The sequence below is a fragment of the Natator depressus genome, chromosome 19, assembly GCF_965152275.1.
Source record: "Natator depressus isolate rNatDep1 chromosome 19, rNatDep2.hap1, whole genome shotgun sequence".
NCBI classification, from domain to species: Eukaryota; Metazoa; Chordata; order Testudines; family Cheloniidae; genus Natator; species Natator depressus.
This window is the reverse complement of record NC_134252.1, coordinates 18,274,061-18,562,418: the sequence shown is the minus strand read 5'-3', so window position 1 is coordinate 18,562,418 and position 288,358 is coordinate 18,274,061. Positions and strand designations below refer to the sequence as shown.

The 288,358-nt window shown below is 50.0% G+C and overlaps 1 protein-coding gene across 1 annotated transcript; it reads right to left on the bottom strand.

The window, feature by feature from the left end:
* Window positions 1-77,765: 77,765 nt before the first annotated feature.
* SDC3 (syndecan 3) lies at window positions 77,766-265,835 on the bottom strand. The gene is made up of 5 exons (XM_074934678.1): window positions 265,721-265,835; window positions 93,575-93,692; window positions 91,315-91,880; window positions 81,076-81,352; window positions 77,766-80,761 (listed from the first exon to the last, which is right to left on the bottom strand). Exons 1-5 carry the CDS (start codon window positions 265,799-265,801, stop codon window positions 80,595-80,597), a joined length of 1,209 nt encoding a protein of 402 aa, XP_074790779.1. The 5' UTR covers window positions 265,802-265,835; the 3' UTR covers window positions 77,766-80,594.
* Between the last annotated feature and the right edge of the window lie 22,523 nt (window positions 265,836-288,358).

Genomic DNA, 288,358 nt, shown 5'->3' with positions numbered 1-288,358 from the left:
ATGGCGTCTGCACAGGTAACTCAGGAAAAAAGGCACAAAACGATTTTCTGCCCTTGCTTTCACGGAGGGAGGGAGGGAACGGGGGCCTGACGATATGTACCCAGAACCACCCGCGACAATGTTTTAGCCCCATCAGGCACTGGGATCTCAACCCAGAATTCCAATGGGCAGCGGAGACTGTGGGAACTGTGGGATAGCTACCCACAGTGCAACACTCCAGAAGTCGACTCTAGCCTCGGTACTGTGGAAGCACTCCGCCGAGTTAATGCACTTAATGCACTTAGAGCATTTTCTGTGGGGACACACACACTCGAATATATAAAACCGATTTCTAAAAAACTGACTTCTATAAATTCGGCCTAATTTTGTAGTGTAGACATACCCATAGACAGAGCCAGGATTAGCACTCAAACACCCTCCCATGCTACATCAGCAGATTAAGTGGGTTTCACTGACTCACCAAGGTAGGTAACTCATTATCCCACCTGGAAACAGGGGAGGTGGGATGCAGGGAGGAGGCTATCTTATGAGAGGATCTAGGGTGTGGACTGAGCAGTCAGGAGGAGGAGTGTAGGAGCAGCCGAACCTAGAGAAACACTCTTAGCTAATCTTTTTGTTACTTTTTTTGGTTGTTGTTAATAAAGCCAGGAAGGGGGTGATTCTAGGTGCTATTGTAATGAAAATAATACTAAAGCATCTTAAGATCCTTCGATAGAAGGGGCCCTAAATGTTCAAAGTGTTGTTATTATTTTTATCATTAGATGAGATCTGTGTATTAAAGAAAGCTCCCCTGCCATTCCCCCTTGGTAGGGGAGGATCAAGTGACTTTAGGAGCTAGGCATGTTGTGGGCCATTAGCGCTTTCAAGATAATGAAGCTGTTTGTTAATGGAGAAGAGGTAAAAGGCTAGACTCATCCAACTGCGAGAAGTTTCTGTGGATGCCCACCAGAATAATAATTGCAGCATTAAGCATTCGGAGGGTACTTAGTAATGCTATCATATCAGCCAGACTATCAAACAGCCAATAATGCATGCACACAGCTACCCAGATCACAGAGCTGGCTAAGCTGCAGCAGGGGAACTGATGGAGGTAATTTAAAATATGTCTAACCTTCTAGAAGGGGGACGGGGAGAGAGAGAGAGAGCTGGGTTCATATTTTAAAGGTGACTTGAAATGCTTTTAAGCATAAACAAATGAAACATCCAAGATCCCAGTTCATGAGCAGAATGGTGTCATGTTGCACTCCATATGTTTTATGGAAATATGCTTATGAGTGTGAATATGATGTAACTGAAATATGCTTTATGCAAAAGGTCTCTTGTAAGGTATCATAACAAAGGTTAGGAGGACTTGTGGCACCTTAGAGACGAACAAATTTATTTGAGCATAAGCTTTCGTGAGCTACAGCACACTTCATCGGATGCATTCAGTGGAAAATACAGTGGGGAGATTTATATACATAGAGAACATGAAACAATGGATGTTACCATACACACTGTAACGAGAGTGATCACTTAAGGTGAGCTATTACCAGCAGGAGAGCAGGGAAAAAACCTTTTGTAGTGATAATCAAGGTGGGCCATTTCCAGCAGTTGAGAAGAACGTCTGAGAAACAGCAGGGGAGGGTGTGGGGGTGGTTTGTGTCTGATTTGTGTCCATTTATTCTTTTACATAGAGACTGTCCAGTTTGCCCAGTGTACATGGCAGAGGGGCATTGCTGGCACATGATGGCATATATCACATTGGTAGATGTGCAGGTGAACGAGCCTCTGATAGTGTGGCTGATGTGATTAGACCCTATGATGGTGTCCCCTGAATAGATATGTGGACACAGTTGCGAACAAATCAGACGTCAAGAATTATAACATTCAAAAACCAGTCGGAGAACACTTCAATCTCTTTGGTCACTCGATTACAGACCTAAAAGTGGCAATTCTTCAACAAAAAAACTTCAAAAACAGACTTCAACGAGAGACTGCTGAATTGGAATTAATTTGCAAATTGGATACAATTAACTTAGGCTTGAATAGAGACTGGGAGTGGATGGGTCATTACACAAAGTAAAACTATTTCCCCATGTTTATTCCCCCCCCCCACCCACCCTCCCCTGCTGTTCCTCAGACATTCTTGTCAACTGCTAGAAATGGCCCACCTTGATTATCACTACAAAAGGTTTCCCCCCCACACCCGCTCTCCTGCTGGTAATAGCTCACCTTACCTGATCACTTTCGTTACAGTGTGTATGATAACACCCATTGTTTCATATTCTCTGTGTATATAAATCTCCCCACTGTATTTTCCACTGAATGCATCCGATGAAGTGAGCTGTAGCTCACGAAAGCTTATGCTCAAATAAATTTGTTAGTCTCTAAGGTGCCACAAGTCCTCCTTTTCTTTTTGCGAATACAGACTAACGCAGCTGAAACATAACAAAAGTTATAACCTACTCAATATTGTCCTCCTATTTGTATGTATGGATCATTCTTGTATCTAAAGCTAGAAATATGAAGTATAACTCTGAGGTCCTATTGTAATCATGCAAAGTGTGGGCCATGAATGGTGGCTTGGAATCTTGATGGCTCCCATTGACTAGGACAATTGGTTGTGAATGGCTCTGTTTACTTGCAAACCTTCCTGGGTTCGTACGGGCCACCCCTGGAAGAATGGAAAGTGGGGTCTCACAGGACATGTGACCATGTCACCTGATACTGGAATCCATTTTAACCTGGTGCTTTTCCATTTAGATGGAGGGGTGGGGACCCAAAGAGACAAAAGATTCTCGCTTGTGCTAAAGCTATAAAAGGGGGTGAAGCAGGATGGTGGGGGGGCTGCCAGTCAGGAAAAAACCCCTAGTTTCCACCTAAAATGCCTGCTGGAACTAACAAGGACTGTACCAGGGGAAAGGATTGGGCCCAGACTAGGAAGGAGTCTAGTCTGTGAAAGAAGCTTATTGGAACATCTCTGAGGGTGAGATTTTACCTGTAATCAGTTTCTTAATGTATTGGGTTTAGACTTGTGTGTTTTTGCTTTATTTTTCTTGGTGACCTACTTTGTTCTGTCTGTTATTACTTGAAACCACTTAAATCCTACTTTTTATGTTTAATAAAATCTCTTTTATTTACTAATTAATTCAGAGTAAGTGATTAATACCTGGGGGAGCAAACAGCTGGACATATCTCTCTATCAGTGTTAGGGTATGTCTACACTATGGAATAAGGTCGAATTTATAGAAGTCAGTTTTTTAGAAATCGGTTTTATATATTCGAGTGTGTGTGTCCCCACAGAAAATGCTCTAAGTGCATTAAGTGCATTAACTCGGCAGAGTGCTTCCACAGTACCGAGGAAAGCGTCGACTTCTGGAGTGTTGCACTGTGGGTAGCTATCCCACAGATCCCGCAGTCTCCGCTGCCCATTGGAATTCTGGGTTGAGATCCCAGTGCCTGATGGGGCTAAAACATTGTCGCGGGTGGTTCTGGGTACATATCGTCAGGCCCCTGTTCCCTCCCTCCCTCCATGAAAGCAAGGGCAGACAATCATTTCGCGCCTTTTTTCCTGAGTTACCTGTGCAGACGCCATACCACGGCAAGCATGGAGCCCGCTCAGGTAACCGTCACCCTATGTCTCCTGGGTGCTGGCAGACGTGGTACTGCATTGCTACACAGCAGCATCAACCCCTTGCCTTGTGGCAAAAGACGGTGCAATAGGACTGGTAGCTGTCCTCGTCATGTCTGAGGTGCTCCTGGCCACGTCAGCCAGGAGCACCTGGGCAGACATGGGCGCAGGGACTAAATTTGGAGTGACTTGACCAGGTCATTCTCTTTAGTCCTGCAGTCAGTCCTATTGAACCGTCTTATGGTGAGCAGGCAGGCAATACGGATTGCTAGCAGTCCTATTGCATCATCTTCTGCTGGGCAGCCATGAGATGTGGATGGCATGCAGTCCTTCTGCACCGTCTGCTGCCAGCCAGAGATGTAAAAGATAGATGGAGTGGATCAAAACAAGAAATAGACCAGATTTGTTTTGTACTCATTTGCTTCCCCCCCCTCCCCCGTCTAGGGGACTCATTCCTCTAGGTCACACTGCAGTCACTCACAGAGAAGGTGCAGCGAGGTAAATCTAGCCATGTATCAATCAGAGGCCAGGCTAACCTCCTTGTTCCAATAAGAACAATAACTTAGGTGCACCATTTCTTATTGGAACCCTCCGTGAAGTCCTGCCTGAAATACTCCTTGATGTAAAGCCACCCCCTTTGTTGATTTTAGCTCCCTGAAGCCAACCCTGTAAGCCGTGTCGTCAGTCGCCCCTCCCTCCGTCAGAGCAACAGCAGACAATCGTTCCGCGCCTTTTTTCTGTGCGGACGCCATACCAAGGGAAGCATGGAGGCCGCTCAGCTCACTTTGGCAATTAGGAGCACATTAAACACCACACGCGTTATCCAGCAGTATATGCAGCACCAGAACCTGGCAGAGCGATACCGGGCGAGGAGGCGACATCAGCGCGGTCACGTGAGTGATCAGGACATGGACACAGATTTCTCTGAAAGCATGGGCCCTGCCAATGCATGCATCATGGTGCTAATGGGGCAGGTTCATGCTGTGGAACGCCGATTCTGGGCTCGGGAAACAAGCACAGACTGGTGGGACCGCATAGTGTTGCAGGTCTGGGACGATTCCCAGTGGCTGTGAAACTTTCGCATGCGTAAGGGCACTTTCATGGAACTTTGTGACTTGCTTTCCCCTGCCCTGAAGCGCATGAATACCAAGATGAGAGCAGCCCTCACAGTTGAGAAGCGAGTGGCGATAGCCCTGTGAAAGCTTGCAACGCCAGACAGTTACCGGTCAGTTGGGAATCAGTTTGGAGTGGGCAAATCTACCGTTGGGGCTGCTGTGATGCAAGTAGCCCATGCAATCAAAGATCTGCTGATATCAAGGGTAGTGACCCTGGGAAATGTGCAGGTCATAGTGGATGGCTTTGCTGCAATGGGATTCCCTAACTGTGGTGGGGCCATAGACAGAACCCATATCCCTATCTTGGCACCAGAGCACCAAGCCGGCGAGTACATAAACCGCAAGGGGTACTTTTCAATAATGCTGCAAGCCCTGGTGGATCACAAGGGACGTTTCACCAACATCAACGTGGGATGGCCGGGAAAGGTACATGACGCTCGCATCTTCAGGAACTCTGGTCTGTTTCAAAAGCTGCAGGAAGGGACTTTATTCCCAGACCAGAAAATAACTGTTGGAGATGTTGAAATGCCTATATGTATCCTTGGGGACCCAGCCTACCCCTTAATGCCATGGCTCATGAAGCCGTACACAGGCAGCCTGGACAGTAGTCAGGAGCTGTTCAACTACAGGCTGAGCAAGTGCAGAATGGTGGTAGAATGTGCATTTGGACGTTTAAAGGCGCGGTGGCGCAGTTTACTGACTCGCTTTACTGACCTCAGCAAAACCAATATTCCCACTGTTATTACTGCTTGCTGTGTGCTCCACAATATCTGTGAGAGTAAGCGGGAGACGTTTATGGTGGGGTGGGAGGTTGAGGCAAATCGCCTGGCTGCTGGTTACGCACAGCCAGACACTAGGGCGGTTAGAAGAGCACAGGAGGGCGCGGTACGCATCAGAGAAGCTTTGAAAACAAGTTTCATGACTGGCCAGGCTACGGTGTGAAAGTTCTCTTTGTTTCTCCTTGACGAAACCCCCCGCCCCTTGGTTCACTCTACTTCCCTGCAAGCTAACCACCCTCCCCTCCTCAGTTTAATCATTGCTTGCAGAGGCAATAAAATCATTGTTGCTTCACATTCATGCATTCTTTATTCATTCATCACACAAATAGGGGGATGACTACCAAGGTAGCCCAGGAGAGGTGGTGGAGGAGGGAAGGAAAATGCCACACAGCACTTTAAAAGTTTACAACTTTAAAATTTATTGAATGCCAGCCTTCTTTTTTGGGGGCAGTCCTCTGTGGCAGAGTGGCTGGTTGGCCGGTGGCCCCCCCACCGCGTTCTTGGGCGTCTGGGTGTGGAGGCTATGGAACTTGGGGAGGAGGGCAGTTGGTTACGCAGGGGCTGTAGTGGCAGTCTGTGCTCCAGCTGCCTTTGCTGCAGCTCAACCATACACTGGAGCATACTGGTTTGGTCCTCCAGCAGCCTCAGCATTGAATCCTGCCTCCTCTCATCACGCTGCCGCCACATTCGAGCTTCAGCCCTTTCTTCAGCCCGCCACTTACTCTCTTCAGCCCGCCACCTCTCCTCCCGGTCATTTTGTGCTTTCCTGCACTCTGACATTATTTGCCTCCATGCATTCGTCTGTGCTCTGTCAGTGTGGGAGGACAGCATGAGCTCAGAGAACATTTCATCACGAGTGCATTTTTTTTTCTTTCTAATCTTCACTAGCCTCTGGGAAGGAGAAGATCCTGTGATCATTGAAACACATGCAGCTGGTGAAGAAAAAAAAAGGGACAGCGGTATTTAAAAAGACACATTTTATAAAACACTGGCTACACTCTTTCAGGGTAAACCTTGCTGTTAACATTACAAACATAGCACATGTGCTTTAGTTACAAGGTCGCATTTTGCCTCCCCCCACCGCGTGGCTACCCCCTCAACCCTCCCCCCTCCCCGTGGCTAACAGCGGGGAACATTTCTGTTCAGCCACAGGCAAACAGCCTAGCAGGAACGGGCTCCTCTGAGTGTCCCCTGAAGAAAAGCACCCTATTTCAACCAGGTGACCATGAATGATATCTCACTCTCCTGAGGATAACACAGAGAGATAAAGAACGGATGTTGTTTGAACGCCAGCAAACAGACACTGCAATGCTTTGTTGTACGATGATTCCCGAGTACGTGTTACTGGCCTGGAGTGGTAAAGTGTCCTGCCATGAAGGACGCAATAAGGCTGCCCTCCCCAGAAACCTTTTGCAAGGGCTTTGGGAGTACATCCAGGAAAGCCGCGAATGCCAGGGCAAAGTAATCCTTTCACATGCTTGCTTTTAAACCATGTATAGTATTTTAAAAGGTACACTCACCGGAGGTCCCTTCTCCACCTGCCGGGTCCAGGAAGCAGCCTTGGGTGGGTTCGGGGGGTACTGGCTCCGGGTCCAGGGTGAGAAACAGTTCCTGGCTGTTGGGAAAACCGATTTCTCCGTTTGCTTGCTGTGAGCTATCTAGAACTTCATCATCATCATCTTCTTCGTCCCCAAAACGTGCTTCCGTGTTGCCTCCATCTCCATTGAAGGAGTCAAACAACATGGCTGGGGTAGTGGTGGCTGAACCCCCTAAAATGGCATGCAGCTCATCATAGAAGCGGCATGTTTGGGGCTCTGACCCGGAGTGGCCGTTCGCCTCTCTGGTGGGCTTGCCTCAGCTCCTTAAGTTTCACGCGGCACTGCTTCGGGTCCCTGTTATGGCCTCTGTCCTTCTGTCCTTCATGCCCTGGGAGATTTTGACAAAGGTTTTGGCATTTCGAAAACTGGAACGGAGTTCTGATAGCACGGATTCCTCTCCCCATACAGCGATCAGATCCCATACCTCCCATTCAGTCCATGCTGGAGCTCTTTTGCGATTCTGGGACTCCATCATGGTCACCTCTGCTGATGAGCTCTGCATGGTCACCTGCAGCTTGCCATGCTGGCCAAACAGGAAATGAGATTCAAAAGTTCGCGGTTCTTTTCCTGTCTACCTGGCCAGTGCATCTGAGTTGAGAGTGCTGTCCAGAGCGGTCACAATGGAGCACTCTGGGATAGCTCCTGGAGGCCAATACCGTTGAATTGTGTCCACAGTACCCCAAATTCGACCCGGCAAGGCCGATTTAAGCACTAATCCACTTGTCAGGGGTGGAATAAGGAAATCGATTTTAAGAGCCCTTTAAGTCGAAATAAAGGGCTTCATCGTGTGGACGGGTGCAGGTTTACATCGATTTAACGCTGCTAAATTCGACCTAAAGTCCTAGTGTAGACCAGGGTTTATAGAGGGCAGAAAATTTATGAGATTACCCTGTATAAGCTTTATATAGAGTAAAATGGATTTATTTGGATCCCATTGGGAACTAGGTGTCTGGGTACTGGAGATACATTGGGAACTAGGTGTCTGTGTTGCAGCAGGCTAGCAGGGTGCGAGAGATTCAGGTTTGATTTCCTACTTTGCCTGATGAGGAGGAATGATTGGCACTTTGGTCTCCTATATTGCAGAGGAACGCCCTAGGCTATGGGATATTCTGGAACAGGCATCTCCCAGTCTCTCCTCTTGAACTTGTTCCACTTTTTATAAGTGGTCATTAGAGCAGGGACTTGAACTTGGATCTCCAGCATGAGTGCCCTAACAACCAAGGTATAGAATCATTCTTACTCATTTCTCAGCCCAGTGGCTATTCATTGTTATCATGAATTGCCAGTATGCAGGACAAGGAATAGTCATTGGACCAGGGCAAGAGCATGAGAATAGTGCTGCAGCCCGGTAGTTAGGATGTAGGCAGCCCAAGTTCAAGTCCTTGCTCCAATGACCATCTAACTAGTTCTAAAAAGTGGAGCAACATGAAGAGGAGAGACTGAGACACCCACACATTAAACTCTCACATAGTGCAGTGGTTTGGGCTGTCTCCTGCAGCAGAGAAAAAGGCAAGGTCAAATCTTTTCTGCTTCCCAGGAAGAGAGAATATGCCACCAGTTTGGGGTATCTGCCCTGTTTTCTGATGGTCTGACCTGAAATTGGCACTCACAATCTTGAGTGAGTCTAGACAGCATGACAGAGATGTCCGGGGTAAACTAGCCCTTTCCAAGCTCAAGGTAAGACAGACATGCAGGTGTATTTTATTTTGTTTTTTCTTATTTGTTCCTACTGTTGCAATGAACCAATCCTTTGTTTTAAGATGTCTGTCTGAAGTCACTGAATTCACCAGCTCCTGAAGGGAAGAATCACAGGTAACTAAACCCAGTTGGGCCTGCTGAGATGGTGCACAGGATGCTGTAGCCCTTGGCCCAGTCTAAGAGCTTGTCTACACAGAGAGTTATTCTGTAATAGCTATTCCTGATTAACTATTCCTGATTAACTCCATGTGTGGATGCTCTTATTTCGGAATATAAATGCCTTGGTTCCAAATGAGCTGAATCCACTTTAGATCCACTTTAAAATCACACTTTCCCTTATTCCAGATTAGTTTTCATGTGTAGATAAGTCCTGAGAGTGGAAGAATTGCAGGATTTCGTCCCAGAAGAGGTAACAGGACAGGGTCTGATACCTGAGGGGTTGCACTCAGAGACACCAGAGAGGGCTGAAAGGTGCAGCTAGCCCTGCACTGTGACAAACATCATTTGGGGATTCTCTTTCATCAGGCCAGGCTGTTAATAAAAGCCATCACCACAGTGAGAAGAGAAAGGTTAAAGTAATTGTTCTGACACAAACCAGTTTGTGACTGCAGGAGCCGGCTGACTGCTTCAGCCCCATTTGCAGGATGATTTCAGGTTGCCTTTTTTGATATGGGCAGGCATTCAAAGGGAACACAAATCGCTTCATTCCAACACAAGCAGCCTCCTTGCCTCCTGCGTATTGCATGTGATCAGCGATTATTTTTTCTTTCCATCACAATTTCATAGAATCATAGAATACCAGGGTTGGAAGGGACCTCAGGAGGTCATCTAGTCCAACCCCCTGCTCAAAGCAGGACCAATCCCCAATTTTTGCCCCAGATCCCAAATGGCCCCCTCAAGGATTGAACTCACAATCCTGGGTTTAGCAGGCCAATGCTCAAACCACTGAGCTATCCCTCCCCTCCAATTTGTACACATCTTTCCTGAAATGTGGCACCCAGAACTGGACACAGTGCTCCAGATAATACATCCCAGAATGATGTTTGCTTTTTTGTGTGGAAGAAAACAGAGTCTTCACTCTTAGGTTGGTTGTAACAAATCAGAGACCGTTTATTCTCAAGCAATTGCAAGAGGGGAACTACACACCCGGGCAGGGAATCTCCCTCACTCCAGGTAGGGCTCCATAGATAAACAATTGAGGAAAGCCTTTATACCTTTTTGCTACAGGCAATAACGATCACAGCTGCAGTTTCTGTTCGCTAGTGCAGTTTACTGCAACTGCTGCTGTCCCATGGGCACAGCAGGAGAACAAGTGAGTTCTGGAGACCTGGGTACAAGTCTGCCTATTCAAGTTTTCTTGACAGGATTGATTAACGCAGCTGTAGGAACCATTTGCCTCTATTAAAGTGGAGGACGTCACTTATTAATAAGGCCAGGTCTACACTACAATGTTTTGTTGGCACAGCTAGGTCCATCAGAGGTGTGAACAAGCCATGCCCTCCCTGTGCAGATGCAGCCATGCTTACAACCAGCTGCTTCTGTCAGTGTAGCTAATGCTGGTCAGGCAGGTGGTGCTATGATGCTGACAGAAAAATGCCTTCTGTTGGCAGAAGCGGTGTCTACACTAGGGAGCTCTGCTGTTACTGCTATCCCGGTATAGCTATTCTGGCAAAGTATTTGTAGTGTAAACAAGGCCTAATACTGCACTTTCCTAGCACCTTCCATATGAAGATCTTAGAGTGCATCACAGCTACTAATTAATCCAGGCGTGCAATGCTTCCATTAGAAAGACATTTATTATCCCCATGCACACGTGTGGAAACTGAGGTACAGAGCAATTACAGCCCAACTCCTCCACTATAGTCATTACATGGAAAATAATTAGATAGGAAAAGGATATTCAAGTCAGAGAAAGGGCTAGCTACAGCTGACAGACTCCTTTTATCTTTACTCATCATCTTTCCCATGCAAAACAGAGAGGAAAAAAAGAAAGCTAACTAATAACTAAGGCCCTGTCTATACAATGCAAACCAGGGCAAACTCATCGTAGCTACAAAGCATCAATGTAAAACAGGGTTTGCATTAGTGCAATTAACCCTGGTAGTTTACCAGGGTGAGTTGCCATGGTGCAAACCCCATCCTGCATTGATGCAGTGTGTCTGCTGGTGAAAATTTTGCTAATGCAGACAAGCCTGTAAACAGCATGGATAAGGAGCAGGGTTTTGTAACAAGCCAGTCTGGAGGTAACAAATGCATGGATTATCATGGCCAAGACTTTCAAGATGGATCTACACTGTTAAGTTAAGTCCACATTAGCCGCCTTGTGTCAGCATATTTGTACATGTGTCTGTGCTCAGATTTGTCTCCAGCCAACGTATGCACGCTGTTACAGCAATGCAATAAAACCAGCTCTCCAAACGGCGTTGTGCCATAGTTGACCTACTGAGGTCAAGGCAGTGCGAGTGCAGACACTGTGTGACCTGCGTCAACCCTAACAGTCCTCCAGCAGCTGTCCCACAATGCCCCATTCCCTGCGATAGTGGCCGCTCTGGCCACAATTGTGAACTCCACTACCCAGGGGTCGTGGAGACAGGAAGCCAACTCCCACACCCCTTAAAAACAGTCCACATATTTTTTTAAATCCTTTTTCCTGATTGCCTACCTTGGCGAGCACAATTCATAGCTCTCCCTCATTGAGTACAGTGGCCCAATCGACCACGCTGGCTCCATGCACCAGACATGCTCCTGCCTGGAGAAGACAGGACCTGCTCGATCTCCTGGGCCTGTGGGGAGAAGCAGTACTCAGAGCACCAGTCTGTGTAAATGCATGGTGCCGTGGAACTCATAGGTTCCAGAAAACACCCAGCCACACGTATAAATGTAAAGCAAGCTCTGCATAATCGATATCTTCTGGAAAACACACAGGATTCTATTTATAAAAATGTCCAACAAGCACTACGCAGTACCTAACAACACCCAAACCTTAAGGGACAGAACACTGACCAGGGAAGTTAGCCACACGGTCCCACCCCTACCAATCCTCCCCCCTGTCCACAGGAGCCCCCAGGGCCCTTCCTCCCCACAGCCAGAGGAGCCCCAGCTGAACCACCCCAGGCCACATGCTGGCCCCAGCTGTCTGCTGAGCTCTTGCCTCCCGCCAGCTTGGCGGAGCGTGGGCAGGGCCAGGGCTTGGTTTAGGGGAGGCTTAGCCTCCCCTCGCCTATTATATCCACCACCCATGCCGCTTCCACTTCTCGACTCTCCTCTTTTCTACCATCTCTCTCTCTTTTTATGATTCCTCCTCTCTTTTTGTTGTTTCTTCCTACTGTGACTCTGCTTAAATTTCAGGGGTGAAATCCTGGCCCCATTGAAGTCAATGGTAAAACATCTATGGACTTTAATGGGGCCTGGATTTCACCATATGTGTTCACTGGATTTCACCCTATGTGTTCAAACACCCCCCCACACCCCGCCAAACAGTAATTTTAAATACATATTAAACCTTGTAATACATGCTCACCTGGCCTATTGTGATGATGCCACTTATCTTGCACTTTATTATGTACCTGACATCCTTTATCCTTCCCATACATTGAGTGCCTTTTTGTTTGCCGTCAGCTACTGTCACTGCACCTATGCTCATTAAGCTCTTACATTTTGTTAAAAGCTCTCTACATTGTATCTCTTGAAGATATGCTAGAAAAAGAACAATCGGGGAACAAAGGGGAAATTCCCCCATGAGTGATTCATCGATTTTGTTAAAAGAATCAACATAAGATAATCCGATGAAGTGAGCTGTAGCTCATGAAAGCTTATGCTCAAATAAATTGGTTAGTCTCTAAGGTGCCACAAGTCCTCCTTTTTCTTTTTGCGAATACAGACTAACACGGCTGCTACTCTGAAACCTGTCATAAGATAATTGAAGTCTATTACAGTGATTCCAAACTACATGGAGCATTTGCAACTTTGTGACTCTGGTAGCAATTGCTCCTCCCTGGAATGCTCCAGCCACTAGACCATGAACAGTGAGATGAAAGCAATGGGACAGCAGGGCTCAGCACAGAGATTGGTCCTTGAGTTCATTATCTAGGCAGGGAAATGGTCACTGAATGTGGGGAAGGAGAGGAATGGGGCTACTGACTTCATTGGAAGGGGCTGAGGAGCTTGCTGGCTTCAGGCTTATGGAAAAGCCTTATAGAGTGTAATAGGGATGAAATCAATAGGGTTCGATAAACGATTACTCTAAGGCCTCATTTACCTGGGGAAATTTGTCTCTACTTGAGGTTTGCACTTGTGCAGCCTCACTGGTGGCTGCCCATCGATTGCTGTCCCCAGTGCAAATAAGACTTAAAACTGAATGGGGTCATATCCCTGCTCTCAAATTCCATAGGTAGGTTTACAAATTTGATAGGAAGTTTTGGATTCTCTATTAAATTCTGTTAGACTTTTCCCTAAGGATGGGAAATTCCCAAAACAGTCACTGACTGGGACAGCAAGATTTTAGATTAGTAAATTGGTGAACACAGAAGGTTAGGTCTGGACGCACTGGTCCATTACTACTCAACGGGTAGTGATCAATGGCTCCATGTCTAGTTGGCAGCTGGTATCAAACAGAGTGCCCCAAGGGTCAGTCCTGGGGCCAGTTTTGTTCAATATCTTCATTAATGATCTGGAGGATGGTGTGGATTGCACCCTCAGCAAGTTTGCAGATGACACTAAACTGGGAGGAGTGGTAGATACACTGGAGGGTAGGGATAGGATACAGAGGGACCTAAACAAATTAGAGGATTGGGCCAAAAGAAATCTGATGAGGTTCAACAAGGACAAGTGCAGAGTCCTGCACTTAGGACAGAATAATCCCATGCACTGCTACAGACTAGGGACCGAATGGCTAGGCAGCAGTTCTGCAGAAAAGGACCTGGGGATTACAGTGAATGAGAAGCTGGATATGAGTCAACAGTCTGCCGTTGTTGCCAAGAAGGCCAATGGCATTTTAGGATGTATAAGTAGGGGCATTGCCAGCAGATCGAGGGACGTGATCGTTCCCCTCATCTTGAGTACTGTGTCCAGTTTTGGGCCCCACACTACAAGAAGGATGTGGAAAAATTGAAAAACGTCCAGCGGAGGGCAACAAAAATGATTAGGGGACTGGAACACATGATTTATGAGGAGAGGCTGAGGGAACTGGGATTGTTTAGTCTGCGGAAAAGAAGAATGAGGGGGGATTTGATAGCTGCTTTCAACTACCTGAAAGGGGGTTCCAAAGAGGATGGATCTAGACTGTTCTCAGTGGTACCAGATGACAGAATAAGGAGCAATGGTCTCAAGTTGCAGTGCGGGAGGGTTAGGTTGGATATTAGGAAAAACTTTTTCACTAGGAGGCTGGTGAAGCACTGGAATGGGTTAACTAGGGAGGTGGTGGAATCTCCATCCTTAGAGGTTTTTAAGGTCAGGCTTGACAAAGCCCTGGCTGGGATGATTTAGTTGGGGGTTGGTCTGCTTTGAGCAGGGGGTTGGACTAGATGACGTCCTGAGGTCCCTTCCAAGACTGATATTCTATGATTCTATGATTGGAAGAGGCATTCTATAAAGGGAAGAGACATTCTTAATGGGGAAACCAGGATAACGGCATGGTTACGCAAAACCCAAAGGCAAACTGCAAGGAAAAAGAAATTGGTCTTCTCCTTTTATGATATAGGAAGGCCTGTGGGTATTTAAAGTTCTTTTTCTGCTTGTTTATGCAGGTCTTGTCTACCTAGGATTCTATGAACAACTAGAGAATTAGTGGACTCACAACATTACAAGAGATTAAAAGGCAGGACTGGGGTTTAAGGCTGACATTTTAAAATGCTGGGTCTGCTTGGTTTTGTTAACACCTATTTAAACCTATATGACTAACAAAGCCTTGGGGAAAATAATGTCTTTGTGAAAGACTCAGCACCCCGCATACGCCTTCAAATAAGGTATGAGAAATCTCCCCATCTGCAACCTCCAGCAAGTCTTCTGGGAAGACTAGACTCACCATTCCTGTTATTTTTAAGGTAAAAAACAAGCAGGAACTAACAAAAAATATTTAAAAATCTTTCGGGCCCTCTTTACATGTCACAAAGAAACCAAAAAGGGCAAATCCCCCATTTTTAAACATTTCTTTTGAGGGTCACCTTTAAAACACTGATTTCAGCTGTAGAACAAAGACCTTGAATGAGTGCTGAAATGCAAATATCTTGGGTCAGTCGTACAACGTTATGAATTATCCTCGACATGAGGAAGGTAAATGCTTCTGTGATACACAAGCACTGGGTTACATTTGTTTCCTTTGCTAGGACACTAAGGCTGCCCCCAAAGGTGTATTTTTTACAGCAAGATAACTAACCTGAGTTAACTATCTTGCTGTAAAACCTGAGTGGAGACAAGGCTCTGTAGTTTTTACTCCAATGTGGCTAGGTGAGGTCAACCCTGGTGAGGGGTATAGTATTGACCTGACTACATCATGGTAAAAGCTAATGTCTCCACTAGGAGACTGTGAAGACATAGCCAGAGGGAATGTCTAGGACAGAAGTTTTGCTCTTGTTGTGATGTGGGTTAATTGAGTGCCCATTCATTCCAGTTTAACTCTCAGCTTTGTAAATGCCAGCCTAGACACTGTGCAAAACTTTCTTCCAGGACACACATGGTTTCAATTTACCCCAGGGCTCAGCTATGGGTCTCACACCTTTCACTTCGATTTAGCTGAGAGTCATCACCCCTAGTGGGAGGCCAACGATCAACCTACACCAGTCAAATCAAGATCAGAGGTGTTAACCTCTGTCTACACTAGGGAAAAGATCATGTTTAGATTGGGGTTAGTTAACATGTGTGGCCTAAACTTGACCTCTTTTCCCAATCTAGGCAAACCCTTAAAGCAGTGGAAAGTGAGGGCCAAACTCCAACCAGTCTGATTTAATAGCATGTTGCACCTGCTTTGTGTTCACGTTGCACAGGTAAATGACAAGGTGCAAGGCAAGGGAGAACGAGGTCCCGCTTATGGTGAATGTCTAGCAATGTCTGGCTATGTAAACTCCCTCCTCAGGCCCTACGCTACCAGCACTCCCAGCTATCTTTGAGACACCACTGACTTCCTGAGGAAACTACAATCCATCGGTGATCTTCCTGAAAACACCATCCTGGCCACTATGGATGTAGAAGCCCTCTACACCAACATTCCACACAAAGATGGACTACAAGCCATCAGGAACAGTATCCCCGACAATGTCACGGCAAACCTGGTGGCTGAACTTTGTGACTTTGTCCTCACCCACAACTATTTCAGATTTGGGGACAATGTATACCTTCAAATCAGTGGCACTGCTATGGGTACCCGCCTGACCCCACAGTATGCCAACATTTTTATGGCTGACTTAGAACAACGCTTCCTCAGCTCTCGTCCCCTAATGCCCCTACTCTACTTGCGCTACATTGATGACATCTTCATCATCTGGACTCATGGAAAAGAAGCCCTTGAGGAATTCCTCCATGATTTCAACAATTTCCATCCCACCATCAACCTCAGCCTGGACCAGTCCGCATAAGAGAGCCACTTCCTGGACACATAAACACCACTCTATACCGGAAATCTACTGACCACTATTCCTACCTACATGCCTCCAGCTTTCACCCTGACCACACCACACGATCCATTGTCTACAGCCAAGCTCTACGATACAACCGCATTTGCTCCAACCCCTCAGACAGAGACAAACACCTACAAGATCTCTATCAAGCATTCTTACAACTACAATACCCACCTGCTGAAGTGAAGAAACAGATTGACAGAGCCAGAAGAGTTCCCAGAAGTCACCTACTACTGGACAGGCCCAACAAAGAAAATTACAGAACGCCACTAGCCGTCACCTTCAGCCCCCAACTAAAACCTCTCCAATGCATTATCAAGGATCTACAACCTATCCTGAAGGACGACCCATCACTCTCACAAATCTTGGGAGACAGGCCAGTCCTTGCCTACAGACAGCCCCCCAACCTGAAGCAAATACTCACCAGCAACCACACACCACACAACAGAACCACTAACCCAGGAACCTATCCTTGCAACAAAGCCCGTTGCCAACTGTGCCCACATATCTATTCAGGGGACACTGTCACCCCTAGGTCCTTCTCTGCAGAACTGCTGCCAAGCCATTTGTCTAGGTCCCTCTGTATCCTATCCCTACCACACGATCCATTGTCTACAGCCAAGCTCTACGATACAACTGCAAACTTGCTGAGGGTGCAATCCACACCATCCTCCAGATCATTAATGAAGATATTGAACAAAACCGGCCCCAGGACCGACCCTAGCGGCACTCCGCTAGATACCGGCTACCAACTAGACATGGAGCCATTGATCACTACCCGTTGAGCCCGACAATCTAGCCAACTTTCTACCCACCTTGTAGTGCATCCATCCAGCCCATACTTCTTTAACTTGCTGACAAGAATACTGTGGGAAGCCATGTCAAAAGCTTTGCTAAAGTCGAGGAATAACACGTCCACTGCTTTCCCTTCATCCACAGAACCAGTTATCTCATTGTAGAAGGCAATTAGATTAGTCAGGCATGACTTTCCCTTGGTGAATCCATGCTGACTGTTCCTGATCACTTTCCTCTCGTCTAAATGCTTCAGAATTGATTCCTTGAGGACATGCTCCATGATTTTTCCGGGGACTGAGGTGAGGCTGACCGGCCTGTAGTTCCCAGGATCCTCCTTCTTCCCCCAAGGAACTTTTGTAGGGAAGCCTGTGTCTGTGAGACAAAATGCCAGAGCTGGGAGAATTCTCTCCAAGCTGACTAAGGGTCTTTGACAGCCCCGTGAACTGCTATAGCAATACAGATGGGCCACAGAGGAAGGAAGAAGAAGTCATCAGAGGCAGGTTGGCTCGTGATGAGGATGCTAGGCTGGGTTGTGGAACCACATGGGTTCAGTCCAGTTCCTTACTCACTTACACACTTTCTCTGTGATCACGGACAAGCGACTCAGCCTCTCTGTGCCTCTGGTCCCCATCTGTGCAAAGGGGATAAATGTACTGGCCTATCTCACTGGGGTGTGTGAGGGTAAATACATTAAAGATTGTGACATGTGCAGTGATGCTGGGACCCATGGAAGTACCTAGAGAGATCATTTCTGGCACAATTTTGAGCTTTTTTTCCCCTCTCTCCAGCCCTTGAATCTTTTTTTGTTCCCCTCTTAGTACTCTCCAGTCTGTCAATATCGGTGTGATACCCAAAGCCCGGAAAGCAATGCAGTATTCCAGGTCTGGTCCCACCCAGGCTGCATAAAGAGAAGGACTGAATTCCCCTGTAGAGTTCAGGTAGTTTGAGAAATGTGATCTGAGCACTCAGAATTGGCCAGAGCCCAGCGTTTCTCTGCATTTGGATGCACCAGCTTCAGACAAAGCTGGTGTTGATTGTTCAGTCCACAACAATCAGATAAGATTCCCGCCTCAGTAGCTGCTCCATAAATCCAGACAGACATCCCCAATATCGCCTCTAGAACGCACCCTCATCCCAAATGATGCCAGCAATGTAAATTAAGAGTAATGTGTTGATACATCGACATTTCAGCACTTTTATTACTATACAGACACATAATCTGCATATTTGCATTCACCGTGCATTCAGAGGTTGACGCTGATTCCCAGGTTGGATTTATGATATGTGGTAAGTGTATTACCTCTCTCCATTGCATAGATATAGATGTCACAGGAGTTGGTTTCACAGATTCTCACCCTTATTAATGCTGACACTACAGAATTATGGATATTTTGGAGCAGAGGTGAACTGATTTGCTTTGCCTACTTGAGCACCAGGGGTTGGAAACTTTGATCAGCACCTCATCAGGCTTGCAATTTGCTGTAACAAAGCAGGCAGAGATAAATCCAGCTCCTAAAACCAGAGATCACACCCCTCAGACATCTCTCACTACTGAGGACTCCCCAAATTTCCCTTCAAATCTTGATTTAAAGACTTCAAGTTACAGAGAATCCACCATTTCCTTGAGTTCAAAAAACAAGTGACCCGTGCCCTTTGCTGCAGAGGCAGGTGAAACCCCCGCAAGGTCTCTGCCAATTGGACCTGCTGGGAAATTCCTTCACAACCCCAAATTAGTTGGATCCTGAGCATGTGGGTCAGACCCACCAGCCAGACCCCAGGGAAAGAATTCACTGTAGTAACTCAGAGCCTGCCCCATCTAGTGTCCCATCATGGGCCACTGGAAATATTTTCTAATAGCCGGTTCAGATCGGCCACTTGCCATTATAGGCAATCTCACTATATCATCCACTCAGTAAATTTATCAAGCTCAATCTTAAAACAAGTTAGGGGGGGGTTTCCCCCACTACTCCCATTGGAAGGAGGGTTCCAGGACTTCACTCCTCCGATGGTTAGCAATCTTCATATAATTTCAAGACTAAAACATTGATCACTAGTTCATATCTATTTGTTCTTGTGCCAACATAGGGCCTTAACTTAAATAACTTCTCCCCCTCGCTGTGTTTATCTCTCTGATATATTTATAGAATCACAGAATATCCAGGTTGGAAAGGACCTTAGGAAGTCATCTAGTCCAACCCACTGCTCAAAGCAGAACCACTCCCCAATTTTTGCCCCAGATCCCTAAATGGCCCCCTCAAGGATTGAACTCACATCCCTGGGTTTAGCAGGCCAATGCTCAAACCACTAAGCGATCTCTCCCACCTATGTATAGATAGCTGTCATATCTCCCCTCATCCTTCCTTTGGCTTGGCTAAACAAACCAAGCTCCTAAAGTCTCCTCTGGTAAGGAAGGTTCTCCAATCTTCTGATCATCCTAATAGCCCTTCTCTGCACCTGTTCCAGTTTGAATTAATCTCTCTTAAACATGGGAGCCCAGTATTCCCGATGAGGGCTCACCAGTGCCTTGTATAATGGTACTAACACTTCCCTGTCTCTACTGGAAATACCTCCCTGGATGCAGCCTAGGATCGCATTAACCTTTTTCATGGCCTGTAACAGGGTTTGTCAGTCTGGTCAGCAGGCATAATGATCAGGGCTTGCTGCCCCTTCCTCTCTTTTTATCCACTCTGTCCGGGAGCCCCAAGCAGGGTTCGGATGGGTCAGCTTTCTTGGCAGTAAACCTCTGCTACTGCCTGTCCCAGGGCTAGGCATGGAGGAATCTGGGGTGGATAGGGGGACACAGGCCCTCCTGCTCCACCGGGTCCCAGCCCAAGGCCCTGAAAGTGTGACAGCACAGATTGATTTAGGCTTGTCCCACCTCCTGTTCACTTTCCCCTTGGCTACTGGCTACCCCACCCAATGTGTCAGTTTGGGGCATGGCTGCTGTTGATTCTAGTCCCTTGCTCCAAACCCCCAGGCTCACAGGGCTGACACAGGTGACCTTCTGGTGCCCCCGCACTTGATTTTCCTTGCATCTGGCCTGATGTCTCAAAGAAGCAGGGGAGAAAGACTCACAGCCCAGACCTCCTCCACAAGAGCTTCATCTCCTCCTGACTCAGGAGTGCTCCTCCTGGAAATGACTTCTTTCCTCCCCTGCCTGGGATACTGGCCTTCATTTTATGCTGCTTCTTTCCCATGAGCATGCTTATCATTGTCTGAGGGACAGAGTTTTCCTGGCCCAGTATTTTGCCACCCTTTCCCCTGCCTTAGTGATGGGTTTGTGAACCGCATCACACGGCCACATCACACTGGCAGGTTATAACCATCCTGTGATCCACCAATACAGCCAGGTCTTTCATGTGATGAAACCTCCAGGAATACATCCAGGAACCTCCAGGAATACGTCCAACCAAAACTGGCAACCCTATGTGACCTCCTCCACCTACTCTGGATTCAAGCTCTGTCTGCTTCCCTTTTCTCTTACTAAATTCACCTGCCACTTCTGAAGGTCTCTGCACCCTTATAATGCATTATTGTTATTATAACAGTAGCACTAGATGTCCCCAAGCAAGGTCAGGGCCCCACTGCACTGGGTGCTGTACAAACACATAGCAAGAGGCCATCCCTGCCCATAACAGCGTACTGTCTAGGGCAGTGGTTCTCAAATTTTTTTTCGTGGACCACTTGAAAATTGCTGAGGGTCTCGGCGGACCACTTAATGATCTTTCCAAATGTTGTTTGTACCATTAGCTAACTATTGTAAAGCACTTTGGATAAAAGCGCTATATTAAAAAATAATAATAATAATTAACTTGTTTTGTTCTACAAATAAAAGCACACAACTCATATTTTAATATCAGTAGTCTTACCTTTCTAATGCGATGGATGCACCCTCTCTCCCCCGCCACGGCAGCCCCAAAGCTGGGGCTGGGGTCTCTCCCCGGCAGCCGCATCCCTGGAGCTGGGGAAAGTTGCCTCCTTCTGTGGCTGCCACAGCCCAAATTCCCCCCACCCCCTCTTCACACTCCACTGCCCCCTCCCACCTACCCCCTATTCCCCCCAAGGCCATCACTTCACTTTATATGTGCATCTTCTCCAGGGTCCAGGCACCTAATTAGTGGAGCCACATCTGCGCGGTAAATAGTTAGCTAATTAGGTGGGTGGCCCTTCATTTTCCTGTGTGCAGCTGCCCAGGCGTGAACCTTATAGGGGACGATCCGTGGACCATCTGAATGGAGCTTGCAGACCACTCACAGTTTGAGAATCTCTGGTCTAGAGAGACAAGACAGACAAAGGGTGGAAGGGGAAACAGGCACAGAGGGAGGAAGTGACTTTCCCAAAATCAATCAGCAAGGCAATGACAGGCCCAGCTCTCCTGATTCCTAGCCCAGACCCTCCCGTCCACTCTACTGCAGTGCCTCCTAGGCCTGTGTTATGGAATAGAACCATTTGCGATGGAGGGGAGAATGTATTCCACTGTGTTTGTACAGCAGAGAGCATGAGCACACCAGCACTTTAAATAAGAATAACCTGCTTATTAAACGCAAGAACCATTTATCATCCTATGTCTTCCTTCTGCCCAGGTCCTTCTGTCCAGCTCAGTAGACTACAGGTCTTAGAACAGTCACCTTCCTTTTTGGGACATTTGCTACAAGGAAACCAGGGGTGTGGTCAACTGGGAGCATGGGGAGAGCAGACTTTCCTCCTCCACCCCCTCCAAAAAAAAGGGAGGGATTGCATTAATAAATAAAGGAAACACTGAATCTGGAAAAGCAGTTCACTTAGCTCACTTTATTAAAAGTGGACACATTTAGCCACAATACAAAATTACTCACTGAAGTGATATTCGACAGTTCTTGTTTTTTAACTTTAGCTCCCCCCACCCAATAAAAAAAGCTGTATACACACCATTGAACAGCTTAGTGTATTGGCCGTCCTGCATGACCAAGGTCAAGACTGGGTCTCACAGCTGAGCTGGATAAATATCTGACAAGTAACCTCATTTGTAACTGGCTGGGCTAAGACTGGGATAACAAATCTTGTACCTTACTCCCTATATTTATTGTCACTTGGGTGAGGTATCACTTGTATACATTTTGAACTATACAACTGCACAGGAGCATTATGGGAAGTTATCATGCTTCTCTGAAGTAGCAGGTATTGGCTAATAGTGGTGTCCAGTTTTCAAATTGAAATACCAATAATCTGATCAAGATAGCAAATTCCATTATTCCTACTCCAGTCACTCACCTCCTACTGTGATCTAGGCAGCTACTATGAACTCTGATGTGTTCTGTTTTCTGTGCACTGTGCCTTTAAATTCCTAAAATCTCTGTAAAACCCAGTAGCCACTTTGTTCTTAGAGGCTTCAGTCTGTTCCAGAGAAATACACACACTGCGCTCATTTATTCAGACTTTACTTTGATTCATTCTTTTTGCAGTAACCCAGAATCTAAAATAAAAGTTATTTAAGATACAGTACGTTTTGCTCTTAGTGTCTGAAAAAATCAGTGCAGAGGCCCCCTGTGCTGATCAGAGTGTCTAGGCGTGACATCGAGGCCCCAGCTAGAAACCTGATTCTCACACATTCTTAATCTAGCGGACAAAGACAGAACAAGATCTGATGGCTAGACATTAAAGCCAGATACATTCAAACTGGAAAGAAGGCACAAATATTTTCAGTGGGGATGGTTAACCATTGCAACAGCTTCCCAAGGGATGATTGACAGGTAGAGCTGTGTGGTGGCCAAACTGAAAAATCGTGGGATTTTTTGTTTGGAGTCAAACGAAACATTTCATTCAACCCCAATTGAAATGTTTCATTTTGGTTTTGAGGATTTTTAGCCCCCTTCTCTTTTTTGAATAAAATGGGTATAAAATTCAAAATTAAAAAGTTTCAAATTGAAAATCAACACGTTTCATTTCGAAAATGTCAACACGAAACATGTCTGCTTTTTCCGATTTGTCTTTTTTTCCCCTTGTTTCAGTCGACCCAAATATGCATGTTGGGGGGTGGGGAGGAGTTTTGTCTGAAAAATCTCACCCAGCTCTATTCGTTATCAGTTGGAGTCTTTAAATCCAGATAGGTTTCAGAGTAACAGCCGTGTTAGTCTGTATTCGTAAAAGAAAAAAGAAAAGGAGTACTTGTGGCACCTTAGAGACTAACCAGTTTATTTGAGCATGAGCTTTCGTGAGCTACAGCTCACTTCATCGGATGCATAGCATATTGTGGAAACTGCAGAAGACATTATATACACACAGAGACCATGAAACAAAACTTCCTCCCACCCCACTGTCCTGCTCCTAACAGCTTATCTAAAGTGATCATCAAGGAGGGCCATTTCCAGCACAAATCCAGGTTTTCTCACCCTTCCCCCCCCCCCCCACAGACACACATACAAACTCACTCTCCTGCTGGTAATAGCCCATCCCTCTTTGAAACCTCTCTTTATAATGCGCATGATAATCAAGGTGGGTCATTTCCAGCACTAATCCAGGTGGTGGTGGTGAGAAAACCTGGATTAGTGCTGGAAATGACCCACCTTGATTATCATGCGCATTATAAAGTATGTGTGTCTGTGGGGGGGGGGGGGAAGGGTGAGAAAACCTGGATTTGTGCTGGAAATGGCCCTCCTTGATGATCACTTTAGATAAGCTGTTAGGAGCAGGACAGTGGGGTGGGAGGAAGTTTTGTTTCATGGTCTCTGTGTGTATATAATGTCTTCTGCAGTTTCCACAATATGCTATGCATCCGATGAAGTGAGCTGTAGCTCACGAAAGCTCATGCTCAAATAAACTGGTTAGTCTCTAAGGTGCCACAAGTACTCCTTTTCTTTTTTCTTTTATAAATCCAGATAGCATGTTTTTCTAAAAGCTGTTCTCTGGGTCAACCACAGGCTATCGGGCTGGATGCAGCAACCATGGGTGCTGTTCTCTGGCTTGTGCTATGCAGGAGGTCAGACAACATGATCCCAGTGGTCTTTTCTGACCTGAACATCTCTGAAACTACAGGAATTGTACATGAAAATGAAGGTTAAATTTCTCCCGAACCTTTTTATTAAAGACATACTTTCCAAGAGTAGCGAGCTAACGCCTTGACTCAAGAGACTGAAAGGGGATAAGACTGATTTCGCTTCAGCTCACCTGAATCTGTGGTAATTAGTTTTTCCTTCCAAGACTTTTTTTTTTCCGATAAATAATTTTAAAATGTGCCTCCTTTAACCAGTCATTAAAAGAGCAGGGTTAATATTGCTGGTCAGTGTTTCTGAAACACATTAAAATATGGACTCGGGTTAAATTACAACAAGCCAGGCTAAAGGACAATGAATAGCTTGTGCTGGTCTTGCAAAAAAACAATTGCTCTGGTGCATTAATGCATCTTCTTGATGGAATAGCCCTTCAGGTACAAGTTCTGCTTGCAGATATGTTCCTTCATCAAAGAAATAGCTAATACTTGTGACATAACCAAGAATGTGATGCTTCTCAAATCATCCGCCAGGCCAGGCCGCCTGCCCCCACTACTGAGAGATCCCTGTGACAACAGGGATTGGGATCACATGGGACTGGCCCTGGAGGTAAGACACCAGCCCCCCTTTTTTTTTCACAGAGAGAGGAATGGCTACAGTCTCAGAAGAAAGAGAGAGTCATACTGGGTCATATGGCCTTTTCTCCAGCAATTCCTTCCAGGCAATAGAGACTGGATAGTTCCAAGGATGGGAAATGGGTTATTAAAAATCTTTCATATGAGTCATTCATTTAATCCAGCCCAAACGAGCGTTGAATGCTGTCGACAATTGGTGATTCTTCTGTGGTCAGCATGAGATGAGTTGATTAAAGAACAGATGAGACCAAACTCTCCTTCCATTCCCAGAGATGGTCTCTCCAGGGCCGGGCTTAAGCACGATGGTGGGATGTAGCTAAGACAACATGGTGATCAATGTAGATAAGTAGATCAGAATCCTGCCCTGCCCGTGCCTGTGCTTTGTCCTCCTAGGCTAGTGCCCAAACCATTGGACCATCCTTCCTAATAGGGCTGTCGATTAATCGCACTTAACTCATGGGATTAATTCAAAACAATGAATCACAATTAAAAAAATTAATCACACTGTTAAACAATAGAATACCAATTGAAATGTGTTACATATTTTGGATCTTTTTCTACATTTTCAAATATATTGATTTCAGTTATTAAAGAGGATTAAAATGAACGTGCGTCGGTCCGCACTGCTTTGGATCGTTATTGAGCAGTATGGGCGCATGTCCTCTGGAATGGTGGTTGAAACATGAAGGGACATATGAATTTTTAGCGCATCTGGGATGTAAATATCTTGCAACGCTGGCTACAACACTGCCATGAGAACACCTGTTCTCCCTTTCAGGTGACATGGTAAACAAGAAGCGGCCAGCATTGCTTCCTGCAAATGTAAGCAAACTTGTTTGTCTGAGCAATTGTTTGAACAAGAAGTAGGATTGAGTGGACTTGAAGGCTCTAAAGTTTGACATTGTTTTATCTTTGAGTGCAGTTATTTTTTGTTCATAATTCTACATTTGTAAGTTCAACTTTCATGATAAAGAGATTGCACTACAGTACTTGTATAAAGTGAATTGAAAAATACTATTTCTTTTATTTTTACAGTGCAAATATTTATAACAAAAAATAAATATAAAGTGAGCACTGTACACTTTGTATTCTGTGTTGAAATTGAAATCAATATATTTGAAAATGTGGAAAACATCCACAAATATTTAATAAATGGTATTCTATGATTGTTTAATAGCATGATTAATTTTTTTAATCGCTGGACAGCCCTACTTCCTAGAGATAATGCTGTTTCCTAAATGGGCGATCTACCCTCCAGCTCTGTCCATTCTACTCCCATCACCTATAAATGGCCAAGTGGAGAGACACCCCCATGCTTCCCACCCCCACTACCCATGTAGGCCCACTCCACCCGAAGGATTCCTCTCTTGGCCATCAACCCAGAGGCAAGTTCTATTGATTTGCTTTAATGAGATGGATGCTGTGCATTGCCACGAGTCATTGATAAAACAGACTCAGTGTTGAGGGGATGTTATGGGTGGAGGAGTCTCAGAATGCCTCTGCCAAAGGCTGTGAGTATTTTACATGCTGAAGAAGAGAAGAACATGTCAAAGAGGATGTCGCTGCATATAGCTGGCTGACACCACACTTACGTAAATGGTGCCATTAGCAGATCTGTGGATCTTATTATGGGCTCTGTATAAACCCAACACAGTTAAAGTTCCTAGCTTTAGCTCCACAACTGACTGCTGTCTTTTACTGCTGATTAGTTGCTCCACTACTCCCTGGAAAGGACACAAAACAGTGCAGGTTCTTGTCGGAATCCTGCCAACCTCTGTGTCAGGGAGTCACCAACTTCTTTTTTGAAGAAATCCTTTTAAATTCAGTCCTCCCCGAGACAGCCCTCTGCCAGGGCACCAGGTCTGTCCTTTCAGGGTATGTCTACACTGCCTTTCAAAACCTGCAGCAGTTAAGTCTTACCTGGGTCTACAGAATCAGGTTCGCGGGGCTCATGCTATAGTGCTAAAAATAGCAGTGTAGACTTTTCAGCTTGGGCTCTGAAACCCACCTCCCTCCCCAGACTTCAGAGATGGCCCTGGAGACCTAGCTGTCAGCACGTGCCCACTCCTGCATGACCCATTCTCCTGTCTGGAACCCCATCTGTGCCCACCACTGAGCAGAGGCCCCTCAAACACACACACACCTTAGGCTGAGAGCAGGATTTATTCAGAATTCTCACACAAGCTGGTACCGTCATCGTTGAGCCTGAGGGGGGTGGAGGGATGTCACACCATAGCAAAATCATGCTAGCAAGCAGCCCAGTTATGAATCTCACATGCAGAGGCCCTGGAACTACACCCTGCTTCTTCAGCACCAAAAGACAATCTGCCACATGAATTGAGCAAGAGCCCTTCCTAGAGCTTTGTAACATGGCCCATAGTCTATCACCGGGGCAGCCACTAGCCAACAAACCCCCATCTCCCTCTCTCTTTCTCTCATACACACACACCCCAGTATAACAGGAAGGAGTAGGACTGGCAGGGAAGAGGGACACAAGAACTGCCATACTGGGTCAGACCAACAGTCCATCTAGCCCAGTATCCAGTGGCCAGTGCCAGAGCTTCAGGGGGATTGTAAAGCACAGGGCTGTTGGAGTGATCCAACCCTGTCTTCCTCTCCTGGTTTCTGGCAGTTGGAGATTTAGGGTCACTCCAAGAATGGGGTTGCATCCCTGCCCATCTTGGCTAATAACCAGTGACCTAGCCACCATGAACTTATCTAGTTCTTTTTTTGAAGCCAGTTACATTTTTGGCCTTCACAACATCCCATGGCAAGGAGTTCCACAGGTTAATTGTGTGCTGTGTGAAAAAATATTTCCTCTTGTTTGTATTAAATTTGCTGCCTACTTATTTCATCGGGGAATTCTAGTTTTTGTATTTAGGGAAAGGGAAAATAACACTTCTCTGTTCACTTTTTTCCACACTATTTGTGATTTTACAGATCTCTAGCACATTTCCCCTTAGTCTTTTCTAAGCTGAACAGCCTAATCTTTTTTGTCTCTCCTCATATGGAAGCTGTTCCATGCCCTTGATCCTCTTTGTTGCCCTTCTCAGAACCTTTTCCAGTTCCACTATATCCTTTTTGAGATGAGGCAACCAGAAAGTTGCGTTCAGATGTCATTTTGCAGAGGGCCTCATACGTCCTAGGGCTGATCCAGCAGAGACGTTGGGGGAATGGGAGGGAATGAAACAAATATTACTGGCAAAAGGTGATATTTCATGGCCGGTTGAGCCACATACTGCACATGACAAGGGGGAGCCTGATACAGATTGGACTGGAATAGACACATCACCCTTTGAATAAGAGAGACTATCTGCTAAATCGCTTCCTTCATAGGGCATTTAATTCAGCGCATTCAATAGTGAAAGTCAGACCCAGAGCCAGCTGCATGAAGGAAGTTTTATTGGAAGCAGGTTATGTCCCTGGGAGAAGGGTGGTAGGTTATATATTTGAGGGTGTTTACCAATGCTGACGGATTTCCTGGAGAGAGAGAAAGGAGGAGGAAAAGATTCCATGTCCCCACAGAGGATGAATCAGTTTAGAGAAAATAAGAATCAGTGCAGACCTCATAGATTCTAAAGCCAGAAGGGACCATTATGATAATCTAGTTTGACCTCCTGTGTCGCACAGGCCAGAGACCTGCCACAAAATAATTCCTGGAGCAGAGCTTTGAGACAAACATTCCATCTTCATTTAAAAACTGTCAGGGATGAAGAATCTACCAGGACCCTCGGTAAATTGTTCCAACAGTTATTTACTCTCACTTTTAAAAATCTACACCTTATTTCCAGTCTGAATTTGTCTAGCTTCAACTTCCAGCCCTTGGATCGTGTTAGACCTTTCTCCGCTAGATTGACAAGCCCATTATTAAATATTTGTTCCCCACGTAGGTATTTATAGACCATAACCAAATCACCCGTTAACCTTCCCTTTGTTAAGCTAAATAGGTTAAGCTCCTTGAGTCTATCACTATAAAGCAGGGTTTTAATCCTTTAATATTTTCATGGCTCTTCTCTGATCCCCTCCAATTTACCAACATCCTTCTTGAATTGTGGGCTCCAGAACTGGACACAGAACTCCAGCAGCTGTCACACCAGTGCCAGATACAGCAGTAAAAGAACCTCTCTCCTCCTATTCGAGATTCCCCTGCTTATGCATCCCAGGATCACATTGCCCTTTTGGCCACAGCATCACCCTGGGAGCTCATGGCCAGCTGATTATTCACCATGAGCCCAATTCTTTTTCAGAGTCACTGTTTCCCAGGAGAGAGTCCCCCACCCTGTAAGTATGGCTGACGTGCTTTGTTTCCAGATGTACGCATTTACATTGAGCTGTGTTAAAACGCACAAACGCATATTGTTGGCTTGCGCACAGTTTATCAAGTGATCCAGATCGCTCCGAATCAGTGACCTCTCCAAGTGAACTGAATTTTTGTTGAAGTTAAAAAAAGCAGTTTGGTGTCCCGACTTCCTGGGTTCAGCTGGGGCAAAAAATGGAAGAGCCAGAAACTACGGTGACCTTTCAAATGATTATGCCCTATCGGCACACAGGAAACATCACAGAGGGGTGTGTGTGAGAGAAAGGCCCAAAAGGCACATGAATAAGAGGGGACATAACCTACTTAAGTACTTGCGTGGCCCCCTAACTGCAGCGTCTGAGCACCTCACATTTATTTGATGCATTTACTCTCACAACACCCCTGTAAGGAAGGGAAATGCTATCATCCCCATTTACAGATGGGAAAATGAGGCACAGAGAGGCTAAGTGATTTGACCAAGGTCACACAGGGAGTCTGTAGCAGATCAGGGAATTGAACCTTGGTTTCATGAAACCCAGGCTAGTGCCCAAACCACTAGATCATCTTTTCCCTCTGATGGAAAATGATAAAAGTGTACAAAATAAGGAATTATCTACCGAAGGTAGATGGGATGCTGGTATTCTGCAAACTCAGCATCTCTAATACTATGCGAACAAAGAGGACATTCCAAGAAATTGAAAGGCAGCACATTTCAAATTGATAAATGGAAGTACTTTTTCCAGGTAAAAACAATTAGCCTGTGAAATGAATTGCCACAAGATTGCAATGAGGCCGAGAGTTTACTAAGGTACAAAAAAAGGGTTGGACATTCACATGGAGTACACAAATATCCACAGTTAATAGCAAAGATCAAAAAAACACAGGCTATAAACCCTCATGCTTCAGGACTTAAGCCAGCCACTAACTAATGGGGTCAGGCAGGATCTTTTGCTGGGGGCAGGTTATCCCATAACTGCCTACTGCATGATACTGGACTAGACAGACCACTGTTGTGTTCTAATATGGCAATTCTTGTGTTTCTAGTGATTCAGAATGAAACGCAGGAATGGAATTCAGGGATCACTTTTGGACGACATTTTGAGATCCTTTGTTATACAGGGTGCAACATATACGTATGTATTAATTAATTATAGATAAGGAGTATAAAACCCAAACAGAATATTAGAAATATAAGGATGTGACAAAGGGGAGAAAATATACAATAATAAACCAGGACAAGAAAACTAAGGGAAAGGAAGAAATGTACAGAAAGTTGTTTGCTATGCAAGTTCCAGACTGGCCTCTGGGAAGGAAGCGTCTGAATTTAAAGAAACTGTTTTGGAGATAAAGAAGACAATAAAATTACTGTTAAACATTGTCTGAAAAGGCAGATGATGTCTAGGTTACAGCTTCAAAGTTTTAGGGCCTTAAGCTAAGGAGAAAGGAGAAGGGGAGAGGGCTGTAGGCAGGTCAGGAGAGAGATTCTATTTCTTGGTACTATCATGCATAGGTTGGCTTCGAGTCCTAGCCCCAGAATGTTTAAAATGTAGATTGACTTGGGCTTTTCAGTCAGTAATTTAAGAAAACAGGATCTGGAAGAAGAAAAAAAGTCACAAGTAATTTAAACTAGCTGCAAGCAAAGGCAGCTGAAGGTCAGTTTTTTAATGGACAGAAAAGTGATGACATGGTATCTGGAAAGGTGGCAGATTTGTTCAGTGGAAGAGGATTTCCTGCCGGCTGCCTCGTATGCTGTAACTCACAGCTCTCCTTTAAATGACATTGGTGTCGGTGAGTCTGTCTGCTGCTAGCAGCCAAGAGAATCTGGAGACCCTTTGCCACCAAGATTTCACTCTCCTGGGTCATAGCCGATAGATTAAGGAGGTGCCTAGGGCTAGCGATGGAATCTACCAGAAGAGAAGGAGCCTTCTGTGATGACAGACGTGCTGACATGATGATTCAAAGAGATGAATTGTCACTGAGACCTCTCCCAACATAGGATCAAAATTCCTCCTTCATCCCAGTCTGTGTCTTGCCTGTTTAGGCCACAATGCAGGAAATATTCAAACGTCTACACTTAAAATGCTGCAGTGGCGCAGATGCACCAATGCTGCGATTGCACTTTCATGAAGATGCTCTAAGCCAACGGGCGAGAACGCTCCGATCGGTGTAGTGAATCCACCTCCCCAAGAGGCGGTAGCTCCCGCGGACATAGCGCTGCCTACTTGGGGGTTAGGTCAGTATAACCGCATCGCTCGGGGGTGTGGATTTTTCACAGCCCTCCATGATGTTGTTATAACGGCATTGGTCTCTAGTGCAGCACAGACCTTACAATATGCTTCAATCCCATTTCTTTCAATGAGACTTACGCGTACACTTGAAATTAAGCATGTATTTGGGTGCTTTGTTCAATCAAGGCCTGCAATGATAGATATTGTACGGCAGGGGCCTGTAGACATTACTATAAATAACCATTATTATTATTATAAAATAATTAATAGCTGGTTAAGCAATTATTTCCCCCATGACATCTTTTCCCAGTTTTTGTCAAAAAAATTGAGAGCAACCAAAAACCAGATTCTTTTTATTTTCTTTTTTTTTTTTTTTCAGTGAAAACCTCAATTTTTTGAGGGGGAAACAGATTTTTTTTCCATGCAAAACCTATTTAATTGAAAAAAACAATTTTCCAACAAAAAATTGTTTTGATGGAAAAATTTTGACCATTTCTATCAACAATAAAATCTTCACCGTAGATTAATTTGACCGGTTGGTTAACATCGTCCATTTTCCTTTTGTAATGTTTGTGCCATGACACCAGAAATACAATGATGACACAAAGTAAGAGACAAGACTTTTAATTTTTTGCATTTTTTCCCTAGAAGAATTCATAGGAATAAATAAGAAAATAGGAATTCAAAGGAAAAACCACCTTGGGTGCTGTATAAAATGTATCTGGGGTATTAGCTAAGAAGCAAGCTTAGAAAATCCATCTTTCAGGAGATGGAAAACATGTAAGAAGTAAGGGCAAAACTGACAATTGTTTTTAGTTTGTAAATTTTGCTGATGGCGAGAATTTGTGTGCCCCATGCTCTTGGCTAGTTGCTACCCACGTTTACCCCTTCAGCTGCGATGGCAACACTGTACCAAATCATGTAGACGTCTTGAAGCTTCTGGTGGTCGCTACGCGGCTCCTCAAGTGAACACAAAGCATCCCAGTGACAACGAAGAGAGAATCGAGATCTTCCTGCTCCAAAAGAATCTCAGTGAGCTCTTAGCAGTGGGAGGGCAATGATACCAAATCATACAGTTCTGATCTCATCTAGTAGGGCCAGAGATACACACAGACACTATCCGGTTCATTACAATACTACAGGGGAAGAGCTGAGCTGTATTTGAAGGACAAAGCCCTGAGAAAACACATCCATACACCCACAAGAAAATATTGGCCACATCCAGGTAATTTTGTACAGCTGGTGACTTTAAATGAAGACCTTTTTTCCCTTGTTACCCATCTTTTAAAGATCCCCAGTGTGTCAAACAACCCTGGTCTCAGACACGTTCCCGCATCAACAATGTCCTAGATATCTTCCCTTCTTCACAATACTTTCATTGTGAGAGTGAATACAATGGAGCCATCCATAGAGTGCAGGGCCACTCCTAATAGAGGTCTGCAAAGGGCCTTTTGATCTCACAACAGAAGAGCTCTTTGTGGGGCTGGTTAACTGCATCTGCCTCAGCTAAATTCCTGTGTCTTCAGTCAGCCCAAATGGAAAAGATGGCTAGAAATTACTCAGTTCCGTTCTGGAGCTCCATACGGTACAGTGTGTCGAGGCGGGAACGTGCTACAGCAGTGAGGCCAGGGGACTGGGAGGCAAGATATCTGGGTTCTAGTTCTAGATCTTGGAGAGTCTGTCTAGAGGGTAGAGCAGAGGGACTGGGAGTTTTGATTCCCAGGGTAGCACAGGAGGGAATGTGTCTGGTCTCTGGTTATACCCAGGCCCCCACTTTGTTAGTCTAATACTCCTCTGCTCTAGCCCACTTGTGCCACCTCTGGCACACAGCCCCATCTGATTCAAGGGCTCCCTCCTGCAAAGCCCCACCCTCAGCAGCTCCTTCTTGTTCCCCTTTCTTCCTTCGCTCAGCCTCAATCGGCCCCCTGAGCCCTCACCGCTCTAGATAGCATGGGAGACAGTGCTTCCCCACGCACTCTTTACCCAAGTCCTTTGACTCTGCCCCCTCCAGATCAGCCCCCTCTTGTGCCAGCCCCTGGAGTGGGCATGACTTCAGCCTGGCCCCCCATTGGCCCATCCAGCCTGACTTTATGCAAAACAGCCCTGCCAGCATACTATTATGTAAATTCGCCTCCCCTCAGCCTGATGCTGCTGGGAGAAAGGGGTGTGGTGGGAAGCGGGGATTTTCAGGCTGGTAGTTTAACAGCTGTCATGGGTTTTTCTCGTTTACGAGTTCAGAGGAAGTGACTTGAGGAGGGATTGAAGAAAGGGAGGTGAGACCTGGCAGAGTCTATGCATCATGCTCACCCCTTCCCTGTATGCTGCTTATCAGCCTCACATGGACATGGTGGGATAACTCACATGACTGGAGTACAGTCATGGATGGTTATAAACTGTTCAGGAAGGACAGGCAGGGCAGAAAAGGTGGGGGAGTAGCACTGTATGTAAGGGAGCAGTATGACTGCTCAGAGCTCCGGTACGAAACTGTGGAAAAACCTGAGTGTCTCTGGATTAAGTTTAGAAGTGTGTGCAACAAGAGTGATGTAGTGGTGGGAGTCTGCTATAGACCACCGGACCAGGGGGATGAGGTGGATGAGGCTTTCTTCCAGCAACTCACGGAAGCTACTAGATCGCATGCCCTGATTCTCATGGGTGACTTTAATTTTCCTGATATCTGCTGGGAGAGCAATACAGCGGTGCATAGACAATCCAGGAAGTTTTTGGAAAGCGTAGGGGACAATTTCCTGGCGCAAGTGCTAGGGGAGCCAACTAGGGGGGGCGCTTTTCTTGACCTGCTGCTCACAAACCGGGTAGAATTAGTGGGGGAAGCAAAAGTGGATGGGAATCTGGGAGGCAGTGACCATGAGTTGGTTGAGTTCAGGATCCTGACGCAGGGAAGAAAGGTAAGCAGCAGGATACGGACCCTGGACTTCAGGAAAGCAGACTTCGACTCCCTCAGGGAACAGATGGCCAGGATCCTCTGGGGGACTAACATGAAGGGGAAGGGAGTCCAGGAGAGCTGGCTGTATTTCAAGGAATCCCTGTTGAGGTTACAGGGACAAACCATCCCGATGAGTCGAAAGAATAGTAAACATGGCAGGCGACCAGCTTGGCTTAATGGTGAAATCCTAGCGGATCTTAAACATAAAAAAGAAGCTTACAAGAAGTGGAAGGTTGGACATATGACCAGGGAAGAGTATAAAAATATTGCTCGGGCATGTAAGAAAGATATCAGGAGGGCCAAATCGCACCTGGAGCTGCAGCTAGCAAGAGATGTCAAGAGTAACAAGAAGGGTTTCTTCAGGTATGTTGGCAACAAGAAGAAAGCCAAGGAAAGTGTGGGCCCCTTACTGAATGAGGGAGGCAACCTAGTGACAGAGGATGTGGAAAAAGCTAATGTGCTCAATGCTTTTTTTGCCTCTGTTTTCACTAACAAGGTCAGCTCCCAGACTGCTGCGCTGGGCATCACAAAATGGGGAAGAGATGGCCAGCCCTCTGTGGAGATAGAGGTGGTTAGGGACTATTTAGAAAAGCTGGACGTGCACAAGTCCATGGGGCCGGACGAGTTGCATCCGAGAGTGCTGAAGGAATTGGCGGCTGTGATTGCAGAGCCCTTGGCCATTATCTTTGAAAACTCGTGGCGAACGGGGGAAGTCCCGGATGACTGGAAAAAGGCTAATGTAGTGCCAATCTTTAAAAAAGGGAAGAAGGAGGATCCTGGGAACTACAGGCCAGTCAGCCTCACCTCAGTCCCTGGAAAAATCATGGAGCAGGTCCTCAAGGAATCAATCCTGAAGCACTTACATGAGAGGAAAGTGATCAGGAACAGTCAGCATGGATTCACCAAGGGAAGGTCATGCCTGACTAATCTAATCGCCTTCTATGATGAGATTACTGGTTCTGTGGATGAAGGGAAAGCAGTGGATGTATTGTTTCTTGACTTTAGCAAAGCTTTTGACACGGTCTCCCACAGTATTCTTGTCAGCAAGTTAAGGAAGTATGGGCTGGATGAATGCACTATAAGGTGGGTAGAAAGCTGGCTAGATTGTCGGGCTCAACGGGTAGTGATCAATGGCTCCATGTCTAGTTGGCAGCCGGTGTCAAGTGGAGTGCCCCAGGGGTCGGTCCTGGGGCCGGTTTTGTTCAATATCTTCATAAATGATCTGGAGGATGGTGTGGATTGCACTCTCAGCAAATTTGCGGATGATACTAAACTGGGAGGAGTGGTAGATACGCTGGAGGGCAGGGATAGGATACAGAGGGACCTAGTCAAATTGGAGGATTGGGCCAAAAGAAATCTGATGAGGTTCAATAAGGATAAGTGCAGGGTCCTACACTTAGGATGGAAGAATCCAATGCACCGCTACAGACTAGGGACCGAATGGCTAGGCAGCAGTTCTGCGGAAAATGACCTAGGGGTGACAGTGGACGATAAGCTGGATATGAGTCAGCAGTGTGCCCTTGTTGCCAAGAAGGCCAATGGCATTTTGGGATGTATAAGTAGGGGCATAGCGAGCAGATCGAGGGACGTGATCGTTCCCCTCTATTCGACACTGGTGAGGCCTCATCTGGAGTACTGTGTCCAGTTTTGGGCCCCACACTACAAGAAGGATGTGGATAAATTGGAGAGAGTCCAGCGAAGGGCAACAAAAATGATTAGGGGTCTAGAGCACATGACTTATGAGGAGAGGCTGAGGGAGCTGGGATTGTTTAGTCTGCAGAAGAGAAGAATGAGGGGGGATTTGATAGCTGCTTTCAACTACCTGAAAGGGGGTTCCAAAGAGGATGGATCTAGACTGTTCTCAATGGTAGCAGATGACAGAACGAGGAGTAATGGTCTCAAGTTGCAATGGGGGAGGTTTAGATTGGATATTAGGAAAAACTTTTTCACTAAGAGGGTGGTGAAACACTGGAATGCGTTACCTAGGGAGGTGGTAGAATCTCCTTCCTTAGAGGTTTTTAAGGTCAGGCTTGACAAAGCCCTGGCTGGGATGATTTAACTGGGAATTGGTCCTGCTTCGAGCAGGGGGTTGGACTAGATGACCTCCTGAGGTCCCTTCCAACCCTGATATTCTATGATTCTATGACACTTGTGAGGCTTAATCCAGAATCCAATACACAAGGCCAGCCCTTGGATTCCACCTGAGGGAAATATCGGCTTCCCTTGGAATAAATATAACCTGGGCCTGATTCTAACAGGGACTGAGCCTCCAGGATTTCAGTTGACTTTGATGGCAGCTCCTCTGACAAGCCAGCCTCCATCATGTCTAAGTATATAGCTGGGAAAACCATGGCAATCTCTTAAACCACTGTGTGGAGACCACTGGCAAATGCTGACTATTTAATGGCAACGACAGTGACTGCAGCTCATCCCAGAGAAATACATTGCCTCTCCTTAGTGAAGGAGGCCATTAGTTTTCCATTATAAACTTGAAGTACGACCCCACTCATAACCTGACTAAAATGCCAAGTGATCCAGCTGACATTTTATACACCAGGTTTTCCTCCAAGATAGTATTTTTTCAGGAATGTTTGGAGGAAATCTGCCCAGGAGTTTGAAAGAGGCAGGGGTGTAAAATGTTCCCTTTTGATCTCTTTTCAAAGATTTGTTGTGGTTATTGTTTTATTGTCAGCCACTGTCAAGCCCCAGCTATAATGATTTGGTTGCACCCATTAGCATCTTTTTCTCTCCACCTGCAATTTATAGTTTCCTAGTATCCGAAGATCTCTTAGTCAGACTGGATGTCATCTCAGACTATGATCTAGCTGGAAGATGCGAATCCGGACCTGCAGTCACAAAGACTCCCATTGACTCCAAGGGGCTTTGGTTCAGGCCCTTAAGGCAGGCACTCACTGGAGTGAGAGAGAAAAAGGAAAATTCCCAGAGATGATGACAATTAGACTGGGCACATTTTCTATAAAATAAGACATAGGAAGCATTTTGGGGAAAAAATAGTTAAACAAGTTGTCTTTTGTAATTTGAATGGACTTCAATTTGAGGTGGCAAAATTTAAGGATGATATAAAAATTCTCAAGATAGTTAAGCCCCAGGCAGACTGTGAAGAGCTACAAAAGGATCTCACAAAACTGGGTGACTGGGCAACAAAATGGCAGATGAAATTCAGTGCTGATAAATGCAAAGTAATGCACATTGGAAAACATGATCCCAACTATACACACAAAATGATGGGGTCTAAATTAGTTGTTACTATTCAAGAAAGAAACCTTGGAATCATTGTGGATAATTCTGTGAGAACATCCACTCAATGTCCAGCAGCAGCCAAAAAAGTGAACAAAATGTTGGGAATCATTAAGAAAGGGATAGAGAATAAGAGGTAAAATATCATATTGCCTCTGTATAAATCCATGGTACGCCCACATCTTGAATACTGCATGCAGATGTGGTCGCCCCATCTCAAAAAAGATATATTGGTTTTGGAAAAGGTTCAGAAAAGGGTAACAAAAATGATTAGGGGTATTAGCTTCCATATGAGGAGTGATTAATAAGACTGGAACTTCTCAGCTTGGAAAAGAAACGACTAAGGGGGGATATGATTGAGATTTATAAAATCATGACCGGTGTAGAGAAAGTAAATAAGGAAGTGCTATTTACTCCTTCTCATAACACAAGAACTAGGGGCCACCAAATGAAATTAATAGGAAGCAGAATTTAAAACAAACAAAAGGAAATATTTCTTCACACAACGCACAGTCAACCTGAAGAACTCTTTGCCAGAGGATGTTGTGAAAGCCAAGACTATAACAGGGTTCAAAAAAGAACTAGATATGAACTAGATCAAATGCAATGGAGAACTGGTACCCAAGCTCATGTCACTGGAGCCAATCCTCAACAGCTGTGTAGAGATTGTTACCTGTGGATGTGTCAAAGCGTGCATGTCACAACACTGTAGCTGCTAAAATGCCACAATAGCCTGCACTGGGGCCTGTAAATGCAGTGGGGGGGCGGAGGTGTCAGCACACGTAGGAACTGTTACATTACACTTGCCTAAACAATGTGCAGTATATACAATAATTGTCTGTAGTGGAATAAAAACCACAGAAATTGATGAATTTTTCAAATTTGACTTAAATTTTGAACTCCAATTTAGAAAATAAAATATTCAGCTTGGTAAAAAAAAAAAATTTCAGTTTCAGTCCATAAGAACATAAGAACGGCCAGACCAAAGGTCCATCTAGCCCAGAGTCCTGCCTTCCAACAGTGGCCAGTGCCAGGTGCCCCAGAGGGAATGAATAGAACAGGTGATCATCAAGTGATCCATCCCCTGTCGCCCATTCCCAGCTTCTGGCAAACAGAGGCTAGGGACACCATCCCTGCCTGTCCTGGCTAATAGCCATTGATGGACCTATCCTCCATGAATTTATCTAGTTCTTTGTTTAACCCTGAGGAGGACTGTGCTGATCACACTGGGGTTTAGTCAACCTTTAATGTATCCACATTAATTTAGGCATAATTAGAGATTGGACCAAACCAAAACCCTGGACCTAGACTGTGAGGAAATTTGGAGAACTTCATGGCTTGGGGCTCATCTCTAAGTTCAATACAAAATGATGATGACTGTCAATTCAATAACGCTGACGTATGATTTGAAACTGTATCTAATGGAGTTTTTTAAATAAAGATTCATGCATCTTTTTTGACGTCTAGTTTGTTACCCATTTGTCCCCGCCTCCATTGTGAAACAAACCCAATATTTTAGTTAAGGAAAGCAAGACCAGGGCCTAGATCCTCAAAGGTATTTAGTTGCCTAACTCCCCTTGATTTCAATAGGAATTGCAGCCCAGATTCTCGCAGGCATTTCATTCCTTATTTCTGTTGGTTTCAATAGGAGTCAGGTGCCTAAAGACCTTTGAGGATCTGGGCCAAGATCCCTGAGAAGAACATCAGTGTTACTTCTGGATTGGTTTGAGGGAGCCACTCAAGTGCAGTGTTATGACACAGTCCTCTTTCTACACACATTTTCTCTGCAGTGCTCCCAACTCCTTCTGTACTAGGAAGCGAAGGACTAAGCTGGGTCCTTAATGTCCCATCCCAGGGACACATTGGTCATGATTCCATGAAGTTACAGAGGTTCCACTGCTGATGTGTTAACTAAATTGCAGTGTCTGTCTAATGCTGTGAATTAACACAGTGACAAGAGCTTATGTCCCCTCAGAGTCTCCTTCAGAATTAATCGATTACTTCCTGAACTCCATCTCAGTATATCTTATTAACATAATCTACTGGCTCACTACTAGGTCCCCATGGGGCTGATGCTTATTTTGCCAGGATAGCAATGTGTTCGGTTCACTCCAGGAGTCCAGATTAATGTGAGCAAACATGTAATTGCCACATTTTCTACCAAACCAGGAACTGATGCACAACAAATCAAATCCAATCCAGACAGGTTCATACAGTCAATGAGTGAAAGAGAGAGACTAAATATCCCCAGAGTATGTAGGCTGCAAGCCCTGGTGTTAACACCAACCACACTCCGATGGGGCTTGGTCTTGCTCCTATAGGACTTTGTCATCAAGTTCAGTGAGGGTAGATTGGTGGGGTGACTTTGGTTTGTAAATGTCACCCAAGATGGTAGAAAATTCACTAACACCTTAGAAAATATTTGCCTATTCAATTCCTTTCAATTTCACAAGACATCTGTCTTTCAGAATGCCCCAATCAATAACGGAATAACTGAGCGCCACGGTACGGGATGGTTCATAAACCACTATGTCCAGAGTAACTTGGTGTCATTGCAGTACAAGAAGATGCACAGCCTCTCAAGGTAAAGAAAGTCTTCGGAATGGCAAGCAAGACGTGTGTGAGATGGGGGTTAAGGGGAGAGAAGGGCATGAAGGAAAGAGAGCAGGAGAAAGCTTTACACTTCTATACATCAGTTGCTACTGAAAGCAGTATCTGAAAGGGGAGTATCCAGCTAGAATAGATGCATTTGATCTCACAAGCCTTCAAACAGGCAGATGTGAAACTTAGTGGGAGGATCAGCCTGGCCCAATAAAAAGCAAGGCTGGATTTTCAAAGAGACCAGAGAGAGTTAAGCACCTAACTCCCAATGGCATTCAGTGGGATCTGGGCAACTAGCTCCCTTAGGTGAAAGGGGAACCCCCTGTAATCTCTGAGCAAGGTGGAGAAGGGTTGGCTCTTTCTGTTGGCTCAGCACTGTGGGGTTCCACTCCCACCTCATTCTCTCTCCTTCACCTTGGTTATTGTCTTTTATACTGAGCCAAAGGCCAGCTAGAGCAGCATACTCGCTATGCTGAAGCCTTCTCCTCCCTCTGCACAGGGTAAATGGAAGCATAGCATGAGGCATAGCAGAGCACAGGGCTTGGATAATGTGGCCATGCCAACCTTCTGGCCCACACTGTAAAAAGAGAGCCACTGCCTCCCTACATCACTATCTGGATGAAATTAACCCCAGTGCTGAAGTTCAGCACCCAGGACCTTTTTGTCTCTAGCGTTGTCAGCCTGGACAGCCCAGTATGGTGCAAATTTTGATTCCAGATCCTCTGAAAGTTGCGTTCACAGAGTGACCTCTATTTCCTCCCCTGCCTTCTGTAGCAGTGCGCCAGACTGGATGGCTGCCAGTTGGCAGGCTAGTTAGTACTGCTGATGTTTCTATCAGGATAGCAGATGCAGGCGGCTTTGCTGATTTACTCCCCCTATTTACAGGGGGCTTGGCAGTTTCATGGCTTTACAAAAGGAATCTCATTACTATCTTTTTGGTGCTCATCAGGCCAGGAGTCTGTTTATGAAGAGCATAGATCAAAGCATCTTTCTTGAAAGCCCCAACATGTACTGATAAAGCTGCTAAAAACATGCTGGTTTCTTTCCATTAACAATGGTGCTTGTGCAAAACCAGACCAAAGGTTGGTAGATCAGTCAGAGAGAAGGAAGCTGCTTGCAAGATGCAAGACATAGAAAGAAACTTATCTGCTGGCCTCCATGGAACTGCTGTGTTACTGGGAGGAAATTTCCATGATTGCGTCCAAATTCCTTCATTTCATTCCTTCCACTGAATGCATCCGATGAAGTGAGCTGTAGCTCATGAAAGCTTATGCTCAAATAAATTTGTTAGTCTCTAAGGTGCCACAAGTCCTCCTTTTCTTTTTGCTTCATTTCTAGCTATCTAAAGTACTTATGTGGCCCTTATCACCACAGTCTCTGAGCACCTCACTATCTTTAATGTAGGTATCCCCACAACACCCCTATAAGATATGGGAGTTCTATTGTCCCCATTCTGTACATGTGACCTGAGGCAGACAGACAAAATGATTTATTCAAGGTCACACACAGGAGGTCTGGTAGACTAAGGACTTGAGCCATGGTTTCTTGAATCCCAAACTGCTGCCGGAAACACGAGACCATCCTTCCTCTCTGCTAGCTTTTGTTGCTCCCTGAGTCTTGTTTACGAGAGATGTGCAAAATGCTGCAGTGGGTTTGTACAGGCTTCCGGGGAATGTTTATATCTGCACAAAATTATGTTTCAATTGGATTCTGGGTTTAATTTACAGTAGACCTATCTGGAAAATGTCAATGCTTTTTTGCCAAAAATGTTCCCAGGTTTTTTTTTTTTTCATACCTGTTTTCTAATTAAAGTATTTTCTCACCACTAGAGTGCTGCTCAGATAATCTGGCATAGGGGAAATTTTAAAAAAAATTAGTGACAAATATTTTCCATTTTTTATCAAAAGACTATGATAAAAAAAAGGTCTCCTCTGCTCTAATTTCATGGAATCAGTTTGGCTGAGTGTAGAGTCCCTAAAAGCAAAAATTTGTCCTGCAACTGAGCTGCAAGTGTCCTTTTAATCTAGTGATAAGGAGAGACAACAATGTTGCTAGTAGTTAGAGCAGGAGGGAGGAGTCAAGGCTCAAGAGTTCTGTTCCCATCTCTCCCACTGACTTTCTGTGTGACCGTGGGCAAATCAGTTAACCTCTCTGTGCCCCCTATTATCCACTAGATCTGCTCTAGGAGTTATTCTGGGGAAGTTCTCTGATCTGTGTTGTACAGGGGGTCAGACTAGATGATCCCAATGGTCCCTTCTGGCCTTGGAATCTGTGACTCTACTATGGGGACATTAATACATCCCAACCTCACCAGGGAGGGGAGGGGAGAGGTCCTAAAAAGCTTAATTCATGTAAAACACTTTGAGATGGCTATCTAAGTGGTGCTGTATTGCGGCCTAGTGGATAGAGTGCTGGCCTGGGACTCAGGAGAGCTGTATTCAATTGCTGGCTGTGCCACTGGCCTACTGGGTGACCTTAGGCAAGTCTCAGCACCACTTTGTGCCTCAGTTTCCCCATCTGTATAATGGGGCTAGTGATACTGACCTTCTTTGCAAAGCTCTTGGAGATCTACTGATGTAAAGGGTAGTATATGATCAAGTACTGGGTAGTATTATTATATAAAATGCAGTAAGTGCAAAGTGTTACTTTACTTCTATAGTTTCAGATTATCAAGACAGCAACTTCTTGCCTCTTAATTCCTTTGTATATATACCCAGCTTTTTACTTTGAAAGGTTCACTAAGAATACTGAATGTGGCCAGTACTCCTCACCATCTATTTCCTGTTTCAATAACCTGCCTCTGCAAGTTTTGGCAACTCAGTGGCCTTTTATGTGAAAGTTTAAATCTTGGGTCATTTCCCCAGGGTTTCGTTTTGCACACTGTTATCATCTTACCTCTTGGTCTGCAAACTCAGGCGTTGGAGGGGTTTTCAGAAGTCAGGTTCTTGAGATGTCGGTATAAATCGAAGGCCACTAAGCCTCGTGTGTTCCCAGCGCAGAGTTCAGCTCCGCAGCAGGCGTTTGCAATCACACCGTCTCCAGCAAGGAGCTCGTCAAGCTTCACAGGTTGAGAGGCATTGAATCTGGGAAGGGAAATCTCCGAAGAACGTCCTAAGAAACACTGGTGGGTCCTGATCCAAGGGCCACTGGAAATCTTAACAAGCACCAAATCAGGCCGTCAGCTGGGAGGTGCTGTGCTACAGGAGGGTTCGTCTCGACAGCCATCAGAACAATGGTTCTGACCACTGACCCCTGTCTGTCTACTTAAATCCCTGGGCAACTTCTCTTGGAGACAGAATGCTGCTTCGCATCCTGCCCTGTGCTGCTGAGTTCTCTTCTCAGGCACCATCAACTGCTGCCACAGGCCACCCTGAAAGTGGCTGCATTCTGTGATGGGAGAAGTTGTTCTTGTATGGGATACAAGATGCCGGGTATGTGTGAAGCACTCTGGGATATAAGATGTGATATCTGTGAGATACCTATTAGCATTATTGGGAAGAAGTGTGGTGTCGAAGCTAGGGAGTCAGGAGGATGAGGGGGCTCTATTCTCAGCTCTGCACTACCCTGCTGTGTAACCTTGGGCAAATCATTTCACCTGTTTCCCCTCTTTAGACTGCACACTCTTCAGGACATGAACAGTATCTGCTCGGCAGCTCTCCAACACCACTTTCTACAAGCCATTACCCTCTGATCCCACTGAGAGTTACCGAAAGAAACTACAGCATTTGCTCAAGAAACTCCCTGAAAAAGCACAAGATCAAATCCGCACAGACACACCCCTGGAACCCCGAGAGGGCGTATTCTACCTGCTACCCAAGATCCATAAACCTGGAAATCCTGGACGCCCCATCATCTCAGGCACTGGCACCCTGACAGCAGGATTGTCTGGCTACGTAGACTCCCTCCTCAGGCCCTACGCTACCAGCACTCCCAGCTATCTTCGAGACACCACTGACTTCTTGAGGAAACTACAATCCATGGGTGATCTTCCTGAAAACACCATCCTGGCCACTATGGATGTAGAAGCCCTCTACACCAACATTCCACACAAAGATGGACTACAAGCCATCAGGAACAGTATCCCCGACAATGTCACGGCAAACCTGGTGGCTGAAGTTTGTGACTTTGTCCTCACCCATAACTATTTTACATTTGGGGACAATGTATACCTTCAAATCAGTGGCACTGCTATGGGTACCCGCCTGACCCCACAGTATGCCAACATTTTTATGGCTGACTTAGAACAACACTTCCTCAGCTCTCGTCCCCTAATGCCCCTACTCTACTTGCGCTACATTGATGACATCTTCATCATCTGGACCCATGGAAAAGAAGCCCTTGAGGAATTCCACCATGATTTCAACAATTTCCATCCCACCATCAACCTCAGCCTGGTCCAGTCCACACAAGAGATCCACTTCCTGGACACTACAGTGCTAATAAACGATGGTCACATAAACACCACCCTATACCGGAAACCTACTGACCGCTATTCCTACCTACATGCCTCCAGCTTTCACCCTGATCACACCACACGATCCATTGTCTACAGCCAAGCTCTGCGATACAACCGCATTTGCTCCAAGCCCTCAGACAGAGACAAACACCTACAAGATCTCTATCAAGCATTCTTACAACTACAATACCCACCTGCGGAAGTGAAGAAACAGATTGATACAGCCAGAAGAGTTCCCAGAAGTCACCTACTACAGGACAGGCCTAACAAAGAAAATAACAGAACGCCACTAGCCGTCACCTTCAGCCCCCAACTAAAACCCCTCCAACGCATTATTAAGGATCTACAACCTATCCTGAAGGATGACCCAACACTCTCACAAATCTTGGGAGACAGGCCAGTCCTTGCCTACAGACAGCCCCCCAACCTGAAGTGAATACTCACCAGAAACCACACACCACACAACAGAACCACTAACCCAGGAACCTATCCTTGCAACAAAGCCCGTTGCCAACTGTGCCCACATATCTATTCAGGGGACACCATCACAGGGCCTAATAACATCAGTCACACTATCAGAGGCTCGTTCACCTGCACATCCACCAATGTGATATATGCCGTCATGTGCCAGCAATGCCCCTCTGCCATGTACATTGGGCAAACTGGACAGTCTCTACGTAAAAGAATAAATGGACACAAATCAGATGTCAAGAATTATAACATTCATAAACCAGTCGGAGAACACTTCAATCTCTCTGGTCACGCGATTACAGACATGAAAGTTGCGATATTACAACAGAAAAACTTCAAAACCAGACTCCAGCGAGAGACTGTTGAATTGGAATTCATTTGCAAATTGGATACAATTAACTTAGGCTTGAATAGAGACTGGGAGTGGCTAAGACATTATGCAAGATAACCTATTTCCCCTTGTTTTTTCCTACCCCCCCCCTTCCTCAGACGTTGTTGTTAAACCCTGGATTTGTGCTGGAAATGGCCCACCTTGATTATCATACACATTGTAAGAAGAGTGATCACTTTAGATAAGCTATTACCAACAGGAGAGTGGGTTTGTGTGTGTGTTTGGGGGCGGGGTGGGGGAAGAAAACCTGGATTTGTGCTGGAAATGGCCCACCTTGATTATCATATACATTGTAAGGAGAGTGGGGTGGGGGGAGAGAAAACCTTTTGTAGTGGTAAACACCCATTTTTTCATGGTTTGTATGTATAAGAACATCTTCTGTATTTTCCACAGTATGCGTCCTATGAAGTGAGCTGTAGCTCACGAAAGTTTATGCTCATATAAATTGGTTAGTCTCTAAGGTGCCACAAGTACTCCTTTTCTTTTTGCGAATCCAGACTAACACGGCTGTTACTCTGAAAAGTATCTACTATGTGTCTGTGCAGGGCTCCCATCTTAGACAGAACAAGTGTGATGAAAGTGGGGGGGGGGCACCAGCGCCAGAACTGTGGCCCCACCCCCATGCTGCCCCTTCTCCCTGAGGCCCTGACTCCACACTGCGCCTTCTCCCCAAGGCCCCACCCTCGCACCACCTCTTCCCACCAAGATCCTGCCCCCCCCCCCACTCCTCTCCACCCCTTCTCGCCTCCACTGCTTGCCCTTATGGCCAGTAAAAAGTGGGAATGCATAGCCCTCTCACTTTTAAAAGTTGTGGGGCCTGTTCCGGCACCCCTGAGACAGAGCCTCTAAGGGCTACCGTATATAAGTAATAACTCTTCTGTTTGTTAAGACCACATGCAAACAGAGCCATGTGCCCATTCAGCCCACTCTTGGGTATTTCAGAGAGGGGAAGAAAAGCAGTTAGCATCCTTTGTCCTGTCTCCCAGAACATTTCACAATGAAAATTACCGAGCGGGTAATGAAGACAGAGCAGAAATTCTGATTTGCTGCTGCCTGGGGAACAAAAGAAACAGCCAGTTATATTCATAGATCAGGGAAAAAACAAGCAACATCTTTAGTAACTGAATGTGCTTCCAAATGCCCCCAAGATTAGTAGCCTTCTGCAACTAGGCTGATGGCAGGCAGTTTTTCTTCATCATTGCATACAAGGCTTCAGGTCAGGTCTGCAAGGGAGCTCTCTGTTTAAAATGCACTGTGAGCTATCACTGAAAATCATTGACAAAGAGACCTACGTAGTTGGCAAGTGACAAATGACTGTGGTGGTTTCTCAGCCCAGTCCTGTGTGGCCGGCAGGTCACGGAACCACCATGCATTTTGGATTTGGTTAAGCAGTCTCTCCTCGAGTCTCGCACCCCTGCAGGTCTCAGTGGAGATGCTTTGGTAGGGCGGTAGGGGGGCCCAGGATGGGAACACTGGAGGGGGTGTAGCCAGAGCAGATCAAGAGGCATTGGTAGAGTTGTGCTTCTCTGTCTCCTTCTACAGTCCACATCGCTGTATTATCAGAGCGTCTCAAAAACATTAATTAATTGAATTCACTTCACAACCCCTCTATGGAGAAGGGAAGCATCCTCCTCCTCATTTACAGATGGATCACTGGAGCCCGAAGAGATTAAGGGACTTGCCCAAGGTCACACAGGAAGTCAGTAGCAGAGCCAGGTAAGGCACTCACCAAGTCGTTGTCCAATGCCTTGGCCACAAGACACCTAGGACAGAGATAGCAGGTGGTTATGTGCCTCATAGCAAGGTTGCTTGGCAGACTTGGGGGAGGCAGTTTGCACATCACTTTCCTGCTTTCCACCTAGCTCAAGCCAGGGGGATGAACCCCTGTGACTTTCCTGAACACCAAATTCATTCCCATGCTGCCTCAGTGGGCAGTGTATTGATGGACTCTCACCCAGGCGAGCTCAGGGAGTCTGATGAGGTATGTCTACACAGCGAGTGGCAGAGAGTCCAAGAGCCCAGGTCAACGGGGCAGTGGGCTTCAGAGCCTGAGCTCCAGCCAAGCCACAACTTCTACACGGCTACTTTTACCCCGGTAGCGTGAGTCCAGAGAGCCTCAGTCTGCCAACCCTGGCTCTGAGTCTCGCTGTTACGGGCTGTGTAGACGTATGCTACATTGCAAGGCTTCTCTGCAGCTCTAACTACTGGGCCCTTTAAATCTGAACACAACGTATCTTAGTTGAGCTGGATGAAATTTCTCATGCAAACCCTTTTGGGGATGAAAACTACAGATCTGGGCTGAGCAAATTATGTTACGAGTTTGTGCCGAGTTCTCTGAATTGTTTCAGTCAAAACCAGAACTCTCCAAAAATCACATGAGCAGCATAGGCTTTTTCATAGGAAAAACCAGACTGCAAGAGCTGCCAGCACATTTGAAGATGCTTTAAAGGAGCGGCCTGAGGAGCTCTGAGCGGGAATCTCCCCATTTAAAGATTCTCTTTGGGCTCCTGCCCATTTTTGATTCTCCCCTTTCCTCCCACCTCACCCAGTCTAATGACTCAAGCAAAAATCTGGATAGCCAAGAAATCTCTTCCCAGCCCAAATCATTGGACATTTCACTTGAAAATAGCCAGGAGCTGGGAATTAAAATGTGATTGAAGGAATTTATTATGGCTGGCAGAGCAGAAGGTAATTTAGTAGGAGGTGATGCACTGAGGTTTTTGGCTGGCCAGAGACAAGGCTAATTTAGGAGGAAGAGATGCATATAGGTTTCTGGTTGGCAGAGAAGACGATAATTTAGAGGGAGGTGATCCACTGAGGTTTTTGACTGCTTGGGGAAGAGGGTAATTTAGAGCAAGAGACTCACAGGCTGGTTCTCTTGTTTCAACTTCATTGCAACTTCCTTTTTTAACTTCAGGGCTGCCTGCCCCAGCCAGCTCTTTCATTGTATGTTAGCAATGCCTGATTAAAATGTAGCTCTCTGTGGGGATCACATGGCTCAGGATCAGGAGACCAGCAGAAGGTGCACGATACCCGTATGTCACTGGCTTGAATCTAGCTCACATTGATAGTGATTCTTTTTGGTGGCCCATGTGAAATGGTTTGGTGAGTCTCAATCCAGTTCCTGGTGGTTATAAAAATCTCCAGTGTAACTAACCTCCTACTGGCAGCCTCAGCAGAAAGACCAGGCAATGAGTAATTCCACTATAGTCTAATCTACTCATTGGCAAAGGGGGCCCCTTCATCTCAGCTTTGGGGTACGCTGGCAGGAACTTTGCCCTGTCACTGCCCAGGCAATAGCTGCTGTAGATGCAGCCCCAATGGACTCGGGCTCTGGTAGTCCCCCAAAAGTATCCCACAATCCCACAGGCCAACTTTCTTTGTCCTCTGGACAGTCAAGTTTAGTGAACAGCATGGGCGGAGGGTATCATAGGCTGGAGGAGGCTGAACCTCCCCAAACAGCCTGCCGTGGTCCCACCCACACTCCGCCCCCAGAGTGCCTTGTGCCTGCTTTTAGTGTTCCCGTCCCGCGCTTTCGTGGCCCAGGATGCAGCTGGCGGGCAGGATGGACTGCTGCTGGGACTCGGGGAAGCTGGGGCTGGTACCCACCCGGCACTCTGGGGCTGCGGTTGGGGGTGGAGGGACACGCCACCTTCCCAGCGCTCCAGGGCTGGGGGCGCTCAGGTGGCGCAGGGCTGGGACAGGGGCACCAGCAGCCACAGTGGGGGTGCTCTGGGCTCAAGTGAGGGAGGGGGCAAAAATGGAGGGGGTGGAGAGGGGCCTCGGGCAGAAGGAGGGGGACTGGGAGCTAGCCTCCCCCAACAGCTGGTTCACCCCATGGTGGACAGTCAAATTTTCTAACACTGCACCATGAGCAAAGGGCTAGAGCAGCCTCATTTTGAGAAGGTGCTAGTAAATCTGGGCTTTGCACTAATAAGTCTGGGACTCAGGCCTGCAGAATGCAGTGTAGACACTGGAGCCATGGGTGTCTAGTTATTGTGTAGACGGACCCTGAGTTACTTCTAGAAAGCACCTGAATCAGTTAGGTGCTTTTGAAGATTTTACTCTAGACCCTCATTGTGCTAGGCACTGAGCCAACCCAGTCAGAGAGACGGCACCCATTCTGCATAGCCAGAGTGTAGACAAAAGGAAAACCTATTATTTCCATTTTATAGATGGGAACTGAGGCACAAAGAGATTACGTAAGGAACCTATAGCACTGGACCCAAGTCTCCTGATACCCTTCTTCTTCCCCTTGTCCCATCAACTGGGTCACATCATGGTGCAAGAATCTGCCAGCTTTGTCTGTCTGAGGTGGCATGACAGTACACTTGCTTACCATCTTCTGTGATGCAATCCATCCATAGCTTCCTTAACTTTCCTCTGAGTCTCTTTCCTTACCCCCTCGCCTGCCATGCTGTCTTCACCGGATCCCCTTCATTCATCCACTGTTGGAGTCCAAACCAGTGAATTCCTGGATCCTATCAGCCACGTCACAGACTTAGACTTCTGGCTTAAAGCTTTCGTTTCGAACTCTGTCTCTTTGTGTGTCACCTATTATGGCGTGAAGACATCTCCTCTCAAATACCTGCAGGCAGTGAACCTGTCGTCTCCTGGTCACCCATCCTTCCGTACCACGCAGCATGGTGGGGCACATCATTGTTCTATGCAGGTGGCCTACACAGGGGCCCATCCCCAGGGCCTGACCAGAAGACCATCCTTCCTCTTACCAACACCTGAAAATGTAGCCCAGCCCCCCAGTGAACTCTTGTCTTGCTTATTCCTCCACTCCTCCCCCCCCCGCCCTTATAGAATCATAGAATATCAGGGTTGGAAGGGACCTCAGGAGGTCATCTAGTCCAACCCCCTGTTCAAAGCAGGACCAATCCCCAACTAAATCATCCCAGCCAGGGCTTTGTCAAGCCTGACCTTAAAAACCTCTAAGGATGGAGATTCCACTACCTCCCTAGGTAACACATTCCAGTGCTTCACCACCCTCCTCGTGAAAAAAGTTTTTCCTCATATCCAACCTAAACCTCCCCCACTGCAACTTGAGACCATTACTCCTTGTTCTGGCATCAGCTACCACTGAGAACAGTCTAGATCCATCCTCTTTGGAACCCCCTTTCAGGTAGTTGAAAGCAGCTATCAAATCCCCCCTCATTCTTCTCTTCCGCAGACTAAACAATCCCAGTTCCCTCAGCCTCTCCTCATAAGTCCTGTGTTCCAGTCCCCTAATCATTTTTGATGCCCTCCGCTGGACGTTTTCCAATTTTTCCGCATCCTTCTTCTAGTGTGGGGCCCAAAACTGGACACAGTACTCCAGATGAGGCCTCACCAATGTCGAATAGAGGGGAACGATCACATCCCTCGATCTGCTGGCAATGCCCCTACTTATACATCCCAAAATGCTATTGGCCTTCTTGGCAACAAGGGCACTCTGTTGACTCATATCCAGCTTCTCGTCCACTGTAACCCCTAGGTCCTTTTCCGCAGAACTGCTGCCGAGCCATTCGGTCCCTAGTCTGTAGCGGTGCATTGGATTCTTCCATCCCAAGTGCGGAATCTGCACTTGTCCTTGTTGAACCTCATCAGATTTCTTTTGGCCCAATCCTCTAATTTGTCTAGGGCCCTCTGTATCCTATCCCTACCCTCCAGCGTATTTACCTCTCCTCCCAGTTTAGTGTCATCTGCAAACTTGCTGAGGGTGCAATCCACAGCATCCTCCAGATCATTTATGAAGATATTGAACAAAACTGGCCCCAGGACTGAGCCTTGGGGCACTCCACTTGATACCGTTTGCCAACTAGACATGGAGCCATTGATCACTACCCGTTGAGCCCGACAATCTAGCCAACTTTCTATCCACCTTATAGTCCATTCATCCAGCCCATACTTCTTTAACTTGCTGGCAAGAATACTGTGGGAGACCGTGTCAAAAGCTTTGCTAAAGTCAAGGAACAACACGTCTACCGCTTTCCCTTCATCCACAGAGCCAGTTATCTCATCATAGAAGACAATTAGATTAGTCAGGCATGACTTGCCCTTGGTGAACCCATGCTGACTGTTCCTGATCACTTTCCTCTCCTCTAAGTGCTCCATGATTTTTCCAGGGACTGAGGTGAGGCTGACTGGCCTGTAGTTCCCAGGATCCTCCTTCTTCCCTTTTTTAAAGATGGCCACTACATTAGCCTTTTTCCAGTTATTCGGGACTTCACCCGATCGCCATGAGTTTTCAAAGATAATGGCCAATGGCTCTGCAATCACAGCCGCCAACTCCTTTAGCACTCTCGGATGCAGCGCATCCGGCCCCATGGACTTGTGCACGTCCAGCTTTTCTAAATAGTCCCGAACCACTTCTTTCTCCACAGAGGGCTGGTCACCTCCTCCCCATGCTGTGCTGCCCAGTGCAGCAGTCTGGGAGCTGACCTTCTTCGTGAAGACAGAGGCAAAAAAAGCATTGAGTACATTAGCTTTTTCCACATCCTCTGTCACTAGGTTGCCTCCCTCATTCAGTAAGGGGCCCACACTTTCCTTGACTTTCTTCTTGTTGCTAACATACCTGAAGAAACCCTTCTTGTTACTCTTAACATCTCTTACTAGCTGCATCGCCAGGTGTGATTTGGCCTTCCTGATTTCACTCCTGCATGCCTGAGCAATATTTTTATACTCTTCCCTGGTCCCTTCCCTTCTTCAATTTCACTCCGAACCATTTCATTTCAGGTGGTAAAAATTCTCCTGCAGCTGGAGCAGAGCCAACGTGCAAGAGCACAAGACCCAGGCAGGGTCGCTGACATGACACAGGTCTTAGCAGTCGAGCTGAGTGCAGTGCACAGAGTGAACAGAGAGCAGCGCGCCTTCTCTTTTATGATTCTTTAATGATCTCAGGCAATGACCCACTATCCTCATGGCCACCTCCGCTGCCAACCTCACCCCTTGCTTGGGGCTGCTAGGGTCCCACCAGCATGGTCACCTTTGCTAGGGGCCCACCGTCCTCATGGCCACCTCTGCTGCCAACCTCACCCCTTGCTTGGGGCTGCTAGTGGTCCCACCAGCACAGAATTAGCGAGACAAGATGAAATTAAACTCATTTCAGTGGAGCTTTTAGGGAGCAGCCTCTTATGATCCCCACTCTACCCACCTCAATACCTGGGCTTCTGACTTCCCTCCGCCTCTGCAGAAAACCACGGTGATTGGGTTTCATGACAGCAGGTTTCTAGAGCCTGCACCATGTCTGGAAAACTCTTCATCATACGCATCTTGCCCTCCTTGCAGTCTCTCTCCAGCGCATCACAGGGCTTGTCGCCATGTCAGGTGGGAACGAGCCCCCAGCCCGGGTGGACAGACTGTGCGAGCGGGGCTCATGCTCTGGTACTAAAAACAGCTGTGTGGCACTGGCCCAGCTTGGGCTCACAACCCAGGCTCGTGCCCAGGGTGCAGGGTGGGCTTGAGCTCATGGCTGGCCCGAGCCTCAACCGTTGCCATGTCTACACGCTATTTTTAGCGCACTAGCATGAGCCCCACTAACGGATGTCTGTCTGCCTGGGCTGGGGGACTTGCTCCCAGCTGCAGTGGAGACACACCCACAATGTGCTACTGTAACCCAGTGGTAAGTGCATTACGCTCATCCTTCTGCCACGCCACAGGGGACACCGTCGTTACAGACCTCACCTACGGAGCATGGGCTGTTAAGCTGCAGCAACTGGCGCTTTTAACTCTGGAGATCCCCGGTGTGTTGGCCAAGACCTTCGCATCTCTTCCTCCTGGGCTGCCTTACCTCACCCCTTCAACATGTGATAAATGAAGTGGTGGGGGAGCTCCCTTTTAAAATTCTGAGGTCTGTGTTTCTGGTTCAAAATGATCCCACCGGTCTGCCACCATGTCAAGGCTGATTCCCCTCTCTGGCACTTTGAGTACAGAGGTTGGGGGCCCGCAAGGATTTTTAAAAATTTATACTGGCCACTCCAGGCTGGTATTAAACTCCCAAGGTTACAGCTTTTCTCTGACCTTGGCTTGGTAAACACTGCCAGCACCCAAATGCAAAACCCCTTGGAACCCAGGAAGGCTCACTTGGGAATTTCTTCCTGGGGGATACCCTCAAGCCCTTTCACCCCATCCCCTCCAGGGAAGAGCTGGGAAAGAAAACAAAGGAAATTAGGTGTTGCCCCCCATCTGATTAAACAACATGGGCCCGAACCTCTTAGGACACCAAAAATCCAAACTTGTTCTTAAAAAAGGTAAATTTTATTAAAAACAAAAAAGAAAAAAAAACATCTGAAACTTAGGCTAGATTTTAAAAGAGCAACTCCAAAAATTAAGCACCCAAAATAGCTTACTTGGGGGTTCAGCTTAAAGGTTACATGCAAACAAAAGCATCTGGGGTTAGCACTGAGGGGTCCACTAGCCATAAGAAATAAACCTAATCATGTCTAGCTAAACATTCCTCCTCTACTTACATATTTGGGTTGTTAAAAGTAGCTCTAGATATGATCTGATGATTTTCCTATCTGGCTTAAAGCTTCTCACAGCATAACTGCTTCCTGTTCCCCTCTTTCCCGGAGAAAACAACAGAGACAAAGGGGAAGTTTTTTTCTCCCCATTTTAAAAAGCTCTAGCCTTCCCATTGGCTCTTTTGGTCCGGTGCCCACTCCCTTTCCTTTACGTGGGGAACTTTGTTAACCCTTTACAGGTAAAGCAAGCAGAGAACAACCACCAAGAGGGACTTTATAGCTAACTGGCTGGTTGGGTGTCCAAAAAAATGAAGGGGGGGGTGCTCCCTTATCACAAACTCTTCTCCTCCTAAAATACCTGTCAAGCCCCCAGAGCAAAGCATCCTGATGCCATGGAGATGATTCACTCAGGAACACCCCCAGATAAAGCCACAGACAGGAGACTTGGGGACCAGAATGCTGTACCCAAAAACACAGCATCATCGACTCCATGCCTTCACAGTTCATGAGTCAGGCCCCCAAAATCATGAGATTGACTTAAAAATCATAGGATTTTTTTTTAATCATAATAATTTGCTGAGGGTGGATGGATATGAACTTACTTTTTGGTTTTTGCTTTATTAATTTGTTTTTAACTGTCCTGCTGACCCTGATGGGAAGATGCTGCCCTTGAAGTGTATGAGAGCCTCTGTGACCTAAGAACTCCTCAGTGCCAACTGGCGAGGGGGTTACAGGAATTGTCTGAGCTGGTGTGTATGTTCTAGTTCCCCAGTGAACGTCGTGTGAGGTCTCATGTGAAAGCCAGCATCACAATGGTCATTGTTAAGGTTAAGATTTTTGTCATGGTTATTTTTAATAAAAGTCACAGACAGGTCACAAGCAATAACCAAAAATTAACTGAAGCTTGTGACCTGTCTGTGACTTTCACCAAAAATAACGTGTGCGGGGCCTGACCAAAAATGTCACGGAAGTCTCTGAAAGTCACGGAACCAATGACCCCCGTGACAAAATCTTATCCTTAGCATTGTGAAATGTATGTACACTTACTATGTAAGGAGTTATGTATATATACCAGAAATATGTTCTTAGAGCCTGTATAAAGGTATTGGTCACCAGCAAAGGTGAAAAACAGGTTTTCCTCTAGACAGGAAGGAAGAAATGCATCTCTCTATGTCAGGCTGTAAGTAAGCATTGTCACCTAACAGTATGGATGGGTGTTTGCATACGAAGTCAAACATTAACAAAGAGATGTGAAGTCAGCAGCAAAGCAGCACACAGAACGACAAGCCATAGGTGTTTATCCTGGCTGTGTGCAAAGCCAATGAATCCTAGGAGAATAGCTAGGAGACAAAGACGACAGCCCCTCATCCTACACCTAGGAAGTAAACAGAGAGCATGTTCACGTTCATGAAATCAGGATCTCAACTAACCTGGGCTGAAAACACTGCAAAGGATTTTGGGTGAGAAACTTTTTTGGACAGGAGGTTATCTTAGCAGTTAAGTTTAGTCTCGAGAAAGTTGTTATGATTTTGTTTTATATGTAACCATGTATTTCCAACATTCTCACTCACTGTCACTTGAATTATCATTCAATTATTATCATCTTTGATAATGAATTTGTTCTTGATTTCACAATAAATCTATCTCAGCCCCAGGGTGTTAAGCAAAGTGCTGGCCCTGAGCTGAATCTTACACGCTGGTGGGTGCTGTTTCTTTGGAGACAGCAGAGCTGGTACTTCTGTGAGTGTCAGGAGCTGGCTATCACTGGGGAATGCTACAAAGGAACTCTGGGACTGGGTGCACCTTTTGTTAACCTGAAAGGCAAAGCAAGGGCTGGCATGGCCCAGATAAGAGTGCATGAGAGGCGAGGGAGCTGACACCCAGCTATGCATAAGCAAGACTCCATCACACTGGCAGCGGGGGGGGGTATAGAATCATAGAATCTCAGGGTTGGAAGGGACCTCAGGAGGTCATCTAGTCCAATCCCCTGCTCCAAACAGGACCAATCCCCAATTTTTGCCCCAGACCCCTAAATGGCCCCCTCAAGGATTGAACTCACAACCCTGGGTTTAGCAGGCCAATGCTCAAACCACTGAGCTATCCCTCCCCCCAAGTAACAACTCCGGCAACTCACGGAAGCTACTAGATCGCATGCCCTGATTCTCATGGGTGACTTTAATTTTCCTGATATCTGCTGGGAGAGCAATACAGCGGTGCATAGACAATCCAGGAAGTTTTTGGAAAGCATAGGGGACAATTTCCTGGCGCAAGTGCTAGGGGAGCCAACTAGGGGGGGCGCTTTTCTTGACCTGCTGCTCACAAACCGGGTAGAATTAGTGGGGGAAGCAAAAGTGGATGGGAATCTGGGAGGCAGTGACCATGAGTTGGTTGAGTTCAGGATCCTGACGCAGGGAAGAAAGGTAAGCAGCAGGATACGGACCCTGGACTTCAGGAAAGCAGACTTCGACTCCCTCAGGGAACGGATGGCCAGGATCCCCTGGGGGACTAACATGAAGGGGAAGGGAGTCCAGGAGAGCTGGCTGTATTTCAAGGAATCCCTGTTGAGGTTACAGGGACAAACCATCCCGATGAGTCAAAAGAATAGTAAATATGGCAGGCGACCAGCTTGGCTTAATGGTGAAATCCTAGCGGATCTTAAACATAAAAAAGAAGCTTACAAGAAGTGGAAGGTTGGACATATGACCAGGGAAGAGTATAAAAATATTGCTCGGGCATGTAGGAAAGATATCAGGAGGGCCAAATCGCACCTGGAGCTGCAGCTAGCAAAAGATGTCAAGAGTAACAAGAAGGGTTTCTTCAGGTATGTTGGCAACAAGAAGAAAGCCAAGGAAAGTGTGGGCCCCTTACTGAATGAGGGAGGCAACCTAGTGACAGAGGATGTGGAAAAAGCTAATGTACTCAATGCTTTTTTTGCCTCTGTTTTCACTAACAAGGTCAGCTCCCAGACTGCTGCACTGGGCATCACAGAATGGGGAAGAGATGGCCAGCCCTCTGTGGAGATAGAGGTGGTTAGGGACTATTTAGAAAAGCTGGACGTGCACAAGTCCATGGGGCCGGACGAGTTGCATCCGAGAGTGCTGAAGGAATTGGCGGCTGTGATTGCAGAGCCCTTGGCCATTATCTTTGAAAACTCGTGGCGAACGGGGGAAGTCCCGGATGACTGGAAAAAGGCTAATGTAGTGCCAATCTTTAAAAAAGGGAAGAAGGAGGATCCTGGGAACTACAGGCCAGTCAGCCTCACCTCAGTCCCTGGAAAAATCATGGAGCAGGTCCTCAAAGAATCAATCCTGAAGCACTTACATGAGAGGAAAGTGATCAGGAACAGTCAGCATGGATTCACCAAGGGAAGGTCATGCCTGACTAATCTAATCGCCTTTTATGATGAGATTACTGGTTCTGTGGATGAAGGGAAAGCAGTGGATGTATTGTTTCTTGACTTTAGCAAAGCTTTTGACACGGTCTCCCACAGTATTCTTGTCAGCAAGTTAAGGAAGTATGGGCTGGATGAATGCACTATAAGGTGGGTAGAAAGCTGGCTAGATTGTCGGGCTCAACGGGTAGTGATCAATGGCTCCATGTCTAGTTGGCAGCCGGTGTCAAGTGGAGTGCCCCAGGGGTCGGTCCTGGGGCCGGTTTTGTTCAATATCTTCATAAATGATCTGGAGGATGGTGTGGATTGCACTCTCAGCAAATTTGCGGATGATACTAAACTGGGAGGAGTGGTAGATACGCTGGAGGGGAGGGATAGGATACAGAAGGACCTAGACAAATTGGAGGATTGGGCCAAAAGAAATCTGATGAGGTTCAATAAGGATAAGTGTAGGGTCCTGCACTTAGGATGGAAGAATCCAATGCACCGCTATGGCTAGGCAGCAGTTCTGCGGAAAAGGACCTAGGGGTGACAGTGGACGAGAAGCTGGATATGAGTCAGCAGTGTGCCCTTGTTGCCAAGAAGGCCAATGGCATTTTGGGATGTATAAGTAGGGGCATAGCGAGCAGATCGAGGGACGTGATCGTTCCCCTCTATTCGACACTGGTGAGGCCTCATCTGGAGTACTGTGTCCAGTTTTGGGCCCCACACTACAAGAAGGATGTGGATAAATTGGAGAGAGTCCAGCGAAGGGCAACAAAAATGATTAGGGGTCTAGAGCACATGACTTATGAGGAGAGGCTGAGGGAGCTGGGATTGTTTAGTCTGCAGAAGAGAAGAATGAGGGGGGATTTGATAGCTGCTTTCAACTACCTGAAAGGGGGTTCCAAAGAGGATGGCTCTAGACTGTTCTCAATGGTAGCAGATGACAGAACGAGGAGTAATGGTCTCAAGTTGCAATGGGGGAGGTTTAGATTGGATATTAGGAAAAACTTTTTCACTAAGAGGGTGGTGAAACACTGGAATGCGTTACCTAGGGAGGTGGTAGAATCTCCTTCCTTAGAGGTTTTTAAGGTCAGGCTTGACAAAGCCCTGGCTGGGATGATTTAACTGGGAATTGGTCCTGCTTTGAGCAGGGGGTTGGACTAGATGACCTTCTGGGGTCCCTTCCAACCCTGATATTCTATGATTCTATGATTCTAACATGGTGCCTCATAGTCCTGGGTACCCCAAGAACTGTCACAGCCTCAGGGTCAAAATTCAAGCCTAAGCTCATATGCAAAAATGCAGCCTTCTCATTGGCTTATCAGAGGGAGGCTTCCCTCACTCTCTCTTAACCGCTGGGGCAGGAGGCTGCCCTTCTAGTTCTCTTTGTATCCTCCCCTGTCATTGTCCTGTCTCTCTTCCAACCCCACCCCATCTCCTCCCTCCCTGCATGCTCCTCAGACCCGCAATTGTGAGCATCATGAGAAACATCGCATGACTCACAATCCAATTATGTGACCTGGTCTGACAGCCGCCATCTCAGTCAGAACCATTGATCTACTGAGCCAGAAGCCCAGGTCACTGTAGCTGGAGCTAACAAGCCAGGCTCCCCAGGTAAGAGCTGGAATAGCCTCATGTCCTGAGTGGATCAGGAACAGAGAGGGATGCATAATATATGTTGAGCAGTGGGTTGCCTTGGCAGCAATGAAAACTGGCCTCTAACACTTGAGAAAAAGGAAAATCACTGCTGGCAGGCAAAATAATTAGGGTTTAAAGGCTTGTTGCAGACCTGGATGGCATGACAACCACAGACAGGCAGATTTGGGTCTGTCCAGGAGTGGCTCACACATACACAGGAGCTGGTCTGTCGAGAAGAAGCCAGAGGTGCTTACACACACACAAGCAACTCTGCCCCTGTCTAGTAGAGAGACAAGCAGGGTGAGGTAGTATCCTTTATTGGGCCAACTTCTGTGGGTGAAAGAGACCAGCTTTCAAGCTGACACAGAGCTCTTCTTCAGCTCTAGGAAAGGTACTCAGTGTGACAGCTACATGCAAGGTGGAACAGATTGTGTAAGTAGTTCACACATATTCCAAGGGACCATTCCAGGTGAAGCGGTCCCTTAGCTAGTGGAGGATAGTCATGCACATGATATACACCCTCCTGTATGCTACAGTGCTCTAAGGATCATCCAAGAGTGCTCCATGGCAGAGAAACTCTCCTCCTCCATGGTCTCCAACCCTGAAATCACTCGTGCCAATGCCTGGGCTTCACCAGCATGGCCATGGTCAATTTTCCATTGCTCAGCCACAGAGGGTTATGTCTGCGCAGCAATTGGAGGTGTGATTAATCTAGCTGGCAGAGCTAAAAATAGCAGTGAAGATACAGCGCAGGCTTCAGCATGGGCTAGCAATGCAAGTATGTACCCATGGCCCTGGCAGGCTGGTGCAGCTGGCACTGAAGCCCATGCCATGTCTTCGCTGCATAGATAAGGCAGCCCCTGTGGCAATCATATGTCTGACTGCAGTGTAGACAGACCCAGAGAGTTAGCAACAGGAGTCTCCAGCAACCAGAAATTCAGTGACACTTTGAGCTCTCTACTCCCCAAGCCTAGGAATAAACATACTTGAGCTGCGCACGCTTTGGTGATGGGTCTGTGGTGGCCACAGGTTGCAATGGTGCAAATGTGGAATAAGAGAACATGCAAACCAGCAAGGAATTCACTCCAGCGGCATTTTGCGGTGTGTTCCTTTTGCTATTGTTGAAGGCATTAGTGCATATAAGTGGTCTCTGCTTCACAGGTCAGTGGCTCACTCCACTCCTGCCGGGAAGTCAGAGTCTTGTGTCTAAGACAGCACAGCCTGTTGCTATAGAAATCATTCCGATGTCGCCAATCCAGCAGGAGCAGGGGCCTGGAGCAGGTTCTGATCTTTGTGTGGGAGTGCCAATGTTTGTGTTTATTGGGATTTGTGTTTTAAAAGGTTTCAAGGGAGCTCGTTAGGAGGCAGAACTAATTCAAGAGTGTTCATTATTAGGATGTGTAGTAATTTATTATAATAATAATTATTAAGCATTGATGATATTGCTTGGCACGGAGGTCTGCTCTATCTCATAGGACTGCAGCTTCTGGGTGGCAAAAATACCGAAAGGAGACAAGATCTTCCCACGTAAGTTGCCCCCAAGTATGTGAGCTCGGGAGGGAAGAGTCTGTGAAAAACATTCAGTAAACACGAATACTGAGATAGGTGCAATAGGCCTCCTGTGCAAGCCAAGCGCAGAGACTGCATTATCCTACAGGACAGGGGAGACGCTGTGACATATACAGCTATGGGAGGGAGCAAGTGTGAGGATATCGGATTGTTTCTTTAAATTTGTAGCAGGGAGGCAGGCGGGGTGGGAGGGGCCTGGGGAAGGTGCTAGGTAGAAATTTGACACAGGTTAGCAGAGTGACAAAGTATCTTTAAAGACAGTATCAGATTTGCTCATGTGTCGGTGCCCTCCACTGGACAAAAGCAGCACTGCTTGTGTGTGTTTGTCAAGCCCTCTAACGGCTGGAGGTCTGCAGATAGCTACTCATGTTGGTTGATGGTTTTTGCTTTAACTCAAGTGTGAAGAGGCCTGTGTTTTTGGAGCACTTATCTTCGCCCTGTCATTTGATACCAGGGGAAATTGAAAGACAGTACATTTTAACCAGATAAAAGGAAATATACTTTTTTCCCCACATCATTAAACTGTAGCACTCATTGCCACAAAGTATCATTAAGAAGGATTCCCAAGTGATAGGACATTTACATGGAGAACATCCAAAGATAAAGTAGTAAATATTTTTAAAAATAAACTAGAGTTTTGGGAGTAATATTAACTGTCATGCTACAGGGCATGAACCAACCTGTAGCTATTTGCAGTTAGGAGAAATCTTTCCTTGGGGGCAGGTTATCCCAAAACTGCACTCTGCAGGGTCCCTCGCCCCTACCTCTGATGCATTTGGTGCTGGCCATTGTCAGAAACAGGCTTTTGAACTAACTGCACCAATGGGCTGATCTGAGATGGCAATTTCTGCGTTTACTTTTGTTTTTACTTGTTGTTGCTTTATATTTACTTTTTATCTTAAAAAAAGGCTTAGTTTGTGTTACAGGCAGATTTTCAGATCAGTTCCTATTTCATCCCACTGCTTTGCCCAGCCCTAGTAATATTTTATGCAGGAATAAGGGCATTCAGGAAGTGTTTGCAGTACGGCGCCTGAATAAAACATTCCACACCCTCTTCAGCAGCTCATTTGGGGTTTCTTTAGGATCCAGCAGTTCTTAACCACTGAAGTACTCTGAAGTCTGTATTGACAGCTGGAAGTTCTCAGCACAGCCCCTGACGCTCAGGACTACATCTGGGAACTTTTTCTGTCCAAAATAATAAGGCAGAGAAACCGACATAGGCTGTTCAGGGGCTCTGCAGTCTCTCAAATTATAATCATTCAAAGGAGAAGCGGTTTGTTTGTTTGTTTCCCCCTGGCAGTGTACTTCCTGGAAAGTTTGAAAAAGACACTTGCAGCTTTTCAGCTAAGGCTTGCATTTATTTATTTTGCTTGCTTTCACTTCAAACCATCTCACTGCTCTATTGGTATAGGACCCCAACAATGAAAGTGGTTCAAAGTGAACATTAAAGGGCATGGCTTGCTTTAAGCCACAAATGCAGGTGTGGTAGAAACAAACTTTTACAAAACTTAACATCCACAGAAATATTCAGGGGATGTTTTACAGTCTGAAGGTCCCCTTTCATTTGTCCAGAATATCAAAAATAAGGAGCATTGTCTAGTGGTTAGCACATGGCACTGGGACTCAAAAGGCTGGGGTTCTGGTCTCAGCTTTCCTCTCTCTGCCTCAGCTTCCCCACTTTTCACATAGGGCTAATGATACTTACACGAGCTTTGAGATCCTCTTTTGACAAGATGCAGCATTAGGTATTATTATTGTTCAAGCAATACCCTTCTCACAACCCAAATAGTGCCGCACAATATGCGAGTGCATGAGAACCTGCAAATGAAACTGATTAGAAATATATCAGTCTAGTTTCACTGGCCAGGCTGAGTGATGGGCAAAAAAATAATCAACCAACATCAGCACTTCCAAGTTTTGTTCCACTCTATGTGTGACACCTTATGGATTCATATCTACCGAGGCCAGCAGGGAACCATTGTGCTCAGCAAATCTGACCTCCTGTAAAACACAGGCACCCCCAAACAATCCCCAGAGCAGAGCTTTTAGAAGAAAGCATCCCATCTTCATTTAAAAATTGTCAGTGAAGGAGAAGCCACCACAATGCTTGGTAACTTATTCCAATGTATTTTTACCCTCACTGCTAAAAAATGTATGCTTTATTTCCAGGCTGATCATGCAAATGTAAAGAGGTTAATTTGCATATTTGTAAATAAGTTGTATAAAACTGTGATATGGCAAATTGTTAAATGAGCTAATTTGCAGAGTTTCACATAATTGAAGGGAGACCATGATGCATCATCGGAGAAGTACTTCAGTGAGAGAGGCCAGCCCATACAGGAGAATGGGCCCATGAGACCCTGGGCCTACACCTCCCATGATGCATTGTGACAGCATTTCCAAATTGAACTAATTTTCTTTTTGGTTTTTCTCCGAAAAGTTGTAATTTTCCATGGGAAGAAAAAAACCCACCCATTTTCTGACCGGTCTTATTGTACCACACCCTGCTGTGAGTGCTAGGGATGCTGTGTGTGTGGGTGGTTACTCACCCTGTCAGGACTCATGCTATACCTGTTCTATAGATAGATGATTTCAGGCTCCAGCAGTGTGAGACCAGTGCTAAAACAATCCATTATTATTAAACACCCCAAGATGAGGACGTGTGAAAGGCCAGCTCAGCTTCTTGCAGATGTTTGCGAGGCCAAGGTCAGAGAGAGGAGCAATAAAGTCACCAGGCTGCTGTTCTCAGAGGGTGGAACCTGCTGCAAATCTTCCATGGGAATGTGTCAAATTTGATAAAATTGTGATTTGACCTTATCAGAAGGGACTCTTTAGAGTTTTGTTTGTTTGTTTGTTTGTTTGTTTGTTTCACAACAACAAACGCTTTTGAGATATATTTTCTTTGCATTCATAAGTTATAATAGAAGGTCAAGATCAGAACAAACCATTTCAATTTATCCCAATGAAACGTTTCGATTGACCCCCAAATGAGAGTTTTCCAAAATTTCATTCTGTGGGAAATATTGAAATGTTTGGTTTTCTTCTAATTTGGGAAGAAAAAAAAAATTCTGCAGAATTTCTGTTCTGTTTCAGCCTTCTCTAGTCGGAGCAAAATACCATCCTGGGTCCAGGAAAGGCAGGGCCTGATATGGGAAACCTGCCTTATGTGAAGCACAGATGGATCTTTGGACTGTTAAAAGAGGGATACAAGGGTGACCACGGGTCTGGAACATTGTTATAGTGGGGGTGCTGATGATGGAAACCATGTATTTGGTGTTTGTTATTATGCTTCAAACCAGGGGGTGCAGCAGTGTCCCTAGTTCCGGCACCACTGTAGGTGATTGATCCCATAGGGTTAATTAAGGCTAGAGAGATACCAGTCAGCTCAAGGGGAAAAAATAGGAGCTGTTTGGCTGCTTTATTGGAGGCCTATTAATATCTGCCTGTGCTCAGGAAGTGGTATCATGCAGAGCAGGAAGAGAATGGGCGTAGCCTTGTAAGCCTAATATAGACCATACATCTAGGTTTGTGGGCCAGCCAGACGCAGGCAGCCCAGGTCCTGCCTTTTTCACCAGGGCTAGGAGTTTTATCCGGTCACTCTCCAGTAGGGGGTTATTGTTTTCTCTCCAAGGGATTTCCTGCCTGTGGAAAGGGCTCTGGGAGCAGCTACGCTAGACATTATAAACAGCGAGGCTGCTTCTGCTAACGGCCTTTGCTCAGCTCCTGGGGTGGATGCTGCAGCAGTGGGTGCAGAATTACTGCTATCATATTAAAGGGAGTACACACAAGCTGGCGCATTTGTCTGTACACTTGGCTGTCGCTGATCATTGTTGTCACAGACGTCCTGTTGCGCTGCGGGTGTGCTAGTCCCGAATCAGGAGCCAAAGGTGCTGCCAGCAGCAGCAGAAGTGGGGGGTGCCTGAGCCATGGCCCCGCCCCCCCATGCTGCCCCTTCCCCTTGAGGCACCACCCCTATGTCGTCTCTTCTCTCCAAGCCCCCACCCCCCATGTCCCCCCTTCTCTCCGAGCCCACACCCTCGCACCACCTCTTCCCCCCGAGACCTTGTCCCTCTGTGCCCCCAGTTCTGGTGCCCCCTGCTGTCCTATGCTTTGTGCAGTCACTGACACCGAAGGTGGCGTTTTGCCCACGAGTGTAAACAACAGCACAAGGCGCAGGGCAATGGAGAATCAGGCCCAAGAGTCCTTCCCTGAGAAGCTCACGCTCCAAAGGCACCTCTGCAGTGCCCCGGGAAGTGTCATTTCCAGCTCAGGTGGATGTACCTGAGCTAGCTTAGCTTAAGTGAGCTAAAACGAGCAGCGTAGCCGCAGCAGCTCCGGCTAGCGGCCCCGGTTCAATCCTGTCTGAATCTTAGGCTTGTACTTGGGCGGCCAGCTGGAGCCGCCACTGTGCCACTGTAGCCAGGCTGCTATTTTGGGTGCATTGCTCCTGTCCTGACTCAGGCAGAAGGAGGGGCAGCTGCTGGGTCACCAGTTCCAGTTCCTGCGCAGCACTGGTGGTCTCCCATCTCGCTACGCACCTAGCCCAGCCTGGCAAGATCTCACCAGGGCGCTCCCCGGGGCAATGAGGGGGTCCCCACTCCTAACAGAGCACATGAGCTAAGAGGAAGATGAGCGCCAGCGGACCCTTCTGGATTAGAATCTGTGGCTATAGGGGATCTGCTAGGCTGGGGAGGCCACTCACAAGCAGCAACGTCCCTGTACATCCCTGAAGCTATTTTATCAATGCCTTGAAATTCTCGTCCCTTCAGCGACACCTGGGGGAACAGTTCAGGGAATCCTGCTCCTCCCTGCTGCAGAGCAACCATGAAACCACAATGGGAACCTGCCAACTTTGCTCATAGCAGCTGTGCTGTCGCCAGCCACAAGCAGCATTGAAAAACAGTTGGCATCCAATCAAAGAAAGACCAGAAGGAAACCCGGGTGGCATTGGCACAAGACCAGCAATGGCCACATCTCCTGGGAGCGCCTCAGCGTCGTACGCTGCCACCTGAACCAGGCCAAACACAGGGCTGGCTCAGTAAGCCGAGCTCGCCAGCCCAGCTATCACAACGAAGGGGTAGCACTCACTAGCTATGGGCCAAATTCCAGCGCTGGGGGCACTTCTGAAGGCACCATCATCAGTCCAACCTCTTGGTTTTCGATGGCATGTGCCAGGTGGGTCTGTTCCTTCTCACTGGTCTGGAGACCTGCCAATCTTCTCGCCAGGCACTGTCATGGCATCACCTGCCAAGGCATCCAGGGTAGCTCCTCTTGTATTATTCAGCAGGGCCCCCCACAGAACACAGAGGAATGCGACAGTGGCTGGCTTATGATTGCAAAGTGAGTCTCCAGTCTCACTGGCATGATAGGGGCCCAGCTCCTGTAGTGATGAGTACGATATAAAATCCTATTCTAGTCCATGTTCTAAGAAGGCGGCATCATGCAATGCATTGACACTGGGATTCAGCACACCTGGTGTCTATTCCCAGCTCCATCACTGACTCACTGCATGACCTGGGGCAAGTCAGGTCACCTTTCTGCCTTGATTTCCCTGTCTGTAAAATACAGATAGTAAGGATCAACCTTATTAAAGTGCTTTGAGATCCACAGATTAAAATATCATAGAATCATAGAACCATAGAATATCAGGGTTGGAAGGGACCTCAGGAGGTCATCTAGTCCAACCCCCTGCTCAAAGCAGGACCAATCCCCAATTAAATCCTCCCAGCCAGGGCTTTGTCAAGCCTGACCTTAAAAACTTCTAAGGAAGGAGATTCTATCACCTCCCTAGGTAACGCATTCCAGTGTTTCACCACCCTCCTAGTGAAAAAGTTGTTCCTAATATCCAACCTAAACCTCCCCCACTGCAACTTGAGACCATTACTCCTTGTCCTGTCATCTTCTACCACTGAGAATAGTCTAGAACCATCCTCTTTGGAACCACCTCTCAGGTAGTTGAAAGCAGCTATCAAATCCCCCCTCATTCTTCTCTTCCGCAAACTAAACAATCCCAGTTCCCTCAGCCTCTCCTCATAACTCATGTGTTCCAGACCCCTAATCATTTTTGTTGCCCTTCGCTGGACTCTCTCCAATTTATCCACATCCTTCTTGTAGTGTGGGGCCCAAAACTGGACACAGTACTCCAGATGAGGCCTCACCAATGTCGAATAGAGGGGAACGATCACGTCCCTCGATCTGCTCGCTATGCCCCTACTTATACATCCCAAAATGCCATTGGCCTTCTTGGCAACCAGGGCACACTGCTGACTCATATCCAGCTTCTCGTCCACTGTAACCCCTAGGTCCTTTTCCGCAGAACTGCTGCCTAGCCATTCGGTCCCTAGTCTGTAGCTGTGCATTGGGTTCTTCCGTCCTAAGTGCAGGACCCTGCACTTATCCTTATTGAACCTCATCAGGTTTCTTTTGGCCCAATCCTCCAATTTGTCTAGGTCCCTCTGTATCCTATCTCTGCCCTCCAACGTGTCTACCACTCCTCCCAGTTTAGTATCATCCGCAAATTTGCTAAGAGTGCAATCCACACCATCCTCCAGATCATTTATGAAGATATTAAGAAAATATCTTTGGTTTTATCCAAGATGTAATGCAGGGAACATGCAAAGATCAGGCCAAGTTAAGGATGCTCTTGTATATTTCATGCATAATCCTCTAAGTGTGACCCTTGCTCCCCACGAAGGTCATCACAGTTACACAACCAGTGGATTCCTGTAAGTGCTAGATAGGCACTAAACAGTATAAATAACGAGCAAAGGAAACACTAGGTCATTTTAGTATTTGATTTTTTTTTTCAAAAACAGACATAAGATCCAAAGAACTTTGCCTCTCTGCTGCTCCTTTACCCAGCAACCACCTGCCCATTATACCCAGCCCCAAATTTAATTCATTTCACTAATCTCACCCCCACCGGCCCAAACATAAAAATCAATGCATTAAAATGAAACAGCTCATAAAGTTCTAATGCATCTGTCCCTGGCCCTCTGTGGGATTGTGCAGATGCGGCTCACTCCAATACAGATAGAAGTCTGCTCTATCAGTCATGGGAGTCAGGGACCGTGAAAATTATATGGGACCTGCTTGGCCATTACCCTGCACTTCATGTCTTCATTTATGCCAGCGCGACATGACTGCAAAACACCACTGGTGTGATCTGGCAGCATTTCACCCTATCTTTACACGGGTATAAATGGCAACATTTAGTGCAGGGTAATGGAGAAGCAGGCCCCTGGGGTCTGATTGCCAGAGGTGCTGGGCACCTGAAGTTCCCAGTGACCTTGGCTGGAATTGTGGGCCCAGCACCCCTGCAAAGCAGACCCAAGATGAATGTCTGACTGCCTTAATTTCTGAGGATCAAGTAGTTAAAAACATTGGGCCCAGCACTGTTCCCTTTGAAGTCACTGGCAAAACTCCCATTGCCTTCAGTGGGAGCAGGATGGGGGCCACTCTGGAATAAAAACATGCACCGGGGCACTGTTAAAGGTGTGCATTGCCTGCCCTTTCAACACTTAGCCATTCAGCCCTGATTTAGGAACTGCCAGCTTGGATTCCACCAGTAGCTCATCTAGTCGAGTGCCTCGTCTGACAGGAGCCAGTCCCAGCTGCTCTAGAATGAAGATGCAGCAAGCCCTGCAGTAGGAGGTTAGGCAATAACCTGCCCACAGTGAAAGTTGCTTCCTGACCCTCATTAGTAAGACGTTGGCTTATGACCCGAAGCTGGAGGATTTAGATCCCTTCCACACCTCTCCAGATTTTGTTGTTTGCTGATTTGTCTTTCAGCCTTGTTATTATAACTGTGGATGTTCTTGTTATTCATGTAAAGGCCTAATCTTCTTTTGGAATCCTATTAATCCTATCTTAGCCTCCTGATATCCTGTGGCAGTGAGTTCCACAGGTTAACCATGCACAAATTCTTATTCCTTTGATCAGATTTGAGTTTGCCACCATTCAGTTTCACTGACTTTTATTATAGGAGGCACAGTGAAGAGCAGCACCTGATCTATCTCCCTTCGACCAGTCATCGTTTTTCTATATCATTATCATCTCCCCTCTGATTAGTCTCCTCTCCAAGATAGTCAGACTTTTCAATCCCTTTCCCTGTGGATATTTTTCCACGCCCATGACCAGTCTAGCCACCAGGCTCTGAACTCGCTTGACTTCTGCTCTGTAAAGCCTTTGTTGTCTAGGGGGAACAGTCTCAGAAGTACCTAAGTGACTCAACTTTAAATATTTTAGCGAATTTTACCTAGGGTGACCAGAAAAAGTCACAGTACTTCAAGTGAGATATTAATTTACTATTAGTGTTATTATTTATATTACTGCAGCACCTGGGAGCGCCAGTCCTGGACCAGAACCCCATTGTGCTAGGCGGTGTACAAACACCAAACAGAAAGCCATAGCATTAGCATATTTTCTGTATTATTCCGCATCCCATTCCTTAAGCAGGCGGACATTTCAGTCACGCTGTATTGCTTTCTGCAGGGAGGTCTTACTTTCTTCTAACCTAATGCATCTGCTACGTCAGGGGGAGCTGGAATTCCTAAGCCAGCTCTGATGCTGGAATGGCTCATTCACAGAACTGCTGATGGGAAAATCACTAAGCCATTGGGAAGGGGAATAATTAGCGCTGGTTTCAAGCCTTCAGCCCAAACTCCCCACACCTACGTGTAAGCAGTTGTTCACTTAGTGGTTAATGGAAGCAGCCCAGCTGCTGCTGCTAAGCCTCTGGGTAGTCTGACTGCCCACATCATGAAGTCATTAGTATGTTTGTTCAGAGCACAGTTTGGAAAACTGAATGGGTGGCCCCAATAAATGGATTCACCCCTTTATGCACCATGGATGGAGCATGACCCAGGGAGCTCTCAGCCCCAGCAGGACATGGCAATCTACCCTGCAATCAGAGTGGGATTGCAGCAGCATGCGTAGACATACCGGAGCGAACTTCAGTCTAGCTAGCTGTAGCTAGTCGTGATGCTACATAGTGATCCAGTCGTGATGCTGCAACAGGGGCTGGCTTGCTCAAGTGTGTATCCAGCGTTCTGGGCGAGCGTGTCTGGATCAAAGTGAGCTCAGGTATATCTACATGTGCTGCAGTCGTACCTCTGATTGCAGTGTTAGACAGACCTGGAGATTGTTTCAAAGGGATAAAATGGTGACCGAGCTTTCATAACTGTTGTTCTTTGAAATGGGTTGCTCACGTCCTTTCCATTCTAGATGTGCGCGCGACCACTTGCGTGGTCGTTGGAGATCTTTGCCTTAGTGGTATCCGTGTGGCCGGCTGTGGCGCCCCTTTGGTGCCATGCTCGTGCATCGGTATATCAGACATCACCAGCCCTACGCCCTCTCAGTCCCTTCTTGCCGGCAACTCCGGCAGAGGGGCAGGAGGGCAGGTAATGGAATAGACGTGAGCAACACATCTCGAAGAACAAGAGTTACGCAAGGTAGGTAACTGTTTTTTCTTCTTCGAGTGCTTGCTCATGTCGATTGCATTCTAGGTGACTCACAAGCAGTGTCAGTAGAGGTGGGTTCAGAGTTCACAGTCGCGCGGCTTGCAGCATTGCTCTGCCAAAGCCAGCATCGTCTCGCGCTTGCTTGGGAAGTGCATAATGAGATGTGAACGTGTGGACAGATGACAAGGTAGCAGCCCTACAGATCTCCTGGATTGGCACCTGTGCCAGGGAGGCCGCCGATGATGCTTGCACTTTAGTCGAGTGTGCTGTCACAATAGCCGGCAGAGGCACTTTCACCAGCTCCTAGCAGTAGTAGATGAAGGCCGTGATCCAGGATGGAATCCTATGATCAGACACTGGCGACCTTTCACCCCGTCTGCCACCGCAATGAACAGCTGCGTCGACTTGCAAAGCGGCTTTGTCCTGTCGATGTAGAAGGCGAGTGCCCTCCTGACGTCCAGGGCATGCAACCTGCGTTCCTCTTCCCATTTATGAGGCTTTGGGAAGAAGACAGGTAAGTATATGTCCTGGTCGGTATGAAACTGGGAAACTACCTTGGGCAGGAACGCTGGTGTGGCCTCAGCTGGACCTTATCCTTGTAGAATACCGTATAGGGCAGTTCTGAAATAAGCTTCCTGATCTCGGACACCCTGCAGGCAGATGGTACCGCAACCAGGAACTAAACCTTCCAGGAGAGAAGCAGAGAGCAGGAAGCCAGAGGCTCGAAAGGAGGCCCCATGAGCCGTGACAGCACAAGTTTCAAGTCCCAGAGATGGACCGGATACCGGATGTGAGGGTAGAGATGCTCCAGACCTTTCAAAAACCGGGCCATCATATCATGAGCGAAGACTGACCTGCCTTGGAACAGAGGGTGGAAGGCTGAAATAACGGCTAGGTGGACCCTGGCTGATGACAGGAACAATCCTTGAAGTTTGAGGTACAGAAGATAATCCAGGATCGCCTGTAGCAAGGCCTGTTCAGCCTGGATACGTCATTCTGAGGCCCAGCACGTGAACCTTTTCCACTTGGCCAGGTAGGTCGCTCTGGTGGAGGGCTTTCTGCTATCCAGCAAGACCTGTTGCACCCAGGCCGACCATTCCAGGTCTTCCGCATTCAGCCATGCAGTAGCCAGGCTGTCAAGTGCAACGCCTCCAGGTTCCAGTGCAGGAGACTGGTGTGGTCTTGGGACAGCAGGTCCGGCCAAAGAGGGAGCCGCGGAGGGGTGGCTACCAAAAGGACCAGTAGGGTGCTGAACCAGTTCTGTCGAGGCCATGCAGGGGCTATCAGGATAACCTTCACCCTGTGCTGTTTGATCTTCTCAAGGACTCTGTGGATCAACACCACCGGTGGGAAGGCGTACATCAGGGCACCTGACCATGGGAGCAAGAAAGCATCTGACAGGGAGCCCCTGGAGTGAACAGAACACGTGGCATTTCGTGTTCTGATGGGACATGAACAAGTCCACCTGGGGAGTTCCCCACCTTCGGAAGTTCATACTCGCCGCCTCTGAATGGAGCAACCACTCGTGGTGAGATGAGACGGTCCTGCTGGAGCAATCTGCTAACACGTTCCTGGTCCCAGGCAGATGTGCAGCTACCAGATGAATGGCCTGCCGCACACAGAAGTCCCAAAGGCGGACAGCTTCTTGGCAAAGGGCTGACGACTTCGCTCTGCCCTGCCTGTTGATATGATACATTGCGGCGGTATTGTCCGTCAGGACCTGCACCACCTTGCCCATCAGGCAGGGCAAGAAAGCCTGGCAGGCCAGGCAAACCGCTTTGAGCTCCCTCACACTAGCCCTTGCTAGGCAAGGAAAAGGCGCTGACTAACCACCACGGGCGGTAAGAAAGAACTGAAAGCACGTTGGGCCAGCGGCGCCTGATATACTGATGCATGAGCGCGGCCCTCATGAGGGCGCCACAGCCGACTGTATGGATGCCACTAGGGTAAAACTCTCCGACAACCGCACCCGTGAGCGTGCACACCTAGAACAGAATGGACGTGAGCAAGCACTCGAAGAAGAAGGGAAATTTTCTGATGTGATGATATGGATAACGAGATCTCATGACATGTGGCATTAGCCATTGCTGTAGTCAGGAAAGACTCCATATCTGCCCACTCCCCACCCCTTATAGCTTGAACAGTGGGCGGGGGGGGGAGCGGGGGGGCCACACGGTCCTCTGTAATATCTGGCAATGGCCACTGCTTGAGGCTGAATAGTGGCCTTGATGCAGCAATGGTCTGTCCGCAAATAGCAGTAAGGGAGCTATCCCACATTTCTGAGCCAGCGTGGGAAAGTTTGGGAAAGGGGTTTTATGTCACTAATATAAAATAGCAGGGAAAGAGCAATTCACTAGAATCCACCACAGCACTGCAACATCACGTTAGCAACACGGACACTTAAAAGACTGGCTTCCTCCTCTGGCTGGCAGCCAGGTCTGGCCACCTGGGGCCACCAACAATCAGGCAGCATCACCGCAGCCTCTTCTTGCCATGAATACAGCCGACCCCTGGGAATTCTGAAGTCTATAACATGGGAGCCTTGGTAACAAACCAGTGGCCAGCTGTCTCCTTTAGGAAGCAGACAGTACATTTGCTGCCAAATCGTTCACCAGCATTAACTGCCAGTGAACACTTGGGTTTCACTTGGGTTTATTAGCTAGGAAAGTCACACGTTCAGCTCCTGAATTCAAATCAGGTAGCAACAGCGTTGCATCACCTCACCCATCCTCCACCTGTAGAGGCAGGAACCTCCTAGCGTTTGGCTAGGACAGGTAAAGGGGACCTGCTGCTTTAGCTTATTACTGCCTGAAAAGCCCCTAACACTCTGCTGGTGTTAGATGCAAGGGTCGCTGATGGACGGTGCAAAGATCAGTTGTCCAAGAGGCACTGGAAATGACAAGCAAAGCGCCTGCCTCATTAAACTATGTGTGTAAATTATACATGATTTCATCATTCATGCACTTTTGCCTGTATAGGTAATTCCTTGCGGAGTTCAGCACACCTCTACCCCCCTTGCATCCCCCATAAGCGCTGCTGTTAGGCTCTCTGGATACTTAGACAGTAGCTCAATAATTACTGGATGGTCATTTATATTCTCTGGTATCCTCTCACTTAGTTGTTAGAAAGCAGAAGTCTGCTTAGCACAGTGCACTGAGCATAGCTGCAGAGATACTACCCTGGGCTGAGATGCCATCAGTTCTGACAAACTATGAGGGTTGGTCCTGGTCTGGCTTTGATGGCAGAGTGTCAAGGAAATCCCAGGGTACTTCAGGAAGTGGTGCTGGCATTTGAGCAGGGGTTTTCTTTGACTCAGTGGTGCAAGGTGACTGTGCACTGCTACAGGCGTTGTCTTCTGGCTGAGTCACAAATCCAAAGCGCTGACCACTCATGGTCTTCAAAACCAAAGGCACTTTGAAGACCATCTCCCCTTTTCCCCCACCCAGGAGACCTAGCCAAATTCTAGCTCTGGCAATTACATTAAATTCTTCCTGCACTTTCAGCGGGGTGCAGACATCTTCACTTCCTGTTGTACACTATTGTTAGTGTTCCTGTGAACCATTAAACAGCTGCCATGTTCCACCCCAGTGGTGGCAGCATTCTGGTGGAGTGTGAAGGGATCCCTATATGTAATTATAAATGTATTAATAGCAGCCTTCCACCATGCAGCCCTTCCTAGACTCAGCTACCAAGCCCAGGTGTTATGGTCTCCCTTTTGTGGCAAGATGAGCAAGGAATTGTGATGTGCTGAGCACAAAACTTAATTGGGTTGCACTCGGCTAGACCATGTAGAGGGGAGCTGCTGTCACTCTAAGGTGGCTGAAGAGTTGCTATGGAGACCATTAATTAAACACAGCCTCTCGCCTGATGCTATCTATCTGGAGCAGCCTGGATAACAAGCTCTAGCTCTTTGTTTAGCCCTCCTCACATGTTGGTGCAACAATCCCCCAGGGACCAGAAATAAGCCACAGAACACAAAGCTCCCAGCGATCCATGTTTAAATGACTTTATTTTTCTTTTATAAATGGGCACAGCACAGAAATCATTAAAAAAAATAGACAGTACCATTACAGTGCTAGATCCATTGGCAAAGATTATTTGATAGGCTTTATTATTAATTATTATTATTATTATTTATTATTAAATTTTGGCCATTGAGTCAGGACAAAAACAAGTAACAAACATTTTTATTTATTTTATTTTTGTTTTTAACAGACACTATGAAGCAATTTAAGTACTAAACTCGAGGAGAGTTATGTACATACAAAAAATGTTCTGTTTAAGATATGTTTCCTATTAAAAATATTTACATGCATTTTCCCCTCCCCCACTTGTTGAATAGTAAAACACTGAAATTTCAACTGCTGCCAAAGACTTTTCATTCTCCTACTTGGGCTTTTTAATCAGCCCCAAAAAGGAAAGGAAAGATTTATTACTGAAATCTTCGGGAAAGAGATGGGGGGTTGGGTTGGGTTTTTTGGATGTATATCAATGGTTTTGTTTTTCAATGTATACAAGTTGGCTTTGTGTTTATTTACAGAATAACCAATGGGTGGCGTTTTATCCCGGAGATGTGGTGTTGAACGTTAGTGTTAAATAAGTGTGTTGCTTCATCAGTGATTTTTAAAAGCAGATTTACCAAACAATGTGGGGAGAGAGATATTATTATAATTTGTTTTGTCTGGTTTGATTGTCAACTGTATGTTTATGACTTAGACCTCTGGGAGCCAAAACAGAGGTGGTTTATGCTCAGAAAGTCACTGGTACCCTTGAAGTCTTTGAAAATGCATTGAGCAAGATCCGGTGGCAGGATCTTAAAAATTCTGGGCAGCTCACTGAAATCTTCTGTGTCGAGTTGATCCAAATCCAAAACTTTCCATAAAGGTGCCACTCCAGACTGAGCTTTTCTGTAGATACTTAGGATGTCCAGTGATCTGGAGGCACAAGACACTTGGTGTCAGAAGGGAATAACTGAGAGGCCTTTGAAAGCTCTGTGTCCGTTTACCTGACTGATCTTCCTCTATGTCTGCACTGGACAAAGAGCATGGAGGAAAGGGGAAGTCAGCAAATGCAATCCCCTTGAAAATGGTTTGGAACAGCCTGACACAATAACTAGGCACTATGTGCTGAGTTGCCTCTAGGCCCCTCGTACAAAAGCCACCGAAGTCAATGGGAGGCTTTCCATCAGCGTCCCCAGGCTTTGGCTCAGGCCCTTGCTGAGAAAGGGTCAAGAAAGGAAAAAGGGGCCAGACCCTCAGCTGATGTCAACTGACTCCTCCGGCTGAGGAGCTGGTCCAAAGTCTCTGCAGAATTTAGCACTCTTAAATCTACGACAATAATTTCCTCCCACTTAGTTTACATAGCTGGCTTGAATTAAAGCTGCGTGTGTGTGTACACACAAGTATATATGTATATACATATGTAAATTACATACATATATATATATATATATATACACACACACACATATATTCTTCTAGGAGTTCAGACCTCCATCCAGCTAGCTTTCCCCTCCAAACACTGGAATGGATTTGTATTTGCTCAGGACGGCAGAGCAGCTGGCTATGTGCCTCACAAGACTCAGTTATTCCAATAAATGTTTCAGTGCCAAAAGCCTTTCAAAGCCTGGAAGCCCAGAGAGTGCTGCAGATTATGAACATTTATAATAATAGAAGGAGAAAAAAATTCCTTTTCATTTTTAACTAACCATTTTAATTGGAACAAAGCCTCTGTGCAGGAGGGGGAATCAGATTCTGGGCTGGAGATTAGCTAGCTTTGAATTATACCAAAAGCTAAAGGCTCAAACTGAGCAAGGCAGGTTACCATCTACGGGACCTTTGTCATTCTAACAGAAGAACAGAGCATGGAACTGTCAATGTGCAAAGAAACTCTGCAGCCTGTAGCAGGGCCCATTATTGACTCTGGTCCAGATTCTGCTTGTGTTTACATCAGTATAAATCTGAAGTGGCTTCACTGCAGAGACACCGAGATCAGACAGGGCCAGCGAGGCTAGGAAACATTGGATCCGGTTTCAGGAGTATTCCAGCTATCTCTATCAACATCTGGGCCAGGCTTCCGGCACACCTGAGCCCCGGTTCCACCACTGCAGCTGCAGATTTGGATTCTGAATGCTCCTAAATTCCCATGTGTGCAGACCCCAGGTTTGGGGTAGTCCAAGGGGTCAGTCATCAAAGCGGATCCAGAATCAGAACCCCTGCAAAGTTCAGGGGGGAATCCAGCATTTTGATTTGAGCCCTTCTCTACATCAGGACTCCTGCCCGCAGTCACGACATCACCTCAGGTTCTGCTCTGCTCACCGCCCAGAAAACCTCTCGCAAAGCCAGGCAGCAGGAAAGGGCAGAATTGGAAGAGTGGCTGTAGGGTTCGAATGTGACTACTGGGAAAAGTTACTTTCTGACTTAATAGATCACCTCCTTCTGGGTCTTGCGTTAGGGCCACGTGATCTTCCGAAGTGCCAAATGCCTGCAGCTCCGAGTGAAGGCGACGGGAGCTACTGATACGGGCTTTGAGAACGAGACCTCAGCTGAACAAATATGTACCTCCTTGCCAAGCCAATACAGCTATGGGATAGGGAGTCCTCTGTGGCCGGAGCCTTGTCAGCTAAGCTCTGATTTCAACGGTTAAAGACTGCCCATCACTTTAGCATGTGGGCTACCCAAAAAGAGATCCCTAAAAGCCAATGCTGCTGCTGCTGGGAAACACGCTACATCCAACTGACTTTCTATTGGCTAGCTGGTGTTAAGCCACAAGCCAGGACAAATACCTGCACCTTCCACCATGCATTGGCAGTGTCCAGCCTTTGATTGACACCTGGAAGAAGAAAGTTCCAGCGGTCAGAAGTTCAGTTAAAACAGGGTGACAGACTGTAACCACCCGGGTTTGAAGGGGGAGTGACTGCAGAGTCAGAAGCACTGTTGTGAATTCAGTACCCCTGGGGCTGGAGGGCAGCTGCATCCTGGGCTCGCTGAAGCTTTCCAGGCAATCAAGACATGCTGTGTACTGCAGGTCATGGGATAAGGCAGCAGGCGCAGAGCCAGAACTTCAGATGTGGAATCACTGAAATCCCATTTTGGGGCTTCCTTTCTTGACTATGAGCCCACTGGAGCTGAGGGACTCACCACTTCACCAAATCAGGCCCTACAAACCAATCAGCATCTGAAGCAGGTGGGGGAAGCAGAGAAGGTAGCCAAAGATTTGCACCATGTCCCCTAGCCACACAAACCCAGGGTTTGTTAAGATGCTGCCTTACACGGTACCTACCGTGAGTTGATTTTCATAATACATGTCCTGTTTCATTACCAGATCAACAGCTGGGGAAAATCACCTGCTTTCCACCCTTCCCTCCCTTTGATCAAGGCTCACACCAGGTTCTCACCAACCCCGCCCCTCCTTCTTCCCCTCCCCCTGGAGCCCCAGGAGAAACTCATATTTCTTCATGTGTTGAGAGCAGGATTTTCAAAAGCACCCAGTGGAGTTAATCCTCCAACTCCCATTGACTTCCAATTGGGTCCCACAATCCTAACCCCACTGAAATCAACAGGAGTCTTTCCTAGTATTCCGGTGGGCCGTGGATCAAATCCTTGAAGCATTTGATTATTGACAGCTCTTGGATGATTTCCTCCAACAAATTAAGATACAGAAAGCCACATTCCTGGTATAGTTACTTCTAGTCCCCCAGCCGATGCACAGAAGAGAAGACATCAAACACATCTGGAATGCTTATTCCTAGCTGTTGATTCTTACAGCTACCCTTTCACTTGTGGATAGCTGAGTCAGTTGGAAGGGCCGACTGGTGACTGATTTTAATTTTTTTTTTTTTAAGAAAAGGTATGCTACAAGCCAAGATAAAAATCTCCTTGAGATCACATCTACCTTCCAGTCCAAGAGAGACACAGAAAGAGAGTGGTAGCAGCAGCTACTGGACAATAAATTAAGACATTGGTCAACTCTGATCAGTGTTTTAGATAACTATTTTTTTGTCTTTTTGTACTTTAAATTCTTTTAAGAGAAAGAAGGATTTTTCAGCCTGCTCTAACACTCACATTTTGAGATCGTTACTCCCTTCCGAACCTGTACAAGAGTTAAGCAGCGGGATTACAACTTAATACCAGCTGAGAGGTCTAAAGGTAAAAGCTTCAGTGGATAATAATAAAAAAAGTTGTATTACAGTACTTCAGACTATTAAGGAAAAAAAGTAGAATGGAGCCGATTAATGAGGAAGCTGAGTAAAGCAACATTTAAAAAGTTAAGCTTGGAGGTTTTAATATATACTCAAAAGATTAGGACCATGTCTTTCAAAGGGGACTAATGGTTTTTGGTTGCCTCCGCTTTTAGGGTGTCCAAATTGAGATACCTTTAAGGGGCTTGATTTTCAGAATCCACTCCCTGAGAATTAGACCCCCTTTAAGGTGTCAATACAGTACCTTGAAATAAAGACAGTCAAAATCAAAGTCCCTTTTGAAAAATCTCAGCCTAAAGCTGGTGAGAAAAAACAAACCTCCATCCAAATTTGCACCAAACCTTGAAACATTTGGCGCTCACATCCTGGGAGCCCTGGAGGGGCCCTTTCATATGACTGGCAGCCTCATTCTGATGTCAGTTACACTGGGATCAATCAGGAATAACTCTGCTGACATCAGTGGAGTTACCCTGGTGTGACATCAGAACCAAGCCCAGGGTGTCATTCTTGTGCCTTTCACCAGATACCAGCTGGTATCACCGGATGTTTGCTTTGACCACAATTCTCCTCTCCCATCCACATGGCAGAGCCACTTTGTTCTCTGGGCTGTGCTGAAACCTTTTCTGGTTCCATGAGCAGATCATCCCCAGCACGGCCCACTAAAAAGAGCCCACGAGGTCCCTGGCCAGAGGAAGGTGAGATAGCAGGGCATATCCTGCTCCCAGTTACATGTGTGCCCTCACTGACCCACAAGAGAGTTCCACGGGGAACAACAGCTTTGGATGGGTTATTTGGGGGGCTTGACCCAAGCACCTCCGGATGTCAATGCCTGTGTCTATACTGCCTGAGCTAAATGCCCATATGGTGCCAATGGTGACATCAGGATGTCGACCGTTTTGTTTTTTTTTATGATTAAATACAATAGTGAAGTCAGGGCCTCAAAGGAACATGGTCAAGATCCAAATAATCTTTTTAAAAACCCAGTTTCCTTAACTGTATCACGAACAGCCCTTTAGATTATTAAAGCCGGCCAATTCAAATTTCTCACTGAATGTTCCACCCTACGGGCCCAATCCCTGGGTTCTGGATTGGGCCCTCATGCCAGTTATTCCCTTTCCATCTTAAACGCACCTCAGATGATTCAAAACACATTAGTCAGTTTCACGGTTGCTTCTAGTTGGTTTCCCTTTTGGACAAAGCTGATCCAAAGGCCAGTGGAAGTCAGTCAAGTCCTAGCGCAGGGCTGTAAAGTTTAGACAGGAGTTTTAAAAATAAAAACTCTAAAAAAAATAATGGAAACATTTCATTGGATTTAATAAATGATACATCTTCAAGCTAAACTGACCTGACAGTGACCCTTGAAAACCTACTGTTGTCTCCTTCATTTTCTTTATTTCCTGTAATTTGACAGGCGCTATCACCAAACACCATCTGAGGAGAAGGCTGCGAAGTGCGGCTTGATGAGGTTTGTGAGATATTATCACATTCAAAGGAACACAGATGACCTTTTAGCCTTTTGTTGTTTGTTCTTGTCAATCCCCCGTCCCCCAACGTCCTGTTTCCCTTAAAAACGTGAGTGTGGGTTGTCTGCAAAGAGCAGGGTATACTGCACTAGCTGCGTTTTATTCGTCACAGTGAAAACCCAGCCAAAGCAAGGTCCCTGTCAACCAAGCCCCTGGTCAGCCCACAAAACATGGTTTCGATACACTTAAGGTCTCCGGCTGTGCACAGCAATGCAATGAAGTGAAGCAGTGTCAGGAAGGGAGCCCCACACAACTGCAAACTGTGGCTCCCTGCAGCTATGCGAACTCTCTGAGGAGGTGATCGAAAAGCTCCGCTCTAGCCCACTGGCCACTTTTCATTCCGAGAGCAAACCACAGCATTAGATGTTTCATCTCATTGTGCTTTTTCAAGGCTTGACACTGTATTTGACAGTCACATCCTCTTTCCAAATAGAGCCATGGAGCAGCGATTCCCAGTAAGAAACCAACCCCCAACCCAACAAAAAGAAAGAAACCCCTCCCTCTCCCCAAATTCCCACCCCTACCCCGATTCTGGTAACAGGTGTTCAGATCTCAGAGTCAGTCGTGTTGTTTGGTACACCCAGGAAACTCCAACCATCATCAGGAAAAGACCACCCAAGCATGCTCTCATCTGAGGAGTGATCGCATAGGCACTGAAAGTTGGCTGCCCGTTCGCTCCTCACACTTGCTGTCCCCTGCAAACGCTGCGTCCGCTGGAGAAAGGTTACGGTATTCGTTTGAAATCGGTGACACTTTTATTTGTATATTTTTTAACTGAAGATGTTTTTTTTTCTTTTTATTATAGTGTTCGTTTGTTTGTTCAACTCACAGTCCCATCAGAAAGAGAGAGAGAGAGAGAGAGATTGGATGGGGAAGGGTGGGGACAGAGGGAAGTTGAACTGAGAGAGAGGCACTCTGGGCTCTTTTTATGCATAGAACTCCTCCTGCTTGTCGGGCTTTTGGTATGTGACATTCGCCTGCTTTGGCTCCTCCAGTGTGTAGCTCCCCTCGTCCTTCTTCTTCATCCGGTAGATGAGTAGCATGACCAGAAAGGCAGCAAAGAGCGCCCCGACCACGCCGCCCACGATGACAGCTGCAACAGACAGCAAAGGAAAGAGCCAGTCAGTGAGCGGGACAACAGGGTCTCCTGGCCACCAACAGCGTGGCTGACCCCCAGGCGTCCAAAAATCACCAATGAAACCCCCCGGAGAGATTTAACAATAATAATTTGGGGGCCTTTTTATTTGCCTACCTCCCTTTCTGCCCCCACCCGCCTCCCAGTCAACTGGGTGGAGTTCAGGGTGGGGAGGGGTCACTAAGGCCTTCTGCAGAGGTTTCGAACTCCCAGGAGACTCTGCTCCTCTCCAGCTGCAGTTACCCTGTCAGCATCAGAATGCCAGGCCTCACCTATTAGCACTTCTTTCCTCTCCAGGATGTTTTTCTGGGGGAGCTGTGCAGCCGAGTTCCCAGAGTCTATCGTATTGTCTATGAGGCCGGGCTCTGCATTCTTCCCCAGCCCCGGCCCTGCTGCCAGGGTAACCGCGGCGATCACTTCGTTATTGAGCTCTGGCTGAGTCGTGTCTTCCTCCTCGCGGATTTCGAAGTCCCCGCTGGGCCCTCCGCTGACAGGTACCTCCCGCTCGTTGTCGAGGGCCGTGGACACGGTCACATCCAGTGGCTCAGTCTGGGGAAAGGAACGAGACAGAGGAGGAAAGAGAGTCAGTCATCCAAAGGCTTGGAGGAGAAAGCATGAGGAGGAACTGCTTTGAGCTTCGCTCTGCCCTTCCCCTGCCAGATCTCCCCAGCTCCATTCCCGCCCCCATCCGATGCAGCGAGAGAGACTTTGGGACCCAAGGCAGCTATTGCATTGTGGTACCACCTGGGGGCAGGCTGAGTCGGGAGGGCTGAGGCTGAATGCTGGGTAGCTAGGTCAGTCCACCCCATCTGACAGCTTCCTTGAAATGTCCTGCCAGATTGCAAGGAGCATTAGACATCCCCATCCTTTGGGATTTTTAAGAGCAGGTTGGACAAACACCTGTCAGGGATGGTCTAGATAATACTTAGTGCTGCCTTGAGTGCAGGGGACTGGACTAGATAACCTCTCGAGGTCCCTTCCAGTTCTATGATTCTATCTTAGTTGACACCATAAGCACCCAGCCTTTAAAACCAGGTTGGCCTGAACCAAACCTCGCCTCCTCCCATCCTCAATACCCCTGAGCATTTTAGAGCCGCTCAAAATCCCAGACCAATATCTGGACCTGAATCTTGCACACAACTCATCTTCATAATGGACCGAACTGAAATCTTGGATCCCAGCTTCTCCAGAGCGCTAGGATTTATCATCACTTGACTTTCTGGCCGAGAGCCGATTGAAAAACAGAAGGACAATTTGGTGCCAAAGATCCAAAATTGTTTCCATTTCATGGGGTTTGAAATCAGCCATTTTTCACAAAATATTTTTTCTGAAACACTCCCATTTTCCCCTTGTTGCCATTAAGTACAACACAATGATTTATGTCTCAGGTTTCTTATTTTCCTTCTTTTTCCCCCCTGTCATTTTTCACAACTTCTCCAACTTGCAAAAGCAACTGAGTGGCAAAAGGGAAAAAGGTGCTGAAATTCATTCAAAGCTGGAGACTTTCTGAAAAGCTGCAGTGTCTAGAAAGGGGAGGGGTGGGGGATGCCTCTAGGCATGTGTTGGGGAAAAAGCCAAAATTGACATTTCAAAATTTTGAACATTTTTGAAACACCAAAGCAAAATTTGCAATTTGCAACCAAATGTAACAACAGTTTTGTTTCTGTCTGGAATTTGACACCCAAAAATGTTGTTGAAAATGCCATTTTCTTGAATATTTTTTTCATTTTTGATTTTGGGAAAATGTTGCAGTTCAATCATTCAGACTGGCTCTATTCATTACTCTTGTCACCTCCTCCCCTCTGTGTGCAGGGCGCAGGGCCTGGGGCAACCTGCTGGTGCATGAGAAGAAGGGTTTGTTTCAAAATTTATCTAGATCTATTTAAAAACAAACCAACAACAACAAAAAGGGGGGGGGGGAACACCCACAAAGGAAATGGAAAAAACAAAAAATAAAATAAACGTTAATTTCAAATAAAATAAAATGGAACAAAATGTTTTGTTCGACCCAAAATGATTTTTTGGTTTTGGCCACTGAACTGAGAAGTCAATGATTCGTTCAGCTCCGGCAGTGGGTCTGGCCCTTGGTCTTCACATGCTCCAGAGCCTGCAGAGATAGATTCCAAAGGCAGAGAGGCAGGTGTGGTTTTGGATCCACTGCTGGTGGTTTTCCCCAGTGGGGTCACTGAGTCTCTAACCCTAAGTGCCCCTGATTCCGCCTTTGTGCTGGAGGCAGGGCCCTGCAAACTGCGGGGCTCAGTAAGCCCAATGAACAGACATCGTCAGGAGGGTCTGTCCTCACGGGCTAGCATCTGTCACAACAAAATTCAAGAGTTTGAGGACACCAGGAAGCTCCCCAGCCTGGGTCCAATCCTGTGCTCTGCCCCAAGGGGGGAGGGATAGCTCAGTGGTTTGAGCATTGGCCTGCTAAACCCAGGGTTGTGAGTTCAATCCTTGAGGGGGCCATTTAGGGATCTTGGGCAAAAATTGGGGATTGGTCCTGCTTTGAGCAGGGGGTTGGACTAGATGACCTCCTGAGGTCCCTTCCAACCCTGATATTCTATGAACCAATGGGCCTCTTCCCTGTCTCCCTTCAGCCACGCTTACAGCCTGGCCCCGGAGCTACTGGCAGATGAGCTGGAGTCACAAGCTCGTCTTTGCTGGGGATGGCGTTGGGGCCCCAACATCCTGCTGCCCACCTGACCCCAACATCCCTCAGCTACAGGGCAGCTCCCAACAAGAGCCAGAATCTGCATCTGGGCCTGTGTTGCTTTCATAGATTCATAGATATTAAGGTCAGAAAGGACCATTATGATCATTTAATCTGACCTCCTGCACAACGCAGGCCACAGAATCTTACCCACCCACTCCTGTAAAACCTCTCACCTATGTCTGAGCTATTGAAGTCCTTTCCATCTGCAGGCCAACCGACCCGCCAGCTGCCTGCGGGCCCAATCCCCACAGGCCAACCGACCCGCCAGCTCCCTGCGGGCCCGATCCCCACAGGCCAACCGACCCGCCAGCTCCCTGCGGGCCCGATCCCCACAGGCCAACCGACCCGCCAGCTCCCTGCGGGCCCGATCCCCACAGGCCAACCGACCCGCCAGCTCCCTGCGGGCCCGATCCCCACAGGCCAACCGACCCGCCAGCTCCCTGCGGGCCCGATCCCCACAGGCCAACCGACCTGCCAGCTTCCTGCGGGCCCGATTACTGCAGGCCAACCTACCCAGCAGCTCCCCACATGCCAACCTACCTGCCAGCTCCCCGTGGGCCCAATCCTTGTGAGCCCAATCCCCGCAGGCCAACCTACCGGCCAGCTCCCTGTGGACCCGATCCTGCTGAAGTTCCATTAGCTGAGCTGCTACAGAGCCAGCCCCCTTGAGCTAGCAGCTTCCCCTCCTCAGCAGCGATGCCTGGCTCCCCAGTCACCGCGATCCCTGTCTTCACTATCAGGACCTGCCTTGCCACAGTCAGTCTCCAGGCCTGCCGAGCAGCGCAGCTGCTTCTCGGGCTAGTCAAGGCCGGCGGGCAGCACAGGGTCCCCTCCTTTGCACTGCTGCCTTTAAAACAAGCCCTAGGGACGCGCTGGCTTCCCAGGACCATGCATCTCCTCCTTTTGTGACAGAGATTAGCTGACAGCTGGCGGGAGCCTGGAGCAACGCAGAGAAAGGGGAACTCGTTTCGATAAGTAACTCCATGTCTCAGTCACCGCTTCCTTCACACAGACCCTTCAGTCTTTGGATCCGAGAGCTCAGTGGATTACACCCACCGCCTATGCGACCCCAGGGGCAGGAAATGCACCACAAATGCATAATTGCAGAGCAGTGGGGTTCTGACTGGCCAGGGAAGTGTCAGGAGACTGCATGATGAACTTGTAAAAGATGCAGGGAAACACATCCGTTGCCTCCTGCAAACCAAACGAGACCCATGCAGGAGCTGTGCAGGGACATTGATTTTTTCATCCCTTTGCATGGGGAGCATTGTCTAGCAGACAGAGCATGTGGCTAGGAGACCTGGGGGCAAGTCACATCATTTCTTAGTGCCTCTGGTTACCCTCCCACTCTTTGTCTTTTTAGATTGTAAGCTCTTTGGGGCAGAGAGCTGCCCTCACTAAGGGTGTGTCTACATTGCCATGGGGAGTGTGACTGCACTAGGTGTAGACAAACCTGAGCTAGCTTTGATCCAGCTGGCTCAATTAACAACAGCTGCGAAGACACCGCAGCATGGCTGGCTACATGAGCTAGCCCCTCCTGCCCAGGGCCTCGGGTACACAGTCAAGGGGCTGCCTCCCATGCTCCTGCCTCCTCACTGCTATGGCCGCTGGGGCTAGCTTTGAGCCAGACAGCTCAGGGCTGCAGTCACGATTCATCACACGGCTAAACAACAGAATACCAACTGAAATAGATACAATATTTTTGTTTTTCTACATTTTCAAATATATTGATTTCAATTACAACTCAGAATACAAAGTGCACAGTGCTCACTTGATATTATTATTTTTATTACAAATATTTGCACTGTAAAAATGCTAAAGAAAAGAAATTATTATTTTTCAATTCACCTCAGACAAGTACTGGAGTGCAATCTCTTTATCGTGAAAGTGTAACTTACAAATGTAGATTTTTTTTGTTATATAACTGCACTCAAAAACAAAACAATGTAAAACTTTAGAGCCTACAAGTCCACTCAGTCCTATTTCTTGTTCAGCCAATCTCTAAGACAAACAAGTTTGTTTACATTTACGGGAGATGCTGCCGCCTGCTTTTTATTTACAATGTCACCTGAAAGTGAGAACAGGTGTTCTCATGGGACTTTTGTAACCGGCATTGCAAGGTATTTACATGCCAGATATGCTAAACATTCATATGCCCTTTCATGCTTCGGCCACCATTCCAGAGGACATGCTTCTATGCTGATGATGCGTGTTAAAAAAATAATGCATTAATTAAATTTGTGACTCAACTCCTTGGGGGAGAATTGTATGTCTCCTGTTCTGTTTTACCTGCATTCTGCCCTATATTTCATGTTACAGCACTGTTGGATGATGACCCAGTACATAGAATCATACAATCATAGGACTGGAAGGGACCTCAAGAGGTCAGCTAGTCCAATCCCCTGCATTCATGGCAGAACTAAGTATTATCTAGACCATCCCTGACAGATATTTGTTTAACCTGCTCTTAAAAATCTCCAATGATGGAGATTCCACAAGCTCCCTAGGCAGTTTATTCCAGTGCTTAACCACCCTGACAGTTAGGAAGCTTTTCCTGATGTGCAACCTACACCTCCCTTGCTGCAATTTAAGTCCATTGCTTCTTGTCCTATCCTCAGTGGTTAAGAAGAAGATTTTTTCTCCCTCCTTCTTGTAACAACCTTTTATGTACTTGTTCATTTTAAGAACACTTTCAATGCAGATTTGACAAAACACAAAGAAGGTTTTAATATCAGATTTCTAAAGATAGCTACAGCACTCAACCCCAGATTTAAGAATCTGAAGTGCCTTCCAAATCTGAGAGACACGAGGTGTGGAGCATGCTTTCAGAAATCTTAAAAGAGCAACACTCTGATGCCGAAACTACAGAACCCGAACCACCAAAAAAGAAAATCAGCCTTCTGCTGGTGGCATTTGACTCAGAGGATGAAAATGAACATGCGTCAGGTCGCTCTGCTTTGGATTGTTATCGAGCAGAACCCGTCATCAACATGGACGCATGTCCTCTGGAATGGTGCTTGAAGCATGAAGGGCATCTGGCATGTAAATATCTTGCGACGCTGGCTACAACAGTGTCATGCAAACGTCTGTTCTCACTTTCAGGTGACATTGCATACAAGAAGTAGGTAGCATTATCTCCTGCAAATTGTAACCAAACCTGCTTGCCTGAGTGATTGGCTGAAGTAGGACTGAGTGGACTTCTAGACTCTAAAGTCTTACATTATTTTATTTTTGAATACAGTTTTTTTTGTACATAAGTGTACATTTGTAAGTTCAACTTTCATGATAAAGAGATTTCACTACAGTACTTGTATTAGGTGAACTGATCTTTTGTTTTTTACAGTGCAAATATCTGTGATCAAAAATAAATATAAAGTGAGCACTGTGCACTTTGTATTCTGTGTTGTAATTGAAATCAGTGTATTTGAAAATGTGGGAAACATCCAAAAATATTTAAATAAATGGTATTCTATTATTGTTTACCTTTTTTAATCGCACAATTAATCACGATTAATTTTTTTAATCGTTTGACAGCCCTAATTAGAATTAGAAAAGCACAGAGAAGATTTAGGAGTATGGAACAACTTCCATATGAGGAGAGATTAAAAAGACTGTTCCGGTTCCAAAGGAGAAGGCTAATGGGGTGGGGGGGAGGGTATGATCGAGGTCTATAAAATCATGACTGGGGTGGAGAAAGTGAATCAGGAAGTGTTAATTTACCCCTTCACATAACACAATGACCCAATGAAGTTAATAGGCAGCAGGTTTAAAACAAATATAAGGAAGTGCTTCCTCACATAACGCACAATCAGCCTGTGGAACTCATTGCCAGGGGATGTTGTGAAGGCCAAAAGTATAACTGGATTTGAAAAAGAATTAGATAAGTTCATGGAGGACAGGTCCATCAATGGCTATTAGCCAAGATGGTCACCCCTCCTCTGGGTGTCCCTAAACCTCTGACAGCCAGAAGGTGGGACCGAATGACAGGGGTGGATCACTCAATAAATTGCCCTGTTCTGTTCATTCCCTCTGAAGTATCCGGCATTGGCCACTGTCGGAAGACAGGACACTGGGCTAGATGGACCTTTGGTCTGACCCAGTATGGCTGGTCTTATGTTCCTATGTCATTGAAGCTCACTTAGATTGTCAAGGCCAGATTTACACAGGTGTTCAGGAATCTAAAGATGCAGATAGGTGCCTGACGGATTTTCCAAAGCACCTAAGCAGGTTAGGCACCCAACTCCCATGGGACCAGTTAGGCCAGCTTGCAGAAAAGCAAAACAGGGCCTGAGTTCAAAGTCTGGACCCAGATCTGAGCAGATCTCACAGCACTTTAGAAGGCGGGTCAGTATTGTTATCCCTATTCTTCAGGTGGGGACAGTGAGGCACAGAGACGGGAAGTGACTTGCCTACAGTCACCCAACAGGCAAGAGGCAGAGTCAGGAACTGAACTTAGAATCATATCATAGAATATCAGGGTTGGAAGGGACCTCAGGAGGTCATCTAGTCCAACCCCCTGCTCAAAGCAGGACCAATCCCCAACTTAGCTCTCCTGAGTCCATGTCTCTATCTACTAGGCTACACTGCTGCCCCCAAGTCAAAGGTAAAGACAAGACAGCGCTCATTGTGCTAGTTGGTATTCAAAAGGTGCGTGTGCATGTTCCTATCTGATGTGTGCGGCAACCAAGAGCAACAGAACAACACTCAATCAGGACTGGTTTGACAGCAGCATCCAGGGACCCCAGTGAGACCAGGGCCCCATTGTGCTAGGCTCTGTGCATACACCCAGTGAGCAGCCGGCCCTACCCCAAAGAGCTTACAGGTTAAATAGACAAGACAGGAAACGGAAGCGGTATTCTTATTCCTTTATATGGATGGGGAGCTAAGGGATGGAGGGACTTGTCCCAGGCCACGCAGGGGGTCTACGGTAGAGTCAGGAACCGAACCCGGAGCGTCTGATCATAAAGCCAGCCTTCCTCTCAACTGCTTCCACTGCCGTGGCTACTGAGCTGTTCTCAGATCACCCATCTGTGCTCTGCCTGCTCCCCACGGAGAGAACCTGTCTCTGGATCAATCATTAAACAGCCAGCCTCATCCGTGAGGTTGTTTCAGGCACCTGAGGACATGGGCAGGGGCCATCTGCCCTTGCTCCACAGTGACCTTCCCTTGACACAAACCTCAGCTTGTCTTGCCCTGCCCCTGGAGGTCACCCCAAACAAAAGACATCTGCTCTCCAAGCCCAGCGCTTTGCAGCGCTTCTAGCCTCATTGCTGCTACTCCGTGCCCTAGCAGCAATCTGCAGGCCTGAAAACTAGACCATGCCTAGGAATGAAGACAATGGCCTTCAGCCTCCAGCTGACTCAACTTGCTGCAGCATTGCTGAATATCTCAGGCCACCAATCGCTACACTGGTGCCCTCTTCAGCACTGACACAGATTCGAGGTCCTTGCCCTGATCTTCAACACCCTCAATGGGATGGGCACAGGCTGGGCCAGGGAGCTCCTCCCTCCATCACCCACAGCTCATCAGAAACCACAGGGCAGTCCACACAAAGAGCCAGACTGGGAGCTGTTTTAGTGGGATGGCTCCCACGACAGGTTGGGACAGACCCAGATTTCTGAGCCGTCAGCACTAAAAGTAATGCCCAATGAGAAAGGACAGAACAGCCCTGGGCAGGGCCCTGCATTCTCTCTTTACTTCTGTCAAGAGCATTTCCACCCCAAACTCGGCCACTCACAGCTATGGTCTGCACAGCCCCATGCACTCCGGAAACAAACCAATAAAGGAACGAGGCAATTTAGGAGCCAGGCCTGGGAATTAGAGACATACCAAGAAACAATTAGGGATGAGAAGCAAGGGCAGAGATGGAAGGTGCGGGTGGAAGGCATGAGCAGGCCTGCTGACAGCGATTCCGGGCCCCAGGGCACAGCAGTCAAAAGCTGCAGCTGGGGGCCTCCGGGCCCTTTTAAATCACCCAGGCCCCTGGGCAATTGCCCCCTTTGCTCCCCCGTTGACGGGCCTGGATGTGAGAAGAATCCTACACCCCACACAGCTCTGTCCACGTCCTGCTAGGTCGTCACTTCATTCAGCTCGGCTTAAACCTTCAGGTCAGTAAAAAAACCCACCAAGACCATCCTGACATTGATTGTCGTCCCCCCCCCGGAAATATTAATATTGCTGAATCCCTCAGCAAAGCCCCTTCTCCTCCTAAAACAGACAGTGAACATGCCGGGGAGAGGGATTAAGCGGCTGGAGGGATAAGAGGATGGGATGCTCAGGGGCTTTTCATTATTCTTTCAATATTGTGAAGCAGTTTCTGACCAATGCGGCTTTGTGCCCCTCAAGGAGCAAGGACGGCGGCGCTCGTCCCATTCATACATCACGGCCGGGATGTTCAAAGGAGCCCGGGGGAGCTAGGCTTTGAAAATGCCAGCACTCAGGGTGGAAAGTGGCGGTTGCAGGATCCGATCCGATCCCACCCTTCCCGGCTTTGTCTTTCCAAAGCCTCCCCTGCGCACAAGGCCCAGCCAACACCCGCGTCCCTTGCTGCTTTGCTTAAGGACTTGGCCCATAGTTTTGCCGCTTGAACTGTCCCAGGACACTAAAGGCAGCATCGCCCCCCTAGCATGAATGCAGTGATACGAGTCCCCGGAGCTGTTCCCGATCCACTGCCAGCATGGACAGGCTATACCACCATCAGGCACCAACACACCTGCCGCCATACTTGGGTTGTACCAATGTAGCTATGTCAGTAATCACCCCCTATCCAACAGACTGTCCAGGTAAACAGTGCAAACAGTGTGTGTAGACCAGGCCCCCGCCCCCCCATTTCCCCACAAGGTCACCTTGGATTTGTGATCAGAGCTCTGGGCTGGAACCCCTTGTCCTGACCCCATCTGGGTCAACCACCCTGCTGGCTGTGAGTGACATGGCTTCAGGCATGGGAAGCATTATGTCCAGCAAAGGGCCCCACACCGCCTTCCAGCATGTCACTAGCACGTAGCACTGAAGGAGTCCGAGGCCTTGCCTACACTTGAAAGTTGGACCAGTCTAAGTAGGGGTGCGATTCAAAGGACTCGAGCAGTGAGAACACGAGCAGATCTCAGCCTCAGGAAGTCACCCGCTACGCACTTTGTGCCGCCCCATTGCCCGGCTGTGCCCTCTTGTGCTGTCCTAACCTATTCTCCCCTCTCCTCGTTCCCTGCACAACCGGACACCCACGGAGCACTATGCCCCCAACCCCCTCCGAGGCCGTTGCTTAGCCTGTCTCCACTCAGGGTCTTTCACCTCCTAAGTTCTGATCCTTACGGCTCCCCAGTTTTTGTTCTTCTCAGAGCTCCCTCTGGTGTGCCCTCCTCTGTCTGGCAGGAAATGACTCAGAGAAAAAGAACTAGATAAGTTCCTAGAGAATAGGTCCATCAACGGCTGTTAGCCAGGATGGGCAGGAATGGTGTCCCTAGCCTCTGTTTGCCCGAGGCTGGGAGTGGGCGACAGGGGATGGATCATTGATGATTACCTGTTCTTTCATTCCCCCTAGGCACCTGCTATTGGCCACTGTTGGTAGACAGGATACTGGGCTGGATGGACCTTTGGTCTGACCCAGTCTGGCTGTTCCTATGTTCTTATGTAGATCCAAGTTTTCACCCTCCCCAACCCTCTCGCTCGCGCAGTGCTCAGAGCTGTCTGGCCATTGCTGTGACGTTGCAGCTCAGGCCAGAGCCTGGACTCTCAAGCCTGGGGGCGGGCAGAGGGTTCCAGCCCTTCAGTGACCCAGGGTAGATATGCCTTTGTCCCATACCTGGGGTGCGTCCGTGGGGGCCAAAGTAGCAGCCGGCGGTGGCAAGACAGTGCTTTTCTCTGTGACGGCCATGGTCCTGGAGGTGCTCGACTTTGGGCTGGCTCTGGGCCTGGCAGCGCTGGAGGTGACAAGCCGGGACGTGGCAGGCTCCGTGACCGTGCTGGCTTCTGTCACAGATGTGGTCGGCATTTCCAGAGTGGTGGCCCGCGTTGTGGCCATCGTCGTGACGAAGGGGGGCAGGATCCTCCGGACGGGTGTTGGCTTGGCAGTGGGAGTGGTGGGGCTGGCAGCAGCAGCAGCCGTTGCGGGTGGCGGGGTGTCACTGGCTGTGGCACCGGTGGTAGTTGCTTTCCAGCCTGGAATCACCGGGGCCTCTGTCACCCTGGGGATATACAGGACGCTGGTCGCCTGCTCAGGGGTCCTTTCTTCGGCAGGTAACATTTCAAGGGGAGTTGCCACGGGCTGCATGGATGTGACAGGCAGCACGGCTGGAGTGGTGGGGAGCGTGATGGAAGTGTCCGTGCGGAGCCTCACCGCTGTCTCGATCCCAGACTCCTGCTCAAAATCTACAACAGAGGCAAAGGCGAGGCTGTGAACGTGCTGCTGCCCCGGCAGAGTCATGGCCCTGTGAGAAGCAAGGAGGGATTTCCCCAAGAAGTCACGAGCCACAGAACTGGGATCGGGGTGTCCAGCATGCCCTGGGTTTGGGGCTGACTGCCCTACAGCAGTGGCTCAGGGGATCTGTGCGCCAGCTATAGAGAGGAGAAGGGTGCACACTGTGACGCTGGCAGACCAGGTGCCAGCTTGTGCCAAGGCCCCTAGGCCTCACTCAACACTGCCAAATGCAGAGCTGGAAACCAGCGTGTTAGTATTGCTAAAACAGGGATTAGCTTTATAGAGACGTGCCTAGTGTTTGGACTTTAAGGAATGCTTGTAAATTGCTCCCTGCATTAATCTCACTGATCAGATCGGTATCCCATGCTCTAAGGTAATGCTGAAGTGTTTGCTCTACAACTATAAAAATGTTTGCCCAGAAACTGGAAACCAACCCCTCAGCCAGGAGAGAAGCATTACCGAGTGTGAAATACTAGTTTACACAGAAGGTGTCAGGTCTTGCTCACAAGAAGGCCCATGGGAACTAAATGAGCCATTGTAGAACATCAGAGGAGAAAAGAGTTTGTTGATGGCTCCCCTCACACCATGAAGATGAGGCGTGCGAGAGAACTTGTCCCATCAGCGTGGACTCTGGGGGAAGGGAATAAAAATCCCTGATGGGAAGGAACTGCATCTGTATGCTGCTTGGACTCTGAGGGGCAAGGATGACTAAGCATAAGCAAAAGATCCCCAGGCTTGGCCTGGGTTAGCCCTAAGGGACAAATAGAGCTTGCTTATTATACAAGCTTTGATCATCTTTTAGAACCTCAAACTGTAACCCATTTGTGTGTCTATGTTTACCTGTTTTAACCTTGTAAATAACTCTCATTTATTTTTGTTAGTCAATAAACCTTTTGCTAGTCTATCATAGGATTGGCTACAAACCTTGTCTTTGGTTTGAGATCTGAGGTGCAATTGACCTGCGGTAAGTACCCAGTCCTTTGGGACTGGGAGTAAGCTGAATATTGTGATTTTTGGTGTAAGAGACCATCTGTCACAGCTTGCCTGGGTGGCAAGACAGATCAGAGTGCCCAACGGGACTGTCTGTGACTCCATGATAAGGCTGTTATAGGGCATGAGGAGTTCACACTTGATACTTGGGTGGGGAGCATCTGAGTAGAGAGCTCACAGCCAGCCTGGGGTTTGTGCCCTGGTTTGTAACAGCCAGCCCCGAGGCTGGTACCCACAGCCGTGAGCCACTCCGGACACCCTGACGCACATTTCCATGCATCACAAAGGCAGAGCCCATTTTCATGTAATACTGACACGTGCCAGCACCCTGCAAACGTCGCAGGGCCTGTTTGCAAAGGCCAGGCACAGAACTCCCAAGAGCTGCTGTCAGCAGGGGAACCTCGCCCTGCAAAAACAATCCCCCTGGGGCTGGGAGAGGGCATGTGCCCAAACCGATGTAGGTTGGAGGACCGGTGTTCTCCACCGGGGATGGGTGAGGTGTAATTTACTCCCTTCTCTGGCGCTGAACAAAGGACACTCTTGATGCTCTAGTCACCTCATAGGCTGAGCGTTGAAGGCAAAGGCAGACTCCCAGGATTCAGCCAGGGATCTCTTATCTGATCCCCTCCCCTAGGGGCCTTTACTCTATACTTACATCCCGAGCCAGACCCCGAGTAGAGATCATCAATTTCATCATCCGCAAAGGGGTCGTCATCCCCTGACCCTTCCAGGTCCACGGGCCTCTCGTAGTTTTCATTACGCCAGCGCTGTGCCTGGAATCAAGCAGAAGAGAGAGAGTCATGTAAGGAACTTACTAGGAGCAGCATTATATCGTCACACAAAGACCCCACCTCAGATCAGGGCTCCATTGTGTTAGGCGCTGCATGCACACAGAGTTAGAAACACTCCCCCAGCTGAAGAGCAATACACTGCAATAGACAAAGGGTGGGAGGAGGAGCAGAATGAGCTGGAAATAGAGCCCAGGACCTGCGCGGCCATGTCCAGTGCCCTACCCATTGGACTCCACTGCCACTCACCTACAGCCCATGTGTTCTGGATGCACACAACCCCCTCTGAGACTGTTAGGAGCTGCAGGCTGCTGCCCATATGTCACTGCGGGGCCTTGTAACAAGGGGTAAAATTTCCCAAAGTACCTATGTGATTTAGGATCATAAGCCCCATCTTCAAAAATGACACTTAGGAGCCTAACTCCTATTGAAAGTCAATGGGATTTAAGCTCTTAAGTGCCTAAAAATGGGGTTTGGGCTCCTAAGTCACTTAAGCACTTCTGAACATGTGAACATGTCTCTGTTTGGGCCTAGATCCTCTGTCTCTGGAGATATTAATGCTCTGCATTATTATCATCATTCATTATTTATCGCAGTAGTGTCCAAAATGTTCCAGGCACTTTCCGAATGCAGAGGAAGACACTGTCCTTGCTCCACAAATAATACACAATCCCAGAGTTTTGAAATTCCTCCTGCTGCGCTGTTTTCAAAGAGGAACTCAGTATTATTCAATGAACTTCACTCTGCAGGGAAGATTGAATTGTACAGCTCCCTCTAGAACTGCACAGGCAAAATGAATGTCAAGTTTTGAGGGGGGAGGGAGGAGGCAGATGTGCTTTGAAATTTATTAACTTACAAAGGGAAACTCAGTGATTATTATGAACATCACAGCAGAGGCGCCAAGCAAAATCCAGGTCCCAGGGTGCTGTACAAACGCACAGTGAAGCTGGCCAGCCCAGACACCTTTCTCTGCTGCTGGTACAGGTGAGCAGAAGGTGCTAAGTGCACAGCAAAGGGAAACTCACCAAAGCCAGTCGATTTCCCTTTGAAGTCTGCTCCAGTGGTGCAGGCCCAGTGCAAGGGGGGAGCTCCTTCCCACAGGGAAGTGACAGGATGCAGAGCGGGGAAGGCGATAGCGTGTTAGTGGGAGAGAAGTGAGGGCTTGGTGGGAGGTTTATAGCACCTAGGGACCTCAGATAGAGAGCCTGGCTAGTCCATAAAATAATGCCCCTTCCGAGGTCTGAGTGGAAGGGAACCAGGCTGGGGGCATCACACACACCAGAAGAAGCCGCCACCCTCTCTGCAGTGTCACAAACCCAATGTCAAGTGCTTGGGGGTCATTGCTGTGAGAGCTCAAAGCCCTGCACTCTGTCAGCGGTCAGAGTGGACCACGTGTTAGGGAGTCCTGGACCCCACATGTGTATATTACAGGCCTTTCTTTTCTTTCATCTATTTAAGGGTCCCAGTAGCGCTCCTGGGCCTTTCGATCCATCCCCTTCAAATGGAGGGCAGCCTCCTCCCTCGGATTGATTCAATCAAGGAGGAATCCATCTCTTTGATGGAGGCCCGTGCTGGGTGCAGTTGACAAGGTAGGTAAGATGACGTCCTAATAGGTCTTCTCCATCTCTAAATTTTTATGCTTCTCTGGGTCTCTGCTTGCCATCAGCCAACACGCTCGGCCACAGATTTATTGGTAATGACACATTTGCCAGTAGGGCTTAGAATAAGGGTCTGCCACTAAAAGATATCCTTAAAGGGCATCTAGAATCAGAAAGGTGCTGTACAGCTTATGGGAGGGTCCGTGTTATTCTCTTCTAGAGCTGGATTTTCAGAGTGCAGGGCCATGTGCAAAAGCATTTGTGCAATTGCATGCCTAGCTGCCATGATTGCAGTAAGCGCATGAGCACACCAGGCATCGCCCCCTGCAGTCAGACAGCTACATAGCTACTTGCCCAGGTAAATGTGCTATTTGCACATGCAGTCTTAGCAACCAGGTCTGCAATTGCTGGTACATTTTTACATGGTCTCTGTCTCTGACAGAAGCACCCTCTGCTCCTCTCACTGCATCCGCTTATCTGGCACCAGCCTCCCCTGTGCTTCTCCCTGCAATCTCACCATGGCTGGTGCAACAGCCTTCTCCTCTGCAATCCTGCACCTTGGAACAGCCTCTCTGGATCTTTTCCCCTGGCCCAGCTCAGCTAAAACTCTTTCTTTCTCCCTTGCCTGCAGCTGTTAGTCTCTCTCTCTGGCCAGGTCTACACTACAGACTTATGTCAGTAAAACTGTTGCTCAGGGGTGTAAAAAACCCACACTCCTGAGCAACGTAGTTACACTGACCTTAACCTGCCGGGGTAGACAGTGCTGTGTTGGTGGGAGAGCTTCCCCCATGCAGTGCCCAAGCAGTGTTTTAAGTGTAGCCCTGCCCTTGCTCTCTCCCGCATTTGTTACATTTTGGCCATAACTTGCATTATTTAACTCCCTCACTCTGGAAGCCCCTGTCCAAAAGAAGGGCTTGATCCCACTGGATGCTAAGTACCCTCCATGCCTACTGAAGACCAGGGGAGCTGCAAACAGGATTGGGCTCTGCAATTGCATCCAGCACATCAAGAAAACTTCCAGAGCGACGGGAAGGAAACCTGGCTCACAGCTGTCCAAGAAGGTGGGATTCCTGCAGACAAACACAGCCCCTGCACACTTACACTGCAGAGACAATGGGCTTCTCTCTCTCTCTCTCTCTCATTGGGCGCCATTCGGAGTCAAAGCCCCCGAGTAAAGATCTGAGCCCTAGGCCCCGCCACGCGAAGACTCTCCCTCTGCACTTGGGGGCCAGGCTGTTCAGATTTCACAGCCTGGCGCACGAGAATCATACACGGAAAGTTTATTTGGATTTCCAACAGCCATAGCAGAGACCCAGCCAGCGGGGCTTTGCCCACAATGGGCTCATTGACTGACAAGCCCCTGTCTCCACTCCTGGCACTTGCTGTACCTGGAACGGGGTCGGTCATGGTGCCAAATCTAGCTCCAGCCGAGAGGGTTTCTGTCCATCCCGTTGGGCAGAGCACTGTCAACTGCCAGCGGGGTGTAATCAAAAGTCCCCACTGCTGTCTGGAGCATTTTACTGGGGGGTATTGTTAATGATTTCTGCAAGGGAGTGGGCTGTCCAATTACGATGCCAGTTTCTCCTGACCAGATCAAGGGTCTTTGTACGGGAGCTAGAAACTCTCCTGTACCTTGACCTTCCAGTACATTAAAGCTGATTATAACTGCCCACGTAATACGTCAGTCTTGTTAAAACTCTGGCTCCAGCAGTGCCTCTCTGAATGGCTCCCATTGATAGGGTTGGGAAATGGGACCGTGTGCAAGTGTCCTGGTTCATGGACTGTCTGGCTAGGGTTGAGAGCGGGGGTGGGGTGTCAGAACAGCTGAGTTCTGTACCTCACCGCACATTGACATGCCGTGTGTAGTTGGACAAGTCACTTAGCTTCTCTGTGCCTCAGTTTCCCCCTTTGTATCATGCAAATAATAATATTGTAATAAATTGATAGCTCTCAAGGAATTTCTCTGCATGCTACGGCCACTTAAAACTCCACAGGGATTGCAGGAATAAAATTCAGTCCGCCTGCTCTGTAAGTCCAGGCCCCTGATGGTTGGACTAAACAAGAATCCTCATCAGCTTGTAGCAGTACAGGGCTTATGGCACATAGCGGAAAAGTTCTACTTCCACCCAGTAGAGGACAGTGGCGCATACACTCACTAGCCATGTGCTACAAGAGAGACCAGTTTCGCAGTGTGTTGTAAGTCTTCATTAATGTTGGGGAAACACTTTGCAATCATGGGATGGAAGCTGCTCTGGAAATGCCCTGGAGAGGTGAAAAGCCCCAAGCCAAGCTGCGGCTCCAGGTACCCTTTTTTCACAAGGCAGATTTCCCAGGCTTCCCTGGTAGTCACTTCAAAAGTCGACAGGTGAGATTCACCCCTGTACAGAGGCCGAGACCAAGGCTCAGACACCAGTTCCCTCTCTGCATCCCACCAGCTCCCTCTCTGCGGAGCCAGCACTATTCACCACAAGCATTGACAGAACATGAATCAGGCTCCAAAAACTCATGAGCTTGGCTTAAAGATCATCAGATTTCTTGTTTTTTTTAAAATAATACCTTTGGGTTCTTTTTATGCTACTTGGTGCACTCAGTCTCCAAGGTGCACTCAGGTCACATGTTTAAGCACCTCTCTGCAACCCTGACAGCCAGACACTTACTTTTCTTTCTTAAAACGAACACTGAGATTCTCACCTAATCACATGCCTCCTGGAGCAGGGGCTTTTTTACACTAACTATCGCGAGACTCACAAGAAAATCACGAGAGTTGCTTCGTGCAGGCCCTCTGCACAGGGGTGACTGTCCGCAGGCATGGCTGGCTAGCGGAAGATCCTGGCAGCTTAGTTATTAGAGACTCCAGAGTTCCATATAAGGTCACATTCCATCCATTTGACCCTCCAACCTCCCAGTAACAAGAGCCAGATGGGCAGACCTCTTGTCAAACTCATTCCCTGCTTACTGGAACCAGACCAGGCAACTCCAGCCATTGACTCACTGGCTACTTGTGCTTGGAATGGGAAAGCAAAACAAGGAGAGCTCGTTCCAGGAATTCCTGAGCTGATGCATAGCGTGGCCAGCTCCCCGCCCACCCCCACCAAGAAAAGGCACGTGCAAACCAATCCTTGTACCCTGGATCCATTTCGCTGGCACAACAGATTGAAACACTCCAGCACCAGCAACCTGGCTCTGCCACGGTGCCCCCCTTCCCTTGGGAGGTCAGGGGGTGCAATTGCAAAACACTGGGCTAAAAGACCGGCCAGGAATAGTCAATTAAACATGGCTCTGCAACCAGTGGGATTTGTTGCTGCTGTTCTCAGGTAGGGTTTCATAAGGGTGACATGAGGTCACCGCCTCACTAGAAATGTTCAAGGGGATGAACTCCTGTTGGGCTTGCATTGGTGCAGAACGATGCAGTGGATGCAAGGAGGCTTGGCCATAGCATCATGACATCATCGTGTTCTGATGCAGCGCTACAATGCAAGGGAGTCTCGTGGGCCTCTTGAGTGATGTCAGTCTAGAAACATCACTGCCAACCACCAGAAAACTATCTTCAAAAGAACATCATTGTCCCCTTCCTCTGAGGATCTCAGTGTGCTTACAGCCGTTCTTTACAGCACCCTTGTGAGGTAGGCATTATCCTCAATTCACAGATGGGGAAGCTGAGGCACAGAGCAGTGACATGATTGCATAGAATCATAGAAATGTAGGGCTAGAAGGGACGTCAAGAGGTCATCTAATCCAGCCCCCCACGCAGAGGCAGGATTAAGTAAACCTAGACCAGTGGTTCTCAACCAGGGTACACAGAGCTCTTCCGAGGGTACATCAACCCATCTAGAGATTTGCCTAGTCTTACAACAGGCTCCATAAAAAGCATTAACGAAGCCAGTACAAACCAAAATTTCATACAGCCAATGACTTGTTTATACTGCTCTATCTACCGTACACTGAAATGTAAGTACAATGTTTATATTCCACTTGATTTATTTTATAATTACATGGTCAAAATGAGAAGGTAAGTAATTGTTCAGTTATAGTGTGCTGTGACACTATGTCAGTTAACGTCGATTTCACCGTGCAGCCACAAAGCGAGGAACAAATATTTCCATTCATAATAATCAAAATGTACAGATAGGCAAAGTAAGACAAATACTTCTTGAGAACACAGTCCGTTTGCTTTAAGGATATTTACAGCGTATATTTTGACATGCAATGTTGCCTGTTCGTGTTTTAACAGTTATAAAGCTCTAACTCTTTGAATCTCGTCTGACATTAAATGTAGCCTGGCCACCCCGGCAGAATATTAGACCCCCAGCATCTCTGTGCCAGAAAAGAATCCGTTCAAGCAACCAAATTCCCTGCTCTGTTCTCAATCCTCTCTCCACTTCACATCCTCACGGCCTGCATTCTGCAAACGCCGTGGGCTTCCCTGGGAGAGGGAGTGAGAAACGAAGTCAGCAGCTCCCCCCCAGCCCCTCTCCCATGGGAGTTTCCAATGGGTGCAAGCGCAAACTCACCATGAATAAAACATCCCCTGAGAGCATTCCCCGGGATTTGATGCCAAAACACCCCCTCGCTCTCCCCACCCTTTCAGGCAAATGCCCATGATGCCAGAATCAGATGTTGGGGGATCAATATCCCAGCCTGCTAGTCAGTGGCTCTCACCCATTCTGCCTCTGAGGCTGCTTCGTTGCAGGTTAGAGCGGTGACAGCAACTAGCAGGCAGGTGGCGGGGAGATGCTGGAAACCAAAGTGGACAAAACTTGAGAGCAGATGTTCTGCACTTGTGGGCAGTGGACAATGGGGGGCGCGGAGCCAGCTGACCTCACGGCGCGGGTTCCTTCCTCTTTCCAGCTGCTACACCGCATTCAAGGAAGCTAAAAATATGTCAGGCACGTCCCTGCTGCTACTTGCTATGTCAGCTCTTGCTGTGGCTGCCACAGAGATGTGACATGACTATGAAAAGGAGAGAAGGTGGAGGCCGGGTGAGGTGTGGGCAGGAGGCTGGGTGGAGAGGGGGCAGGGAAATGGAGGAGAGCCAGGGGGCCAAGCAAGAGCTGGGGAGCCAGAGGGGAGGCATCAATGAGACACTCTCTGTGTTAAGATAACGAAGTCTGTGAGCCCCTGCACTGGTGTGCACTGTATGGGATAGCGCCCCGTGTGCCAGAGGAAGGCAGGAATCCCCATGGCTCATTGTGCAGACTACTTGGCAAGAGACAAATCCTCCCCAAAGTCACTTCCCCTGCCAGTTCCCCAGCCCCACTGCTCCATGAGTCCCAGGGGACAGCACAGATCTCCCGGGGATGGCGCTTTGGTCTCTGTGTCTGTAGCTAACAAGAAATACCCCACATGAGCCATCTGCAAGGGGCAGCGGAATGACCAGCCCTTCCAGTGAAGCCACTTAGCTAACCCAGCCAGGAGCCACAGCCAAGCGTGCCAGTGTGCATTGGCTCACTAGCATTTCCCACCCCAGCGCCAGCGTGAGCGCGCAACTGGCATGGCCGCAGAGGTCAGCTCCAGGGGAAAACCAGGGCTGAAGAGATCTGGACTGGCAGCGTGGACACTGGCAAGGCAATTCAGGAAACAGATCCATAGCCTGGCTCTGTTCCTGGAGGCAACTGTGAAATTCATAGCAGGCCAACTCACTGGTTCATTATCTCCTGCCCAGCATGCTGCAAAAGCCCACCCCCCGCGGTACTGGACTGCCGGCTCTGATCACTGGTCCTGTTTACAGAGCGGGCTGTCATGCACCAGCGCCATGGCAAAACCAGACACCACAAGTGGCTCTGGGGCTTCCCCGCTTCCTGGCACGTGAGGGCCCGCACTGCGCGACACGTCACGGTCTCACTCCGTGTATGAGGTGAACAATGGGGCAAAGCAGAGCACAGAGGAACTCTTCATTTAGGAGCCATCGCATTGCACCTCTCATTGTCAGTGGCCGTTTCCACCAGAGGATCTCAAAGCACTTTACACATTCATCGCACAAGTCATAAAGCTTCTGAAAAGGCAGGTGAGTTTCATGAGCCCTATTGGACAGAAAGGGAAAGATGAAGCAACTTGCCCAAGGCTGCATAGCAAGTTAATAGCAGGGTCGGGACTAGAACCCGGGAGTTGGGATTTACTGTTCACCGCTCTAGACTGACTGCAAATTGCGTTAGTTATGATAATAAACAAGCTGTGATTGTTGCTACACAGGGGAGAGGGGATGACTAGGGAGACTAGATTTCTAGAAGAAGGGTGAGGTCCCTTTTACCTCCTTAGTGTCAGCCAAGGTCTGCTTGAACTTAGGTGCAAATGCTTGTGAAAACACCAAGCCCCACCGTGATCTTTCCCTTTTTGCACCCTCCAGCTGTGAAACAGACAAGCCAATCAGTTACAACCAGCACCTGGGTGCCCTAGAACGCTGCTCACTTGCACAGATTGATGCTATTGTTCTGCCAGGGCTCGATCCCACAGCCACGCACTCAGTAGGGGGTTTGCTGTGGACTTCAACGGGACCAGGAACAGGTTCTTAGTTATTCATCTAAGCAGTGCCAGGAGTTCCTTTAGCCAGAGCAACTAATTCATTTTATTCATTCAGCTCCTTAGGGCTTCAGCTAGCACCCAGAGAATGTCAGCATTAAACCAACTGCCCTAAGAAGATGCTTGTTCTAGCTGATCAGGTCTCAGGCGACCCCAGGTCTATTCTTGGCTCTGCCACTGATCTACTGTGTGACCGTGGGCAAATCAGTTTGCCTTTGCCTGCCTAGTCTGTTTAGATTGCAAACTCTTTAGAGCAGTGGTTCTCAACCAGGGGTCCAGGGCCCACGGGAGGGGCGCAAGCTGGTTTCAGGGGGTCCGCCAAGCAGGGCCAGCATTAGACTTGCTGGGGCCTCGGGCAGAAAGATGAAGCCCTGCCATATGGGGCTGAAGCCCAGGGCCCCGAGCCCTGCCATCCGGCCGATGCCGAAGCCTGAGCAACTAAGCTTTGCGGGGCACCCCTGTGGGCCTATTGCCCTGATTGCTATCCCGAATGTTGACCCTGGCTTTTATATGCAGGAAAAACAGTTGTTCTGGCCCAGGTGGGCCGTGGAGTTTTTATAGCATGTTGGGGAGCCTCAGAAAGAAAAAGCTTGAGAACCCCTGTGTTAGAGCAGGGACTGTCTCCTGCTGTGTGTCCGTGAAGCACCTTGCACAATGGGGCCCCGATTTTGGTTGGGGGCTCTACGTGCTTCTGTTGAACAAATAATAATAAATCAATCCCTTCAGTGTGTCACGGTGTTTCGATGGCTGTTTGCTTTGTGCGGGTGGGAATCCATTCTCTCCACCACGTTACCACTGTAGCTAAGCCAAGATCTCTTTCAAAGAGGTGCCTTGTCCTGTCTTTAGATGCTACAGTTTGCGGCAGAGCAGAGATTTTCTTACATCACGTTCTCTCCTTAATGGACTCTACTGTGGGCTGGGGTCTCCCCCCATCAAACAGGAATCTCCTGTCAACGGGGAACAGATGTTTACCCCCATGGGTAAGCGGGAACCAGCTGGCACGGGGCGAGGCCCTGGGAACAATATGCTGGATGTCACAAGCTCATCTCGCTCTAGGAGCACTGCGCTGGCACTGGCATGGCACACACCTGGGACACGCACAAACCCCACAGGTGTGTGTGGCTGCGGCCTACTGGGAATGTGCTGCAGCCCCTGCAGGAGTATTGGATCTCGGTGCCTCTGATGCCGCAGGGCAGCTGCACACGATACGGGGATGTACCTTCCATGTTCAGCGATGGCCAAGCAAATGAAAGCTGTCAGATGGGAAAAGCCAGCTTTGAGTCCTTTCCCCGACTACCTGGGGCTCTGTTAGCTCCTCCCCACCAGCCCCAGATACGGCTTGTATACCAGAAATGACACAGGACTAAGCCAGCCCATAGCAAGTCAGGGTGGAGGCAGAAGCTGCCAATGGCCCCAGCCTTTGCTGAGTGCCCGTCAGCTCAGCGCCCAAACTAAGGCCTGTACAAGTCCCCATCATAACTGCCTGTGGCTGCCAAGCACTGTAGTGTGACAGTAGTAAAATATGCATGGCCCGGAGCTGTGCAATGCTTCCACTGCTCAGAGACAAGGAAACAAGACCTATCAGAGACAGGGGAGAGTTCTCTCTCTCTCTCCCTCTTCTCTCCTTTTCAAGCCTCCAGAGGTTGCTCCTAAAGCAATTCCTATGTGCTTCAAGGGACTGGCAATGCCCCTTAGTGCATGACTGGCTCATCCAGCAGAAGACGATTCACTGGCACCGTTCTGAGCCTGGAGGGAACCGACCTCAGCCGAGGGGAAAGGGAGGGAACCAGCAACATACGCACAAGTGAGTCTGGCAGAAGCGTGGGATGGCAACGCTGGGGCTTTGCAGAACCAAAACCAGGGTGCAGGTTCCGAAGCAGCAGGGAAGCAGAGGGGGAAGTGGATAAGAGATTCCCCTGCTGCCTCCAGCTCTAGATTAATGTAGATGAGGGATGGCCTGGGGTCTCTGAGCTGGTTCTTCAGCAATACTTTGTCCCTCTGCAGCAACGTCCATCCAAGGATCTCAAAGCGCTTGAGAAGTGGGCCGCGAGGCATCCAAAAAAAGAAAAAAAATGGATATAAACAGGCCATCAAGAAGTTTAGACTTGAAATTAAACGAAGGTTTCTAACCATCAGAGGGGTGAAGTTATGGAACAGCCTTCCAAGGGGAGCAGTGGGGGCAAAAGACATATCTAGCTTCAAGACTAAGCCCGATAAGTTTATGGAGGAGATGATATGATGAGATAGCCTAATTTGGGGATTTAATTGATCTTCGACTATTAGCGGTAGATATGGTCTGTGATGGGCTGTTAGACGGGGTGGGATCTGAGTTACTACAGAGAATTCTCTCCTGGGTGTCTGGCTGGTGAGTCTTGCCCACATGCTCAGGGTTCAGCTGATCGCCATATTTGGGGTCGGGAAGGAATTTTCCTCCAGGGCAGATTGGCAGAGGCCCTGCGGGTTTTTCGCCTTCCCCTGCAGCGTGGGGCATGGGTCACTTACTGGAGGATTCTCTGCACCTTGAAGTCTTTAAACCACGAGTTGAGGACTTCAGTAGCTCAGACATAAGTTAGGGGTTTGTTATAGGAGTGGGTGGGTGAGATTCTGTGGCCTGCATTGTGCAGGAGGTCAGACTAGATGATCATAATGATCCCTTCTGACCTAAAAGTCTAAAGCCTATGACACCTGCCCATGGAGTCGACCTCGCCTCAGCCCCTGCGGCGTGTCTGCGTTATCACCCCGTTGTGCAAGAGGGGAAATGTCACGGAGAAGGACAGCAGTTTGTCCAGTACCACCCAGCAGGTCTCTGGCAGAGCCAGGAATAGAAACCTGACTCCCAATCCTGGGCCTCACCCACAATCCCCCCCTCCTTGCAGAGCTGGTCCCAGGAAGGGGCACCTGGGTGGTCACACATGGGGCCACGCACATGAGTCACTAACGCAGGGCCATGTGCATCTGGACCTGCTCCCAGAGGAGACAGGGGCAGGGCCAGGGTGGCTGAGCTAAACACACACCAATCTGCAGATCGCTTCCCAACCAAAGGAAGCCATGAGAGGCCTGGAAAGCCAAGCGACCCCACTCCTCCTGCATCATCAGCCACGGGAAGTGACCTCTCTGGCTGCTCAGTTAAGACTGACCTTGAAGAAACCCCTGTCCTCCCACTGGCCAGCTCTCCCAAGCTCAGCTCCAGCCAGGTCTGTTCCCACTAGGCAGGCAAGTGAAAACATCCACAGTTTCAGAAGTCTCATCAAAGAAATGACTGAGGATTCCCCGAACTTCCCTGTCTCGCCATGGGAGGGAGGGATCAGCTTGAGCCGCAGATTCAGAGCTGGCGGAAGTCCACGCGCAGGCTACAATGCTTTTCTGATCACAAATGTCCTGTCTGTACCACACATTGGGGCTGCGTGGTTATAATAATGAGGGGGAGGGATAGCTCAGTGGTTTGAGCATTGGCCTGCTAAATCCAGGGTTGTAAGCTCAATCCTTGAGGGGGCCATTTAGGGATCTGGGGCAAAAATTGGGGATTGGTCCTGCTTTGAGCAGGGGGTTGAACTAGATGATCTCCTGAGGTCCCTTCCAACCCTGAGATTCTATGAATACACATGGCCAAACAACAAGTGTGCCAGCCACAACCGTGGAGTGAAAGAGTGCAGGGTGGTAGCTGCAACAGTGGCAGGCAGGACTCCTGGGTTCTGGAAGGTAGTGTGATCTAATGGTTAGAACAGCGGCCTGGGAGTCAGGACTCCTGGGTTCTCTTCCCAGCTCCGTCACTTGCTCTCTGTATATGTTACAAATCTAGGGCTGCTTGCATAGAGGGAGGAGGAATGGGACCTGGACCTTCAGCCTCAGAAGCATGGCCCCTCAGTGGCGAGAAAGTAACTCATTCACGTCAGGTAGTGGCCCATTATAGTTGCTGTAGCCAGCCACCAAAGGGGGACAGAACCACACGTGGAAAGCCAGGCTCTCACAGAGAGGTGAGCCCCTCAGTCACATGAATCCATCTCCTTAGACATGCCCATGTCTCACCCCTTCATTACCCAGCACACTTGCCAGAGAAGGTGATGGGCAGGCAGTGCAGATGGCAATGCCTAGAGCTGATGCTTATGTGCACCCCCGGGTCACCTCCATCGTCAATCGAGCTGGGGCGCTGCAATCTTGCACACCCTGCCGCGTACAGAGCTGCAGGATCCCTGGCAGGCCGTCAAGCCAGGGCAGCTCAGCTCCCGATGGAAATAACCTGCCAGCTACCAGGCCCCCGCAGCTGCCCATCTCAGCAGCTAAACAGCACGCAGGAGTGGGCTTTAGGCTCTAGTCCTCACCCTCCCAAGTGACAGCTGCGCCAAGCTCCCCTGCTGCCCTCTGAGCTACCCCCTCCCCGGTCAACTCAACCCCCAGCACCAGCCACCTAATGCAATACCCCTGTGCAGCAGGGTGAGGTGCAGCTGCATTTCTCATGTGCTCCCGCAGCTCTCTGGCGGGTGCTGGTGCGCAGAATGGAAAAGAGAGCTGCACAGGAGAGCCAATTACCCGGCTGGAGTCGTGCACGCCAAGGAAGAGCAACTCCCATTCATAAAACGACATCTCACTGGCGAATGCCTCCTGACAGAGGGTTTCATTAACTAGCACCGAGCTGCCTTCCCCACATCAGACAAGGGCTTAATTAGACAAACTGAATCTGCGGCCAGTATCGTCCCGGGAGGTTAGCTGGGCTTCATCGAAGGCTTGGAGCTCACGGTAGCTGGGATCACGGCTTCTCCCTACACTGTCATTCTTTGTGAATGGAGAGGCCAGCAGCAGAAGACAGAGCAGTAGCTTGCTGGCTCTGAACACAGCTCCCCCAGGTCGGCTGTGCTAGCCGGAGGGTCCCAGCTCCCGCAGGCCAGGGGCTGTGCTCTAAGCCAGGGAGGCAGGGTTCTCGACGTGGCTCTGCCATTGTCTGGCTGTGTGACCGTGGGAAAGGCCTTATGGATGGGAATAACGATTCCTTGTAAAATGGGATTTGACCACGTCACCAGGATTAACCATCCTACCCCTTGAGAAAAGGGCTCCAGCACTTTTAAACACCACATGCAGCTGAAGGATGGGCACAGCACAGCAGTGAATAATCAGCACCAGTCCTGGGAGTCTCCCATCCAAATACAGACCAGCCGGCTGCAGTTTAGCTTAAGCAAGATGATAGTGTCACAGCGCTTAGTGAGGTGGTCACAGGCAGCCCAGGGCCTAATGCAACCACTATTCAGTTATCCCACTCACAGCTCTATCACTCGGCCTTGTGCCATACCTGGGTGTGGGTCTAATCCCAGTGCCAGGGTAAATCATCCCACAGCCAGTGACTCCTCATCGCCTTGGTTTTCAGCCTCTCGGCGGCGATCATGTTTGTTAGCGAGAGATGAAGACAAACCCCACCCGGAGCTAAGCGATCTGGGCACAGGTTTGATGGCTTTAAATACAATATCACAAGCCAACAACAAAGATCCCACACTGGGGACCTCAAAGAACCCCCTGTCCTCTGGTTATTAATGGAGCTTGGAAAGACCCTCCCACCCCCCAACTCAAAAGCAGATGCCAATCACAGCTGTTTATGATCCCTTTTGTGTCTCCCCTCTGGACCTTGGGTGCAATGACCAGGAACTACAGCCGAGGCCGTCAATCCAACAGCAACACAGAGCGCATTCAAATCCTCAGCCAAGAGCCCTGGGAAGCTAGTGACGGCTCAGGCTAGCCCCTCGGCTCATGCCCCACACAGCTGGGGTCTGAGAATGACGGCACTGCATCCCTCTCCATTGTCTGCCATGGGAGCACGCAGGAATGAATCAAACCTCACAAGCTCCCCGCCCCCCAAAGGCCAGAACTATCATCCCCATTTTACAGGTGAGGAGACTGAGGCACAGAAAAGTAAGTAACTTTCTCACGATTCAGTAGTGAATCCCTGGCAGAGCAGCAGAGACCCCAAGAGCCCTGAGTCCTGCTCTAACCACTAGACAATGACTCCTCCCTGTCCAGAAAGCCGGGATTGAGAAAAGACTCTGGGGACTGAGCTAACAGCCCAGCGAAAGCACATGTTCAGGGAGCACCCACTCCCCACGCACCCCTATCCCTACACACACCCGACACACTCCCACACCGAACACACCATATACCCACACTCCACTGCTCCCATACAATCATCCCACTCACACCATCCTCCATACAGAGTCCTCCCCATTCCCACCGCTCCACCTGTTCCCTCACCTCCCACACCCATGGTCCCGCCCCCCGATACCCACCCACTCCCCCAGCACACAGATACCCACACCACCTCACACACTTCCACCTCCCCCTACGGAAGAGCCATATAGAACTGACCAGGCAGGGGCCGGCAACCTTTCAGAAGTGGAGTGCTGAATCTTCATTTATTCATTCAAATTTAAGGTTTCGCGTGCCACGAATACATTTTAATGTTTTTAGAAGGCCTCTTTCTATAAGTCTATAATATATCACTAAACTATTGTTGTATGTCAAGTAAATAAGGTTTTTAAAATGTTTAAGAAGCTTCATTTAAAATTAAATTAAAATGCAGAGCCCCCCGGAGCGGTGGCCAGGGCCCGGGCAGTGTGAGTGCCACGGAACATCGGCTCACGCGCCGCCTTTGGCCCGCGGGCCGTCGGTTGCCGACCCCCGGAATAGATGATAGGATTTTTGACTCATCCTACAGAATGTAACAGAGAGTTCTAGCCTTGCTGTAGAATCCTATAGGACGGTTAAAAACACAACAACCACCAAATCTCCTATAGGAAGTAATTTCTTCTCTATAAAACCAAATAGGTGTTTAGTGTAAGTTCTATGTAACCCTGGTTAATTTCAAAGAGACCCTGATAAATTCGATAGGACTTTTCTATATGCACAACCTTTTCATTATATTTATACGCAAACACATTCTGCACCCAGCCAGTGTGATGAGATGGACAGTTATGTGCAGAAAAACACGACGGGTCAGATCTTCAGTTGGCATAGCTGCGCTGATTTCAGTAGCACTACGCTGACTGACACCAGCTGAGGATCTGGCCCAGACACTAGCTACTCTCTAAAGAGGATAGAAGGATTGGAGGTTGTATATTTTGTGGCGTGTTATTGGCCTGGGTCATCTCAGAGCTATTTCTCGGACATTTGCCATCCTCTATAATAAATGTTTCCCCTCAGAGTTTCTCAGCGCATTCAAAGAAAGAAACCGGCCAATTCCCACCCCCCAAGGCTGGGTTAGAAATGAAATTTACTGCTGTTGCAAAGAGATCTTAACCACTGAGTGTGTCAATTTAATACAGTGTTGTAAGCTAGGGGAGAAGAGAGACTTACAAATCAATCACTCAGTCTTTAAACACAGGTAGATGGGGTGGTGAATCTTGCCTGAATGCTATTAGGCCATGTTCCAGTAGCCATTGACATGACAACAGTAACTATGGTAACTACCTCCTTCATCCTAAAGACGGAGATGTGTAACTCCCTGCTACGCTCTGGAAATGAGAGCGCATCACTTTGATGTCAAGAGGTTTCCTCCAGCAGTTTCATGTTCTGTTTCTCTTTTGCCAAGACGACCTAGTCAGCCAGCTCTGCTAATGTTCCAGCCCAGCCCAGCTGCATGGTACCAACGAGCAGAAAACAGCATTGGATTCCGAGCAGGCCACTGAATCAAAACAGATCTGTCTCCCTTGGGTGTCAACCAGGAAGGAAGGGGTGGTGTCTCTTTGGTTAAGCCCATGGCCTGGGTTCAGGAGATCCAGGTTCAATTCCTGCCTCTATCACAGTCACTGGGTGACTTTGGGAAGGTCAGTTGGGGTATGTCGGGAGTGCGTGTAGGCTGGTAGGTGCTACCTCACACAAGTAACAATGGCTGCATGGGCTAGTAACCAGGCCCTGGCAAGCTTGCATTGCCTTGCTACCCCGTGCTAGCACAGCTTTACTCCCAGTGGTGCTTGCAGCTAGATTAAAGCTAGTCCAGATGTACCTACCTGGGCTACAATCACACCTTCACTTGAAGCATCGACATAACCTTTGTCTCCCTGGCCCAGAGCCTCCAAGGTATTTAGGTGCCTAATTCCCATTGGTTGCAATGGTTCATTGATTCCAGTGCCTAGATACTTCCAGGGATCTGGGTCTCAGCTCTCCACTGCTAAAGAGGGGCGGGCTATCCTTCCTTTACCCTCTTATTTAGACTGTAAGGTCTCTGGGGCTCGGACTGTCTCTTGCTATTAGTTAGTGTGACGCCCAGCACAATGAGGCCCTGTGTGACCCAGAGACCCCTGGGTGCTAACTGGCAGAGGGCATAAGAGATGCATGGGGTGGTACACGGATGTCCTGGGTCAGATATCTGCATAATAGCTGACGAAACGGGGCATGTGAGCTCTCTTCTGAGAGCCAGTTGCTGACTGGTCATCATAATTTTTGCAAAATGTATCTGGATAATATTTAAGGATTTCTGTATCTATACTGAAAAAATACGTTTTTAAGGTCTTAGCGTTAAGGCAGGTCACCAGGAGGTGACAGACCTCAGAGATGTTCCTTGCAGGCCGGAGGTAACTTGTCTCCCCGTCTGGCCATTTGTCTATTGTCTGTCTCACGCAGACCTATCTGCATGCTGAGCCAGGTGTGAATTGAGAGACTGCAAAATCTACAAATGAGGAAAGCTACAGGAAAAAGCAAACAGCAGGGGGCTGCCCTGTTTATGAATAAAGATCGTTCTGGGAGAGCTTGGAATGCAAAGAGACACACTGAATCTGTTGTCTAGAAGGCAAACTGACAAGCAGAGTATCTTGTTAATTAAGACCAGGTCTATACTACAGACCTATTTCAGAGTAACAGCCGTGTTAGTCTGTATTCGCAAAAAGAAAAGGAGTACTTGTGGCACCTTAGAGACTAACCAATTTATTTGAGCATAAGCTTTCGTGAGCTACAGCTGAGCTACAGCTCTATGTAGGTAGAACTCCGTGTGAAAAATCCATACCTCTGAGCAATGTAGTTATACCGACATTAACCCCCTCTCCTAGCCCCTAGACGGTGCTCTGTCTGCAGGAGGGCGTCTCCTTTCGAGACAGCTACCACCTCTCAGGTAGGTGGATTAACTATGCAGACAGCAGAAGCTCTCCCGTCCATGTGCAGCGGCAGTCAAAAAAGCGAACAGAATGTTGGGAATCATTAAGAAAGGGATAGATAATAAGACAGAAAATATCATATTGCCTCTGTATAAACCCATGGTACGCCCACATCTTGAATACTGAATGCAGATGTGGTCACCCCATCTCAAAAAAAGATATATTGGACTTGAAAAAGGTTCAGAAAAGGGCAACAAAAATTATTAGGTGTATGGAGCGGCTGCCGTATGAGGAGAGATTAATAAGACTGGAACTTCTCAGCTTGGAAAAGAGACGACTAAGGGGGGATATGATTGAGGTTTATAAAATCATGACCAGTGTAGAGAAAGTAAATAAGGAAGTGCTATTTACTCCTTCTCATAACACAAGAACTAGGGGCCACCAAATGAAATTAATAGGCAGCAGAGTTTAAAACAAACAAAAGGAAGTACTTCTTCACACAACGCACAGTCAACCTGTGGAACTCTTTGCCAGAGGATGTTGTGAAGGCCAAGACTATAACAGGGTTCAAAAAAGAACTAGATAAATTCATGGAGGATAGGTTCATCAATGGCTATTAGCCAGGATGTGCAGGGATGGTGTCCCTAGCCTCTGCTTGCCAGAAGCTGGGAATGGGCGACAGGGGATGGATCACTTGATGATTCCCTGTTCTGTTCATTCCCTCTGGGGCACCTGGCATAGGTCACGGAAGACAGGATACTGGGCTAGATGGACCTTTGGTCTGACCCGTTCTTATGTTCCCATCAGCATAGGAGTGTCTTCACTTAAGCATTACAGCAGTGCAGCTATAGCACTGTAAGTGCAGACCTGCCCTAAGTCTAGGCTTTAGAATGCTTGTTCTGATTTTACTTCATATGTGACCATTTGTTTCCAATACGCCTAATTCCTATCCCTTGAATCTCTTGTGCTCTGTTAAATAAACTTATACTTGATTTCACTATAAGCATATCAAAGTGCTGTGAGTTAAGCGGAGCAATGCTCTGAGGTGGACCTGGTATGCTGGGGTGTCCTGTTCCTTTGGGAGCAGTGGATCATGAATACTGCGAGCGCCCAGTGGATCAGGGGCTGGACACTCCAGGGAGACACTGTGGGTACGTCTACACAGGGATACAAAACCCATGGCTGGCCTGCACTCTGAGGCTGAAAAATCGCTGTGTAGATATTCAGGCAGGAGCCTGAGCTCTGGGACTCTGTGAGGGTGGAGGATCTCAAAGCTCAGGTCCCCACCCAAGCCTGAATGTCTACACAGCGATTTTTAGCCTCTCAGCCCAAACCCGAGTCAGCTGACCCTTGCCAGCCTTGGCCGTGCAGCAGGTCTTGTGCGCAAGTGTGGGGCGAAGGGTTAAATCTACAACGAGCACCAAATAGATGGTTGGCCCTTTAATAACAAGCAAAGAACAGAACCACTAGGGGATCTTCTAGAGGTATCAAAGGGTATTACCCATGGGATTCCCCATTCCCACTCCCTAATTTACCATGAGAGTTACTGATGGCTGAATTATTGATTAGACCCGGCGATTCTCTCTGACATGGGAACAACATGCCTGAAGGACTGGAAACGCCAGAGGGGAGTTTCACTGTCAACATTCCTTAGGGGTTTGCACTGCAAAGAACAAGCAGGGGATTTTGCTCCTCGACCCACAAACTCCCTCCCACAGGATCTGCACAGGCCCTGTGCCCCCATGCTGGCTCTCTGCCCCCCATGGCTCCTTCCAGGACCCAGAGGAATGGGAGAAATTATGCCAGCATCATTCAACAGCACCCAGCAGGGAACTACTCAGGGTTTTCCCCTTCAGCCAGCAATGGTGTGGCTCTTCGCCAATTACAGAGAAAAGTTGGATCCAAGATTTAAGGTTTGTCAAGTTTTTGCTAAAATGTTTCCTGATTATGTTTCCCCCCAACAATTCAGATGAAAAGGAATTGGGCCCCTTTAAACAAAGGAAGATTCCTCTGCCATTTATTTGCAACCCAAACATTGTGGCCTCATGCTAGGGCATGCGAACGGAAAAGCAAGAGGGTCCTGAAACGAATGTGAAACTGACCAGACTTATTTCATTGCTTGAGCTGCCCGAAATGCAAGAAGTGAACAAACAGCTTTGGGGAGGCAGAGCTGCCAACTCTCCCAGCAGTTGGTGTTGTACTTAAAGCCCCAGCTACCGGAGTCACAAAATTATGTCAGAATCTTTGCTCAGAAAGTGAATAAAAAGAACCTATTATTTAAAATCTTGTGATTTTTAGCCAGTCCCAGGATTTTGCCAGAACCTGGCTTGTGGTTTGTTTGGTTTTTTTTAATGCTTGCAAGTTGGCAATGAACCTCAAATTTGATTTTTTTAAAAAGTCAACATCTCCAAAGGAAGAGCCTGCAATATGGGTGGGGATTTTTGTTTTAAGAATAGAGATTTATAACTGGACAATGTTGGAACTGGCCTGGGACTCAGGAGATGTGGGTTCAATTCCTGATGCTGCCACTGGCCTGCTGGGTGACAGTCACGTCCCCGCCATGTGCCTCAGTTTCCCAATCTGTAAAATGGGAATAATGATGCTGACCTCCCTTGTAAAGTGCTTTGACACCTAAAGATGAAAAGCACTAGATAAGAGCTAGGTATTATTGTCATTCTTGGTGCAAGCTTTAGAGAAGTCATTGTTAACTTTCTCAGCCTGAGGCTCAAATGTGTTATTTCAGAAAGGTCCAGGGTCCCAATCAATACTTTGGGGAACAGGCTCAGGTCTGCTCTGCCCCCTTGCATTGGCTAAGTGTTTTAAAAGGTGCAGAAAGCCACCAGGAGCCACCCAATCAGCCAGCACCCTCTCCCCTCCCTTGTGATGTAGACAGACAGACAGAGAGCAGCTCCAGAACACAACACACAGCAGCTGCTCAGAGCTGGTGCAGGAGAGGTGGCGGGTGAGGAATAGCCCAGATCTGCCTCCCCATAGTGCCCGGGCTCATTCAGACACTTCCATTGAAAAGCCACGGGGAGACATTTTTTCAATTCACCATTAAATATCTTCTAAACATCCTTTTTAATACAGTCACACCCAGGGCCACAGTTTAGAACCTCAAGAATCACGAGCAGCCCCTGGCCTGAAGGTTGAAACCACCTCCCCAACCTCCAAATACAGATGCTGCTTATCTGAGGCTTCCAAACCGCTGGGGTCTGCATACCGGAGCTGGCGATGCTGGGAACCAGCTTCCCCAGTCATTCCTGCTTGCGGCCAGGACTGGAAATACCAGGGAAAAAGCCTCCCCATGAGATTTTGACTCTTCCAGTCAGAATCGAGGTAGTGGAAAAAAATGACAGAGGAAAAATACCTGTGCAGGCTCTCAGAGTTCCTGAGGCATCTGGATTTGGAACGGTTCTTGTTTTCTCTGAACTGGTTTGTCAAACTGATCCCATAGCAGGGTAGAGCAGGGCAAAGGGGCCACCAGAGGGCCAAAGGGAACAAGCCAAATTTGCACTGCGGTTAGTTACTTTCAGCATGGTGCCAAGGGGGTGTTTTTCTCACTAGAGGGTGCTTGAGGCAGGAGAAGGTTTTAAATCCTGCTAAAAGGGCTGGGATGGCTGAGCAGACAGGAACCTGGTTTACACCGTGTGGGACTGTTTCTGGAGCAGAGATACCCTCCCACACCCCATCCCAGCATTCACCTCAGACTGCCAGCACCCAGCGCCAGCATACAGCATATCGGGGCACCCCTGAGAACCACCGTGCAAAGAAGCAACTGGTTGCAAGGCAGCGATCACAGCTAGACCGTCTCCCCGCTGCAGCTGTGCCGAAGGAATGGGTCCTCTCCAGCCATCCCACTGTGCTGCTGGAATGTAAACACCATGTGGGAACGAGACTTAGGGAGGCTCCGGACAGCAGGAATTAGTACAATGATCCTGTAACTCAGGGCTAGATGAGACAGGACAGATGTTCAAAACACGCCTGGGATTTAAACTTGGGGGGGATGCAGGTTATTAAATCTTGTTGGGCACAAACATGGAGCCCAGTTTCCCCGGTGTAAATCTGGAGTAACTAACCCAGAATGCATCCGATGAAGTGAGCTGTAGCTCACGAAAGCCTATGCTCAAATAAATTTGTTAGTCTCTGAGGTGCCACAAGTCCTCCTTTTCTTTTTGCGAATACAGACTAACACGGCTGCTACTCTGAAACCTAGCCCAGTTCTGGTCACTATATTTTGCAAAGAGAATTACAAATCATTAACTGCAACATAATGATCACAACTTCACAGCTTTCAGACCAAAGGCTTTTACAGCACCTTTCGAGATCAGTTTAAACCAGCGCTAAAATGCAGCGACCTCTGCGGTGGAGCTGCCTGACAGAGCACAGCAACACTGTGCAACAGGATAAGACTGAATCTTGTACCCTGTTAGAATTGCAGGATGAAATGCTGGGGGCTGAATTACACCAGACAGAAGGAGACCAGGGTCCTGGGGTTAACCCCGGTGATTCTTGTGGAAAGTGCAAGGAGATACTGACTGACTGACTGTCAGGAACTCAGTTTAACCCCCTTTTCACCTGTTAGATGGTCCTGAGTTGCAAATTTTGGATTTAGATCCAAAATTTCCCCCAAACTGAGGGTGGTTAGGATATGGGGTTCCAGTATAGAGCTACTTCTGCCCTAACCCTCTCGAGACAGAAACTTGCAGTATTCTATACCTATCTATGGTGCTTCTATCGTGCCCATCATCACTGTATCTGGGCCCTGGCCAGTCTTTAATTTATTTATCCTGACAGCATGCCTATGAGATAGGGCCAACTATTATCCACATTGGGAAACCAAGGCACAGACAGAATGACTTGATCTCAGCTCTCCCAAGTTCCATGGTAGTGCCCTAACCACTGGACAACCTGGCTAAGGAGAGATTGTCTAGCCTGGGGAATGATTCATTGCATTACACGTTCAGGTTTGACTTTCCTTTTCATGGCAGAAGGCCCGCTGGTAGTGTCTCTTTTCCTAGAGTCCTATCTACTTCAGCAATGGGCAGCTAATTAATATCTCATTAGGTACCCTGAGAACCAGGAGACAAACGCACAACAGGTTCAGCAGGCAGGGCAAGAGTCTGGGCTTGAGAACAGCAATGAAAATTCAGCTAGAGTCAAAATCAAATATCTGAAAAAACAAGAACATGATGGCCTAAATCCCGTTACTGGACAATCTGGATGTTCAAATCAACTTTGGAGTTATCACAATCTTCCTGGCCACAGATGACTGGTGGAGGGGAGCTGCTGCCGACACGGGAACTCAATGATTAATAGTGTGGGAGAAGGGGGGTTGGGAGGAGAGGGGGACAGAAGGCTAGTGCCGGAGGGGGAGTCTGACACCCCGAGAGGGATGGACTGAGCCGGACTTGAGAACGTGAGAACGTCGGTGAGCTAGGGCTTGGGTGGGGAGCACAGAGCTAACTCAGGACAGTGGGCATGCTATGGCAAGAGGGGGCGGTGGCAAAGCTATTCCAAGGCGTACAATAGAGAGGAACAGAGTGAGTGGGGGAGATGGACCTAGCCCAGGGGAGGAGGCACGATAAACCAGTATGGAGGAGCTGGCCAGGCGGGGGAATTGGAGCTAATGCCAGGGCCCAGGCTGATGCGCCAGAGGGGGAGCTGGCCAGAGCAGGAGAGGGCGCTGGTGTACGGGAGCCGTAGGCAGGGTTGGAATGGGCAGGTGGGCGCAGCAGTGTTTCCCAGCTGCCTGGCGAAGCTGCAGCCGGAGGCAGCCTTTGGTGCAGTGAGACAGCGGGCAGAACTGCCCCCTTGGCATTCATTCAGGCCATGGCAGAAAGATCCCCCCAGAGCGACAATCTCCTTGGAGAGTCTCCATTCACTCCACCCTCCCAGCCCTTCCCTGGGAGCAGAGAGCTTGTTTACAAAGTGGTTTTAAACATCTCTTCCCCCAGCTCCCAGCAAAGCTATTTATAATCCAGGCTCAACACGGCCAGCAGCCAGGAGGAGGCTGGCATGAGCACGCGTGGCCGATCTGGCTCCCAAGAGCCAGAGGGGGCGGCTGTGATTGGTCACAGTGGCACGCTGGATTCTGCCCAGAGCTCAGGCAGTAGCTGGAAGGGCATTGTGAGTATCCCCACGCGAGGGCATCGGGCAGCCCAGCTTTACTTCTGGAGCTCCACTAGCTGGAGCAAGTGACTTCGTTAGCTGGGGACGGGGCTTCACGGGGGGAGGGGAGAAGTCAATGGTGTGTGTTTGCCTCACTAGGGTGGCAGGATAGGCAGCACAGGGCAGACTGGCACACTGGTGTTATACAGGGGCTGTGACTGACCGTGTCTGTCTGTCCACAGACAGAATGCTCTGGATCCTCAGTAATGCTAACCCTGTTACCCCCCACCCCCGCTGAGCAGGGGCCAGCAGGGGGCACTATGGGCAGGGCAGCTGGAGGGTTAAATGATGGGGTTTTTATGATGTGGACACATGTCCCACTAGCAACTGGACTGAGACTCAGCAACTTGTTACACCAAACCTGGGACAATGTGTAGAGTGGGGATGCTGAGAGGCATTGAACCAAACTGTAACCCCTGTATATGATGGAAACCACTTCAAGCCATGGGGTGCGGCAGCCCCCCCAGCACCCCTAGTTCCAGCACCCCTGCACCAAACTGCCTCTTTCAGGGTCCTGGCCTGTGTGTAAAGTGATGAAAGGCTCCATGTTCCATGCTCTATGCTGAGTCCCCTGGCTCCCTTCCAGTGAGATACTTATGGACACAGTTTCGAAAGACACCTCCGATTTGGGGAGCCCAGCTGGAGAGGCCTGGGGCTCAGCATGATGGGTGCTCAGTGTGTCGTGGTCTCCACTGTAGGTGCTGATCACTTGAAAACCTGACCCTGAGCTCAAAGGAAAATCTGGCCCACCAGTGTTTGCTGTTCAGCAATGTGGAGGCACCCAAAATCCGTGGCTACGTGGGAAACGTGTGCCCTAAAAACTGTTCTCCTCTTACTGCCCACCTAACCCCATGGGATTCGACGCGCTGCCCGGGCTCCAAACCCCGTGGGATCGACGTGCTGCCCGGGCTCCTAACCCCGTGGGATCGACGCGCTGCCCGGGCTCCTAACCCCGTGGGATGCGACGCGCTACCCGGGCTCCTAACCCCGTGGGATCTGACGCGCTGCCTGGGCTCCTAACCCCGTGGGATGTGACGCGCTGCCCGGGCTCCAAACCCCGTGGGATGCGACGCGCTACCCGGGCTCCAAACCCCGTGGGATGTGACGCGCTGCCCGGGCTCCAAACCCCGTGGGATCGACGCGCTACCCGGGCTCCTAACCCTGTGGGATCGACGCGCTACCCGGGCTCCTAACCCCGTGGGATCTGACGCGCTGCCTGGGCTCCTAACCCCGTGGGATGTGACGCGCTGCCCGGGCTCCAAACCCCGTGGGATGCGACGCGCTACCCGGGCTCCAAACCCCGTGGGATGTGACGCGCTGCCCGGGCTCCAAACCCCGTGGGATGTGACGCGCTGCCCGGGCTCCAAACCCTGTGGGATCGACGCGCTACCCGGGCTCCTAACCCCGTGGGATCGACGCGCTGCCCGGGCTCCAAACCCCGTGGGATGCAACGCACTGCCCGGGCTCCAAACCCCGTGGGATGCGACGCGCTACCCGGGCTCCAAACCCCGTGGGATGTGACGCGCTGCCCGGGCTCCAAACCCCGTGGGATGTGACGCGCTGCCCGGGCTCCAAACCCTGTGGGATCGACGCGCTACCCGGGCTCCTAACCCCGTGGGATCGACGCGCTGCCCGGGCTCCAAACCCCGTGGGATGCAACGCACTGCCCGGGCTCCTAACCCCGTGGTATCGACGTGCTACCCGGGCTCCAAACCCCGTGGTATCGACGTGCTACCTGGGCTCCAAACCCCGTGGGATCGACGCGCTACCCGGGCTCCAAACCCCGTGGGATCGACGCGCTACCCGGGCTCCTAACCCCGTGGGATCGACGCGCTACCCGGGCTCCTAACCCCGTGGGATCGACGCGCTACCCGGGCTCCAAACCCCGTGGGATCGACGCGCTACCCGGGCTCCAAACCCCGTGGGATCGACGCGCTACCCGGGCTCCAAACCCCGTGGGATGCGACGCGCTGCCCGGGCTCCAAACCCCGTGGGATGCGACGCGCTGCCCGGGCTCCAAACCCCGTGGGATGCGACGCGCTGCCCGGGCTCCAAACCCCGTGGGATGCGACGCGCTGCCCGGGCTCCTAACCCCGTGGGATGCGACGCGCTGCCCGGGCTCCTAACCCCGTGGGATGCGACGCGCTGCCCGGGCTCCAAACCCCGTGGGATGCGACGCGCTGCCCGGGCTCCTAACCCCGTGGGATGCGACGCGCTACCCGGGCTCCTAACCCCGTGGGATGCGACGCGCTGCCCGGGCTCCAAACCCCGTGGGATCGACGCGCTACCCGGGCTCCAAACCCCGTGGGATGCGACGCGCTGCCCGGGCTCCAAACCCCGTGGGATCGACGCGCTACCTGGGCTCCAAACCCCGTAGGATCGACACGCTACCTGGGCTCCAAACCCCGTAGGATCGACGCGCTACCCGGGCTCCAAACCCCGTGGGATCGACGCGCTACCTGGGCTCCTAACCCCGTGGGATCGACGCGCTACCCGGGCTCCTAACCCCGTGGGATCGACGCGCTACCCGGGCTCCAAACCCCATGGGATCGACGCGCTACCCGGGCTCCAAACCCCGTGGGATGCGACGCGCTGCCCGGGCTCCAAACCCCGTGGGATGCGACGCGCTACCCGGGCTCCTAACCCCGTGGGATCGACACGCTACCCGGGCTCCAAACCCCGTGGGATGAGACGCGCTGCCCGGGCTCCTAACCCCGTGGGATGCGACGCGCTGCCCGGGCTCCAAACCCCGTGGGATGCGACGCGCTGCCCGGGCTCCAAACCCCGTGGGATCGACGCGCTACCCGGGCTCCTAACCCCATGGGATGCAACGCGCTGCCCGGGCTCCTAACCCCGTGGGATGCGACGCGCTGCCCAGGCTCTCCTATGCAGCTCCACGAGCAGGGCGTTGGCTGGGCAGCAGCTACGTCCCTTGCAGTGCCGCAGAGCAGGGATCTGAGGTGGAGCTGGTACGCTGGGGTGCCCTTCTCCTGTGGGAGCAATGGATCGAGAATACTGCGAGGGCCCAGTGGAGCAGGGGCTGGACACTCCAGGGCGACGCTCAGCGGGCTCAGGGGCTGACATATTCCTATCGCTATCCTGGAGACAGGGAGCTGGGACTGCGAGGCCTAGAGGGTGCTGGTGCTGCCTGTGGCTAGGGGCATCAGGGAGCTGATCCCCACTGGGCCCAGACAAGGCTCCCTCATGCAAAGGCCAGGTGGTAGTGAGGTGTCTCACAGCCCTGGGTACCCCCAGGAAGCGTCACACTGTTCAGGGTGAGTCCAGAATCAACCCTGAGTCACACCCCGGTTGAGTACAGCCTGGGATCGGAGCCCTGATTTACAAAGTGCTTTGGGAGCTTTCAACATCATCAGGTTTACATGGAAATCCTGTTTCCAGCTGCGATGGGAAGTCGCTCTCCCAGAGTGTCTTCAGCTACCACTAAACAACGGCAAGTGCCCCACTCCCCAGGGATGTGTGGCCAGGAAGGGCGAGATTTCACGCCAACAGGCTGAGCTAACAGGCCAGCAGAATGGCTAGTCACTCTCAGATTCTCCTGATCGGCACAGAGCACGGAGATGCCTGCCAGACCCTAGAGCCCAGAGAGAAGGAAAACCCAGAAGCAAAGCGGCCACAGAGCCGGGATGCAATCTACCAGCCACTTCTTGACTGCTTCTGCAGGCCAAGTTCACTGCACACCCCAGAGGATCATTCTTCCCACAAACTCTGTGTACCACCCTTGCATCCCCCTCTATCTCAGGGACTCCCTCCCTGCCCCGCACCACAGAGGCTGTGTGCCTCCCTTGGCCTCCTCCCCATCATGCAAGGGTCTCCGTGTGCCCCTCCCCCAGACAGATAAGTGACTAGAGTCAATAGTTTGCACACAAGTGCTACAGTGATGGGCATTATAAACTGACAACCATTGAGGAAAGGAAGGGAGGCCAGTGGCTAAAGCACTGACCTGGATCTCAGGAGATCTGGGTTGGTTTCCTAGCCCTGCCACCAGCCCCCATTCAGACCTCGGCATGAATCAAGTCATCGCTGGATGATTCAGTTGCCCATCTGTGAAATAAGCTATCCTTTCGCTACCTCCTCTGTTTAAACTGCGAGTCTTTGGGGCAGGCACTGGCTCTCGCTCTGTGTTCAGACAGTGCCCGGCACAATGGGGCAATCCTGAACACAGCCGGGAAGTGCTAATACAGTACAAATTATATTGATTATTATTAGTGTGGAGCACCTAGGGAACCCAACATGGACCAGGACCCCAATGCAACTAGGCAAAATAATACCCAGAAGCACAATATATTAGAAAGCTATACAAGCAATATTGTACTGGCATGGCATTGTTCACACAAAGACCTTAAAAAACTTTACAGCGGTGTGTCAGTATCATTATCCCCACTTTAAAGATGGGGAAACTGAGGCACAGAGAGGCAAAGTGACTTAACCAAAGTCACCCTAAAGTGCCAGAGCCAGGAAACAGAACGCAGGAGTCCTAACTCCCAGCCCCCGGCCCTAACTATATATATATAAAAAGACAAGGTGTGACTTTGTGCAATGAGCACACTAAACAAACGGTGAAGAATAAGAATGAAAACACATGCTGGCTAAGATGGGGTAGCCCAGCAAACCCTGGACAGCAAGTCACTAATCGGCTGGCCTCCTCTTGGGAGCTGCTGCAGGTGATGGGCATTGGGATTTGGCAGAGCTGGAAGCTGGGGGAGCAGGATTGGAATAGGAGGGTGCAGAGAAGCTGCCCAGGAATGGGGGAATATTGACGACGTTGTCAGGGAAGAACTGCAGTTGTAGGAGGGGTTTCTGGTCAAGACTGAGGTGCATTGGCAGAGCTGGAGGTTGGAGGACCAGGAGTGAGGGAGGTTGGACAGGAATGAGCTGGGTGGGAGAAGGGTCTTGCACAGGATCTGAGTCATATCTAGCTCATGCCAGTCCTAGCAGCATCTAGTTCTTGTTTTGGACTGCACTGAAAAAGCATAATCAATCACATGAACAACAAGGCTTCTAAACCTGGATTCATTTTGGCTTAATAGGCCAGTTGTTTTATGCAAGTGAAATAATCAACATTTACTGAGTGATAGCAATTATCCCGGGCTTGTTTTTAGTCCATAGCTGTTAATCCTCCCAGAAACATTCTGTAAGCAGTTCAGTGTGTGCGCGCACTCCTATGCTTCTTTAAACTCTCCGAACGTAACGTTAACAATCAGCTCTGGGGTTTTACGAAGGGTTAAGAAAATGGTGCTGGGTATCTTGCAGGCGGAGCTGGCTGGAAAGTATTCGACAGCCTTTGTTTTCTTAAAAGCATCATTTCGTCAAAATGTTTTAGGAAAAGTGTTGATGAAATTTTATTTTGAACCAAAAAAAGCTGGAAAACACATGTAGATTTCCATTTCCAACAACTTTTTTAAAAATGTATTTTGCATAAAAAACATTAAAAATAAAAAAGGTGAAAATCAGACCAGAAAGTTTTGGTTTTATCGAACGGAATCGTTTTGATTGACCCCACCGAAGTTTGGTTTTTTTGTTTGTTTGGTTTTTTTTTTTTTTTTTTGGGGGGGGGGGTTCATTTCACGTGAAACTTCTAACTCCTTGTTCCCCCCAATCCATTTCAATTGGAAAGTTTCAAACCAGCAAGATTTCCCTCGAAACGGACAATGCAGTTCAGGCCTAGCTCTGCTTGTGAGGTTGCGAGCGTTGATGTCAGGTCATGGAGCCCACACAAAGCACTGCATGTGTCCAGGGAGCTGGACACACTATATGAGCCAGACACATTATTAGAATGGAAGCCCAACAAATTCCAAAGCACGTGTACCAAGCAATGCCGCTGCATGGCCGGCGATTACATGGGTGCCAAAAGCATCAGCGGCGCAATAAGATCACCAGCAATGGACTGGTGGTCTGGCTGGATATTCACTTTAAGCACCTTGTCAGAGATTGACCTGGGTGGTGCTCCATCTGCAAGGTGCCCACATCCCTTTGGGATTTGCTATGGTGATGAATCACTTGTTGCAAAGGAGTGACTGTTAAACAGCAGCAATAGTAGGCTCTTATCCTCTGTGTGGGTCAGCCACAAGTGAGGAAGAGAGATACACTGCGTAAGGGTCTCACACAAACAGACAAACACACCGGTGCACATGCGCACACACGGAGTGCAAACGCGCCTCCACATATGTTCGAATACGTACAATCAGATTCACACACAACTCAGTTAAGGCAAGAATAAGAAGGGTGGTCTAGCACAGTGGCTCTCAACCTTTCCAGACTACTGCACCCCTTTCAGGACTACTGCACCCCTTACAAAATCAGACATAAAAATACAAAAGTGTCCCAGCACACTGTTACTGAACAATTGCTTATTCTCATTTTTACCCTATAATTATGAATCAATTGGAATATAAATAACGTACAGTGTATAGCATAAAGAGCAGTATAAATAAGACACTGTCCAAATGAAATTTTAGCTTGAACTGACTTCACTGGTGCTTTTTATGTAGCCTGTTGTAAAAACTAGGCAAATCTCTAGAGGAGCTGATGTGCCCCCAGAACAGGGGGTCCCAACCTTTTCCTTTCTGAGGCCCCCCAACATGCTATAAAAACTCCACAGCCCACCTGGGCCACAACACCTTTTTTTCTGCATATAAAGCCAGGGATGTCATTAGGGGGTAGCAACCAGGGCAATTGCCTGGGGACCCACGCCACAGGGGCCCCCCATGAAGCTACATTGCTCAGGCTTCGGCTTCAGCCCTGGGTTGTGGGGCTCAGGGCCCTGGGCTACAGCCCCATGCAGTGGGGCTTCGGCTTTCTGCCCTGGGTCCCAGCGAGTCTAATGTTGGCCCTGCTTGGCGGACCCCCTGAAATCTGCTCACGGCCCTCCCAGGGGGTCCCGGACCCCTGGTTGAGAACCGCTGTCCTAGAAGACCTCTGCATACCCCCAGGGATACACAAACCCCTGGTTGAGAACCACTGGTCTAGCAGATAATGAACAGAACTAGCACTCGAGAGCTGTGATCAATTTCTCATTCACCCACAGACTCGGTGTGTGACATTAGGTAAAATCACATGAGCTACCCTGTGCCTCAATTTCCCCTCTGTAAAATGGGGGTGATAATTCCCGAGCTCACCATGTGCCCATATAGATACAGGTGAGACAGATTAATTCCACTATACGTACAGTGGTTCAGTCTTGCATCCTATCCAAATAAACTGTGGCAGGAAGAGAAGAGGCTATCGCCTGGGACTGCCTGTCACTGTCGTCATTTTTTATCCAGATTCTTCAATGGATTAGCACCAGCCATTTACCCTGCTGAACAATAACCATCACAAAACAAGGCTGCAATGAGAAATAACAAGCCAACTGCCATATATTGTTGATAACACCTTATCTGCAATGCTGCTTGGTTTGCTACCTCAGGGGAATGGAAAAAAGAATGAGAATAACCTACTGCTGCATATAAAACACAAAATAAAAAGTTACAGATGAGCATGGCACGGTGGTCCTGATCATTGGCACAAATTGCTTCAGACTGTTTCAGAGATTTATTTTCGGCTCTGGAGCTGGAATGGAGGCTAGCATCTCTTTCTTTTTCGCCTTTTACCGCATTGACACAGTTTTCCAAACACCTCCTCTTCCACACTCCATGGCTTGTTTATCTGGGGATAATTGATTAGCTCAACTGCTTTGTCAGCAGTAAGGCTGGCACAACAAACAAAGCTGGGTAGAGTTTCCTGCCAGCCTTTGGAGACCCCAACTTTACCAAAATGTAAAACCTGAGCCACTTTTCAGAAACCTCGCACTGATGTCTATGATACAGCCCAACCAAGCCCTTTATCATTCTGGATACTCTACCTGCCAGACAACTCTCCAACATCACATTCTACAGGCCACTATCCTCCAATCCCACGAAGGGGTATCAAAAGAAACTGCATCATCTGCTCAAGAAACTCCCTGCTACAGCACAGGAACAAATCTACACAGAGACACCCCTAAAGCCCTGACCTGGGGTATTCTACCTGTTACCCAAGATCCACAAACCTGGGAATCCTGGATGCCCCATCATCTCAGGCATTGGCACCCTGACAGCGGGATTATCGGACTATTTGGACTCTCTCCTCAGGCCCAACGCTACCAGCACTCCCAGCTATCTTCCAGACACCACCGACTTCCTGAGGCAACTACAATGCATTGGTGATCTTCCTGAAAACACCATCCTGGCCACCATGGATGTAGAAGCTCTTTACACCAACATTCCACATGAGGATGGACTACAAGCTGTCAGGAACAGTATCCCTGCTGAGGCCATGGCACACCTGGTGGCTGAGCTTTGTGACTTTGTCCTCACCCACAACCATTTCAGATTTGGGGACAACTTATACCTTCAAGTCAGCGGCACTACTATGGGTACCCGCATGGCCCCACAGTATGCCAACATTTTTATGGCTGACTTAGAACATCACTTCCGCGGCTCTCCTCCCCTAGCACCCCTACTCTACTTAAGCTACATTCATGACATCTTCATCATATGGACCCACGGGAAGGAGGCTCTTGAAGAATTCCACCTGGATTTCAACAATTTCCACCCCACCATCAACCTCAGATGACACTAAACTGGGAGGAGAGGTGGATACGCTGGAAGGTAGGGATAGAATACAGAGGGACCTAGACAAATTAGAGGATTGGGCCAAAAGAAATCTGATGAGGTTCAACAAGGACAAGTGCAGAGTCCTGCACTTAGGATGGAAGAATCCCATGCACCGCTACAGTCTAGGGACCGAATGGCTAGGCAGCAGTTCTGCAGAAAAGGACCTAGGGGTTACAGTGGACGAGAAGCTGGATATGAGTCAGCAGCATGCCATTGTTGCCAAGAAGGCCAATGGCATTTTGGGATGTATAAGTAGGGGCACTGCCAGCAGATCGAGGGACATGATCGTTCCCCTCTATGCGACATTGGTGAGGCCTCATCTGGAGTGCTGTGTCCAGTTTTGGGCCCCACACTACAAGAAGGATGTGGAAAAATTGGAAAACATCCAGCAGAGGGCAACAAAAATGATTAGGGGACTGGAACACATGACTTATAAGGAGAGGCTGAGGGAACTGGGATTGTTTAGTCTGCGGAAGAGAAGAATGAGGGGGGATTTGATAGCTGCTTTCAACTACCTGAAAGGGGGTTCCAAAGAGGATGGATCTAGACTGTTCTCAGTGGTAGCAGATGACAGAATAAGGAGTAATGGTTTCAAGTTGCAGTGGGGGAGGTTTAGGTTGGATATTAGGAAAAACTTTTTCACTAGGAGGGTGGTGAAGCACTGGAATGGGTTACCTAGGGAGGTGGTCGAATCTCCTTCCTTTGAAGTTTTTAAGGTTAGGCTTGACAAAGCCCTGGCTGGGATGATGTAGTTGGGGACTGGTCCTGCTTTGAGCAGGGGGTTGGACTAGATGACCACCTGAGGTCCCCTCCAACCCTGAGATTCTATTCTATTCTATTCTATTCTATTCTCAGCCTGGACCAGTCCACACAAGAGATCCACTTCCTTGATACTACAGTGCAAATAAGTGATGGTCATATCAACACCACCCTATACCGGAAACCTACTGACTGCTATACTTACCTACATGCCTCCAGCTTCCATCCAGGACACATCACACGATCCATTGTCTGCAGCCAAGCCCTAAGATACAACCGCATTTGCTCCAATCCCTCAGACAGAGACAAGATCTCTGTCATGGGTTCTTACAACTAGAGTATCCTGTGGCAGGAAGAGAACTTCCAGTATACTGTGGCAGGGGAACTCACCTGGGGAAGCGAGGAAACAGACTGACAGAGTGAGACAGGTACCCAAAAGTCACCTACTACAGGACAGGCCCAACAAGGAAAATAACAGAACACCGCTGGCCATCACGTACAGCTCCCAGCTAAAACCTCTTGAGTGCATCATCAGCAATCTACAACCTATCCCTCTCTCTCACAGACCTTGGGAGGCAGGCCAGTCCTCGCTTACAGACAGCCCCCCAACCTGAAGCAAATACTCACCAGCAACTACATACCACACCACAGAAACACTAACCCAGGAACCAATCCCTGTAGCAAACCTCATTGCCTACTCTGTCCCCATATCTACTCTAGCAACACCATCAGAGGACCCAACCACATCAGCCACACCATCAGAGGCTCATTCACGGGCACATCTACTAATGTTATACATGCCATCATATGCCAGCAATGCCCCTCTGCCATGTACATTGGCCAAACAGGACAGTCCCTACGTAAAAGAATAAATGGACTCAAATCAGACATCAGGAACGGTAACATACAAAAGCCAGTAGGAGAACACTTCAATCTTCCTGGACATTCTATAACATATTGAAAAGTAGCCATCCTTCAACAAAAAAACTTCAAAAACAGACTTCAAAGAGAAACTGCAGAGCTACAATTCATTTGCAAACTTAAGCACCATTAATTTGGCTTTAATAGGAACTGGAGTGGCTGGTTCACTACAAAAGCAATTTTCCCTGTTTTGGTATTGACACCTCCTCAACAATTATTGGGAGTGGACCACATCCACCCTGATTCAATTGGCCTTGTCAACACCGGTTCTCCACTTGTAAGATAACCCCCTTCTCTTCATGTGCCAGTATATGTATTTATGCCTGTATCTGTAATTTTCACTCCATGCATCTGAAGAAGTGGTTTTTTACCCACAAAATCTTATGCCCAAATAAATCTGTTAGTCTTTAAGGTGTCACTGGACTCCTCATTGTTCTGATCGCAGAAGATTCACAAGTAAATCACAATTAAGCAATCAACACATTCTTGCTGTGACTCTATGGCGTGAGAATGCTTGACTTTTAGGGCTTTGTATCCAAAGACTTCAAAGGTCTTGACAATGGTGGGGACATATGATTAACTCTATTTCACAGGTGGCGAAATGGATGGATTTAGCCGTGGTCACACAATGAGTCACCAGCAAAAGTAGGAACCAAACCCAGCTCATTTCAGTCTAAGCTCACTGGGGACCCCCTTTGATTCCCTTCTCTCCACTGGCCTGCTTCCCTAACAGTGTCATGCCCATTCCCCCCGCTCCTTCTGTCACACACACGTTGTCCATACTCTCCCTCCTCTCTTCCTCCCCTCTCATTTCTCCATTCTGCTCCCCCCCTCGACCCATCCCTCTTCTCTTGCTCTTTCCCTGACTTGATCCACTTCTTTCATTCATAAACTCCTCTCCTGCTCCCCTTCTATTTCTCTTCTGCCTTTCACACAGTCACTCCTTCTCTCTCCCTTTCCCTCATGCTCTCTCGCTCCACCTGTCCAGGCCAGTTTTGTTTCTGCTCCCAAGATTTACCACTCACTCCCGACTTTATGAATTCCTGTGGGATCGTGCAGTGTGCGTCGCCTTGGCAACACAGCCAGGCCTTGGAAAAACCTCCCACCCCTGGCTCCTGCGGCGAGTTCCCCCCGGCTCATCCTTTGCTGGCCCCCCTCGGCATGCCGTCCAAGCCTGGCTCATGCAGCCCCAGAGGTCGAGGGAGGATTGTTAGCAGCCAGCAGGTAAGTGGTCCTGCACCCAATGCCCTGGGGTCGCTTTACACTCCCTCCCCAGACAGCAGGGCCACTGGGAAACAGAAAGGGGTTGGAGGTTTTAATGACACAAGAACCAAGCTACACAAGTCAGGGATCATCAACGCAAGAACCAGGTGCATTGGGTACCTCCACAGCTCTGCACTGAGGGCCCAGAAGTACACAACTCTAGCTAAAGGCTAGAGTCATCCCGCAGCAAAATCCCCCGGCCACAGGGAGTGTCTCCCACAGCAAAGTCACAGCCAAGCCATTTCTGTAACAACACCACCCAAGACTTTCATTCCAGAGACCTTCTCCAGGCTCCGGGCTAGATTAAGACCTCAGACAAGTGGAGAAAGCAGTGGGGTGGAAGCCAATTGACACCAGATCTAAATTTGGATGCATACGCACATGTCCTCTACTTACACATTCTACTTCAGCTGGTACTGAAATGCAGCCACCTCCAGGGTGGAGCAGGGGAGCTGTTTAACCATGTGCAGCACCACCACCCAGGAAGACTACTTCCAAATGACTTGCAAACCCCACTCTGAGATAAGTGTTATTCCCATTGGGCAGAGAGGCCAAATGAGTCAGAAATCTTCCCCTGAATAGCCCAAGATCATGTGAGCACGTGGGATTAGAACTCAGACATTTCTCGGTCCCAATTCTGTGCTCAGCCCACGCTACTCTGCCTCAAGAGTTTGAGACAAGAAGTGAAAAACCACCCACAGATGCAGAGAGCCTGAACTGAGATTTGTCCTGCAGAGTCTCCTGAGAAGCACCAGGAGATGGTTATTAATGGCAACATGGCATCAGGAACCTATATTTTGTATCTCATTTGGAAGACAGTACCGCCCTACCTTCATGCTCAGGAATTAATTCATTGCTTACTTTGATAGAACAGCGCCCTCTGCTGACCTGCCAGTACAGCTTCCTGGAGCACCCTATGTTTGGCAGTCTCTCCCACCCACGTTCTGACTATTCCTACCCCTGCTCGGCTTGTGACGTCTAAGATCACAAGCCTGTCCCTGGCACAAGGCTATTTGCTTGCACAATAGGACTCAGCTGTGGATCCAGGGCAGCCCCCACCTTGCTAGACATTGGCATGGCCTGGGGCTCTTCGGCTAATCTGAGACCAGGAGTCAGACTTTGGCCACAGATCTTTAGTCCTTTAGTTTTTCCCCAGCTGGAATTTACACACTGACTCTTCAAAAGCAAAGACCAAAAAACAAAACACTGGAGTCGGGCCTGAGCCCCACTGTTCGGATTCAGATTTGCCGGGGGAGGGCTCAGATCTGAGGGGACAGGTAAGCAGGGGGGCTAATTCAGGCCCATCACTAATTGAAACCTTCAGAGCAAGACCATTTGTATTCATGTCTGCAAAGCGATCCTAAGGAGATTTGCTTCTATATTTTCCCAACAATGAAGTCAGCAGCCTTGGAATCCCTGATGCCAGATCCTCAGCTGGTATAAATCAGTGTCATTCCACCAAACTGTGCTGATTTACCCCAGCTGGGGACCTGGCCCGTGGTAAATCTTTTTTGCTCCACTGGTTACATAGATTAAGACAACATTAAAATAAAGCCAACAATCAGCTCCTTCCCCCAACCCCCCACTGTAGCTGGAACTGAGGAGTCTCTCTATTGCAAATCAAAGAGCAGTTCCCAAATAAGACCACTGCTTTTGAAGCAGGACATGCCAAGCCAAAATCCTAACCACTTGCACACCATAAAAATTCCAGGATTTATGAATATACAATTTCTCAATATATATTGGAATGAATTAACTGACTAGTTTGCTAGTATGTTTTAGGTGCACAGCTCTCCTCTACAGGATGGAATTGCTCAGCTGTGTGTCATAAACCCTATACTACTAACAGCTAAAGGTGATTCTCTGCTTTTGGACCAGGAGAGCATGATTTCTATCCCTGTTGTTAGCCTCAAGTTCGTAGTGGGCATAGTGTGCAGCAACAACAACTGCACACTCCAAGCTAGCCGGGGATTTGTTACAAGATAATGGAGCTGATCAAGGTTCCCGCACATGGAGTGGAGAGCTATGAAGGTATATACCAAGCGGCTGTGCTCTTATTTGCGTATCTACAAGAGTGATCCTCCAGCCATTTATATAAGCTCTTAGGTGTCTACATGGTGCTTTTCCTTAACATTTTTCACCACTGATCTAGCACTGGAGAGTTTAATGCTTTAATGAATCAACAGGACGGCGCATCAGCAGGACTCGAACCTGGGACCGAAAGCAGGAGATAAAGGGCCAACTCCATTAGCGCTTCATAAAGAGCCAGTTTCGTTTTATAAGCCTGGACTCCTCTCGTGTTATTACCTAGCTAGAGGTACATGAAACACAGTGGATTAAATTCTAACACTCTTACACGCAGGCACACCCACCCACGCTACCCTCCTGCAGATTAATTGTCCATAAGGGATTGTGTTTCTCAGAGGTGAAGCAGGAGAGCAGATTTTATCGGCAGTTTAGATATCCTGCTCTCATGGGTTGAAGATTAGTAGGTGGCAGGCTGAGAGCAGAATTTGGTCCACCAGTTACATTTGCACAGCTGTGAGGGGGGGTGGGGGGGAGAGAAAGAGAAACAGGATGCTAGTGGGAACTTCAGTCATTACAGAATTGATCTAATTCACTTGTACAGTGTAATCCTATCGCATCTTAATGTGCAAAACTGTCTTGGGCTTTTCTCACCTTTCACAAAGGAGTATTTCATGGCTCTGGGGTCGCAGTGGAGAATCCGTTCTCCATGCAGCCAGAAACAAAGGATTCTTTTTTTAAAAAAACTTTACATGCAGTGGGATCATTGCTGTATCTGGTAAATGCATCCCCAATATGCTTGTTACAGTGGGACCTGGCTAAGCGGCAGCCTTGATAAATCACACGCTGTCTGCCTCTCCCCCCGCTTCTCAGTTTTAATAGCGGAGACAATCCCCTCCTGGTGGGAGCTCTTGTATTACTATGGAAAGATGGCCCTGGGCTTTAATAGGCCAGATTGGAAGTCAGGCTTTCCGGGCTCTCCTACATTGGCTTCAACATGGTTCTTTAATATGATGCTGGAGGGTGGACGGACACTGGGGGGACTGTCCATAGACACTGTAAGAAACCAGATAATACACCTGGCTGCACCATACTAGTTTAAACATGGTTACTTTTTGCTCTGTGCTCTAGTATGGCAATTGCTATGCCAAAATGGGCTCAGTTCAGGAATTCAGGTTTCAGAGTGGCAGCCGTGTTAGTCTGTATCCGCAGAAAGAACAGGAGTACTTGTGGCACCTTAGAGACTAACAAATTTATTTGAGCATAAGCTTTCGTGGGCTACAGCCCACTTTATCAGCTGCATGCAGTGGAAAATACAGTAGGGAGATTTTATATACATGGAGAATATGAAACAATGGGTATTACCATACACACTCCAACGAGAGTGATCAGGTAAGGTGAGCTATTACCAGCAGGAGAGAAAAAAAACCTTTTATAGTGATAATCAAGATGGGCCATTTCTAGCAGTTGATAAGAATATGTGAGGAACAGTGGGGCAGGGGTGAAAGGGGGGAATAAACATGGGGAAATAGTTTTACCTTGTGTAATGACACATCCACTCCTAGTCTTTATTCAAGCCTTATTTAATGGTGTCCAGTTTGCAAATTAATTCCAATTCAGCAGTCTCTCGTTGGAGTCTGTTTTTGAAGTTTTTTTGTTGTAATATTGCGACTCTTAGGTCTGTAATCAAGTGAACAGGGAGATTGAAGTGTTCTCCGACTGGTTTTTGAATGTTATAATTCTTGACGTCTGATTTGTGTCCATTTATTCTTTTACGTAGAGACTGTCCGGTTTGGCCAATGTACATGGCAGAGGGGCATTGCTGGCACATGATGGCATATATCTACCAATATACGGTCGGAAGGTGAGGCCGGGAGGAAGCTCATTAGCATTCTCCAGAGGCAAGTGGGAAGGGAAAAAAAACAGAGACAGGAGGGGATCGAATGTGATTTGTTCCCGTGCTGTACAGAGTGCCACAAAGGCAACGCAAGGAGAGCAGGCGGCTGCGTCCTTCTCTGGGCTCATCTTCGCCGTGGCATGGGGTGCGCCAGGAAAGGAAGAAAGTCTCGTGACCACGGACTTCTATGGCGAACCTGCACCGACTCAGTCATTGCAGAGAGGGAGCTATTGCAGGGCACTTTGAACACAGGCTGAGAGAAAGGCCTGGCTCAGGGATACAGGGCTAGCCAAGGATTGAACCCAGTTCTCCTCTGGGCGAGTCAACATCAGCAGGGTCCCTGGGGGCAAGTTGCTTAATCTCTCCAGGTCCTCACCTGCACAGTCAGGGTGATACTTCCATTGCCTGCCTTGTAGAATCAGGCTACGAGCTCTCTGGGGCAGGCACATGCCAGCTGCACAGTCAGGAGTTGGAAGCAACCCCTGCGTCTCCAGCATCAGCAGTTCTCTTCTCTCCCCCGCCCCCCCCCGGGCTGCCTGCTTCGAGTGGGCCCAGGCTGCTTGTCCAGTCCCAGCACATTCCCCTGTTGAGGCTGACTACAGCAGCACGTTTTTGCAGAGCTGCATGGTATCTCTACAGCAGAGACATTGACGTTTTAGGCCCCAGCCTGTTCACACTTGGATTTATCCTCAGCTTCGAGGTAGGCAATAAAACACGCAGGGCTGTTCAGAAGGACAGGCCTTCCCGTGAAGAGGTGATCCTGACAGAGGAGCGGAATAGTTCCAGGGTGAGAGGAGTCCCCCGTGAGCTCTTCCTTCCAGGGATTTTTGTTCCTTTCCTTGGCAAAGCAGAAGCAAGGACACTCCGGTGAGACTTGTACTGGGCTCGGACACTCGCATGCACAATGTGCAGGGAGCAAACAACAAGCAGGGAGGCTGATCCAGGGGGTACAGCCTCAGGCTGGAAGTCTGGTTCCATACATGGCTCTTGGATGTGAAGCATGTCTAGTGGTAGGAGCACAAGACTGGGCTTCAGGACTCCTAGGTTCTACTCCCAGCACTGCCACCAACTTGCTGTGTGAGCTTGGGCAAGTCACATAACCACTCTGTGCCTTCATTTCCCTATGTGTAAGAGCTGGGATAATACCCCTTTATCCACCAGAGATGTAGGTCAGGGCTCTTGGCTCTGTATGCTCCCATTTAGATCACTGGAAGTTACTACAGCTAAAGGATCAGCTATATCCACACTAGATACCGAGTTCCCGGGTGACCTTGGGCAAGTCACTTCCCCTTCCTGTACCCTAGTTTCTGCATCTGGATCTGGGGCTAGGGATCCTGAGCTCCATTTCTAAAGTGCTTTGAGATCCTCCAATGCCAGGGAGCCCAGGACAGGACTGAAGGACATTAGCAGAGCTGGTGGGCAGGGGGAGCCCAGGATGGGGTAGCAGGAGGCTGTGGTTGAGGAGTGAGGGGCACTGGCAGAGCAGGGCGCGGGTCATAGCTGGCATGGCCAGGGTGCTGTAGCTCAGGCTTGAGGGGGATTGACAGTCGTGTGGGGTCCAGGGCTGGAATCTCTCCCTGCCACACACACTAAATTCATCAGCAGAAACCACTGAAAGCAAGAGAAATCGCAGCCAGCCCAAGCGCTGCAGCCAGCACAGCTGGGCCGGCGAGCCAGACTCGCCCCTTCCAGCGAGAGCAGACGGCTCGTTTTGAAGAGTGCCCAGGCATAGCACATACCCGCTCAGTCCTGGAAGAGCCGCCTTTCCTTGCCCTCTGCTCTTCCCCGCTACCCATCCTCCAAGGACATGGGACTGTCGGACCAAAGCACTTTCTACCTGCAATGGCGCCGAGCCACAGAGCGACGGCTCATCCCAAGCCCATCCCTTGGACCCAGTACCACGGGCGTCATCACTCTCACCCGTTTCCAATGCAAACATCCTGGCTGAGGGTCCAATTCAGGGCTAAGATGTGAGGGGGTCTTTCATGGACCCTTCACCCCAGTGGCCAGATTGAACCTGTTCTTCCTCTGGACAAGAGGGGCAATGGCACGTGTTACAGGGAGGCGTCAGAGGCCGGTGCCATCACCCGCCAGTCTGTATCTCAGGAGGGATTAGCCCAGACCAATAACAGCCTGCACTGGAAACACTGAAATGCCTGCAACCCGAGCCCAAAGAAAGGCCTGTGTTCTTTATTTGCATCACCTGCGCTGACGCTGCACCCCCGGGTTAATGCTACAATGACAGACTGTGCTTGGAAAGGCCAGCTGGCTTACGGACAGAGGACCCAAAGGGTTCCTTACACCACAAACTGACCTTGCCCAGCATCTTTCTTCTTGTGTTTCCATTTCTTTGCCCCCAGTGACTTTAGGCTGAATACCAGGAAGAGTTTCTTAGCCAGCCAGACTTATTAACTGTGGCGCAGCCTCCCGAGGGAGTGGAGAAGTGGGGAGTATTCTGTAAATTATATTCTACATTATGTATCTATTCTGATGTGCTCTCAGTTCACAGCTGTGGAGAGAAACCTGCTGTAGACTCCCCAGGACAGGCCACTTGGCAGGACTCAATCCGGGACTCTGGCCCTTAAGCATGCACTGAGCTTGAGAGTCCGCTCTGTTTGCTCACGTGTTGTAGCGGATTCGACCTTAGACACATGCTCTAAGCACTAGAGGGGGACAAAGAGCCGCACAGGGTTAGCAGAGGTGACACTGGGAGCGACAACGCTGAAGGACCCCCAAGGCGCAGCAAAGCAAAGAGCTAACAAGGCCCGTGCGATTGGGGCTCGTTCTGCACAGGTCTCCCAGGGCAAAGCAGGGAGGTGACAGGCCCTTTGCACACAGCTCTGCAGCTGAATGCGCCTTTCGGTTGTGGGCGCCTGGTTACCAAGACAGTGTCAGACTGGGAGGAGCGTAGAGAGGAGCAGCAAACACAAGGAAGCCAGCGAGGCTGATTTCTCCAAGGAGAGAGGAATGTGTAGCTTGGCTAAGGGAAGGGTGACAACCTAAACACCCCAGAGGTGGCACAAGAGGGTGGGGTTCCCCTGGCCAGAGGGGGCGCGTATAAGACCCATGCAGAGGGACGCCTGGGCCTCACACTGCCCGTCGGCACGGGGTGAATTTCGGGGGATTCATTGGATTCAGGGAGAGGCCAGGCAGAACCAAGGTGGGAAACCGCATGGTCATGAGATCCATTTGGCTGTGGGATAATCTGCCTGGGAGAGGGGGAGCCCCACAACCAGGCCACCCTGTGCAACGTAGAATGGACAGTACAGCAGGGAGCTGCCCTTCATTGGCCTCGGGGAGACGAGTGAAGGGGTCTGCTGTAGGGGGTCTCAAACTCTGAAGGGAACCGAAGGGAACTCTGAAGGGAAGGGAACCGAAGCCATGAAGGTGAGCACCAAAAATACAGGCCTTTGGCTCAAGGGGAGGTCCTCTGGCTGTGCGTATCAAGCTGTTAGAGCAGGGGTGGCCAACCTGTGGCTCCGGAGTCGCATGCAGCTCTTGAGAAGTTAACTTCCTTGTACAGGCGCCGACCCCAGGGCTGGAGCTACAGGCGCCAACTTTCCCAAGTGCTGGGGGTGCTCACTGCTCCACCCCTGGCTCTGCCCCCGCTCCACCCCTTCCCGCCCCCTCCCCTGAGCCTGCCATGCCCTCGCTCCTCCCCCTCCGAGCCTCCTGCACGCCACGAAACAGCTGATCGGGAGGTGCGGGGAGGGAGGGGGAGGCGCTGATCGGCGGGGCTGCCGGTGGGTGGGAGGCGCTGGGAGCAGGGGGGGTGGGAGCTGGTGGGGGGGTTGCTGAGGTATTACTGTGGCTCTTTGGCAATGTCCATTGGTAAATTCTGGCTCCTTCTCAGGCTCAGGTTGGCCGCCCCTGAGTTAGAGTGACTCAGGGGAGACATGATCACATGTGCTCAGCCGCAGTATTGCAGCATGTTACTGTAACACCCTGGCCTGGGAGCAGCAGGGGCTCCAGCCAAGCCTCTGGAGCCTGGCCCACACCAAGTACTGTCTAATGGCCACATGCATGCTACACGACAGACAGCAGTTTAGAAAAGACCTTTGGCTCAGGAGGGTGCTGGCTGGGTCCCACAGGGTTAAGAAACACAAACTTGGCTTCTAAGGGTCTCGTAAAACCCCTGACGGTGGATCACTCACTTCACCTCCAACAGCAGCACCTGCAAAGTGCATCCCCAGCTCCCCCAGGGGCCCCCAATAAAACAGCCAGGAAGCAGAGCTGGAGTACTGTGTTCTCAGGTCTGGACAGGCCACGCAGCAAAGCATCCCTCAGACCGCACGAAATGGACAGTGGACCAGTAATCGCACCCCAGACACCAGTGAGGGAAAGGGAAGGACGTTGCAATAGGACTCTGTTAGAAATCCCCGGGGCTGCTGGTCTGTTTATATAGTTAAGCAACTCAGCCTAGGCAAGTAGTGGTAACTTGCAGGCATGCCCCAGCTGCTCCCAGCTGCCCCAGGGAAGCCTGGGAGAAGGGGTTCAATCCCACAGTGATCAGGATGGTACCAACACTTAGGCAGACCGCAGGAATGTCCGAGCCCGGAGGCACTCATTCTGCCTAGCAGCCAGCCATTCAGCTAGCAACGCCAGTGGGAAGGCAGAGGACAAAGGTTGCACATGATTGAAGGGGGGTTGTGCTCAGCACAACTCGAGGAGCCTCACCAGACACGTGGCCCAGTGATCGCAGTGTTAGTTGGAGACCTGGGTTCAGGGCCCTGCTCTACCCACAGACCCTAGGCAAGCATGTCTTCACTGCCGTCAGAGGTGTCACAGCCGCACATGGAGACACACCAGAGCTAGCTTTGGTCTAGCCAGCTCCAGAAACACCAACTGGGTGGCCATTGCAGCAGGGGCAGTTCAACCCCTCCTGGATCACTGGGAATGTCTGCACTGCTATTATTACTCCAGCTGATTAGATCACAGCTATTTCAGGTCTGTTTACCTGGCCTTAGTCCCTCTGTACTGCAGCTTCTCATCTGCACCTGGGGGAAGAACTCTGCTCTGCGCGACAAGGATAAACACAGTAAAGATTGTGAGGTGCTCCTGTACTATATTAATGAGGCCATAGAAATGCCTAAGGGTATGTCTACATTAGGGACCCTAGGCCAGCCTAGCTGCAGTGGCCACGGACAGGATTCTTCAGTTTAGGAACAGCTTCTCCCCAAAGAAGGTTAGCTCTGTTAACAGAACCACTGTCCCATTGACAGAGCTGCTTCTACACTGGGGGCAGAACTATGTTGATCAGGGGTGTGGGTTCCCCCACGGTGCCCGATGGAGCCAGGCCACCATAACTTTTAAAGCGCTGACCAAGCCTAAGATAGATACGCTCAATTATAAAGGATGTTTGTTTCCTCAACCCATGCCATGTATCTGCATTTACCCGCCTGCTCTTAGAAAAAGATTCTGCAGTTTATCCCAAAGTACTTGACAAATGACACATACAAGACCTGCTTAACCCACCACTGAAATGCAGCCACCTCTGGGGTGGAACACGACAGCTTTTAGCCAGGCAGAAAACACACAACAGCAGTTCCAGACAGTAAGGGATAAGTCACATAGCTAACTGAAGCAATAGGGGGAAGACTAAACTCTTTGGGACGGGACAGGCTATAGTGTGTGTTTTTGCACCACCTGGCACTATGGGCTCCGAACTTGGCTGAGGCCTCAGGAGCCTACTGTAAAACAAATCAATCAATCAATCTGTAATTTAGGGAAGTAGAATATAATTAGCCAAGATTGGAAATTGAACCCTGGGGTTCACACACCTTCTTCTTCCTCCCCACACTGTCCCCAGTTCTTGGGGAAAGTGCCTTGCAATCCTTAACAACCCCCAAGTAGTCACAGCATTCGTTTGGTCTCATCTGAAAGATGAGTCACTAGTACCATGCTGGGGCATTGGCACAGAACCAACACAAAGAAGAATGTCGCCTATGGAATCCCCGAGCCCGCTTCCTGCAGCAGACCAGACCAGGTTAACAATGGGTCCCCCATCTCAGGTCTGACCTGATCTACGCCTGCTTAGCTTCAGAAAGCATACAAAACTCCAAGAACAGTTGCACTAATTGCAGCATATGGTTTTAAGCATCTAATGAAGTCCTCTTGCTGCATAGAGAGCTCTCTGACCTCCTGCTCCACCCCTCTGGAGCCTTCCTCAGCCAGACAGAGATTAGCAAGAGCAGGCTCCCTTCCTCTCTACTGAGGAATGTAGCTGCTTGGAAACACTGACTCTCAGAGCCCAAGCCGGCGTCCCCCTGCCCCGCTTCTTGCTCCCTGAGATGGAGAGCTCTCCGGAACTCCACAGGAGTGTGACATTGCCCTCCTGGGTCAGCTGGATGTTCCAGGGCCTCTGGGGCCATCTTTGATCTTGGGCTTTTTCCACTTGCTTTGCCAGACACTGGGGGAGCAGTTGGGGTCAGCGAGGCAAAGAGCCAAGCTTCTACATGGGAGAGAGCAAGGGAGGTCAGGGAGATGCAAAAAAACCCAGAGGCGACACATTGCCATGGTACTGAGATCTGCTGCCGTAAACATAGAGCTGGGCGAGACACGGAGCTGGGCAGAATTTTTTGGCCAAAACACTCCCCCACTTCCCCCCCCCCCCCCCAGCAAGAGAAAGCAATACCAGGACATTCTGCAAATGCGTCTGTTTACCAAGATTCCATAAGAGTCAAAATGCTCTCTTCTGACATTGTCTAAGTGAAATATTTCAATATTTTTTGGGGTCAAATGGCATTTTGCTTAGATGCTGCCTTTAAAGTTTTAAAAAATGCAAAAGCATAAAAATAAGCTGCTCAAAATAAAAGTGAAACATTTCATTCAAATCATGACAAAAATTTGACTTTGGTTCGCCAAAAATCCAGGGGGAAAAAATCATTTTCAGGTCCACCTAAAGTGATCCTCCCCCAATTTTTCAGCACTGCCAGTGAATCAAAAAAAAAAAATCTGTTATTCGCCCAGCTCCAGTTGTCAAAGCACTTGCTTGCTTGGGCCCAGGAGAGCCAAAAGTTTGCAGGATGAAGCCTATGAGTGGTAACCCCACTACCCTGCCTGCTTTACGAAGCCAGCCTGTGGCAGTCACGCCCAGCAACGCGATATGGAAGTGCCAGGCACAGCTGCCACTGCATTGCCAGCTACGCTCTGATTCCAGAATCTTTACTCCTAGGGATGACGATGCAGCTGGCAAGAGACAGCCGCTGGGTTCCAGAGCCCAGGGGAGCCCGTGCTGCTGGCAGACACAGATCTCATTCCTATGGAAGACATGGAGAGAGAATAAATATTGTAATGAATGAACTGGCTAGTGGAGCAATTCTCACACAGCTGGCAGAGCATTTCCTGGTGGGCAGGCCAATGAATCATGCCTAGTGAGGTCCACAAAGCAGCAGGACTGGGAGGGTAGAAAGATCAAGGGGATAGAGGAGGAATTGAGAAACAGCTTGAGAAGCACTGGGTGATAGAGAAACTAGGTGTGTATGCACCACTGCCATCTACTGGACAGAATCACCGCTGCTCAACTATGTCAGAAGCCCTATACAGTTAACAGAGATTTTCCTAATGTAATTCTGGGCAGCGTAAACAGGGGAATCTGGAGTAGGAGCACAGAGGTTATTTTACCTCTGTATTTGGCATTGGTGTGACCGCTGCTGGAACACGGTGTCTAGTACTGGTGTCCACAACTCAAGAAAGATAGTGATGAATTGGAGATGGATTCAGAGAAGAGCCATGAGAATAATTAAAGGATTAGAAAACCTGCCTTACAGTGATGGACTGAAGGAGCTCAATCTCTTTAACTTAACAAAGAGAATGCTAAGGGGTGACTTGATTTCAGTCTTGTAGGTACCTACAAGGGGAACAAATATTTAATGAAGGCCAAGTCTAGCAGAGAAAGGTCTCACACAATCCAATGGCTGGAAGTTGAAGCTAGAGACATTCAGACTGGAAATAAGGCATACATGAGTGTAATTAGCCATTGGAACAATTTATCAAGGTGGATTCTCCATCACTCACTGATAATTTCTAAATCAAGATTGATGGTTTTTCTAAAGGATCTGCTGTAGGAATCATTTTGGGGCAGTTCTCTGGCCTATGCGATACAGGTGGTCTGACAAGAGGATCATAGAATCATAGAATCATAGAATATCAGGGTTGGAAGGGACCCCAGAAGGTCATCTAGTCCAACCCCCTGCTTGAAGCAGGACCAATCCCCAACTAAATCATCACAGTGATCACAGTGGTCCCTCCTGGCCTTAGAATCTAGGAATCCTTCAGCACACGGGGCCTGTGTTTTAGAGCAGGTAGTTCAGAGCCTTAGGCAGCCAAGAATTCATTACAGACTCAGAACCTAATATGTCATTCTAAACAGTGACCCATACGCAGACACATTAAACACCCCTTCCCTCCCCTGTCCGTAAGGGGATGAGCGTGGGGTAGGCCTGCAGGGAGATTAATTCACTTTGTCTTTAGGACCCTGTTGGGTTGATCTGATATGGGGAAGGCAGCAGCTTTGTTTAGTCATTCTGGCATTTTTAAGCGTATGTAGGGTGCCCCGAGCATTGGATAGGAGTTTCCTTAGTACAGTTAGTAGAAATCCAAATAACTGAGTGAATAAAGGGCCCACTGTCAAGAAAAAAATCAGATTTAAAAGAAGACATCCTAAGCAAAGCCACCCTGGATTATGAAAGCGGAGAGACCTTGGCAAGTCCATTAGATTTACAAGCATTAATGGTGTGTTTCCTCTTTGCACATCACCCAACTGCGATAGGGTGGCGTCACTTCCGATCCGTGGCAGAGATGGCCCCGATTCTGCAAGTTTCGATCCGATCATGTGCAGAGTTCAGTGGTGTCTGGCATAGTCTGCGATATCTAATCTGTGTCGCTCTCTGGTTTACCAGCATTAGCCTGGCTGCTGCTGTTTGTCCCGGGTAAGAGGAAAACGGGGATGTGGGGAGGTTCTAGAATAGATGGTGGCTGTGTTTGTGTAAAGGAACCCTATGGATTGGGAGGAGGATAGATGGGCTGTGCCCCTTTAAGGCAGAAGTGCCAAGCAAAGTGCCCCCCCACCCCGTCGGTGTCTTTTGGCAAAGATGGTAGGTAGGATCCTGGCTCTGGGATGGTCACCGGGCAAGGGGGCCAGCGACACGCCAAAGACAGACAGCCTGGATGCAGGACTCCCAGGGACAGCACCAGGGGATCTCTCTAATCCGGGTAAGCAAAGGGTTATTGCTGCTGCAAAATCCACCCCTCCGTCCCCCTCCCAAGGGTGGCTGTGCCGGGAAGGCGAAGGGAGAGCCATGCTGGGGAGCCTGGATGAGCTCCAGGCGTGGGACCAATGGCAGCAAAGAATCAAAAGCTTCCTCTTTCCCCTTGGAGCACCACAGACAGCTGCCGCCATGGAAACCACAGTCCAGGTGAGGCAAACAAGCCCTCTGCAGAGACCACCTGGGGCCCAGCTGCCATTGGGCCCAGGAACTGAGTTTAATTTGGCTTGTTTGGGGAAGGGGAGTCGCACCTTTGATCACAACTGAGGGACAGGAGCGGCTCAGGCTGGCTGCATGACACAGGCTGTGTCCCAGCTCTGCGGCTCACACCCCCCCCTTCCCTGTCTTTGGCCTGTTCCCTGGGCCGATGGCAAATCCCCAACACCCAGGGCGCTGGGAGGGTCCTTGGAGTTTAAGGGGACAAGGGGACCTTTTGCTAGGCCAATGTTGTCCTGGGGTGGGAGAAGGGGGTAAACTCCTGGGGCCAGCGCAGATGGGAGCCCATGTGTGATGCCACCTTTCCCTCTTGACCAGAGCTTCCTGGGGCATTCTCTTCTCCAAAACCAGCATCTGAGACGAGGAAGAGTTCCGGGTCTCAGTTCCAACCCCCTTAGCCAGCCCAGCTCCCAGGGTCTTCTCCTCTTGTCCCAGCCAGCTCCAGGGGATAGGAGCAGAATCTCTGTAGCACTGCTACACATCTGGTGCATGCAGAGCCTTACGCACCAAGGCTACCAGCACCATGCCTATTGTAGCCACCAGCCTCCTGGGGCTCTATGCACAGGAGGGGAGTCGAGGGAGGGAAGGAGAAACATTCCCCACTCTGGCGCAGGGGGGTAACATGGAGATGGGGACGGGTAAGATCAGCCGATAAAATTCACAGCCGCCTGTCACAGCAGGCCCATCAGTGGCACCCATCCAGAGGCTGCATGGAGATGGGCTACACCCGCCCACTCCCTTACTGAAGAAGGGGTCAATGAGCCCAGGGCAGCAAGTCAGAAGCTCAGCCCTTAGCTGTGTATCTGTGCTTCAGTTTCCCCAGGCAGTGTCTGTGCAATGGGGATAATGACGCTGACGTACCCCACAGTGGGGTGGGAGGGGTAAGTCGTTACTGTCCGGAAAGCACTCTGAAGGCGCACAGCCCTACGCGTCACTAGCACAGCACTGGCTACGGGCAGGTCGCTGCCCCACCAACTGCGCTGGAAACGAGGGGCCATTCCCCTGAGCCTGGAGTGCCATTGACACCGGTCCGCAGGGGGTGTGAAGCCTCTGGCTGGGGAGCGTTTCATCCCCACAGTGCACTGGTGTCAGTGGCACACACAGAGCAGGGAAATGGGGAAATCACCCGGGCCCTGCAGCTTTGCTCACCACACAGACGGCCGGCCGTGGGCAGTGGGCAGCAGCATCTCGCGGAGCGACATGGCACGTTGCTGAGTAGCCGGCCCGGTGCTGAATGGGGATTGCTTGGATTCATCCCCGGAACCATGCTGGGATCCTCCCTGCTCCAGCACCGACACCACCCAACCCAACCCACGCCACCCTGTGCCCACTGAGCACAGCACAACGGGCGCTGAGTACACCCCACTGCACAACAAACAGGTACTGAGTACGGCCCCCCACTCACTCCACCCACCCTGAATACAGCCTGCAATACAACCCAGCCCACACAACCAGCGCCGGACACAGTCCTCAACACAACGAGCACAAATCAACCCAGCAGACCATGCACACGCTCCTCATCCTCCCTCCCTGCGTCTGCACTGCCCAGCCACACACACACGGCGTAGGGGTGGAAATGAGCAATCACAACAGTGCCCGTCCCTACCGAAGGGTTAAAAGACAGTCAGTGGCTTTTGTATATAAACTTGCATTCATTGGGGGGTGGGGTGGGGGGGAGACAGAGTGTATTTATAACTCAACTGTAAAAACTCACACCCATGAGGAGCTGAGACACACAAGGGCTCAACCTGGGAGTGGAGGGTTTTTTTCCTTCTGCTTATTTGCTTTTAATTGGCTTGGGAACAAGCAGAGACGTTGGAAGAAAGAAATCTGTAATTCAGTAAGACACATATGCTGGAAAATCCAGATCCAGATACGGAGTTTGGTCCCTCAGGTGCGTGTGTGAAAAGGACAGAACACACACGCTCAGGATCCTTTCACATTTTGCAAGAGCACTGGCAAACCTCTGCACAGCCAGCCCCTGGAGATGCTCTCTGCAGCACCAAGTGGGAGAGGAGGAAAGAAGCCAGGCCATTCCCAGGAGCTGCCTCCCACTGGGGGACTGGAGGGGAGGCGGCAGACAGGGGGAAATTGGCAGGGACCTAGGATGTGATATTTCATCCTAAATCAGAAACAAAAACCCCTTCCTGTGACACACACTCCACAAGCTACTGAGAAAGAGCCTGGCCTGGGACAACATGCACACACAGGGACTAATTTATCTGCCTCCCCAGGGCAGGATGTAGCCACTTCAGGACCCATGGAAGTTAAACTGACACCTTGGCTAGGTGATTAGAAATGTGCTCAGACACTCGATCAACAGGTAGAGGCTAGACCAATGGGTGATGAGTCCACAGAGATTCCTTACCACATGCATTGTAGTGTGGCTGTGATTTGTTTTGTTGCTAATTCATGATTTTATTGCGAGTCATGCACTGATGGGGGCTTTAGGAAAATCCCCATCTCCTGGAGGCATGTGATTATATGAAAATCTCAGCATTCATTAAAGAGGACAAATAAGTTTCTTGCCCTCATGGTTGCAGAGAAAAGTTTGAAAATGTGACTTGAGTGCATCATAAAGGCTCAGAAAGACCTCCATTTTTTCAATCTCATGATTTTGGTGGGGCTTGAATCATGATTTGTGATCCCCTGGGGTTGACCGTACTGCAAAGATTTCTCTGATGCTTTGTAATCACAGGTACATAAAGGGATTAAACACCAAAGAGAGGGAATGGTGAGCGTAATGCATGGAAGAATAAAGTAAGTGCACTGGGGTCAACTTGAGCAGAGGAGAACATAGGTAGTGTGGCCTAGGGCATAGAACACTGGGATTCAGGAACCCTGGATTCTATGTCTGGCTCTGCCATGGGCCCGCTGAGTAACCTTGGTCAAGTCACTTCTCTCTCTTTCTGCTCAAATGGAAGAGGTCCATGATTTGAACCCTGGGCAGGAGGTTTTAATAGTACAAAGGAAACCTAGTCCTCTCCCTATTCCTGGTCCAAGCCAGTTGTTCTATAGAGCAGTGGTTCTCAACCAGGGGTCCAGGGCCGCTTGGGGGGGGCTGCGAGCTGGTTTCAGTGGGTCCACCAAGCATGGCTGGTGTTAGACTCACTAGGGCCCAGTGCAGAAAGCTGAAGCCCCATCATGCAGGACTGCAGCACGGGGTCCCAAGCTCCAGCACCTGGGGCTGAAGCTGAAGCCTGAGCAACTGAGTTTCGCGGGGCCCCCTGCGGCCTGGCCTCCCGGGCAATTGCCCTGCTCGCTACCCCTTAACGCTGGCCGTAGCTTTTATATGGAGGAAAACAATTGTTGTGGTACCATTGAGCTGTGGAGTTTTTATGGCATGTTGGGGGGGGCGGCCTCAGAAAGAAACGGTTGAGGACCCCCCAGAGAGAATATTCTCTAGTGCTTTGCCTCATCTGGTTTCCAAAGTGTCCACAGCCAAGGCTTCCACTGTAAAGAAGACACGGCCTGCAACTGCCTTCTGCACAGTGAGCCGCTGAGTCCTGGATGGGGCAGAGCATCCCCTGCGGGGAGAAGTGCCGAGATAAGGAACCTTGGCAAGGAACACGTCAGCTGCCAGCCTGGGCCAAAGCAAATGGAGCTGCTGCAGCTTCCAGCCTGCACACGCAGTGGGAGATTCCTACAGCTGGGGAGGTGGGTATAGAGAGAAGCTAATTAGGGATGTCCTGGGAAGTGGGAGTTTGCAGGGAGAGTAGATTCTCTTCACAGGGACGCCCAGAAGCAGAGTCAGCACTGCTGCCGGGAGCTGCTGCCCTGAAAGTTGGATGTGGGATGAAAGGCCGTTTGAATCTCCCGAGAGAATCTCTCCCTCCAGGCACAGAGCGAGCAGGGGAGGAGGGAAGGAAATCTGCCTCCACTATCTTCGGTGAGAGCCAGGCTTCACGCCCACAGCCCAGTGCAGCACGAAGGCCTTCCATGGCTCTGCGGCAGAGTCGGAACTAGCCGGAGAGGGGCCTCTCCTCGCAGGCTTCATTGCTCCAGGGTGGCTTTTTCCAAGCAACTAAACAAGCTGTTGATACTTCGCTGGCTGACGTTCACGTTCCCCAATCCAGTGCGAGTGTGCAAAGATGAATAGGGTTCCCGCTCTGTACACGCCGTGGGCCAGACCCTCTGCTGGCCCAGCTGACTGACATCAGTGGAGCTCCACCCAGTCACACCATCTGGCCCAATGTGCAGAGCAAAACAGGGCACACTTCAGGGAGGCAAACAGATTCTCTTACATATTACAGATGCTGATTTGTCTGTGCACTCTTGATGTACTGTGCTCGCTATAGGACACAGGGACAAATTAGCGACCACTCGTTACAGAGAAAGATGCACTCTAGATGCACTCTTGTCTGTTTCATGCCACCAGTAAATTTAATGCATCAAGGGACGGCCTATTGTATCCCTCAAATATACAGCCTCTGAGAAAGTCTAAATTGGTTCACAGATAAAGGAAATCCTGGCTCATGATTGCCTATAAAATGTCATGCAAAGAGCTAGAGCGTTGTGTCAGTCAAGTGGTCAGTAACACTGGGGTTTGGAACAATGTTAACTAGTCAGATTGCTTATGCAAATGGCTGCATCCAGATTGGCACAGCAGAGGGTAGTTATACTGTTTTGCTGAACCCCTTAACTTCATCTCCCCTTTGCACAGTCTTGAATAAACTCCAGTGTCGGCCTCTGCTACTGCAGTTAACACTTGCCTCAAGAAGCAGTGGAGCAAAACTGATGTGATCCTTGTAGCTTTCACCGTTGCTCTGAGGAGCAGCAGAAAATTCTGCACCAGCAGGAGCAGCACCAAAGGCATGATCCCTCTGCAGACTCAGGAAGGCAGCCCATACTGCTTCAAGTCACATTCAAAAGCCATGAAGGCCAGACGTTTATTTGGTTTCTTACTGAAGGTTTAGATTCCAACAGCCCTGCTGGCTCCAGACTCCCAGCCCCCTTTCTAGAGCTATATTTTTCTGCTAGCACTTTAGATCCAGCGTAATTCAATCCCCCAAGTCAGAGGGTTTGGCTTTCCAGTTACACTCCCCCGGCCCCAAACCACCCAGGTGCCCCGAGGCCATCTACAAAAAACAGAGAAAACATTTACTCTCCAGGCCTCATCTGTGAAGACTTTCCCTCCATGTCCACCTCCCCACAGCCAACCACCCAGCTTGGAAAACAAGCTTCACCTCGCAAAATGGCCCACTGTGTACTGAGCTAACACCACTCCGCTGGCACGGGGCAGGAGCCCCCGTCAGGCTTCACTTGCACTTTAAATGGGTCACAGACCTGGCATCATTTGAGACCTTCTTCCAGAAAGGGTTGGAGGAGCTCAATGGCAGGCAAGGTTCCAGGAAATGGCACCGAGCCTGGGCCCCTTAATCTGCAAACACGGACAAGCCGAAATTTACACATCCATGAAACAACCAAAACATTCTTCTCCGCGGACCCTGCGTCAAGGCAAATCCAGGACACAAGAGGCAGCCAGAGAAAAGGCCACTGCCGTGCATCAAATGACAATGAGCCCAACTGAAGAAACTGGATCCCTTCCCTGCTGGTCTCCAACAGGCAGATTTTCTATAGGTCTCCAATGGCCGAAAAGGGAAAGAAAAGATGCTGAGGATCATTTGACTGATCCGGACGGAGGCACTGGTGCCGTTGTTCCCAGCTGGACGGGACACCGGGTATGCACAGAAATGATCCATCCCCTCCCTCTCACAGCTTGGATTTATCATCTATTATTTATTAATTAAAGCACCCAGCAAAGGCAACTGGCTACACATCAGAGAAAGTGACAGTCCCTGCCCCTAAGAGCAGGCAATCTAAAGACTGAAACACCAACAGGTGCTCAGCAGGTCAGCAAATGGGGAGGGGTTATAGTTAGCTGGGGTGACTGAGGAATGCAACAGCTTTCTTTAGCAGGCAGGGGCACAACCTGGGTTTCTTAGGCCAGGTCTACACTAAAATCTTTTGTTAGTGTAGCAATGTCAGTTAAGGGTGCAATGAAAAGGGGATTGTTTGTTGTTTTTTGCAACATTTCTATACCAGCAAAAGTCTGAGTGTCACTTATCATAGAATATCAGGGTTGGAAGGGACCTCAGCAGGTCATCTAGCCCAACCCCCTGCTCAAAGCAGGACCAACCCCCAATTTTTGCCCCAGATCCTAAAAGGGCCCCCTCAAGGATTGAACTCACAACCCTGGGTTTAAGAAGGCCAATGCTCAAACCACTGAGCTATCCCTCCCCCTCCAAAATTACAGCATTGAAGTATTTAATACGTCAGCAAATACTTATCACAGCATTGAAGTATTTCTGCCAGAGTAGCTCATTTTGCTTGCCGAGCCGGAATAAGCTATACTGGCAACAGTACTTTCTTTAAAAAAAAAGGAGGACTTGTGGCACCTTATGGACTAACCAATTTATTTGAGCATAAGCTTTCGTGAGCTACAGCTCACTTCATCGGACTTTCTTTGCCACTAAACTGCATTGCAGCTAGCAGGAGTTTGCCAGTGTAGCAACACTGGTACAGGAATCCTGGCATCCCTTTGCTAGCAAAGACCTGGTCTTAGTTTGGAATTTCACAGACATCAGCTCCCTGCATTCAACATCACTGATCAATTTCAGCTTGAGGGCTGCAGCCTGGTGAGCAATGAGGAAACTGACCAGAGCAAGTGAAGGGAGAGCTTGCAGCAGCAGCCGCTTTCCTTTTATGTGGGATTCCAGGATGCACGCGAGGCAGAGAATGGTCTGGTTTGAGGAGGGTAGGGGACACAAAATATGTCTCCTCCCCATCCAAAACTAGAAAGGGGGTGGGAATACTTTTTGTCACTGGTCTGTTTTCACCCTGCATCCTCTATATATTCAGCACCCGACACACTCAACACTTGGGTTCACCTTGCTTGAGGACTAAACTTTTCTCATTTGAATATGGTGTGCTCTTAAGCAGCATTTATCCAGCACTTTGCGCCCCGGAAGGTACATCCCCCCTGCACACCACTGGCAGCAGCTACGTGCCATGGCACAAAGCAGGCTGTGTCCACCTTGCAGAGATTTTCACCGCAGCAGGGAAAGGCTTCCGCACCGGGACACCATCTGATGAAAATATTGACATAGCTGTGGGGGGCACTGCTGGGGCGTGCAGAGCCGCGTGGGCTACATGCCCTAAGGGTTCAGGCGTGTCCTTACTCGTCTAAACTGTGCCTCGCCATCTGCGCTGCTATTTGTGCCTAGGGTAGGAGGGCGCGCAGCGTATGTACTCTACATGCCCCCGTGAGGCGTGTGCAGCGTGGATGTACCCAAACAAGGGCTTTGCAAAGGTGGGTAAATATCAGCCTCCCCGCAAGGGACGTGACCAGGGCTGCACAGAGAGTCAGTGGCAGAGCCAGGAATAGAACCCTGGAGTCCTGACTTCCACTCGCATTACAGCCCTGCCTACCCACAGTACAGCATCAGCCCAGACAGCAACCAGGGACGCTTCCCCTACACTACTGCCCCAGCCTTTACCTGGAGGGGATGGTCTCTTGGGGTGAGGGCACAGTTCTGCCCGCACAGCGCCATACAATCCTTCTGCCCAAACTGACCACCTAGGGGCCAGTCAATGCCAATCGCCAGGATGAGCCTGTCCATCAGCAGCCATCTCACTTCATGTGCCACCAAACGAACATCAGAAGGGACCACAGAGCCCAAGACCATCCAACTCAGAGTGGACCCAGCCCCTCCTAGAACACACAGATTCATAGATATTAAGGTCAGAAGGGACCATTATGATCATCTAGTCTGACCTCCTGCACATCGCAGGCCACAGAATCTCACCCACCCACTCCTGCAATAAACCTCTCACCTATGTTGAGCTATTGAAATCCTCAAATCATGGTTTAAAGACTTCAAGGTGCAGAGAATCCTCCAGCAAGTGACCCGTGCCCCATGCTACAGAGGAAGGCGAAAAACCCCGCAGGGCCTCTTCCAATCTGCCCTGGAGGAAAATTCATTCCCAACCCCAAATATGGCGATCAGCTGAACCCTGAGCATATGGGCAAGATTCACCAGCCAGATACCCAGGAAAGAATTCTCTGTAGTAACTCAGATCCCACCCCATCTAACATCCCATCACAGGCCATTGGGCCTATTTACCATGAATATTTAAAGATTAATTAATTGCCAAAATCATGCTATCCCATCATACCATTTCCTCCATAAACTTATCGAGTTTAATCTTGAAGCCAGATAGGTCTTTTGCCCCCATGCCTTCCCTTGGAAGCCTATTCCAAAACTTCACTCCTCTGATGGTTAGAAACCTTCATCTAATTTCAAGTCTAAACTTCCCGATGGCCAGTTTATATCCATTTGTTCTTGTGTCCACATTGGTACTGAGCTTAAATAATTCCTCTCCCTCTCCGGTATTTATCCCTCTGATATATTTATAGAGAGCTGCAAAACCTGCGGCCATATCTCCACTCCTGCAACAATCAACTCCCCCCTGCCCCAAACACACCTTTCAGGGTTCATGGGTCCTATACAAGCTTATCCCAACATGTGGTGGACCTCATCCAGTGCATCAAATACCCTAACAACAACTATGGGGGTGGAGTGCAAAACCAGACTATTACCCCTGTGGATGAATTTCACAGAAAAGCCATAAGAGAAAGACACCCTGTCAGCTGTGGGCAAACACTTTTCACAAAGTGATCACTCCAGATCTGATCTCTCAGTGCTTGTCCTGAAGAGAAACCTGCACAACACCTTCATAAGGCAAGCCTGGGAACTTACATTCATAACTCAGCTAGACACTAAAACCCATGGACTTAACAATGGATTTGTGGCTCCAATCCGCACCCCACTGCCTGCTACCCTTAACTGCCCACTTCAAACCCTTTATGCATAACGGTCTAACCTACAGCCACCCACTTCAGTCCAAGGGACCACTTCCAACAGGCATTAGCCCTCCTGCTTGACAATTCATCCCTACCCTACATCTTTCGCTCAGACACTCTGCTTCTTTCCCCCGAAGACGAGCTCTGGGGAGCTCAATAGCTTGTCCCTTCCATCAGCAGAAGTTGGTCCAATACAATATTTTGCCTCAGCCACCTTGCCTCTGTCAGAGTGGACAGACTTGTGGTTGCTGCAGCTCTGAATGCTCAGTAGCCCCCTGGCCATGCATCTACCACATTCTAACTGGTATTGCAGTCGCATCTAGGAGCCCTAGACGTAGTGCCATTGTGCTAGGCGCTGTATAAACGCAGAGCAACGAGAGCCCCTCTCCCTACATAACTCTTATTAGCATTTGCCCTTTCCAGCAGCCTCGCTGCCACACTGGTTTTTAAGGTTGATGTCTTTATTTTGACTACAATCTCTTTCTGTCCTCTTCCTCCAAGACTTAGGCCAGCCCCTGATCGCTGCGTCACTCTGCCAGCATCAGCCCTTCATACTTTACAGCACGAGGATCACAAAGTCCCTTATCACCACGAAGGAAGTTTCATGCACCCCTCAGTGGAGAACAAGTTTGCCCACCCCTGAAATGCAGCCACCTCTTGGGTGGAACAAGGCAACGGTTTAACACAGTTACCTTGTATCACAGAGGTTGCCGTCTCCGGGAACCCTGGCCTAGTATGGTCTGATAGGCCACAGCCATAACTAAACCCTCTCCTTGCAGGTCTCAAGTAGTTACTCCGATACCTTAATATGGAAAGCACCCTGCGTTACAGGTTTGTTTGTTAATATTTTAAATTCCACCCCGAGTCTTAGAGCAAACCGTAATGTCCCAACCCAACAGCCCCAGTGAACCACTTCTCCACACCAGCTGCTCCAGGCACTCCTCTCACTGTGGCTGGGCACAGGCCCTCCCTGGGCCCCCAGAAATGAAAGTCAAGTGAACGATCGTCCTCTCATGCCAGGGTCACCCCAGACTTCTCACATGCCAGACCTGCCGCCTCTCCACCATCCCCTACCTTCATTCCAGAGGGGTTCAAGCCACTGCCCAGGGTAACCATGACCTCCCCTCCTGCAGCTCTCTTTCCCAATGGCTCCTCTGCCAGCCCCCTTGGAAGCTCCCCTTCTGCAGCTTCTACCCTCCAGGCCACCCCTTTGCAGCTCTCCTCTTAGTCTCTCCCTCAGGGGCTGCCCCACCCCTGATTAGGTCCCACCTGGGGACACCTGCTTAATCATCCGAGGAGCTGGAACCACTTCACCTAAAGGGCCAGCCAGCCTGCACACCGCCATGCCGGTGAGGCTGGGAAATGAAGAACGGCCAGCTCCAGCTGACACTGCAGGGCAGATTGCGGGAGGCAGAACGTAATTACCCAGTTTGGAATCTGGCCACAACATTGGCCATAGAATCTCTAATAGTCACAAGTGCCCAGGGACTCCATGTTACGCCCTATCCAAAAAATGGGCCCCCAGGCGGGATGGTGCCCCCCCAAACCATGTTTAGGCATGGATCCCGCACTGACTCAGAGGGGAGAATGCCATTGACATCACCAGCATTACTTCCTGCATTGGGAGGATGGGATTTGCAAGCCCAGGCCAGTGTATCTCGTGAGCTCTAGGGGGGCGGGTTAGTGGGACCAAGACAAGCCAAAGACAGCTGAGTTCTGCCTCTGCCACTGATTTGCCTGTGGTCTTGGACAAGTCCTTTTGCCTCTTGGTTTCCTACTCTGCTCAATGCTGAAGACACCCCTCACAGGACCATTGTGAGAGCTAATTAGTCAGTAACGGAGCAGCACTTTAAAGACATGCAAATGCTCAGTGTTATTTGGTTGGCATCTGGATGCCAGAGCCATTAGCACTTTAAAGATAGAGAGCTGGCTGGTTAGAAAGATAGCAGCAAGGTGCTAGGGCTGCCAAGGAAGCATGAAAACCCAGCCCAGGGGCCTCCCAGACTGTACCCATGGCAGCACTTTCTTTCCACAGAGACTAACACAATTTTCTCTGCCTTCCCTCAGGGCACAAATTATTCATGAGGGTAGCAGCAGCACCAGGAGGCCCAGCTGAGATCAGCGCAGACACACAGTGCCTGCCCCCAGGAGCTTCCAATCTAAACAGGCAAAGGGGGGTTCTCACTTGCCTACAGTAGGTCAGGAACAGAGCCAGGAACAGAATGAGGGTCTGCTGCGTGCTGGCCCAGTGCCTGGCCCACTAGCCCATGAATCCCAGAGACCTTTTTTGCACTTCCTCAGTATTCCGCCCCAGGGCACCGACAAGATCCATTCTTGCTAAGGCCTAGCATGTGGGCGCAGATCCAGACGCCTAACTCCCGCCACAATCAATGGCCGGTAAGCAGCTCGAGACGTCTGAAGATCTGGGCTGTGACGAATGCACAGGGAAGCGGTGGGAATTCGTTGGGTGCAGTGCCTGGGATTGCTCTGCCAGTCTCCCGGCCCAGTTGGAATGCTGCCACAGCGTCGCTATTTATAAAGGCATTTCCTCTTTTTCTTCCTTGTTCAGAGACTCATTAGTCTATATTTATCTGCCCTGGACTTTATCGGCTGTGGTTACTCATCTGGAAATGTAACCAATCTAAGGTTTGACTGGGCTGGACAACCCAGCTCAGTGTTCTCACTGCCACCCGCTTCTCTGTGCTTCTGCAAACTGCGCTGGCGAGCAGCATATGTTGTTTGTGATAAAAGGAAGAAAGGCCAGAAGTGCAGATAAAAATTGCCTAGAGCTGCTGAGCCAGAAGCGGGAAACTTCACCATAACAGACGGAACGCACGGAATTCGTGCCTGCCACATGCAAACAGTGGGCTTATGGAGCAGATTGCTACTTGCATTCACCAGGCACAGAAACAGCCTGCAAATTCTACCCTCTGTACCCTCTGCTGGGCTGTCCCCAGAAGGATTATATCTATACAACATGGCTGTAAACAAAGCGCTCACAAAGCACTTTTACCAACGACAAGGATTACTTGAAATGTAATCTAATTATTTTTTGTACCCAGTTATACTTTTGGCCTTCACAACATCCCCTGGCAATGAGTTCCACAGGTTGACTGTGTGTGGTGTGAAGAAATACTTCCTTGTTTGTTTTAAACCTGCTGCCTGTTAACTTCATTGAGTGACCCCTGGTTCTTGTGTTATGTGAAGGGGTAAATAACAACATTTCCTTTATTCACTCTCTCCACCCCAGTCACGATTTTATAGACCTCGATCATATCCCTCAGTCATCTCTTTTCTAAACTGAACAGTCTCAGTCATTTTAATCTCTGTTCATAGGGAAGCTGTTCCATCCCTTCATCATTTTTGTTGCCCTTCTTGGTACCTTTTCCATTTCTAATAGATCTTTTTTGAGATGGGGCGACCGGAACTGCAAAAGATTTGCCTCTTCTGTGTTTGTGTGAACCCGTGTGTATGAGAAAAGAAGAGGTTTGCAGGGGAGGGTAGAGGAGTGGTAAGGAACGGAAGGGGAAAATAACACTGGGAAGTTCTCTACAAGTATTTACACAGAGCAATTCTGATTGTTGCCTGCCCCAGAATGAAATTCCCTAATAAAATGTAACTAAACAAGCCATTTACATCCTGCCTTTTCAGCGACAATTACAGCCGATAAAGCAAACCAGACAGCAATGTTCCAGCTACTCTGGGAAAAGCAAAAATACCCAGTGTCCTCAAGGCAACGTCTCCTAATTGTCAGCTCCAGCTCTGGGAGCTTTGGAATTCAGGTTTGCATGGAAGCGACACGCTCGGGGGCAGGCAGAGAGGCCTGCCGTGTGCCCCGGGTTATTGGAAAGCACCCGGGAGAACGCCGCCAACCAGAACCTCTGAGCAGCTGACATCTTGTCTGTGAAGAGGTGACATCTCTTGTATTGGACCCGCCGGTATCCCGTTGTCGCTGCTGGGAGCCCAGATTAGAACCCCAGATCCAAGCCCCCCGAGGGGTGGAGGATTTGGGATCCAGGTCCCAGCAATGCAGCCCTGGCCCACTTTAACTTCTGAGCTGGGGGTCAATTTTCAAACGGATCTGTGCAAACTCTGGGCTGCTTTGTTGCTAGCCTGCAGCAGGTCCGCCGGGCACCTAAGAAACCTTCCCCCAGTTTGTGTCCTTGCAAAAGGGAAAGCCACAGTCTTGGGGTTGTCTAGCCTTCACCACTCTGGAGGAGGCAGGAGAGGGCACAGGATCCAGGGACAGTACGCCCCCACAACAGGCCCAGTACCTACCCTTGCTTGCAACAGTTCTCCCCTCTCCAGTCAGGCGTCCCTGGGGTGATTCTTTGGGTTAGGCCAGCCCCCTAACTGCTGGACCAGCCTTCATCTTTCTCAGCTCATACAGCTTTCATGAGGCAAGCCTGGGAGGGAGGGGAACAGTATTGTCCCCAGGGCGCATGTGGGGAAACTGAGGCACAGAGCAAGGAGGTAACTTGCCCAAAGCCTCCCAGTGCACTGAAGGCAAAGCTCAGGACAGACTCCAGTTCTCCTGACTCCCTGTTCTAACCACTAGACCACTTTTCCACATATTTTGGTTTTTTAATAGTCTCTCCCTTTGCACCGGGGTTCCCAGCTACCCAGGGGAGCCAGGCAGTGGGGCATGAGGTCATCTCTTTGCAGGCTAATAAGAGGCAAATTCTGTTAAGATTCAGAATGCTTCCACCTAACTGCGCACACAGCTCAAAACATCTGCCGCAGGCCAGAGAAATACCCCAGCTCTGCATGGGCCGGCCCAACCCAGCCAGCAAACCTTCGAAGGAGCTCAGCACCTAGGCACCGGCCCAGCAGCTGCATTCTCAGGTTGGGAGTTGAGCCATCTGACAATCCGGCCCAAGTTGCAAGTGCTAAGACCTTTGAAAATCTGTCCCTGAGCTCTTCGGGGTCCCCAGGTCCATGGGTGGCAGGAAGGGCCCACACTCCCAAGCAGCGAACGGACTGCAGTTAGCTCTACGTCCGAGATGATACACAAACACAGTGACTCTGTGTTGCAAGAAAGGGCGTGGACGATTCCACAGGGGTGCTCAGCGCTGACTCTGCGGACGCTGGGGGGCACAATGCAGCTGGAAGGGCTGAGATGGCAAACGAAGGCCCGGATCTCTATGGTCATGAGGGAAGTCACTCAGCAGCCTGTCCTTGCCTTTCTGTCTGCCCACCCCTTTCTAGCACGCTCCACAGCTGCAGCAGGAAAGCCACCCACCCATATTTCACATTAGCTCTGCAGCTAATAAATCAGGCTCATTTCTATCTTGCATTAAAGACCCCCGTGCCCTCTGGCCATGCCCAGGGCTGGCCTGAATCGCGGCAAGGGTTAACCACAGACAGACACCCTGGGAACTCACCAATTGCTGTTTAACCTTTTCCTGGGGGGCTGCATGTAACATTAACATAATCACAGCAGGTATTTAATTTCGTCAAGGAATAAGCAGCTGAAGGAGGCAGGCTGGAGAGGAGGAGACGGGCTCGCAGAGGAGGCGGGCCGGAGAGGAGGAGACGAGCTCGCAGAGGAGGCGGGCCGAAGAGGAGGAGACGGGCTCGCAGAGGAGGCGGGCCGGAGAGGAGGAGACGAGCTCGCAGGGGAGGCGGGCCGGAGAGGAGGAGACGAGCTCGCAGGGGAGGCGGGCCGGAGAGGAGGAATCGAGCTCGCAGGGGAGGCGGGCCGGAGAGGAGGAGACGAGCTCGCAGAGGAGGCGGGCCGGAGAGGAGGAGACGAGCTCGCAGAGGAGGCGGGCTGGAGAGGAGGAGACGGGCTCGCAGAGGAGGCGGGCCGGAGAGGAGGAGTCGAGCTCGCAGGGGAGGCGGGCCGGAGAGCAGGAGACGAGCTCGCAGGGGAGGCGGGCCGGAGAGGAGGAGACGAGCTTGCAGGGGAGGCGGGCCGGAGAGGAGGAGACGAGCTCGCAGGGGAGGCGGGCCGGAGAGGAGGAGACGAGCTCGCAGGGGAGACGGGCCGGAGAGGAGGAGACGAGCTTGCAGGGGAGGCGGGCCGGAGAGGAGGAGACGAGCTCGCAGGGGAGGCGGGCCGGAGAGGAGGAGACGAGCTTGCAGGGGAGGCGGGCCAGAGAGGAGGAGATGAGCTCGCAGAGGAAGCGGGCCGGAGAGGAGGAGACGAGCTCACAGGGGAGGCGGGCCGGAGAGGAGGAGACGAGCTGGAGAGGAGGAGACGAGCTCGCAGAGGAGGTAGGCTGGAGTTGCTGCTGTTTGGATTTCATATTTATCTTTTTTTTTTGGAGTGTGAGCAGCTGAAACAAGGTACCAGACTGAAAGCCCAGCAGACTGGAATCCTCTCTTTATCCACCGAAGAGAGGTAGAATTAGCAGCAGCAGCGCAGACCAGGGGCCTGCCTCTCCAGGGATGGACTTCATCTGAGTAGGGAGGGAAACAGACTTCTAGGATGGAGGCTGGCACAACTGATTAAGAGAGCTTTAAACTAGAAATTTGGGAGAGATGGTTGGGAGATGTCCAGGAAATCTCCACGCCGGATTTTAGCATTGAGAGGGAAGAAAACAAAGTAAGAAAGGATACAGCCGTGGGTAGGAGAATGGACATAAGGAGGAAGGGCAGTGTGGACACCAGTCTAATAGGTTCTACTGGATGTAGAATGACCGTGCCTAATAGGGTACAGAATGTGAGCGAGGCCAAACAGCAAAAATTAAGATGTGTGTACACCAATGCGAGGAGCCTAGGTAACAAAATGGAGGAACTAGAGCTACTGGTGCAGGAAGTGAAACCAGATATTATAGGGGTAACAGAAACATGGTGGAATTGCAGTCATGACTGGACTACCGGTATTGAAGGGTATGTGCTGTTTAGGAAAGACCGAAATAAAGGTAAAGGTGGTGGAGTAGCATTGTATATCAAGGATGAGGTAGAATGTAAAGAAATAAGAAGCAATGGAATGGATAAGACAGAGTCCGTCTGGGCAAAAATTACATTGGGGAAGAAAACTACTAAAGCCTCCCCTGGGATAGTGCTTGGGGTGTGCTATAGACCGCCGGGATCTAATCTGGATACGGATAGAGCCCTCTTTAATGTTTTTAATGAAGTAAATACTAATGGAAACTGCGTGATCACGGGAGACTTTAACTTCCCAGATATAGACTGGAGGACGAGTGCTAGTAATAATAATAGGGATCAGATTTTCCTAGATGCGATAGCTGACAGATTCCTTCATCAAGTAGTTGCTGAACCGACTAGAGGGGATGCCATTTTAGATTTGGTTTTGGTGAGTAGTGAGGACTTCATAGAAGAAATGGTTGTAGGGGATAATCTTGGTTCAAGTGATCATGAGCTAATTCAGTTCAAACTGAATGGAAGGATTAACAAAAATAAATCTGCAACTAGGGTTTTTGATTTCAAAAGGGCTGACTTTCAAAAATTAAGGAAATTAGTTAGGGAAGTGGATTGGACTGAAGAACTTATGGATCTAAAGGCAGAGGAGGCCTGGGATTACTTTAAATCAAAGCTGCAGAAGCTATCGGAAGCCTGCATCCCAAGAAAGGGGAAAAAATTCATAGGCAGGAGTTGTAGACCAAGCTGGATGAGCAAGCATCTCAGAGAGGTGATTAAGAAAAAGCAGAAAGCATACAGGGAGTGGAAGATGGGAGGGATCAGCAAGGAAAGCTACCTTATTGAGGTCAGAACATGTAGGGATAAAGTGAGACAGGCTAAAAGTCAAGTAGAGTTGGACCTTGCAAAGGGAATTAAAACCAATAGTAAAAGGTTCTATAGCCATATAAATAAGAAGAAAACAAAGAAAGAAGAAGTGGGACCGCTAAACACGGAGGATGGAGTGAAGGTCAAGGATAATCTAGGCATGGCCCAATATCTAAACAAATACTTTGCCTCAGTCTTTAATAAGGCTGAAGAGGATCTTGGGGATAATGGTAGCATGACAAACGGGAATGAGGATATGGAGGTAGATATTACCATATCTGAGGTAGAAGCGAAACTCGAACAGCTTAATGGGACTAAATCGGGGAGCCCAGATAATCTTCATCCAAGAATATTAAAGGTTTCAGAGTAGCAGCCGTGTTAGTCTGTATTCGCAAAAAGAAAAGGAGTACTTGTGGCACCTTAGAGACTAACCAATTTATCTGAGCATAAGCTTTCGTGAGCTACAGCTCACTTCATCATATTAAAGGAATTGGCATCCGAAATTGCAAGCCCATTAGCAAGAATTTTTAATGAATCTGTAAACTCTGGGGTTGTACCATATGATTGGAGAATTGCTAACATAGTTCCTATTTTTAAGAAAGGGGAAAAAAGTGATCCGGGTAACTACAGGCCTGTTAGTTTGTCATCTGTAGAATGCAAGGTCTTGGAAAAAATTTTGAAGGAGAAAGTAGTTAAGGACATTGAAGTCAATGGTAAATGGGACAAAATGCAACATGGTTTTACAAAAGGTAGATCGTGCCAAATCAACCTGATCTCCTTCTTTGAGAAAGTAACAGATTTTTTAGACAAAGGAAATGCAGTGGATCTAATTTACTTAGATTTCAGTAAGGCGTTCAATACCGTGCCACATGGGGAATTATTAGTTAAATTGGAAAAGATGGGGATCAATATGAACATTGAAAGGTGGATAAGGAATTGGTTAAAGGGGAGACTACAACGGGCCCTACTGAAAGGTGAACTGTCAGGCTGGAGGGAGGTTACCAGTGGAGTTCCTCAGGGATCAATTTTGGGACCAATCTTATTTAATCTTTTTACTACTGACCTCGGCACAAAAAGTGGGAGTGTGCTAATAAAGTTTGTGGATGATACAAAGCTGGGAGGTATTGCCAATTTAGAGAAGGATCGGGATATCATGCAGGAGGATCTGGATGACCTTGTAAACTGGAGTAATAGTAATAGGATGAAATTTAACAGTGAGACGTGTAAGGTTATGCATTTAGGGATTAATAACAAGAATTTTAGTTATAAGCTGGGGACGCATCAATTAGAAGTAACGGAGGAGGAGAAGGACCTTGGAGTATTGGTTGATCATAGGATGACTATGAGCCGCCAATGTGATATGGCTGTGAAAAAAGCTAATGCAGTCTTGGGATGCATCAGGGGAGGTATTTCCAGTAGAGATAAGGAGGTTTTAGTACCGTTATACAAGGCACTGGTGAGACCTCATCTGGAATACTGTGTGCAGTTCTGGTCTCCCATGTTTAAGAAGGATGAATTCAAACTGGAACAGGTACAGAGAAGGGCTACTAGGATGATCCGAGGAATGGAAAACTTGTCTTATGAAAGGAGACTCAAGGAGCTTGGCTTGTTTAGCCTAACTAAAAGAAGGTTGAGGGGAGATATGATTGCTCTCTATAAATATATCAGAGGGATAAATACTGGAGAGGGAGAGGAATTATTTAAGCTCGGTTTTGTTCAATATCTTCATAAATGATCTGGAGGATGGTGTGGATTGCACTCTCAGCAAATTTGCGGATGATACTAAACTAGGAGGAGTGGTAGATACGCTGGAGGGCAGGGATAGGATACAGAGGGACCTAGACAAATTGGAGGAGTGGGCCAAAAGAAATCTGATGAGGTTCAATAAGGATAAGTGCAGGGTCCTGCACTTAGGACGGAAGAACCCAATGCACTGCTACAGACTAGGGACCGAATGGCTAGGCAGCAGTTCTGCGGAAAAGGACCTAGGGGTTACAGTGGACGAGAAGCTGGATATGAGTCAGCAGTGTGCCCTTGTTGCCAAGAAGGCCAATGGCATTTTGGGATGTATAAGTAGGGGCATTGCCAGCAGACCGAGGGACGTGATCGTTCCCCTCTATTCGACATTGGTGAGGCCTCATCTGGAGTACTGTGTCCAGTTTTGGGCCCCACACTACAAGAAGGATGTGGAGAAATTGGAGAGAGTCCAGCGAAGGGCAACAAAAATGATTAGGGGTCTGGAACACATGACTTATGAGGAGAGGCTGAGGGAACTGGGATTGTTTAGTCTGCAGAAGAGAAGAATGAGGGGGGATTTGATAGCTGCTTTCAGCTACCTGAGAGGTGGTTCCAGAGAGGATGGTTCTAGACTATTCTCAGTGGTAGAAGAGGACAGGACAAGGAGTAATGGTCTCAAGTTGCAGTGGGGGAGGTTTAGGTTGGATATTAGGAAAAACTTTTTCATTAGGAGGGTGGTGAAACACTGGAATGCGTTACCTAGGGAGGTGGTAGAATCTCCTTCCTTAGAAGTTTTTAAGGTCAGGCTTGACAAAGCCCTGGCTGGGATGATTTAATTGGGGATTGGTCCTGCTTTGAGCAGGGGGTTGGACTAGATGACCTCCTGAGGTCCCTTCCAACCCTGATATTCTATGATTCTATGATTCAGTACCAATGTGGACACAAGAACAAATGGATATAAACTGGCCACCGGGAAGTTTAGACTTGAAATTAGACGAAGGTTTCTAACCATCAGAGGAGTGAAGTTTTGGAATAGCCTTCCAAGGGAAGCAGTGGGGGCAAAAGATCTATCTGGCTTCAAGATTAAACTCGATAAGTTTATGGAGGAGATGGTATGATGGGATAACATGATTTTGGAAATTAATTGATCTTTAAATATTCATGGTAAATAGGCCCAATGGCCTGTGATGGGATGTTAGATGGGGTGGGATCTGAGTCACCCAGGAAAGAATTTTCTGTAGTATCTGGCTGGTGAATATTGCCCATATGCTCAGGGTTTAGCTGATCGCCATATTTGGGGTCGGGAAGGAATTTTCCTCCAGAGCAGATTGGAAGAGGCCCTGGAGGTTTTTCACCTTCCTCCGTAGCATGGGGCACAGGTCACTTGCTGGAGGATTCTCTGCTCCTTGAAGTCTTTAAACCACAATTTGAGGACTTCAATAGCTCAGACATAGGTGAGGTTTTTCAGGAGTGGGTGGGTGAGATTCTGTGGCCTGCATTGTGCAGGAGGTCAGACTAGATGATCATAATGGTCCCTTTTGACCTTAGTATCTATGAATCTATGAAAGACCACCACATAGCTCTTGGATTTTGCTTTTCACCCACAGATCTCAAAGCACTCTAGGAAAGAGGGTAAATGTCACCATCCCCTATCTTGCAGAGGGGGAAACTGAGGCACGGAATGAGGCAGCGATTTGCCCATGGTCACCCAGATGGTCGGTGGAAGAGCCGGGGGCTGGAACCCAGATCTGTTCCAATAGATGAATTTGAATTTTTCTGATCCCTCCAGGCCAGATTAAAGTACAAGCAGTGCCGGCCCACTAGAGGGATTGTGGGAAAGAGGAAGGGGCTAGTGGTCAGTGGTGCAGTTCCCTATCCTGCTACAAACTTCTTGTGTGACCCTGGGCAAATCACCTAGCCTTTCTCTGCCTCGGCTCCCCATCTGTAAAACAGGGATAATACCAAGTCCCTACCCCATGGGAGTGCCATGAAGCTGATTATATTAAAAGCTGTCAAGTGCTCAGCATGGTAATGAGAGATGTGTAAGTCCCTGCTGGGCTAGAACGGGGGCCCCAGGCCAGTGCCCCAGTCTTTCTGCTAGGAAAGGGGGGCACTGTGGGCCCATGTTCCCTTCAACACGCCTTGGTTTCTTTGACACAGCTGCAGCGCTGTGAGAAACGGTGAGGGGAAAACTCCACCCCAGCCACCTCCAGAGCGAGCCATGCGTGCTCCGAGACGGGAGAACACAGTCAGCCCTGAAGCATGCAAAGCACACAGAGTAGGGGTCACTTTGGTGCCAGCGACGATTTACATTAATTTCACCCTCGAAAGAGCCTCCAAATTGTATTGTGCGGCTGGCTGATCGGTGAGGGACCAGGGGCCATCGCACTGCCACGTACAGCTAGCAAAGAATAAGGGACGCAGTTGTTACATTCCCCCCAGCACCGGAGGAACCGCCTGTGTCTACCAGGGAATTCTGCAGACACCAGGAGAAAGGCAAGTACAGGGAGGTGGCACCTGCTCTACCCAGAGACTTTTCTGACTGGTTTGGTTTCCCACGTGGTGTTTACAGAAGCTGGGGCTGAGACCCTGAATGCGACAGGCAGCCCTGAATCAAAGAACCAGGTCCAGGCTCCTACACAAACACTGTCTAGACCCTGCCACCTCGGGAGTAATCTGCTCAGTGCGTAATCGGCAGAGCCACCTGAGGGCTCTCCAAGGGCAGCTGACCCACAGGAGCCTTTGTCCAGGGAGACTGGGTGCGCAGCCGGGAGTGAACAGCACTGGCCAGGGTGCAGAGCAGGGTGAGCCCAGGACAAGCCCATCCCCCAGGCGCCAGCTGTCAGAGGCTTGCTGTGGGACTGTGCTAACGGGCTGCAAGCACATTCATAATTAATAGCACTAATCAGGATACCAGGCTTGTCTGGCACCTTGAATCTGAGGATCTCAAAGCAACCCAGAAACATTAGTGAATCCAGCCTCAGCCCACCCCCACATTGCAGATGGGGAAACCGAGGCACAGAGGAGGCGTGACTTGCCCAAGGTCTGACAGGTCACAGCAGAGCTGGGAATGGAACCCAGGAGCCCTGGCTGCCCATCCTGTGCTGTAGGCCCAGGAACATCCTGGCAGCATGGTGAGGTGTGGAGGGCACAGCCGGTGACAGCAGCAGGGTAGCACGGAGCAGCAGGGCTCTCTGGGGGGCAGTCTCAATGGCATGAGGGAGAAATCCCTCCACCCTGCCCACCCCAGTCCAAGCCTGTTTCCCAGGGCCAGTCAAGGAGCCACCTGCAAATCGGTGGGCCGCTGGGAGACCAGGCAGGAGCTACCTCGCGGTGCCAACAGAGACCATCAATACCTTGTAGTCAGGGGACTTCTGAAAGGCCCCTGGAACCTGGGGGAGCCCAAACTGCTCCCCGATATATTGGGGAGGGGGAGGTAACAAGCTAGGTAGACGAAAGCAGGAGGAGGACCCCCCCTTCATGGAACCTGAAGGATTGTGCCAACATGGGTGATCCTCCCTGTCTGTGTCTGGGGCTCAGACCAGGACAAGGGCTCCTGGGTTCTCGCTCACCAGCCCCCTGTTGCACCAAGCACAGGGCCCCGCAGGCAGGTGAGATGAGAAGGAGACTCAGCAGCCTCTTCATCTTCACCTGCACTCAGCTCCAGCAGTGCCAGCTCCGGCTGCTGGAACAGCTGCATTCCCCTGGACACATTCAGAAACTGGGCACAGTCAGGAGCGCAGTCACTCCCTTCGGTGTGCTGTGATACCCACACCTGCTGTGTGACCGCGGACAAACTACGTCCCTGTGCTGCCTCAGTTTCCCCACACGTAGGGCTTGTAGGCTTAATTGTCTGTGCCATGCTGGAGAGCCTGAGGGGAAGGAGCTAGGGAACGGCAGTGCATTTGCAGTAGGGCCAGTGCACTGCACCATGGATTTTGTGGGGCTCACAGACATTCCCTGCCATCAGCTAGAAGAAGAGGCGTCTGCAGGAGCTCTTGGGCTGTGGGCATGGATACCCCAGCCTTGCCCACGGCAGCTTGCTTTCTGCGTGCTGCAAGGACACACTGCTGCCCCTCGCAGCACGCCGGGGAATTCGCTGCAGTCAGGCTTTGCTGCATGCTCCCGAGGGGCGACGCTTGCCCTTGGCATCCCAGTGCTGAGCCAGGCGGAGCTGCCGGCATTCAGTCAGCCAGGGACAGGAGAGGGGCTCCCTGAAAAGATGTGCAGTGGCAGGGGGCCAGCTGGGCGTCCACCCGAGCAGGTTTGCAAGGCAGTTACAGACTCATGTCTGGAGCGCCGGGGCAGAGCAAAATCAGCTCAGCAGCAAAATGGCATGAATAACATCTCCCCCGGGCATGGTAACGACAGACAACACACACACGTGCACACACACAGTCGTACACACGTGTCCACACACACAAATCACACATACAGTCATGTGTTCACACACACGTACACCTGCAAAAAACACAGTGACACACTCAGTGTCAGGTTCACATGCACACCTACTCACAGAGGACACACTGTCACACACACACATACTTGCAAGCATTCACATGTGCATACACACACTAGAATATATCATAGAATCTCAGGGTTGGAAGGGACCTCAGGAGGTCATCTAGTCCAACCCCCTGCTCAAAGCAGGACCAATCCCCAATTTTTTGCCCCAGATCCCTAAATGGCCCCTTCAAGGATTGAGCTCACAACCCTGTGTTTAGCAGGCCCACCCTCCACTCTCATGCACAGCCTGCCCAGACACACACACTTGCTCCTTCTCACCCAGTGGCCACGTTTCCAGTTAGCTACACATACCTTCCGTTATTCCTGGCTTGGTTTGCAAAATCGACACACAGATGCCCCCGTCAGCCTGGCCTGGTGACCCAGCCCCATGCCCAAATTCTCCCAACTCGCTTGCAACTCCCCTGCATGTATCTGCACACACATGCAGTCCAGCAATTGCCATGGGAGGTCATGGAAGCCCCTTCACTGGAGGTTTACAAAAGAAGGCTGGAGCCGTCTGTCTTGGATGGTTAGGACGCAACAATCCTGCGTCTTGGCAGGGGGTTAGACTAGAATAGCCTTGCAGTCCCTTCTAACCCTGTGATTCTATGAGTCTATCCTGGCTCAGCGGCACAGCATCCCGAACGGCTCTGGCTCCCCAGCCCCAGCCCCAGCCCCAGCCCCAGCAAATAATGGAGCTTTCACAACAATGCCTCCAAACGTACATGCAGCCACATGGCAGAGAGCGGATCAGATTCCTCCTCGGTGCTAAGGTCAAAAGGAGCTCCACCCAGAGATGAATTGGCCCCAGTGTGCAGAACACGCTCTTTGGAAACTCTACAAATTTCTTGTACACAAGCCACCCAAGTGCCTTTGTTCACAATTCCGGGGCCTCTGCCCTTCCCGGTTCCACCCAGGCTGAGCAGCAGAAGTGTCCAACTAGCTCAAGGGCAGATCTCACGCTGTGGCCTGTCTGGAAGCAGTAAATGCTGGCAACAAACGCTAATATTCCACATTTATAGAGCACTTTCCATCTGGGACTCTCCATGCTGCTTTGCTAGGGAGGATCAGAGAGTTACCCCAATTGTGCAGATGGGGAAACTGAGGGACGAGGAGAGGAAGTGACAATGAATCAGCGACAGGGCTGCACACCAAACCCAGGTGTCCTGCCCTCTGTCTCACAAGGCAGCCTGTTCACACCGAACTCTCCAGCACAGTTTAGTAGGACCTGGAGGTGCAGAGACTACAGATGAGGCTTGTTCAGAGAAAAGCCACGGCACTCTGCTAAGAGCAAACACCCCCTCTGGCTGGGGGGTCGCAGTGGAAGAGTTAACACCGCCCTGGCAGTAGGCAGAGAGCGGCTGATCTGCTCTCTCCTGTCTGTAGGGAGCGGCTGAAACAAACCCAGCACGACAGAGGAGCACATCGGTCCTGAATCCCCGAGACCAGGAGATGAACAGACGTGGCTTTGAATGCGCCGGTTGTACAAGGAAAAACTTGTCCCCAAGCAGCACCGTCCTGTCGTCAGCAGCCTCTGCCATGGCCGGACCTGGGGAGAGATGCTGGGCATCTGCTATAGACCACCGGACCAGGGGGATGAGGTGGATGAGGCTTTCTTCCGGCAACTCACGGAAGCTACTAGATCGCATGCCCTGATTCTCATGGGTGACTTTAATTTTCCTGATATCTGCTGGGAGAGCAATACAGCGGTGCATAGACAATCCAGGAAGTTTTTGGAAAGCGTAGGGGACAATTTCCTGGCGCAAGTGCTAGAGGAGCCAACTAGGGGGGGCGCTTTTCTTGACCTGCTGCTCACAAACCGGGTAGAATTAGTGGGGGAAGCAAAAGTGGATGGGAATCTGGGAGGCAGTGACCATGAGTTGGTTGAGTTCAGGATCCTGACGCAGGGAAGAAAGGTAAGCAGCAGGATACAGACCCTGGACTTCAGGAAAGCAGACTTCGACTCCCTCAGGGAACAGATGGCCAGGATCCCCTGGGGGACTAACATGAAGGGGAAGGGAGTCCAGGAGAGCTGGCTGTATTTCAAGGAATCCCTGTTGAGGTTACAGGGACAAACCATCCCGATGAGTCGAAAGAATAGTAAACATGGCAAGCGACCAGCTTGGCTTAATGGTGAAATCCTAGCGGATCTTAAACATAAAAAAGAAGCTTACAAGAAGTGGAAGGTTGGACATATGACCAGGGAAGAGTATAAAAATATTGCTCGGGCATGTAGGAAAGATATCAGGAGGGCCAAATCGCACCTGGAGCTGCAGCTAGCAAGAGATGTCAAGAGTAACAAGAAGGGTTTCTTCAGGTATGTTGGCAACAAGAAGAAAGCCAAGGAAAGTGTGGGCCCCTTACTGAATGAGGGAGGCAACCTAGTGACAGAGGATGTGGAAAAAGCTAATGTACTCAATGCTTTTTTTGCCTCTGTTTTCACTAACAAGGTCAGCTCCCAGACTGCTGCGCTGGGCATCACAGAATGAGGAAGAGATGGCCAGCCCTCTGTGGAGATAGAGGTGGTTAGGGACTATTTAGAAAAGCTGGACGTGCACAAGTCCATGGGGCCGGACGAGTTGCATCCGAGAGTGCTGAAGGAATTGGCGGCTGTGATTGCAGAGCCCTTGGCCATTATCTTTGAAAACTCGTGGCGAACGGGGGAAGTCCCGGATGACTGGAAAAAGGCTAATGTAGTGCCAATCTTTAAAAAAGGGAAGAAGGAGGATCCTGGGAACTACAGGCCAGTCAGCCTCACCTCAGTCCCTGGAAAAATCATGGAGCAGGTCCTCAAAGAATCAATCCTGAAGCACTTACATGAGAGGAAAGTGATCAGGAACAGTCAGCATGGGTTCACCAAGGGAAGGTCATGCCTGACTAATCTAATCGCCTTTTATGATGAGATTACTGGTTCTGTGGATGAAGGGAAAGCAGTGGATGTATTGTTTCTTGACTTTAGCAAAGCTTTTGACACGGTCTCCCACAGTATTCTTGTCAGCAAGTTAAGGAAGTATGGGCTGGATGAATGCACTATAAGGTGGGTAGAAAGCTGGCTAGATTGTCGGGCTCAACGGGTAGTGATCAATGGCTCCATGTCTAGTTGGCAGGCGGTGTCAAGTGGTGTGCCCCAGGGGTCGGTCCTGGGGCCGGTTTTGTTCAATATCTTCATAAATGATCTGGAGGATGGTGTGGATTGCACTCTCAGCAAATTTGCGGATGATACTAAACTGGGAGGAGTGGTAGATACGCTGGAGGGGAGGGATAGGATACAGAAGGACCTAGACAAATTGGAGGATTGGGCCAAAAGAAATCTGATGAGGTTCAATAAGGATAAGTGCAGGGTCCTGCACTTAGGATGGAAGAATCCAATGCACCGCTACAGACTAGGGACCGAATGGCTAGGCAGCAGTTCTGCAGAAAAGGACCTAGGGGTGACAGTGGACGAGAAGCTGGATATGAGTCAACAGTGTGCCCTTGTTGCCAAGAAGGCCAATGGCATTTTGGGATGTATAAGTAGGGGCATAGCGAGCAGATCGAGGGACGTGATCGTTCCCCTCTATTCGACACTGGTGAGGCCTCATCTGGAGTACTGTGTCCAGTTTTGGGCCCCACACTACAAGAAGGATGTGGATAAATTGGAGAGAGTCCAGCGAAGGGCAACAAAAATGATTAGGGGTCTAGAGCACATGACTTATGAAGAGAGGCTGAGGGAGCTGGGATTGTTTAGTCTGCAGAAGAGAAGAATGAGGGGGGATTTGATAGCTGCTTTCAACTACCTGAAAGGGGGTTCCAAAGAGGATGGCTCTAGACTGTTCTCAATGGTAGCAGATGACAGAACGAGGAGTAATGGTCTCAAGTTGCAATGGGGGAGGTTTAGATTGGATATTAGGAAAAACTTTTTCACTAAGAGGGTGGTGAAACACTGGAATGCGTTACCTAGGGAGGTGGTAGAATCTCCTTCCTTAGAGGTTTTTAAGGTCAGGCTTGACAAAGCCCTGGCTGGGATGATTTAACTGGGAATTGGTCCTGCTTCGAGCAGGGGGTTGGACTAGATGACCTTCTGGGGTCCCTTCCAACCCTGATATTCTATGATTCTATGATTCTATGACGTGTTATTCCTTGACTTTAGCAAAGCTTTTGACATGGTCTCCCACAGTATTCTTGCCAGCAAGTTAAAGAAGTATGGGCTGGATGAATGGACGATAAGGTGGATAGAAAGCTGGCTAGATCGTCGGGCTCAATGGGTAGTGATCAATGGCTCCATGTCTAGTTGGCAGCCAGTATCAAGTGGAGTGCCCCAAGGGTCAGGCCTCGGGCCGGTTTTGTTCAATATCTTCATTAATGATCTGGAGGATGGTGTGGATTGCACCCTCAGCAAGTTTGCAGATGACACTAAACTGGGAGGAGTGGTAGATACGTTGGAGGGTAGGGATAGGATACAGAGGGACCTACACAAATTGGAGGATTGGGCCAAAAGAAATCTGATGAGGTTCAACAAGGACAAGTGCAGAGTCCTGCACTTAGGATGGAAGAATCCCATGCACCGCTACAGATTAGGCAGCAGTTCTGCAGAAAAGGACCTAGGGGTTACAGTGGACAAGAAGCTGGATTTGAGTCAACAGTGTGCCCTTGTGGCCAAGAAGGCCAATGGCATTTTGGGATATATAAGTAGGGGCATTGCCAGCAGATTGAGGGACGTGACCGTTCCCCTCTGTTCGACATTGGTGAGGCCTCATCTGGAGTACTGTGTCCAGTTTTGGGCCCCACACTACAAGAAAGATGTGAAAAAATTGGAAAGGAATGATTAGGGGACTGGAACACATGACTGATGAGGAGAGGCTGAGGGAACTGGGATTGTTTAGTCTGCGGAAGAGAAGAATGAGGGGGGATTTGATAGCTGCTTTCAACTACCTGAAAGGGGGTTCCAAAGAAGATGGATCTAGACTGTTCTCGGTGGTAGCAGATGACAGAACAAGAAGTAATGGTCTCAAGTTGCAGTGGGGGAGATTTAGGTTGGATATTAGGAAAAACTTTTTCACTAGGAGGGTGATGAAGCACTGGAATACATACCTAGGGAGGTGGTGGAATCTCCTTCCTTTGTGGTTTTTAAGGTCAGGCTTGACAAAGCCCTGGCTGGGATGATTTAGTTGGGGATTGGTCCTGCTTTGAGCAGAGGGTTGGACTAGATCAGGGGTCTAAAACTCAAATGACCACAGGGGCCACATGAGGACTAATACATTGGCCTGAGGGCCGCATCACTGCCCCCCTCCCTGCTGCCCCAGCTCCATCCCCACTCCACCCCTTCCATGAGGCCCCACACCTGCCCCATCTCTTCCCACCTCTTCCCTGCCCCCATTCTAACCCCTTCCCCAAAATCCCCATCGCAACTCCGCCCCCTCCCTGCCCCCAGGGGATACAGGAGGGGTGCAGAGTGCGGCAGGGGGCTCAGGGCAGGGGGTCGGGGTGCTGGGTGCAGCAGGAGGCTCAGGGCAGGGGGTTGGGGTGCAGGAGGGGTGCAGGGTGTGGCAGGGGGCTCAGGGCAGGGGATGGGGTGCAGGAGGGGTGTGGGGTGCGGCAGGGGTTTGGCTGCAGGAGGGGTTCAGGGGGCGGGTCTGGCCCAGCGTGCACCGGGGGCAGGGCAGGCTCCCCGCCGGACTGCCCTGCCCCTGCGCCGCTCCGGGAAGCAGACGGAACCTTGGGGGGGACACAGGGGTCTGTGTGTTGCCCTGTCCGCGCCTCCAGGCACCGCCCCCCGCAGCTCCCATTGGCTGGGAACGGGGAGCCGTGGCCAATGGGGGCTTCGGGGGAGGTACCTAGAGGCACAGCCAGGGCAACGCACAGACCCCTGTGCCCCCCAATCCCACCCTCCAAGTCCCGGCCACTTCCCGGAGCGGCGCGGGGGCAGGGCAGGCAGGTGGGGAGCCTGGGGGGGTGGGGGGACACGCGGCCTGCGGGCTGCATGTTTGAGACCCCTGGACTAGAGGACCTCCTGAGGTCCCTTCCAACCCTGATATTCTATGATTATATGATCTCATCTGACTTCCTGTATAACACAGGCCAAAAAACTTCCCTGAAATAATTCCGAGATGCATTAGCTTAAGAAGCAGTGGGGGTCTGTGTCATAGGAACAGGTTTTGCATTCTATCCTCGCAGCCACATGGTGGTGCATGGCAAAGACACGGCTGTTCACCTGCCACCAATTTGTGACAGCACCCTGGCATTCCATTTCTCCATTTCTTTTGGGAAATGCAAAGGTTTGGTGGCACCTGCCAGTCTCCCAGTGGCTCCATGCAGATCACACAGACAATCGCCTTGTTCATTTCACAAGGAGAGCTCACTGCACCCTGGCCAATTCCCCATAGGGGAACTAGACTCAATTTCCTCTGTTCTGTTTCCCAGCTTGACACCAGAGGCAAGGAACTGCAGGGCCTCTGGGGAAGAGAATGGGTCAGCAAAGAATCAAGCGACACTCAGAGGAACTCATGGGTGGACTGGTAAGTGAAGGTATTAGAAAAGATACACTCAATGGTCTGCTCTTTTTAAGGAGCAATTCCCACCCCCTCCTCCACGGTTGCGGGGAACCCTCTTGCAGCAGAGCTGGGGCAGATTTGCTGTTGAGGGAGAGGCCTGGAGCCAGGCAGGATTTGCAGCTACATTCATGATATTGTTCCTATTGGATTATTTGTATTGCCATAGCACCTAGGGTCCCCAGTCTGGGCTCAAGGCCCCATGTGCGAGGCGCTGTACAGACACGTCACGAAAAGAGAGTGTCCCTGCCCTAAAGCGCTTACAATCTAACACATGCAAGAGGAGGACAAGACACCAGGTACGTGACAGCGTTTGGTGCATTTAACAGCAGACTCAGCACACCAGGTGCCCAACCCCTGGAGAATGGGATCGGTTCCATTCCTCACGCTCTCGTGATCGGCTTAAAATTCGCTTCCTGCTAGTGAAACACAACCCTACACAGTGCTTGTGAAAGGAGGAGACAAAAGGGGTAGGGATGCAGTAACCAAGTTTCCAAACCCAAACCAGCATGCACAGGTATTCTACACATGGCATGAGCACACGACACTCACTCTATACAGAGAGAAATTACATATAGAAAACCCTTCATTAAAGGAACATTAAGGCTGCAAAGTCAAGTGTGCCGAAGAAAGGAAATGCCAAAAAGAGAGCTGCCTTTACATTCCTAATTTGGTCCCCGTGTGAATACAAATTATGGTACACTCTTGCCCAACATCACTTAGGAAGCCTATGGCAGTGCCCAGATCTCCTGGGTCCCAGGTCAGTGATTTAAACACAGGAGAGCATCCTTTCTCTTCTTGCAACCCCCTGCCTCATTCACTATCCATGCCATGCACAGAATGAGGCAGAGATCCTGTAGAACAAAGAATATGAGATCCTATAGATACTGTATTATAATATGTATGCAGAAGGGGGAGGAGTTAAGCCTGAGACAGGCACAAAAACATTGAAAATTTCAGCCAAAACAGTTAAAAGTTTGCCAAAGTTACAGGCAATATAAGCTTACAACAGACTCATCCTTAACTATAGGTAGACTTGGAAGAGATAGATTTTTATCCGTAAATGTCGATAAACGTTGATTTCACCGAACACACACAAACTGACTATAAAAATACTTCCACCAATAATAACTGAAATGTATAGATAAGCAAACTAAGCAAAATGTTGCTTGAGAAAGGATTAGCATTTGATTTCAGGAGAGACCTACTTTGTATATTTCGACATGTGATGTTGACAATTTGCATTTTAGCAGTTATAAATGTTCATTTTTTAATCCCGGTGTCTACGGGGACATAAAGAATTATTGTTTGAACCCTCTTCATTGCCTGAACCCTGCTCTATAATTTCCCGCAACTCTGAACATTTAAATCAATAAAAACAGAAAAAAATGCTTAAAATCCATAATTTTTCACAACTGTGAAAACTTAAAATAATAAAAATCTAAAAAACTTCTTAAAAAGAGATGATATTCATCCAAATTATCCAAAAAATGCAAACTGAACTCTTCCAAGGCTAAGTCTAGGTCAGGGATTGGCAACCTTTGGCATGCAGCCCGTCAGGGAAATCCACTGGTGGGTCAGGACAGTTTGTTTACCTGCAGTGTCCACAGGTTCAGCTCCCAGTGGCCGCGGTTTGCCTCTCCAGGCTAATGGAGGCTGCGGGAAGCAGTGCGGGCCGAGGGATGCGCTGGCCACCACTTCCTGCAGCCCCCATTGGCCTGGCACGACAAACCACAGCCCGTGGGAGCTGCCATCAGCTGAACCTGCGGATGCTGCAGGTAAACAAACCGTCCCGGCCCGCCAGCGGATTTCCCTGACGGGCCACGTGCCAAAGGTTGCCGATCCCTGGTCTAGGTTTTACTTCTAGCTCCTCCTACAGATTATATCTTCTGGCAGGCTTGCTCAGCTGGAGCTGTTACAGATAGATTGCAGCTCATGTAGACATACCCAAGTTAGCTTTAATCTAGCTAGCTCAGGTCCTGAAGCAGTGAAGCCATGGGCTTCAACGCTGGCTGTACAAGCCTGCCTGGGACTCTGAGTAATTACTTGAGTAGCTAGCCTGCCTTGAAGCTCATACTGCCAGTTTCAGTGCTGTGATACCTGGCTAGATCAAAGCTAGCTGTGTCTACATCAGCTGCATTCACACCCTGTGATTGCAGTGGAGACATACCCATAGCCTTACAAGTACTTTTTCTTAGTGGGTGGACACTGTTCAGTCTTCAAAGAAATGCTGCATTGTTGTTAGTTTTTTGTCGCAGGATTTTGGTGGGGAGCTGTTGCAAACAGCAGGAGAGAGTTAGCTGTCTACCCTCATCTCTCTAATTAGAGCCAATTCCTTGGCTTCCTGGCAATCAGAGTTGGGTATTTGGGCTGAGAGCCATGGAAGAGGCGATAGCCTGCACGCTGTTTGTGTGCACAGTGTAAATAAACTTTTACCTGAAGGAAATACCCAAATTCTGTTGCAATGATTTCTCCTACAAAAAGAACCCATCCTGCAAGGCCTCACAATGTACTCCTGCTCAGCAGAGAGGTGATACTAGGTGAGTATTCACCCAACTCTGCTAATAAATTAAAATAAAAAAAACCCCAACAGAAACCATCTTCTAAATCTGCCTGGCTGTCCCAATTTCTTATGCTGATCTGCAGGTCACTATCCCATCACATTTCAGGCACAGCAAATGGCTCAGCCCAAATCCAGGGCTATTCACCTCCTAGCGCGCTGGAAGCTGTCAGAAGTATGGTAATTAGCTCTCAGGTGCGGGTGGCCAGAGGAAATCTAGGCCACTGCCCAGAACTGAAAGGGGCGGCTTAATCCGCACTGGGGAAGGATCGCAGACGTGAGCTGGCCCATGCTGCTGCTGGGGGCGATGTGTCACTTGCAACTGACCCACATTACAGCTGCCAAGTCAGAACATGACGGCATTAAACAATACTGCAGGTCTCAATCCCATTAAGGAGACTGAGCTTAATTATATCATTATGAATGGAGATTTTAGCACAGCTGGGCCCCTTGTGCGCCACACGTCTGACACCCTCTATGTCAATCTAGCCTCGGCGTTTTATAAATACCGATTGGAGAACGGCTTTCCTCCTTGCAAGCTCGTTAATGAATATTACTTACAAGCTGCCTGGAGGGCTCAGAGTCCCTCAAAGGCACGGATGTGCTCATGGCTTTTAGGAAGGTGAGTTAAAAGCAAAACGGGCCCCCGAGAGCAGAGGTTGGGCCATGCCAGGGGAGAGAGAGAAGTTTGGTAGGTGTCAAGGAAAAGGTTTACTCTTCCTTCTCCTCTTCCAGGCAAAATAAACCTGATCAAAGGAGAGATGCAGAACCTCACAATTGGAGGCTTTCATTGCTGCAGTCCTGGCTGTAGGGGAAGTGTGTCTTAGTGGCCAGAGCACAAGCCTGGCAGCCAGGATTCCTGGGTTTTAGTCACAGCTCTGCAAGGGGAGTGTGGTTGAGTGGTTAGAGCAGGGAATTTGTGAATCCTGGGTTCTGTTCCCCCGTGTGACTCTTCCTGTGAGGTTAGGCAAGTCAGTGGCTCTCTCTGTGCCTCTGTTTAAATTGGGTAGCGCAACTGAGACCTCGAGTGCAGGAGTTTTAGTTAATTCAGGACTTTGTGATCCTCCAATGCAGAAGCACATAGTTTTGTTACTGGCAGAATGTGATTAACGAGCAGATTCCTAGACAGCCAGAGCCGAGAAAGGAAAGAAGAGCGACTCCAGTGCTTTGCCAGCTAGTAACAGTTGGTGCTGTCTGAGCAGCCCTCGGCTAATCAATGTAGCCAGGGAACATCTGAGCCGAGAGCCTTCAGGTACACGGCCCCGTTCAGCTCAGCATTTCGGGGTATTCCTAAGCCCCGCTCAGGAACCTGGAGTGGGAGGTCCACAGGACATGTGAAAACCATGTTTAAAAACAATTGCAGCTGGCATGCTGGGATACATCCTGGAGCAGAGGTTAGAATCATAGAATCATAGATTGCCAAACTGAGCTCTAGGAAACATGGAGCCAGAAAGAGCTTGAGTGGATTCAGTCAGAGCTCGAAGGGTCTGTCTACACTGCAATTAGACACCCGGTCTGGCCCATGCCAGCTGACTTGGGCTAAGGGGCTCGGGCTAAGATGTTCACGCTCAGGCAGGAGCCCAGGCCCCAGGACCCTAGGAGGTATTTCAGGCTACACTGCAATTAAACAGCCCCTTAGCCCAAACCCCTTAGCCTGAGTCAGCAGACCTGGGCCAGCTGCGGGTGTCTAACTGCAGCGTAGACATCCCTCAAAGCCCCAGGAGGTCCTTCCAACAACCATAGATGGCAACAACACGGCCCCCAAAGGTATCTGACGGGCCAAAGCAGCCACCCAGTGTAACCTAGAGATCCGGGCTAGAGGGGGCAAAGTGTGGACAGAGTGGAGATGGGGCTAGTGCCCCTCCCAGAGCCCCTTGAGAAGGTGTTGAACATGGCCAAGCAGGCCCAGGCTTGGCAGCGGGGTGGGCTAGCAGGGGGATTCCTGGTGGGGGGACTAGCGAGATATTCAGATGTAGAGAGTCACACATCAGACATCCTGAGCCCTCCGGAGGTGACACTCATCCCCCTCCTGCACTGGCTACAAGGCTGGACAGCCGCAGCAACTCCCTGTGCACATCAAGCACCTTCTCTGTGCAGGGCTCTGTGTGCGGCTGCAGGTCTCTCTGTGCGGCGTTTCACTGCATGATTGGCCCACGCCAGCTGGACGAGCAGGGAGGTAGGGGCGGGAAGCTCCCTACCCAGCCAGCCAGCTCAGATCACTGTGCCCCCATCAGCCCAGCCCCTGCACACCCACTAACACAACTGACAGCCAAACCCCCCCCCCCCCCCATCAGCCTCCTAACTGCCCTCTGCAGGGAGAGAGCAAAGCTGAGCCATGCCTTGCTCTCTGCCAGAGAGGTGATGTCGCCCAGGGGCCTTTCAGCAGCGGGATGAGGTGCACTGGAGAACCTGCAAGATCTGTAAGATCGCAGGGCCAGAATGAAAAGAGCATTGTCCTAGGCCAGGAGAACTGCAGCCCCCTTGCACACAAGGTGTGAACTAAAGGCCCGTCAGGAGCTGAGCATCCTCAGCCCCCACTGACTTCAGCACTCAGTCCATGAGAAATGCAGTATGGACAATAATGCCAATGGAGCCAGATTCCGCTCTGGGTTTCACACCAGTGTCACTCTAGAGTAATTCTATTGAGTTCCCTGGAGTCACTCTGGATTTACACCAGTATAACTGAGCAGAGGTCCTGATTCTCCATGGCTTTGCACACCTGTCACCATTTCCACCTGTGCATTGGGAGTGCAAGCATTACCATACCGCTGTGGTCGTGCTTCACACTCGCTTTGCGTGCATGAGGAAAGACAATGGAGAATCAGCCCCATAGATTGAAGTGGAGTGACTCCGGAGTTTTGGTGTAACTAGGGACAGAACTTGCCCCTGCCATATTTAATATTTTATCATCCATAAATCTCAAAGCACTTCATAAAGAGGCCAATATTTTTATCACCATTTTACAAATGGGAAAACTGAGGCACAGAGCTATTAAAGTGACTTGCCTAAGGTCACTCAGCAGGCAAGAGCTGGGGCCAGAACCCAGGGCTCCCAAGTCCCAGTCCAGTGCCCTAACCATTAGGTCACACTGCCTCTCTTTACATACAATGCTCTCTGTATAAAAATTCTACCCTGGTGGATTGCTCTTTTTAAATCAAATATAATAAGAACAGAAAGTCCGCTGTGCATAAAACCTCCTTGCGCTTGCTTCTCCGACTATGTGGTCGGTTAGGCAGGGGATAGGAAAGAGATTAATGATGTGATAGCTGAAGAGATTACACTCAGCCCTCATAGCCACACAGCGTCCAGTAGATTGTACTGGGATGGGCAGGAGAGGATAAAATCTTCTGTGTCTTGGCATTTAATGGATCTTATGGGTGCGTAATAAATGGAGGATTTACCTGGGGAGGATTAAGTGCTAACATTTCACCATTCTGGTGCAGATGTGTAATACTTCTTTTACACAGCAAAATAAGTCTGTAAGATTCCAGCTTGAGACGATTGGCACATAGATAAAAGGACTAACAATTGCACTGGGGTAAGCAAAGATAAGAAGGGTGCTCTTGTGGTCAAGATGCTGAATGAGGATTCAAAAGATGTGGCTCAGTCACTGGCCTGCTGAGTGAGTCACATGCCTCTCCTTGCCTCAGTTTCCCCATGTGTAAAATGGGGATAACAATGCTTACCTCCCTGCTGTGAAATAGGGAGAATGATTCTACCAAGTAATTTAGGGGCACATTGTTCAAGGGCTTGGGAACCCCAGGAGAAGCAAAGTTTTCAACGTACTTTGCTGCCTTTTAGGCACATAAAGATGGGCCAGATTTTCAGAAAGCCAGTCCAGCAGCCAGCCAGTCCCACTGCACCACTTGGGGGCTGAGTACCTAGGAAAACCGGCCCCTGCTAGAAGTCTGCTTGCGACTCATTTTTAGGCCTGACCCAAACCCAACCCCAATGTTTTCCCCCGAGCCCAAGTCAATGTCGCTGCCTCCTGCCCAATGGGTCAAGGCAGAGGTGGATGCATGCCCTGGCGGCTGTGAGCCCTGCGACTGCTCCCATGTCCAGGTCGGGTTGCGGGGCTCTACTCTGTGCCTCAGATCCCCCCTGCAAAATGAGGATTAAGACGTTTCCTTTCGCCCACCTTTGTCTGTCTTGTCTATTTCAATTGTAAGATCTTCAGGGTAGGGATTGTCTGTCAACCACCACAGGGCCCCAATCGCAGCTGGGGACACTCTAGGCACCATTTGTAATACAAATAAATAATAGCAGCAGCAGCAGCTAGATTGAAAACTTGCCAGAATAAGAAAAAACTTTGCACCTCCAGAGCTCCTTTTCTCCAAGGAGATTACAGAACTTGTTCACGTGTGTAGATCAGAAAGCAGTTTGTCAAGGCGGGTGAGGATCATTGTCTCCATTTTACAGGTGGAGAAACTGAGGCACAAAGCCACATGTTCCGGTTCAGGCGTTTCCTGGCTCCCAGCTCTGTGCTCAGACCATGCTTCTTTGACGGACTTATTACCTGGGTTGTGTGTGCAGCACACTGTAATTTTGGCACCTGGGACACACACACACACACACACACACAAATGTACGCGCAGGAAGAACAGCCATTAAGATGGCTAGAGAGGCTGAGCTATGCAGTGACGTGAAGATGAGCAGACACATCCTGGCAGAGACCTCAGGTGTCATGAGCCCCGGCCTCTTTAATCACCATGAAGCTCAATGACACCTCTGCTGAGGCATGTTACCGCGTTTTCCTGACCCACCTGGTTATGCAGAACAGTCCCAGAGTTTGTGATCCTCTTTGATCTGAATGCTCCCTTTATCCTGCCCATTTTATAAATGCAGAGACACACCATGTACGTAGATCAAAGGATTAATTTTTAAACACAGCAAATAATTAACCTGTGGGACTCGTTGCCACCAGGTACCGCTGAGGCCAGGGGTTTAGAAGTATTCATAAAATGAGGAGATATTGATAAGGATTATTGAGAGCTAGGCTAAAAACCAGGTAGGCTAAAAAAAGAGAACTATAAAGCCATATGCTTCAGGACCATAAGCCAACCCCTAACTGCATAGGGGTAGAAGAAAGTTTCCCCTATGGGCAGGTTATTCCATAATTGTCCACCATGGGATTTTTTTTTTCTTTTGCACCTTCCTCTGATGCATGTGGTGCTGGCTACACTCCAAGACAGGATACTGGGCTGGATGGATCAGGGGCCTGATCCAGTGTGGCAACCCCTGCTCCTGCCCAGACTTAAATCTTGCTCCCAGTGAAGTCAAAGGGAGTTTTGTCAACAGTAGAAGGAATTGATCCATGTAGTATCTAGCTATGGCTATCTATATAATATAAATATGGGGCCCAGTATATATTGTGCTGGTTGGAGATTTGGGAAACTGGGGCTCTATCCCTGCCCCTGGTGTGCTGGGTAACCTTGTCCAAGTCACAGCCCTCTCTGTGCCTCAGTTCCCCAATCTGTAAAATGGGGATAATAATATTGACCTCCTTTGTAAAGTGCTTTGAGACCTACAGCTCTAGGTGTTGCTATTACAGGCCATATTCATCCCTGCCACACTCCATTGTAGTCAGTGGGGATGACTTGGTCCCCAGATACTTCATTGCTGCAAATTGGCCCAGAACTACCGCTCTGGAAAGCACATGTGTTTTCTACATTATCTGGATGTCCAACATGTAAAACACATGCTGCCCCATCGCAACCCTTCACACGAGTCCTATACATATTTGCCCTCAAGCCTTCATTGCAGAAACAGAAGTAAGACACAAAACCTTGGGAGTTTTTCAGCATGAAGGGAAGTGGGTCAGCTGCACAAGAATTTAAAATGCTCCCAGGCACTTTGCCAATGCTGGGAATTTCAGTGTGTGTGCTTGCTGTGTCTATACACCAAGCAGACTGGGGTAATGCACAGATGCCCCTTGAGAGCTGTTTAGAAACTCTGGTTTCAGAGTAGCAGCCATGTTAGTCTGTATTCGCAAAAAGAAAAGGAGTACTTGTGGCACCTTAGAGATTAACAAATTTATTTGAGCATAAGCTTTCGTGAGCTACAGCTCACTTCATTGGTATGCACTCGATGAAGTGAGCTGTAGCTCACGAAAGCTTATGCTCAAATAAATTTGTTAGTCTCTAAGGTGCCACAAGTCCTCCTTTTCTTTTTAAAAACTCTGTTATTCCCAGAGGTCTTAATAAGTCGCATCCTGCATCTCTGGGGACTGGTAACAGTCAATATCCCCGCTCAGGAATGTAATATTTGATGTATCTTCATTTCTCAGCTGTAACTTTGCTAGGGTACACTGCCAGGCAGGCAGTGGCAGAGCCACTAGGATAAAAATCAGAACCTCTGACCTCGCCTTCCTGCCATTGTCACTTCAAATTTAAGTAGGGGAAAAAGTTCAGCTAACATTATGAGATGGTCCCAAGCCACTAAATCCAGATCCGGAGCTCCAGCCCATGGTTTTCATGCAGCCCTTGTATCAGAGGGGAGATGTATAAAATCGACATCCAGATCCAAAACCCAGGGTGGATTTAGATCTGAGGGTTCTCTTTGGCCAGTTACAAAGGCACCAGCTGCAAAATTCTGCCCCAGATTTCACCACCACCCCCCAATAAAGATCAGGGGTTCCAGTTCAGAGTACTGTAGTTCAGGTCCATCTTTTTTTTTTTTCTGCTTGAAACTGGGAGAGAGAGAATGCCACTGTGACACTGTCCTACTTCCTACTGATATTCCTAGTGATATGTACTTCCTAGTGATATTATGATGATATGATTATGGCATAATTATGATGCATATTATGCAAGATGGGTCATGTAGGATGTCATTGGAAAAGTTATGATTTGCTGAATATGATTAGTCTATTTGTGTGCATGTATCATTTTTGTATCTGAAGTTATGAATACTGACTATGTATCTGTATTACACCTGGGTAACACCCACTAGACACGATGCTTTCAGTCTAGACAGCTGGTCTGGAAGGGCCTATTCAGGGTAATGGGCCATTAGGAAAAACAGTATCAGAAGGGATACTCCATTTCTGTTTCTTATAAGGAGTCCTGAAGTTTAAATCTCCTTAGTGTGATAGATATGCTTGCTTTGATCTGCTTAGCTCTTGGAAGGCCAGGGGCTGGGGACAGCTCTGTCCACCATTAGGGAATTTTTTCCCGAGAACTCCCTGTAATATTTCGTGAACCCCAGTTTGGAGAAGCTTATCTTCCTGAGAACACTCTAGACAGCTTGTAAGTAGTGGCTGCTATGACTCTACAAGGACATGTGACCAGGTCACATAATGCTGGATTCCATCTTGGGACGTCAGTGTTTTTCCACAAACTGGTCTGGGAACCAAGCTTTGAAACAAAGGGTTCCCGCCATATGCTAAAGCTATATAAGGCAGGGAGTGACATCATCTGCAGTTCTTCACTCCCAACACAAGACGACTCCTAGAAGCACCTGAGAAACAAAGACTGAACTGGGGGAAGTGCTGGACCCAGGCTAAAGGGATTTCTAGTCTGTGTATGGAACACCCGGGGATTCCAAGCTGTAAAGCAAGGGCAGCTTGCCCCTTAAGAATCAGCAGCCTGCTTGTATCATCTCTTAGAGTGAGAAACTGCTATTCATAGCCAATCTATTTAGTATATTAAGCTTAGTTTGTGTTTTTGATTATTTGCTAGATAATCTGCTTTGATCTGTTTGCTATCACTTATAATCACTTAAAATCTATCTTTTGTAGTTAATAAACTTGTTTTGTTTATCTAAACCAGTGAGCTTTGACTAGAGTGCTTGGGGAAAATCTCAGCTTGGTTACCACAAGTGTGTATTGTTCTCTTCACATTGAGGGAGAGGTGGACCGGGTGTTAAACCCATATAATGGCCAGATTTGACCAGGACAGGACGGTACTGGTCTGGGGTTCTAGGCTAGGAAGCTTGTGGTTACAGAGCCTGTCTGAAACTGCAGCTGGGTGTGTCCCTACCTGTGTGGATGCTGTGAAAGTGCAGGCTGGAGGGCTTTGCAGCTTGTCACAGCAGGACAGTGTGAGAGGGAGTCCAGGTTGGTGGGTTAGAGGGCTCAGTGGTACCCCAGTTCCAGGCAGCACCCTGGGGGAACCCATCACAGCCACCACTTCTGATCTTTCTGGCTTGCTCAGGTGCAGGGGACACCAGAAAGAGTGAGAGAGCTGGCTGGTTCTTGGGCAATTCCCCAGCCTAGTTTGACAGACAGACAGACGAGGTTCCAAGCAGCCAGGCTTTCATAGATTTTAAGGCCAGACCGAATCACTTTGATCATCTACACTGACCCTCTGCATAACAGAGACCATGGAACTTCCCCTAAATAGTTCCTAGGGCAGAACTTTTAGAAAACCATCCAATCTTGATTTAAAAATTACCAGTGATGGAGAATCTTCACTTCATGAGCCTGAAGCCCAGCCCTAATGCAAAGGAGAATACCATGACATGTTGTCAACTCTCACAATACTATCCTGGGCCTTGTGATATTTGTTTTTTCCTGAAGCTCCAACTCCTGGAGTCAGGTGATTACATGAGAATGTCCGCTTTTTTTTTTTTTTTTTAAATGCCAACTTTATAGCCTTTGTGATTGCAGGGAAAAATCTTGAAAACATGACGTGAGTGTCTCCCAAATGCTTAGAATGCAGAAGGCAAATAAAAAGAACCCAAATGTATTGTTATTTTTATAAATCTCATAATCTTTAAGCTGATCTTATGATTTTGCAGGCTGAATTTTTGACTGCTTGGTGTTAGCCATGCTGAATATGGATCCCAGGTGCTTTCACTTCTGTTGTTTGACATCAGAGAAGATTCTTTCTCTCTGTGCCTCATATTAAGACATCTTATTTTTGACGAGTTGTTTTCCATACATATGTAGGTAGGTGCACTCACACCTATATACTTTCATACATGTTGTGCATCTATAGGGGAGAGAAAATTAGAGTGAGCTAAAGGATTGAGCTGGAAGCTAGAGCCCAGCTGTGATTCACTGGGTAGCCATTGGCCACTTTGGCCGAATTTTCACGAGTGGCCTCTAATTGTGAGTGACCGAGTTTTTACTACATTGGCAATGCATGTCTGACTTGTCATGCCAGTGAATTCACAGTAGATTAAACCGGATTCATCTGTGGGGTGCACAGTTTGAGATACCGAGGCCCTGTTCTCAGAGGTACCTTGCTCCCACAACTCCAGCTGAAAACAAAAAGTTATGGGTGCTCAGCTCTTCTGGAAATCCGGTATCAGGTGTCTCAAGATGGGCACTCAATAAACCGAGCAACCCAGAAACAGAAACCCCTTTTGGAAATGTGGCTGTCAAATTGTATGCCTCAGTTTCCCCATCTGTAAAATGGGGCTAATATTGATTCCCCCACCTCACAGGTGGTACTGAGGATTATCTAGTTAATGTCGGCAGTACTTTGACAATGTAAAGGGTGGCTATTGTTGTGATTCTGCTTGCATACACACCATTCTAGCCCATGAAATTGACGTTAGCCGGACAGCTGTCCTCTAAGTGGGTGACTAAAAAGATAGCCTGATTAACAGAAAATTAACAAGATGCAGTAACATTTTATATAACTGTGCTCTTAGAAACAGGCTGGCTTCCGAGTCACTAGCCAAAAGCCTCTGATCTAATGCAGATCAGAAAGTGGGTCGGACGTGGGTTCATTTTTCCTGAACTTTGCAACTCTGAAAAGGCTCAGACGACTGACTTCAAACAACCCTAAAAGATTCGCTCCTGGTCTCTGACCAAGCAGAAGAAATATTAGGCCAAAGGTTGTCGGTTTTTTCTTTTTTGTAATAAAAGTTTAGAAAGGGGTCAAAAATAGAGGTCAGAAGGAAAAAACTTGTTCTCTAGTCTTAACTATGTAATTTCTACACTGCAGTTATACAGGAGTTTCATGCTGAAGGATCCCACTTTAACAGGCTTCACCCAGCACCACCAAAGTGCAGTAACTCTGGAGTGGAGGTCAGCAGCTAAGTAGCACACTTGGAAAGAGAGGGAAATTTTGGTCTAAGGAAAACCTTGACTCTTATAAAAATGCCAGCTGGTCTCTTTATAGCTCAGCAGAAAGATCTGCACACAGTTATTAGTAGGAGACTCTATATATCTTCTGTGCCAGGAGATTCACGCTGCAGGGACTCACAGCTCTGGAAAGTCTGTATTTCACACTTGAAGCTTATGACACTAAGCCATCCCCAGCCAACCTGGGGCAGCAATGTGGTCTAGTGGAGTGGTCACCTGATTAGTAATGGGGAGAGCCAGGTTCTCATCCTTACTCTGCAGATTACCTTAGTCTCCGTGCTGTCTATTTCAACTGTAAGCTGTTTGGGGAAGGGACTGTCTCTCATTCTGTAGCATCTAGAACAATGGGGACCTGTTGGTGGTCCCCTAGGTGTTACCATAATGCTAATAACAACAGGCTTCTGTGTTCCTAGATGGATAAAGAATAGGAGAGAACATCTGAGTATATCAGGGTCTCTTCCCTCCTTTTGCTAGGGCAGTGAAAAGATCCCCGTGCTGCTCATGTACTCAACACTTCTTCCAAAATGCCTATCCCAAGCCCTTCCCAGGCCTTTCTGCCCCAATGCCCCAGCTGGCACTTCTGGCTCACCCAACCACGCCTCCCCCGCTCTCCCCAGGTGCAGATTTAGTCAGACATGCAGCCATGCTGATAGAGGCCATAAATGTCTGTGAGGTGGTGAATCACGGCTACGGAGAGCAGGGAGCTCCCAGGGCAACAGCTTGGCTGCTTCCAGAGCTTGTATTTTATCCGAAGGGATGAGCATTAATCTACCCCATTGCGGCCTCCCTCCCCATTTACATTTGCATGGTGGATTTCTCCAAAGTCCAATGCTTCAGCATGCTAAAGCCCCATAAATGAATACTGAGCCTAACTGCTTGTGGTCATTGAAATCTCCTGGCAAGAGCTGGGATGTCCTTGGCCTATTTCAGTGTGGGGAACTATTTGTGCATACCTGAGTTCCCCTGGAGTTCCAGCTGGCAGAAGTACAGTGTAGTAGTGGACAGAGAAGGAACCAGGGATGCAGGACTCCTAAATTCTATTCTCAGCTCTGCCACTAACTCGCCATGCGACCTTGAGCAAGTCACTTCACCTCCCTGCTTGAAAGGAATTATACTGACCGCCCTTCTCAAGGCATTTTAGGGTCATCCATTGGAGAGCGCCAAGCAACTACAAAGTATGATGTATGGTAATCAGCACTAACGGGCTCAGAAATCATTTGGGTATCAGCGCATAGGGATTAGAACAATCCCCGCCCTGGGTAAGCTGTGTGCGGCTGATGCTGGAGGCAGGGAGCAGCTTGGATTCACCCATCGGAATATATCTGCATGTGCGGATGGGAGTGAAGAGCGGGAGACAGGCCCTGGAAGTCAGCCTGAGCTCACGCCCAAGGGTGTTACCAGCAAGCAAAAAAGTGACACACTGATCCCAGAGTGACAGCAAGGGAACGGCAAATGGTACAAAGCCAAACAGAGAAACAACCCCCCGTCTCACCCTGCAGGATCAGCAAGCCCTCTCTGTGTCCTTTGCCCTTTACATGGCAAAAACCAATAGCCAGAAACCACACAGTGGGGTCCCAAATGACCGTGGTGACTAGCTGTACCCAGCCATGCCAGACTTAGCTGCGTACACACAGCTGTGCTGATTGGCTTCTGGTGTCTTCCAAAGCACAGAACACAGGGAGCATCACTAGCGGGCTCCCCGAGCTATTTAAAGGGATACTACCCAATTCCTATGCCTTTCTCTCCCCACAGCTCTACCCCGGGTTTCACATTCAGCAGTTGTCAGCACCCAGCTCTGGCAGAGGGGGACTTCTCCAGAACAAGCAGCCTGACTGCTCTCATTGAAAAGATTCCCCTCAACATCAGCGAGAGCAGAGTTAGATCAGAGATTGCGTAGGCCAGGAGACAGCAGGGAGCAAAGCTTTGCCTGTCGGGTGGGGGTCAGCCGTGGAACCAACTTCCCCCAGGGGATCCGGCAAATCCAGAGTCTGGCTGTCTTCGGGAAACACTGCAACACCTCCCTCTTTGAACAGGGCTGTCCACCATGACACTGCCACCCCAAACCCAAATATTAATAAAATCTAAACAAAAACCCCAAACTGCCCAGCAAGCAGAGTTGATTTGTTTTAAACTTGAAAAGGGAGAAGTTCTAGAGATTCATGAAGCCAGCTCGGGACTTTGCTGTTGTTACTGATGATACGTGGAAGGCGCTCAGATACCATGGTGATGGGCAGCAGCATAAACCCTAATCTCTGACCTGCACACGGTGTTTATATTGGTAGAGGCATGGGGGTTAGGGCAGTGATTTTATACCACTGTAGCTACACCAGCACATCCCCGAGAGTGGACACGGTTACACTGATATTAACGGTGCCGCAGCTTATTCCCCTTCCCTTATGGGAACAGCTCTACTGTATAGAACACCTTGAGACGGACGTACCTGCGAGGCCTGTTGGAGCACTTTGTGCCAGTTTTTGAGTTTTCACCAAAAAAATCCAAACTTTCCCAGGGAAAAGTTCAACAAAAATGAATTGTTTTTTCTTCATTTTTGTCAAAACCTCCTGTGGAAAAGCAGCCCCATTGGCTGAGCAGCTCTAGAAGGGAGGGAGGGGCCGACACAAACACCCCTCTGGGGGTTTATGATCAGTCCCTGCTAGCACTGGGGCACCCGAAGACCCCGGTCAGGATCAGGGACCCATTGCACGTCCTCCGTGGCCTGCCTCTTCCCCCTACACCCTGCGTGCTGCAGGCTCAGAATTCAATCCAAACCCACCTGTGCTTATGTCCAGCCTTTGGAGTTCACCACGGGATGGGGAGTTTCTCTCCAGAGCAACCACCACAAGGCAGGGAAGAGGCCCAAGGAGGCAGTACCTGAGATTCTGTCCCTTGTTCTGGCCCCCCTATAACACTGTGGTGGTATATAGGGGCCAGGGGAGAGTTCCTGACCCAGGGCTGTGCTGTACCAGTGATGGGGACACAGAACATCCCACTCTGGCCATTGTGGCTTGTGCTACTAGCCTCTGGTGGCCTTGAGGGGGCTGATGTAACTCAGAGCACCTCCAGGAGCCATTTCGCCTCCTCCCCCTGAGCTGTGCCTCCAGACCATGACTCTTATCCTAAGTGACTGCCAAGGATCGAACAAGGAGTATGTGGCAGAGCCAGGAACTGAACCCAGAACTTGTGATGCCCAGGTCAATGCCTTGACTACACGGCCCCGTGAGTACGGAACCCACTAAACATCCTGAGCTCGGGGTTATTAACACTCAGTAGCGATGGCTGGGAATGAGGCATCCTTTGCCATTTTCAAGCATCAAAGCTCCCTGGGTCCTGGAGAAGGCCCCAGACTTTAGTTATATTTGCCAAGACACTTGAATGGCCATTTATCCCCTTCTATCCCCACCCTCCTCCTCCTTCCTTTGCAGGCTGCTCCTCCTTAAGCAGATTCTTCCCATGGCCCATTTCTTCGCTGTCCCATCCCCCATCCAATTGCTACTGATCCCAGCGCCTGCCTGCCAGAGAGGTGCTGCAGGCATTTAACCTCCTGGCCTGCTGACAGCTCGCCAACACCTAGACGGAAGGGGCCAGCATTTTCCAATTTGCAGCGAGAGCCTGTCTGTAAGGATTAAAGGGAATTAAAGCTGCAGCTTAATGTCACTTTCAGCAAACAGCCTGAGCATCATGCCCCGGATAGGGGAGCAGGCGAAGAGTGGGCCAAGCAGGTAGGCAGAAGCTTAGCCAGTGCGCGAGAGGATTTGTCCTCTAAAGGACTCACCCAGCCTGATAGCCTCCTTATTTCCCACCTTCCAGCTGTATCCTGCTGGCCCAGGCAGCTCTATGCGCTCATACAGACCCAAGCCAGAGGTCACTGAGGTCAAAGCGAGTCTTTTCCACTGACTTCAATGCAATTTGGATCAGACCCGTATTCTGGCCCTCAAGGTTGGAGCTTGCAGTGAGTGGTTACTTAGCATCAGAATTGCTGTGAGAAGGGGCCCATCTAGCCCGGTGTCTGGTCTCGGATAGCGCCGACACCAGCTCCTTCAGAGGGAGGGTGCTGCAGGGTAAGAGGGCCCTTTACAGGAGTTGGGGTGAGCCCCCGGTGATGGGGCGTCCAGCCTCACCAGCACGGATGGGGTTAAAGGGGCAAGAGAGACCAATTAGCCTTAGGCTGCACCCACTGGGAAGCTCAGGGCAATGAGGCTGATGGAGACCCAAGCTCACCTAGGCAGGAGCAGGTGGGGCTCTGAAAAGCCCAGGAGCTGAGGCTAGAGCAGGGGTGGGCCTGCAGTCACCCTCCCCGATTCGAGAGGGAGAGGAGGAGGCAGGGTCGGAAGCTGTCAGGGGAAGGAGCAGTAAGGTCTGAGCTGCTGGGTCGCGGGTCCCTGGATTGGAAGCCGGTGTGGAAGGTGGGCCTGGGTTCCCCTCCCAGCCACAGCAGGAGAGCCACAGTCCGCCCAGCAGAGCTGGAGGCTGCCTGAGACTTGGGAGGAAGGCGATGCTGATAATACCCCAGAAGGGGAGGACAATGGTGACTTGGCCGGAGAGCTGAGCCACAAAGGAGAGGCACTGCAGCACCTGACGAGCAAGAGAACAGCTGCAGACCGACTGCCGGGGGCAACGGAGTGACGGCCAGACGGGGCACGGACAGCAGCAAGCAAATTCCCCAGATGAGCCATGAGGACGCGCCACTGAGCAGCAACCAGCAAACCCCGGGATACCCCCACGTGTGACAAATCATCTGCCTCCCAGCTGATGGCATGAGATCAGGGATCAGGTGATAGCCTGAAGATCACCAGGGCATCACAGGAGCCAATGAGTAGTTCAGCTGTTAGTGAGAGCTGCAGGGAGCAGGAAGGTCCTGAGTCAGGGGAGAGAACCCAGTTGACATCAGACTCCCAGGCAGATGGCCCGTGAAGGGTGCTCCTGCAGGAAGCAGGCTAGGAAGGAGAAGGGAGCAGAAAGGCTCATCTTAGCTCCCAGACAGATGGCCTGTGAAGCGTAAGAGCTGCATGGAATAGGTAGGTTCTGCAGAAGACCCTAGGTCAGGGGGAAAGGACATAGCAGAGATGTTAACTGGCTTTAATTTAAAGAAATACAACAGATGCCCTGAAGAAAAAAGGACTGAAATCCAGTGGCTGGAGTGTGCTCTTTGATGCATGGACTGGGGAGAAAGCCCACCAGTATAGGAAGGGTTAACTCCATCCCCATGCCCATGACGGACAATGATGCAACAACAGAATGAGGGAAGAGGTCTCTTCCTTACCCACCCAGCAGGGGGTTGGTTTATACCTCAGGCACAAGAGCCGATGTCCCCTGTACATTTTTACCCTTGTTCTTTGGTTTTTAATTACAGCGTAGACATACTCTGAATGATCCTTAGCAGGTCATCTGAGCCTGACCTTGCTTACCTTATTATGGGGTTCTGTGGCCACCCTGCAGAATGAACGGGATGAGGTGCCATTGATGGGAGGGTTGGGAAAGAGTTTCATGACACAGAAGAGGTTGAGAGACACCCGGTGCTTTGAATCATAGAATCATAGAATATCAGGGTTGGAAGAGACCTCAGGACGTCATCTAGTCCAACCCCCTGCTCAAAGCAGGGCCAACCCCAACTAAATCATCCCAGCCAGGGCTCTGTCAAGCCGGACCTTAAAAACCTCTAAGGATGCAGATTCCACCACCTCCCTAGGGAACCCATTCCAGTGCTTCACCACCCTTCTCGTGAAACAGTGTTTCCTAATATCCAACCTAGACCTCCCCCACTGCAACTTGAGACCATTGACCAGATCATAGGCGGAGGCCACTGGAGCAAAGCCGACCCCCATTCATTGATTCCATTCATTTGCACATTTCCCCACATTTATGTATTAAAAATCCCCCAGTTTTACCTTCCCTAATTACGACCACAATGACGTTACTGCACCAGCAAGAGGCCTCTGTACTCCAGCTAATAATTACAATGCAGTATGCAGAGTGTGAAAAAATACAGGCCACCTTAGCTATGATTAAACACCTGGCAAATGTCCAGTAAAATTACAGAAAAAGAGGAAATCTGAAAGCATTTTCCCCAGGTGCCAGGGACCAGAGATCCCCAAGGAAGGAGACCTTGAATAGCCAAGGATTGACTGATCAGTGTTAAAGGAACTACAGGCTCCCTTCCCCTCCTATAAACAGCCAGTGGTGACTCATGCCGTGTTCCACAAACCATAGCTAGTGACAACTGTGCTCATGTGGCCCATGTTTTCTGTATTTAGCCCTAGAACAAGGAGCAGATGGAGTCGCAAGAGACAAATGTCCCCTTTTCACTGTGTTACATGTCCCCATCTGTGCCTGGCCCACCGAAAACACAGCTCTGCTACAGTTCCCAGATATGGGATTTACTTCTCCAAGATAGAGCGGCTCATGCTTTTAGTTCTGGATGTCCCAAGTTTAAATCTCCAGTGGTGGCTTTGCCATGATGGTCATTGCAGCCGGGTATTATTTACATTGGGTAACAATAAACCAAGAAAAAATGGGGCAGGGGGATGCTCATTAGTATGGGGCATTTAAAACTTCTTGGGGCAAGCGCTGGGGAATGGACTGTACCAATCCATCCTGCAGACGGCTGCAGGATAAGTGAAGTGTGGAACTTTCTCAACCTAAGTGCTATGAAATGAAAATAACAGTGCCAGTTAGAGCAGTGAGGGCTGTCTCTAAAGTTTTCCCAGACTCTTCACAGCTGGAGCACATCATTAATATCAATTATTTGGACTGCGTGGGCACCCTGTCGTGGACCAAGATGCCATTGTCCTAGGCGCTGTACATATACTTTTCTGATTCCATAAAATTCCTCCTGCAGCTTCAGATGGGTACAGGATGCTTCTCCACTGATTATCCTGCATCAGTGAGTGGCATTGCTGTGACCTAAACAGCTGCCACATCCTACCCCAGAAGTGGCTGCATTGCAGTGGTAAGGGAAATGATTCATGTATACAGTCTAGGATCCTACATCATCAGAGTTCTTCATGGTTCAGGCTTGGGAGTCACCTTTATAGCCTCCCACTGCTCCGCAGCCTTCACAGTCAGCCTGGGCACAAGGCTCCTTTATTCTGTCGAGTGCTCAGATGGCTTTTCCATATTACTCCAAAAGAGGGTCCTCAACTTCTTGTGACTCAGGAAACTCTGAGAGAGTTATGGAAATTGAGGCCTTAATAAAAATGTGAAATTAGAGCCATCGGCGGTTCTATCTTTGTACAGTTAGTACTCCTGGAACACTAATCCGAGATTAGGATTATATGGTCAAATCCTGCCCATGCCCACACACACCCCACATATACAACACCCCATTTCCTAATTGGGGAAAATGCGAGACTAGCAGTGATTTTCACTTCAAAAAGTCAGCCAAGCCTTTCTCCTTGATGTAGTAGCAAGAAAGAGACTGGAGCCCTGGGCCTGGTGCAAGATCTCAGGCCTGAACCAGAGGCTGTGAACTAAAGTCAGGCCATGGATTAAAGCAGACGGTTACAAGTTCACTGTCCAGTACAGGAACTTGGCAAAGTTGTTGCTAGCGTACTAGGCACTAGATATTTACATTAATATATTCCAGCTAGTGTGAATATATGCCAATCTAGTACAAGATAAAATGGTTTGACAAATCAATGAATAGGGATGTTTTGTCCAAGATATCAGAAACAAGGGGAGGTAACAACCGGGTGTAATGAAACACGTAAGGCGGTGTGTAAGTTGTATATGTCAGTTGTTTGTTTTAATTTATAAATGTCGGGTTATTTCACCTTAATTCTATGTTTGACCGAAAGGCAGCGGAAGGTCCTGCCGCTGACTGAGCTGTTCCTTGCCACAGGGCACTCATGTGTTAGCATACCTGGAACCACGGAGCCAGGATGCTAGGACTGTGTCTTGATGGCAATAAACCTGGCCAAGTGCCTTGGCCACTGAACCGTGCCTGTGGTCTTTCTTTATGAGTACATCGAGGTCTGCTGAGCTAACACGATGCGCTATCTGCTAATAACATTGAAGCTCCAAGGACAGAAGCACTGAGAAGACTAAACAGCACTACCGAGGCAACGACATTCCAGCCTCCAGCACTTAACCACCGGGGTAGTCTGTCCAGGCCTGCTGAACCAGCTCCCTGCGCAGAGCTGGGAAAGCACCCGGGAAGAACACACACACAAGCAAGCCAACTGACAACACCTGATCGCTGCAGATGATCATAGAAGGGAGATATGGCACAGCCCCCTCTTGCTTTCAGGAGTTCCATGCCATGGGAAGCCATTCTCAGGTTGGCACAATTCCTCCTGCCTTAGCACACGCAGATCCCCGTTAAGGGCCAGCAAGTCCAGCCGTCTGCATGCTTAGAGCAACCCAGAGAATTCTCTCCCCCAGAGAACAGCAACTTGTTTGGCCCTCAATGGAAGGCTCATGGCGGGCGGGGGCGTCTGTTTGGCGCAGAAGAATGGGTGCGCACAGTGGTCTGCCTCGCTGATCTGACATCAGCTCCAGGGTTTCACTTGTAGCTTTCCTCTGGCAGGGATCACCAGTGTGAGGGGGCTATGGGACATCATCGGGGTGTCTCAGCACCTCCCTTAGTGTAGATCTCCGAGGTGGTGACAAAGGAAGAAAGGCATCACTACCCCATTTACCAATGGGGAAACGCAGGCACAAAGAGAAAATGACTTGCTCAAGGTCAGACTCGAACCCAGGTGCCTTTTCCCATCGCCCAGACTCTGTCCTGCCCATTGGACCAGGCTGACTCCCCTCTACAGTCAGCAGCAAGCATCCACTTTAAGGGAGCCCCTGATATGGCATCACTATTCTCCAAACTCTCTTCTCTCCGAGCTCCTCGGCTTTGGAGAGCGTGAACCAACAACAAGGGTATGCGTATATTGCAGAGTTAGCCTGGGTGATCAGCACCTGTCTCTGGATGCCTGGGTTAGCCTAGCACAGGCGTGAGCAGCCACACTGCAAAGCCCTGCCCGAATGACTGTGTCCTCCCTGATGCTGCGCTCCCCTGTGTCTGTCGTTCGGATTTCTGGGGGCATGTCCCATGGTTCTTAGCAGTGCAATAAACTAAGCTACTCTAGGATTCTCTCTCAGTCGGAGAACTTGTCTGTCCTTCACATAGGTGAAATTGGGGGGAAGGCACTGAAGGACTATCAGCATTTGAATGGTTTCACCTGCGTCCTCACTGCAAAGTGGTGGCTGACCAGCCTGAAGGTAAGCAAAGCCCAGGGTCGTGCCCAGCTGAGTTCAGGTGTAAAGCACCACATTTGGGAGAGACGGTTTTGTTTATGGATGGGACAGGGGTTAAGGAAACACCCTAGTAAGAGCCCAAGCTAACTCGGCAGTGAAGACAAGCACTTAGAGAGCTCTCTGCCCCGGGATAATGTGTCTTCACTAAGCTGGAGCCTGCCAATCTCAAATACAGACTTGCTTAACATTCTGCTTTCCACCCACATGACTCCTCGTCTTCCCCATCATGTGCAAACTGACTCAGGACTTAAAAATCCCGCCCATGCCACCCCACGGCAAGAGGAGGAAAACATCATTTCTGCCATCACTGGCTATGGGATGACTTACAAGCAATAAGTGAAACCCTTTCCCAGCTCCAGGCAAGCATGGCCAGTCCCTGAGGCCCTGGCTACATTACAATCAGTCCCGGACAGAGTTGGATCGAAATACAGTTTGTATCCACACCCAGCCTGGTATAACTCAGAGCACGTCTCTCTGCCTACCAGAAAACCAGAGAGGCGAACGGCCGCTCCGGGTCAGAGCCCCAAACATGCCGCTTCTATGATGAGCTGCATGCCATTTTAGGGGGTTCAGCCACCACTACCCCAGCCGTGTTGTTTGACTCCTTCAATGGAGATGGAGGCAATACGGAAGCAGGTTTTGGGGACGAAGAAGAAGATGATGATGATGATGAGGTTGTAGATAGCTCAGAGCAAGCAAGCGGAGAAATCGGTTTTCCCGACAGCCAGGAACTGTTTCTCACCCTGGACCTGGAGCCACTACCCCCCGAACCCACCCAAGGCTGCCTCCTGGACCCGGCAGGCGGAGAAGGGACCTCCGGTGAGTGTACCTTTTAAAATACTATACATGGTTTAAAAGCAAGCATGTGAAAGGATTACTTTGCCCTGGCATTCGCGGCTTTCCTGGATGTACTCCCAAAGCCCTTGCAAAAGGTTTCTGGGGAGGGCAGACTTATTGCGTCCTTCATGGTAGGACACTTTACCACTCCATGCCAGTAACACGTACTCGGGAATCATTGTACAACAAAGCATTGCAGTGTATGTTTGCTGGCGTTCAAACAACATCCGTTCTTTATCTCTCTGTGTTATCCTCAGGAGAGTGAGATATAATCCATGGTCACCTGGTTGAAATAGGGTGCTTTTCTTCAGGGGACACTCAGAGGAGCCCGTTCCTGCTGGGCTGTTTGCCTGCGGCTGAACAGAAATGTTCCCCGCTGTTAGCCACAGGGAGGGGGGAGGGCTGAGGGGGTAGCCACGTGGTGGGGGGAGGCAAAATGCGACCTTGTAACAAAAGCACATGTGCTATGTATGTAATGTTAACAGCAAGGTTTACCCTGAAAGAGTGTAGCCAGTGTTTTATAAAATGTGTCTTTTTAAATACCGCTGTCCCTTTTTTTTTCTCCACCAGCTGCATGTGTTTCAATGATCACAGGATCTTCTCCTTCCCAGAGGCTAGTGAAGATTAGAAAGAAAAAAAAACGCACTCGAGATGAAATGTTCTCCGAGCTCATGCTGTCCTCCCACACTGACAGAGCACAGACGAATGCGTGGAGGCAAATAATGTCAGAGTGCAGGAAAGCACAAAATGACCGGGAGGAGAGGTGGAGGGCTGAAGAGAGTAAGTGGCGGGCTGAAGAGAGGGCTGAAGCTGAAAGGTGGCGGCAGCGTGATGAGAGGAGGCAGGATTCAATGCTGAGGCTGCTGGAGGATCAAACCAGTATGCTCCAGTGTATGGTTGAGCTGCAGCAAAGGCAGCTGGAGCACAGACTGCCACTACAGCCCCTGTGTAACCAACCGCCCTCCTCCCCAAGTTCCATAGCCTCCACACCCAGACGCCCAAGAACGCGGTGGGGGGGCCACCGGCCAACCAGCCACTCCGCCACAGAGGATTGCCCAAAAAAAAGAAGGCTGGCATTCAATAAATTTTAAAGTTGTAAACTTTTAAAGTGCTGTGTGGCATTTTCCTTCCTTCCTCCACCACCCCTCCTGGGCTACCTTGGTAGTCATCCCCCTATTTGTGTGATGAATGAATAAAGAATGCATGAATGCGAAGCAACAATGACTTTATTGCCTCTGCAAGCGGTGATCGAAGGGGGGAGGAGGAGAGGGTGATTAGCTTACAGGGAAGTAGAGTGAACCAAGGGGCGGGGAGTTTCCTCAAGGAGAAACAAACAGAACTTTCACACCGTAGCCTGGCCAGTCATGAAACTGGTTTTCAAAGCTTCTCTGATGCGTACCGCGCCCTCCTGTGCTCTTCTAACCGCCCTGGTGTCTGGCTGCGCGTAACCAGCAGCCAGGCGATTTGCCTCAACCTCCCACCCCACCATAAACGTCTCCCCCTTACTCTCACAGATATTGTGGAGCACACAGCAAGCAGTAATAACAGTGGGAATATTGGTTTCGCTGAGGTCTAAGCGAGTCAGTAAACTGCGCCAGCGCACCTTTAAACGTCCAAATGCACATTCTACCACCATTCTGCACTTGCTCAGCCTGTAGTTGAACAGCTCCTGACTAAAGATTCGCGATGTGACGGAGAGACTGCCGAGACTCATCAAGCCCTCGGATCGCTACCCCTTCCTGCTTCTCCACGTGGGCACCAATGATACTGCCAAGAATGACCTTGAGCGGATCACTGCGGACTACGTGGCTCTGGGAAGAAGGATAAAGGAGTTGGAGGCGCAAGTGGTCTTCTCGTCCATCCTCCCCGTGGAAGGAAAAGGCCTGGGTAGGGACCGTCGAATCGTGGAAGTCAACGAATGGCTACGCAGGTGGTGTCGGAGAGAAGGCTTTGGATTCTTTGACCATGGGATGGTGTTCCATGAAGGAGGAGTGCTGGGCAGAGACGGGCTCCATCTTACGAAGAGAGGGAAGAGCATCTTTGCCAGCAGGCTGGCTAACCTAGTGAGGAGGGCTTTAAACTAGGTTCACCGGGGGAAGGAGACCAAAGCCCTGAGGTAAGTGGGAAAGCGGGATACCGGGAGGAAGCACAGGCAGGAATGTCTGTGAGGGGAGGGCTCCTGCCTCATACTGGGAATGAGGGGCGATCAACAGGTTATCTCAAGTGCTTATATACAAATGCACAAAGCCTTGGAAACAAGCAGGGAGAACTGGAGGTCCTGGTGATGTCAAGGAACTATGACGTGATTGGAATAACAGAGACTTGGTGGGATAACTCACATGACTGGAGTACAGTCATGGATGGTTATAAACTGTTCAGGAAGGACAGGCAGGGCAGAAAAGGTGGGGGAGTAGCACTGTATGTAAGGGAGCAGTATGACTGCTCAGAGCTCCGGTACGAAACTGTGGAAAAACCTGAGTGTCTCTGGATTAAGTTTAGAAGTGTGTGCAACAAGAGTGATGTAGTGGTGGGAGTCTGCTATAGACCACCGGACCAGGGGGATGAGGTGGATGAGGCTTTCTTCCGGCAACTCACGGAAGCTACTAGATCGCATGCCCTGATTCTCATGGGTGACTTTAATTTTCCTGATATCTGCTGGGAGAGCAATACAGCGGTGCATAGACAATCCAGGAAGTTTTTGGAAAGCGTAGGGGACAATTTTCTGGCGCAAGTGCTAGGGGAGCCAACTAGGGGGGGCGCTTTTCTTGACCTGCTGCTCACAAACCGGGTAGAATTAGTGGGGGAAGCAAAAGTGGATGGGAATCTGGGAGGCAGTGACCATGAGTTGGTTGAGTTCAGGATCCTGACGCAGGGAAGAAAGGTAAGCAGCAAGATACGGACCCTGGACTTCAGGAAAGCAGACTTCGACTCCCTCAGGGAACGGATGGGTAGGATCCCCTGGGGGACTATCATGAAGGGGAAGGGAGTCCAGGAGAGCTGGCTGTATTTCAAGGAATCCCTGTTGAGGTTACAGGGACAAACCATCCCGATGAGTCGAAAGAATAGTAAACATGGCAAGCGACCAGCTTGGCTTAATGGTGAAATCCTAGCGGATCTTAAACATAAAAAAGAAGCTTACAAGAAGTGGAAGGTTGGACATATGACCAGGGAAGAGTATAAAAATATTGCTCGGGCATGTAGGAAAGATATCAGGAGGGCCAAATCGCACCTGGAGCTGCAGCTAGCAAGAGATGTCAAGAGTAACAAGAAGGGTTTCTTCAGGTATGTTGGCAACAAGAAGAAAGCCAAGGAAAGTGTGGGCCCCTTACTGAATGAGGGAGGCAACCTAGTGACAGAGGATGTGGAAAAAGCTAATGTACTCAATGCTTTTTTTGCCTCTGTTTTCACTAACAAGGTCAGCTCCCAGACTGCTGCGCTGGGCATCACAGAATGGGGAAGAGATGGCCAGCCCTCTGTGGAGATAGAGGTGGTTAGGGACTATTTAGAAAAGCTGGACGTGCACAAGTCCATGGGGCCGGACGAGTTACATCCGAGAGTGCTGAAGGAATTGGCGGCTGTGATTGCAGAGCCCTTGGTCATTATCTTTGAAAACTCGTGGCGAACGGGGGAAGTCCCGGATGACTGGAAAAAGGCTAATGTAGTGCCAATCTTTAAAAAAGGGAAGAAGGAGGATCCTGGGAACTACAGGCCAGTCAGCCTCACCTCAGTCCCTGGAAAAATCATGGAGCAGGTCCTCAAAGAATCAATCCTGAAGCACTTACATGAGAGGAAAGTGATCAGGAACAGTCAGCATGGATTCACCAAGGGAAGGTCATGCCTGACTAATCTAATCGCCTTTTATGATGAGATTACTGGTTCTGTGGATGAAGGGAAAGCAGTGGATGTATTGTTTCTTGACTTTAGCAAAGCTTTTGACACTGTCTCCCACAGTATTCTTGTCAGCAAGTTAAGGAAGTATGGGCTAGATGAATGCACTATAAGGTGGGTAGAAAGCTGGCTAGATTGTCGGGCTCAACGGGTAGTGATCAATGGCTCCATGTCTAGTTGGCAGCCGGTGTCAAGTGGAGTGCCCCAGGGGTCGGTCCTGGGGCCGGTTTTGTTCAATATCTTCATAAATGATCTGGAGGATGGTGTGGATTGCACTCTCAGCAAATTTGCAGATGATACTAAACTGGGAGGAGTGGTAGATACGCTGGAGGGGAGGGATAGGATACAGAAGGACCTAGACAAATTGGAGGATTGGGCCAAAAGAAATCTGATGAGGTTCAATAAGGATAAGTGCAGGGTCCTGCACTTAGGATGGAAGAATCCAATGCACCGCTACAGACTAGGGACCGAATGGCTAGGCAGCAGTTCTGCGGAAAAGGACCTAGGGGTGACAGTGGACGAGAAGCTGGATATGAGTCAACAGTGTGCCCTTGTTGCCAAGAAGGCCAATGGCATTTTGGGATGTATAAGTAGGGGCATAGCGAGCAGATCGAGGGACGTGATCGTTCCCCTCTATTCGACACTGGTGAGGCCTCATCTGGAGTACTGTGTCCAGTTTTGGGCCCCACACTACAAGAAGGATGTGGATAAATTGGAGAGAGTCCAGCGAAGGGCAACAAAAATGATTAGGGGTCTAGAGCACATGACTTATGAGGAGAGGCTGAGGGAGCTGGGATTGTTTAGTCTGCAGAAGAGAAGAATGAGGGGGGATTTGATAGCTGCTTTCAACTACCTGAAAGGGGGTTCCAAAGAGGATGGCTCTAGACTGTTCTCAATGGTAGCAGATGACAGAACGAGGAGTAATGGTCTCAAGTTGCAATGGGGGAGGTTTAGATTGGATATTAGGAAAAACTTTTTCACTAAGAGGGTGGTGAAACACTGGAATGCGTTACCTAGGGAGGTGGTAGAATCTCCTTCCTTAGAGGTTTTTAAGGTCAGGCTTGACAAAGCCCTGGCTGGGAGGATTTAACTGGGAATTGGTCCTGCTTCGAGCAGGGGGTTGGACTAGATGACCTTTTGGGGTCCCTTCCAACCCTGATATTCTATGATTCTATGATTCTACTGTCCAGGCTGCCTGTGTACGGCTTCATGAGCCATGGCATTAAGGGGTAGGCTGGGTCCCCAAGGATACATATAGGCATTTCAACGTCCCCAACAGTTATTTTCTGGTCTGGGAATAAAGTCCCTTCTTGCAGCTTTTGAAACAGACCAGAGTTCCTGAAGATGCGAGCGTCATGTACCTTTCCCAGCCATCCCACGTTGATGTTGGTGAAACGTCCCTTGTGATCCACCAGTGCTTGCAGCACTATTGAAAAGTACCCCTTGTGGTTTATGTACTCGCCGGCTTGGTGCTCCGGTGCCAAGATAGGGATATGGGTTCCGTCTATGGCCCCACCACAGTTAGGGAATCCCATTGCGGTAAAGCCATCCACTATGACCTGCACATTTCCCAGGGTCACTACCCTTGATATCAGCAGATCTTTGATTGCGTGGGCTACTTGCATCACAGCAGCCCCAACAGTAGATTTGCCCACTCCAAATTGATTCCCAACTGACCGGTAGCTGTCTGGCGTTGCAAGCTTCCACAGGGCTATCGCCACTCGCTTCTCAACTGTGAGGGCTGCTCTCATCTTGGTATTCATGCGCTTCAGGGCAGGGGAAAGCAAGTCACAAAGTTCCATGAAAGTGCCCTTACGCATGCGAAAGTTTCGCAGCCACTGGGAATCGTCCCAGACCTGCAACACTATGCGGTCCCACCCGTCTGTGCTTGTTTCCCGAGCCCAGAATCGGCGTTCCACAGCATGAACGTGCCCCATTAGCACCATGATGCATGCATTGGCAGGGCCCATGCTTTCAGAGAAATCTGTGTCCATGTCCTGATCACTCACGTGACCGTGCTGACATCGCCTTCTCGCCCGGTATCGCTCTGCCAGGTTCTGGTGCTGCATATACTGCTGGATAATGCGTGTGGTGTTTAATGTGCTCCTAATTGCCAAAGTGAGCTGAGCGGCCTCCATGCTTGCCTTGGTATGGCGTCCGCACAGAAAAAAGGCGCGGAATGATTGTCTGCCGTTGCTCTGACGGAGGGAGGGGCGACTGACGACATGGCTTACAGGATTGGCTTCAGGGAGCTAAAATCAACAAAGGGGGTGGCTTTACATCAAGGAGTATTTCAGGCAGGACTTCACGGAGGGTTCCAATAAGAAATGGTGCACCTAAGTTATTGTTCTTATTGGAACAAGGAGGTTAGCCTGGCCTCTGATTGATACATGGCTAGATTTACCTCGCTGCACCTTCTCTGTGAGTGACTGCAGTGTGACCTAGAGAAATGAGTCCCCTAGATGGGGGAGGAGGCAAATGAGTACAAAACAAATCTGGTCTGTTTCTTGTTTTGATCCACTCCATCTATCTTTTACATCTTTGGCTGGCAGCAGACGGTGCAGAAGGACTGCATGCCATCCACATCTCATGGCTGCTCGGCAGAAGATGATGCAATAGGACTGCTAGCAATCCGTATCGCCTGCCCGCTCACCATAAGACAGTTCAATAGGACTGACTGCAGGACTAAAGAGAATGACCTGGTCAAGTCACTCCAAATTTAGTCCCTGCACCCATGTCTGCCCAGGCGCTCCCGGCCGACGTGGCCAGGAGCACCTCGGACATGACGAGGACGGCTACCAGTCGTACTGTACCGTCTGCTGCCAGAAGGCAATGGGTTGCTGCTACTGTGTAGCAACGCCGTACCGCATCTGCCAGCACCCAGGAGACATACGGTGACGGTTACCTGAGCGGGCTCCATGCTTGCCGTGGTATGGCGTCTGCACAGGTAACTCAGGAAAAAAGGCGCGAAACGATTGTCTGCCCTTGCTTTCACGGAGGGAGGGAGGGAACGGGGGCCTGACGATATGTACCCAGAACCACCTGCGACAATGTTTTAGCCCCATCAGGCATTGGGATCTCAACCCAGAATTCCAATGGGCAGCGGAGACTGTGGGAACTGTGGGATAGCTACCCACAGTGCAACGCTCCGGAAGTCGACTCTAGCCTCGATACTGTGGAAGCACTCCGCCGAGTTAATGCACTTAATGCACTTAGAGCATTTTCTGTGGGGACACACACACTTGAATATATAAAACCGATTTCTAAAAAAACGACTTCTATAAATTCGACCTTATTCTGTAGTGTAGACATACCCTTAGGCATCGGCTGCGTTAACAATGTCATGTGGGCTGTACATAAGTAGATCAAAGAAGCTACTGGGTAGCTGCAAATTGGACCAGCTATATTAGCTGGAACCAATTAAATTGGTGCCTGTGTCACATGACGTGAGAGAGTTTTGCAAAGGACTTTTCCACCCCCTTCCTTTCATACCTTTCCTTTAGGGAGTGGCTGGGAACAGAATAATCTCTGGCAGACCATTACTCAGGGAAAGCCTTGCTGTATTGTTCTCCTCTCAAACAAGAGCAGCTCCACCTCTCCCTGTTCTTTCCTTAACGACCTCCTTTCCCCTCCTGATACAAAAACAAGGGCACCTGGCTTTTAGATCTCGTTCCTCAGGCCCCCCGCCCAGCAGCCATTTCTTAACAAGGCTCCAGGCAACAGAATGCACCTTTGGTTGGCTCCGCGCATCTAAAACACATTCTGCCTCCTATTCCAGTGGGACAGATTCTCAGTTGGTGTAATCCAGGCTAGCTCCCATTGAAATGAAGAGAACTAGGCTCATTTACTGCAATTGAGGATCTGGCCCTATCCACTTCATTCAAAACAAAAAAGCACCCCTTTGCTAGTTAGCCAGCTTTCTTTGACATGGGTGAAAAAAGAAAATAACATTGACTTTCTAATTCCACCCCCGCCCCAATCACACGAGCAATCAGTTCCCAGCTATTACAGTTTCAATATTCCTCTTGCCACATTTTGATTGCTTTTAAATGACTGTAATTAAACTGATCCCAGAGAATGAAATGGTATGAAAACCCCACAACCTCTTATTGTGACTATTAATAGGCTTTCACTCCAGCGGTCACCTCTCCATAAGTCCCAGCTAAGTGGCCCCTGGCAATCTGACAGAGAGTGAATTTGGTTCAGTACAGCTTGGCAGGCTCCCCTGAGCAGAGGCTGTTATGCTTGGGTATGCTGGGCTCTTAACCCTTTCCCAGCTAAAGCAGCCCCCCTTCCCACTCACCCCCTGGCTAGCTTGAGAGAGATCTTTAATAGACATGCTGTGTGTTGAGAGCTTCCTGCCCATGCCTTAACTCAATGGGGGTGCTGAATTCTCAGACAGTTATTGACCAAATTGTTACCAAGGGGATATTCATCTGCAGGGAGGGTTTGGGTCATTCTGCCTCCTAGAGGAGTTCAGGTATTCTGCAAAGGAGGTGCTTTCTGATCAGCTTAGGGTGCCAGGGTGGGAGAAACGGGGAGCGGGGTATTGAAGGCCAAAATGGATAACCAAGGGGTGGTTCTGCTGCTAACGTACTGTACAGCAGTTGTTCTCAACCACGGACACATGTACCCGCGGCGGTATGCAGAGGTCTTCCAGGGGGTACATCAACTCATCTAGAGATTTGCCTAGTTTTATAACAGACTACATAAGAAGCACTAGCAAAGTGAGTACAAACTAAAATTTCATACAATGACTTATTTATACTGCTCTGTATATTATACACTGAAATGGAAGTACAGTATTTATATTCCAATTGATTTATTTTATAATTATATAATAAAAATGAGAAAGTCACCAATTTTTCAGTAGCAGTGTCGTGGGACACGTTTGTATTTTATGTCGGATTTTGTAAGCAAGTCATTTTTAAGTGAGGTGACATTTGGGGGTAGGCCAGACAAATCAGACTCCTGAAAGGGGTGCAGTCGTCTGGAATGGTTGAGAGCCACTGCTGTACAGGACGGGGAGACGGGCGCTCTGGGATTACCTGCAGAGATGCAGATTTTCCATGACTAAACCTCTTTGGGCTTAGTTTCCCCATCTATGAAACAGGGTAATGATCGTTAACCTGTCTACTTGGAGGCGGGGGGGTATAAAGAGTTTGGAGGCCTTGACATGGGAACTGCGACAGCATGCAGTGAGGGGCAATGGTAAATAATGAAGAGGACAGGTCACTGATTCATCGCAATCTGGATCTCTTGGTGAGCTGGGCGCAAGTCAACAATATGCGTTTTCATACAGCTCAGTGTAAATGTGTACGTCTAAGAACAAAGAATGCAGCCACGCTTACACGAAGGTGGACTCTACCCTGAGAAGCAGGGACTCTGAAAAAGATTTGGGAGTCACGCTGGATAATCAGCTGAACATGAGCTCCCAGTGTGATGCTGTGATCAAAAGGGCGAATGTGATCCTGGGAGGCATCAACAGGGGAATCTCAAGTAGGAGCAGAGAGGTGATTTTACTGCTGTATTCAGCACTAGGACAACCACTGCTGGAGTGCCATGTCCCATTCTAGTGCCCACAATTCAAGAAGGAGGTTGATAAATTGGAGAGGGTTCAGAGAAGAGCCATGAGAATGATTAAAGGATTAGAAAACCTGCCTTATGGTGCTAGAGTCCAGGAGCACAATCTATTTAGATTAACAAAGAGAAGGTTCAGGGGTGACTTGATCACAGTCTGTAAGTTCCCTTATGGGGAACAAATATTTAATAATGGGCTCTTCAGTCTAGCAGAGAAAGGTCTAACATTACCGAGCAGCTGGAAGCTGAAACTAGACAAATTCAGACAGGAAATAAGGCCTTCATTTTTAACACAGAGTAATTAACCACTGGAACAATTTACCAAGGGTCATGGTGGATTCTCCATCACTGACAATTTTTAAATCAATATCAGCTGTTTTTCTAAAAGCTTGGCTCTAGGAATTATTTGGGGGCAGTTCTCTGGCCTGTGTTGTACAGGAAGACAGGTTAGATGATCACAATGGTCTCTTCTGGTCCTGGAATCTAGGAATCATTAAATAATAACCCTGAATGCTCTGAAGACTGAGATTTGCTGTAAACAGGCAGAGCTGCGGCAGAGTGAATAGGATTGGACCCGTTTACACAAGTGTTGCCAACTCTAGTGATTTGATTGCAACTCTAACGATATTTGGTGTTTTTCTGCAAGGTCCCAGACTCAAGATATTGCATGAGACCTTTCTACCCCTCTTGGCCGCAGAGAAAAAAAAGCTTGACAAGTGTGACCTACAGAGTCAGCAGCCAGAAAGGAAAGAAAAAGCACCCCAAATTATTATTTTTAAAATCTCATGATTTTTAGGGCCTGTCTTGTGACTTTTGAACTCTGGAGATTGCAAATTCATTTACGCCAGGTCCAGGTTTGGCTCTATGCCTTCCCTCATATATAGGTTACTGCTGAATAATATTGTAACCCCCCAGCACAGATGCACCACTAACACCCAGACTGGTAGCGATGGCTGGGCAGTGGCTTTCTACAGGAGATCAGTTAGTGGGTCTCAGTCCAGCTGCAGGTGGACAAGGGCCTGCTGTTACAGTGGGCCCCTTTATTGGCAGTCATGGTAGGGAAGCTGAGCCCGGACTGAATTCCCTTGCTCCCCTCAAGGGGGTCTCTGAAAGACATGGTGGGGGCCCACTGTAGGGGAGACAATGCCCATTCCATAGTCAGAGGAACTGTGTCTGCTGCACCATTCACCAGCACTGAATCCCCTCCCAGCATCATGGATGCCCTCCTGCCCATTCAAGGGCTACAGCCCTGCTTCACTGGCAGCAGCAAAGCCGGTCTTTCTATCCCAAGGGCTCTGCCAAACTGCCAAGCCCCAGACGTCCCAGGAAGCAGAGAGAATGGTCAGAGGGAACTGAAAGCCGCCTGGCCAGGGAAGGAGGGCTGGATGCAGTTGTCTGGAGCCTGGGACTCCCGCACTCAAAGAATTTGTTCCAACAATGGACAAGCTGTCTGCTTGCCATCTCAGCGGGGGAGTGATCGGCTGCTGAGAGGCAGCTTCTGAATGGGGGCGGGAAGTGGGGCGAGGGGTGAAGGAAGTGGGGGGGATGCTAAGGAGAGGGGCCCTGTGGCTCCTAAACCAGCTCTTCCCAACAGCGGGATTGGCATGAGAAAGCATCCAGTGGGCTCGCCCAGGCGCGATGTTCAAGGCACCGGGTTATCAAAAGGAAGGCGATGGCCAGGGATTCTGTGTGAGGCTCGACCACTGCCCAGCTGGCAGGGGGTACGAAGGAGGGTACATTGGCCAAACTGGACAGTCTCTACGTAAAAGAATAAATGGACACAAATCAGACGTCAAGAATTATAACATTCAAAAACCAGTCGGAGAACACTTCAATCTCTCTGGTCACTCGATTACAGACCTAAAAGTGGCAATTCTTCAACAAAAAAACTTCAAAAACAGACTCCAATGAGAGACTGCTGAATTGGAATTAATTTGCAAACTGGATACAATTAACTTAGGCTTGAATAGAGACTGGGAGTGGATGGGTCATTACACAAAGTAAAACTATTTCTCTTTGTTTGTTTCCCCTCCTACTATTCTTGTAAAGTGCTGGAAATGGCCCACCTTGATTATCTCTATAAAACGTGTCCGTCCCCGTCCCCCCCCCGCTCTCCTGCTGGTAATAGCTCACCTTACCTGGTCACTCGTTACACTGTGTATGGTAACACCCATTGTTTCATGTTCTCTGTGTCTATAAATCTCCCCACTGTATTTTCCACTGAATGCATCCGATGAAGTGAGCTGTAGCTCACGAAAGCTTATGCTCAAATAAATTTGTTAGTCTCTAAGGTGCCACAAGTCCTCCTTTTCTTTTTGCGGATACAGACTAACATGGCTGCTACTCTGAAAACTGCAAAAACAGACATGCTCTTAACTCAGGTTCAAACAGTAGTGAAGACCCAGGTTTTTAACTCAGGTCTGCAGCTCGAGTTAAAAGACTGTCGGGCAGCCTGGGGTGAATGCAAGCTACTGACCCAAGTTAAAAATTGAGTTGCCATATCTTCACTGCTATTTTAACCCGAGTTAAGAACACACCTTTTTTGGCAGCGCAGAGATACCCTCACTTTGGAGAGCAACAGTTTGGGCTCAGTGGGTTTCTAAAAGGAATCACGCTGGAAACCCTTTAAATTCAGAAGTGTCTGACTCCAAGGAGAAGGAGCAGAGTTCACAGCCAGTTCCGGATGTCTGCGTTCTCCCAGCCCTTTGAGAAGGCATTTTCCTCCTGGAAACCCTCTGCCCACTTCATTATTCCTCTGCAAGAAACACCGGTCGGTGCTTTGATAACAACAGAGCTTTAAAGTTTAGGACAAGGCGGCTACTCCCAACCTACAAACATATTACTCCACAATTCATTTTAAAAGCTCTTCTGGCAAAGACCTTGTGATTTTTTACAGGGGGGAAAAAATTCACCGTCAGTGTTCCTGAGCACACCAGTCTGTGCAGCCCCAGCCCACCTGAGCCACCCTACAATAACAAAAGCCAGTGCACATATGCACAAGAGGAGAAATGGATTTCAGTTTCTAGCTTCCACGAGGTGGTTTCGCTCATACATAGAATCATAGAATATCAGGGTTGGAAGGGACCTCAGGAGGTCATCTACTCCAACCCCCTGCTCAAAGCAGGACCGATCCCCGACTAAATTATCCCAGTAAGGGCTTTGTCAAGCCTCACCTTAAAAACTTCTAGGGAAGGAGATTCCACCACCTCCCTAGGTAATGCATTCCAGTGTTTCACCACCCTCCTAGTGAAAAAGTTTTTCCTAATATCCAACCTAAATCTCCCGCACTGCAACTTGAGACCATTACTCCTTGTTCTGGCATCTGCTACCACTGAGAACAGTCTAGATCTATCCTCTTTGGAACCCCCTTTCAGGTAGTTGAAAGCAGCTATCAGATCCCCCCTCATTCTTCTCTTCTGAAGACTAAACATCCCTAGTTCCCTCAGCCTCTCCTCATAAGTCCTGTGTTCCAGTCCCCTAATCATTTTTGTTGCCCTCCGCTGGACTCTTTCCAATTTTTCCACATCCTTCTTGTAGTTTGGGGCCCAAAACTGGACACAGTACTCCAGATGAGGCCTCACCAATATCGAATAGAGGGGAACAATCACGTCCCTCGATCTGCTGGCAATGCCTCTACTTATACATCCTAAAATGCCATTGGCCTTCTTGGCAACAAGGGCACATTGTTGACTCATATCCAGCTTCTCGTCCACTGTAACCCCTAGGTCCTTTTCTGAAGAACTGCTGCCGAGCCATTCGGTCCCTAGTCTGTAGCGGTGCATTGGATTCTTCCGTCCTAAGTGCAGGACTCTGCATTTGTCCTTGTTGAACCGCATCAGATTTCTTTTGGCCCAATCCTCCAATTTGTATACGGCCCTCTGTATCCTATCCCTACCCTCCAGCGTATCTACCACTCCTCCCAGTTTACTGTCATCTGCAAACTTGCTGCGGGTGCAATCCACACCATCCTCCAGATCATTTATGAAGATATTGAACAAAACCGGCCCGAGGACCGACCCTTGGGGCACTCCACTTGATACCGGCTGCCAACTAGACATGGAGCCATTGATCACTACCCGTTGAGCCCGACGATCTAGCCAGTTTTCTATCTACCTTATAGTCCATTCATCCAGCCCAAACTTCTTTAACTTGCTGGCAAGAATACTGTGGGAGACCGTGTCAAAAGCTTTGCTAAAGTCAAGGAACAACATGTCCACTGCTTTCCCCTCATCCACAGAGCCAGTTATCTCGTCAAAGAAGGCAATTAGATTAGTCAGGCATGACTTGCCCTTGGTGAATCCATGCTGACTGTTCCTGATCACTTTCCTCTCCTCTAAGTGCTTCAGAATTGATTCCTTGAGGACCTGCTCCATGATTTTTCCAGGGACTGAGGTGAGGCTGACTGGCCTGTAGTTCCCAGGATCCTCCTTCTTCCCTTTTTTAAAGATGGCCACTACATTAGCCTTTTTCCAGTCATCGGGGACCTCCCCCAATCGCCATGAGTTTTCAAAGATAATGGCCAATGGCTCTGCAATCACATCCGCTAACTCCTTTAGCACTCTCGGATGCAACGCATCCGGCCCCATGGACTTGTGCTCGTCCAGCTTTTCTAAATAGTCCCGAACCACTTCTTTCTCCACAGAGGGCTGCTCACCTCCTCCCCATACTATGCTGCCCAGTGCAGCAGTCTGGGAGCTGACCTTCTTCGTGAAGACAGAGGCAAAAAAAGCATTGAGTATATTAGCTTTTTCCACATCCTCTGTCACTAGGTTGCCTCCCTCATTCAGTAAGGGGTCCACATTTTCCTTGACTTTCTTCTTGTTGCTAACATACCTGAAGAAACCCTTCTTGTTACTCTTAACATCTCTTGCTAGCTGCAACTCCAGGTGTGATTTGGCCTTCCTGATTTCACTCCTGCAAGCCCGAGCAATATTTTTTTTACTCATCCCTGGTCATTTGTCCAATCTTCCACTTCTTGTAAGCTTCTTTTTTGTATTTAAGAGCAGCAAGGATTTCACTGTTAAGCCAAGCTGGTCGCCTGCCATATTTACTATTCTTTCTACACAGCGGGATGGTTTGTCCCTGTAACCTCAATAAGGATTCTTTACAATGCAGCCAGCTCTCCTGGACTCCTTTCCCCGTCATGTTATTCTTCCAGGGGATCTTGCCCATCAGTTCCCTGAGGGAGTCAAAGTCTGCTTTTCTGAAGTCCAGGGTCTGTATTTTGCTGCTTTCCTTTCTTCCTTTTGTTAGGATCCTGAACTTGACCATTTCATGGTCATTGCCTCCCAGGTTCCCATCCACTTTTGCTTCCCCTACTAATTCTTCCCGGTCTGTGAGCAGCAGGTCAAGAAGAGTTCTGCCCCTAGTTGGTTCCTCCAGCACTTGCACCAGGAAATTGTCTCTTACATTTTCCAAAAACTTCCTGGATTGCCTGTGCACTGCTGTATTGCTCTCCCAGCAGATATCAGGGTGATTGAAGTCTCCCATGAGAACCAGAATACTGTACATCACCAAGTGCCCTTAAGCCCTGTACAGTAAAAAGCACCACAAAACAAGGCTGTAATTAAAATGATAAATAATGAGACATAAAATATTATGAAGACGTCTCATCAGGGGCAGTTGAAGTGTCTAAAGGGATCCAAAGGCCCATCTTCATGGCCCTAGCAACTGCATGATACACAAAGCCCAACACAACTGCCTGATTTCCCCCTACAGATCTCCACAGTGCAACCACTCTCTCCCGCACAGAGGCTATTTGAGAGCATAATTATTAGTCATTTTATGGTAGTACCTAGAAACCCAAGCTGATATCGGGGCCCTATTGTGCTAGGCGCTGTACAAACACATAGTGAGCAGCAGTCAGTTGCTGCTTCTAACTAGGCAAGACAGAGGAAGGAGTAATATCCTCATTTTACAGACAGGAACAGAAAGCGGCTCAACCAAGATTCCATAATGACTTTGTAGCAGAGACAAGACCGGAATCCCAATCTCTTGAGTCCCAGTCCAGTGCCTGCACCTGAAAGCCATCCTTGCTCTCCTATAAACAGTGCTGTTCCTATGGAATTACAGAGCAACGTTTTCTGCTGTGGTTGCAACATTCCCATTCAGCAAAACATGCCCATTGCAGCCACAACTTCCCGCCTACAGGGGGGTGCAAACGTAGGCTTGGCAGGTGTACTAGGTGCATGTGAATCTGCGCAGGTGTGACCGTTATGGCATCCCAAAATTAACCCTTTCACAACAGGCGTATGGGGAGTTTCATTAACATTTGCTCACGCTACAGAATCCATTTATGGTGCATTGCCATATTGTGTGACAAAAAAAGGAAAGAAATGTACAAAATTATGGGAATTAATAAGAATGAGTGAGGCAGAGAGGGAGGCTTAATTAGCAGCGTATTTAACAAGCATTAAAGGGAAAAGCTTTCACTTGCTTTGGCAAGGAAAGCTACAATAACCGTCTAATATCTACTCCTAAAACTGTTGCAGTTCAATTATTTGAGGCCCCTTGCCCCTCCCAATCTGTTCTCGCACTGAGCTATGGATAATGAACCTCCTAATAATGATTAATCAGGAATACATTAGTGGCTCCCAGGCACTGCTCTTCTGGCTGCAGATTAATACAGATTTCCCCTCCATCATTGCAGTTTCCCCAAAAGTGCTGGGGAGGGTGTGGAAGGGGGGAGCCCTTTGCTGGGTAGGCCTTTCCCTACTCCTGTTGGAGCTTAATTACAAGTAATTAGCCAAGGCTGGAGCTCTGCAAACCCCTGTCCCTGACAGTCAGACACTCCGTTTGAAGCTCACATAGCGTTGGCTGGAAGAAGTTTTTTTCTCCCCCCCAAAGCTGTCATGAAAATTTTAATGGATGTTGAGTAAGATGCTGTGCTTGCCAAATTCAAACATGTTAGCAGCCTGGAGCCTTCTGTTATTTTCAGAGGGACTCCAATATGAATTAGGTCTGTTGAGTAATCCTGCTCTAATTTAAAGGGGCACCGTCAACTTGAAAATCTAGTCGATTTCCAAGAATGAATTCAGATAGCGCATCTGCTGCCGAGTCTCCCTGCCAAGTTTCTTGGTTTTTTTTAAAGGTTTTCTCTTCCCTGTTGTCGGGGGAAAGACCCACACCAACAAATGGGGAAACTGACTCTGGCTCTGTGCCTGCCAAGAGCTCTGTGGAACCAGAATTGCTCCTCTGTGTTGCGGTGGAGAAGCCCTCTGTCCTAAGTGGTCCCAAATTTATCATCGGGCTATAAAGGTGCCTGCCCAACACAGCTCGTATGAAAAGCAGAGGGAAGTTTGTTCTAAGTCTTCCTGCATTCTTAGTCAGAGACGATACACTAAACAGGCTCACAGCTGCTAACTGGGCAGGAGAAAGACTGTGATTGTAATTGCTATTTGAGATACCAAGCTGCTCTGTTAGGATACGAGGTGATGGGGGCCCTATAAGTATCTAAAATAAGTCGGTGGAAAGGTCCCATTCAACTCAGGAAGTGAAAGCCCAGGTCTTGTAACCTCTCCCCAGCATTCCACCCCAACGGTGGCATCCGTTGTGAGACAAGAGGGCACCCGGGTTATATCGCGGATCAAGAGCCCAGAGCCTTCTGTCCCCCTGTAATTAGAGCTGTGCAAATAATGGATTTTTTGGTTTGGGGGCAATTTTGAAAAAGAAAAAAAAAAATCTAAAAAGGGGTCGACAGGAAAATGAGACTTTTCAAAATTATCAGCAAATTACAAATTCGAAAATAGTAGTTTCAGGTCAAGCTAAACTTTTTGTTTCAACTTTGAGCTTTTTATTTTTCCCTTTTTTAAAATATAAAGTGAAACGGTAACTTCAAAACACAACGTCAACATATTTCACTTCTGAACTGCCACAACGGACTGTGTGGACTTGTGCAGACGTTATTCATCCAACCAGATTTTGCATTTTTTCACCCCAAAAAAAAAGTTTCAGTCAAAAGAATGGGCCTGGCTCTACTCCATAGTGAGCTGCCCAAGATCATGCTGAGAGCAAGCAGCACAGCCCTAAGCAGAACCCAGGAGTCCTGGCACCCAGGCCCTCGCACGAAGGGTGCTTCCCCTGTTCTTGGTCAACAGTCGCTCCTGCAGCTCTTCCAGCTTTACTTGACAAATGATGTGGATGTAACACAACCCCAGCGCCATGTTTATTTCACACCACACACTACAGCGGACTGCTGCTCCTCTGATGACATTGGTTACGAAATGCTAGCAAACTGGAACAGGGAAGGCACTGCACTGCAAAGCACGGGGCACACCCAGCCTGAGATGGCCACAGAACAAACCCCTTGCTCCCAAAGACCGAACGAGGGACTGGGCAGCATCTCCAGGAGAGACACCGGATTCTGCTGTCACGCCGGTGACCATAAATAGACGTGATTTACATATGTAGGACAAAGCCTGCCCACACGATCTACTTTCCCCAGCCTGCTTAACTGTGGAGCTGCAAGGGGTGCATTCGCTGACCATTTGGGGAGCGCAGAGAGAAGGGGCCCAACCAGCTGGGTCTGTAAGGCTATCTAGGCAATTCACAAATGAGCACATGCTGTTGGCACGCTGAGTGTGATCACTGGTCTGTGATCCAGGACCACAGGAGGAGGTTTTATCTACATGGGGAAATAGTAATGTAGAGTGCGGCCTTACAGTGCTGTAGCTATTCCAGAATAGCTCCTCATGTAGACAAACTTAATCCAGAGTACAAGTGCCATTTTTTTATTTCGTTTGGAAATTAAGCTAACACGTCATTAAGCTAAGCCAGAAAATAGCTATTGTGGTTAATTTCCCTGCGTACACACCCCCTTGGAGGAGACAGCGAAACAAAGCAGGGAAAGACAGCCGACTTCCGGGAACTGCATTCCTCCACTGAGTGATGGCTCAAAATGGGCCAGATCCTGTCCCAATAAAAGGCCAAACTGCCAGCAGCTTCAGTGAGTCTAGGATCAGGATCAAACTAGGCAATCCAGAGAGCTCTGATTAGCATAGAGCCAGTCTGGGCCACCTCTCAGATCAACGGTCTGCCAGAAGTTTCATTCATACAACTGTGATCCCAGCGGCAGGCGGCACTCTGCATTCAAAATGGCACAGTCGGGGTATTCACACATAGTGGCAACTTGGGCATCCCAAACTTTCCATACAGCAGCGACACAGCCATTGCAGCGAGTTCACAGCTCTCTACACTGTGTCTCTATCTAGGGGAAAGACGGGTCTGTTGGTTCAAGCACAGGAATGGGAGCCTGGAACCCCCGAGTTCTTCTCCCGGGACAGACACTGACTTGCTCTGTGGCCTCAGACAAACTCAGGATCTGCTTCTTGGAAGTGCAAAGGGCCAAGAACTCCCAGTAGAGTCAACAGGAGCTGCAGCTGCTCAGCCGCATGTCTGAAAAGCAGGCCTGTAACCACCATGTGCCTCAGTTTCCCCACCTGTAAAAAGGGAGCAGTAGCTCACTACCACACTGATGGGGATGTTCTAGAGGCAGCGAATGTTTGGGAGCCATTCAGAAGGTAAACAGCATAATGTCACTGTGTGCACAGCCACACACGCTATTTTTAATTTATAGACTTTTTTTGCATGGGTGATGTAACACCCCAGTGATTCTGGGATGTTACTGCCTTTCACAACCAAAGGAGCCAACTTGCTTCCGTACACATACAGCTTTTCCCGTTAAAAAAAACCTAAATCATTGCCATTTAGCATCATTTCACTTACAGGCGTTTGTGCACCATGCACTCCGCTGTCTGTATGAGAACTGGCGCTGGAAAGCCCGGTGTCGGAGAAAGGCCAATATTCATTGCACGAGCTATGGTCTGCATTGCACTAGCCAGCTGTGACCAGGCACATGAGCAGGGAGGAGTTTGGTAGCTCTGGGTTCCCGCACTGGTAAGGATTTAAAGTATCTTCAGCCCTTGGGGAAAGAAGCTTCACCTCCAGGGGACTGTCTAAGATTTCCATCCTGCAATTTAAATCCTGGAAAGACAAACGTAAGTAGATCTGCTGCCTCATCGAGACAAGATGAGGATATTGCAGATGGGACAGGACGCTCTTTACTCTGGAATATTCTTTTCTACTCTCCTCCTTTTTCTAAAAGCTCTGCTCTAGGAATTATTTTGGGGGAGTCCTATGGCTTGTGGTCAGACTAGGTGATCACAATGGTTCCTTCTGGCCTTGGAATCTATTTCTTGTTGTATAACTAATATTTTACCATTTCACGGGAAACCCCACAATTTCCAAATTTGTTTTTCTTCAGAATTGGAGACAAACATAAACATCTGAAATTTCCCCCAAAACAAAATAAAAACAAAAGTGTTTCAAGTCAATCGAAACATTTTGGGGTTTTTTTAAATTTCATTTGTTTAGTTTATCTTACAGTTGATAATAACTATAGGAAACATTTATACTACACAATAAAATACATTTCAGAACAGAAAGTCATTTTGAAATGAAAAATTAAAACCTTCCATTATGGTAAGGTCCAAACAGAACATTTCAACCTTATCGAAATGTTTCATTTCAATTTTTTCCCCCCCTAAATGAAATTTTGGTAGAACTGATGAGCTCTTGGGGAATGTTTTGATTTTTGATTAATTGGAATTTTCTGATGGAAACATGTTCCATTGGAAAACTTTCAATCAGGCCTAATTTTACCCTTCTGAAGCTCCTGCCACCTGAGGTTCCCAAAGCACTGGACAAATATTTATAAAGGATGCCACATCACTCTCTATGAGGAAACTGAGGCACAAGGAAGTGAAACAAAATTGCTCATGGTCACACAACAGGTCAGTGGCAGAACTGAAACTAGATCCCAGATCTCCTGACTCTGTCTGGTTCCCTACCCACTGGACCACCTGACCCTACCCCTGTAAGCCACACAGGGAGCTAGAAATAAAGATCAGGATGGCTGATTAGAACTGCAAAGCTTTTGATAAGGAACAGGATCACCTGGACTGAAATGTAGCTGCCTCTGGGTTTGGACACCGGTATTGCCATACCAGATGGACAAATAGCCTAGCAAGTATGTGGGCTCCAGTCCCAATATCTAAAGCTTCAGAGAAAGCAGGGGTGGGGGGAATTAATGCACCCAGCCAACTGTACAGTTCTAGCTGGGGGAAAAGTTCTTCCTGACCCCCTTCAGCAAGGAACTTGCTCCCTGCAGCACAAGTTTTTGTTACCCTCATCTTAGCAGGAGTGTATTTATTAATGGTCATGAACGTTATCCAGGCTGTTCTCAAAACCCAGCTATAAACGTTGTCCCAAAAGAGTCCTGCAGCAGTGAGTCTCACAGATTGATCGTTATATACTAGTGCAATTGTCAGCAGCAAGTAACTTCTCCAGCTGAAACTCCAGAGGAACTTTGAGTTGGCAGAGTGTGCAGCGATTTCCTGACCCCCCTTTTGGCCCAGAGACCGTGGCTGGGAAGCCCCCGGTGACCGTCCAATGGTTTCCACTACATAGGAGGGAGAGGATTGGCAAATAGTGAAATTGAGCTCTGGTCTCCAGAGTCCCACGCCATCCTTCCGCCCCTGTTAAGCTGCTGGTCTGGGGCTGGCATCAGAGGAGCAAGGAGGTTAGCAAGACTTGGGACTGATTTTCAGAGGCACTGTACACCCACAGGCCCAACTGACTTCCATGGGAGCTGCAATTTCCTTGCAATTCTACAGCTATGTCTAGCCTGCAATCCCTAGGTGTGACTGCAGTGCAAGCCAATGTACCTGAGCAAGCTATCATCTCACTGGCGAGGGTGCTGGAATGGTGAAGCCGCAGCAGCAGGAGCTCCACTGTGCACTCTACAAGCCTGCCCCGGACCCTGGGTAATTGCTCATGTTGCCACTGCTTCAGTGCTCCATGCTGGGGGACTGCAGCCATGCCCTGTGACTGAAGTCTAGGTCCAAGTCGAGAGCTGAACTCCAATTCAGGCACTAAAACAAGGAGCTGGGTTTCAGAGCTTCTCAGCAGGCTGGGTGCAGAGCTCTGTTGGGAATCGAGCCTGAAGTGTCTGGCTCCAAATTAATTTGGCTCTTGGTCTGGAAAATACTCTACCACCCACAACCGTCCCCAAATGCTTTCTCTAGGGGTGGCAGAGGCTCTTGGCTTAAAGGGGAACAAAATCTCATGCAGGGTGAGGGAGAGAAAATCATTTGCAGCTTCCAGGTTTGGCGGGGCAGAGAGCATAATGAGACCAGGATGTTTAACCAAATCAAACCAACTCAAAGACATTTTACTTGCCTCCTGAAACCACATTCCACGCAGCCAGGGAGCTGCCATCTGCCATTGACATCCACATCCCCATTGTCAGGTGTGGAGTCACCAGAGCAGGTAGAAAACAGACAGGCTTAATTTCCTGTGCTCCGGAGCCAGCTTATCACTTAACGTAAATGCCACTCATAGCAGAAGCCTCCTTTCATGCAGCCTGGAGTGGCCGCACAGGGAGAACTCCGCTGCCTCTTCAGTGGAGCTGAGTTTCCATGCAGCTGGGTAACCCGTGCACCAGCAACAGGCTTTGGAAAAGGCAGGCTCAGCTGGTGCATGGTCTCAGCCTCCTTCCCAGAGCTCCAAGGGAACTGGGCCCTTCTTCCCTACGCCCCAGGGAGGGGATGACACCTCCAGCCCCCTCTGCCCTCAGCTCTCCGGGGGACAAGGAGTAAATCCACCTTTGCAAGCACACAACTCTGCTTTCACTTTATTCCAGTTCTGGGCAGTCATTAGAGGAGCCTGAGGCCTCAGGGACTTGAAGCTGGAGCCATGGGGACCTCCGTCTCTAGGGCACTGGTCTGAATCCAGTCACCTTATAGAGCCTAATGCCTGGCTGGTGGCCTGCGTGCAAAGCATCGGTAGGTGTCAATCCAGTTCCTCGCAGAGCCTGGTCCTCATCACAAAGATGCCAGTCCAGGTCAGTCATGTCCACATCACACACCACCCCCACGCTCACAGAGGACAACGTGATTGCTCTTACTGGCCTTGTTGGCAGCCTAAGCAGAGAGCCCCAGGACTGAATAGGTCACGGATAAGACTACGACTCTCTCACGAAGGTCACGGATTCTGTGATTTTATGAGAACTCCGCAACTTCCTGAAAACTCCAATAATTTAGCCCCGGGCAATGGGGCTCCAGGTGGCAGGGCTCTGGGCTTCAGACCCAGGCAGTGGGGCTCCAGGATTCTGTCCCCCACAGTGGGGCAGAGGCTGTGGGCATCATCCCCACATAGCGGGGCTCTGGCTTCCGTGATTTATTGTTTATTGCCCCTGTCCTGTCCATGACTTTTAATAAAAATATCCGAGCCAAAATCTTAGCCTTAGTCACAGAGACTGATTTCCCCTCTCCTTCCTAGAGGTGGTCCCTCCAACACAGACGTGGGACTCACTGATGTGGTAATGGGGACTGTTTCTTTAAGGGCCGAGCTTCCCAGGAAGAAGGCCTGGGTGGGGAATTCTGAAGTTCTTTTTTATGTGAAACCAGCCACTTAGACGGGGAGGGAACCAGATACAGAATTAAGCAGAACTCTTGCCAGCACCTTCAGCACTGTGTGATCACTAACCAACTGCCAGGTGCAATTTTGCCCTGTTGCTACCACCATGTTGTCCCTGTCGTGTGGCTTCTGTCTCCAGGGCTTTCAGACCTTCCAACCAGTGCAAAAACTGCACGGCCAATAGTGACACAGCTGTCCTCTTCCATGCTCTGATTTGCAAGCAGCATATCTCCCTCCTCAGCTGAAAGGAGTTCACAACAGTCACCCCCTTCCGCAGCTGGTTTAGATTTGCTACTTGGAAGCCTTAAAAGACCAAAGCAAAATCGCACATGATGCATTTGACAACAGGGCGAAGCCGAGAGAGAGGAAGGATTGGCTTGCTGTTAGGGTGCTGGCCTGGCACTCCAGGCCAGTCTACACCTGAACCCTGCACCAGTGCAGCTGCGCTGCGGTAGCACTTCAGTGAAGACGCTCCTACGTCGACGGGAGAGCTTGTCCTATTGGTGCAGTGAATCCAGCTTCCCCGAGAGACGGTCGCTATGTCGATGGGAGAAGCCCTCCCGCTGCCATATCACTGTCTGCACTGGGGGTTAGGTCGGTGTAACTGCATCGCTCAGGGTGTGGGGTTTTCACACCCCGAGCGACGTAGTTCTACCGATGGAAGTTTATAGTGCAGACGTGGTCTCCGGTGGTGAGAGTTCAATTCCCAGGCTCATACCTTCGGCCAGGTCTACACAACAAACTGACATCGGCGTAACTACATCCGCCCTCTGGGCGATGCAGTCACATCAGCTTGACCCCTGGTGTAGACAGCGCTCCGTCGACGGGAGAGCTTCTCTCATCGACCCACCTACCGCCTCCCGCGGAGGTGGATTAACTGCACCACCAAGAGAACCCCTGGCCCTGCACTGACAGCCCCCTCCCCCGCTGGGAACCACACTGACACCCACCAGCTCATTTCACACCGACAACCAGCAGCCATCAGATGGGAAATCATTCAGAGGTGCACAAATGACTGACAGGGGAGTGAGTTCGAAGCCTGCTGGGGCTGTATTTACAGAAGAAATGCACAGCGTAGTGCAAAGGGATAGGTACAGGAGTAGCTCTCTCTCTCTCTCTCTGTGTCACAGGAGGAGGTGGGGGAATGTGTGTGTCACGGGGGAGGGGAGAGCAGGGAGAAGCGAGAGTGGTTCATGCACATCTGGACCCGGAAAGCAGTGGGGAGGAAAAAGGACCGAGCTCTGCAGGAAGAACTTGGCACGGAGGCAGCGTGTGTGGAGACCGATTGCTCCTGGCAGGCAGCGAGGCCTGATGTGTGGCGCCTGCGAGAGGATGGGGGCTAGAGAGGGCAGTTGGGAGACACTCCCATCCCGACGTCCTTGAGGAACAAGGCTGCAGTACAGAGCAGTGGCTGACCTCAGCCAGCGCAGGCTGCAGCCTTTTCCCGCAGCCTCGCTCGAGCGCAGAGCCCGGGCCTCCCCCGGGGCCAGAACCGTGCTGTAGTGACTGCAATGTCCTCAGCATTATTCAGGCACAAAAGAAACCCAGTCCTAGTGGGTGCCACATGGGAGCCATATGTGCCCGGCACGCGGTGACGGGCACAGCGCCTCCGCGCTGCCAGATGCCGCCCGTGATCAAAGGAGACGGCAGGGTGCTGTCAGTGGCTCTGGAGCAGAGACTAAATGGTGTGGCCACTCCCCACTCCTATCTCCCACCCACACATCCCTCCTTAGCTCCATCAGAGTCCCTGGGAGACACACCCCGGCTGGCTGATGCCTGAGGCCTCATGTGGCTCTGGATATTTCTATCGCGACCTGCTGGGCATCCCTTCCTGCTGCCTGACCCGGCTGTTAGAGACACCAAACCCTAGTGAATCCGTCCCACTGACCCTGTGCATGGTGGGAAGTTTTGCCAGTGCTGTGTGGATACTCAGGCAGTGCCTACGTCTTCAAGGCAGGTGCTAATTTATGCACCTCACGAAGAAGCTCTAAATAACACCCCCCAGCCCCTCACAACTTTTGCAAAGGGATGAGATGCTACCAAGTATTTAACCCAGCTTTAAAGCAGAGGCATGGCCAGGCTTTGGGGTAAGGATCCCAGTGCGACCTGGGAGCTCAGATTCTGAGGGAGCTGGGGTGCATTCACACAGGGCAAAGCCTCCCTCAGGCATCCTGAACGTGGCTCCTAGCACTTCAGCGCACAAGGGGCTGTGCCTGCTCTTGCTGCCGGCAGCAGCACTAACTGCCCCAGAGGGAAGGATCTGGGGTAGGAGCAAAGCCCTGTCCCCTCACACTGGTTGCACTGACCACTCCTTTTTAAAGGCACAGCGAGGCCCCCCTCTCCTGCGGCTCATGTAGGCATTACGTCACCAGGCAGCACGGCTCAGCAGTGACCATCCTGCCCTGGGCTGGTCGGCTCCGCCAGAGCCATAATTTGACGGAGACAAACAGCAATTCAGATGTTTAGATTTAGTCAAAAGCTCTTGGGCGTCTTGTCTGCCTGCAAACTCCCTCCTAAATCACAGTCCTCTGGGGCTGAGTCGGGGATTTCTGCCACTGCAGCCGAACGGCAGCATTTCACAGCCCCTGTGAGCACCACTAAAAAGAAAGAAAAGTCTTTTCTTCATTTGCTACTTGGTTTTGCAGTTTGAAGGGGCAAAATCCACAGCATGTGGGTGGCACCAAATTATGATGGCTTAATAAACACCACATCTGGCTTGCTGCTGCAGCTGGAGAGCTGAACAAAATCCTGCTCTCCCCTTCCACACAGCTCGTGCCACTGACAGCTACTGGTAGGGTGACCAGATAGCAAGTATGAAAAATCAGGACAGAGTGTGGGGGGGAATAGGCACCTACATAAGAAAAATCACCAAATATCGGGACTGTCCCTATAAAATCAGGACATCTGGTCACTCTAGCTACTGGTCTGCTTGAGTAAGGAGTGGAGGATGTCACGCAGTGACTAGTTTTCCTTGGAAAGAATATAGAAGTCAACGGATTTCTTTTTCAATTAAGTATCTTGGTAACAAGTACAGATAATATAACTTTTAACCATTTCAGGGGAAGGCTGGATTCTGGGAGCTTGATTTTCAAATTCCCCACTGAGATCCAAAGTGGTCTCCTTGATTTACCATACACCCAGCCCTTCCCCCTTCGAAAAGAGCCCTGGGTTTCCATGCAGAGCCAGGCCAAAATAGCAGTTGGTGCCAACTTCCATGATTTTATGGCAAGTCTCACAATACTGGGGGGTTTCTTAAAGCCCCGCCTGCCGGAGTAAGGGGTGTTACATGAGAACCTCGGCTTTCATGTTAAAAAAAAAGTTTCTAGTCCTCCGTGTTACAGGAAAAAGCTTGAAAACGGGACCCCACAAAGCTCAGAAACCAACAAAAAAGAACCCAAATTTTATCATTTCTTAAAGTCTCATGATTTTGGGGGGCCTGACTGATGATTTTTGAATGCCTGGGCTTGGCAAGACTGAAATAGTCATAAGCAAAAACTGGATAAACCTCACAACCTTTGACTTCTTTTAGTTGTGATTTTGTGAAAATGGCTCAATTTGGCAAAAGCAGCTGCAAGATGGTGAGGGTGTTTTCAGTTATTGGTTTCAGAGGAGCAGCCGTGTTAGTCTGTATCCGCAAAAAGAACAGGAGGACTTGTGGCACCTTAGAGACTAACCAATTTATTTGAGCACAAGCTTTCGTGAGCATCCGATGAAGTGAGCTGTAGCTCATGAAAGCTTATGCTCAAATAAATTCGTTAGTCTCTAAGGTGCCACAAGTCCTCCTTTTCTTTTTTCATTTATTCGGTTTAAACAACACACATCTTCAGGTCAAAACAGGCCACTTTGCCTTCGTAAATGGCCCTATTTTTCAAGGGGACATTTTCTAAATTTCAGTTAGACCAAGATCAATTTTCACCATAAACTGTGAATACAGCATTCCACACGTCCCCTATCACCCATTTGTTTCGACAAAATATTGCAAAATAAGGAAAAAATTTACAGATGCAAAATCTCCCTAAAGCAAGAACTGCACACATCATGAAAAAGTTTTCACTGTGTCACACAACTCTGCTCATCGGTTTCCTCTAGTGCAGGGGTCGGCAACCTACGGCACGCGGGCCAAAGGCAGCCCGCAAGCCGATGTTCAGTGGCACTCACACTGCCCGGGTCCTGGCCACCACTCCGGGGGGCTCTGCATTTTAATTTAATTTTAAGTGAAGTTTCTTAAACATTTTAAAAACCTTATTTACTTGACATACAACAATAGTTTAGTGATATATTATAGACTTATAGAAAGAGACCTTCTAAAAACGTTAAAATGTATTACTTGCACGCGAAACCTTAAATTTGAGTGAATAAATGAAGATTCGGCATACCACTTCTGAAAGGTTGCTGACCCCTGCTCTAGTGGGAGTCTACCTTCCCTTTAAAGTTCCTCTTTTGGCTCGAAATGACGTTTACATAGCAAACAGCCAGTGACCAACCTTTCCATCCTATTTTGTGTCAGTAGATCATGCCACGTGTAAGCGGGGGAATAGTCCCACTATTGTGGGGAACTTTCCTGGCTTCTGTACTACCCCGGTGAAGTGGACTAGCGAAAGGATCTGAGTCCTCGCTCCCACTTCCTTTACCCAGAGACCTCCCTGCCCTTGAGGACTCCCCTTCCACTCTCCTGTCTGGCAGAGTCCTCGTAACCCCAACAAGGCTGGGCCCAGGATTCCTGGGGGGCTCGACCCCCAACCCTGCTGTGGTCACCTAGGACAGGGGCTAGGGTGTCCCCACTCCGGGGTACTCTCTCTGCACTGGGCACTTCTCTGACCCACTGACCATTACATACAAGTTAAAGCAAATGCAACATATTTAATCAACAATTAATTTTAAAAAGAATAAGGGAAAATGGGAAAGGTTAAAGGAAACACATCACCCCGCTCTGTGGCAGGGAACATCACAAACAGTGTCTCTGGAGTGTCAGGGCAGTTCACAGTCTGTTCCTTGTAAGTCCCAGGCCTTCTTCTTAGGCCCTGGCTGTGCTGCAGGGATGCTGTGGGTTGGACACTTGCTCTGGTGGTGGCCACATGCTCTCAGGCTCTAAGTGGTAGGACCCTTCTGCCCAGTGTCGCCCCCATCCTGTCGGGGTTACGATCCAAGCCTGGCCTGCAGAGCCTCTTGGCTGAGGCGTCTCCCTGTGCTGGGCCTGCTGCCCAGGGTCCCCCTCACTCTCCCCAGCTGCTCACCACACCCAGCTCCGGACGGCTCCAGCCCCAGCTGCACCACTCGGTCTCAGCACTGCTGCTGCTCTGCCTCCAGCTCCCTGGGCTGCTTCTTTGGCCCCTCTGGCTCTGGCTGCTGCAGCTCTGCTCCCAGGACAGGTCTGCTCTGCAGGCTGCTTCTGTGACTCTGCTCCCAGCACTGACCTGCTTCCTGGGCTGCTTTTCTGGCCCCTCTGGCTCTGGTTGCTGCAGCTCTGCTCCCAGGGCAAGTCTGCTCTCCCTGGGCTGTGCCTCTGGCTTTGGGGCTGCAGCTCCGCTCCCAGGACAGGGTCTGCTCTCTCTGGGCTGCTTTTCTGGTCCCTCGGGATCTGGCCCAGCTCTGCTCCCAGGACAGGGTCTGCTCTCTCTGGGCTGCTTTTCTGGTCCCTCTGGATCTGGCCCAGCTCTGCTCCCCGGCTTAGCTTGGGCCCCTGCTTGCTCCTTAGCTTGGCCCCACTCTGTCTGACCCAGGCAATTCCAGCTCACACAGAGGACGGGACCTCCCTGGCCTCCTGACTCCCTGACTAGCCTGCTCGCCCTGTCATTCAGGCTGACCTGGAGCATTGGCCTCTCCCCATTGTCAGTCTCAGGGTCCTGATTTCCCATCGACCCTTCCCCCTTTTTAGTACTGGGAGCTAGCAACTAAAACACGCCCACTGAATGTTAGTAAGGGGGCAACAGTCCCCTTACACACACATGACTTATGTGACCTTTTATACATCTAGACATACTGGACCATAAGGTGCTAAGCGTAGCTGGTCCTGCACCTTGCATCAAGGGGAGGTCTGTTGTCCAGCTGGCTGCTGAACGAAAGTGCAGGAACGTGGCCGCATGGACAATCTGCAAAATACTCTGTCATCACTGGCGTACATCTGTCCTCCTGGAGCCTTCAGAAACCACTGCCTGGAATCACTGACTCCATTGCTATCCCCACCCATCTCTCATTCACTATCCAGGTGTCAACGCCCGCCTCCACTCTGCCAATCAGACCAGCGTCCATTGCCCATGGCTGAAAATGTCCCACAAACACCTTTGTGCTCTCTCCCATGCTGCTCCCGTAAATATCCACAAATCCATCTCCTTCTCCTCCTGCAAACTCTCCTTTGCTGTGATGCCCACCAAAACGTGACAGCAGCTGGGCTGCTGCTGCTCTGAGACCTGCCTATCATGCTGACCAGATGAGTTCCCTGTAAGCCAGCCTATTTAGCACCATTCAGGTGCTCAGTGAACCTGCCCAGATAGGTGACCTGCCGCAGCCAGGGGAGGGGCACCTCCCATTACTTAGATTGTAAGATCATCGGGACAGGGACAGGGCAGCAAAGAGGAGTCATTTAACAAGGCAACAAGCTCTGATCCTTAAAGAATTTGGAGTGACGTAATCATGATCCTCTGGAGTAGGGACCAGACTAACCACACTGCAGCAAAAACAAATATCTAGGCTGGGGGAGGGATAGTTCAGTGGTTTGAGCATTGGCCTGCTAAACCCAGGGTTGCAAGCTCAAACCTTGAGGGGGCCATTTAGGAATCTGGGGCAAAAACTGGGGATTGGTCCTGCTTTGAGCAGGGAGTTGGACTAGGCACTCTCCTGAGGTCCCTTCCAACCCTGAGATTCTAGGATTCTAAAACCTGTGCTCTCATTTATGGGGGCGTGTAGTGTGTGTGTCCTCTCTCTGTCTGAGATTCTATATGATGTCAAACACGCACGCACTTCTTATTCAGAGACAGACAAGACATGCTAATCCTACTCAGCAGGAACTAGCTTCATTTTTGCTTGCTGATCCTAGTCTTTTTTGGTTTTGCAATGACCCTTTCCGGTGCCCTGTAATTTTAAACCCAGATTACATTTTGAAAGTGCTCACGCAATCCACAAAATTAAGTTTCCAAAGCAATTTGGGGGATTTGTAATGGCTGTTACTTCTGGTCACAGCGGGTTTGTTTTTAGAAACAGAATCCACTGTTTTCAATCATCCCAGAATTAAAAAATAAAAAAAGAATTCTATGAATCCCGGCTGCATATGGAGAGCGCTCAGAGGGGCTGAGAATTTACACCAGAATAAAAGGAGAAAAACATATTTTTCTAACTGTTCCTTTTTTTTACTGTTCCTGTTTTTACAGAGATATAAATTTCTCTGCTGAATTTCAGTCAGTAAATTTACTGATGGTGGCAAACCCAGAAAGAAAAGCCCAGGACTGAATAACAGGTCATGACTGAGCAGGGCTAAGCAAGGAGGGTTCCAACCCAGAATAGCAAGGGGCGTTGTAGGTCAGGATCAAGATGTATCATGTGGGGTCACAGACTTGAATGGCTAGGGAGGAAGGTACAGGTCAGAATGGAGTTTCACTGGCGGTGGTGCGTTGGGTCAGGTTTCAAGTGCACTGTCAGATCCACGTGCATGTGTCCCAGACGCACAGTCAGATCCACGTGCGGGTGCATTCCCCAGGACCAGAATAGCAGGGGGCAGCATGTCAGAACCTCGGTGCATTCACAGAGCCATTTGGAGCAGGCCAGGACTCGAATGGCAAGGGATTCTGCAGGAGCTGAGAGCAGCCCTGCCAAGTGCTCACATATTTAGCATGAGTGGGCAGGAAGAGTAGAGAGCTGCCAGTCACAAGTCCTGGCGTGGCGGGGGGGGGGGGGGGTTCTCCATAATGCATCCTGCTACAGAGATTCTGGGTGGAGCCTTGGGAGGCTGCTGTAAACTAGAGCACCCCAGGGGTTGCTCTAATTTATGATGGGGGAATGTCTCTGCCTCGAGAGCAGCCCAGAATTCCACCTTTGCTCTTCTGGGCTGAGCACAGAATCTCCTCCCTCATAGCACTAGCCCCTCCCCACACCCCCAGCTCTTTGCACAGACATACCACTGGCTACGTCAGAGAGTCTTCTCCTCTGCAGATCCCGCTGTACGCAATGGTTTTCCTGCACGCCTCCCCCGCCCTGCCTCTCCCGCTCCACCCTCTTCTCCTCCTCCACCTTTTCTTTAACAGGGAGGCAGGGAGCAGCGAGACCCCAACCAACAGTTCTCCATGGCAATGCCTTCATGCGGCAGAGAACTATATTTAGTGCCAAACCCCTGGGAGATTTTGCTGCTCTCCAAGATATTTATAGTTGCAGGCAGCTTCTGAAAACCTAACTCGTTCCTGTTGCCTGTGGTACCTGCCTAGCCAGACACACCAAGCAGCGGGAACCGGATTAGGGTCAGATGCCGCTCCACGGATGATAATCAAAGGGCAGCGCATAAGGCTGGGGGCAGAGGGACAGAGACAGCCAGCAACCACCACTTGCTTAGAGCAGGGAAATCAGAACATGGGATGGAGACATCTTTCAATGAGTGGGTTCTCCGCAGCACCCCTCCGCAGCTCGGCCTCACACACAACGGCCGTTCCTGAGGTGATCCCACCATGTAACCGGCGTGACACAAAGGGGGAATTCGGCCCATTACGTAGCTACAGATATTTGAACCCCAGGGGGATTTTTTAAAGGACTGAGATTCAGACCAAGGAAACGTTACGGAAATCCCCTTCAATGTTCTTCTGCTCTGGAATGAGTGGTAATGAGAAAGGCTTAACGGAGGGCAAAATGCTCAGATTAGGATCTCAAAGGTCAGGGGCCAGGAGGAAATTGAGTAATATCCCCAATGATTCGCTCAGACACTGGGCCTATATCCTGACCTCCTGCCTCATTCTCTGTCTGGAAAGCTGGCAGAAAAAGCAGAAACCTCACCAAAAGCAGACAGGCATCTGAACTGAGCTTCCCTGGGGGAAATAAACTACAACCTTACACACACGCACCTCCACTCTGAACCAGGCTCCACAGAACTTCCCTGGGGAAATACACTGTGAATAACCACTCCTAGTCTCCAGATCCACCAGCCAAAACTTCGCATCAGCCTCCCCATGAGTCCCCCCCACATTGTTACAAATGACCAACTGTACCCCTCCCCCAACAGAGAGCGGAGGATCTGGGAGCTTGGCACTAGACTAATAGCTGACAGCCTGTCCTCTTTACCGCGCACATTTATTATAATCCGTCAGATTCTCAGAACAAAATACTTCCGAAAGAAAGGGAGTGAAGGCAGGGAGCGGGGAATCCCCATTTGCCTGGGAAGCTAATTGCATGGACACAGCCTGCTGCCATTCTCCAGTCCTTGGGGTTCAGGCTGTATGTGGGGGAGGCAGGGAAGGACCCTCCAAGATGCGGTGTGAGAGTCAGTCGTGGGGGGAGTGGGGCATTGAAATCCCCAGTGGGTGGCCACCTGTGGCCCCTCCTGCTTCACACCAGCAGCCTGTTCCACGGGAGAAGGCAGAACCCACCCCCGCAAGCCTCACCGACGGGCACCCCTCATTCAGCCCCTGCCTGATGAAAACAAATGGTTCCCCCCCTACCCTGTGCTCCCGGCTCCTCAACCATAGTAACACACACCATTTACAGTGTGAAATGGGTGTACGCGGATTCAGCAACCCCTCTGAGCTGCGAGGTTATAGCCCAATGACGTATGGCCCTAGGACCAGTTAGTGGGGCTGCCTGTGACAGTGCTACAGATGTCCTCGCCCAGCCTCAGAGACTGATTGTACAGCCGCCAAGCTGCTCCCGGCTCCGCCAGGGCTTCTACCTGCATCTCACAGGGAGCTCTTGGGCTGTGGGGTGTGTGGGACCCACTGTGCCCCCAAAGGGAGGGCTCCAGTGCAGTTATGGCCAGGAAAATAGCTATGTTACCGCAGCCCCTCCTTACTCAACACTCCATGTCTCAGAATCCTGGGGCCGCTGATTTGACTGGCACAAACATTTATCCCCGTAAGCCCTGTGGAGTCCATACAGCTATGGAAGCTGGATTCGATTCTGATTCACGTCCCAAAGTGCAGGTCAGTTAAATTCCAACCACAGAATAAAGATTATTTTACCCCCAGAATGATCCTTTTGCCCAAGGATCTCAAAACACTTCATATGCAGACCCCCAAGTTAATTCTCCCGACATCGCTGGGAGCTCGGTTTCAACTTCCTCATTTTGCAGACTGAGCCCAGGAGAAGTTGAGCAACGTGCCCAAAGTCATGCAGTGACTGAGTGGTGTAGTCAGAAACAGAACCCAGGAGTCCGGAATCCTGTCTCCCAGTCCCCTGCTCTAACACTGAGAACATACTTGCTTCCCCGGCATTGTCACTCCTTTTACAGACAGACTGAACCCAGATGGGTTTTCAGATCCCAGGCTCGGTTGGAAATCACTGGCAGCTAGAAAAGTTCCCTTGGGAATTTGTAAATGGAGAAAACCACTTTTTTCCAAATCTGTGTTAGAGCTAAGTAAGGAAGCCCACAATGTCAATTTGACGGAGTCGCTTCTCTGGTTAGGAAGGCACTCCTAGCCCAGAGTCAGAACAAACACACACAGATGCCCTTGTGTACCCAAAGGCGCTAAATAAGCACTCAGCGGAGAAGGACTGGGGCACTGAGGAATGAGACATGCACAGAAGAGAGGCTATTATTGCTTGATTCATTCACATCCGCTCCACACCTGCTGCTTTCCCTCCACAGAAGTTATCATTTCAATTTCCTCTCTAATTTGAGTGTGTTTGAAAGGAGGTTACTGCAGACAGAGTTCAGGGAGGCAGGTTTTTTCTTATCCATTTTATTTTTAAGGAGCAAAGGATCCATTTCTTACAGGGCTATTTTGGGTTTGAGGATGTTGCTGGCACAAACACACACTGCTTATTTGCAAACCATCCCCAAACTCTACCATAGCCACATTCTGCCCTGTCGAAGCAACTTCCATCGGGGAACTGCAGAATGCCTGGGCCTTAAAAAATGTTAATGAATTCAGCCCCACACCCCCATTTGGGACAGGGTGGTAATACATCTGCGGCCAGTGGAGGAATTCACACCCATGGCTACTCAGAACTTCACAGTGACAGTAAGTATGCAACTCAGAACCAACTTTTCCAGGGGCACAGTCCCCTGCCATTTGATCTATCAGGGAATCACCATTGGCTGTTAGCAGTATAGGGCTTCAGACACACACAGTCCTCATTCCATCAAATAGGAGAAGTAGGATGTGCACGCGCACACACACACACACCAGCTCTTTATAGTAGCACTACTGAAGCACTGAGGAAGGGGACTGAAGCACTGAGACACCCACTAAAAGGCCCACAGGAACCGGTGACAGAGCCGGGATTAGAACCCAGGTCTGACTCCCAGTCCTGTGTCCTAACCACAAAGGCCACCTTCCTGTCCTCCCTCCCCGAAAGGGAGCCTCTGAACATCCTTGTGGCAGGCTGCAAAAGGAATCGAGGCCAATCTGGGAGATATGGGAGATTACATGGCTCCTGGCTCAGGCGAAGTGTCCTGACTGTCCCTTTAAGGGCATCCCATCCCCTTGGTGTTAGCCCTGCACCAGGGCAGCGAACGCTCCACCCGCCTCTCAGCCACCACTCTCCCCCCAGAGCGCAGACAGGCTGATGGCAGCTAAGGGGCAGTGGGGGCTGCGCAGCCTTGCGCTTCCAACAGTGGCCGGTGACAACGCAAACACAGCCATAACCAGAGTGAGAATCCGCCAGGGAGCCAGATGGATGCTGAGGGCAGAGTCTGGCACTTTTCCGCCCTTCCCAAGAATCAGCCTCCGCCCCAGGGGTATCATGGACCAGGCAGGCTCTGGGAGGGGATCAGCTACTCAGGAGGAGTGTGCTTGTGAGTACGTTACTGCTGCTGCGAAGCGTCGAGAGGATAAGGAGATGGGCTGTAACTGACGCAGGTGCCCAGCTGGGACGGGGCTATACCCACAGACATGCAGGAAGAGGCACACGCATGCACAAACGCAGGGGCTTGCATAGAGCCCCGCACTGCCCCCAGACCCGCACATGCGAACAGGCACAGCCACCCCTGCCCAGAGATCGCCCCGTCACGATGCCCTGATGTAGCCTGCACCAGCCAGGGCCCATGCAGCTGTGCAAGCCAGTGGGAGAGTACAAGTGGCCACTTCATTCAGTGGCCCGGAACGCATGGGAGCTAGCCCGCCTAGCAGTCACAAAGACACCTACCTAAACTCCCCCTGGGCAGGCGAGTGCCCAGGAAGGGCATTCTGAGAGCATCGGGAGCCCCAACAGGGAGGACAGCATGGGCAGCCCCATAGTAGCCAGCCCCTTCCCCATCACTATATGTAACAAATAAGAAAAAATTCCTTTTATCAAATTAGCTGCCATAAATGCCAGAGCTGCCAACTTAATCCTGTTAATGTGATTCCCTCCCCACGCACCTAAATTCCACATTGCTGGAGGGCGGAGGGGATTCCTCCTTCTCCGGCCTTTGCTTTTCACTTGGAAAGACCTCGGAGCGGGAAGGAAAGGGGTGTCCCCCCCGCACAGAGCGCACCTGCACTGCCCGGACTTGGCGAGCAAGGCCTGGCTCCTTTTCTAAAAACACCGCTTTGACCGGCCTCACCCCATGGGCCTGGGCCAGCTATCCGCTGCAGCAGCAGATGGATGCCCGGGGCACGGGTCATTTGGCACGCTGGCTACTGGCCATGGCATCTTTCATCCAAAGGTTTCCACGCGCCGCAGGAGAAGTTAATAAAGTAGCGCGGACGGGGGATCAGCCCCATTTTACACATCAGGGACACTGAGAGAAGGGGCTTCCCCGAGGTCAGACTGCAACAAGGGGGCTGAGCCAGGAATAGAACCCAGCAGTCCTGGATCCCCCGGTGGACCTCAGCTCCCAGCAGCATATAGCTCAGATTGACCCTTCTCTCAGCCAGGGAGAGGCGGCTCCCAGCCAGGAGCTCAGCCCAGCACAGCCAGCAGGTGGCAACTTGCAGATGGAACAGCTAAACTCAGCACTCAAGAGGTCCAGATGAGAACAGCTCAGCACAGCGCCTACCAGCTCAGCCAGCTGGCACAAGCTGGGCACAGAGGGAGGAGACATCCTGCCAGGCCAGCCCAGCATCACTCTTATTCCTGCTTCGAATGGTAGAGCTGCTCCCTGTGGAAGAGACAGATCCTGCGACAGAGACAGAAAGACGGACAGACACACATGGCTGGATTCAGCCCAGCTGGTGCAACTCCACTGAAGTCAATGAGAGCTGCACTTGCATGCATTAGGGCTGATGAGGGTCCCGGAGCCTGATTTGCAGGGCAGGGGTTTCTACTACACCTGGCTATGTCCATTCCGTGCAGGCGATCAGCCCTTGTGTGACAAGTTACTGAGGCTCATGGGGGAGTCTCCATCACTGACCGTGTTTAAATCAAGATTGGTGATCACCGTGGTCCCTTCTGGCCTTGGAATTTGTGACTCTACAAGGAGCAGCCGCTCTGCATCCCCGCCAGCAGATGCTTCGCCACACACAGAGACCCCACACGGGAACAAAGGCGGGGGTGGGCAGGTTGTATGGGAATCCAATGAGAGGTCTTTCTGTGATACTCTGGGGAGGCATGGAGTGCACAGGGCTGACAAATTTCTCCTGAGGGTTAACATGGAAGCTGTGCCCCTAAACAGGCCACCAGGAAAGGGTTAATGCAGGGTGAGAAAGGGGCATGGACTACTGATCAGAGCACTAGACTGGGATCCGAGAGCTCTAAGTCCTGATCTCGGACAACAGTTGCCCCTCAGGGCCCTGGGAGAAACCAATTATTTTCTTATTTGTTTGACAATAGTGTCTAGACACCCTGACTAAACCCAGGGCCAAAGAGTCACTCCCTGACTTCACAGAGTTTCCAGTCTAAATGGACATGTCAAGAGCAGGAGAAAGGAAGGAGGATCCCTAGTGTACAGAGGGGAAACTGAGGCACAGAGCTTAAGTAACGTGCCCAAGGTCACCCAGGGTGTCTGTGGCAGAGCCAGGAACTGAGCCCAGCTCTCCTGAGTTCCAGTCCAGTACCCTTGCCACAAGCCTAACCTTCTGTAAACATTCAATCTCTGTGCCTCATTTCCCCCCGGAGCTAACCTGATACCACCCACCTTGCCACCTGGGAAGCTGGATCTATGCGTGTAAAGGGCGAGGCATGCAACAATGACTATCATTCCGATCCAGAGCAAAATGGTTGGCATGACAACCTCGGGCTTCGCTTGTGGATTTCACGATTGTCGTTTCCGACAGCCGCCAGTGATTTGTCTAGTAGGTGGAAAAGCCAGAATCTCCCTCTTCCATGCACATTGATTGGAATAGAAACACCCCCTCCCAAGGAAATGGTCCAGCCGTGAGGAACATGGGGATTTGGTACAGGCTGTTTGCCCATCTCTTGCAGCAGTGTTATGCCTATTGAGTATTCCCTGGGATTATAAGGCACTGTGCCTTTAAGAGCTAGAGGCATCTGGTTGAGAGTCTTTAGAGTGTAGGGAGTGGTTCTCAACCAGGAGTCTGGGGCCCCCGGGGGGCCTGCGAGCAGATTTCAGGGGGTCTTCCAAAAGAAACCAGTGTTAGACTCACGGGGGTCTGGGGCTGAAGCCCGAGCCCCACCGCCCTGGGTGGAAGCCAAAGCTCAAGCAACTGAGCTTTGCAGACCCCCTGTGGCGTGGGGCCCCAGGCATTTGCCCTGCTTGCTGCCCCCTAATGCCAGCCCTGGCTTTTAATCTGCTGGACAGGCAGAAAAAGTTGTTCTGGAACAGGCGGACCATGGGCTTTTTACAGCATGTTGGGGAGGCCTCAGAAAGACAAAGGCTGAGAACCTCTGGTGCAGGAGACATAGCATCTCCCCGGGCTTTGGGCAAGAGATTTAAAGGAGACGCTGAGGAGTCTCTCGCCTGCTGTCATAGAGGATCCTGCATGCAATGGGTGTCTTCCACACAGTCCCTGGGAGCAATCGATGCTGAGGTTAAAGGCTGCTGCCATAACCGCTGGGGCCAGGCTCAAAGGCACTCTCGGCCTAATCTCGTTAAGTGGTGTAACCTGGAGCTGTCAGATCTCCCGACTAGCCCTAGCACACGAGTGCCACACCAGCGCAGGGCAAGGGACAGCTCATCTTTCAGCAATAATTCGCAGCTAACCCAACATGCGGGGAAAGGAGAGAGAAAAGCCCAGAGTCATTAAAGGAAAGAGTGTTCTTGGAGGAAGGCAAGTCAGATCCAAATTAAAGTCAAGTGGGAAAGTAGTGGAGAACAAATTGAATTAACCAGATTACAGTGCGGAAGGCAATGATTCATAATTATTTCTCCAAAGCACACTCCAGCCTGGCACTCTGCCATCTCCACACAAGCAGGTGATGGCAAAGCAAGCTCCCGACCCAGGGGCAGGGCCAAAGATGCTCAGGGAGGGGTCCCCAAATGAAGAGCAGGGCTCGCACGGCAGCATGAAACATTTTAAGAGTTTGGGGCGGGGGACATGATGTTAAACACAACCACACAAAATACACACAAACAATGCATGCAAAATACACAACACACACAAGCGAGAGAGACCCACATGCGACACACATGCTAGATACCCATAAACCACAGGCCCAAGGCACACAAAATACACAAGACACACATGCGGAAGATATGCAAGAAATGCACACATGCCTCACACATAAAATACACAATACACACATGCAAGAGCCCCACACACACAACATATACATGTGCAAAACTCAGCCCCACCCACCTCCCAGGAGAAATACAACCCCACTTTATTTTTAGTCCCTGACACAAAGTCCATTCTCTGATGGGCCCCGCGGCTCAGTCAGGATACAGGGAAGGGATTCATCGAGGAGTCGCCTCCAATGACTTAGAATGACAGCTTGTCCACGAGAGCCAGGGGGCTGCAAATACAGGAATGAAGCCTGCTGCCTCCCGAAAAGGAAAAGCAGCACTGCAAGCAAAGGGAGGGGTACGAGGTGGGGTGGAGGAAACACGAGGGGGGAGACCTGCCATAGCAGTACGAAACGAGCCGTGATCTGTGCAGGATCACGGTGGGGAACCGGGGCATGAGGCTGTGGAGTTCACAAAGTAAGCGACCTCCCATTTACTCGGTGGGGGTCTGTGGCCTGGAGGGACAGAACCACCCCCACCCCCACATGACCTCATCTGTGGCACAAGCTCCCCCATTGCACACCCCAGGGTGCAGCATTTCAAGCGACTAGAGATGCTGGCTCCACACGGCACCTGGGAATGTCACCGAGCATCTCTTGCATCAATGACACCGTTCCCATGGCAACAAGTGTAATTCAAAAGCGGGGGGGGACCGAGGGAGACTGAGGAAAGGACAAGAGGCGTGGAAATGAAGGACAAGCAGAATGCACCGTGAGGAGGGGGCTGGGAACAGGTGGGGGGTGCACCGAGCCAGCTCTTTCTCCTAGCAGGTGGCAAGGAGAACCTTACCCAGCCCCTTTACAGTGCCTGTCTCCCACACAGACTCCCTGTGTTCAGAGCCCCGCTGTGCCCTCCGCCTCACGCACACGCACCTTGCATCCCCACCCCTTCAAGCCTCACATAGTGCCCTGCTCTGGGCAGCCTCCCCTCGGACTGTGTGGGGCTGCACGTCAAAGACACAGTACAAGAGCTTAATATGGCAATGCAAATGTTCCACCACACTGCACGGTGAGCCCAGACATTGGCCAAAGGCACCAGAGAGTTGGGTTCAATTCCCAGCAGTGCCACAGACTCCCTGTGCCACACTGGGCAAGACACTTAACCTCCCAGTGCCTCAGTTACCCAACTGGACAGTGGAGATAATGATACTTCCTCTCTCCGATCCTTTGTCTACTTACCTTGGAAGCTCTTTGGCGTAGAGGCTGTCTCTCATTAGGTGCTGTGGCAATTGGGCCCTGATCTCAGCTGGGGCTACCATAATATATATAATATGAATTACCAACCCCATCTGAGGCAAGTGTGAATATATTCCCCACGTTGCCTTCTAACTTGCCCAAGGCTGCCTTGCTGTGGCAAAGGGGGCCTGAGTTTTCCATTGCAGACAGCAGCTCGTCCAGCAATAAGGCAGAAATCTCAGCTATCCGGGGGGAGTGCGTTTGTGTTCCCATCTTCTAGCTCCAAGCCGTAACCACCCCAGCCTTTCCCCCCTAAAATCTCCCAGCCCAGATGCAGATGCTGCAGCCCCACCAGTGGGAGAGCTAGGGCCGCGTGCACCTCCACGGCAACTGGACCTACTCAGAGCCGGGGGAGAGCCCAGCCGTTGAAACGCCTGCGGCCCATCTGCGCTGGCTCCCCTGCCTGCACTGGTGTTTGCAATGGTGGGAAATCTTCGGGAAGAATGGCTGGTGTGCAGCCAGGCTCACTGAGCCAGACGGGGAATGATTATGCCACCAGCCTGCATACAGCCCTCTCCCAGGCTCCTAATTGCTGCTTTCTGAGCAGCACCCAAACCAATTATCTTCAGATAAACGGGCAGGCTCAGCTCACAAACAGAAACAACCAATTAAGGAGGCCGGGTGCCGAAAACAGCCTGTTATTGTGCTTGTCAGGAGCCCTGGGCCCAGGTGCCAAATTAGGCCGGTAACAGGGGGTCTGTCTCTCGCTCATTCACACAAACACACACACTCAGCTGGGATTTCCCCTGGGCAGCAGGGATGTTGAACTTACCCCACTGGCCTCTCATGGACTCAGAGCTCCGAGTGGGATGAACAAAACACCTTAGCACATGTATCATCAGGCAAGATGGGCCCCTCCAACCAAATGTCCCTCTGACCACGGGTCACGAATTCACAGGACCTGGGTTATGTCCCAGCTTTACAGAGTCTCCTGGGAGTAACCCGGACCCCAGAGATCCAGGCTGTTCCACAAGGCAGCCCACAGCCTCAACAGCTCCAAAACTGGGCCAAGCGCCAACGACTGTTTCTCTCTGTGGCTCCATGCAGCGAGTCCAGCTGAAGGCAGATTCCTGGGAGAGACTTTCCCTGAGCAGGGCACAATGTGCCTCAGTCAGCATTGGCAGCGACACTCAGCAGCCTTCTCAAAGCAACATGCAGCCTCCAAGAGTCCTTAGGTGAATATGGGCACGGTCCTCTTAGAACAGAGTTTATACTGGCAGGAGCCAGTGCCCCAGATCCGTGCTCCCTCTCTGTCCCTGTCCCTCTCCATTGTTCTGGGCACCTGCCTTAAGTACCATCTGTTCACACCTGTCTGTTCCCTTTGTCTCTTGCTCCAACCATGCGGTGTTCACACCTTCAGCTGTTCACACCATCAGCTCCCTGGGATGTGTTAGGTGTTTGATAGCCGGCCACTGAGGCTTCCATTCAATCATGTTGATTCCAATGCAAACAGACCCACATACCTTACCCTCACTTGGCCCTGGCAGAGAATTCACTCTTTCCACTCTTGTGGGTAGGTATAGGGTCATCCATATTAATTGAATTGCCATGGTGCTGCTGTGCTCCATGACATCCCGATCTGTCCAGCCAGGGCTAGACGTATGGTACGCGCTGCATAGCCTGGGAGTGGAGCCTGCACACCTTCTGTTGAGCCTGAGAGCAATGTGTGTGTGGCAGGAGCTCAACGGGTGGAACGAAAGCCAGTCAGCACAGAGCAAAGGTCACCTGATCTCGTTTCAAGCAGCCAAGGTCCTTAATGAACCTCTGATTTTGTTTCAATAGCAGGCCAGAAAAGAAACACATGCAGACAAGAGCAATGATGAACTACGACCCCCAGCACACCATGCTGAGAGGCTGGTGAGCGTGAGACTGGGTGTCAGGACTCCTGGGTTCTATTCCAAGCGCTGCCACCGAATCAATTTGATTTTAACTTCTCTGTGCCTCAGTTTCCTGATCAGGAAGTGGGGATAACATGACCAACCTGGCTTCACATGCGGGCTCTGCATGGACCAGTTAATGTCTGGAAAGTGCTTTGCACAAGTGCTACGTGTTATTACTGACGAGCTATGCGCTCCTCCATGGATGGGTGCTATGGAAGTGCCACCTGCTCTGAAACGGAAACACCTGGGGAAATCAGTCAGCTGTTGCTGCAGATGGCTTCTGAACAGCCGCACAGGACAGCGCAGCAGCAGGGAACTCAGTGGGGCAGTTGGCTGCTATCAGCAACCAGTCATCAGCAATTAGGCCTCAATTAGCGCTCACCAGCGCCATTGGAAGATAGCAATGATCCTGCTGAGGGATCGATTTCCCTTGCGGCAACACCACGCATGGGTGCATGGTGACTTCGTGCCCTGGATCAGTTTGGATGGACGGACAGATGGCAGGATGCAGAGTCTCTAAACTGCAGCACAATCGCTCCCTCCTCCCAGCTGGGCTCAGAGGGGATGCCTGGGTGCAGCAGAAATCAGGGGCAGGGAAGGGGATTCCCGCAGCCCCGGTACAGAGCTAGGCCCAGAAGTGGCTCCTCACTCCAGAAGGCGCAGTGCCCCGCTGGTGCAGTGTCCTGGGGCCATGGAGCCTGGGGCCAGCAAGCGGAATCCCTTTAACCCCTTCTGCACCTTGAGATGCACAGAGGGAGGAAGTGGGGTGGGGGAATAGCCAGGAAGACTCCGCCCAGACAGCAGACAGGGTGGGGGCAGTTTGAACTCGCTGGAGTGCTGCCTAGGTAATTACAAAGAGAGGACCCAGGGTGAGCACATTCGAACCAAGGCCGGAGACATCCCTCGAGAAAGCATTTAGGCTGGTGTCTTCTGGGGGCTGACGTTTTGTGCATCATGATGTTAGGGCCGGGCTCAGCTCTGCCCCAACCCTCCCTATGGCAGGAAGGTTCCCTGCTGGCCCTGCAACACTTCCAGCAAATAGCCTGGAACAACTCGAGTGCCTTAGTGCCAGGAGTCAGTGGCAAGTCATGGACAGGCCCCTCTGAGCCAACCCCAGAGGGAGGGGCTTGGCTGCACCCCATGCAAGTTCCACGATGCTGCATCCTCTATGGCACAGGCTGCACTGAGGGATTTTAAGAGGGGCTGGACTGACAGCCCCAGAGACCTATACTAATTATTCATTAATCTTTGAGATGTAGCACTTTTCCATCAAAGGATCTCAAAGCACTTTACAGAGGGGGGCGGGGTCATAATTATTATCCCATTTTACAGATGGGGAAACTGAGGCACAGATAGGCGACGTGACTTGCCCAAGGTCACCCAGCAGACCAGTGGCAGGGCTAGGAACATAACCCAGGTCTCCAGTGTCCCACCAGAGCTCTATCCACTAACTAGGCAAAACTGCCTCTCCATACTCAGAGCAGCTACAGCATGGGCAGTGGCAGCATGGGCCAAGAGAGGAGCTCAGTCTCCCTGGCCTGGCCAGTTCTCGGTTTCCCAACTGAGACAGCTCATGAAAGGCTTAGTCAGCACCAGCTACGATGTGGGTGATTTCCCACAGGCTGGTAGGAACCGGCCTGAGGTCTGAAAAACTCATTCCACCCCAGCCTCCCCCCAATCCCCAACATTCTGGGACTGGTGGCACACGGGGCCCCAGGCCACAGCCTGCACAGACTGGGTTCACCCTAACCGAGCACAACAGCAGCAGCTGTCAGCAAACACCCCCCCAGCGCCACTTCACCCCTCCCCCAGCGAAACTGGGCGCCTTTCATCTCCCAACGGATGAACCGTACAGTGCCGTGGCCGGGCCCCATTGGCTCTCCAGCATTTGAAGCAGAGACGGCAAAAGTCCTTGGCTATGTCATCCACACCTCCTGCCCCCCTTCCTGTCCCTCCCTCCACTTCCCCGGCCCTTCCTGCATGTGTGCCTGGCCTGTGCTTGCCCGCCGAGCCCTGCGACCTCAGCCGCACTGAGGGCAGGAAGGAAAAAACAGAGGGCAACTTCAAAGGGAGCTCCGGTGACAGCAGAGAAAGCCTTCAGTGGAGGCACTGTGCCGACTGACGTCCAGGAGCCCACACCACCCGCTGTGAACGGCTCCTGGCGCTTTGAATCATAGAATATCAGGGTTGGAAGAGACCTCAGGAGGTCATCTAGTCCAACCCCCTGCTCAAAGCAGGACCAATCCCCAACTAAATCATCCCAGCCAGGGCTTTGTCGAGCCGGGCCTTAAAAACCTCTAAGGATGGAGATTCCATCACCTCCCTAGGGAACCCATTCCAGTGCTTCACCACCCTCCTGGTGAAATAGTGTTTCCTAATATCCAACCTAAACCTCCCCCACTGCAACTTGAGACCATTACTCCTTGTTCTGGCATCTGCCACCTCTGAGAACAGTCTAGATCCATCCTCTTTGGACCCCCCCTTCAGGTAGTTGAAAGCAGCTATCAAATCCCCCCTCATTCTTCTCTTCTGCAGACTAAACAAGCCCAGTTCCCTCAGCCTCTCCTCATCAGTCATGTGCCCCAGCCCCCTGATCATTTTCATTGCCCTCCACTGGACTCTCTCCAATTTGTCCACATCCTTTCTGTAGTGGGGGGCCCAAAACTGGACACAATACTCCAGATGTGGCCTCACCAGAGCTGAATAGAGGGGAATAATCACTTCCCTCGATCTGCTGGCAGTGCTCCTACTAATGCAGCCCAATATGCACAGAGGGGTCCAGAAGCAAACGAGAACAGGGGCTGGGTTAGGGCACTCTTGGGGCCTCTCTCCCAAGGTCCCCGTTCAGTGGTAGGGGGCCTGAGCAGGCAGGGGAGGTCAGAGGTGCATGATGGGAAGGGGTCCCACAAGAGGTGATGGTGGTGATGCCAGAAACCCTGAGAACAACATGTCCACCCCCACTGCTGTGGATGTGTGGAGACAGCAGTGGCTCTAGCAGCCCCAGGTTAGGGCTGGCAGAGCAGAGCTGTGAGTTCCCAATGCAGCCCTAACACCAGCTCCATCTGGACAAGTCACTGCCGCTCTCCAGGCCTCAGTTGCCTCATCTCTAAAATGGAGCTAACATTTACCTGCCGGACAGGGTGAGCGTGAGATTTAAATGCCCACACCATGTTTGATCTCAGACTGCAGGGACTCCACACCTGCAATGGGCATGCCAACCCCCACCATGCAAAGCTCATGGGCATGGGACTGGCTTAGCTACAATCACCCCCATCGCAATCTGACCAAACCTCTTGATGGACACCACAAGACAGCTGGGGAGGAAGCAGCTGATTTCTGCTTGGAGCACAGTATTTCCTTGAGCCACCCTGGCCCTCATGTCCATTCAACCAGCACATAGCGGTGCATAGCTAACCACGAGGTTAGATTGAACTGGGAACCTCCAGAGCCATGAGTCTCAGCAGCGTTGGGTGACAAACAAGACACGCCCCCTGCACAGAAGGAGGCTGCTCTGCATGTGAGTATTTATTCAGAGCCCTTCGTCGTGGGATCCAAGAGCCTGGATTTCAAACCCATCCCTCACAAAGGATCGTTTCCAGTAACACCTAGGAGCCGTGGCCGTGGGCCAGGGCCCCATTGCGCTTAGAATTGTACAGGCCCAGAACAAGAAGAGAAGAGTGAGGGGGGATTTGATAGGAGCCTTCAACTACCTGAAGGGGGGTTCCAACGAGGATGGAGCTCGGCTATTCTCAGTGGTGGCAGATGACAGAACAAGGAGTAATGGTCTCAAGTTGCAGTGGGGGAAGTTTAGGTTGGATATTAGGAAAAACTATTTCACCAGGAGGGTGGTGAAGCAGTGGAATGGGTTCCCTAGGGAGGTGGTGGAATCTCCATCCTTAGAGGTTTTTAAGGCCCGGCTTGACAAAGCCCTGGCTGGGATGATGTAGTTGGAGTTGGTCCTGCTTTGAGCAGGGGGTTGGACTAGATGACCTCCTGAGGTCTCTTCCAACCCTGATATTCTATGACTCTATGATCCAAGCCCCCAAGAGCTCACCCTCCTGGGTTCTAAAGCTGGGGGGGGCCCTGCTAGACTAGACCGTAGGGAAGTGTGTTAAGAGATCTGCAAATGGAGGAGGGAAAGCCTGAAACGTTTTCCTGCTAGAACGTGATTGAAACTTTCCACCCTCAATCATCTCCTTTCCCCGCGGCATGAAAATGGGCCCACTCCCCTCCAAGAACACCAGCCATGCCAGGAACTGGCTGGTGGATGGGGGCCCGGGCGCACATTTTGAATGGAATATTGTTCTAAAACGTCTCTCACCTCGGATTTGTTTTTACGATGTGTAAGGAAGGAGGACAGAATCCTGATTATGCCAGAGAATTCCTCCCCTCTCACTCACCCCCTCACATCCCTCCAGCCACAAGCTCACAGGCTCCTCTGCTCTGGGCTGCAGAGCGTGTTTAAATAAACATGGTCAAATTAGCTGACTGCAACCCAAGCAAACGCACGCAAAACCTGCCCCTCGCCAAGGCTGTCCTGAACAGCTAATGGTCCATGCACCACTCAATGGCTCAGTGCACAGGCTGGAGGCACCCGGGCCAGACCAGCTTGAAACCGCAAGGATCAGGGGAGGGGTGGCCTTGCATTCCAAGGTGTAGCTTGATCTGGGCTTGGAGGTTCAGAAACGTGCACAGAAGAGAGAGAAATGAAGGTGACGCTAACCAGCAAATGAGCCACTACAGTGACTGGCGCCCTCCACAGAGCCCCGCTGGCAGACGAACGGCAAGGGCTGGAGGAGGCCAAGTCTGCGAGCCAGGCTAGAGCATTTCAAAAGCCATGCAGTGACCATGGGGCCAAGCCCTCTCCAGCGGTGGGCGTGCGGAGACAGCAAAGAAAGCCTACAGTGGAGGCACTGTGCGACTGACGTCCAGCAGCCCACAGGGAAGTGTGCGGCACACTGGCAGGGCAGCGTGCGGAGGAGGCCTGCACTGCCGCTGGCCCTGTGGCTAGGTGGAGGGCTCTAGTCCGCAGGGCTGTCGAGCTGGCATTTCCCCAGCATTAACGCCACTTTTAAAAAGGAGAGAGATGGAGGGGGTTGGGCTTTCCATTGCCACACCTCGTCTCTCCATTCATCCCAGGGCAGGTGGAAGACGCCCCGTGCCTGGAACCAATTCGTACCCACTTGGCACAGGTGTAAAGGTAACAGCACGTCGGGCCCCAGCTGTGACTAGTTTCAGTTGCCCTGAGCAGAGACAGCTCCATGAAAGGCAGGGTAATTGTGTCACTGGCAGACAGTTACCTGGGAGTGGGGGGGAAGGACTAGAAAAGCAGAGGAGGAGACGCCATGGACCAAGGGGGACCTGTCGTCATTGCAAAGTTAACCTGAGTTATAACTCAAGTGTTGCCCCTAACTCGAGTCCCATCTGCACACTAAACCCTTCACCTGAGAGTGGTCGGGGTTCTACCTCTCTGTCTGGCCCCTTGGGGGTACTGGCTACCACTCGAGGGAGCCCAGCTAGTCAGCTGCTGACACAATCATGCTGCTGGTGGAAGTTGGCTAGTGCCATTTGCCTCCAGAGTCCTCCCACAATCCCCCCGGGTGCCAGGAAGGCCAGACACGTTCTCCTCCCCTTCGCTGGGAATGAATTCAAAGAGCACCTCAACTAACGGCAGCCTAAGCCCCAGGGGATGTGCCCGCAGAAGTCCTAGCGCCCCCCCCCCCGGGGTGGGGCAGTGCCGTGGGGACACAGCAGCGTGAGTATTCTTTCAATTCGGCTGCTTTGACTCAAGCGGAGAAGAGTCACTAGAGCGTAGAAAACTCACGTTACCTGCAGCGAAGCCAGCCCCGAAGACAGGGGTTCTCGACCTTTTTCCCTCTGAGGCCCCCACAACCTGCTATAAAAACTCCATGGCCTGCCTGTGCCACAACCACTGGTTTTCTGCCTATGAAAGCCAGGGCCGGCGTTAGGGGTAGGAAGCAGGACGCTTGCCCGGGGCCCAGGCCACAAGGGGCACTGCGAAGCTAAGTTGCTCAGTCTTCGGCTTCAGCTTCATCCCAGGGTGCTGGGGCTCAGGCTTTGCCTTCAGCCCGGGGCCCCTGTGAGTCTAACGCCAGCCCTGCTCTCTGGTTTATTTTGGAGGACTCCCCGCAGTGGGCCCCGGACCCTTGGTTGAGAACCACTGCCCTGAGAGACTGGCCTCTGTTCTGTGCAACACGTGCAGCAGCTTCTCAGCTGCTCCTGGCACAGCATCGATCGTGTCTCACGGCCGGGTCATGAGCGCGGGGAACCCTGTTCCCCAGGCCGCCAGACAGGCTGGCAGGCAGGGAAGCCATGACTCAGCCATGCGTGCACGCAGGGAGGTCTGGTGGGTGATTCACCAAAACCTCAGAGTCACAAGCGAATCCTTCCCTCGCCTGGGTCACTGCGGTTCAGATAGACCAGAGCACAACCCAGGCCCTTAGCCCCTTCTGCTGCAGCCGCCAGCCACGTGAACTGTCGCCCGTGCAATAAACTCCATCCAGTTTTACTTTATCCAACCTGCTCTGGCCCCCACCACTAACACCCTTAAATATACCATGAATGTTGCCACTGCCCTCTGCCACCGCACTGCAGAGTCCTCCCGGGTCACTGGGCCTCAAGCACAAGGCAAAAGGTAGACCTAGTACATGCATTACAGTCACTCTTAGAGACCTCTGCCAAGACCAGGGCCCCCTTGGGCGAGATGCTGTACGTAATGAGAGGATCCCTGCCCTGAAGAGCTTCCAGTGTGACCAGACCAGGCAGATGAAGAGGTGGGACACTGGACGAAGCATCGTTATCCCCATGTTACAGATAAGAAACTGAGGCACTGAGCAGTTAAATGACTTGTGCAAGGCCACACAGGGAGTCTGTGGCAGAGCCAAGAATTGAACCCTGGTCTCCAGGCCAGGGCCTCAGCCCCAAGCCTGCCTTCTTCATTGGCTAGGGGTACAGCTCAAACCTAGCGTGGGCTTTTGACTTTGCTGCTGACCCCAGTGCCCGGGCTTCCTTCTTGTGCTCAGCTTCTCTGCCTTGGGTCGCTCACTCCCAACTCCAAAAAAGGGAACTTTTTGCTCCAATAAGACTCCCAGCAGCAGATTAAAGCTTTGCTGGAGATGTATAAAATAATCCTGTTTCATCAACAAATACCTGGCAACTCTGGGTTTTTCCACTGGGCTGGAGCCAAGGCCTTGGATTCATTTGAGCACTGTTCCAATGAGCGTGCTGCCCCCCCCCCCATCTCCAGTGAGGGACGGCAGAAGACAGAGGGGGAGCCACAAGCTGCTAATGCCTCAGCAGGCCCTGCCCAACTCACCAGCTCCCCGACCTGGACTTTGCCTATGTCCCACTCCCACGACTCAGGAGGCTAAGAGGGGAAATGCGGCCTCCCCCTCTTGGTCGTCACTTCAATTCTAGCCCCCACTGGCCATGACTAGTGAGCTGGTAGCCTTTCCTGTCTGACAGCTCCCACGCGACATGAGTTGGGGGATTCAGTCCAGTTTTGTTGCAGCCAGGGGATTGCTTCACACAAACCAGCACCTGAGGTGCTGGCAGAGGCTAGGGCCCCTCGCCTTTTGCCAGCCTTAAATGCACAAAGAGCTGTTCAGGCAGGGGATTCATGTGTCTTTGTTCTCGCGCCATGAGGCCCCGATCTTCCCTAGGGCCTGTGGGTGCTACCACAGGACAAACAACAAGTAACGAAACAAGCTCCAGGGCAAAGTGAGATTTTGCTCCCAGTCTTTTGGTTTGCAACTGTCCAGCCATGCCATCCCCTCCTCCAGCATTTGCCAGCATTTGCAATTGTATCACGGGACTCCCACTCCCTGGCTGTTTCTCCTTAAAGCCCCAACTCCTGGAGTCACGGGATTTCATTTAAATACATGGTTCTAGCCCTCATGGTTGCAGAGAAAAGCTGGAAAATGTGACACCGCCCCCCCCCCAAAAAAAAGGCTCAGAAGGAAGAAGAGAAATGAATAAATAAGACCTCATGATTTTTAAGCCAATCTCAGGATTTCTTGGGGCCTCGATCATGATGTTTGGACGCTCAGAGTTGGCAATGCGGCTGGGCTCTCTCCCCAGCGGGAGCTTTGGGCTAGCTCTCCCCATGACATGCATCTCTCTTGGCCATTACTTGCTAGTTATCTGCCTTCGGAGCCGCACACCAGGAAAATAAAAATGATTGTTGCAGAAGCCCCTGCCTCCCTTCCCCCTGCCCCTGTTCAGCTTGTTTTGATTAATCTTTATGGCATGGAACCGGGATGGTTTCCTGTCGAGATCTCGTTATAGAACTAACAGCCGCAGGACAGACACCAGCTAAAAAGCCATCAGACAGTAATATCCCTTCAATGAGCTGGATGCAGGGACTGTCAAATATTTATGGGCTGGCTTTAAAATGTAAAGCTATTTCCAGCTGCACTTGGGAGGGGAGTTGAAGCGAGGTGGGGGCGGGGTGGGCTCCCCCACTCCTGGCTGGGGGCAGCTGGGGGCAGGGAGCCAGAGGTCACAGCCTCTGCAGTGGAATCTAGAGACCCGAGGCTGAGCTAAGAGCAGCACCTGGGTGCAGAGCAGCAGCTGAGCCAGGTGATGCTGGTGAAAAGAGGAAGCTGGCCTCCTGTATAAACACCCCACAAACACACATACTAACAAGGGCACCTGCCCTCTTATTGTTAAGCTGGGCGCAGCCTAAGGTTTCTCCATGCTATTGTGTCCAAATAGCAATGGCAACAAACCTGGCCCCTACCCAGATCCTGTCCCACGCTACTAGGTAGAGACCTGGCAAGAGCAGCCCACATGTTCCTGACCTCCAGGCTCGATCATTGCAATTCACTCTAGGAAGGAAGCTTTATGTCACTGAAATAGCTTCAGCACAGCACAAGACACAGCAGCCCAGCTGCTCACCAACACGAGCCCCCATCCTGCTGGTGCTCCGCAGTGCGCCCCACCGAACTCACCATCAAGTTCATGGCATCTGTCCTGGTACACCAACCCCTCCCTGGCTGCCTGAGACACACCTCCACGGCCAGGGCTGCCCCCCACAGCTGGCAATTAATAGGGGGAGGTTTATGCGCGAGGGAGGCAGGTGTGGACCTCACTGCTAGAGGGGGGAGAGTACAGCCCTTGCTGCACTCAGCACTCAGCTCTCCACGTCCCTTTGCGTCCACGAGTTATTTTCTTGCCCTAAAACTCCCCCTGTAAACGACTGGAGCTATTTCTCCGACAGGCTAGGGAGGAGGAAAGAGAGAGATTGTGATGGTTATTTTTATCTTTAAATGCATCGCTCAGACACTGTGGGGATGGCAGCGATACACGCGCATAAACAGATCAAGTAACATCCCGCCTAGTCTGCTGGAGAGAAAGATCTTGCATCCTACAACACTGCCTTGGAGAGGGAACCTTGCTGAGCTTCTGACCCTCAACTTCAGGGCCTGGGGCGGAGCAGACGTGGTCTGTTAACAAGCACAAGACAGACAGGATGGTCCAGGGTCTAGGGCACTAATCTAGGACGTGGGAGACGTCAGCTGAAGTCCTTGCTCTGTCATAGACTCCCTGTGTGACCCTGGCCTATGTGCCTCAGTTTCCCCTCAGTAAAGTGGAGATAATAGCCTGCCCCATCTCGCAGGGGGGCGTGAGGATAAATATAGTATGAGGTGTGTAGCCATCTAAGTACCACAGCTAGAGAGACCAGGGAGGAGGCACCTTGCTCCTTCACGGCAGGTTTTCAAAAGGAGGCTGGATGGTTTAGACACAACAAATCCTGCCTCGTGGCAGGGGGTTAGACCAGGTGACCCTGGCGGTCCCTTCTCACCCTGTGGTTCTAACGATCCCTGGGAAAGCAGTTGCCTGCTGCAGGACATGGTGTTAATGACTCAATGAAGGGCTCATTTTCCTCTGCTTTAGCACTGACCCAATCCCACACTGCCACGCGGGGGATGTCAGGCTGCCACAGCTGCTGTATTTCAGATTAGAACCAACCGCCGCCCTGATCCCCCGGTGCAAGAGGCGGGTGCGAGCACAGCTGTCAGCACGCGGATTTCATTTGGCCACTCCCGTTCGTTTGCTCTCTCTCTTGCTCTTGCAGCTGGGGACAGAACTGTTCTTCCTTTCCAGCCTGAACATCTGTGGAGCGTCACTGCATCGCTAGCCGATACAAAGGGCACCCTGCCTACATACGCTGTACTGCCTGTGAGGGCTGCCAAAGCACGCTGGATCTTTGCATGAGAGGCTCTATATAAATGTCAAATTAATTAACAGAGGAGGATCTATGTGTTTCCACAAAAGCGCTCTGTTTTCACTGCCTCTCCCTCCCCAGCTTTTCCTAAAGAGGGGTCAGGGACTCAAGAGTGCCAGGCTGAGATCTTCAAAGGAAACCAAGGAAATTAAACCCCCTAATCGAACTAACATGGGGGTGGGGTTCAGGCAGACTGGGGCAGGAGGGTCTGTAACTACTAGAGAACACTACCCTCCAGATGCAGGTGTAGAATGCTTTATTCCCGAGTCCCTACATTCCTCTGCACCCAGCAGAGAGCTGTGAAACCCACTGGCACAGTGTGTCGCTCCAGGGGAAGGATGGTATAAGATATAACAGCCTTCAACTGCTACAAGTAGCGGAGAACTGTGCTGTGTCTGTAAAGACGCCAACCGCGCTGATGGCCCGTGTCTGGAGTCAGCATAGCTCCACTTGATTACCGTTTTTGTTTGTTTGTTTTTTCAATTGTAATGTTTGGTTGTTTTTAATTTAGGAAATTCCATTAAAAGAACATTAGAGTTGCAAAGTCACGCACCAAAAAGTTGGAAAATGCCAGTATTAACCTTGCCAGTGCCACCTGCACGCAGCCCTCTTGTGCATCTGTATTAGGACACGGTCTCTAACTACATGAGCACACTCTATATTTTTCCACAGGACACTGCTTGTTCGGTGAACAGGACGAAGTGTTCTCTAGGAATGAAGCAAGGCTGTGTAGTGAAGCTTGTCGTCTGTCGGGCCCCTGCCTCAGGTTTTGTGGTTCGGATAATGGAATAGGGCCACGAAGAACTGGAGTCTATCTTGGCCTCTGACACAGAGTTCCCATTTGCTGTTCGGCAAATCAGTTAAACCATCATCTTCCCAGGAGGCTAGTCAATTCCTCACGTACTGGGAACTCAGCTTGAGACACGTGACATCCAATTTGCAGAAGTGCTGAGTACTCACAACTGCAACGGGGAGTTCCGCTCGGAACACATTAAGTGCTATAAAATGCTAAATACTCTGAAAAATCAGGTCTGACGCATCTCAAAATTGGGCACGCAACGCTAATTAACACTTTTTGCTTTAATCTCTGGGCCTCAATTCCCCATGTGTAGAACGGGGCTAATAAAACCTCCTCACAGAGGTGTTGGTAAGATAAATGGCTTTGCGTTTGTACAGCACTGAGAACCTGTGATGAAAGCCTCGTAGAAAAGCCCAGGAGGAAATTAATAATTCTGTCTCCAGAGAAGGCTTTGGATAGTGTGCAGGGAACAATGAATGGGGGGGTGAGGAAATACTCAACAGCTACCCATTCAGTGTCCGCCCTCCATCCAGTGTGCTGCAGAAGCCGAGGTTGTAAGAAAACAACTGTGTGGTCATGTAATTTACAACATGCATGCCCACAGAGGGGCAGGATTTCGGTTGCACAGGCAACATTAGTACTGGCATTTCCTAGCCTGTGAGTGCTTCACTTTGCAAACGTAATATTCTTTTAGCATAGTTCTTCGGATGCAATTTTGTATTTAGTAAAGATAAACAAACAGCGTTCTGAGGCCTTAAAATCCCACCTGTCCAGCAGGAAATAGGGTGTATATGGGGGTAAATGGGAACTCCTTTGGTTAAAATAAGAGTCAATGCTATTCAGTGAGATCCACCGGGCAGGACAGCTGTAGTTTTCCAAGCGGCCGGACTGTATTACATTACGATAGCATCTCTAATATGGGAGAACTAGGAGCTCATGGGATACTTCAAAACCACACAGAGGCCAGTGTAGCCTGGTCCAAGGGTCTTAGCTCTGATCCTGCCCCACTGAAATCAATCTGAGCTTTGCCTGCGGTAAGCGAAGGATCAGACTTTCCATTTGTTCCCATATCCTGCACCCCCCTAGCTTGAACAGTCCAATATACAGACACCAGGGAGACAGAGACAAGTTTTTAGTATCACATTAGGAGCCAGCTGCCACTCCAACCTGTTCCCAGCCCCCGCAAAAAACACATTTTTACATTGACGTTGGCTAAAATTTTAAAACCAGATTAAAAGTCTAACGTCCTAAACTAAATGGAGTAGATTTGAAAGAATCAGCGGCCAGATAAACTAAATTACACTTAATCCACATCGTGAGCAGATGCTCCAGGAGCCATGGGCAGGGGAGAGGGTGGACATGGATGGATTTAAGAGGGCCCGGCCCTCTTGGTGAGTGACTCAATGAGTCTATTGTGCTTATTTCTACCCTGTCTTCCTTTACTCCCTGTTTTCATATCAAATAGTTTAGCACCAGGGCAGAGCCATGCTGGATTGATAGCACTGGGGACTGCACGCCCCTACGTGCATAACAGGCACAGGATAGACTGCAGCTACGCAGCCTTCCCAGTGGTGACTCCTCCACATACTTCAGCTCAGCTCCACCCCACGGGGACCCTCTCCAAGGGGCAAGAAGGGAGTTCAGACTCTATGGCCCGTTCAGTCGCTGATCGCTCTGACCCAACAGTGAGGGCCTGTAAGGACAGTGTTTTTGTGGCGTGGAATCTCATCTCACTAGGACTTGGGCTGAGGCCTACCAAACTCATTTGGTATCGTGTGGTTTAGATCTCGGGCATACGCTTTATGTTGTGTGCAAGCCACCGGATGAGTGCCGTGGATTGCAGTGTCCGAGGCTCCTACAATGCTCAACGACACCACACAGCAGGTGGGGGGGAAGAGCCCCGTCACCCTGCTCTCTGTGCGTGTCAGGAGGAAATGTAACTGCCCACGGAAAGGCCAGTGCCCGAGGATCCTATCTGCACTGACATGGCATTTGGAAGAGGCAAATCCCTGAGTTCAGCGTACAAAGCAAACCCTGACTGCTGAGCAAGTTCCACTTCCCTGAGCAAGCAAATGACATCGTAATAACCCAGGCGTCCTGCTAGACAAGAAACCTGTTTGCAATTCCCAAGGCCCCTGGGGTGTTTCCTGGAGCAGTCCAGAGCTGCAGGGGAAGCAGAGAAACCCCGCTCCCAAACCCCCAGTAGGGCCGTCCCCTTACTACTACACTGGCCATGGGGCGCCGAAGGAACCATGCTCAAAACCCACCTGGCTGGCTGGCTTTGGGTGACCCCTTCTGGGACAGCCCTGTCCTGACTTCCCCATAAGCCCTCGACTTGCCACACAAAAGGGCAGCAGGCACCAAAGTTCCTTCTTAGTAGACGGATAATTCTTATTGCCCAGCAAGGAGCCACGCAGATGCCAATGGACGGCCCTCTCCCTGGTCCAAGAGAAACTCTACGAACTCGACAGTCCTGCTCCTTTTACTTGGCTGAACACACACGCACGCACACGCACACACACCCACACCAGAAACCTTCCTGCGGCTCTCCACATCAGCAAGGGACAAGCTCATTCCTACAAACCTCACAACATGAACGGAGGCCTGTGCTCTGGGTTTCTGTCTTCCTGGAGCCTTGGCGCGCGCACACACACACACACCCCCACACACACACAGAGCAGCGTTTCAAATAGCCCTATCTGGACTGCGTCCAAAATGAATTTTAAACGATTGAAAGGGAGACGCGACTGGAAACCCATTTTCTGCTGCCTTTCTCCCCCTCACTGCCGAGCCAAGCCCCAGTGCCAAGATGTCTGCCTCTGCTAGCCGGTCCTTCAGCCCTGGTGTCTCAGGATTGCGATTGGGCTCTGGGTTTAGAACTTGTTATTGCTCCAATGTACCTGAAAAGTTAAGTGTGAAGCAGGTCCAGGCGACCCCCCAGGATGGGAAAAGGCAGCTGCAGTGAACAATACAGCCAGGCCAGCTTGAGCAAGACTGGCCAAGAGCGCCAGAAAGGAGGGGTCCGAGTCTACCTTTCACCTCTCTCAATTAATGCACTTTCCAGCAGCATCAGCAAGCCAGCTGGCTCGCTCCAGCACTGCCCCAGTAAGTCCCATCTCCGTGGATTTTACGTGCATGGCTATGGACAGACAGACCTGCTCCAGCTCCCAGCTGGCTCCTGGGGCATCAAGAGGCAGCATCAGGCAATGCACAGGGGGTCACCAAATTCCTGTCGTCACCTGGAGGTGCCAAAGAACCTGTACGAAGCACCAGCCGCTTGGAGAGACCCATCATCAGCAACACATGGCCAAGGCCAAGCCAGCTGAGGGGCTGAGCTGGGAGGTCAGGCTCCGGGATGAGCAGACCCAGTGACCAGCGAACTCCATGCCTAGAGACAAGTTGCTGAGCAGCCCTGGAGGTCTTGTCATGGGGGAACCTGCCAGTCCTGGAGAGGTTGCCGGGAGCCGGCAGTTGTGTTCAGGAGTCGCTATTTGCAGGCGCTGAAGTAGGCCCAACAGGCAAAGCCAGCACTGAGACGGACATTGTGGAGAGCTTATAGGAGGCAGGGCAGGATGGGGGGGGGGGGGGAGTTTGAGGGAGTACAGCCAGCAGCTACTGCCCCTCCGCTCCCAGGCCTTCCCTGGTATATTGCCTCTCTGGGAATTACGCCGGCACTCTTGCTTTCTCTGGGTTTGTCTCTCTCCCTCCGTCTAAGGCCAAACTCTAATGGATAAATGTAAGCAAATAGCTGAGACCCATGGAAAGGTTACAGCTAATCTGTGCTCTTAGTAATTAAAGTGACAAGTTGATCCTTAAGCCCCTGTCTGGGCCAGTCTGCAATGGGTGCCAGACCGTGCCAGGGGAGAAATCCCAGCTGGGGGCCATGGGAAGGGTCTCAAGCCTGCCTCCCATTGCTTCTTACACCGGGGTGAACCCAGAGCAGAGTCAAGAGAACTGTCCCTCAGCGAGAGCAGTGCCAGGCCCAGGGGTTTGATTCCTGGCATTTCAGGGCAGATCCCATTTTAGTAACATATTCCTCTCCCCCAACACACACACAGCTGCCCCCCCCCCCCAACCAGCCAACTTAGCCTCACCGCCAGTGATAGGTGTAGTCGGCAGGTTCGGTGCAAATATATACCAGGATCCCAAAGGAGTGCAGGGCACTCAGGCACTTGTCTACCTTAGAAGCTACTGTGGAAAGGGTCTTTGGACCAAGATCCACCAAACCAAGACCCTCTGATCTGCATGCACGTTAAGGTCTAGAGAAGGCGCTCGGTGTAAAAGCAGGGGCTTCATCTCAGTGGCCTTGCCCACAGTGTTGGGACTAATGCAGATTACAGAGACCCTACAAGACGGGCAAGCACGAAACTCTGCCAGGTTCTGGTTCAGGGAACAGCAGAGCCCACAGGGCGCAACAGCAGAATGAGAGCTGCTGGCAGACAGGACCGGGAGCCCTGAATCCCAGTCTAACTCCTCTCTCACTCATCCCCTACCTTCCCTTGCCGCCGTCAGTCACCTTCGCTCTCTGCCCCACGCTGCAGCGTCTCTCCCCAACCTCACCCCTGCTGGCATGACAGCTCGTGGAACAGCAGGGAGGGCAAAGACTGAGCAGGTCAAGGAGGCTGAATTCTCTCCTCCCGCCCTGCCTCATCCATGGTGGGGTGACAGAACCATGCCGTGAGGCTGCCCATTCTGCACCTGCTTTGTGGCTAACCAGAGATCTTTGGTTCTTGGAATGATCAATCTGGCAACTCTCAGCAGCACCAGGTTTGCTTTAATACAGGCTGGATTTCCCATGCATGAAACCCAGCGCCATCCAACACACCCCGGAGGCACAGGCGAGCACGCGCACACACAAAATCCCCTCCCTGCTCACGAAAGAAAGAGTGTTTCCCCAGCATCCAGTTATGCTGAACAGCTCCACCTGGCACTGCCCTCTCTTGCAAGGCCCGGCAAGCTCGATGGCCAGTAAGCTGCTCACTATTGTTGTCCCCCTGCACTGCCCAAGTCAGATGTCAGGAGTGGGCGGGGAGGGGAGGAAAGGCTCGGAATCACCAGCCCCCTCCAGCTCTCTCCTGGAGTCGGCAAACCACAGCTCCTGGTTCCAGTTTTGGAAGCCCCAAAGAACAAAGGAGGAGGGCTGGGAATTGGGCCTCCTAGGTTCTGTTCCTGGTTCTGGGAGGGGAGTGGGGTCTAGAGGTTAGAGCAGGGAGGGAGGACTCCTGGGCTCTATTCCAGCACTGACCTGCTGCAAGACCAGAAATCAGCCCCCTGCTCCCAACCCAAGGGCAGACTCCTTTGCACTGGCTCCGAGCTGATGGGGATTCCCAGATTCAAATCAAAACCCCACCATCAACAAGCTATTTATAATTCAACACCAACGGGGCTTAGAAAGAACTGAAAGGCATGAAACATTAACAAACACCTCCCTGATCAAGACAAAAATGTGAAACTCCCCCTTTCACTGCAGCTCCTTCAGTAACAGCCTGGCTGTGTGTGGCCTCTGGGTAGAAGCAGCAGACAACCTACAGGGGCAGATTTCTCAGATGAGTTTCCAGGTTCACAGCTGATTTCATTTTGGCTGTAGACATTTGCACTGGAGGGAGAGTCAGAGTGCGCAGCCTTGAGAGAACTCGGGGAAGGCAAAGGGACTCTCCGAGGCTGCATCTGGAAGGGGAGTCGTGTCGACTCTGAGCCCTGCTCTGGACAGAGAAAACAACGAGGAAAGACTAGAAGCACAGTTCATTGTACCCCAGATGAAATGTCATCACTAGACAGAACACACAGTCACTCACACAGCCCCTTCCACCACAGGATCTCACAGCCCTTTACAAGGGAAGAATTATCCCCATGTTATACATGGGGAAACTGAGGCCACAAGGTCACAAGGCAAGTGAGTGGTGGAGTCAGGAACAGAACCCAGGAATCCTAACACCTAATTCCCCCCTGCCTAACCCATTAGGCTACACTCTCTCCCAGAGCACCGCACGGCGCACAGAACTGCCAACTCCCAGCCCTGTGCAATGCCCCTTACTAAGCCCAGGGCACTAATGGGGTCTCCCACTATTCATTAATAGCCGAGTTTACAGACATCATAAATAATAGTGATGGCACTTGACATACTGCAGTGCCTTCCGCTCAGCATTTTGCAGGCTGTAGCCAAACTTCTGTTCCCCAGTATGACAGTGCAACTCCTCTGCGGTCAGGGAGACAGCACTGGTCTTTGTGAGAGCAGAAATTTATCCTCTAGGTCACTGGTCACCAACCGGTCGATCACGATCAACTGGTCGATCCTAGAGATTCTCCCAGTCGATCGTGATCTCTGGCCGGTAGAAGTCTGGTGGGGCAGTAGGGCTAAGGCAGGCTCCCTGCCTCCCCGGCCCCACACCGCTCCCGGAAGCGGCCAGCACACCCCCGCGGCCCCGGGGGAGAGAAGGGGAGGGGTGTAGCAACTTGTGGTGCTCCTACCTGCAAGCACCACCCCCGCAGCTCCCATTGGCCCGGAATGGGAAACTGTGGCCAATGGGAGCTGCACGGTGCAGTGCCTGCAGAGAGGGGCAGCATGTGGAGCCACGTGCCCCCCCGCCTGGGGCCACAGGGGCACGTTGGCCCCTTTGGGGAACCGCATGGGTCCGGGGCAGGCAGGGAGCCTGCCTTAGCCCCGCTGCACCACCGACCGGGAGCCGCCCGAGGTAAGTGCCGCCCAGCGGGAGCCCACACCCCAACCCCCAGCCCTCTCCCAGAGCCAGCACCCCATACCCTCTCCTGCACCCCAACCCCCTGCCCCAGCCCTGACCCCCTCCCAGAGCCAGCACCCCATACCCCCTCCTGCACCCCACCCCCGCCCCAGCCCAGAAGCCCCCTCCTGCACCCAGACTCCCTCCCAGAGCTTGTACCCCTCACCCCCTCCTGCACACCAACCCCCTGCCCCAGGCTGGTGAAAGTGAGTGAGGGTAAGGGAGAGCAAGCAACGGAGAGAGGGGAGGATGGAGTGAGCGGGGTAGGGCCTTGGGGACGGGGCGGGGTAGATGCTGGGTTGCACTTAAATTCAAAGTGATCTTGTGCGTAAAAAGGTTGGAGACCACTGCTGTAGGTATATAAATCCCTTCACACATCACAAAAATGCAGCCGTCTCTGGGATGTAACAGGGCGGCTGTTTACCAGCACACAGCAACATTACGTAATGGGTATTTTCAGGAGAGGGAAGTGAAGCATAAAATGTTTCCATTTCAAAATGCAGGGAAAATTTCAGCAAAGAGAATGTAATTACTCCTACTGGAATGTGGCCCACGGCTGGGAAGACTGCCAGGGAAGATTTAATGCCTGAAAGTGGTCAGGACCTTGGTTTGAGATCTCACATAATCATTTAAAATTCCCTTGGAGGTCTATCATCAGCGGAGCCAGAGCAGGGACTTAGGTAGTTAAAGGATATCTCAGCTACCTACCATCCAGGATCCAGGCAAAGAGCTGGTGGAGGAGGGAAATGAACAAAATCCGAAGCTTCATTTTTCATGGTGGACTGCAATGTTGACGTTAGCACTACCAAGGGTCTCACGCTGCGTTACAGCTTTCAATGCAGGAACAACAGGGGGCTTGTTACACCCCATTTTGTCTCCCTGCAGCCGACAGGTGACGATGCTGCAGCTCTACAGCTGGAAGCAGGGGGCTTCAGACTGGTCTACAGGCAAACGTACACTGAAATAACTGAGGGGCGTGTAATTCACACTGTGTGTGGAGACTCATTTCTAGAGCTGGGGGGGGGGGAACAGTTTTCCTGATCTGTGAACATTTGTGTGATTTCAATCATTTTTCCCAGCCTGCATGGGGACAAAACAGAGAACTGTCGACATTTTTTGTGAGAAATGAAGCAGAGAGAGAGAGAGAGAGCCACACACACAACTCCCCACCCCAAATAGCACACCGATTTGGGCACTTGCCTAGGATGTGGGAGATCCAAATTCTAGTTCCTGCACTACCTGATTCGGAAAAAGGACTTAAACTTGGGTCTCCCACACCCCAGGGCTCTTGGCTATTCTGGGGTCTCTGTCTTCCTAAATTCCATCCCAGAGCAGAGACGCCTTCCTGGAGCAGTACATACATCCTGGTGAAAAGTGCTGGTGTAGACCCACTGTACTTATGTCAGTATAGAAGCATCCCGTTTTGATGCAGCTCACTTTTCTACTTGGTGTAGACCAGCCCTTGGATGGCTATGGGGATGGGGGGATGGGAGGGGTACAGAGACTTTCACCTCTAGGGCACTAGTTGAAATCATCGCCTACATGAAAGGAGGCAGGTTGTTCTTAGCCTCATGCCTTATGCAGGGATCTCCTCCATCACAAGAACCATCATCACAGTCATTAACTGGCCCTCTTGTTGACACTTGAGTAGCGAACAAGCCACGAACATCCCCCATCCTTCTAGAGCTGACCCCTCCACGCACCGGAAGGGAAGCCAGCCTGATGGTGGTTCCTTGATAAAGAAGGGACTTCGACTTCCACCTTTCCCCAGCACTAAAACCCAGACATGGGCAGAGACATGTCCAGGTTTAAGGCTGAGCCTGTCTTGTCCTTCTCTAGAGTAACCCCCAAATGCTGCTCACCCATCCACGCAGCAACCCCCACAAATTCACATCCTCTGTTACAAGACACCTTCCCGAGCCCTTGGAGTCAAAGCCTGGCTTTGCATGCTTAAAGGGGAAATGCTGCCAGTTACGATAGTCGCCAAGGGGCCAAAGCTTCTGATTATTCACCAGAGCATCCTCCAGGAAAGCTTGGAAGGACACCAGGTTCCATCTATCGACACACACCCAGCAGGCAACATTAAACCATCCTCTCTGAAGGAGCGTGAGGGACGATGGAGGGACAATGAATCCTCTGGAAGAACCAGACTGAAATAAACCAACAGCTCCCTTAGCCAGAATGGGAAACAGCCAGGAACCACGTTCAGCTCCCGTGAAGACTGGGAGCCCAGCTAGGAAGAATTTGCTTTGCTTTAGAAGGAGGCTTCTCCCCAGAAACATGCACGAGACAGAGACTGTGGCGAGAAGGGAGCCCTGGAGGCAAGGATGCTGAGCTGCTGGGTGGTGCATCCTAGCCGACTCTCCTTGCAAACCAGAGGCTATTGGTCCCACCCCCTGCCCCCCCACCAGCCCTCGCAGCCCCCAGCGCAGTAACGGCCCCAGCACAGGGCTTAATTAAACTCGCTTCTGCAGAGTCAACATGCTGGAATTGAAACCTATTAAGGAGATAACCATTTTCACTGGATATGGCCTGCGGGAGCAAACTGGTGGCAGCGCCAGCCGGGGGAGCCGCGCGGCAGAGCAGTGACCTTTCCAGTTCAATTTACTGAAGGCCCATCTGACAACAAACGGTAATCTTTACAACCAGCCTCTGAATTCAGGGGGCGACAGCAGACTGGGTCTCCGGAGCTTGGGGCAAAGGCTGGGAAGAAATGGACAGACCTCCCCTGTGTGGATACTGGAGCAGTCACTTCCCCTCCCCGCCCCTACAGGAAGAGCCCTGTCTCAGGGGAACTGAGCTGACTGCAGTCCAATAACTCAATCCAGCCCTTTGCTGATCATCCATTTCTTGGTATGATTTATTTAGCACTGGGGATGCGTAGAGCTTATTTCAAGAGAACAGCGTTGTTCTAACGGAATGGCCAATGCACTCAGGTTGGCAACTGGACCAGCCCAGGAAGGAGAGAGAGATTTTGATTTTCATTTCAAGGACTATCTAACTTCTTATTTATTGTTATTTGCATCACAGGAGCATGCAGAGGCCCCAAGTGAGATCAGGGCCCAGTTGTGCTCGGCGCTGTACAGACCCATAGAGAGCCCCAAAGAGCTTACAATCCCAACACATAGAACACACAAAGGGGGGGAGGGAAAACAGAGAAGGGGAGTCATTTGCCCACTGCACAAAGTCAATGAGACTTAAGCACCTCTCCTGAATTGGGGACAGAGAGAACTTGACCATGGTGCCACAGAGATCAAAGAAAAACCAACCCATCCCCTCGGAGATTCATGAATGTTTATAAATGCTACAGAAATGCAACACCGCTGCAAACATTATTATTGCAAGGACATTTTCCCCTGCTTCTCCCATGCTGCCTCTAATAAGTGGGGGCAGAGACACTGGTGTCTAGCTACCATGGTTCATAGGGCATTAAAAATACATAAATAAGCACTTTGTAACCCAGCCACTCCCCTCCATACATCAAGCTTCCTAAATTCTCTGTTTAGGCTGGATGAGTTTAGTGCTTACAAGAGTGAAGAGTCAATAGCACAGACTAGAGAGAAAGGAACAATCCAGGCAAGGGCTCCCCCACCCAGAGCAAGCACGGCCCGGCGCGCCCACATCCTGACCTGTGCAGAGTGCACCTCAGCGCTGCACACCTCCCTCTACCCATCTGCTCACCCACAAATCTCTCTAGGAACTACAAGTCAAGGGTTTTAAAAAACTAAAGGCGGCCAGGCCCTGAGTTCAGCTGGGAGAATTTTACTGCATTCCTTCTCCATCACTGCTGGACCACAGAGCCCGCGAACCCCACCAGCGAGGAGCCGCTGGGGGTTTCCTGTTCCCTGCAGCCCAGGTACTATTTCATTTATCTTTATTGACCATTTTGGGGTGGAAACGCTTCGAGAAGACACCGGTGTCTCTGCAGCAAGGCGCGCGTGGAGATCCCCGGCTGGGTGACAAAACTAAAGGCCAACAGACACTCGCAGCTGGACAGCATCAGCCCCCGGCCCTACCGGAGCCAGATGGCAACGCTGACCAGGAGGCAACCTGCCTCCCGACCCCCGCCGGGAGCTCAGCATCACAGGAGCAGCCTGCCCTTGTCCTGCCTGATTTGTCGCAGCCAGATTCATGCTGCGCACGCACACACAGCCCCAAGTCAAGCAGTAGCCACTGACCGGGCAATACTCCCGCCTGGCTAAGAACACCCAAACTCTCCCAACCAGGCGTAGCCATTCTAAACTCCTCGCCTGTTAAACCCTGTCACTGCCACACCTCTAAACCCCAGCGACCAGCTCTTGCCATGGTGGATCAGCCACACGCTGTCCCAGGATTGCCCTTCCACCCTGGGAGCTGTGGGGAGAGGGGCCAGGTCAGCCACGCCAGCAGCTGGAGCCCTCTGTTCCTGGGCAGCACCAAACCAAGTTTCATCCACACACCCTTCCAGCAACAGGCCCCATCCCTGCTCACCCCTCTGCGCCAGGACAAGGCTCAGGCTCTGTGACCCATTCAGCACTTGTCCTGTCCGTAAGCAACAACAGCCCTCAGGGCGGTAGGCCCCATTCCTAGCCGCAGGCTGGAGATACAATTTGCCAGGGCAACAGAACATTACACTGGGCGGGTGGATTTGAGCTGGTGTCCTAGAGGGGACTGTAGACCTGTATCTCAGCTGCAATCCCCTCTCCCCAACCAAGCCACCCAGTCCCTTGGTGGGCAGGGCACTAGCCAAGGACCTGGGTTCAATTTCCTGCAGTGCCACAAACTTCCTCTGTAACCTTGGGCAAGTCACTTAGCCTCTCGGGCCCAGAACCTCAAAGGTATTTAGGAACCTAACTCCCACTGAAAATCCTTAGCTCCCCATCTGTGCAATGAGGATCACAGTGTTTTCGTACCCCATAGGTGCCGTGAGGATAAAGGCACTGAAGACTGTGAAGCACTTTGGGATCTGCTGGTGAAAAGCACTCTAGAAGAGCCAGATATTATGATCCTGGAGTTATGCTATGGGCTGGGCTTTCACTGAAGAGTTCAGTGCCGTTAATGGAAACAATGCACTGCGTCAGGGACCAGCCCGCAGCACCCAGTGGTGTGAAACGCTAACGCCTTGCAGGAACACGCTTTGCACCTGGCAATCTCAATACGCATTATCAGCCCCATTTCACAGGCAGGGAAACTGAGCCAGGTCAGCAGCAAACACAGGACCAGACTCACGTCTCTCTCCTTGGGTCTCGCCGGATATTGGGGTGAGCCAGACACCCTGCTCATTATTAGATTCTAGGCACCGTGTTACAGAATCACGTCCCTCGGGTTCAATATGCCTTTGCATTGCTGCTGGGCCGAGATGCTCTCCCTCCTATACACAATTGCCAAGATTTTCATGAGTGTCCGATTCTGGGTGTTCAGCCTCAAGCCTCAGAAACATGCCTGATTTTGCCAAGGGCGGGTGCTCAGTCTCTCTGACTATCCAGCCCCTTTTAGACGTCTCAAGCTCGGCACCCAGAAACAATCCCTCTGTATGCTCTGGGCCACGTCTGTGTATATAATCCAGGTAGCAGACACAGCCCCTGGAGCCTCACAACCCTGCAGGTGCCCCTCTGTCAGGATGGCTGCTGCCTCCTCCTGACAGAGGTCATGAAGAATAAGACACAAATCCGCTTCCCTTTTCCTGTTCAAAGAGCAAGTACAGAGTGGTCATCAGTGTCAAGCGGGGTATTCCAAGAAACAAGGTAGGATTCAAGACCCTCCTGTGCATATATAATAAACTCTGTGTGTGTGTGTGTGTGTGTGTGTGTGTGTGTGTGTTCATGTACCACTGCCCTCTACTGGCTGAAAGCAGAAGTGCTCAACTGTGCATCGTAAGCCCCATACTGCTAACAGCTAGTGGTGATTCTCCCTTAACTCAAGAGCAGAGCCCTTACATGCTTTTGAGATGGATCCAAGTTCCACCCCAACTAATGCCTTCCAAGTACCCATGTACTTGCAAGTACCCATGGCCTGCAACGAAGTAACAATTCAGTCCTAAGCGGCCACTAATTTGATACGTTGAGATGGACAGGAGGTGCCTGCTGCAGGAACATCTGCCTCCTGTAGGGGTCTTGCACCTTCTTCTGCAGTATCTGGAGTATGTTGGAGACAGGCCCTGGGCTGGATGGACCATGGCTTTGACTGAGAATCACAATTCCTATGACAGCGTTCCGAGTTTGGGATACATGAGAATTTGGGAGCCTGATTAAAACAACAGAATATTTCCAAGGGACCAGTCAGTGGCTCCTACTGACTGGTCACTGGAGAGGGAGGGAGATGGCCCCATCTGACCCAGACTGACTTCTGGGGTTCTGCAGAACAGAGAGCTGGGCATCCTGGGGAAGCAGCACCCAGTGGGAAAGAGTTGGACCTCTAAGAGTTAGACTCCATTCGGGAACTACCGCCCAGAGCTGCCAGGCAGCTGTGCACACATTACGCCTCTGCTAACAGGCACAGAATCCTGGCATGCTCCCCCCGCGCCCCCGCAAGGGGGACTAGCAGAGGCTCTCCCCCATTTCTGCACTAGTTTGAATCTGCCAAGGGACTCCCCTCCTGGCACGGCCCTCTAGCAGCAAGGGGCTTCCCAGCCACATTGATTCATTCTCGGTAATTTAAAAGTACAGCAGGAAAAGTAGAGAGTTTATTTCAGCACACTCCCCTGCCCACGTACTGGGAGCATCCCTGTCCCCCGATTCCTCACAGTCACAGCTGGCCCAGTACCACCCAGCCCTCATCTCGTCCTCTGTCTTCTCTCTACCCCCAGCACAGCTGCCACTAGCCTTGTCCCCTCCAGACAAATGGACAGACACACATGCCGCCCAGATCTTGGTTTGTCAGCCCAGATGCGGCATTTGGCATCTTCTCACCTGGGCAAGAATGCAGTGCCCATTCTCCTTTAGATCTCTAGCAGGGCAACAGCAACCCTCTACCAAGAGCCAGCAATAGGCCACAGCCCTGGGGGACAGAAGGAGGAAACTGAGGCCCAGGGCAATGAAGGTAAATCAGAGCCCCCAGGGGTGCATCTGGTTGTCCTATGGAACTGCACACTGCTCTGGATGGCATGGGAGAGGCCTCGGATGCCTGTGGGTACATCTTGGGGCTCCTCTCATCACCCCAATGCAGCGGCACAAGAAATCTCACATCCCAGAAACGCCCACATTCCCAGCCCATGGAGGGAGCCTGGCGAACAGCCTGGGAACAGGAGCATCTCACCCGACACGCCCTCCTCTGCTCCCAGCACCACTTGGCACCAGCTGGACACACCGGGAGAGCACGAGCACGGCCAGGGATGGATTAGCCGCCAGCAGATATTTTCACAGGGGGAGTAAATGCTGATAAACCCAACGTGAGCGTCCAAGTCACAGCCGGGTCGGGGGGGACTATCCCTCCTTACTACACAGCCCCCGGGCGGGGAGGGTCGGTCATTCCCATCGGCACCTGCCACGGCACAAGTAAGAGAGCTCCGGATTGGCTAAAAAAAGCCAGAGACATGTCATAAACCCTCCCATCCGTCACAGGTGTCCATGATCCCCCAGCTCCTGCCCACTCCTGGCTGTTGGATCCTTTGCCCCGCCTCACACACGGATTAACGGACACCTCACACCCTGCCCCTTCTGGGCCCCATTCCCACCCCTGCCTGGGTTTCGCCTCGGCCCTCTTGCTTTCACCCCCAGCCCCTGCACTACCTCCGATGCGAGCTAGCATGGTGAGATCCCAGGAGGTCGGGGTCAGTGTTTACGCCGGGGAGGGGACCTGGGCATGGGGTGGGCGTGCCAGGCTCTGGGGTTCATGTCGGAAGGGAAGACGACGCGATGGCTCTGGCAGGCCAAGCCTGATGATAGAAGCAAGCGCTGCGGGGCCCCTCCCATTTGGAGAGGGAGCTCCCTTGCCTGCACTTTGCATTAGTGACCCCTCTGCTGTGCCCCACCCTGGCGCCACACAGAACCCATCCCATGGTGCCACTTCTCACAGCAGTCCTCTCCCAGCCAGCCCTGCCCGGGTGCCAAGGAGGGGCTGGGTTGGGGAGGGCTGCAGGGGGACGTGTTTTTAACCCCCCAGAGAAGGCTCCAAGGGGGACGTCCCACCCAAATACCCGGAGGGGCCTGATCTTTGCTCCCTGCCTACAGAGGTCATTCCAAAGTCTGCAGCAGCGAGTGGCGGGCGTTTGGAAGCCAGCACACTGCCACTTTATTGAACAGCCCCCCACTGCCTCCAGCCCTCCCCCATGGAGCAAACCCAGAGTGGCTGCGCTCCGACATTCCTTACCACGCTCCCAACGCATGCAAACAATAGATGCAAACAGACAATCACATGCTAGCTGGGGGATCCGGCAGGACCATGCTGTGCTGGGATGGCGGGGGGGCACCTGGCCTGCTATTACCCCATGGAGCGGAGCTCCAGGCCCCAGTCAGCTCCCCAAATCTGCCTCAGAGCCAGCGAGATGCTGGCCCATCCCAACACTGTATCACAAGAGGGTGACGACATTTGGATTCAATGCAACGCTGCTGATTCAAGACAGCACATCCCACCCCAACCTCCTCAGTGACCCGAGAGCTTCACATCTCACCAGACAGCCCAGAGCAGCAACCCTGACAGTCCCCTCGGGGAGCTGGAGATGGGGGAGCCCAGAGCGCATAACAGAGACCGTTCCTGACAGGCAAAGAGGACTGACTGGCTCCAGACAACAGACAGCAAATAGTCTCTTACAGAACTGGAATTTAAGGAAAAAGAGAAACTCCCCCAAATCCCCAATTATCCATTTCCCTGCCAGCATGATCGACCTGAAGGATTTATTAATGCCCCATTAACACATTTGCTAACTTGCATTAACATCCTTTCTTGCATTTACTGTAATTAGGCTGGAAAGGTTCTGATTTTAATTGGCTGAAGTCAGCAAATGGCCATTTTGTCCTTCCACTCAAAGGCCAAACAGGAGAAACTGGGCACTGATATTTACAGGTAGGGGGGAAAAGGGAAATAGCATTGGAAGGTGAAGAGCAGGAGTGTAGTTAGCACTCCCCTCCATGATTGTGAAATCTAGACCAGGATTTAGGGAGCCCCTGTGACCACTTCTGTGCCTACCAAGTCTCTGGACTGTAGCTAACAGGAATCAGTGCACCCATACACGTGGTTGGGCCCAGGCTGCACTTGTGAGTCAACAGCCATGCCTGGAGGGCGCATGTCCCATGGCTCCCGGCACTGCTCCAAATAGGGGTGCAATCTGGACAGCTACACTCAGCCCTCTGGGGGACCACAGGGCAGAGTGAGAGGAGAAGTCAGACTCCCACTATCCCATGATTCCCTGGGAGCTATCCCATAATTCCCTCACCATCCAAAAAAAAATCTACCAATTTCCCAGCATGCCCACTCAGGTGAGCTTCTTCCATAGCGACTGACTGGTTCCTGATCTCCTCTGGCACAGATTCACCCTGCAGCAGGGATCTGTCCCAGCTGGAACGGCAGAGGTATCACGGGAGGCTGCAGAGAGCTGGTGAGGGGCGTCAGCATATCCAGCAGGGAGACAGTACCCACCCCTTTGGTGCCTGGGCCCATGGAGGCAGCCCGCGTGCTCCAGCGGCACTCTGGGCTAGGCTCGCAAGCACAGAATGGTGCCACTCGACTGTACTCCTCAGCCTGGGAGCTAGAGAGCCAGAGGGGACCAGAGAGTCTGTCTGTGTCCAGCAGCCTCCAGAAAGAATCCCCTTTATAGCCGTAACAGCCAAGCCCTGTCTCTTCTCAGCCACGAGAGACACTCCAAGCTCTCACAAAGGATGCTGACCCACTTTAAGATGGGTAACCAGAGGGGTGTGAAACAGCAAATGTTATGGTTTTGTTTAAGAGCTACCATCATCAACCATGGAGCAAACAGCACCTGGAGACTGCGGTCTCCAGCTAGTGATGAGCTTTATGTGGATTAAACAACATGGAAGAAGTTGGCGCTAAACATCACTAACCATCAAAAGTCAGAGGGGGGTGCGGGGGAGCAATACTGGAGGGCAGAGCTGAGCCAGGGAGGAGGGCATGAGGGGAAAGGTTGTGAGATTGTTTATAACCAGGCTCTGATTGTGCTGACAAAATCCACTCCCAGATGGCCAAGAATCACCTACCGCTTGGTCCCGCTGCCAAATGCAAGCACCCAAACATGGTTCATCTGAGTGCTGAGCCCACATCTGAGCTGTCTCTTTCCATCACCCACCCACAAAAGTCAGGGCTCCAGGAGCAAAACTAATGTCTTACCCAGTATGTAAACAGTGAAATAATAAAGCTGTTAGTTTAACCAAGTCTGCCACAGATCAATAGCAAAATGTGCTGGTCAACTTAATAGATTATTGATACTCAGCATAAGAATCTGCCTGGCTCTACTGCTAGGAGGGTGGAGTGCTGCACAGTATTCACAGCGCAGGTTGGTTCCTACAAATAGATCATGCCCCTTATTGCATATTCAATATCAGACACACTGGCCTCATTAGGGGGAAAACGTGCATCTGTCTCTTCTGAGATACAAAATCATTGCTAGCAACTCTGTTGAATTACACACACACTAGGAAAATACCGCACAAAGGGGGCGTATTTAAAAACCACCAGGGTGGAGATGAGGCGTGGCAGTCTCTGCTAGTCCAGATCATTCATTCAAAGTAGCTCCAAAAGTCTCCCCAAGTCCCCCTATTTGCCAGCGTTTGCAATGATCGGCGGAACAAATGAACGCGAAGCTTTGCCCGCCAACCGCAGACATAGTCAAGGAATCTGCTAATGCACAAGAGACTTTCCATGGAGAAGGAGTGAAAGGTGGCTGTTGGCCATTTATTGGCAAGAAGCCAGTCCCTGTGACTTGTCTCCATCCAAAGAGAGAGGGGAAAGCCAGCCTGGGCGTTTCCCTGAGCTTGCTGGGTGCCAGCCTATTTGCAAAGCAGGGGTTGGGTTGCGCTCCTCACCCACACCTTGCCTGCGACTTTCCCACCAAGGCGAACCCAGCAGGCCGGGCTATCCAGCAGGCACCAAGCAGCGACTCCTGCCACTAAAAACCTCCGCACTGCCCCCTTCCCCACTGACTCCACCTGCCGCTCCGGCGAGCCCGCCCCAAGCGCCTCCATCCTCCAGCGGGATGCCGGCGTGAGGACCCCAGGGAACGGCCCCGAAGCAGCCACGCCGGAGCCAGCTGCGGTGCGAACAGAAACCCAGGAATCGGCTCTTGTGGGGGATGCGCCGCAGCTCACACGGGTCATTGAGATGCGGCGTCTCCCTCCCAGCTAGGACAAGTCTCACTCCCCCAGCGTGTAAATCTACTGGGGCGGGGAGAGATGAGCTTCGAAGCAAGGCGGGGACAGTGCCCGGGACAGAGCAGACCCCGGCACCGCCATCCCTGCAGCAGCTCCGTGAGGAGCCACTCGGTGGGTGATGCAAAATCAGCAACTTTCTTTTGCCCCCACCCCGGGCAGGCAGCACCAGGCTCTTCCCCCTGCTTCCCTGTGACCTTCCAATAGCACCCGAATACATCAGACCCCCCTCCAGCACTAGGATCCCCCAGGCGCCCCCCACCCAGCCTGTGCAAAACCCGCGTGCGGGACGAGCCAAGCCCCCCACCCCCACCCCCGGGGCTTCGCTGCTACCTGGCAGACAGCGCCGGTGCTGCTCCCCTGGGAGGGGGGCGGGGGGGATGCACCGGCCCACGCCCAGCAGGGAAGCCACTTGTTCCGACTACGCAGCCCGGCCCGGCCGCAGCCCCTGGGGGTCGGGGGGGGCACAGCCGCGGGAGACCCACCAAGGCACAATCGTTCACCATCAACTTTCCGGGGCGCTCCCCCAGCGCGGCCCTGGAGCCGGGGCAGGCTCCCTGCGGGGGTGGGGGGAAGGACCCATTTATTGTCCCGCAACAATCGGAACTGCAGCAGCTGGGGGGGAGGGGGTGTGACCATGATGATCCCCAGGCGGGGGCGGGGGGACATGGAAGTGCCGGGGGCAGGGTTCGACCCCCCAGGGGCTGGGGGGAGGGGATAGGAAACCCCCCCCCCCCCGTTGCTCCGGCGGGGGCGCTCAGGACCAGGTGTCACTTACCAGCGCAGCGTGGCCGGCCAGCAGCAGCAGCAGGAGCCGCCCGAGCGCCCGGGGCCCCGGCGCCAGCCGAGGCATCTTCATGCTGGGAGGGGCGGGGGGGGAATTTCCTTTGTTCCCGATGCACCAGGCAGCCCCGGGGGGGGCGCGGAGCAGCTGCCGAGCCCGGGCCGGCGGCGAGACGCCTCCCGGGGCGGGGGATGCGGCGGCGGCGGGGGGCGAAGCCCGGACTCGCTCCCGGCCGGGGCTGGGGCTGCGGTCGCCGAGTCCAGCCGGGCTGCCCGGCTCCCGGTCGCGCTGCGCGTCTCCTTCCTGCCCGCCGGCCCCCGGCTTTGCCTGCGAGCCTCAGAGGCGTCCCTGGGCAGGAAACGTGCGCTCCTGATCCGCCTCCATCCCTCCCTGCGAGGAGGGGCGGGCGGGGAGGGGAGAGCCGGGGCGGACGGAGGGGTTGCAATGCCCCCTACCGTAGGCTTCCCCTCGGCCCGGGCTCCGCTCCCCTGGCCAGGCCCCGTGTGGCGAGGCTGGGGCAGGGAGCGGGGCGCGTTTTGCGTCCACACGCAGCCACCGGATTCTTTGTCGGGAGGAGAAGAGGCGGCGGAGAAGCAGCAACCTGGGTCCCCTGGAGCCGGGTGGGAACAGCTCAGGGGTCCAGGCTGGGGAAACAAAATGGGCCCGAAGTGTAAAATCCAACACACACACCCACACAATTCAACACCCCCCTACACACACAATGCCTCACTCCCCCCAACACACACACCCCACACACAATGCCTCACTCCCCCAACACACACGCACAACTCAGCACCCCCCTACACACACAGTGCATCAATCCCCCCAACACACACCACACACACACAAGCACGCACTTCATCAACCCCTGGGCAAACACACACATCTTCCCCATTGAGATAGGTTCCCATCAGCCCCTGCTAGGTTTGTGCTACTGCCAAGGCCTAGGGAGGGGCTCTAATCTTCTCCCCACCCCTGAGAGACTGTGTGTGAAAAATAGACCCATGGCAGCAGAGCAGGGGCAGATACACAACCTCACAAGCCCCATACTCTGCACCGCCCTCTACTGGCTCTGTTTATGATCCCACCCCTTTCCCCAGCCTTCAGCACATTGGCCATTCCGGACACGGTCCTCCAATCAGACCTGCCGATGCTGCCACATGTTCCTACGGTGCGCATGTGGACAACAAGAGAGGGTTCAGAGTGGAGCTACAAGAATGATCTGAGGTCTGGAAACCTCTTGACAGCAAGAGGTTTAAGGACAGGGGTTCATAGATCATAGAATACCAGGGTTGGAAGGGACCTCAGGAGGTCATCTAGTCCAACCCCCTGCTCAAAGCAGCACCAATCCCCAATTTTTGCCCCAGATCCCTAAATGGCCCCCTCAAGGATTGAACTCACAACCCTGGGTTTAGCAGGCCAAAGCTCAAACCACTGAGCTATCCCTCCCCCCCTAAAGCTGACGCCCAACGTGGGGCACGAACTCACGACCCTGGGATTAAGAGTCCCATGCTCTACTGACTGAGCTAGCCAGTTCTCAACCTTCTTCTTTCTGAGTCCCCCACCCCACATGCTATACAAAGTCCACTGCCCACCTGTGCCACAACAACTGGTTTTCTGCATATAAAAGCCAGGGCTGGCGTTAGGGGGTAGAAGCAGGGCAATTGCCCAGTCCGGGGTCTCCCGCCACAGGGGGCACTACGAAGCCAAGTTGCTCAGGCTTCTGCTTCAGCCCCAGGTGGCAGGGCTCAGGGCCCTGCAATGGGGCTTTGGCTTTCTGCCCTGGGCCCGAGCGATTCTAACGCCAGCCCTGGGTGGTGAACCCCCTGAAACCTGCTTGCAGCTTCCCAGGGGGCACCAGGGCCCTGGTTGAGCAGCACGGGTTTAAGGCATTCTCTCTCTCTTTGGCTGTTTAATCTAGCGAAGAACCGGGAGCTGAAGCCAGACAAAGTCCAATGAGAAGGATGCACCGACTGTTAACAGTGAGGGTGATTAACCATTGGAGCCAACTCCCACTGGAAATGGGTTCTTCATCTCTTGTCATTGTCAAGCCCAGGCTCAGGCTGGCTGCCTTTCTGGGAGCTATGCCAACCCCAGATTGTGGGGCTCGTTATGGGGAAGGATAAGGAGGTGGAATTCTCTGGTCTGTGATAGACTGGTCTTTAATTCTATGAATAGGGCTTATCAACGAGTGACCTGAACACGGTCTGCAAGTACCTACCTGGGCAGAAAGACGCATGGGCCCTGCTCCAGCTACAGGCTCTACATGGATGGTCCAACCCACACAGACCTCACTGCACGATCAGGGCCTTGCACAGTAAATGGCATGGATCTGGGTCTGTGTCCTGAGGTGGAGTTGCTGCTGCTGGGCCTCAAATCACTAGGCCATGCCCCAGTATGCAGTGCCCACTAGGCTGGCCGGGTTGTGTTGGAGCCTGGGTTCTGTCCGATAATCAAACAGGAGACAGGGGGGTGGGGCTAGGTCATTGTGCCGGTGAGGAAAGGGGAGGGTTCATTAGCAGGGTGCATGTGGCCGTCAGATTCCAGCACACATGTAAGTGGAGGCCACACAAGTGAGGTTCATGGGCAGTCTGGCAAGAGGAGAGACAGGGCTGGGTGAGCCTGTATAGGTGCATTCGCTTTGTACATTAGTAATATCAAGCCTCCTTTTGCTGGAGGTCTTGGGAGGCCTCATGAGGATTCTCTCCTCTTAATTGAAGGGGCCATGGTGTGAAATCTGTAACAAAGATCTTTCTCCCCAGTGTATTCCAGGGGTTTGAGTTAAATGGGAATGCAAAGAACATTCATGGGTCAAAATAAAAATAGCTTCCCCTCTGCAGCATTCACTGACACCTGCAGGTTCTCTAGCCTTCCCGAGACTCTTCTGGGAGAAACCAGGTCACCAGAACTCAAAAAAAAAAAACGTGTCCAGGCCTTTTTTATTCACTATAAAAAGAAAAAAAGCCCCCCCCGCCCTTTTCTCCTTGCTACACTCTGCAGTAGTGCCTGGGGAGATCCCTCTTCCCACAAGGGAGCCCTCCTCACCCTGTCCAGCAAGGTGTTTTCCTCTACAAGCAGCTGTCTGGGCTTGTTTCAGAGTAACAGGCGTGTTAGTCTGTATTTGCAAAAAGAAAAGGAGGACTTGTGGCACCTTAGAGACTAACCAATTTATTTGAGCATAAGCTTTCGTGAGCTGCAGCTCACTTTTCCTGCTTCGCCAGATATGTCCCTTATACAAGCTCCCTAGCTACAGCTGCCTCCTTCAAGCCCCTGCTCACCACACATGACTGTTGCAAGGTGAGGCACTGAGTCACTGCCAGTGCTGGGACTAGAACCCAGAGACCCCAGTTCCCAACCCCCTGTGCCTACCAGTATGGCCTTCACCCCCAGCAGCCTAGCTGAGGGATTCTGGCCCCAGACTATTGGCTTGAGGGCTTTCTCCAAGGCCCATCACTGTGGTGTCTAAGGGCTCACACCCGCTGTTCAGGGAAAGGTTCTCTCTACATTACAGATCCCTTCCCTTCCATGCAGTCTCTGCTGGTTCTGGGCACAAAAGGTACATCTACACTGCAGCGAGGAGCGGGTCTTCTTTTCCCACCGTGGAGCCCAAAAGCTTGTCTCTCTCACCAACAGAAGTTGGGCCAATAAAAGCTATTACCTCACCCACCTTAACTCAGAGGTGTGTCCCGACAGTCCCTGGACTGGAAGGCAGCAGTACAAGAGATGCCGTGCAAACCCAGGGGCTCTCAGTTAAAAGATAGGCACAAACCCACCAGGGGTCCTACATCTTCCACAGACAGAAGCTTAACTGCTATAACTGTTCGTTTTCCCTCCTGCCTGGAATCTTCCCACCAGAATTCCCCTCCACCTCCTTTTTTAAATCCAATTAAAAGAAAAGTTTCTAGTGGGGATGCTAAATTAACATTGCGTGAAAGTTATTAGTCACTGCACATACTTGCAGTGTGACAGTCTCCACCCCCAAGAGAAAAATGGGGGGAAAAGAAGTATTATTATCCCTATTTTATAGATGAGGAAACTGAGGCACAGAGCAATCACATGACTTGCCCCAGGTCACACAGGGCATCTGTGGAAGAGCCAGGAATTGAACCCAACTCCCAGTTCAGTGTTTTAAGTACAAGATCAAAGGTGTCCCGGCCCCTTTCTTTCCCATCTGTAAAATGGATGTGAGAGATGTGAGAACACATTCACTCCTCTGTAGGGTGACCAGACAACAAGTGTGAAAAATCGGGATGGGGGTGGGGAGTAATAGGAGCCTATATAAGAAAAAGACCCCAAAATTGGGACTGTCCCTATAAAATAGGGACATCTGGTCACCCTACTCCTCTGTGCAAAGCCCTTGGTGCGCCTTGGATAATGAGTGCCAAGTCTTATCATTGTCAGGTGGCCTGCAATAGTTTTCTGTTTAAAGGGAAGAAAAATTGATTTGCCTTCTATGGGTCCAGGAGGGAGGTGACAATCTGTGGTAAATTGGCAACATAAGGCAAGGGATATAAATGATATTTGTAAAAGAAACAGCTAATTCCTTCTAATGGATTTCACATTAGGAAAAGCCTAAAAATATCCTTCAATTACCATAAGAAAGAAAATGGTATTTGAACACAAAGCTTTGCTAAATAAACTACCCAAAAGCAGTGAGTGATCAGTTGATAAGTACCAACCTGTGGAGAAGGTATGTGAGAACTTGAAGGCTCTTTACCTTAGTAAGTGGATGCTAGACAAATTCCAACTAGAGATAAGGCACAAATTTAACAGTGAGAGTAATTAACCACGGGAACAGCTTCCCTCGGGACTTGGTAGATTCTCCATCTCCTGACATCTTTAAATCAAGCCAGCGTGTCTTTCTAGAAGCTTCGCTCTAGCTCAGTGAGAACCTATGGACTCAATGCAGGCTCCGGCCCATGCTACACCAGGGGTCAGACTAGAGAATTATAATGGGTCCCTCTGGCCCTAAAAGTCTATCCAACTTAGGGATATGGTTAGGGACTATTTAGAAAAGCTGGACGTGCACAAGTCCATGGGGCCGGATGCGTTGCATCCGAGGGTGCTAAAGGAGTTGGCGGATGTGATTGCAGAGCCATTGGCCATTATCTTTGAAAACTCATGGAGATCGGGGGAGGTCCCGGACGACTGGAAAAAGGCTAAGGTAGTGGCCATCTTTAAAAAAGGGAAGAAGGAGGATCCTGGGAACTACAGGCCAGTCAGCCTCACCTCAGTCCCTGGAAAAATCATGGAGCAGGTCCTCAAGGAATCAATTCTGAAGCACTTAGAGGAGAGGAAAGTGATCAGGAACAGTCAGCATGGATTCACCAAGGGCAAGTCATGCCTGACTAATCTAATTGCCTTCTATGACGAGATAACTGGCTCTGTGGATGAGGGGAAAGCAGTGGATGTGTTGTTCCTTGACTTTAGCAAAGCTTTTGACACCGTCTCCCACAGTATTCTTGCCAGCAAGTTAAAGAAGTATGGGCTGGATGAATGGACTATAATGTGGATAGAAAGTTGGCTAGATTGTCGGGCTCAACGGGTAGTGATCAATGGCTCCATGTCTAGTTGGCAGCCGGTATCAAGTGGAGTGCCCCAAGGGTCGGTCCTCGGGCCGGTTTTTTTCAATATCTTCATTAATGATCTGGAGGATGGTGTGGATTGCACTCTCAGCAAATTTGCGGATGATACTAAACTAGGAGGAGTGGTAGATAAGGTGGCAGGTAGGGATAGGATACAGAAGGACCTAGACAAATTGGAGGATTGGGCCAAAAGAAATCTGATGAGGTTCAACAAGGATAAGTGCAGGGTCCTGCACTTAGGACGGAAGAATCCAATGCACCGCTACAGACTAGGCTAGGCAGCAGTTCTGGCTAGGCAGCAGTTCTGCGGAAAAGGACCTAGAGTTGACAGTGGACGAGAAGCTGGATGTGAGTCAACAGTGTGCCCTTGTTGCCAAGAAGGCCAATGGCATTTTGGGATGTATAAGTAGGGGCATAGCCAGCAGATCGAGGGACGTGATCGTTCCCCTCTATTCGACATTGGTGAGGACTCATCTGGAGTACTGTGTCCAGTTTTGGGTCCCACACTACAAGAAGGATGTGGAAAACTTGGAGAGAGTCCAGCGAAGGGCAACAAAAATGATTAGCGGTCTGGAACACATGACTTATGAGGAGACGCTGATGGAACTGGGATTGTTTAGTCTGCAGAAGAGAAGAATGAGGGGGGATTTGATAGCTACTTTCAACTACCTGAGAGGTGGTTCCAAAGAGGATGGTTCTAGACTATTCTCAGTGGTAGAAGATGATAGAACAAGGAGTAATGGTCTCAAGTTGCAGTGGGGGAGGTTTAGGTTGGATATTAGGAAAAACTTTTTCACCAGGAGGGTGGTGAAACACTGGAATGCGTTACCTAGGGAGGTGGTAGAATCTCCTTCCTTAGAAGTTTTTAAGGTGAGGCTTGACAAAGCCCTGGCTGGGATGATTTAATTGGGGATTGGTCCTGCTTTGAGCAGGGGGTTGGACTAGATGACCTCCTGAGGTCCCTTCCAACCCTGATATTCTATGATTCTATGCTTCTATGATCTATTAACCTAAGGCTTGAAGTTAGGCTCCTAAATCTATAGCTGAGCATCAAGATAGACTGGCTTGGTTTCTGAAACCCCCCAGCTCCTGCTGAAGTCAATGGGCCCTGCAGGTTCTGAAAATCTGGCCAGTCCCAGGTAGGAGCCAAGCGTCGGGCACTGAGGTGTGAGAACCGTAGCCAGGGTGAAAGTAACTTAAAGGACTTACCGGTACTCCAGAGTCCTGAGCGGGGGCTGTGGCCTCAACCAGAAGAGATGGGGCCTTTAAATACCTGGGAATAGAACCCAGGAGTCCTGACTCCCACTTCCTGCACTAGCTATGAGGTTACGCTGTCCCTGAGATCCCATGTCATGGGAGGTATCTTTCCACAAAAGGGGCCCATCCGCTCCTGCAATTGCGGGGCAGCAGTGAGTTCTGGGATGTTCCCCTCACGCCCTGTATGTCCCACCTCTTCTTCCAGCATGGGGCTGCCCAACTACACAACTCAGCCAGGGCAGCTTTGATACTCCTGATCTGGGCCCACTTGCTGCCTTCCCAGCACTCCACAGTGCCGGGTGCGGAGGGAGAGAGCAGAGATGTCTTAGCAGCTCAGAGCGAGGGGCTGACTCGTCCTTGGTTTAAATAGTGGCAGTGTCCCACGGCACTCTGGCCGTGCAATGCAGGCGCGGTTATTACCTGCAGAGCGGCACACCCTGCCCCTGCCCTTTCCTGTGTTAAAAGCCCTCTTGGGAGGAGCGCGGCGTCTCGGCAGCATCACCATTGACTCATTGCAGCTCTGGGGAAAACAGGTCCCTTTCGTCATCTGGTTCCAGAGCCCACTAGTGTTGGCTGATCTCCTCCCTGCTACACGCCAGCCTGGCGAGGAGAGACCTGCCATTTGCTTCCACATCCCAGCCTTCACCCTCAAGAACTTAGACAGAGCTGTGCATGCGAAGGAGGCAGCTATTTGGCAGGAGCTCAGGCAGCCCTTCATAGAATCAGAGAATATCAGGGTTGGAAGGGACCTCAGGAGGTCATCTACTCCAACCCCCTGCTCAGAGCAGGACCAATCCCCAATTAAATCATCCCAGCCAAGGCTTTGTCAAGCCTCACCCTAAAAACTTCTAAGGAAGGAGATTCTACCACCTCCCTAGGTAACGCATTCCAGTGTTTCACCACCCTCCTAGTGAAAAAGTTTTTCCTAATATCCAACCTAAACCTCCCCCACTGCAACTTGAGACCATTACTCCTTGTTCTGTCATCAACTACCACTGAGAACAGTCTAGATCCATCCTCTTTGGAACCCCCTTTCAGGTAGTTGAAAGCAGCTATCAAATCCCCCCTCATTGTTCTCTTCCACAGACTAAACAATCCCAGTTCCCTCAGCCTCTCCTCATAAGTCATGTGTTCCAGTCCCCTAATCATTTTTGTTGCCCTCCGCTGGACGCTTTCCAATTTTTCCACATCCTTCTTGTAGCGCGGGGCCCAAAACTGGACACAGTACTCCAGATGAGGCCTCACCAATGTTGAATAGAGGGGAACGATCACGTCCCTCGATCTGCTGGCAATGCCCCTACTTATACATCCCAAAATGCCATTGGCCTTCTTGGCAACAAGGGCACACTGCTGACTCATATCCAGCTTCTCGTCCACTGTAACCCCTAGGTCCTTTTCTGCAGAACTGCTGCCTAGCCATTCAGTCCCTAGTCTGTAGCGGTGCATGGGATTCTTCCGTCCCAAGTGCAGGACTCTGCTTTTGTCCTTGTTGAACCCCATCAGATTTCTTTTGGCCCAATCCTCCAATTTGTCTAGGGCCCTCTGTATCCTATCCCTACTCGCCACCTTATCTACCTCTCCTTCCAGTTTAGTATCATCCGCAAACTTGCTGAGGGTGCAATCCACACCATCCTCCAGATCATTAATGAAGATATTGAAAAAAACTGGCCCGAGGACCGACCCTTGGGGCACTCCACTTGATACCGGCTGCCAACTAGACATGGAGCCATTGATCACTACCCGTTGAGCCCGACAATCTAGCCAGCTTTCTACCCATCTTATAGTGCACTCATCCAGCCCATACTTCTTTAACTTACTGGCAAGAATACTGTGGGAGGCCGTGCCAAAAGCTTTGCTAAAGTCAAGGAAGAACACGTCCACTGCTTTCCCCTCATCCACAGAGCCAGTTATCTCGTCATAGAAGGCAATTAGATTAGTCAGGCATGACTTGCCCTTGGTGAATCCATGCTGACTGTTCCTGATCACTTTCCTCTCCTCTAAGTGCTTCAGAATTGATTCCTTGAGGACCTGCTCCATGATTTTTCCAGGGACTGAGGTGAGGCTGACTGGCCTGTAGTTCCCAGGATCCTCCTTCTTCCCTTTTTTAAAGATGGCCACTACCTTAGCCTTTTTCCAGTCGTCCGGGACCTCCCCCAATCGCCATGAGTTTTCAAAGATAATGGCCAATGGCTCTGCAATCACATCCGCCAACTCCTTTAGCACCCTCGGATGCAACGCATCCGGCCCCATGGACTTGTGCTCGTCCAGCTTTTCTAAATAGACCCGAACCACTTCTTCCTTCACAGAGGGCTGGCCACCTCCTCCCCATGCTGTGCTGCCCAGTGCAGCAGTCTGGGAGCTGACCTTCTTCGTTAAGACAGAGGCAAAAAAAGCATTGAGTACATTAGCTTTTTCCACATCCTCTGTCACTAGGTTGCTTCCCTCATTCAGTAGGGGGCCCACACTTTCATTGACTTTCTTCTCGTTGCTAACATACCTGAAGAAACCCTTCTTGTTACTCTTTACATCTCTTGCTAGCTGCATCTCCAGGTGTGATTTGGCCTTCCTGATTTCACTCCTGCATGCCCGAGCAATATTTTTATACTCTTCCCTGGTCATTTGTCCAATGTTCCACTTCTTGTAAGCTTCTTTTTTGTGTTTAAGATCAGCAAGGATTTCACTGTTAAGCCAAATTGGTCGCCTGCCATATTTACTATTTTTTCCACACACCGGGATGGTTTGTCCCTGTCACCTCAATAAGGATTCTTTACAATGCAGCCAGCTCTCCTGGACTCCTTTCCCCCTCATGTTATTCTCCCAGGGGATCCTGCCCATCAGTTCCCTGAGGTTGTCAAAATCTGCTTTTCTGAAGTCCAGGGTCCGTATTCTGCTGCTCTCCTTTCTTCCCTGTGTCAGGATCCTGAACTCGACCATCTCATGGTCACTGCCTCCCAGGTTCCCATCCACTTTTGCTTCCCCTACTAATTCTTCCCGGTCTGTGAGCAGCAGGTCAAGAAGAGCTCTGCCCCAGTTGGCTCCTCCAGCACTTGCACCAGGAAATTGTCCCCTACACTTTCCAAAAACTTCCTGGATTGTCTGTGCACCGCTGTATTGCTCTCCCAGCAGATATCAGGGTGATTGAAGTCTCCCATGAGAACCAGGGCCTGCGAACTAGTAACTTCTGTTAGTTGCCAGAAGAAAGCCTCGTCCACCTCATCCCCCTGGTCTGGTGGTCTATAGCAGACTCCCACCACGACATCACCCTTGTTGCTCAAGCTTCTAAACTTAATCCAGAGACTCTCAGGTTTTTCTGCAGTTTCACACCGGAGCTCTGAGCAGTCATACTGCTCCCTTACATACAATGCAACTCCCCCACCTTTTCTGCCCTGCCTGTCCTTCCTGAACAGTTTATATCCATCCATGACAGTGCTCCAGTCATGTGAGTTATCCCACCAAGTCTCTGTTATTCCAATCACATCATAATTCCTTGACTGTGCCAGGACTTCCAGTTCTCCCTGCTTGTTTCCCAGGCTTCTTGCATTTGTGTATAGGCACTTGATGGTCCCTCTTTCTCAGTATGAGGCAGGAGCCCTCCCCTCTCACACGCTCCTGCTCGTGCTTCCTCCCGGTAACCCACGACCCCACTTACCTCAGGGCTTTGGTCTCCTTCCCCTGGTGAACCTAGTTTAAAGCCCTCCTCACTAGGTTAGCCAGCCTGCTTGCAAAGATGCTCTTCCCTCTCTTCGTTAGGTGGAGACCGTCTCTGCCTAGCACTCCCCCTCCTTGGAACACCATCCCATGGTCAAAGAATCCAAAGCCTTCTCTCCGACACCACCTGCGTAGCCATTCGTTGACTTCCACGATTCGATGGTCTCTACCCAGGCCTTTTCCTTCCACGGGGAGGATGGACGAGAACACCACTTGTGCCTCAAACTCCTTTATCCTTCTTCCCAGAGCCACGTAGTCCGCAGTGATGATCAGACAGACCTGAGACACACTGACATGGGGGTGGTAGGGGCAGAGGTTTGGGTTCATGCACATGACATGATGCTACCTAGAGGGGATGTGTGGGACACACACACCCCTGCCCCCCCCCCCCCATGTACACATGCACACCCTGCGAAGGGTTCTCTCTTCCTCTAAGGACGTCTGTGTGAGGGTGGCAGATCTCAGCTGGAGGTTTCTCATTCACACACGAGCATTTGGGACAGAATTTTCCAAAGGCAACAGAGTGAGGAGCCAGATTTTCTTAAGAGCTCATCCGCCGGCACAACGAGGCTGAAAAATTAGACCTTGTGGCATCCAGCCACCCTATGCAGGGAGCAGGCTCTCAAAGCACTTTATAAACAGCCACGGGTTAAGTCATGCAACCCCCCCGCCCCCCCACAAAGAGAGGTGTATTTACCCCCAACCCAGTACAAGCAGCAACAGTACTGCGACTGGGACCCAGCAGTCCCGGCTCGTCTCCGTGCGGCAGCGTGAGCACGGTCACTAGACTCGCTCTTTCCACGGGCTCCACGCACTAGCCAGTGTTACCACGTCCGGCAGCAGAAGCAGGCCTGCCACATTCACGGCCTTTGCAGGCCCCTGTTGTTGGAGAGAAGGTTGAAGGAGAGACGGTTTGCTCACGCCCTCTGGTTGTAACAGAACAATCCTGAAACAACGCTAGCCCCCAGGGAAGGGAAGGAGCCGAGAAATCCCAGCGTGCAGCGCACGAGGGAGTGAGAAGCAGCCTGAGATGTGCATTTATCCTGTACTTGCACCAGAGTCATTGCTCCACTGGAGAGAGTTTAGCAGTCGAGGCCAGGGACCAAGAGAACAACGGTCCAATGCCCTGAGCTGTGTCTGGTCATCTGCACCCAGGCAGTTGTGGGGTGGAAAACTGCTCAGAGCGGCTGGTGTGTAGACCCGGGCAAGGTGCAGGGCAATGAGGAATGAGGACCAAGATTTTTCCTCTTATAAAATAAGCTGAACAATCCAATTTCCAGCGGGGGCTTTTCCTAAAACCCTTTAGTACAGACAGGAGCGTGTGTGGTTAATCCAGACAAATTAACTGAGGTAAAGCCTCACAGAGCTACACGTCGCATTGCACGTCAGAAGCGGTTCTCCTGCTTAGAAAAGCCGGGCTAAGGGCTCAGGTAGATGCAGGGGATGCGGTGTCTGTGGGTAGCTTAACACAGGATTTCCAGTTATTGCAAAGCTTGCTATGAACTGAAGTGTCTCATTATGTAATAAGCATTAATGAAGTTTTCAGAGCCGGAGCCTTAATAGGTTGTGTTGCTCATCTCCTCTGGGCTGTAGAAATGATTTTCCCCCCTCTACCACCCCCGTTCATTTTGCAAACCTCTGCCCGGATAATGAGCGCGCTGTGAGTTTATCAGCCAAGAGGGTTAGCGCTTCGAGCAGAGGAGGCAGCTAATGAGTGGCCTCTCAGAAAGACCTCACCGTGGGCAGTGCTGAGACACATGCCAACCGGAGACGGGGCTGACATGAACCCTCCGCTCCAACCGTCCCTAAACTGGGCATACAGGCAGATCTGGATCAAACTGTGGGGCTCAAGTCCCTTAAGACCAAAGGGGTGAAACATACCAATGACCAGTTAAAGCGGAAACAGCCTGGTGCTGGGTTTAGGGCCATGGGCCTGACCTAGCCCCAGCATGCCAGGGGCTCTGAAAAAGCAACACCTTTGTTTTCTGCATACTGCACCTTTAGTTTTCGAAGCACTCCCCCTGCACGCAGCGTTCTCAGAGCTGGTCTCAGAGCAGCAGCAGCCTGCTACAGAGGAGATGCACACACTGTGCTCTCCCCCCATGAGCGCGCACACACACACACAGAGCTTCCAGTTTTCTGCTTTTTTCCCTGCCAGCTAAAATAAGTGGCCTGGCGCCCCCTCCTGGTGAGTGTAGGTATTGCAACTCTCAGGGTGGGTTTTGTAGCACAGTCTTCTTATGCCCAATGGTCCCTTTGTTTAGGCAGCTCTTGTGGATGAAGCAGCTTCTCATAATGTTCATTTCAGACCCTAGAGAGGTTGATGGTGCACAAAGGAAAGCAATGAGGTTGAAGGTAACTTTGATGGGTGGTGTTTCCTTGATGGTTTCCCCTGAGTGATTCTAGATCAGGGATATTGGCATGAACAGACTCTTGGGTGGGATCCACAGAGACGCTTAGACGTTGCAAGCCTGGCGCCCGAGCCTGGCAGTTCCTGACTTTCAGGTGCCTAGAAAATCACTGGCCCAACACTGCGATCCACAACACTTGCGTGCGGGGCCCTGGCTCCTAAGCAATGAATGAGGGGAGAGCGGGGTGTCCAAAAGCCAGGTTACAAGGCAAGGAGCCACCTAAGCCAGCCCATTGGAGATGCTGAGGAGTGGGGTGGGGGATGAAGCCTGATCCTCTCTTCGAGGTAGGCACCTACCTCTGCTTAGCGCTCGATGAACAAGAACCCCCCTGGAAAGCCAGGGGCTCAGCACCCAAGGTGTTTCTCACAGGGATGGGTGAAAAATTGTCTAGTGGAATGTCTGTCCCTCGGACAACGTCAGTTCATTGGAACTGAAACATCGCCTGTTGATTTAGACAAAATGTCTTGGGGGGGAAGGAACATTTTGAACTTTCATTTTAAAACAACTTTGTGTTTTGCAATCTACTGGATTTATTGTCAGTTGTAGTAATACTCATCTCATAACCAATTAGACACCAACTATAAAACCAAAATCTATTAGAAAAGAGAAGATAAACAGAAAGTACAAAAAGTCACAATCAAAACAAAACGTTTTGATTGCCCCAAAGCAATTTTTTTTCAAACAATGTGGTCGGTGGGAAATGTGGCCTTGTCACAATTCAGAACGTGTTGTTTGTGTTTAATATGAACATGTCCCACAGAATGGGAATTCCAGGTTTCCATCAACTCGGCCGCCGGCCCTGGAGTGGCTCTGCCCAGGCAGGTGCGTACCCCTGATCGGTGCCGGTCTTCAGAGGGACCAGGCAAGTGTGGCACATTCCTTTGACCACCCGTCTGGCCCGGTGCGTTCTGCGCGTTGCTGCCCTCTATGGGGCAGATGACACACTCCGGTGCATAACTTTGTTGCCCTGCAGTGGCTAAGGTCTTAAGGGGAAAAGAGCTGCCCTATCACGGCTGCCAGCAGCAGATGCTCAAGAGCTAGGCCCCTGTGCTTTTGGATCCTGAGTTGGAGCATCACTGTCAGCCACAATAAAGGTATTTATGCACAACACAATGGCCAGCTGTCACACCTCCCTCAAAAGGCGGGCCCACCAGAGGATAATAGCCTATTACTTCTGACAGATCATATACTTGCTCCTTTAGCTCAAACAATAGAGGGCTGTACTATAGCAAAGTAGGTCTACAGTTTATCTCATGTTGATGGCTTATGCATGGTCTTTAGTACTTGTTTAGTGACCGCTTAGATAGCACAGTGCGCTTCCCCCCATATAACAGGATCCTCTGCGATGTGGTTTTCAGGGTCCCAGAGGAGGAAGACGTTACCTTGACTCCTACCTGCGTGGCCAAACCCTCTGATCCATCCAAGTTACTCTGCAGACACCGGCCGTGCTGATGTAGAACAGATGCTGCAGTGTTCTGCTTTGCCAGGCGGGGCGGCCATCAGCTCAGCCGTGCATGCTAAAAGGGTGGGGAAACTCGCCGAGCCAAAAGAGACCCTTGTAAATTGAACTGGGACTTTGCGTCCGCCACCTCGAACACTGAGCAGTTTGAAAGGAAACGGAAAAAGGTTCTTGGAGCAGCATTAAAGGGAAGAGGAAAACTTCCCACCTACCCACCCACCTGGCCCCTAATTTGAGAGTTTCCCCAGCATGCCCAGCGCTGTGCACTGCAGCCTTTCCCACCTGCAGTGACGCAGAAAGGCATTGTTTGTAAGTGAGAAGAGAGGCTTGTGTCCCCAGCTCTTACATTCAGCTTTGCTTATTCTTAACTGTATCACAACAGAGCAGGACTCCCTGTGCCGGGCACCGTACAGACCCAAAGGGAGAGGCAGGCCTCATGCCAGACAGCTTACAGAGTCTCTGGAGGCAAGACACCGGGAGAGAGAAGGGCAGGTTTAAGGGAGGCTATGTGGGCTAGGGGCTAGCGCATGAGACTGGGACTCAGAGCAACCAGATCTCTAGTCCCAGCTCTCCCCGCTGGGTAACTTTGGGCAAGTTATTTCTCTTCTCTGGTTAAGTATTATTAAATCCCATTTTATGATTGGGGAAATCGAGGCACAGATTTTTATACCCTCCCCACCCGATCCTGCATTCGACATGTTTATTTTACAGTAGTTCAGAAAAAGCAATAAACCCCCTGCTACCCAGGGCTCTAGGCACCTTTGCGGCATATTACAACTCCAAGCCAAGTAAAGCAGGCAAAGATAAATACAGCAGTGTCCCCAGAGCTGCGGTGGGAGGCGGAACGCACTGCAGCTGACATGTCGTTCTGAGAACAAATCTTTCAGGAATGTTGTCCAGGGTTTATAAAAAAAGTTTTATTGGGACTTTTTTTCTTAAATAGATCTCTTTGTATGGAACAGCAAATACCTCGCTTGCCCAAAGTCCAATTAGACAGGCCCTTGAGGCAGTAGAAAATTATAACCAATGCATGTTAGAAACCATGAAAAATGAGGCCTGAAATGGGGGGGTTAGGGCTTGTCTCCATGGCAAGTTACTGTGCAGAGAGCCAGGATGTGAAGCTACAGCACCCCAGCTAGCCCGCCCGTCCGGGCACTGCTGCAGCGCAGCGGAAGTCCTGGAGCGTGGCGTGGAGTACGGTGGTACTACTTGACAGTGTGGCGTGGCATAGATTCTCACCCCGGCTTGCTGGGCAGTAAGTTGTGCAGACAAGCCCTGATGGAGCTGACTTCCCTCTTCTTACCCCGCTGCAAGTACGGAGCAATGCTATAGAACCGGCTGGAGTCAAACCCCAAGTCAATAATGCCGGGTCACTTGAGCTATTCTAGGGCTAGACGCGAGGCCAGAGGGTAGTAGAGGGAACTGCTGAGGCCAGGAACATAGCGAGATTCCAGCAGGGCCTGGGGGAGCAGGAGTACGCCGAGTTGCTACAATTCACGAGAGCGAAGCGTTGGCAGGGATATGAAACCTCGTTCATCAGGGCTTAAGCAGCTCTCTAGCTATCAGAGTCCCACTGGGGAGGTGGGGGCAGATCATTCCACTCCCACCAGCGGCAGGCTCTTTTGAATTAAAGAATGTGCTGGGAAATTAAAATAATAAATACAACCAATAACAAGTCTATTGAGAACAAAAGCCACTTTGCCGTGTTTTTTGCGCAGCTCAGGTGGGGAGGGAGCTGGGTTCCTTGGGCAGAGCGTAGGTGAGGTACACTATGAGTGCAGAGGTGCACTATGAATGCATTTTATCACAGTTATAGGAACAAGAGAGGGAGGGGAGCCTTGCTTGTAGGACTTCGGGTTTGGGTTAATAGGTGGCACTCTGTCCTTTCAGTCATCGCCAAACCAACCCAGCTACGCGGAGTGGTCGGAGGTGCTGGTTTGCTGATAAGCCACAAAACCAAGGTCCCGACCACTTGTTGGCATGAACAACTCCCTGGGGCTTCTTGCGTCCCCAGTTTCCTGCTCACTCTCCATTTTCTCCAGCTCAGAACTCCTGCAGCAGTGTCAATGAGATAACGTCCTTCCCCGCTAGTTCTCGAGGGCTGGGCAGCGTTAAACTCATTCCGCAGCAGCCCAGAAGTGGCTGCATTTCAGTGTAAAGTATGAATTGCTTCACGGTTGCAAAATGTGTTGTGTCCCAAGGCAATACGAGGACGATGCTGTGTCAGAGGCTTCCTGAAGTTCCCTGTTCTCTTTGGGCCCTTATTCCAGGGCGGTTGTCCAGGAAGCTAGCACTGCCAACTCTCGCAGTACCGGAGGGTTTCCTTCAAGTCAGGTGATCAGGTGAGACTCTCAGCTGTCATTTTAAGGCCAAAAATGCGGTCACTAGCCCTTGAGGTTCAAGGAAGAAGCTGGAAAACGCCCCACTAAAGGCTTAGAACCCAGATGGCAAAACACAGACTCAACATTTGCTATTGAAAAAGAAAATGATTCTAAGCCACGCTGCCGATTTTTTGAGGCCTGGCTCATGATGTTCAAACGCTTGGGGTTGGCCTGTGCAGTGGCTGCATTTCAGAGCGACGCCTCCATGGGCTCCCGGTTCCCCTTCAACAGGAACAGAGGGAGCTCATTCTCAGGGTGAGGCACGTGGGAGATGAGATCCCTGGTGGCTCCCTGCATGCTATGGCCCTCAGACCGTCGTCTCTGAGACGCACCCCAGGTCTGCTGGTGCAGAGATCACGCTGGTGGCTCGACGCTGAACTGCTGTGACTCCCATTGACTTCAGTGATGCAGCCCCAGGCCCGTTAATGGTCGGCTGAGAAAGGCGTTGGGGGCTCTCAGCCCCTTGCAGGAGGTGCTCAGGAACTGACAGCTTCTGACCAGCTCCCCAGGAAGTCGGTGGCTGTAACTTCCATCCAGGGCTGTCCCGGGGAGGGAGTGCGGGGCCCGGGACATAGGCACTGAGTTGCTATCTGCCGGGGGATGCTCCCCCCAGCTCCGCCCTCTAAGCACTTTCCAAAGGAGGTCAGTCTCATGAACCCCATTTTACAGCTGGGGAAACTGAGGCATGGAGAGGAAACAATTTGCCCGTGGTCACCCAGCGGGCTAGTGGCAGAGCCAGCAATAGAGCCCAGCTCTGCTGATTCCCAGTCCAGTGCACTAGCCACTAGGCCATGCTGCCTCATAGAACAGCAGCTCTCATCCAGCTAGATGGGCCCAAACTGCCTCGTGATCTTTAATTAGTGAAGGAATTCATTTTTTTAAGAGAAGCTAATTGGCTGTCTAGCCTGTGGGAGCCAGGCCTGAGCCTAGCCCACTGCAAACTGGGCCTGGCTGGGGTGGAGCGACTGGCTGCCTTGGCTTGCCAAGCCCAGCACAATTCTCTCTCTCTGGCTGTGGCTCCAGCCCTGGGATTCCCTGGGGGTGACGCCCAGCCCTACACTAGGAGCAGCGAGTCCAAATTGCTGCCAGGTCCAGTGCAGGGAGGAGTGACGGGCTGTGCTGAGCACAGAATGGCTGAGGGTTAGGGGCCCTTGCTGTGCGCCGTTAGCAGGGTGGGGAGAGCTCGCAGCAGGGAGACGCTGAGCAGAACCTGAGCCAGGCTTGGCAGAGAGTCTGAGCTCAATGAGATGCTCCCACGCTGAGAAATTGGCATCACAACAGAACCCAGGAGTCCTGCCTCCCAAGCACCTGCTCTAACCAATGGGACATGCTCCCTTTCCCTAACAGTCCCCTTATATCACATCCGTCTCCCCACCACACACACAGGCGTTGCACATCAGGCTGGAGTCTCCTGCCTTCTCTTCCCCGCTGTTGCCATCCCAGTCCTCGAAAGGGACCAGCAGGGAGCGAGGGAGGGAAGGGAGATCCCCCTGTGCAACTGGCTGGCTGGGAATCAGCCTGAAACACAGTCAAAGGGGCACAGCAGACAGGTAGGTGGCCACGGTGATACTGCTTCTCGTGATCCTAACACAATGGAGGCAGGAGTGGTCTAGTCCTGGCTATGCCACTAAGCTGCTGTGTGTGGACACTAGGTCCAACCTGACCCTCCCTTTGGTGCAGTTTTGTCCCTTACTTCTTCTCCTGTCCTTCGTGGATAAGGAGAACAGTTTATTACCCTCCTCTTTGTAACAAACTTTTACGTCCCCCAGCCCGTCTTCTTTTCTCCTCTGGACCTTCTCCAATTGTCCTCGTCATTCCGAAGCGTGGTGCCCAGCACCAGACACAACACTCCAGCTGAGGCCCTATCAGTGCTGAGCAGGAAGATTTCACTGCTTGTGTCTTGTTTACAACACTCCTGCTGATACAGCCCACAATGATGTTCGCTTTTTTTGCAACAGCATTACACTGTTCACTTAAATTTAGCTTGTGGCACCTTAGAGACTAACCAATTTATTTGAGCATAAGCTTTCGGGAGCTACAGCTCACTTCATCGGATGCATTCAGTGGAAAATACAGTGAGGAGATTTATATACACACAGAACATGAAAAAATGGGTGTTATCATACACACTGTAAGGAGAGTGATCACTTAAGATGAGCTATTACCAGCAGGAGAGCGGGGGGAGAAAACCTTTTGTAGTGATAATCAAGGTGGGCCATTTCCAACAGTTAACAGGAACGTCTGAGGAACAGTGGCGGGGGGGGGCGGGGGGGAACATGGGGAAATAGTTTTACTTTCTGTAATGACCCATCCACTCCCAGTCTCTATTCAAGCCTAAGTTAATTGTATCCAGTTTGCAAATTAATTCCAGTTCAGCAGTCTCTCGTTGGAGTCTGTTTTTAAAGTTTTTTTGTTGTAATATTGCGACTTTTAGGTCTGTAATCGAGTGACCAGAGAGATTGAAGTGTTCTCCGACTGGTTTATGAATGTTATAATTCTTGACATCTGATTTGTGTCCATTTATTCTTTTACGTAGAGACTGTCCAGTTTACCCAATGTACGTGGCAGAGGGGCATTGCTGGCACATGATGGCATATATCACATTGGTGGATGTGCAGGTGAACGAGCCCTGATAGTGTGGCTGATGTTATTAGGCCCTGTGATGGTGTCCCCTGAATAGATATGTGGACACAGTTGGCAACGGACTTTGTTGCAAGGATAGGTTCCTGGGTTAGTGGTTCTGTTGTGTGGTGTGTGGTTGCTGGTGAGTATTCGCTTCAGGTTGGGGGGCTGTCTGTAGGCAAGGACTGGCCTTTCACCCAAGATTTGTGAGAGTGTTGGGTCATCCTTCAGGATAGGTTGTAGATCCTTAATAATGCGTTGGAGGGGTTTTAGTTGGGGGCTGAAGGTGACGGCTAGTGGCGTTCTGTTATTTTCTTTGTTGGGCCTGTCCTGTAGTAGGTGACTTCTGGGAACTCTTCTGGCTCTATCAATCTGTTTCTCCACTTCAGCAGGTGGGTATTGTAGTTGTAAGAATGCTTGATAGAGATCTTGTAGGTGTTTGTCTCTGTCTGAGGGGTTGGAGCAAATGCGGTTGTATCGTAGAGCTTGGCTGTAGACAATAGATTGTGTGGTGTGCGCTGGAGGCATGTAGGTAAGTATAGTGGTGAGTAGGTTTCCAGTATAGGGTGGTGTTTATGTGACCATCGCTTATTAGCACCATAGTGTCCAGGAAGTGGATCTCTTGTGTGGACTGGTCCAGGCTGAGGTTGATGGTGGGATGGAAATTGTTGAAATCATGGTGGAATTCCTCAAGGGCTTCTTTTCCATGGGTCCAGATGATGAAGATGTCATCAATATAGCGCAAGTAAAGTAGGGGCGTTAGGGGACGAGAGCTGAGGAAGCGTTGTTCTAAGTGAGCCATAAAAATGTTGGCATGCTGTGGGGCCATGCGGGTACCCATAGCAGTGCCGCTGATTTGAAGGTATACATTGTCCCCAAATGTGTAATAGTTGTGGGTGAGGACAAAGTCACAAAGTTCAGCCACCAGGTTTGCCGTGACACTCTACTTGCGCTACTTCCTCCCCCCCCCCCCCCACTGTTCCTCAGACGTTCTTGTCAGCTGCTGGAAATGGCCCACCTTGATTATCACTACAAAAGTCCCCCCCCCCCCCCACTCTCCTGGTGGTAATAGCTCACCTTAAGAGATCACTCTCGTTACAGTGTGTATGGTAACAACCATTGTTTCATGTTCTCTGTGTATATAAATATCTTCACTGTATTTTCCACTGAATGGATCCGATGAAGTGAGCTGTAGCTCACGAAAGCTTATGCTCAAATAAATTGGTTAGTCTCTAAGGTGCCACAAGTACTCCTTTTCTTTTTGTGAATACAGACTAACACGGCTGCTCCTCTGAAACCTTAAATTTAGCTTGTGATCCACTCTGACCCCCAGATCCCTTTCCACAGGACTCCTTCCCAGGCAGTCATTTCCCATTTTGTATGTGTGCAACTGATTGTTCCTTCCTAAATGGAGTACTTTGCATTTGTCCTTGTTGAATTTCATCCTATTTACTTCAGACCATTTCTGCAGTTTGTCAAAAACATTTTGAATTCTAATCCTGTCCTCCAATGCACCTGCAACCTCTCCCAGCTTGGTATGGGCTGCAAACTTTATATTTGCACTCTCTGTGCCATTACCTACATCACTGATGAAGATATTGAATAAAATCAGACCCAGGACAGATCTCTGGGGGAGAGGGGGGGCACACAGTCTGCCATTCCAACTTGATTGTGAACCATTGGTAACTACTCTCGAAGTACAGGTTTCCAGCCAGTTGTGCACCCACCTTAGAGTAGGCTCATCTAGGCCATATTTCCTTAATTTGCTTATGAGAAGGTCATGTGAGACCATATCAAAAGCCTTCCTAAAGTCAAGATATTTCACATCGCCTGCTTCCCCACATCCATGTGGCTTGTTAACCGGGCTAAGTGGGAGAGTAGATTGCATGATAGCAGATGACAGGACAAGCAGTAATGGTCTCAAGCTGCAGTGGGGAAGGTTTAGGTTGGATATTAGGAAAAACTTTTTCACTAGGAGGGTGGTGAAACACTGGAATGGGGTCCCTAGGGAGGTGGTAGAATCTCCTTCCTTAGAAGTTTTTAAGGTCAGGCTTGACAAAGCCCTGGCTGGGATGATTTAGTTGGGGATTGGTCCTGCTCTGGGCAGGGGGTTGGACTAGATGGCTTCCTGAGGTCCCTTCCAACTCTGTTATTCTATGATTCTATGATTCTATGGTTTGACATGATTTCTTTGTGACAAGTCTACTTATACCTGGTATAAATATATGTCTATATTATATACTTAGACTTTTATAAGGGGGTTGATTCGGTAATGCACAACACCATATCAATAGAGCGCAGGTTAAACAGATGGCAGAGCTGGCTAACTGCCAGATCTCAGCCAGCAGTTGTCAATGGGGAATAGCCATCGAATGGGCATGTGGGATCGGGACTAGGTCTTGATGCTACTCAACATTTTCATCAGCGATCTGGAAGTAAATATCAAAATGCTGCTGTTAAAATGTCTGGATGACCCAAAGACTGATGGCGTGATAAACAATGGCGAGGACAGGGCGCCATACAGGGCCATCTGGATCACTTAGTAACTGAGGCCCATTCAAAACAAAGGCATTTTTATAGAGTCAAATGCAAAGTTGTATGCCAAGAAACACGGGGTGCAGGGCACAGCTACTGAAGGGGAGGACTGTACCCTGGAAAGTAGCGACTCTAGCGAGGATTTAGGGGTCCCAGGGCACAGCAACTCAACTTGAGCTGCCAATGCAACGCTGTGATAAAAAGGGAACGCTGCAATCCTGGGCTGTATAAATGGGAGCAGAGAGCAGAAGGCTGCAGGTGATTTCACCCCTGTATTCGGCACTGCTGAGACAGACGGGAATACGGAGTCCCAATTTGCTCTCCCCATTTTAAAGAGGACGCTGAAACATTGGAGAGGGTGCAGAGAAGAACCACAAAAATGACTTGAAGGCTGGAAACGTCTCTCAGAGAGAGACTTAAAGAGCTCAGTCTGTTTAGCTGATCACCTCTCAAACACCTTCCTGGGGAGAAAGGACTGGTGCAAGGGCGCCTTCCTCTAGCAGAGAAAGAACAAGGCCCAGTGCCTGGAAGCTGACGCCACACATGCAGATTAGAAACACGGCACCAGGGTTTACCAGTGAGGGCGATTAAGCAAGGGAACAAACTCCCACAGGACGTGGTGGGATTCAGCATTTCTTGATTTCTTCGAATCCAGCCTGGCTCTTTCCAAAACA

Bases quoted from the DNA above. Each gene is read 5' to 3' on its own strand.
- SDC3 (XM_074934678.1), bottom strand. From the start codon at position 265,801: ATGAAGATGCCTCGGCTGGCGCCGGGGCCCCGGGCGCTCGGGCGGCTC. The intron at 81,353-91,314 runs GTATGGGACAAA...TCCTTTCCCCAG, and splicing joins CCCCCACGGACGCACCCCAG to ACTGAGCCACTGGATGTGAC. The intron at 80,762-81,075 runs GTGAGGCCTGGC...TGTCTGTTGCAG, and splicing joins GAGGAAAGAAGTGCTAATAG to CTGTCATCGTGGGCGGCGTG.